The sequence below is a fragment of the Pelodiscus sinensis genome, chromosome 31, assembly GCF_052426305.1.
Source record: "Pelodiscus sinensis isolate ZL-2025 chromosome 31, ASM5242630v1, whole genome shotgun sequence".
Lineage (NCBI taxonomy): Eukaryota > Metazoa > Chordata > Testudines > Trionychidae > Pelodiscus > Pelodiscus sinensis.
In genome coordinates this window covers 16,598,715-16,821,805 of record NC_143082.1, presented here as the reverse complement: position 1 = coordinate 16,821,805, position 223,091 = coordinate 16,598,715, and the positions used below count along the sequence as shown (strand labels likewise).

At 55.0% G+C, this 223,091-nt stretch overlaps 8 protein-coding genes and 1 long non-coding RNA gene across 23 annotated transcripts; 7 read left to right on the top strand and 2 right to left on the bottom strand.

The window, feature by feature from the left end:
- The first annotated feature begins 6,814 nt into the window (after nt 1-6,814).
- Nucleotides 6,815-33,667, top strand: LOC102455296 (nuclear receptor subfamily 1 group D member 1-like). The gene is made up of 8 exons (XM_075915753.2): nt 6,815-7,169; nt 22,113-22,403; nt 23,064-23,152; nt 23,946-24,090; nt 27,538-28,046; nt 29,047-29,232; nt 30,892-31,102; nt 31,687-33,667. The coding sequence occupies exons 1-8, from the start codon at nt 7,154-7,156 to the stop codon at nt 31,881-31,883; spliced, it is 1,644 nt and encodes a 547-aa protein (XP_075771868.2). The 5' UTR covers nt 6,815-7,153; the 3' UTR covers nt 31,884-33,667.
- Nucleotides 33,668-34,426: 759 nt separating this feature from the next.
- SLC61A1 (solute carrier family 61 member 1) lies at nt 34,427-40,536 on the top strand. Its single transcript, XM_075915759.2, has 2 exons — nt 34,427-35,034; nt 38,589-40,536. The coding sequence occupies exon 2, from the start codon at nt 38,637-38,639 to the stop codon at nt 39,993-39,995; it is 1,359 nt and encodes a 452-aa protein (XP_075771874.1). The 5' UTR covers nt 34,427-35,034; nt 38,589-38,636; the 3' UTR covers nt 39,996-40,536.
- Nucleotides 40,537-44,553: 4,017 nt separating this feature from the next.
- On the top strand, nt 44,554-68,588 carry ESPL1 (extra spindle pole bodies like 1, separase). Of its 2 annotated transcripts, none has more exons than XM_075915757.2 (30): nt 44,554-45,796; nt 46,202-47,302; nt 47,984-48,088; nt 48,870-48,990; nt 50,004-50,140; nt 50,483-50,676; nt 51,096-51,338; nt 51,995-52,139; nt 52,708-52,852; nt 53,253-53,392; nt 54,262-54,396; nt 55,007-55,129; nt 55,591-55,762; nt 56,701-56,829; nt 57,400-57,556; nt 58,181-58,290; nt 59,643-60,787; nt 61,747-62,161; nt 62,572-62,799; nt 63,160-63,373; nt 64,464-64,651; nt 65,018-65,145; nt 65,226-65,348; nt 65,535-65,690; nt 65,943-66,113; nt 66,189-66,293; nt 66,663-66,778; nt 66,968-67,051; nt 67,482-67,646; nt 68,010-68,588. In XM_075915757.2, the coding sequence occupies exons 1-30, from the start codon at nt 45,716-45,718 to the stop codon at nt 68,209-68,211; spliced, it is 6,678 nt and encodes a 2,225-aa protein (XP_075771872.2). In that variant the 5' UTR covers nt 44,554-45,715; the 3' UTR covers nt 68,212-68,588. The 2 variants fall into 2 exon arrangements, with proteins under 2 accessions (XP_075771872.2, XP_075771873.2); XM_075915758.2 differs by having other exon boundaries at nt 45,704-45,796; nt 62,626-62,799.
- A 4,480-nt stretch (nt 68,589-73,068) lies between these two features.
- On the top strand, nt 73,069-77,178 carry PFDN5 (prefoldin subunit 5). The gene is made up of 6 exons (XM_075915751.2): nt 73,069-73,226; nt 73,843-73,945; nt 74,618-74,649; nt 75,606-75,680; nt 76,628-76,733; nt 76,840-77,178. Exons 1-6 carry the CDS (start codon nt 73,155-73,157, stop codon nt 76,917-76,919), a joined length of 468 nt encoding a protein of 155 aa, XP_075771866.1. The 5' UTR covers nt 73,069-73,154; the 3' UTR covers nt 76,920-77,178.
- Nucleotides 77,179-79,037: 1,859 nt separating this feature from the next.
- On the bottom strand, nt 79,038-101,741 carry LOC142818230 (uncharacterized). The gene is made up of 5 exons (XM_089774667.1): nt 101,367-101,741; nt 100,429-100,543; nt 98,985-99,658; nt 97,766-97,774; nt 79,038-80,096 (listed from the first exon to the last, which is right to left on the bottom strand). The coding sequence occupies exons 2-5, from the start codon at nt 100,505-100,507 to the stop codon at nt 79,497-79,499; spliced, it is 1,362 nt and encodes a 453-aa protein (XP_089630793.1). The 5' UTR covers nt 100,508-100,543; nt 101,367-101,741; the 3' UTR covers nt 79,038-79,496.
- On the top strand, nt 88,379-112,900 carry ASB8 (ankyrin repeat and SOCS box containing 8). 8 transcript variants are annotated; one of them, XM_089774666.1, is made up of 6 exons: nt 88,379-88,505; nt 89,534-89,695; nt 91,223-91,432; nt 104,400-104,561; nt 109,576-109,680; nt 110,408-112,900. In XM_089774666.1, exons 4-6 carry the CDS (start codon nt 104,445-104,447, stop codon nt 111,038-111,040), a joined length of 855 nt encoding a protein of 284 aa, XP_089630792.1. In that variant the 5' UTR covers nt 88,379-88,505; nt 89,534-89,695; nt 91,223-91,432; nt 104,400-104,444; the 3' UTR covers nt 111,041-112,900. The 8 variants fall into 8 exon arrangements, with proteins under 8 accessions (XP_089630792.1, XP_089630791.1, XP_089630789.1 ...); XM_089774665.1 differs by having other exon boundaries at nt 89,534-89,713; XM_089774663.1 differs by having other exon boundaries at nt 89,534-89,717.
- Nucleotides 112,901-113,336: 436 nt separating this feature from the next.
- On the bottom strand, nt 113,337-149,827 carry PFKM (phosphofructokinase, muscle). 2 transcript variants are annotated; one of them, XM_006139070.5, is made up of 23 exons: nt 149,647-149,827; nt 145,426-145,524; nt 138,222-138,295; nt 136,683-136,760; nt 134,095-134,284; nt 132,505-132,670; nt 131,480-131,524; nt 130,122-130,230; nt 128,677-128,772; nt 128,156-128,248; nt 127,024-127,149; nt 126,358-126,422; nt 125,745-125,808; nt 125,233-125,379; nt 124,757-124,827; nt 123,768-123,855; nt 122,877-123,029; nt 122,131-122,295; nt 120,203-120,264; nt 119,301-119,412; nt 118,144-118,243; nt 115,201-115,306; nt 113,337-113,887 (listed from the first exon to the last, which is right to left on the bottom strand). In XM_006139070.5, exons 1-23 carry the CDS (start codon nt 149,810-149,812, stop codon nt 113,740-113,742), a joined length of 2,523 nt encoding a protein of 840 aa, XP_006139132.4. In that variant the 5' UTR covers nt 149,813-149,827; the 3' UTR covers nt 113,337-113,739. The 2 variants fall into 2 exon arrangements, with proteins under 2 accessions (XP_006139132.4, XP_025035259.1); XM_025179474.3 differs by lacking the exon at nt 149,647-149,827 and adding an exon at nt 147,308-147,441.
- Nucleotides 123,851-130,985, top strand: LOC149520928 (uncharacterized). The gene is made up of 2 exons (XR_016348153.1): nt 123,851-124,747; nt 126,008-130,985. It is a non-coding gene; the product is annotated as an uncharacterized LOC149520928 (long non-coding RNA).
- A 2,261-nt stretch (nt 149,828-152,088) lies between the features above and the next one.
- On the top strand, nt 152,089-185,281 carry SENP1 (SUMO specific peptidase 1). 6 transcript variants are annotated; one of them, XR_016348149.1, is made up of 18 exons: nt 152,089-152,220; nt 153,703-153,753; nt 154,703-154,875; nt 156,207-156,291; nt 156,964-157,126; nt 158,794-158,953; nt 159,992-160,095; nt 160,286-160,536; nt 162,460-162,514; nt 163,992-164,030; nt 164,875-164,959; nt 165,796-165,948; nt 166,639-166,770; nt 167,618-167,821; nt 168,943-169,022; nt 172,061-172,128; nt 175,332-175,416; nt 176,522-176,583. XR_016348149.1 is itself a non-coding variant. In XM_089774598.1 (18 exons), exons 2-18 carry the CDS (start codon nt 153,750-153,752, stop codon nt 180,080-180,082), a joined length of 1,887 nt encoding a protein of 628 aa, XP_089630724.1. In that variant the 5' UTR covers nt 152,089-152,220; nt 153,703-153,749; the 3' UTR covers nt 180,083-185,281. The 6 variants fall into 6 exon arrangements, 5 of the variants coding, with proteins under 5 accessions (XP_089630724.1, XP_089630723.1, XP_089630722.1 ...); XM_089774598.1 differs by lacking the exon at nt 172,061-172,128 and adding an exon at nt 180,065-185,281 and having other exon boundaries at nt 176,522-176,617; XM_089774597.1 differs by lacking the exon at nt 172,061-172,128 and adding an exon at nt 177,294-179,451 and having other exon boundaries at nt 154,745-154,875; nt 176,522-176,617.
- Nucleotides 185,282-223,091: the final 37,810 nt, after the last annotated feature.

Genomic DNA, 223,091 nt, shown 5'->3' with positions numbered 1-223,091 from the left:
GGCCCCTAGGGAGGGTCTGCAGCCGGGGCGGGGGCTGTGCTGTCGTGAAGCTAGACCAGCTTGGGGCTGGGTTTGTGGGTCTGCTCACTGTGCTCCCCTGAGCAGCACACACTGGGGGGAGGCAGGCCCGGAGGACGCTGGGCCGGGCTGCTTGGCTCTCTCATCACGTGCCAACCTGTGCAGCTCAGCCATGGTGGGGCCGGTCGGGCCGGGCCAGGCCTGACCTGGGAGCCTTTGCCTGGGTGCAGCAAGGGGGTGTGATTATATCTGGGGCAGCTCTCTGCTTGCCAGACCTCCAGTGTAGACGTGGCTGGTGGGGTAAAGGCGAGCTCCGGCGGATGTCACGTCTTTCCCTCAGGAATGCATCCGCACTAGGAGGGTGGCTGGGTCAGCTGGGCCGGAGAACCCCTCCTCGCTTGGACTGGGCCTTGCAATGGAGCCGTGGGCTCCTGGCGTCCCCAGCTCCTCCCAGTCCACAAAGCCAGCCTGCTGGGCTAAGGGAGAATCGCCATTGGCTAGTACTGGAGTAGGGGGCCATGACAGGGAAACACAGATCTTATCAAGCCCACCCAATAGGCAGTGGTAATGGCATGTATGGAAGGGGAAACTGAGGCACAGAGTAGGGACCTGACTTGCTCAGGGTCACCCAGCAGGTCTGTCCCAGAACTGTAACAAAGCCCAGAGCCCTCTCGCCTAGTCCCTATACTGTAACCACTACCCCACGCTCCTCCAAAGCTGGCAAGAGCCCTGCTCTAACCACTGGCCCATACTTCCCTTCCAGCACCTGACTTTCCACCATGGCCTTTCACAGTGTCCTGCCCCCCAGAAATCAATGCCCAAGCTCCCAGGGAGCCCGGGGCTGAGGGCGGCGGTTCCCTGGGTGACTGAGGGGGGGCCCAGAGCAGGCTGGTGCGCACAGGCCCCGTGCAGGGCTCAGCCGGCTTTAGGAGCCCAGCGTGCTAGGCCGTCTGGAGCTATAAATACAGCCAAGGCCACGTTGCCGCAGGGCCTGTGACCTGGAACATGGTGCGAGGGGGCAGGGCCCGGAGCCAGCGGCTCTCTTGCCGGGTGCAGCAATCCAGCCACGGAGAGCAGCTGAGCAGCCAGAGAGCCTCTTCTGCAGGCTCTGCTGTCGCCCTCCTGCAATTACCCCGCCCCCGCCCCCATGTGCAGCCCTGCCTGCTGCCTCCCTCTCTGCCCCATGTATTGCCCCACCTGTTACCCCTGCCCCTGCCGCACCTGTTGCCCACCCCCTTGCTGCCCCGCCTGCTGCCACCTCTGCTGCCCCTCTCCCTGCCCCCCCTGTTGCCACGCCCCCTGCTGCATGGGCTGCTGCCGCCCTCCCCACCCACCCTGCTGCCCCCCTCGCCCCACCTGGGGGTGCCTGGGCTGTTGCCCCCCTCCCTGCCGTGGGTGCCACCCCCCTTCCTGCTCCACTTGCCGGAGGCCCGGGACACGGCTCACCACCAAGTGACCCAGCCAGGCCATGCCACGTGGCTCTCTCCAGACGCTGGTGGATCCGCAGGCCTGGGGGGCCCACCCCATCTCTGCTGCCACCGCGGCTCTGCTGCGGTAAGTTACCGGGGCCCCCCTGCCTTACCCACCACGCTCAGGGCCAGGGTACCAGCACCACAGGGACTCACTCCACGGCCTGGGGCAAGGCGTCCCCAGACATCCCCACAGCTCTGCAGCAGGGTTTGTTTGCTGCCTGCGCTGTGAGCTTCCCCTAGCAGTGCCCAGCAATGAGCCGTGGCACTTGCGTGAGGCGCAGCCAGAGGGCTATTTCCACGAGCACCGGGGTATTTGCATGGGAGTTGTGGTAGTTGCCCAGGGACAGGGGCATATTCCTGGCCACAGAGGTGGTTGCACAGAGTGGGGTATTTGCCCACATGGAGGGGTATTTGCTTGGGGGAAGAGGCATATTTTTGAGTACAGGGGTATCGGCACAAGAACACGGGTACTTGCACAAGTGGAGGAGTAGTTGAGTGACCGGGGGGTAGCTGCACAAGGGCTGGTGTATTTGCACAAACAGGAGTATTTGCATGGGGAGCAGAGAGGGGTAATTGCACAAAGACTATGTCAATTGCATGCACACAGGTGGCAGTTCCATGGGGCTGGGGTAGAGGGGCACCTTGCACAGGGGTTTATGTTACCCCGGCCTCTCTTCCCCTCTAGGGGCACCTAGGAGATGGGTGCTACAGCTTTGGCTAAGAGCTGCCTGGCTTCTAGCTCAGGCCCTGAGCTTCGGGGGCTGGTCCCAGCGACTGGCACCTGTCGGCCCGAAGTAGCAATGGCTGAAGTGCTGTAGGGCACCCACCCACCGTCGCTGGCCCGCCCAGGCCATCCCGGCAGGCTCTGCTGGAGTCGGGCTGAGCCATGTGACTCAGGAACGACGGGGGGCTCTCCCTGCACCCCTCTTCTCAGCTGGAGCGGCCAGTCCAGCAGCTCCTCCCCTTATCCCTAGTCACACACCCATGCCCGCCCCCCCTCGCCAGAGCCGGGCTCACATTGCCCAGGCCCATGTGCTACCAGGAAGTCACGCTGCGCCCCTCCCCCTCCGCACATGCCTTAATCTCGTTAATCTTCGCCTCGCAGAACCGTGCCAAGGCCTGGAGGAATTAGCAGGGGCTGGGGTTGTCCCGAGGGGCTGGAACAGCTGGCGCCCGGATCCCGTCGCTGGGCTGGGCGAGCCCATGAGGAGGCCAGGCAGCTGGGGCTCCGGCGTGTTTCACGTGCCACTCACGAGGGCACAAGAGGTCACTTCGGCAGGTGAACAGGGGCCCCCGTGCGATGCTGAGTGCCCAGAGCTCAGGCCTGAGCTGGGGCCTCCATGGGGAGGTGGGAGAAGGGGGGGGCAGGGCCTGACGCTGGTGAGACAGGGCCTGTGGGCCCCAAGGGGAGAGGGCTGGAATGTGGATCCGTGTGGGCCGGGGGGAGCAGCATGTCCAGGCTGATGAGGGCTGGATCTCCTGGGATGGATCGGATCAGCCCTGGCCGGGTGACCCCGCTCCGGGGGGGAGGGGGTGGGGCTGGCGGGAGAGGGATGTCCAGACTGATGAGGGCTGGATCTCCTGGGATGGATCGGATCAGCCCTGGCCAGGTGACCCCGCTCCACGGGGGGGAGGGGGGGGCGGGGCTGGCGGGAGAGGGATGTCCAGGCTGATGAGGGCTGGATCTCCCAGGATGGATCGGATCAGCCCTGGCTGGGTGACCCCGCTCCGGGGGAGGAGGGGCGAGGCTGGCGGGAGAGGGATGTCCAGGCTGATGAGGGCTGGATCTCCCAGGATGGATCGGATCAGCCCTGGCCGGGTGACCCCGCTCCACGGGGGGGGGGAGGGGGTGGGGCTGGCGGGAGAGGCATGTCCAGGCTGATGAGGGCTGGATCTCCCGGGATGGATCGGATCAGCCCTGGCCTGGTGACCCCGCTCCACGGGGGGGGGAGGGGGCGGGGCTGGCGGGAGAGGCATGTCCAGGCTGATGAGGGCTGGATCTCCCGGGATGGATCGGATCAGCCCTGGCCTGGTGACCCCGCTCCACGGGGGGGAGGGGGCGGGGCTGGCGGGAGAGGCATGTCCAGGCTGATGAGGGCTGGATCTCCCGGGATGGATTGGATCAGCCCTGGCCTGGTGACCCCGCTCCGGGGGGGGGAGGGGGTGGGGCTGGCGGGAGAGGCATGTCCAGGCTGATGAGGGCTGGATCTCCCGGGATGGATCGGACCAGCCCTGGCCGGGTGACCCCGCTCCGGGGGGGGGGGGTACCAGGCACGTGTCTGTTGCCCCAGCCATGTATACTTGGTGCTGGTCTGTGACATGGCTCCGTAGATCTGTGTCTCTCAGGCGGCAGCTGGGGGTGAGGGAGCTCTGCTGCGGGGTGCAGGGCTCGTGAGAAGGGGCTTGCGGGCCCTGAGCTCAGGAGGGCCCCACAATGTCTGTAGCTGAGGTGAAATGGGGGGCCTCAGTGAACAAGATGTGCCAGCACCTCCAATATCTCTCAACTGGCTGGGGAGGCTCTGGAGATGGGGAACCCCCCGTTGCCCCCTCCTGTGCTCTGGGCAGGGTTCAGGGGTTCCCCACAGGGGGGGCAGGGATCTGGATTTTGGGGACTTCCTTTGGCCTCACATGCCAAGAAGCACCTTTCAGTGGGGTTCCTGGTGTCCTGGAGCCCAGAGAGCTCCCTTTGCTAGCCGGGGCAGCGGCTGCCCCTTAGCACAAGGGCTGTGGAGCTGCACGGGGGCCTGGTTTTAAGGCAGGAGCCATGTGGGCAGCCGCTCCATGAGGCCTCCTTACAGCCGTGGCATCAGCTCAGGGCAGGGCAGTTCCTGGGGCTTCTTGGCCATGGCTCTGAGCCACCCCCTTATGTCCTCCTGTTGGGGTCCCTACACTCTGCCCCTTATGCCCCAGCTTGGCTCAGGTGTGTATCCCCTCGCTGAGGTCAGGGTGACACCTCCCCACCCCTCCTAGCTGGTGCCCCTTCCTGGTTCCACTTAGCGTGGTCTGTCCATCACCCCCCCGTTCCCCCCACTTTAGAAATGCCCCCGTCCCGCAGCCATTCACCCCGTTCTCTTTCTGCTTGCCCCTCCCCACATTCACTAGCACCCTAATTCCGCCCAGTTCTATCCATCCCCCCTTTGCCACCCCATCCCCCCAGTTCTATCCATCCCCTCTTTGCCCCCCATCCCCCCAGTTCTATCCATCCCCCCTTTGCCTCCCCATCCCCCCAGTTCTATCCATCCCCTCTTTGCCTCCCCATCCCCCCAGTTCTATCCATCCCCCCTTTGCCACCCCATCCCCCCAGTTCTATCCATCCCCCCTTTGCCTCCCCATCCCCCCAGTTCTATCCATCCCCCCTTTGCCTCCCCATCCCCCCAGTTCTATCCATCCCCCCTTTGCCTCCCCATCCCCCCAGTTCTATCCATCCCCTCTTTGCCCCCCATCACCCCAGTTCTATCCATCCCCTCTTTGCCTCCCCATCCCCCCAGTTCTATCCATCCCCTCTTTGCCTCCCCATCCCCCCAGTTCTATCCATCCCCTCTTTGCCCCCCATCACCCCAGTTCTATCCATCCCCTCTTTGCCACCCCATCCCCCCAGTTCTATCCATCCCCCCTTTGCCTCCCCATCCCCCCAGTTCTATCCATCCCCTCTTTGCCTCCCCATCCCCCCAGTTCTATCCATCCCCTCTTTGCCCCCCCATCACCCCAGTTCTATCCATCCCCCCTTTGCCTCCCCATCCCCCCAGTTCTATCCATCCCCCCTTTGCCTCCCCATCCCCCCAGTTCTATCCATCCCCTCTTTGCCCCCCATCACCCCAGTTCTATCCATCCCCTCTTTGCCTCCCCATCCCCCCAGTTCTATCCATCCCCCCTTTGCCACCCCATTCCCCCCAGTTCTATCCATCCCCCCTTTGCCTCCCCATCCCCCCAGTTCTATCCATCCCCTCTTTGCCCCCCATCACCCCAGTTCTATCCATCCCCCCTTTGCCTCCCCATCCCCCCAGTTCTATCCATCCCCTCTTTGCCCCCCATCCCCCCAGTTCTATCCATCCCCTCTTTGCCTCCCCATCCCCCCAGTTCTATCCATCCCCTCTTTGCCCCCCATCACCCCAGTTCTATCCATCCCCCCTTTGCCTCCCCATCCCCCCAGTTCTATCCATCCCCTCTTTGCTCCCCCATCACCCCAGTTCTATCCATCCCCCCTTTGCCTCCCCATCCCCCCAGTTCTATCCATCCCCTCTTTGCCCCCCATCCCCCCAGTTCTATCCATCCCCTCTTTGCCTCCCCATCCCCCCCAGTTCTATCCATTCCCCCTTTGCCACCCCATCCCCCCAGTTCTATCCATCCCCTCTTTGCCCCCCATCACCCCAGTTCTATCCATCCCCCCCTTTGCCTCCCCATCCCCCCAGTTCTATCCATCCCCTCTTTGCCTCCCCATCCCCCCAGTTCTATCCATTCCCCCTTTGCCACCCCATCCCCCCAGTTCTATCCATCCCCTCTTTGCCCCCCATCCCCCCAGTTCTATCCATCCCCTCTTTGCCTCCCCATCCCCCCAGTTCTATCCATTCCCCCTTTGCCACCCCATTCTCCCCAGTTCTATCCCCCCCCTTTGCTGCCATATTCCCCCCCAGTTCTATCCGTCCCCCCAGGGTCCTCCTGTTTCACCCATTCCCTCAGCCCACGTCTCCTTTTCTGCCTCTACTTCTTCCTTCTCTCCAGCCTCTTTCCTCCACTGGCCGGGCCCCCCACCCCCACCCCCCACCCCGGGGCTTGGCTCAGGACACTCCTGCCCATCCGGAAAATCCGGGGAGGGTGTGTATCAGTGGGGGAGGGTGACTATTTCGAGGGACGGGGATCAATCAGGGAGAAGGGGGAATTGGCAGGAGAGCAATCGGGTGGCGGAGGGGTCGATGAGCGGAAGCGAGGGTAAATAGATGGCGGAAGGGGGGACTCACCAGAGGGGGGTAATTTGGCAGAGGGCGGGGTGCGCAGGTGGGGAGGGTGGAATCCCGTTGCGGGCTAGCTGCCGGCTGTGGGGGGACGACACAAGGGGACCTCGCGGAGCCTGGCGGGGGGGCGCTAAGCCCCTCTCCCCCGCCATCGTTGCTTCTGGCCTGGGACTCAGGCGGCTTTTCCCGGCCAGGCTACCGAGCCGACCCAGGCAGCTCCGGGCCGGGCTGAGCCTTGGAGCGCCAGGCAGCGCGGGGACCCGGCCGGCGCTGCGCGCCCCAGCTGGGCCCGTGCCAAGCGGGCCGCGCTGCGGGGAGCGCTCGCTCGGCTCCCTGTTTACTCGCCCCCAGCTCCGCCCCCTGCCCATGTGCTGCGCTGCGCCGCGCTCCAGCCTTTCCCTCCCGAAATGTGTGTCAGTGGAGCACGGCCGGGCTGGGTCACATGCAGCCAACACACGAGCCGCGCGCCCCGCTGCCCCGCTCCGCTGCGCTCCGCTGCGGGCCGGCTAATCCCCCGCGCGCGGCAGCCATCGCCCGCCCGCCCGCCCGCCGCAGCGGCCCCCGCTCCGAGCACGTGCAGCGGCGCCCGGGGGGCTGGCGGCTCGGGAGTGAATCCGCCCGAAGGCGCAGCAGCGGGGAGAGCTGGGGCGCCAGGGCCCCGCGCCTCGGCCCAGGGCCCAGGTGACACCAGGGGCGAGGCAGCCGGAGCGCACCATGGAGAGCAGTGCGGGTAAGAGCGGCTCGCGGCGCGCGAACTCCAGCGTCGAGCTCCGGGGCTGCCGTAGGGAGCTGGGGCTGGGGCGGGCGCGGGGAGGCTGCAGACAAATAGCGACGGGGGGGGTATTTCCGGGGGTCGCTTGCAGCTCCCAGAATGGGCTAGCGGGGGAGGAAGCTGCGTTACCCCGCTGCAGCTGGGGGCGAGGACCAGGAGAGACAAATAGATCAGACCCCCCTTTGCTTTATCCCCCTCTGGCGTGGGGGGTAAGAGGCAGGGGGGACTTGTGGAGGCTGGAATGTGTAAACTGGCGGATCCCCCCGCGGGGGGCACTGCTGAAAATCTCAAAGGGTTAAATGGGGGGTGCAGGTGGCCCCAGGGCGGTGCTGAGCCTAGGCTGTGATGTGACGCTGGTGCATTCTCTGTGATGGTGGAGAGCCTTAATTCCCCCACCCCCAGCGATTTCCCCCACGGCGTGTGACCCCATTTCCCTGCGGACGCAGCCAGTCTCAGTCTTGGCAGGGTGGCAGGGGGCGCTGGCCTAGTGATGGGGACTTTGGGGTCCGTAGAGGTTGGGATTTCACGTGGGGGTTTGAGACGGGGCGGGGGCAGTCGCCGCTCTGATTCCCCCAGTGATGTGGGAGGCGTCACTCCACATTGGCCCTAGCGCTGACTGAGGGCAGACTGTGCCCATGGGACGGGGGATACAGCCGGGCAGCTCTGCCCCCAAGCTGCTGCCTTGTGGCTTGTAAGCAGAGTTCACCAGACTCCCCGCTCTGTGTGCCAGGGCACAGGGACCCCCCTCGGGGGCAGGAAACCCCTCTTCCTCCATAAATTGCTCCTAAGCAGCATGCAGCACTGGTGGGGAGGGGGAGGGGGGCGCTTGAGGTCATTCAGGTGTTCATGGATCCCTCTGAAATAGCAAAGTCTCTCCCAGCCCAGCTGCCATGGCACCAGCCGGGGACATTTCAGGCTCCTGTCTGGGATTGCGACAGTGTTGTGGGTCCTGGCATCACTTTGGTGGGGGGAGCCAGGAGAAAGCATTCGGATACGGTGTCACTGTGGCATCTTGGGAGGGATGCTGCTGTGTCACTGGCTATGTGGTGACATCACCGTGGGTCACATCGGTGCCTTGATGCCATGCACTGGCTTTATGGCGATGTCACTGGGCTGTATGGCGACATTGCATTGGTGCTTTGATGATGTCACTCACTGGCTTCATGGTGATGTCATGCCCAATGTCACAGGGCTGTGGCATGCAGTGACACCACATTGGATTACATTTGCCTCTTGCTGTCACCTGTCAGGACACAGAGCAGCTCCCAAACATGCCCGGTGCTGCTACTCCCCCCTTCCTCAGCAGCCAGGTGCAAGCCTGCTGGCTTCTCCAGGCTGGATTCGCTCCAGCTGCCTGCACTGCACGAGGCTTCCCCTGTAAATTACGCTTAGGGGCAGACTGGCCAGTGACTCAGAGAGCCTCAAGCAGGAGGGCAGGCATTAGGGTGCACAAGCATGTGTGTGCACACACACCCAGCCAGGTCATTGAACCCCGGCGAGCTGGAATGTGAGGGTGGAACTGGCCAGCCCGTCTTAGGCAGATCTCATTTACGAGGTGAAGGGTAAGCCGGCAATCTCTTCCTTCAGGTCACCTGAAGTTCAAGGTGTTAGACACATTCCACTGTAGCTGGTATTCACTGTTGTCTCAGGAGGCCCTGCTTGTCGGGGTGGAGGGGGCAAGAAGTCAGGGCTTTGAAAGTGGCACATGGGAGAACTGGGTGCTATGCCTGGCTGTGCCACCGATTTACTGGGTGACCTTGGCCACATCACTTAATCCATCCGTGCCTTGGTTTCCTCATCTGTAGAATGGGGGTGGCCCTTCTTCATGGCAGGTGCATTAAATCCGCTAAGGACAGTTCAATGGTGGGGTCATACAAATGGGGAGGAGATGCCACTTGCCCACTGGCAGCAGGAGCTCATGGAAGATGGGAGCTGAAATCTCCAGACGTGGCTGTCCATAAGTCTGAAGAAAACAGATCTAAACAGACAAAGAGTGGAAGAGGAAACTGAGGCACGGGGCAAGGTAGTGACTTGTCCAGGGCAGGGCCTGCTCTGTTACAAACTGTTGTCTCGCCCTTCCTGCTAGCAGGGCTTGGTTACTAAGGGAATTGGCTTGTGGCAGATGAAGACCGTGGACTTGTCATGGTACAGATGCAGCTCTACACTGCTAAGTAACATCCCAGGCTGTGCTCGCTGCTGGGGTAATTGCATCCTGCCCCCCTCCAAGTGCCAACCAGGAGCAGACTCTGCCCCTCCCTAGGGGCAGTCCTCGTGATAGCACTGCTCCGTGCACGCTGTGCTCATTGGCCCTCACTGCCCTGTGTTCTGGATGAGTGGGGCATCGAGGTCCTACAGGCCTCTCAGGGAAGCAGCCCTGGGGGATCAGGGCCTCTGACCGTTCAGAGGCCAGTGGACACACCTGGTGCCCAGACGGTGCCTGTCTTCCTGCAGGCCAGAGGTGGCGGGGGTAGGGAAGATGCCCACCCAGCACGTCCTTTGCCCAGAACCTGGATGTGGGACTCTGACAGGCCCAGGTTAATCTCAGGGCCCCTCTGCCTGGGGGAGTCTGCTGCGGCCGCTTGTGCCACATCACGTGGGAGCAGCAGGAGGTGCCTCTCGGTATTTCTTGGGAGCGTCCTATCCCAGGGCAGGCTTCCGGAAGAGACAAAGCAACAGCTTTTGGGTTATGCATCCCATAGGGTCTGCTGGGTGCCTGGGCTGGGATTCATGATAGAGGGGCCTCAGGCACTTACTGCATGGGATCTGAGCACACACAAGGCACATGGTCTGAATAGGGCGGGTTGCAGGATCAGGGCCCTTATTGGTGCTGGATGTATCCCCCAGCGTGAGCCGAAAAGACCCGTTTCTGTTCCCCAGCAGCCTGGCGCTCATGGGCCGGGATACACTCACTGCTCTTCTCTGCCATATTATTGCAGCCGGCTCCCTGGGCTTTGCTCTTTGTCCAGCACCTAGAGAAGGTGGGAGGTGCCCATTCGGCTGCCGGGCGGTGGAAGCTCTCAGAAGAAGGGGTCTGAAATCTATGGCCATACTTGTCCATGCCTGACTCACTCTAAGAAAGACAGAAAGACCCTGCCCCAGAGCTAAACAGACAAAGAGTGGGAGGGGAAACTGAGGCACGGAGCAGAGCAGTGACTTGCCTAGAGCAGTGGCTAGAATCCCGGTCTCCTGAGGCCCTGCCTAGACCCTCTCTCCCTTCAGCGCTGATGAATTGCACACGTTGCAGCCTTCTGCCCAGTCCCTTTGCCTGCTGCATACCAATCGCCCCGACTTGCAGACGCTGCAAGTCGACCCTGGCTTGTGGGGGGGGGGGCGTCCTCTCAGACACCCAGAGTAGGTTGTCAGTTCCTGCTTGAGGCACCCAGAGCCTTCTCCTCCTTCACTAATCAGCTCGTTAATTAGGAGGAAGTGGGGAGGAGAGAGCCAGTGCCTGGGAGGGGGCCCTAACTGAGCGGGGCGGGGGGGGGGATTTCTTCCCTGGGCTGGGGCTGGAGGAAACCAGATGGCTTGATCGTTATCTCGGTGGGGATTTCTGTGCACGCTTTGTTCCAGGGCTCTGTCATTGTGGCTCCGGAGCGTGGGGGGCTTGTGTCCCCTCCTGGAACCAGCTAGTGGGGAAGCAGGGATGTGTATGTGCAAAGAGGGGTAGCTCCAGGCTGCCATCTCCCCCCCCCCCCAATCCCTGACCCAGAGGCTGCGTCACCTCATTCTGTCTCTTCCACCCTCACGGTGACATTGACCTAATTTGCTCTTTGCTGCTTGTCTGCAGATGTCCGCCCAGCACCCAGGTGCCTGGGAGGCTGATGTGGGTTGAAAATGAATTGTGGTGGGCAGGAAAGTTGGCCCTAGAGGAAAATGGGAGGGGGGGCGGCGTTGTGGCTGTCTCGTTTGCGTGGCAACTGGAAATGCCCTCTCGTCGCCAAGGCAAAGGGGAGGGCCTGCCTCCCGCTGGCCAAGACCACACACCTGGTTCTGGCCTGCAGACCACCCCTAAGATAGGGCTGGGTGCAGGGATCTCTGGGGAGGGGCTCTGGCTGAGGCCATGCAGGGATCCCTAGGGCGTGGGGTCTCTGGCCGGAGCCAGGCTGGGGTTGGGGGGGAGAATTTCCAGCCGGAGCCAGGCTGGGTTTCTTAGGAAGGCCAGTCTCTTGCCCAGGCGATGCAGGGTGGCTGGGGGACTGTTTCTGGTTTCGTCTATGCCGGGGATCAGATTAGCTTCTCAAAGTGGTGCCTTCTGGCCTCCAAATCTGCATATCTGAGAAGAGCTTTTGCTGGAGAACACACACCGGAGACTGAGGGAGTCTGGTTATCCCAGGGGAGCCGCCTGGTTCTCCATTGCTCCTTTGCCTTTGCTATGGGCCTAGCAGGCTCAAAACAGCCCCTCCAAACCTCTTGACCTTCTGTTGCTGTGGGTGCCCCATGAAATCTAGGACCCAGCGTGGAAGCAGCAGGGCTTTGCACAGAACACTGTCCTGGAATCTCCTCTTGCCAGCTTTGCTCATGGCTCCATGTGTGCCTCAGTTTCCCTCTCTGGAAGACTTCTGCCCCAGGGGCCTTTGAGGGCCCTGGATCCGGTGATGGTTGCAGGGGGTGGGAGCAGACTCTTTCACTGGGCTGTTCTGATACCTGGAGCCAGGGCCACATTTCACCACCACCTGCACGGCAGGTGGAACCAGAATGCAGGGCTGGGTCCAAAACTGGGAATTCGGATGCCCCCCTTATTGTTACCTCATCCGCTCCTGGGCACGGGGGTCGCTCAGTACAGTGACTCGTCTCCCAGTCCCCTCCTCCACCCCCTCGGAAATCCAACTAAATGAGGCGCCCTGCGGCGTGGGCTCCCCGGATGCGCATAGGAAAGGGCCTTGCCTTTCGTGGCAGAGGCGGCAGGAGGAGGTCAGAGCCAAGGCTGGGCTGTCAGCTCAGCTGCTGGCTTTTCCTGCTTCTCCAGTGGTACGGGCAAAGGTTTCCCACTCGCCCCTTCTGTCCTGAAGGAAAAGTCTCCCTGCCAGCAAGAAAGGGACGGGTTAAAATCCATCTGCAGCTCAGCCAGAGGCACGGCAGGCGGATTTGGGGTTCCCCACAGCTCCCCAGATATATATGTGGGGGGGAGGAGCCACAACTCTAGCTCCCATGGAGGTACTGATGTAAGTGGCTGGATTTTGTGTGTGTTGATGGCTGAGCCCCTGGGAGACTCTGGCCCTGCTTTTGTGCCAATGCTGGGAAAACATTGTTGCGTCCGTGCGGACAGCGCCTATGGGCATCCTGGCTCTGAGCTGCCTTGGGAACTCCAGCCTTAGATGGCTAGAGATTGAGGGGATGTGGCCCTGGAGGTAGCTAGATGAGGGAGGGTGACTCATTGAAACAGTGGGTTCCTGATTATTATTATTATTCGTTATTGGCGTGCAGATGGGCACTCGAGCGGCAGGCATGGGGCAGGACCCTGTCCAGAGAACAAAACGACAGCCTGAAATGCAGCCACCTCTGGGCTGGGGCATGGCAGCCATTTATACAGGGATTTTCTCACTGAGATCTAAGACAGCCCCAGCCCTTGAGAGTTGATCATTGCTGCCTGCCCTTCTCCCCCGACCTCGCCACAGCCACGGACGCTGGAGCTCTGCAGGGCTCACCCGCCCTGCTGACTCTGCTCCCGGACTCACGCCTGTTCGGAAGCTCCTGCCAGCCCGCAGATGCTTAACCTACTTAAGCCAAAAAAAGCGCCAGGCAGTTTCCTCCCCCCGCCCCTCGCTCCACTGGTGAAGGAACGTGCTGGAAGATTAAATCCTGCACGAGTAGCTAGTGTCTCCTGGCAGCGCAGCAGCTAAGTCCTTTCCTAGACGCGTGCTCCCTTTCTGGGTAATCTCATTTATTTACACTGTGCCATATGCAGGGATGCGGCTTCCCGTCTTGTGGGAGTGGGGGCCTGTTTCTCCCGGGGCCCCAGCTTGTCCTCTTTCTGCAGGAGGTTGCTCTAAGTTCTGGTACCTGAGATGGCTGCAAACAGAAACTTGTGCCAGGCAAGACGTGGAGCTGGGTGTTCCGTGCCCCTGCACGTCAGGGGTGTCTGGGCCCCTTGCTCAGTGCTTCTGTCATGTGTGATGAGGCCTGTATTGGCGGAGGCTTCTGGGAACAGTTATGGGGTAAAGCTTAAACACCATCCATGAGGAGTGGCACAAGTCAAAGAAGTTAACACGGCTTCTGCGCCGGCCCTGCAGCCCCCTGTCTGGCAGGGCAGAGGGAAGAATTCACCTGCACCCCAGCCAAGGTTCTCTTTAATTGTTGCCATCCATGTGCAGAATAAATTTTGTCGTGTGCACTGAGGCAGTGAAGGTGAAGATGTGCACCACCAATAAAAACACAGGCTGCTGGTTGTAGGCGGTCTGCTAATCAGCTAGGCGGCATTTGACTCTCTCCTGGGTGGCCACCAAGTGCTCAGCTGACAGGGAGCTCTGACACCAACCCCTTGCAGTATCCCGGTGACATGGAAAGGAGTGTGTGGTGGGGGGGACGGGACAGATTGGACTGAAGAAAATTCAGTCTCAAGACTGTATCTTGACTTCTGCTGGGGCCAGGAAACCTAGATCCAAACTCCTCCCCTCCCATCAAGCTGCAGGGCACTGGAGATACAGTCCCACATTTCCTGGCTTGCTCCGGTGCTCCCTTTAACCAGAGCAGCGTCCCAATCTGGGAACCTGGGATCTGGCCCTCAGCTGCCTCATGTGATAAGTTATTCTACATTGGGTGAAACTGACCCACCTGGCTTCCCTCGCATGGAAAACTCAGCCACAGAATGGAGCGGGGGGGGGGGGGGGGGGGCGTTTGCAACATGGGAGGACCCGGAATCAGCAGAGCTGGAGTCAAAAGGCCCCCTTTGTTTACCCAGGAATCTAAATGAGTCTTTCTGGGGGGAGTATTTGGCTGCAGTTCTGGACAGATTGTGGGGGCGGGATGGGTTTCAGAGACACGTGTGGGCCTGCACGGGCCAGCTTGGCTTCAGCCTCTAAATGACTCCGAAAGCTGAGCCAACAAAATAATTTATTGTATTTGTTGCTTCCCGCGTCTGGCGAGGGGGCGGATAATGGGGTTTAAGCGCTGAGATCAGATGGCGGTGAGCTGGCCTGGCCTGGGAAATGCACACGGACTCCCCCGGCTGCTGGAGGCGCCGCAGAGTGTGACATGCCTTCTAAATATGCCCGAGAGCGCCCTGGGATTTGCCTTTGTCAGGAGAATTCAGGTCACCAGGTACAGGCGGCGGCAGCTGCTTCCAGCGCAGTGCTGAGGAGGTGTCTTTGTGATTGATTCCCCTCCCTTCCCCAGTGCAGGCGAGACACTGCAGCTGCCTTCCCAGCTCCGGCAGCTCTGCTGGAATCTGCACCCGGCGGGGCGGCACTTTTATGCTCTTCCGAAAGCAGCGGGTCCCCGTGTTAGACTGAATTCAGCAAGGCTGGGACGGTGCCACTCGCTGCTCTGGGGTGGCCCGTGCCACAGTGCTGCAGCGGGGGGAGCTCAGAGGGCTGGTGGCCTTTCAGCAGTGTGGTCTAGTGGTTAGCATACCAAACTGGGACTTGGGACAGCTGGGCTCTTCTTCAGCGCTGCCACTGGCCCGTGGGCTGGGGCGTTTCCTCGGCCACCCTCTGGCTGGGCACGTTTGGAGCAGGAAGCAGTGCCTGGCACAACTGGACCCTAACCTGCACTGAGGTCTCTCCCTGCAGTCAGGGCTGGCCTTACCTGGAGGCAAACTGAGGCGGCTGCCTCAGGTGCCAGACTGGGGGGGTGCCACTAGGACCCAGTGTAGAAAATTGTGCCTGCTGCTGGTGCAGTGAGGGGGCATCATTTGAGCTCCCTGCCTCAGGAGCCAACATGTTGTGGGCCGGCCCTGCCTGCAGCGAGCAAGGGCGTGTTCCTGTCACAAGGGGAAAGGGAAGGTGCGTGGCGAGCTGCCCTGGCATTCACGGCCCTGGAAATCGACCCGACCTGTGGGGGGCAGGACGGGGGCAGTGTCTGGCTTGGATCCCGCAGTGTGAGGGGGGCCCTGCTGGGGATGCAGTGTGGCAAGCTGCCATTGGGGATCTCAGAGCTCTCCCTGGCTCTGCCCAGCCTCTTAGAAAATGCCCTGGTAGCACAGGATCCTGCAGAGCCCTTGGGTCCAGCTCTAACCCTAGAGCCCACATCTGGATCCAGGTCAGAATCCAACACCCAGCAGCTGGATCCAGAACCAGACTCAGAACCCAGCAGCAGTACCCAGTGGTTGGGCTTGGGTCCCACCTTCAGCACCAGCTGCCCAATGGGTCATCCTGGCACCTCAGCCTGATGTAAGAACCCCAGGGCCCAGCCTGGTGCAAGGCTGCTGGCCCCAGACACTGCAGGGCCTGAGTCGGAGCGGGGCGACCAGGGGCGTTCAGGCCGGCTGCGGAATGACCTGCAAAGCGACGGGCCAGACAGGAGCCCCCCGTCCTGCCTGCCCCACTGGCCAGGACTGCGAGGCGAAGGGTTAACCTTGGAAAGAGCTGCCCGTCTCCTTCCTGGCTGGGAACGGGGAGGGGAGCGGGCACTAGTGGTTAGCGCGGGGAGGGGGCTGGCAGCCACGTCCCTTCCCCCTCCGGGCGCAATGGGAGTGGGGAGCGAGGGGCGGGTTACAGGTTGGAGACGCAGCCTGTCCGTTCGTCTGCCCTGCCCCCCCCCGCACGCGGCGCTCTGCTACCCCCCCCCCCCGCACGCGGGGCTCTGCTACCTCCCCCCCCCCCGCACGCGGCGCTCTGCTACCCCCCCCCCCGCACGCGGCGCTCTGCTACCTCCCCCCCCCCCCCCGCACGCGGCGCTCTGCTACCTCCCCCCCCGCACGCGGCGCTCTGCTACCCCCCCCCCCCCGCACGGAGGCAGGGCCATGCCCCCTCCCCCAGCGAGCGGGGGCGCCGCAGCCGCGTGAGCAGCCGGTCAGGTGTCCCCGGGGCTGGCGCGGCGCCCTCACGTGCCGGCCTGACCGGGGGCGGGGCCGGGGGCGGCCGTGTCCTCCCCTGCCCCCTTGGCCGGATCGTCTGCCGCTCCCCCCCCCCCTCCCGCCCCCCCTTGTGCCCCCGCCGGCCCGCTCCTGCCCCCTTGTGCCCCCCGCCGACCCCCTTGTGCCCGCTCCTGCCCCGCCAGCCCCCTTGTGCCCCCCGTCGGCCCGCTCCTGCCCCGCCAGCCCCCTTGTGCCCCCGCCGGCCCGGTCCTGCCCCGCCAGCCCCCCGCCGGCCCCCTTGTGCCCGCTCCTGCCCCGCCTGCCCCCTTGTGCCCCCCGCCGACCCCCTTGTGCCCGCTCCTGCCCCGCCAGCCCCCTTGTGCCCCCCGTCGGCCCCCTTGTGCCCCCCGCCGGCCCGCTCCTGCCCCGCCTGCCCCCTTGTGCCCCCCGCCGGCCCGCTCCTGCCCCGCCAGCCCCCTTGTGCCCCCGCCGGCCCGGTCCTGCCCCGCCAGCCCCCCGCCGGCCCCCTTGTGCCCGCTCCTGCCCCGCCTGCCCCCTTGTGCCCCCGCCGGCCCGCTCCTGCCCCGCCTGCCCCCTTGTGCCCCCCGCCGACCCCCTTGTGCCCGCTCCTGCCCCGCCAGCCCCCTTGTGCCCCCCGCCGGCCCGCTCCTGCCCCGCCTGCCCCCTTGTGCCCCCCGCCGGCCCGCTCCTGCCCCGCCTGCCCCCTTGTGCCCCCCGCCGGCCCGCTCCTGCCCCCTTGTGCCCCCCGCCGGCCCGCTCCTGCCCCGCCTGCCCCCTTGTGCCCCCCGCCAGCCCCTTTGTGCCCCCCGCCAGCCCCCTTGTGCCCCCGCCGGCCCGCTCCTGCCCCGCCTGCCCCCTTGTGCCCCCCGCCGGCCCGCTCCTGCCCCGCCTGCCCCCTTGTGCCCCCCGCCCCCGTGGGGTTCCCTCGCCGAGGGCAGGGGCTTGTTTGTAGGCAGGATCTCCCTGCTGTCGGGTCTGGCGAAGATGCTCCGGGTCTGGTACCGGACAGAAGCAATGGCTGCCTGGAGTCCTGCTTTGCGGGGGGGGGGGGCGGGGGGGGGCGGTGCCGCGCGGAGCTGGGGGGGAGAAAGAGGCTGGTGTGGGGCTGTTAAGCGCATATTCCGCAGCCCCCAGGCCAGCGGGCACTGAGCCAGGTGCGGTGGGAGCGTGCCAGGGGCAAATCCCCACCCGGCTCCGCCTAGCGCCTCCCAGCCACACGCGGCTCCGCGCTGGGCGGCTCCGAGTCCGGGCTCCGCTGAAATTCGGGCTGCGGGTTGAAACCCTGGACGGGCCTGTTGAAAATCGCCGGAGCCGGAGGGGCGGGAGGGAACGTCCCGGCTGCGGAGGAACCGGCTCGTGCGTTTGCAGGGCCAAGAACCGGCCAAGATCCGAGTCAGAGAAGGGCAGCGACTTGCCCGATATAGGTCACAAGGAACGTGCGCGCGTGTGCATGTATTGTGTGTGTGTTGTGTATGTGTGTGTACGCGCGTTGTGTATGTGTGCATGTATTGTGTGTTGTGTATGTGCGTGTGTACGCGCGTTGTGTATGTGTGCATGTATTGTGTGTGTGTTGTGTATGTGCGTGTGTACGCGCGTTGTGTGAGTATGTGTGCATGTATTGTGTGTGTGTTGTGTATGTGCGTGTGTACGCGCGTTGTGTGAGTATGTGTGCATGTATTGTGTGTGTGTTGTGTATGTGCGTGTGTGTACGCGCGTTGTGTATGTGTGCATGTATTGTGTGTGTGTTGTGTATGTGCGTGTGTACGCGCGTTGTGTGAGTATGTGTGCATGTATTGTGTGTGTGTTGTGTATGTGCGTGTGTGTACGCGCGTTGTGTATGTGTGCATGTATTGTGTGTGTGTTGTGTATGTGCGTGTGTACGCGCGTTGTGTGAGTATGTGTGCATGTATTGTGTGTGTGTTGTGTATGTGCGTGTGTGTACGCGCGTTGTGTATGTGTGCATGTATTGTGTGTGTGTTGTGTATGTGCGTGTGTACGCGCGTTGTGTGAGTATGTGTGCATGTATTGTGTGTGTGTTGTGTATGTGCGTGTGTACGCGCGTTGTGTGAGTATGTGTGCATGTATTGTGTGTTGTGTATGTGTGTGTACGCGCGTTGTGTGAGTATGTGTGCATGTATTGTGTGTGTGTTGTGTATGTGTGTGTGTACGCGCGTTGTGTGAGTATGTGTGCATGTATTGTGTGTTGTGTATGTGTGTGTACGCGCGTTGTGTGAGTATGTGTGCATGTATTGTGTGTGTGTTGTGTATGTGCGTGTGTGTACGCGCGTTGTGTATGTGTGCATGTATTGTGTGTGTGTTGTGTATGTGCGTGTGTACGCGCGTTGTGAGAGTATGTGTGCATGTATTGTGTGTGTGTTGTGTATGTGCGTGTGTGTACGCGCGTTGTGTATGTGTGCATGTATTGTGTGTGTGTTGTGTATGTGCGTGTGTACGCGCGTTGTGTGAGTATGTGTGCATGTATTGTGTGTGTGTTGTGTATGTGCGTGTGTGTACGCGCGTTGTGTATGTGTGCATGTATTGTGTGTGTGTTGTGTATGTGCGTGTGTACGCGCGTTGTGTGAGTATGTGTGCATGTATTGTGTGTGTGTTGTGTATGTGCGTGTGTGTACGCGCGTTGTGTATGTGTGCATGTATTGTGTGTGTGTTGTGTATGTGCGTGTGTACGCGCGTTGTGTGAGTATGTGTGCATGTATTGTGTGTGTGTTGTGTATGTGCGTGTGTACGCGCGTTGTGTGAGTATGTGTGCATGTATTGTGTGTTGTGTATGTGTGTGTACGCGCGTTGTGTGAGTATGTGTGCATGTATTGTGTGTGTGTTGTGTATGTGTGTGTGTACGCGCGTTGTGTGAGTATGTGTGCATGTATTGTGTGTTGTGTATGTGTGTGTACGCGCGTTGTGTGAGTATGTGTGCATGTATTGTGTGTGTGTTGTGTATGTGCGTGTGTGTACGCGCGTTGTGTATGTGTGCATGTATTGTGTGTGTGTTGTGTATGTGCGTGTGTACGCGCGTTGTGAGAGTATGTGTGCATGTATTGTGTGTGTGTTGTGTATGTGCGTGTGTACGCGCGTTGTGTGAGTATGTGTGCATGTATTGTGTGTTGTGTATGTGTGTGTACGCGCGTTGTGTGAGTATGTGTGCATGTATTGTGTGTGTGTTGTGTATGTGCGTGTGTGTACGCGCGTTGTGTGAGTATGTGTGCATGTATTGTGTGTGTGTTGTGTATGTGTGTGTGTACGCGCGTTGTGTGAGTATGTGTGCATGTATTGTGTGTTGTGTATGTGTGTGTACGCGCGTTGTGTGAGTATGTGTGCATGTATTGTGTGTGTGTTGTGTATGTGTGTGTGTACGCGCGTTGTGTGAGTATGTGTGCGTACGCGCGTTGTGTGAGTATGTGTGCATGTATTGTGTGTGTGTTGTGTATGTGCGTGTGTGTACGCGCGTTGTGTGAGTATGTGTGCATGTATTGTGTGTGTGTTGTGTATGTGCGTGTGTACGCGCGTTGTGTGAGTATGTGTGCATGTATTGTGTGTGTGTTGTGTATGTGCGTGTGTGTACGCGCGTTGTGTATGTGTGCATGTATTGTGTGTGTGTTGTGTATGTGCGTGTGTACGCGCGTTGTGTGAGTATGTGTGCATGTATTGTGTGTGTGTTGTGTATGTGCGTGTACGCGCGTTGTGTGAGTATGTGTGCATGTATTGTGTGTGTGTTGTGTATGTGCGTGTGTGTACGCGCGTTGTGTATGTGTGCATGTATTGTGTGTGTGTTGTGTATGTGCGTGTGTACGCGCGTTGTGAGAGTATGTGTGCATGTATTGTGTGTGTGTTGTGTATGTGCGTGTGTACGCGCGTTGTGTGAGTATGTGTGCATGTATTGTGTGTTGTGTATGTGCGTGTGTGTACGCGCGTTGTGTGAGTATGTGTGCATGTATTGTGTGTGTGTTGTGTATGTGTGTGTGTACGCGCGTTGTGTGAGTATGTGTGCATGTATTGTGTGTTGTGTATGTGTGTGTACGCGCGTTGTGTGTGTATGTGTGCATGTATTGTGTGTGTGTTGTGTATGTGTGTGTGTACGCGCGTTGTGTGAGTATGTGTGCATGTATTGTGTGTTGTGTATGTGTGTACGCGCGTTGTGTGAGTATGTGTGCATGTATTGTGTGTTGTGTATGTGTGCGTACGCGCGTTGTGTGAGTATGTGTGCGTACGCGCGTTGTGTGAGTATGTGTGCATGTATTGTGTGTGTGTTGTGTATGTGCGTGTGTGTACGCGCGTTGTGTGAGTATGTGTGCATGTATTGTGTGTGTGTTGTGTATGTGCGTGTGTGTATGCGCGTTGTGTGAGTATGTGTGCATGTATTGTGTGTTGTGTATGTGTGTGTACGCGCGTTGTGTGAGTATGTGTGCATGTATTGTGTGTGTGTTGTGTATGTGCGTGTGTGTACGCGCGTTGTGTGAGTATGTGTGCATGTATTGTGTGTGTGTTGTGAGTGCACAAGGGCATGGGGTCTCTTTCCTCCTGGGTGCCACCTCCACAAAAGCCCTCACACCCCTTGCTGCAATTGAGGGTGGAGGGTCTTTGCTACTGGTAAATGCAGGAGGGGCTGGTGGGGTGGGTGGGGATTGAGGGGCAGAGCCAGGAATCTTGGCATGGCCCCTGGCCCTGCCCTCGCACCCTGGGCCGGCGCCAGGGGGCGGCTGCATTTTGTCATCTGTTGGTTTGCCCTACTTTCTGCACCACGGTCCGGACACCCCACTTTCCCCGCAGCCCAGCCTCAGGGCGGCCCGGTGGCTGTGTGCACCCTGCTGCCACTTCATCCCCCCACCCTGCTGTGCTCCTCCCCCCTGTTGCACGCCTCCCCGAGCCCCCCCCGCTGCACGCCTCCCCGAGCCCCCCCGCTGCACGCCTCCCCGAGCCCCCCCTCCTGCACACCTTCCCCAGTCCCTCCTGTGCACACCTCCCCCAGCCCCCCCCGCTGCACACCTCCCCCAGTCCCTCCTCTGCACGCCTCCCCCGCCTCCCCCCGCTGCACACCTCCCCCAGTCCCTCCTCTGCACGCCTCCCCGAGCCCCCCCGCTGCACACCTCCCCCAGCCCCCCCCGCTGCACACCTCCCCCAGTCCCTCCTCTGCACGCCTCCCCCAGCCCCCCGCTGCACACCTTCCCCAGTCCCTCCCTCTGCACACCTCCCCCAGTCCCTCCTCTGCACGCCTCCCCGAGCCCCCCCTGCTGCACACCTCCCCCAGTCCCTCCCTCTGCACACCTCCCCTAGCCCCCCTTGCTGTGCTCCTCCCCCCCATGCTGCACTCCTCCTCCAGCATGCTGTGCTCCTCCCCCCCATGCTGCACTCCTCCCCCATGCTGTGCTCCTCCCCCCCATGCTGCACTCCTCCCCCATGCTGTGCTCCTCCCCCCCATGCTGTGCTCCTCCCCCCCATGCTGTGCCCCAGGGGCTCCGCTCTGCGTGGGGGGGGGGGGGGGCTGCAGCTGGTCCTGGCCCCGACAGCTGGCAGGGCCAGGACAAGGGAAGGCCAATGCAGGGGCCAGAGGTTGCATCTGTCCTGTGGCAAGTGATGGCCTTTGCCTGTTGCCCAGATTTCTTCCTGTTCTGTGTCTCTTTCATCCCCCCCTTCCCTTGCCCCCTGTTCTTTTGTTCCCTCTCCCACGATGACCCCAGACACGAGTCTGGCAGGGACACGCCCCCGGCCCCCAACCCCACCCAAAGAGCCAGCTCTTCCCCACTTGGTGCTAAACCTGGGGGATGAAGGCCGCCCCAGATCCCCCCACCAAGCAGCTTCCCTGTGGGGAGTGCAGCCTTGAGCACCCCCTAGTCCAGCTCTTGCTTCCTGCTGTTTTCTGCCGTGGGACTCAAGCCGTGACCCCATCTGACCTCCCCCTCGGCTCTCTCCCACAGGCGGCGTGATCCTCTACGTGGGCTCCACTGCAGGGTCCAGCCCCACCCCGGGCAGCCCACCCAGCGGGTACCTGGTGCCATCCCCACAGCATTCCCTGCCCTCGTCGCTGGAGGAGCTGACACTGACCGAGATCGGGGCCATCAAGCCGCAGGGCCCCAGCTCACCGTCCTCGCCCAAGGTGGCCTTCCAGTTCCCGGAGGGGATCAGGTACCCCGGCCAGGGCCAGTCGCCCCCCACCCAGAGCAGAGTTACCACCGCCAAGCAGAATGGAGTGACCGGCACCTTCACAAGTAAGTGACCAGGGTGCTGACTGTCATCACGCCCCTGCTACTGCTGGCAGTGGCGGCCTGTCAATACAGGCGAACTAGACGGTCGCCGAGGGTGCCAAGATAAATGGCCATTGAGGGCTTTGGAGGCGGGGGCGCCGATCGCCTAGGGCGCCAGTTGCCGGCAGCTCGTCTAGGGCCGCTCCTCACTGCTGGGGAAACTGAGGCACAGAGAGGTGACGGGAAAGCAGCTCAGTTGTAGAGCCCAGGAGTCCTGATGTCCAGGCTTGTTGCTCCAACCATTAGACACCACTTCCCCCACCCCCCAAGCTGGAGACAGAGCCCAGGAGTTCTGACATTCAGCCCCCTCTGCTCTCACCACTAGGCCATCCAAAGCAACAGGAATATCCGGGGTATGGTACTCTCACGAAGCACAAGGAGCCAAACTGATGCACAGTGCAGACCATGCACCCCCACTTTGGGAGGCTGGCAGTCTGGCTGGAAAGGGGGTGTCTCCGAGAGGAAGCAGTGGGGGTTCTTGAGGGAGAGGGTGCCAGGTGGGACCCTGGGGCAGGGCAGCTGGTCGGTGGGAGGCGGTGCAGCGCCCACTCGCAGGCCCTTCCCTCTCTGTTGGGGGGGATGCGGGAGGGGACAGGAGTAGGATGCTAATCCCCCCCCTTGCAGAGACGGGCGGGATGGTGCTGTTGTGCAAGGTGTGCGGAGACATCGCCTCTGGCTTCCACTACGGCGTCCACGCCTGCGAGGGCTGCAAGGTGAGGAGGCGGGGCCAGGGCGGGGCTTGTGGGCGGGGACCCACGTGAGACACCCAGCTTCCTTGGTAGCTAGGGCATCACCATGGCGACCCATCACGACTTAGCTCTGAGGGGAGCCCGCTGCCAGCACCTCCCTGGCTGAGCGAATGGGCTGGGGGCAAGAAGGGGGAGGCGGGGGCAGGGGGAGGCAGGCGGGTGCACAGGCAGGGCAGGTGGGGGCTCCAGTGTGGCAGCTTGGGGGCAGGTAGGAACAGGTGGGGGCGCAGGCAGGGCAGGTGGGGGCACCAGTGTGGCAGCTTGGGGGCAGGTAGGAACAGGTGGGGGCGCAGGCAGGGCAGGTGGGGGCACCAGTGTGGCAGCTTGGGGGCAGGTGGGAACAGGTGGGGGGCGCAGGCAGGGCAGGTGGGGGCACCAGTGTGGCAGCTTGGGGGCAGGTGGGAACAGGTGGGGGGCGCAGGCAGGGCAGGTGGGGGCACCAGTGTGGCAGCTTGGGGGCAGGTGGGAACAGGTGGGGGGCACAGGCAGGGCAGGTGGGGGCACCAGTGTGGCAGCTTGGGGGCAGGTGGGAACAGGTGGGGGCGCAGGCAGGGCAGGGCGGAACAGGTCTGGGGCACAGGTGGGAACAGGTGGGGGGCACAGGCGGGGCAGGGCGGAACAGGTCTGGGGCACAGGTGGGAACAGGTGGGGGGCGCAGGCAGGGCAGGGCGGAACAGGTCTGGGGCACAGGTGGGACAGGTGGAGGGCGGGGTAGGCTTTGCCTGGTGCTGACTCCTTGCCCCTTGGTCCCTTGCAGGGCTTCTTCCGGCGCAGCATCCAGCAGAACATCAGCTACAAGATGTGCGTGAAGAACGAGAACTGCATGATAATGCGCATGAACCGCAACCGCTGCCAGCACTGTCGCTTCAAGAAGTGCCTGGCCGTCGGCATGTCCCGCGACGGTGAGCGCCGGCTCTGGCCGCCCCCTGGCTCTCCTGCCCCCATCCCCCGGCTCTCCTGCCCCCATCCCCCGGCTCTCCTGCCCCCATCCCCTGGCTCTCCTGCCCCCATCCCCCGGCTCTCCTGCCCCCCATCCCCTGGCTCTCCTGCCCCCATCCCCCGGCTCTCCTGCCCCCATCCCCTGGCTCTCCTGCCCCCATCCCCCGGCTCTCCTGCCCCCCATCCCCTGGCTCTCCTGCCCCCATCCCCTGGCTCTCCTGCCCCCATCCCCTGGCTCTCCTGCCCCCATCCCCCTGGCTCTCCTGCCCCCATCCCCTGGCTCTCCTGCCCCCATCCCCTGGCTCTCCTGCCCCCCATCCCCTGGCTCTCCTGCCCCCCCGCCTCTCCTGGCCACCAGCATGTTACGGGACAGCGATCACAGGGCTCTGTCTGCCCCCCACCTCTCCTGATCCACCCCGCCCCACCCCCACCTCTCCTGGTCACCCACCCCTCACTGACTGTCCTGGCCCACCCCATGGCCTGGCCTGCCCTTGGGTATGGCCACTGTCACATCTGCCACTAACATGCTCCTGGCTTACCATTCTGCCCAACCCATGGCTCCACCTGCCAGCCCAGCCCTGGCTCCCCTGAACCCTCTCTGCCAGTACCCCCCAATCCCAGCCTGCAGCCCCTCCTGCCAGTCCAGCCCTGGCTCCCCTGCACCCTCTCTGTCAGTGCCCCCCAACCCCAGCCTGCAGCCCCACCTGCCAGTCCAGCCCTGGTTCCCCTGCACCCTCTCTGCCAGTACCCCCCAATCCCAGCCTGCAGCCCGGCCCTGGCTCCCACGCACCCCCCAGTGCCAGTGCCCCCCAATCCCAGCCTGCAGCCCGGACCTGGCTCCCCTGCACCTCCTCTGCCAGTGCCCCCCAACCCCAGCCTGCAGCCTGGCCCTGGTTCCCCCGCACCCGCCAATGCCAGTGCCCCCCAGTCCCAGCCCGCAGCCCCACCTGCCAGCCCAGCCCTGGCTCTCTCTTGTGCACCGACACCAGATCCCTTTCTCCAGGAGAGCCCCATAGGAACGTAGCTGGAGCTGGGAGAGGCGGCTTGGGGTACAGGCCGGTGCCTTGCCCCTGCAGCAGGACCCCAGTATCCCCAGGTCCCATGCTGCCTCCCTCCTGCTCTGCCAAGGCAGCAGCTGCCCCAGCTGATGGATGGAGCTCTGTGCTGGGGGCTGATTTATGGCTCTGCACGAGGGGCGGGTGTGCAGAGAGGCTGAGGCCAGGGCCAGACTGTGATGAATGGCTCCAGCTTCTCCCATCCACTCATGGTGGATTCGTTAGGCTTTGAAATGGCTCGTCAGCATTAGTGTGCTCCGAATGGCTGGGGCGGAGTGCGGGAGGGATCTGGCACTGGGCCCAGGCCAGAGCCATGGAGGTGGGCCTAGATCAGAACCAGAACCATGGAGCTTGGCCTGCGCCTCCCACCTGAGCCTCTTCTACTGGGACCTTTGGCTCCCCAGGCCTCCCTCCTCGCTGCCTGACAGTTCTGGCTCTGGGCTGCTTTGGGCCAGGAACGTAGAAGAACCAGCCCCCTGGATCTCAGCACCCCGGCCCCCAAACGCCTGGGTCCCATCCCTGCGGGACCAGTGGTGGGGGGCAGGCTCTTGCGTGGGGGAAGCTGGCTCACAGGTCCAGAGCGCAGGGCAAAGTAAATGCTCATGGTGAGGACGGGGATGTTGCCTGCCTTGGGCTGGATCCTGCCCAGCAGGCGGGTTGAGTCAGCGGCCGAACCCCAGGACTGAGCAGCAGCCTCAGGGTGCAGGGGCCGGAGGGCAGGAAAGGTCTACGGGCGCTATCCAGGCTCACAGCTACTGTGCTGGGGGCAGGAGCCTGCAAGGGGAGGGGAGAGGGCGAGGGGTGGGGTAGAGTGGGGGAGGAAAGGGGCAGAGATGGACAGACACAGGGATGGGGGGGATGTTTGGGGTGCTCTCTGCCCCCCGCCCTGCCAGGCTGCCCTAGGCCCATCTGGGCTTTATGAGTGGCAAGGGGATCCTGCCTGTGGAAAAGGAGGGTTGTGGGTCAGGGCGGCCATGTGCTGCCCCCGCTCCAGCTCGTGTTATGGCAGCAGCTCCCACAGCCTCCAGACACGTCCCCCGCCCCCGTCACCAAAGCCCCAGGTGGGCATGAGAACCGGACTCTCCCTGCCCAGCATGGGGCCTCCCACACCCATGAGGTGCCGTATGTGGGCCCGATCCTGCTTCCATTGGTCTGTTTCTGTGCAGGATCAGGCCCCTGCTGTTGGGCCAGGAGGAACTGGGGGAAGCGGGTGCCACGGCAGAGGAAGATACTTGTTGGCCATAGGTCTTCGCGCTTTGCAACGGAGGAGCAGTATCACTCTCTCCGACGTAACAAAGGGGGAAACTGAGGCACAGAGCAGGCACATGTCCTGCATAGCAGATCAGAGTAGATGAAAGCCCAGGAGTCCAAGCTCTTATATCCCCCTTCCCTGGAGCCGGGAGTAGAATTCAGGAGCCCCAGCTGGGCTTTCCCTTGCGCTAGAGCGCTCTTGCCATGGGTGGGAGCCCTATTTCCCTCCTCCCGACCCCCTCCCCTCTGAGAGCTGGAGCTAGAACCCAGGAGTCCTGACTCCCAGCCCCCCCGCTCTCACCACCAGACCCTCCACCCCTCCTCCCCCCAGGATGAGAACCCAGGGCTCTGACACCAGTGCAGCCGCATTCACTGTAATGCCGCTCTCCTGATTGACACCAGCCTTTGTCTGGCCTCAGGTCAGGACTGGCTGCCAGGGGCAGAGGAAGCCACATGGTCTGTTGCTGTCAAGAAGCCGTGATAAAATCTCAGCCTTCCCCCTCCCTCCTGAAGAGGCTCAAGGCGAGGGGTGAACCCCAGGCCTGGGCAGAGGAGGTGCTGGACGGTTCTATAGTAAGAAGGGACCCTGCCCCAGCCTCTCTGCGTCTCCCATGGGCCTGGCCTGGGTTCTGCTCCCGACCCACTGACCTAGTTTTGGAGAGAAAAGTGGAGCAGAGACATGCCAGGCAGGGGGGTGGAGGCAAAGGTTCCCATGGGGCCACTGTGGGGAAAGAGACCTCTGCCTGGCAAGGGAGGGGCGCACGGGGGTTATGTAGGAGGTGTGGGGTGCAAAGGGAGCTGGCAGAGCTGTGCCAGTCCAGACACACAGATTCTCCAGAAGGAAGGGAAACAGCTGCATCGTGGGAAGCAGCTTTGCAATGCAGCCTGCTCTGGAGTGCAGCGTAGCAGCCGCAGTGTAGAACAGGAAATTATTGTTACTCCCTGCTGCGCCAAGCACCGCGTGCACCAGGACAGAAGCCACAGGTGGTGACTAGCCCCTGACGCCACCTCCTCCCACCCAGCCAGGTGCTGCTGACTTGATCCCTCCCCAATGCTGCCTACTTCCAGTAGGGGGCGCTCACACTCTCTCTCCTCCCCACACAGCTGTGCGCTTTGGGCGCATTCCCAAGCGGGAGAAGCAGCGTCTGCTGGATGAGATGCAAAGCTACATGAACAGCCTCGGCGAGGCCCCCATGGAGGTGGGGCTGGGGCCTGAGGGGGAGGCGCCCCCGAGTCCTGATGCCCAGGAGGAGGAGGCCATCGGTGCCATCTCCCGGGCCTACCATGACATCTTCGTCAGCGGGCAGGACCGGCTCGGCAGGCGGGCCGAGCCCTGCTCCTCGCTCAGCTACACTGACCAGCAGCTCAGCAACGGCTATGCCTGCGGGCCGTACGAGTCGGCCGACCTGCGCCTCCCCAGCTACAGCTCCTGCCCCCATGAGGTCCCCGCCTACGTGGACAACGGGCCCCGCCCCTTCGGCAACGACATCTACCAGGCCCAGCAGAGCAGCTACCTGGCCAACGCCAGGCACTACCCCCTCTTCGACTACGGCTACTCCGAGGGCAGCCCCCAGACGGCATGTCCCTGGCGCTCGGCCACCAGCAGAGGCATTGTACGTAGCTAGCAGGGTTGGGGGGGAGGGCAAGCAGGATTGTCTCAGCGGGGTGTCCAGAGGAGAAATTGAAGCGTAGAGATGAGGAATTGCTAGCCCAGTCTCAGCAGACTCAGGATGAAAACCCAGGAGTTTTGGATCCCAGTCGCCTCACCCTGTCCTAACCATTAGACCCACTCTCTTCCCAGAGCTGGGAATAGAACCAAAGACCCCTGACACCCAGCTCCCTCCACTCCCACTCTAACCACTAGACCCCAAAGGGCCAGGAGTAAAACCCGGGAATCCTGACTCCCAAAGCACCCCCTCTTGCTCTAACCACTAGACCCCACTCTCTTCCCAGAGCCAGTAACAGAGAAGCCTCCGCCTCTTCTGGCAGTAAATTCCTCCCCTTTGGGCCCCAGTGGGAATCCAGGGTGCTCTGCACCCCTCTGGATAGGGCCCCAGACCCCCAGATCTGCCGCTGAACTGACCCCAAGAAGAAACTTAAAGGTTGGCTCCCCCTGCTGGACGGCAGTGTCATTGCAGTGCCCTCCTGCACCCCAGGGCTGTGTTCCAGAGCGGGTCCGTCTCTGCAACCCCTCGCGCTCCCAGACAGTCTCTGCATCCCCACGGCTCCCAAACAGCCTCCACAACCCCCCAAGCTCCCCGTCTCCACATCCCCTTGGGCTCCCAGACAATCTCCTTTGGGGAGACTGCCCCCCCCCCAGCCAGTCTGAGATGCCAGATCCTGAAAGTGCCAATCCAGTCTCCGAGTCCCCCCAAAAAACCTGCGTCACATTCCCCCGATCCTCTGAATTTGGGTCTGCTTCTCCTGCCTCCCAAAATTAAGGTGTGAGCCTCCAAATCTGGCTCTGATTCCTCTGGCTGCAAAACTGTCAAGGTGTTCCCATTGTGGGGTCCCATGCCAGGCCCACCTGGCCCGAGTTAGGGGGCTGAGCTGCTTGGCCCGTGCTCCTCGTGTCCTCCCTGCTTTTCTGACCTCGCTCACTCTGCCCACCAGGCCTGCCCGCTGAACGCCAGCCCGTACTACAGCAGCGGCAGGAGCAGCCAGCAGGTGTGGGAGGAGTTCTCCCAGTGCTTCACGCCCGCCGTCAAGGAGGTGGTGGAGTTCGCCAAGAGCATCCCGGGCTTCCAGTCGCTCTGCCAGCAGGACCAGGTCATGCTCCTCAAGGCAGGCACCTTCCAGGTCAGTCAGATCCCTGCTAGCCTGGAGCCGGGCCTCTCCTGCCTGGAGTGCGACCTCTCGTTGGGACTGCACTGAACTGACCCTGCCTAGGGATTTCACAGGCAGCTGGGCTGATCTAAAGCCCCAGTCATCAGGGAGAGAAATGCAGGTCTCAACCCAAGACGGGTGACAACTGGGAGCTGGCAGCCTTGAAGTTGGTGTCCTGGAGGCACCACAGAGGGGGAACACAGGCGCAGTTACCCAGAAACTGCCCTAACCTAGAGACATTCAGACTGGAAATAAAGCAGTTTTTATAGGAGTGTAATTAACCATCAGAACAACTTTTACAGTCAGTAAGGCCCGACATGGGGAGCCAATATTTTGTACTGGGCGCTTTGGTCTAGCAGAGACAGACCTGACACTGGCCAATGGCTGCAAATTGTAGCTAGACAAGTTTAAGCTGGAAATTGTTCACGGTGAGAGTAATTAAGCATGGGAATAATTTACCAAGGGCCGTGGTGAGTTCTCCATCGCTGGCAATTTATAATTAAGACTGGATGCTTTTCTAACAGATCTGCTCCAGGAGTTATTTGGGGGAAGTTCTGTGGCCTGGATTATCTAGGAGGTCACCCTAGATCATGGGTTCCCAAACTGGGGGGCATGCCCCCCTGGGGGAGGGGTGAAGAAATTCCGGGGGGGGGGGCGCAAAATTCCCCCCTATCAAGTTTTGCTGCCCTGCTCTGTGCCTTTTCCCCCCCTCAACAAGTTTTGCTGCTGTTTCTTTTGTGGGGGGGGAAGGGGGCGTGAGGGTTTTTCAAAAATCAAAAGGGGGGCATGATGCCAAAAAGTTTGGGAAGCACTGCCCTAGGTGATCACAACCATCCCTTCTGGCCCTGAAATCTGTGAATCTGTGTGTGTGTGTGTCCCCACTGCCCTCTTCTGGAAGGAGCGAGCCCTGGTTTTCTGTGTGTGCACCCCTTGCGGTATGGAATCAGAACTAGTGTACTGTGTGTCATAGCCTCCATACTGCTAACAGCCATGGGAGATTCCCCTCTAGCTCTGGGCTTTTGCAACAGGAGGATTCAGATGAATTGTGCTCCTGCTGTTTAAGTGGCCATGACATGCCGGGCACAAATTCTGTCACATGTGGGAAACCTGGTAGCCTGACAGCACCTGTAGAGAAGGTTCATCAGACCCGCGCCACTGACTTGAATTACCCTTGTTCTGGGGCTATTTAATTTTCCACCCAGGCCCCTCAACTCCCATAGGAACCCCAAGAGGGAGAAAGTGACTCCAGATCAGGGTCAGGAGGCTGAATGCATCTAAAGATCCAGTGGCTAGAACGTTGAACTGGGGCTTAGGACAAGCTGCTTTTCCCTGCTTGGTGCCTCAGTTTCCCTATCTGTCAGATGGGGATAATGATCCTGACGTGCCCTGAGGTAAGGGCTAGGGAACTCTAGATAAGGGCTAGGTACTTTATGATTGTCATTGCCTGAGCTGAGCGATCCAGTCATAGCAACGGGATGGGAAGAGCTTCCTGGCTTATTGAATCCAGTCCCCAGGCAACCTGGCTTAGAATTATGTAACACAATTGAGGACCCTTGGCACCCCCAGACTCTAAACCCTGTACTCTGCCTGGCCACTAGAGCTGCAGGCTCAGCTCTGATCCTCTTCCTGCAGGTGCTGATGGTGCGGTTCTCCTCCCTCTTCAACCCCAAGGAGAAGGTGGTGACGTTCCTGAGCGGCGAGACCTACTCGCTCTGCAGCCTGCGCACCATGGGCATGGGCTGCCTGCTGGACGCCATGTTCGAGTTCAGCGAGAAGCTCAGCTCCTTGGGGCTGGATGCCCAGGAAATGGCGCTCTTCATGGCCGTCGTCCTGGTCTCAGCAGGTGGGTGCGAGCCCTCGGGCCAGCGGGGGGATCTCTGAGCGGCCAGCCAGGCAGGTGAAGTCAGTGACGATCCCCCTGCAAAGCTCCTCCCTGGTGCCTCAGGCCGTGTGTCCTGTTGTTCACTAGGTTTGGCGCCTGTGGAAAGACAATGACGGACTGGCAGTCCCCAGTGCCCCTCTGGGGTCCCACGCCCCGGTGCATGCAGAAAGCGGATGCACATGGAGCTTACCCTGCCTGGGCCTTCCAGACTCGCCAGGGAACAGGACTGACCGAGCTGTACAGGACAGCGTCCTCCTAGTATTTCAACTGGAGGGTCATTGCCCTTTCCATGTTAGAGGTGGGGAAAGACCTAACTGGGCACCAGCTAAACACTTTGTCCAACCTGGCTTTAAACATCTCATCCCTTCTTTCTGGAGACTGTACCCCAGGCTGAGATCTGGGCATTAGGAAGCATCTCCTTGCTGTTTATGAGCTGCTGTGTGTGTCAGATGCTGTCACAGAGGGAGATTCCCCTGCAGTGGGGACCAGTTGATTTTTTGGGGGAGCAGATTGGATATTAATGTCATGGCTCATCTGGTTCATAGATCGCTCCGGCATCTCAGACGTGGATGCCGTGGAAATCCTTCAGGAGACCCTCATCCGGGCCCTGCGGACTCTGGTGACAAAGAAGCACCCTGATGACTCCACTCTCTTCCCCAAACTCCTCCTGCGCCTTCCTGATTTGCGAACCCTCAACAACCAGCACTCGGAGAAGCTCCTGGCCTTCCGGATTGATCCTTAAACCCACCGGAGATGCCCACCCTCTGAGCCTAGGGGGAAAAGGATCAAGAACAATCGCCAGACCCAGCACCTCGGGCTGTGTTTCTTTTGAAGATGAGGAAGGAGGGCTCTGGTGCTGACGGGCAGCACGTGGCCTGTCGGAGCTGGGCTCTGCCAGCACACCCCCCCAGTCTGGGGTGATTGGGTTCAGGAGGAGAGAGCACACCTCCCACACGGCGCTCTCTGCCGCACAGCCAGGCCCAGAGACCGTAGCAAACATGCATCCGAACTGACCGCACTGACACAGTGTAGTTACGTGTACGTGTAGAGAACGCTCTGTGTCGTTCTGAGGGTCTAGTCTGTATATAAGGAGCCTGGACATGTACATACAGCGCATAGGTAGCTCTCGGGGAACGGCTCACCCCACTTGTGTTTGAGTTGAGGACCTAGTTCCTTCTTAGGGTGCATGCTCATTTATCCCATTCCCCTCTGTTGCCACCCTCCCTCCACACCACTAGCCCTCTCCTATGGAGAAAACATCCCAGGTGGCTTGTGGAGCTTTGCTCTGTGAACAGTATAGGATAGACTGGACCAGGAAATTATCTGCAGAAGCACTTGTCTGGCCCATTTCCACCTGCTGGGGAGGGGCAGGGGCATGTCTCTCCCCACCTCCGCCCTTTGCTGTGTGGTTTGTCTTGTCTGGTGTTTTTATAAAATGTCTCATGTCATCAGGGCTTCCAGGGAGCTTTTGGCAAAGGCTGACTAGTGATGGCTCAGCTAGGGGACAGTCTCTCAGAGGGGAGAGGCTGAAGGAGGCAGATCTCGAGTGCAAGCAGGGGATCTAGACTGTCATAGGAGAAAGGTTTTAATTGCCACCTCCCCCCTCCCCCCCGTTGGGGCCCCAGGGATGTCTCCACCTTGGCTATTTCATAAAGGATTAATTCAGCCCTCAGGAGAGGTTGATGAAACCCGCCTGCTTCTTTTCCCTGCCCACGCACATCCCCCTTGGGCAGCATCGCTTTGTACATTCCTTCCTGCCAAGCCATGTGACCCATGATTTCCCTCCCGGAGCCTGGAATAGAATTCACCATGCATGCGCTAACCACCAGCCAGTTCCATTAAAGAAAGCACTGGCTCCATTTTCCTTTGCTCCCATTCAGCTCTGCCTTGCTCTAACCAATAGACCCTGGCTTCCCTTCCCCACCCATGGCCTAACCACTAGACCCCATTCCCCTCCCAGAACCACATTCTGAATCTCATTGCCCCAGCCATTTAGACTACTCTCCCACTGCCGAAGAGAATGGCTCGAACTGTGCGGGGCAGGTGGCACATTAGACCACTGTAAGGTGAAGACAAATCCAGCAACCGAACATGGGGCCCAAAGCTCCCTAGCTTTGCATTTCAATACATATCAAATCCTAATGGCCCCTGAGGAGGGAGAACTAGCACATCAGAAGGGAGCACTTTGTGGTTTGTGTTTGGGTCTTTGCCAAGCTCAGAACATTTGCAGGGAGAGGGGGAGCCGGGCTGTGCTTCAGCTCCTGGCCGTGTGGCTCTGTTTTTTGTTTGTTTTTTGTTTGTGTTTTTAAAAGAGCAGCAAAACTTTGCACTTTTCTGAAAAATATAAATGTACAGAAAATAAACTACCCCCTATCCCAACTTGGAGCATATCAGCAAAGGGATGCCCTCCAGGGGCATGGCTGCTAAAAGCCCTAGTGCCTAGCAGTGGAAGAAAAGAAACGGTTTATTTTTGGTCTAATATTGAAGTGCAATAATTAAAATAAAGATTTGCTTAACATTGAGTGAAGTGTCCACATGTTGGTATTGTTGCAATTCCAGGGGCACCTTTCACCAAGACCAGCTTCCCCTTGCACTGGGTGCTGTGCAAACCCCACCTCCTGAAGTCATGAGAATCTATGACAATTTTCATTTTTCAAGGAGGATAGGGCTATAATTCAAAATGATCTGCACCAACTGGAGAAATGGTCTGAGATAAATAAGATAAGTTCATTAAGGACAAATGGAAAGTGCTCCACTTAGGGCGCAAACAATCAGTTTCTCCCATACAAAATGTGAAATCATTGTTTAGGAAGCAGTCCTGGCAGAAACAGATCTAGGGGTCATAGTGGAGCACAAATATGAGTCAACAGCATGACACTGTTGCAACAAAAAAAAGCAAACACTTCTGGGAAAGAGAAGTGTTGTGAGCGGGACATGAGAAGTCATTCTTCCGCTCTACTCTGCACTGATTAGGCCTCAGTTGGAGTATTGTGTCCAGTTCTGGGCACCACATTTCAAGAAATCTGTGGAGAAATTGGAGATGATCCAGAGAGGAGCAACAAGAATGATTAAAGGTCTAGAGAACATGACCTGGGGGCAGGGGGGAAGAATTGGGCTTGTGTCGTTTGGAAAGGAGAAGACTGAGAGGGGAGGTGATAGAGGTTTTCAGGTATTTTAAATGGTGTCACAAGGGATCCGGGGAATTGTTCTCCTTGGCCTCTGAGGACAGAACAAGGAGGAAGGGGCTTAAACTGCAGCAAGGGAGGTTGAGGCTGGACATTAGGAGAAAGTCCTGCCTGTCGGGGTTAAACACTGGCCTACGTAGCGGAGGGGGCTGTGGCATCTCGTCGCTGGGGACATTTAAGAGCAGGTTGGATGCACCTGCCAGGGAGGGTCTGGCCCAGGGCTCCGGGCCGCGGTCGGTCTGGGTGCACACGCAGCCCGCGGGCGGGACCCTTGGAGCATGGGCTCCCCGGCGGGCTGAGCGCCGACAGGCCAAGCGCCGGGCTGGCTACAGGCGGGTCCAGGGAGGAGCACTGGGTCAGTGTGTGAGAGAAGGTATTTGCATATATTTGCATATATATTTGCATGCAGATGCAACCACACTTCAGTGGGGGCCCTGGGCACGTGCTGTGTGTGTCACTGTGGGCCTCGCGTCACGTGCCCAACGGCCGGGTGGGAGGGGGCGGAGTCTCAGAGCCGGAGTCCGGCGGACGCAGCAGGCGCGGACCCAAGGCAGTTTCCCCCGTCACGTGACCCCAAAACATGGCGGCGCCCTGGGCTACTTCCAACGGAGGCCGGCGAGGTGTCCCGGAAGCGGATCGCTCGGGCCGGGGCGCGTGTGTGTAACGCGGGCGAGCGACCCCCCTCCCCCCCCCGAGCGAGCGGAGCAGGTGAGGAGCCTTGCGGGGGTTGGGGGCCGTGGGGGGGGGGGGGGGGAGAGAAGCTGGGGGGGAGGGAGAGGAGTTGGGGGTGGGCGGGTTTGGGGACTGGGGGAGGCCGTGGGGGGAGGGGAGGGGGGCCGTGGGGGGGGGGGGACTGGGGGAGGCCGTGGGGGGAGGGGAGCTGGGGGGTGGAGGCCGTGGGGGGGTGTTTGGGGACTGGGGGAGGGGAGCTGGGGGGGTGGAGGCCGTGGGGGGGTGTTTGGGGACTGGGGGAGGCCGTGGGGGGAGGGGAGCTGGGGGGGTGGAGGCCGTGGGGGGGTGTTTGGGGACTGGGGGAGGCCGTGGGGGGGGAGGGGGGCGTGGGGGTGGGGGGGTGTGGGGGGAGGCCGTGGGGGGAGGGGAGCTGGGGGGGGGAGGCCGTGGGGGGGTGTTTGGGGACTGGGGGAGGCCGTGGGGGGAGGGGAGCTGGGGGGGTGGAGGCCGTGGGGGGGTGTTTGGGGACTGGGGGAGGCCGTGGGGGGAGGGGAGCTGGGGGGGTGGAGGCCGTGGGGGGGTGTTTGGGGACTGGGGGAGGCCGTGGGGGGAGGGGGGGGGGGGTGGAGGCCGTGGGGGGGTGTTTGGGGACTGGGGGAGGCCGTGGGGGGAGGGGAGCTGGGGGGGTGGAGGCCGTGGGGGGGTGTTTGGGGACTGGGGGAGGCTGTGCGGGAGGGGTGGGGGCAGGTGCAGACTGGAAGACGGGAGGCTCTTGAATCATTTGGGGGTTCTGGGGAAGGAGAGGCTCTAGGAGGAGTGGGAGGCTGGTGGGTGTGGTGTGGGGCAGGGGAAGCAAGAGGGGGCTTAGGGAGCAGTGAGGGTTGAGGGGGGGGTTCAAGTGGGAGTTTTCAGGGGCGAGGGAGGCTCAGGCTTTGGGGGAGTGGTGTACTTGGAGAGAGCAGAGCTAGGGGGTGCTTCTTGTTAGGATGCAGAATGAATTGGGGAGGGTCTGAGGCAAGCCCTTGTGGGGGGTGGGGGAAGCCTGTGTAGCTGTGAGTGGAGGGTTGGAATGGGAAAGACATGCTATGAGAGGCCTGTGTGTGGTGTGTCTGAGCAAGGTGGAGCTGCCTGCCAGTGGGAGCTGAGCCCATAACTCATCTGGTTCCCCCGCTCAGGTTTGCCTTTTCCCAAGGGGGTCTGGAGAGATGTGGAGGTGATTCATCATCTCCCTTACCAAGCCCAATATGTACAGTGCTCTCTTGTGATGAAATATTTCCTGCCATTAACAGGGCTTCACTTGCCACTTAGACCATGTTTTCAGCAGAATGTGTTTCTATTCTAGTGTGTTTCTCCAGGGGACAGGAATCAACGTGATGATGATTCCACTAGAATCTTATTGGATACACTGGCCCCCTAGCAATCTCAGGCTCTTTCACATTTGGTCTGTCCTCTATTTTATCTTTGAGCTCCAGTGGGAGAGTGCTGGTCAGAGGAAAGCTTGGATCTCCTGCATGAGTTTGCAAGAGGTTCTCTCAGTAGAGCCCTGTGCAGATACACACTTTGTATTCACATCTGTATCTGCAAAAACGAGCCGCAGATATCCACAAATTTGCCAGGCTCCAGTTCTCGGACCAGAACACAGACGTCCTCATCACAGGTTGCCATTCTCAGCCCATAGGCTGAACAGAGAATGGAGTATGCAGGCTAACCTGCTCTGTCACTCTGATCAGAAGAATCTCTTCAGGGTAGGTTGGAGGCATGTGGGCAGGGCAACACAGGTGATGCTGGTGGGTGTGGTGCTGCTCTTCCTCTGACTAAACTGAATGTTTACCTCAGTTTTCAGTCTAGTATTTTTCACCATTGCTTTACAAACAACAAGATCTCTGCCTTTTAAAGAGCTACAAAGAAACCCAGTAAGAGCTTTTGAAGCATGATTTAGAATGAGGTGAAGGAAGACACAGGTGTGAGGGGTGGCATTATCAATGCTATACCCAGATTAATGGAAGAGAGCACTCCAGGCACTTTCTGGCAATCTTGTCACTTCTAAGAGACCTAAAGGAAGCCACTCCATGGTAATCTGGGTGTGAGGGTTGGCTTTAAAACTGGTAGTGCCTTTTTGTAGTTTTTCCTGTTAAAACATGCCAAGTGGGAAGTTAAAAATCTCCAATTCAAGTGCCCCTACTGCATGGGTTCCCAAACTGGGGTGTGTGCCCCCTGGGGGGACTTGAGGAAATTCCGGTGTGTGGGGGGGTGCGAGGTGACCGCCTGCACTCCCCCCCCCCCCCCACCGGTGAATCTTCCCCCTAAGTTTTGCTGCTATTTTTGTTTTTTGGCCCCGGTCAGTTCGTGGGGTTTTTTTTCCCCCTCAACAAGTTGTGCTGCTATTTGGGGTGGGGGGTGAGGGTTTCTCAAATCAAAAAGGGGCGTGATGCCAAAAAGTTTGGGAACCACTGACCTACTGGATCATTCTTTCAGGAACCCAACCACAGAGCTACAAATATCACAGAGCAGATCACATGATTTTTTTTTCTTTTCACTGAGGCTATTATCTTCCCATATGACCTGAGGCTAGGAAAACAGGATATGATTTTTTTCCTGGCATTGGTTCCATGCATTAGCTACTCTGGCCAACAGTCTGTGGGTACCCAAAACTTTGCATCCATTCACAGTGAAGAAGTATCAAAGATCATGAAACTAACTGTACCATCTGTGGCTTTGTCTTCACTTCCACATGTCCTTGTGTTGCTACCTAATTGTGCAGAGTCCAGTTAGCTGAACTCTTATGTCCCGTGACTTCATAGTCAGTGTAGATAAAGACAAGTTGGAGTCAGTGTTGTTGCTAGTTGTGGTTAAACCCTGGTGAAACAAGATGGGAAGGGGCATAGGTCTGGTATAGTGAGGCTATTGGATTGGGATTCAGGAAACCCAGCTTCAGTTTCAGCTCAGACACAGACTTCCTGTGTGACTCTTGGGCAAGTCACTTAACTTAGCTCAGAGAGATCTGGCCTGCTGTTGGGATTTGAGGTCCTTTACTGAGAGAAGGAGGGCTGTCTGCAGTGTATTCATCACACTTTATCCTGTCCAGTTCTAAACACCCTAAGCATTGGTGCTTCCAGTATTTCCTTGGGGAGACTCTTCCACAGTCTGATAGATCTGACCCAAAAGTTTCCCTAATTCTTAGCCCAAGTGTCCCTTTGTTTAATTTCATCCCGACTCCCAGTTTCATACCTGTTCCCCTCCGCTTGGGCCACCTTGCATGAACATTCCCTGGCTGCACTGCTGATCGTCTGTCTCATCTGCCCTTGACCCTCAAGGGCAAAGTGGGCTTATGATGCTGACGTTTCAGAGGCTAGGAGCTGAAGGGCCATAGGGCTTGAAGAGGAAGAGAACATCCCACAGGGCAGGCTCGTTCCCCCACCACCCATGTGCAGGGGATCCTGAGGTTAAGTCTCCAAGCAAAGCCTGGGTGGCCGCAGTGCCATACATCACACACGGTTCTGCTCTTGGGGCTGCTGCCTCTCCTGACTCCTAAATCTGGTAAGGGTGGCTCTCCCGCCCATGTCTCACCGCATGCTCTGCTCTTCTTTCAGGTGCTTTGGAGTAGAGCCCAGTGGATGCACATGATGTTTTGAGGCACCATGTTAGTCACTGCATATGTGGCCTTTGCTGTCCTGCTGGCAGTCTGCATCGGTTTGGAGTTCTCCGCCTGCCGTGCCAAGCTCACTGGCAGTGCCTGTACCAACCCTGCCTTCCTGCGGTTCCAACTGGACTACTACCAAGTGTATTTCCTGGCTCTGGCTGCTGACTGGCTACAGGGCCCCTACCTCTATAAACTCTACCAACATTATCACTTCCTGGAGGGTCAGATTGCCATAATTTATGTCTGCGGCTTTGCCTCCAGTGTGCTCTTCGGACTGGTCTCCACCTCTTTGGTCGACTGGCTGGGCCGCAAGAAATCCTGCATCCTCTTCTCCTTGACCTACTCAGTCTGCTGTCTCACCAAGCTCTCTTGGGATTACTTTGTGCTGGTAGTGGGGAGGATATTAGGGGGGTTGTCCACAGCCCTGTTGTTCTCCGCCTTTGAGGCGTGGTACGTGCACGAGCACGTGGAACGGCATGACTTCCCAGCAGAGTGGATCCCGGCCACTTTCTCGAGGGCTGCCTTCTGGAACAATGTCATCGCGATTGGAGCAGGGGTGACAGCCAACTTCTTTGCTGAGTGGCTGGGCTTGGGCCCCGTGGCCCCATTCATGGTCTCAATCCCCTTCCTTATGCTGACCGGCATCTTTGCCATGAAGAACTGGGATGAGAACCATGGCAAGAAGCGGGCGCTGTCCAAGACTTGCGTTGATGGTTTGAAGTGTCTCCTGTCTGACCGGCGTGTCCTGCTCTTGGGCACTATCCAGGCCTTGTTTGAAAGTGTCATCTACATCTTCATCTTCCTCTGGACGCCCGTCCTCGATCCCCACAACCCACCTCTGGGCATTGTCTTCTCCAGCTTCATGGCTGCCAGCATGATGGGGTCGTCACTGTACCGTATTGCCACCTCCAAGAGGTACCACCTCCAGCCCATGCACATCCTTTCTCTCTCCGTCTTGATGGTATTCTTTTCCCTCTTCATGCTCACTTTCTCCACCAACCCTGGCCAGGAGAACCCTTCTGAGTCCTTCTTGGCCTTCTTGCTCATAGAACTCTCCTGTGGGTTGTATTTCCCTGCCATGGGCTTCCTCAGGCAGAAAGTGATCCCGGAGAAGGACCAGGTAGGTGTGATGAACTGGTTCCGCATCCCCCTGAACCTACTGGCTTGCCTGGGTATGCTTATTCTTCATGACAGTGACTACAAGACGGGCACCAGGAACATGTTTACCATATGCTCTGTGATGATGGTGATGGCATTGCTGGCCGTTGTTAGCCTCTTCACTGTGGTCCGGAACAATGCAGAACTCAAGATGCCTAGCCTGCAGGGGCAGAATGAGCTGTCTTCCCCAGAGCTGTGATCATATGCCCAGCAAGGCTAACTCCCCTTGGTACAGTCTCCCAACAGCTTAACACTTAAGAGCACCATGACTCTGGGCTTGAGGGGAGGACTCGAAGGGAGAGAGACTCTGGAAAAGAAAGATGCACTGAGGACTCTCCTCTCCGTAGTGGGGCTGGGCCGGTACATTCTGGCCTTTACTTGGAAAAACTTTTTCAGACAAAACTTGTACAAATCACAAGCAGCCTGGTGAGACCCCTATCAAGCATCGTTTGTTCCATGCCTGCTTCCCTAAACTTCCTAACCCGGTCCTTCAAATATTGGGAACTCCCCTCTTCGTGTCTCTTTATCCTCTGTTCTGTAGCTACCAAGTTTGGAGGCTGCGGGAAGATCCCAGGTGGTAGGAGCACAGGTCATGGCTCTATGGCTCCTAACTTTAGTTGTGGGGAGTAAAGAGACTTTCTTTACACATTGGAGGTACTGACCCCAGTTACTGCATGAGCCAAACCCCACACCCTCTACTCTATTATTTTTAATAAAAGAGGAACAAAACTTTCCTTGGAGGAAGAAAATCTCCGCTGGATTTATTTGTGTCCTGAAGTCTTTCTCACCACACACAGAAATTTAATTATTCTTAAGGTTGTTGGTGCAGGGGCTGCAGAGCCACCTTTGCTTCAGTTGGATTTGTGGCCAATAGATGACTCTGGGGAGGATTTTAATTTGGGCAGATCTTTACCCCCTTTCCCAACACCCTGTTAGACAGAAATTGAGTTTGCTACGGTCTGTGTGCAGCTGACTGTTATGGAGCACCTGACAGGAAGCAGCTGGCTTTCTGCCACTGCATGAATATTTAATAGAGAATTCCTTCCAGCAACTGCACCCTCCAGCCCAATCCGGAGTCCTGAGCCATGGGTTCCCTACAGCTTAGAGCAGCGTTTAGGGCTAGTGGCTCAGGTGTCTCTACACATGGCTGTGCTGCCACGGAATGTGGCTAATGCTTAGGAACTATGGCAGCTGACAATGAGTTGTCTGTACCAGTCATGCAGGCACAGGCTTGTCCTCCTATATCCAGATCAGCAGTTTCAGGTCAAACTAGTTTGACCAGTCCTCTTTCAGCCAAGTGCATTGCCCCTGCTCTTTGCCCTCCTGTGGGCACTGGGTTAGTTTGGGATAGCTGCCCAGCTATTCCTAGAATGCACTTTGCAAATAGCCTGCTGCAGAGTGCTAGGTGTGGCCATCTGTGCTGGAGACACTGGGGGAAGAAAGCTGCCAGGTCCCCAATTAAAGCCTGTTTGGAAGTGGGCTGGGGTAGTGTCAAGAACTGATTACAGAAACATGCCTTCAGGGCATAACATACTGGTAGGGAAACTTGGAGTCAGAGCGCTGTCAGCTTGGGTCGCCGTAGTGTAAAACCAGAAGCTTTGCTCCAGCAGCTTGCATTCTTCTAGAAAGGAGGTGCTCCCAAGCCAGAGTAAGGAATGCAGCCAATGGTGCACTTTCTCCTCGTTCCCTGAGGAGTGGGAACCGCAAGTAATGTCCCCACATGAATGGGGATGGAGCTTCTGCCCAGCTGTGCTGCAGCAGCCCCCACCCCGGGATCACAGATAACTGGCTGAACATTTCATTTAACAGGTTAAATCACAATTAAACAGTTGACATCCCTAACTTGAATCTCTCCTTGGTGGCTGCCCAGGTTCACATCTTACAGGGAACACTGGGCCAGATACTCAGCCATTATGCATCAACATAGCTTCATTGTCAATGGAACTCTGCTGGTTTGCATCTCCTGATGAGTCAGTGGTGGGGACCCCAGGCATTCAAAAATCAAGAGCTGGATCCCCAAAAGCATGATTGGCTTACAACCCTTGAGATTTAAAAGACACACTTTTTCTTTTCATTGGCTTTCTGAGCTCTTCCATTACACGGGGGCCACTCAGGCTTTTCACTGCCAGAAACTTACTTTGAATTGGGAGTGTGCAACATGGGATTTGACAGGGTTGTAAACCAGCGACTGTACTTTATCCTGTCAGCTCTGTGATACTCATCCTTTCCTATTTCAGTAGTAGCGGTGTACCCAGGACTTCTGATAATCAGGGCACCTCATTTTATTCCTATTGTACACTTCAATGTAGTACATACCTATGCTGAATATTGTGAGACTCATGATAAAACAACCATGAGAACTGGGTCAGACTATAGGTGCATCCAGCCCAGTATCCTGTCTTCTGACAGTGGCCAATGCCAGGTGACCCAGAGGGAATGAACAGAACAGGGTGATGCATCCCGTCACCCATTCCTAGCTTCTGGCAAAGATGGTGACACAATGGATTTCACATCAGTCCTTACATCTTTGTGGTAATTGTTGTGGTTTTGCACTCTTTTACTCTTTCTTTGAAAATGTTTTCTCTCTGCTGTTACCCACACACCTTGTGCATGTGGTTCACTCCCATCTAGTGGCACCAAGATCAGTTAGAGAGAAAACTGAGTGCTTTGCAGCTTTAACTGAGAGCCAGCTGGCTGTGAACTCATGGGTGTCAAGCTCCAGGGCTATGTCTACACTCACGGCTTCTTGCACCAGAAATATGCAAATGAGGCTAAGTGTGGAATATTGCTGAGCCTCATTTGCATACCTAAGGAGCTACCATTTTTGCACAAGAAGGGGCAGTGCAGACATTTCCTTCTGGTGCAAGAGCCTCTTCTGCAAAAAATGGCAGCTCCTTAGGTATGCAAATGAGGCTTGGTGATATTCCACACTTTGCACCAGAAATGTGCAAATGAGGCTATTTTCTAGGTTCAATGACGTGTGGGGGTTACAGCTGCTTTGCTGTAGGAAAGATCGATCCTCACCAGCAACATGGAAAAGAGTGGTCAAATGCACACCACCACTTAAACAAGGTATCTTCTTCAGTCGATATTGTTACAAGTTGGACTTCCCTGGGTCTGGCACTCTTGGGACCTGACTTGTTCCAGACAAGGGATTTTGCAGGAGCATAGGAGGGATGGGAGTAGGGGGGTGCCAGCCTACCCGCTGGACTCCTCTCCCCAGCCACCTGGCACCACTGCCCCAGACCCTGTAAGCTCTGCTGAAGTGGGTCTGGCCCACAAAAGCTCATCATCTAATAAACCATCTTGTTAGTCTTTAAAGTGCTACATTGACCTGCATTTTGTTTCAGCTACACCAGACTAACAGGGCTGCATCTCTATCACTATTCTGACCCCCACCTGCCCTTCAAGTACTGGCAGCCCTGCTGGCGGTAAGCTGTGTGGTTCCCCCCCACCTGTAGGCTCGGGCAGATCCCCTGCCCTGCGGGGTTCTAGTCCAGCAGCAGCCGAGGTCTGGCTGTGCCCCGCCCACAGAGGTTCAGCCTGGTGCTCCGGGCCTGCAGCAGGCACTAGCCAGGCACATGGCTCACGCCGCACGGCCGCCGCAGCGCAGGGAGGGGGCTAGCGCACGGGCCGAGGGCCAGGCTGGCTCCGAGCGCCGGGCCAGCGCACACTCAGGCGTGCACAGCAGCGCGCTCGGGCCGGCGGGGCACACGAGTGTGCGCGCTCGGGCGGGGGCGTGGCCGCTTTGCACGGGCGCACGCTCGAGGCTGCAGACAAAACGCCCCGCCCCCGCCTCGGCAGAGCGACCCTGGACTGCAATCCCCAGCATGCAGCGCGGCCGGAAGGGGCGGGGCCGGGCTCCCGCGGGCTGCTGATTGGCTGGGGCGGAGATTTGAACCGGCGGAGGCGCGGGGGAAGGACTAGTGCGTTCGGCGGCAGTTACCCCCCCCCCCCCCCCCGGGTGAGTGGCTGGGGGAACGGACTAAGGGTGGGGGAGGGGTGTGGGGAACGGGGTGGGGCGGGGGAGGAGTGTGGGGGCTAACATGTGGGAGCTGGCGAAGGAACTAAGGGTGGGGGCTGGGGGAGGGACTGAGGAAGGGGACTAAGGGTGGGGCTGGGGGAGGGGCTGAGGAAGGGGACTTGGGGTGGGGGCTGGGGGAGGGGCTGAGGAAGAGGACTTGGGGTGGGGGCTGGGGGAGGGGCTGAGGAAGAGGACTAGGGGTGGGGGCTGGGGGAGGGGCTGAGGAAGGGGACTAGGGGTGGGGGCTGGGGGAGGGGGGGCTGGGAGGGTGGGGCTGGGGGAGGGGCTGAGGAAGGGGACTAAGGGGTGGGGGCTGGGGAAGGGGCTGAGGAAGGGGACTAAGGGTGGGGCTGGGGGAGGGGCTGAGGAAGGGGACTAAGGGTGGGGCTGGGGGAGGGGCTGAGGCGTGGGGCATAGAGAAGGAGATGTGGGGGCTGGGGAGCAGGGTGGGTGGGGGAGCGGAAGGGGGCAAAGAGGTTCGGCGGGCGGGTAGGTGAGGCGCGGAAAGGGGCCAGGCAGCTGGTGGGTGACTGGGGAAGGGGTGGTGGAGGGGCCTTAGGGGCTGGGGAAAAGAATTGGGGGCTGGAGAAAGGGCTGCTGGGAGCAGCTTTGGGAGAGTGAATGGGGTGCACAGATTGGCGGTGTCAGGGAGAGGTGAGGGGGCGGAGTATGGGAGCTAGGGGGAGGGGTGGGGGCCTTTGGGAGGGAGCAATGTGGGAGGGGATCTCGGGTGGGGGAGCGGCTCTGAGCATATGGGGGTCTTGGGAGAAGGTGTGGGCTGAGGTAGATCCCGCTGAGAGCAGCGAGCGTAGGGCAGACCCTCCTTCGGGGGGATGGCATGTCTGCTGCTGCCAGGGGAGGCTCCCTGCTAAGGATGTTAAATTGCTAATCGTATAGTCGATACAGATTACAGATTAGTCGACTGTGACTGTGCTTTAAATGTAGTAAGAGCCTCCGGGCTCTTAGTACATTTAATATGCAGAGGTGCAGTGTCCTGGACCATGCCTGCTTGAGTCCCCGCTCACCCCATGCTCCCTGTGGCGCTTCTGCTTTTGAAATATAGCAAGAGCCCCGTGGAGCTCTTGGGACATTTCAAAGGCTGAAGTGCCGCAGTGGGAATCAGCATGAGTGGGGACTGCTTCCGTCCCTGCTCATGCCCTTTCCCTGCTGTGCCTCTGCCGCCCCACAGAGATGGTGCTGGGGAGAACCTCATTTTAAGCCGGCCCCTCTTTTCCCTCCCCACCCTCGCACCGGCTCCTGCCTCTCCCCCCGCCCCCAGCATTGGCTCGTGCTCCTCCCCCCTTGCTGCCTCTCTTTGATAGAGGCTTCAAGTGTGGAGGGAAGCAACTAGTCCTGTCACTACTGCTTATCAGATAGCTGACTAGTCCCTTAAATCCCTACTCGCTGCCAGCAGTGATTTTTGTGGGAGCACGTGGAAAGCCAGGCTGCTGGCAGGCTAACAAGGGTCAGTCACAAGGGATGGCCCAGGGCTCATTTGTAAGTGGGTCCCAAGGGAGCGAGGGTGATGAGTGGTGGGAACAGGATGGTACTTGGCAGAGTTAACAAACCGAACCGCCTGTGAGGTGAGCGTTCTCTCTGGTCTGGCTTGCTGTTACTGTGACGAGAGGACGGACGTGGGGGCGGTGGTGGATGAGAGCCTTTCAGTACGGAGACCTGGTTGGATGTGGTGTTTTGACCCACCTCATGCCAGCATAGGAGACCTGCAGGGGCTCTGTGTGATGGGCCTTTACACAGACTTGCATTGTCAGCATTAAGTATCTCCGAGTGCAAGGCCAGGAGACTCTCTAGTGAGTCCATCCTCCAGAATAACACAGGCCCAGGAATGCCATCCCGTTACTCCTGCTGCTTCCCCCTTGCTACAGGCCAGAAGCAGGATGAAGCGCCTAAAAGGAACTGACTTCATGGCCCGAACCAGCAGCTGGGAGGAGGTGGCCATGCTGCGCTCGGAGCTGGAGGTGAGAATTCAGGAGATCTCTGAAATCTGTTTGTGGGCAATGGGGCTGTCCAGCTGTTTTCTGGCTCCAACCCTGCTTAGTGGGAAGTGGCTTGGGTAGGGAAAAAATTTGGCATCAACCCCCAGAAAAGGGGGAGGCTTTGGCCGTGGATGAAGAACAGCGTGTGTTCCATACTCCCAAAGTGTTATAAGGTTGCAGCAGGTCACTGGGAGTGGGACTGTGGGTGCCAACCACAGCTCTAGCGCTGACTCAGGAAGCAGCTTTCCTTCTGTGCCCGTCATTCCATCAGGAGAGTAGGCCCAGCACTGTGCTGGGAGGGGGTTGTGAGGCCAGATAGGAAAATGCAGCTGCTGTTGGAGGCACTTGGAGCATTTCAGTAGCACTAAACTTCTTGTTTCCGTTCAGAAATGCCTTGACTGTGCCCCAGTGAGCACAAGCAACCTCTCCTGGCAGAGCACGGCATGTGATAAAATCCTCCGGGCTTGCATCCACTGGCTGGGACTAGGCAGGAGCTGTCCAGCACACTTTCAGAGCCTCTTGGACCTGGCTGAGCTGGCATGCAAGGGTTATATAGAAGCCGGGCCCCAGCGTGTTCCCCTTTACCTGGAGAAAATCCTCTATCACCTGCTGAAGAACATTGCTACCCAGGGAACCTATGAGTCCTGCTTGAAGTTTGCTGATTTGCTCTATGCCAACCTGGCAAGGTGCCAGCCCCCAGAGGTGCCTGCAGAAGACTTTGAGGCCATTGCCAAGAGCAGCTTTAGCCTGCTGTGGAAAGGTGCAGATGCCCTTGCTAAACTGGCACCAGGGAAAAGCAGGGAGGTGCTTTCAGGCCGGCTGCAGGCCGTGCGCTTTCTGGTCTTTCTGGAAGAAGACTGCTCTGCCCAGTTGCCCTTGGAGCCGCCATTTTTTACTTCCCAAGCCGCTCGTCAAGCTGCAGCGGCTGCTGTGATGTTTGAGGCCCAAAGGAGCCCCGTGAGCAAGGAAGATGCCTGCTTCTTCAGCGAGCAGCTTCGATGCCACCTGATCCTGGCCCTACTGAGTGGGAGGAGTACGGCAGAGCCTTTGCCCCTACAGCGGTCCCTGTGCCTCTTCGAGCTCACCTTGGAGCAGTGCCGGCGTCTCTGCAAGAGCAGCTGTTTTAGGGCAGGCAGAGAAGTGCTAGACCAAGCCCAGGGCCACCTAGCAGGAGCTGATGATGTCAGGAAGGGCTTTGGTGCTGCTCTGGGTCTCCTGCGTGCTGGAGTCGAGCTGAGCCAGGTGGTAGCGCTGGGTGAGGGGCAGGCAGGGCTGCACCTCTCCCAAGCGGCTGCAGCTCTGAGCCGTGCGACTGGAGCCCCTGAGCCCCTGCCCAGGGTGCTGAGTGAGAGCTGTCAGTTCATTGTCTCCTCCCTAAATGGGTACGTGAAGAAAAGCGATCGGACGCTCTTCAGCCTGGAGGACGCTCTTGGCCTATCTGCCTTTATGGAAGGTTATTCCCAGCTTCTCCGTAGGCTGCTGGATAGCGTGAGTAAAGCTTGTGACTTAGGCACGCCCCTAGCGGGGTGGGGGCTGAGGCACAACGGTTGTGCCAGGCTTTCATCTGTGCTTTGTACACCCCCTCAGAGGGCAGTGAAGGGCCAGACCCATTGGTAGCTGGGCATTCGGCTGAGGGTGGCCTATGGCGGAGGCGTCCCTTTTGTGGTATACCAGCTTCCCATGAGCACTCGTGCTCTGCAGCCAGAGGGTTAACTTGGCGTTCAGGTGCACGGATCCGCACTAGCATCCATCCAGCTAGTGCTCCAGAAGGGCAGCGGAGCTGCTGCCCCGCACAGCCCCGTCTGAGGTCCTAAGTACGTATGCGAGCCACCCATATCTACTGCTGCCCATGCTGCCGCAGAGCGGGTAGCTTTAGTGCACTGGCTTCATCCAAGCTGGCAGGTGTCCATCTCCCCAAGCGGGAAACTAATCCCCTCCAGTTGCAGTGGAGGTGTAGCCTCTGGGAACCACGTGACCCTCCAAAATCTAACCTGCCAAGCTGAACAAGGGCCTCTCCATGTGTTAAAGGGGTTCTGCTGACACATGTGAGCTTCCCTTCTCCCCTAGCCAGCCGAGGGTTAATAAGGAGGCGTCACAGGTTCATGGGGTGGGCTTGTATCTGATTCTCCATGCTGATCTGGCTGTTGCGTTTTTGCTTTCCCTCTTCAGATTCCTCCTGACAACATGAAGCCACAGCAAGCCGTGAACCAGCTGCACTATCACAGCCTGCAGCTCTGCACCACAGTGGCCTATGATGCCTTCCTGGGTTCCCAGGTACTGGCAGCCCAGGGACTAGCATACGCCCCTAGGGACTGGGAGTTGGCGAGGGAGATCTCCAAGAAGCGTGGGTGCACAAACCCATTAAACTTCTCACTGCTGGGCTAGGCCCTGTTGGAGGACACGGGACTCCCATGTGGGGCTGGTTTGCGGAGGTCTGGGCTCAGCAGGCGTCTGAGTGCTGGAATAACACTCCCACGTCTGAGATTGCTCAGTCCCCTCTGGGCTAGGATGGATGCCGGATGCAGCCTTCCTTGGTTGGAAGGTCCCTGATTAGACGGGGCTGAATGTGCCCCGGAGTGTCACTGACTAGTCAGCTGGAGATGGCCTCTAGAGGCCATGGTACTTGCAGGTTGCTGTTAGCATCAACTGCACTAATTACGCCAGGGTTCCCTCCTGCCAGTTGTGTTCTGCTCCCACCCAAATGAAGGGAGTGTGGCCAAGTGGTTAGTGTTGGGAAATCTGGTTTCAGTCTCTGTTCTCTCTAACCTTCTCCATCCATGTGCAGAATACACTTTTCCATGTGCACCAATGTATGTGCAAATGTGCACTTGCCTGTGAACAGTGTGCCAAGCAGCTGGGTGGCAGCTGAATCAAGCACATTGATTACAGGGAACACTGCCTGTAAGCCTAAGCCATTGTCTTGGGGCTGTACCTTTCCTGTGGCCTAGTGGCTTCGTGCTCTTAATCCTGATTATTTCTTTCCCATGCAACTACTCAAACGTTCCACTGCTCCTAGTGCATCTCCTTTGCTCCCCAAACCTCTGACCTTCCACAGGTGGCAGGATCGGCTGGACTGGAGCAGCTGGTGAGCTCTTGTCGAAGTATCATTACCTGGATGCTTGATGCACTCGAAGGGCTCTCTGAACAAGACCAGGTGGAGTACCTCGAAGTCACAGGTCAGTCTCTGAGCCTCCGAGCAGGGCCATGCTCCATCATGGGTTGCCAGGCTTGCTGACGGTCAGGGATTGGACTCCCCAATGTCTAGCTGCTCTGTGCTGCTTCGCAAGAAGATCTGGTCCTCTACTCGAAATGCAGAACAAATCTGAGCATAAAAATATTGCAACGTTTACTAACGCACCACAAATATCCCACGCTCTACTGGGCTACCAGGGAGGGAGACTGACCTCTTCCTCTATGAAAGCATCCAGCCCTACCTTAACTCAGCTCCTGGGGCCTGATCCTGTCACTTGTGCAAATCTCCAGCAACTGAGTTGAAGTCAGTGAAGTGGTGCTGTTAGTGAGGCGATCTGGAGGCTCTGTGTTCTCATCCAGTGGTACGAGTACCCTTAGGGGTACACTAAGTCGGGGGGTACGCTACGTCAACACAACTGAAACTTGGAGAAAATGGAATTTTTGTTAAGTTTTATAGCACTTTATTATTTTTGTACTTTTTACACCCATTTCATTGCCCGCCCAGCTACGATTAAGTTGTTTAAACAAATGTGTTGCAATGGTAGAAGAAAATTGTCTGAAAACTGTAGGTACTGGGGGTACTTAACTTTTTTATGAAGGACCCCTTTAAAAGAAGTCTACCCTTCTTCTGTAGACTGATGCTTTCTCCTCGTGGGGCTGGTTGTGGGGAGTCTGTCAGAAGTGCCAGGGCAAACCCTTCATTTTGAGACCGAATATGGTGCCTGCATGATATGTTGTCCTTGCTGGAGTATCACAGTGGTTGGCACTAGGCCAGTGAGCTCCTTGATGCTCCACCAGAAAATCCAGCTCTCTCCATACAAGCTCTTTGCCATTTCTCCCACAGCTCATGGAGGCTGAGCAGGTAGATTCTCTCGCAAGGGATTGGTAACAAGGCTTGTGGAATGAGGGCGGTGGGCCCCACTGCGCAGTGGGGAGAGAGGAGTGTAATCTCCTAGTGAGGTAGCCTTTAGTAATCCTGCTTCTCTTTGCCGTCCAGCCTCATGTACATTCAAACTGGCCTATGGCTTCTACAGCCAACAGCTGTATGTGGAGGCCAGCTCGCTGACTGAGCTGTTCTGCAACTGGCTGAGGAAGGCAGGGTCCTGTAAATATCCAGAGCTGCCCACAGAAAGGGTGAGTACCTGACAAGGATTCTGGGTCGCTCTTTGGGGCTTCCAGATCTAGAGTAAGGAAGCCATGACCTTGAATGCCTGGATTATAGTGACCAGACTTCCATGAAGGCAGCATGCTTAGGCATGAGTGTCATTAGATGTAAGGTGCTTTCTCTCCATCCTCTAGCTGACGTGGAGTCCTGACTGCCTCTCTGCCCTCTGGCCCTTAACATAGGGCTTCGTCCTAGGGGCCAGGAAACAGGGAAGCTTTTTCCAGTGGCATCCCCTTGCAGGGATTGGGTGGAAGTCAGTCTCGCCCATCCTGTGGCAGGCTGCTGCCAAGCCCTGCTCTCTCTCTCCACAGGTGCACAAGTGCTTTAAGCTGCAGGTGGAAAGCTACAGGAAGCTGGGCTGGTTTGAGAAGAGCCTTGACTGTGTGGCACTCTGGCTGGCGGTGCTGCGGAGCAAGATCCGGGAGCATATGGCAGAGCCAGTCTTGCTCTGGGTCAGAGTCAAAATGGATGCAACAAAAAATGGGGATGAAGACCTGAAATTAAAGTAAGGAGGGGGCTGAAATCTGGGTGGGAGTATTTCTTCTGGCCTGTCACTTCATGGAGCGAGGGACTGGAACCAAGTTTCCTGGAGTTGGTCACTCACCTTGTGGCCGTTCTACTCTCTGCCTCCATTTCCCCATCTGTAAAATGGAGGGATACTTGTCCCAATACCCCAAGACAGATCTGCTGTTGCATACACAGCCTGATCCCTATGGCAGCATAGACACAGTTGTGTGACAGTGATCAAAACTCCTGAAACACCTAAAGGATAACCTGCTGCTTCCCAAAACCCACTAGCTTGGTTAGAAAGCTGGCCCTGTGCCATAGCCCCACCCATAGTGCTGCACCATCAGGAGCCTTGCAGCCATCTTGCGTGGCCCACGTTGGAGCACTGCTCCGGTCCAACCCGCCTGTTTCCTGCAGGACTCTCAAGGATGCCTTAGAGGGGTATGGCCTAGACATAGGCACCCTGGTGTCTGTGCTCTCGGAAGAACTGAAGGTCTACAAGGCTACACGGGCCAGCACGGGGCGGGAGCGCTTCAATGTGATCTGTGACCTTCTGGAGTGCTGCTCGGCGGAGGGCGGCTGGGAGCACAAGCGGGCGGTGAACCTGGTGGAACTGGCCCAGGTGCTGTGTTATCATGACTACTCGGAGCAGACAGCCTGGTGAGTGGCTGCTGGGAGCGTGGGGTGGGCCTCCTTGCCCTCGCATCTCCCTGTCCCTCTGCTACCTGCTTCCTCCTGTTCTGACTAGCTGCCCTTCCCCAGGAGGCAGGCACGTAGGGAAAGCAGCCAGGTGTGTATTGAAAACCTGGTGTCTTACAAATGTGCTTCCCAGGTCTTCAGCCCCTTGCCAACTGGCACCCTGGGGTTTGCTCCAGGCATGTGCAGGGCAGAAGTCTCCATTATGTAAATGAGAGCTCGTGAATAACAGCGGTTCTGGCTTTTCTGTTGTGCCTCCCATCTGGGAGTTTCCTGTTCCACCTGCCCTGCAGGACGTTCCATGGAGTTCCTAGAAGACTGTAGGTGCTACGGTTCCAGCACGGTCAGACTGTCCCTGCTGTGAACTATTTGGCCTCCCATAACTCCTCTTTCCTGGTCTGAATCTCAGGGTGCCAGGCAGTCCTGGGGATTGAAGGTCTCTGTACAGTACATGCCTTTTGGTGAAGAAGGGACTGGAATATGGGAGACCTGGGTTCTGTACCCAGCTCTGTCACTTCACTGCTGACCTGGTCCATTTCCCTGCTGTAAACTGGGGACGATGTTTTCCCACCTTAGACTGAGCATCTCACCCCATCTTCTAACCGTCTCCTCTCCTGTAGTTCCTCCCTGGACTCCGTACGGGAGGCCCTGCAGCTGTTGGACTCTGTACCTGTGAGTGCCAGGAACCGGGAGCAGCTCCTGGACGACAAAGCGCAGGCCCTGCTCTGGCTCTACATTTGCACCCTAGAATCCAAAATGCAGGAGGTGGGTGGCGGTGGCAGCCGCGGGAGGTGGGTGGCGGTGGCAGCCGCGGGAGGTGGGTGGCGGTGGCAGCCGCGGACGCTGCGGGAGGTAGCGATTCTGATCCAACGTCCCCGCCACACAGGCGGTCTAGGCTCAGGAGCCACCTTGGCATTGTGTTGTGCGTGGCAAGGGCAGGGGAGAGGCTGTGGCACTCAGTCATGCTGCTGTCTCTGGAGAGCTGTGTCAGGGCAGCCCTGGTATCAGTTGGGCCCATGCAGAGCTCTACTGCCTGATGCCCATCCCCACGTGTTCCAGCTACGCCTGGCTCTACCAGGTGTCTTTCTAGTAGAATGTCAATACTGCAAAGCCCCAGCACCTGAAGCGGGGAAATGGCTGAGCAGGCAGAACAGGGAAGTGCCCATGCTGCTCTCATGCAGCTGGCTGGGAGGTTGTTCTTGGGAGCCATCCCTGTGCCTGGCCCATCAGATTGGCTTTTCACCCTTTGGGGGAAGGCAGCCAAAGACAAACCCCTCTCATCAGACATCCCATCCCCACTGCAGTAACTGCCTTGGCATCTCTACTTGTGCAGAGCATTGAGAGAGACCAGAGAGCCAGGGACCAGGAGCAAAAGAACCTGGAGAACTTTGAACCTAATGACCTCAACTATGAAGAGCAGCTCCAAGATGACAAGTTCCTGTACAGCGGCATCTCCTTCAACCTGCTGGCAGATTCTGGTGAGGCCCTTTCGGGGTGGAGATTGGACAATTAAATGCAGCAGCATCTTGGAGCGATGCCAAAGTCTTCTGGCCTGGGTTAAAGGCACATGGGTTCCAGGGTCCGAGGGATGCTCCCATGGGAGCCTGGGGAATGTGTCCCACTGAGCTCCACTGCTGGGGTGGGACTGGTGGTCGCTCCCTGTTTGTTTTTTGCTCCAGGGAGCAGGTTTGGCCTGTCTGGACACTGTCACCTGCAAACGCACAGCACCCCTTGCTGGGTGTGCGGGGTGTTGGACTCATTCCCTTTGCCACCACTGCTATAGAGGTGGGTTTTAGCCAGTGCTGGGTGTTCTGGCCCTGGAGGAGAGGATCGCACACACCTGGTGCCTGCGTGACCACTGCATGCCTTGGTGTTTAGCACAGTCCAAGTGCCTGGATGAGGCCCTGGCCTTGTGGAAGACGCTCCTGGCCAAGACGGGAGTCCCAGCTGTGCGCAGTGCTGAGCAGACCGTGGCCTCCCTGCACATCATGGCAGCGCTGTACAGAATGATGGCAAAGGTACTGGGAGATTGGGCCCTGGCCAGCTAGGGGAGGTGGCTGCCTTGTGGCATTAAGATGTTCATGCTGAACAGCCTCTACGTGCATGAGGGCTTGAGTAGGACCAGCCTAGGTCATTTCTGCACTAGCTGTGCCAAAGTTACTGGATCTGTCTCACTGGCCTGTGGTCTTGGGTGACCCTTCATGTTTTCATCAAACACCTGTGCTGCCCTAGTCAAGGGCTAGCTTGTGGGCTCTGCACTTGGTGCCCCCGACATGCTCAGCGATTGGTTTCTGTTGATCTTTCCTCCTCCCTAGAGTAGGACCATCGCCTGGCACCCACAGGAAGTGCTGCTGTGGATCTGGTCTCATCTACCTGCAGCATGTATTTGCGAAAAGTGTCCCCCCGTTATAGACATCTCTTCGGTTCTTGGCCATGGGGGTTTCATTCCTGACCCTCTTCCTTCAGTGGCTGGCTCATGCCCTGGAGCGTGAGGATTTTACCCTTTCATGTCCCCCTGCTGTAACTGAGGGGGTAGGGGTGTTTGAATGTTGGTCACGTTTTCTAAAGCCTTTGTGACGCTCAATGGGAGCCTGCTGGCTGACCCCCTCTAGCAATCACTGTTTGTATCTAGCTCTCAGGCGCCTCTTTAAACAGTCCTTGTCACTTCTGCTGTGACACCCTGTGACCCTCTGTCCGGGTACTTAGACGCTGCTATAGCAGTGAGGGCTGTCTCCCGTTCCCCCCATCACCACCCCCTCCCATTTCTGCCCTGGAAGGTCGTGTAACTATTACATGGCTGCCGGAGGTGGGTGAAGTGGCTTTAAAGTGTGCGGGGCTTGTCTAGGGTGAGCTCCTGTAGAGAGAGGGTGTGTTTCCCTGTCCACAGCCCCTGCAGTCCATGGAAAGCTATCTCCTGATCAGAACACTCTGCAGTGGCCTCGGTGACTGGCTTGGGACCGGCAGCGCCTTGTGTCAAGTGACTAAACTATTGTTCCAGTTGGAGTGTCCCAGCGAGGCGAAGGCAAGTGTCCGCACTAGGGCAGTGCTGTAAGGTGACTTGTAGCCGGGGCTATCAAGGCGGAGTCCACCAGGGCTTACGTGGGGGTCAGTCCTTGAGCTCGGGCTGGGCCAGAAGAGCATCCTAGCACTCTTGCATTTTGTTTTAGTGGCACCCTTTATGCAGCAGCAGCTTTCACGCCCCATGCGCGAGGTCACACTGGCAGGGTTTGTTCCACTGCTACTGGAAACAAAAGGGGTCCAGGCCAATTAAGCAGGTCCCAGAAGGGTCCTTGGCAGAAAAGTTTGGGAACAGCTGACACGCAGGATGATGGTGCCATTCTCTAGCAGGGTGGGGACACTGACGCAGCTGCTGTGCTCTGAGCTGAGGCGCCTAGAGGGCCGTACAACTGGTAGGCCAGACTCTTTTCAGCTTTCCTGTGCAGTGCTGCTGTCCAGGGCTGTGAAGGAAAGCTGAGGGCATGGAGTCCAGTGGAGGAGCCAGTTTCTAATACGATCCTAATCTTCCAGTTTTAGGGGCTTTGTGCCTCTTAAGATTGTGACTGTAACTGAGCGGAATTCAGCTATTCCCATTAGCCCGGCCTGCCCGTGCCTCATTTGGCTTCTCCTTTCAGAGCTTTCTGGAAGAAGCAGAGTCCTGCCTGCTGCGAAATGCTGATTGCAGCAGTGACTCCTACGTGCTGCTGAAGCAAACCTGCCTTGTGCTCCGCAGCCAGCTGTGCTGTGTAAACCACGAGGTAACCAGCCCTGCAACTTTCCAGTCCCTTTTTATCAAGACTGAGCTGTCCAGAAATATTAATGTGACCATAAAACGTGGGTCTTCTGGAGCTAGTTGGAAAACAGGCCGCCTCCCACCCACAGAAAAAACTGTATTTTTAGCTGTAATAGTTGGATTTTGAAATGTACATCATGGGTGTTGTAGTCTGGGTACATTAAGCTCCCGTTGTCCCATAGGTAGAGCCCTGTGACTCCACAGGTATCCGAGGTTCAGATACAGACGTAGTAGTGGAAGACATGGCTGTTTGAATGAGCCCGTTCTTGAACTGTCCCCTCACACTTCTGTTTCTCCTCTCCAGTCTGTTCCATAGATTACACCTACTTGAATCAAACTGTAAGGCTGGACAGATCAGTCTCGTCTCCATAGGAACTCTGGCCTCCAGATCACTGTACCCTCAGTCGTCCTCCTTCTCTCCTACAGGTTGAAGAAGGCCTTGTCCTGTTGCTAGAGGTCCTCCAACACCCAGCGCTGCAGAAGACAGCCAAGGTTTGGTACCTGCTCCGAGCCCATGTCCTCCAGCTGACGGCCATGTATCTCAGCCTACCTCCAACCAGCCTTTCGGCTGAACTCAGGCAACAGCTCTGGGCTCAGGGTGAGTACGGGGACCTGGGAAAACCCCTTAGCAGTGTGGGAGGTGTACTGATGGCCGTGGGGCTTTGGGTATATACTGGGTGGCATATGCCACCCCAGTGTCTGCCATGGTAGCATAGGAATCTGGAGATCTGGCTTTCACCTGCCTGCCGGTGATGACACACCCTCTCCTCCCCCCCGGTCCACAGCATTAGTGACCTGCTAAACTTGGGCACTTTTCTTACCACAAATGTGGCAAATGTCTCTTCTCCCCCCTTACTGTGTGGGTGGCCGCAATCTACCGATTGCTCCCATGAGGAGTAAGGGAAGCTGATGGGAGCGTATCCCCTATCGACCTCCCACTGTGGAGACTGCACCAAGCTCGGTCTAAGGTACGTCGACTTACTATGTTTTTGCAAGGCTGGAGTTGCTTACCTTAAGCCGACCTTACCCCTGCAGCCATAGCCTCTCACGTACCAACGGTGGATCGAGTCCTATGGCCATCTGCAGTGGTGACCAGCGCCAAGTCAGCGCTCCCATGGCATGCTTTGCCGACTTATGGTAGGGGGGATTGCTTCTGGACCCACGCTATGACTTCTATGAGCATCTCTGCAGATGCTGCTGCTCAAAATGTCCCTCATTCAAAAGATCATTGCCTGCTTGCGTCTGTCTTGTCACACCGTCCTTCCAGACGAGATGGCGGGAGAGCAATACTGGAATTGGCATGCTTTGCTGGGGTTTCTCCAGATATCTGGTGTCGTGCCAAGCACGAGGGATGTGAATGGTTAAGTGGTCAGTCTCACTGTTAACCTTTCATCAGTTGACTTTGTTAACCAATTCAAAGGGATTTTACATCTCTACTGAGCACTCCACTGAATGGTGCAGAGGGAGTGGTTGGCGTCCTGCAAGGATAGCAGGTCATGCTAATGGTCGTGTGCGCACGTGCTTTCCCATGTGCAGGATGGAAAACCCCTGAGACTGCTTTGGCTGATGCCCACAAACTCTTCCGCAGCATCCTCCTCCTCCTGATGGGTGGTGACTTGCTGTCCTCACCCAAAGCTGCTCCAGAGACTCAGTTTGTGGATCATGGTAAGCTGTGTATATGCACAGACAGTCTAACAGCCCTGGCGAAGAGAAGGCTCCCTGTCCTCATCAGCTCTTACTTCTGCGTGTGGGGGGAAATCAAGGAGGCTGGTTTTTAAAATTGTGCTCTTTGGCATCTGCGCGGGGAAAAGTCCGCTTGATCTGTTTTAATCTAACTCTTCACCCTTAGTGGCAGCAGGCCTTGTGTCTCCTCCTAGGAGGAGGCAAGTCTTTAAGCATCTTCTTACAACAGTCTGCTGTCCAGGGACAAGTGCCCAGAGGGCACGGAAGTGACTGACCGAAGGGGCAGGGGGTGAAATACCCATGAACACTGAGTTGGGGGAATCCTAGCTGTTGTGCCAGAGACATGGAACCTGCCACCATGGCATCTAGCTGGCAGCTGATGCCACAAATCCTTCAGTATCAATGGAAGTGACTCTACACTGGAGTGTCAACCTCTGTGTGACCCACCCTCTCCAGCAGAGCTGTGGTGCAGAACGTCTTGTGGTTTGCCCTTAGTTTTGTAGGCACAGTGAAGAGAGAGGCTCCCTGTTCACTTGTCCCCTTCTCGTGCAGGGGAAAATCTCCTGCAGAAATGGCAGGTGCTGGCTGACATGCTGGTCTGCTCGGAGAAGCTCGTTGCCCTCTTCAGCCAAGTGGAGACGGTGTGCGAAGCCAAAGCTTTCTGCCTGGAAGCCCTCAAACTCACCATGAAGCTGCAGGCCATTCGATGGTAAGGGGCTTACTAGGAAAGGCTCCTTCACCGGGCACAACACGCTCATTTCAATGGGGAGGGACTGCGTGCCTGGAGAGAGGGCCATGCCGGTCAGATCACAACCCCCCCCCCCCCCCCATTCTCAGTGCATCTTCCCCTCCCCCCAACATCTGACTCGCACAAGGACTTGTGCACATCAAGGCTGGGATTCTTCTCTCTGCTATTCCTTTGGGGCACTGTCCTGGCTAATAAATGCTGATCCTGCCTGTGCAGCTGCCAGAACCAGGCTTTCAGGCTAGCTGGAGAAGGCCACTTCCTTCTCAGAGACCGGGAGGCCAGGTGGCGGGTTTAAGCAAGCTGCTCTCCATGCAGGCAGCAACCTGGTGTGGGGGGTTGCTGGGCTCATCCCGAACAAGCAGCCATGCACAGGAACTCAAGGGCACGTTGCTCAAGTTTTAATCTTGTAACTGAGCTCACCTCTGGGGAAGTTGGGCTCTGGAGCTCAGCCAAATGAGCGTCCTCGTCGCCTGGTGTCTCTATCCTGCGTTAATGGAGGTGGGGCACATTGGCCTCCATGGACTACTAGTCACACTGTGGCTTTACCCAGTGGGAGCCAGGCCATTGATGGGTTTCTCTTCTCAGGTGTGCTCGGTTTCTGGTCTTGAAGGCCCAGCTGGAGCTGCAGCGAAGCGAGCTGGAGCTGTCTCACTCAGACCTCCAGCAAGCCCTGTTCCTGCTAGAGTCTGGCACTGGTGAGGCGCTCTCCCTTCTGGCTCAGGGAAGAAACGGGGCCTGTGAACCCAGGGCCGGGCTGGAGCAGCCTGTGGCAACGCACCATGGGTGCTCTAGCTGGGCCAGGCCTGTCGCGCTGTCTCATGACTCATTTAACCGGTTAACCATGGTCACAGGATTTTACATCCTTAATGTGACTTCTGTGGCCCCTGAGCAGGGAATGTGACCAGCCCTCCACGTGGCATTGTCCATTGGCGGCAACAGCCATACAGCTTCAGTCAGGGCTGGGCAAAATACAGCTCCCGGGCTGGATCCAGCCCATGGACACAGCAGGGAACCTCAGACAGGCTCCCTCACCTGCCCACCACTCAGAAAAGCAGCTGAAGGGCCGTTTGTCTTTGAAGAGTTGGGGGGGGGGCTTCATGTACAGCCCCTGCTGCAGCACGATCCCACTGGCTGGCTTGCAGCCAATGAGCTGCCTGTTTGAAGAACAGGCAGCACACAAAGCACCCCTCCCCTCTGGCTCTCAGCTGGTAAGATGCACATGGTCCCTACTGTTGGTGCAGGGGTGTGGCGGGCAGGGAGCCTGCCTGAGAAACCTTCTGGGCTGCTGGCCTAGAGTCGCATTGGGAAGTCTCCCGGCCACAGCCTGCCTCGGACACCCCAGCACCCCCTTCCCCTGGCACCTATACCTTCTCCCAGACTCTGCCTCCCAATCCCCTGCTCCAGGTCACAGCTGCCTCCTTCTCCCACACTCCCTTCTGCACCCAACCTCCATCCCAGACCCCCACATCCCCTCCATTAATATCATGGAAGAGTGCAGCCCTTTACCACTTTCCAAATTCTTGAAGTTGCCCCCCACCCTCAAATTACTGCCCACCCCTGGGTTAGGTGGACAGCGAGGGGTGGAGAAGGTTCTACGGACAACAGGGCCCTAGCTGTCCGGCTGTGCAGCATGTCTCGTACAACAGTGCTAATGCCACAACAGAGGACACCCAGAGATCCATGAACCAGAGGGGTTGGAGCGGGGGGAGGTCGAGACTTGGCGCACAAACCAGACCAGGTGGCGCTTGCTGAGAGCTGCCCCTGCGGGCGGGTCAGTAAAGGAGTGGCGAGTAGCTGCTTCCTGGAAAGAGTAAGGAAACGTTAATACTAGATGCTGGGGTCCCACAGCTATAAGTCTGGCTCGACAGGCCAAGATCACGTCCTGTCTTGAGGCTGCATAACACGCTACTGCCTAGGGTGGCAAGCCTGGGGGGAGGGCAGGGCAGTAATGGCTTGGCTTGTCTTGTCTCCTGCATGTTAAGCAGACCACAGCACAGGCTGATTGCAAGTGGTGGCGCTCCAGTAACTCACCCCTCTCCCTCTCCAGACTTTGCTTCTGTTGAGTGTCAGAAGAGCGAGGTGAAGATCGATCCAAAGAAGGTCAGATCCAAGGGCAGCAAGCACCAAGGCCCCAGTGCCGAGCCTGCGGGCGAGGACGACAGCTTCCTCAAGGGCCGGGTGCTAGAGTTTGTGGACACTGTGAGCATGCAGGAGAGGGGCCTGACAACCTCCCCAGTGCTAAAACCCAAGGAGAAGAGATGTTTGAATTTCCTGAAGCACTCTGCTCAGTGCCCCTGCTCCCTCTGCTCTGACGTGACCCTCTCGACCATCTGCCTCCACTGGACGGTCTCTTTTGCCCAGGGGGAGCTGGCATCAGGGAACGCAGCTGAGGGGTTAGGTCTCCTCCGGGCGAGTCTAGAGCGCTGTACTGGCGTGACCTCGCGCTTCTCCACCATGGTGTGGGAGGCATCCGGGGGCGATAGCAAGAAGGCGGCTGTTCGGGACCAGTCCATGCTTGGGCTGCTGGACGATCTGGTCGCCAGCATCTATGCCAGTCTGGCTGCTCAAAGCATGAGTGGCCACCGGCCAGAGAAGAGCCTGTGGGAGCTCCTGGAGGCTGGCCTGACGTTCCTGTCTTCCAGAGTGCCCCACCTGCCGGGTCTGGAGTACCACAAAGCAAGTCTGCTGCTCACCAAAGCCACAGCTACCATCTACAGCCTGGCTTCCAAGCACCACAGCTGCATGGCTCACATCTTCTCCAGCGTCTGGGCCTGGAAACCCCCAACTCCCTCCTCTGAGACCAAAGGATCAGCCACGAGCAAGACCATCAAGAGAGAGGAAAGCCTGCCCCTGAAGAGTAGAAGCAAGAAGACTCCAGTGGCAGCTTCTGGCCGAAAACCCAAAGCCAGGAGAGGTCAGGGAGTCCAGCCGTTGCCTTGGATAGACTCCAACGATGTCTTTGCCCTGGGAGACTCGGATGGAGAGGTGCCCCCTGTCGTTATTAGACCCATGATGGACCCCTGTACCCCCGTGCAGAAACCCTTCCCTCCCACCAAGAGTCACTCGCACACTAAGCCGACCGCTGGCCCCAAGGCTCCATTCATGGTGTTCAATGAGGCCTCCCCTTTGGGGGCGAAGTCTCAGCTGCTGAAGGCTCCCAAAGCTTCCAGGAGAGTCCGATCTCGCCTGAAGGTAAGGGAGTGGGCCCAGCACTTGTGGATGGACAGTGTGTTTGGGGCCGATGGTACATGGGGGTGGGGGGGGTCTGTGTGTGCCACTTCCAGAGCCCCACTGCCTAGTCAGACTGAACAGCTCACCCAGGGAGATGACCACTGGGTGGTGTCCAGTCCTGTCCCCTCTCCCACCCCTCCAGTCAGCACAGATGCGCTCTCTCGGGCCCTGTCCTAGCTAGCTCTCCCTTCCCTGGGGAGGGCCAGGCTGCAGCCTCACTCAGCATCCATCCTAACATGTCCCTTTGCTCTCCCTCTCCTGCTGCTAGCTGCATGAGCTCTTCTGCTCCAGGAACCTGATCCTTTCCTGAGGACTTGGCTCTTACCACCGCTGTGCATGGACTGGCAGGGTTAATAGAACCCTGAAGCTGAAACTGTCCTTAGGCTAGGGGGCGCTTATCCAGATTTGCAGGCTGTTAACCCCTTCCAAGGCTCATTCTCCCCTGAGCCTGGCCTCTCCCCTGGAAATCCTGGTGGCTCAAGCTACATGGAGCCTGTCACCTTCAGGTCTGTTGGCCCCGTTCCATGAGTACTGGAAACCACTAGCCTCTCCGCACCCAGCTTGTGAGCAGCGTTGGGCAGCGGAGGCCAGTTCTGACAGGGATTTCTGTCCTTGGACCTCAGCAGAGACTGCCCTCAGTAGGGTACGGGACCTGGCCTCCTGCTCCTGCTCCCGGTGGGCCAGGGGCTTGGGAGAGGGGAGGAGAAACTGCAGTTGGTCCTGCTGGGGTTGGAGATTCCAGGGCTCCTGATTCTGTGCTTAAAGGCTGTTCCCTCCAGCCTCCTCCTGGTGCCAGAAGGGCTGGATAAATCTCACTCTGGGTGTTCAGAGCACTGGCCAGAGGGGCCCACCAGGCTGGACTGGAGAGCTGGGGGCCAGGAGCTACCCTGGAGAAGCTGATTGCACCCTCCTGTTCCCAGGTGGCCTTCAGTGATGACAGCGATGTGGAGGATGCCAGTGCGGCAGCCCCACGGCCAGAAGACAAGAGGCTGGCTGCCCGCAAGGAGCGAGGGCCCGCCAAGGCCAGGCAGGCATTAGCCTGTGGCAAGAAGGTTTCAAGGCCAAAGGACTTGGCTGCTGACACAGGGGGGGCCCGAGCCAGCTCTTTGGACAGCTGCTCCCAGAGCAGCAACGCCAAGCCCCGGAGGACACGCGCAGGCAACAGGAAAGTGTCTGAGCAAGAAGCAATGGCGGCAGCAGCCCGGAGAGGCCCCTGTGGGGAGCAGGAGGAAGGGGAGCTCCTGAGAGCCATCCAGGAAGAGGAGGGGCTGGAAGAGGGATTGGAGATCAGCTTTGAGGTCTTGCGAGGATCTGATGAGGAAGAGCCAGCCCCAGGTAGGCCTGACTTCTGGCCTATCCAGAAACGGGCAGGGAGGGCTTGACCGCGTCTGCCCTGGGAAATGTCTTGGGCAAGCTGGGGCGCGTTGGCTCAAGGGGCCCGGACACCGAGTGGGGTTTCTCTGAGAACAGAGGCAAAGGAAAAGGCTTTTGCTAGAAGAGCCCTGATTTGGGGGCACCCAAGGTTGAGCAAGTCCCTTCGCTGCTCGGTCGGTGACATCGGGTGAGTCTGTGCTTGCTGCCAAGGGGGAGAGTGCAGGCAAGAGAGCCCCATGGAGAGGGAAGCCTCAGGGTTAGCCCCCGGAGGACGGTGGGAGGCCTGACCGGAGGATGTGCGGCGGCTGCTCTTGCCCAGTGCGGAGTGAGGGAGAACAGAACCCTGCCCACTCTGGCTCCACCTCCCACAGAAGCCCGTCCGCCAGCCCTGGCGAGGCCTCAGACGTGCTCGCTCTTGCCCACAGGGAGGCAGAGGAGGACCGCAGCCCCTGGGCTCAGTGGGGCCGACGGGGAGCATGAGGTTCTGCGGCGAGATGCCAGTGCTGATCTGGAGGAGAACTTCCTGGTGGCAGAGAGGAAAGGGAGCCATGACCCCTTCAGCCTGCAGGCGCTCTCCTCCTCCCTGGCTGCTGCTGTCAGTAAGTGCCCTGGGAACACACTGCACCTGGCTCTCCACACTCCACTGTGTCAGCAGGGGCCTGGCCTGCAGGCCGAGAGGGGAGTCCTGGGGGAAGCCAGGACCGCGTAGCTGCCCTCTGCCTTGTCTTGCCTTCACCCTGCTGCAGGAGCAGCATGGGGCTTGGGTCAGGCGCTGGCCATGCTCCTCTCGGCTATAGCACGTCAGCATCTCCTGTTGGCAGCTTGCCTGGGTCAGCTGAGACTCCTCTGAACATGCTGCCACTGTAGCCCCCTTCCCACCCCCGCCCAACTCCCCATGGCAGCGCCCTGGCTCTTCTCACACCCGGTCTGACCCAGCGTTCTTTGCTCTGACTGTTCAGGTGCATCCTCTCTGGACTCTGTAGCCAACATCCTGAGAGCTGCCTTCCAGGCCATCAGCCACTGCCCTCCGAGTGCCCTCTACTGCCAGCTCTGCCGGCTCCTGGCACTCTGCATCGGCAGTCGGGACCCCGTCGCCACTGCTTACCTGGTCTCAGAGTCTGTCTCGATCACTGCCCGCCATCAGCTGATGAGCAGCATTCACAGGAGACTCTAGTAAGAGCTGCTCCCCTGTTCCTCCCCCTCAGCTGGCAGCTTCTAGATCCCCTCTGCAAAGGCTGCCTTGAAACCCTCCAGTCACATGGGGCACACCTAGCCTGTGCAACCCACGGCCACAAGGAGACAGCACTAACCCTGCATTGGCTGCACAAAGCCTCCTGAAGCGAGAACAGGCAAAGTACCTTGGTAATACTGAAAGGAAGGTGGGCTGGTGGATGGCTGACCGGGCTGGAAGCCGGCGATGCCCCACCTCTCCTCGTGCTGCCGCCAGATCAGTGTGGCGGGTTGGGTCACAGAGATCCCCTTGAGATGGTCACTCAGCGTGCTGGTCCTACCACTGAGCCCCCCTACCCCCCCCCCCCCGCTCCTCCACCTTGTCCTGCTGGCTCAAAAGCGCCTTCTGCAGAGGCCCAGAGTTGGGGTAACAGCGACCCAGTAGAGTAACTCAACACAGAGAACAGCTCCGCTCTGGAAGGCTCAGCTACAGGGACTTGACAGCACTAAAGGGGCTTAAACCCCAAAGAGATCCTCTGAGAAGGAGCATGAGTTGGCTCTCCTTATCGGGGGGGGGGCGGGGGGTGTATGAGAGGGAGAGAAGCAAGGTGGGTGCTTCCCCACCACCAGGAACAATTCTTTACACTGGCTTTGATTAACAAATGTAAGTGACTGCAGGTGACCAGACAAGTTACTAGCCTAAAATAGACCCCAGTTAGCCGGGTACACCCGGAGATTGTTACAGATCCTGTTTCTCACCCTCATTCTGATTTCAGTAATGCTCTTCCGGTCAGAGCTGATGGTTTTGCTGGCCTGGGTCTCACGTGGGGAGACAGTTTCCAAAAGCCAGCTGAAGACTATCCGCTTTCATCCCTCCGTAGGATTTCCCCAGGGTGCGACTTCTGTTTCATCCTCCTCCCAATGGAAAAATACCAATGTCAAGGGATTCCAGCCCCAGGTGTAGGCACATCCCTTCTTGCCTGTTCCATCAGCCTGGGCTCAGAGCAGCCTTTCGGCCCCCCGCCTCTGCCCCTCCTGTTTTCTGGGTCCCGCGGGGCTCTGCTGCACTGACCCGCCCTGCTTTCCTCTCCAGCAAAATGAAGAAAAAGTCAGTGGCCGGGGTTGCTGCTCAGCTGCAGGAGCTCACCCTGCAGGGAGGGGGTGCCGGTTCGCAGCTCCAGCACCTGGAGCAGCTCCAGAGCTTGTTTGAATTCAGTGCGGCAGGGCTGGGCCCAGGAGAGACCGAGAGCTTCAGGGAGCAGCTGCAGCAAATCCCTGGCGGTACGTGCTGGGCGGGAGGCTGCCCTTCAGACCGGGTAGGGGTGGCTTTTGGCTTTTCCAGCAGCGAGGTGCCCGTCTGGCCCTGGCTGAATGGGCAGCGCCGTTGCTAAGCGAGTCTGGGCTCCGGTGTCCCTGGAGCAAACAGCCGTCCCCGCTGGGGACCTTGTTTGCACCCTCAGACCCCAAGCGAGGAGTGAATGGGCCTGGGGAACCAAATCCTCCTGCTACAGGGCAGGCTGTTGGCATGTGGGCAGCTTGCCCTGTCCCCGTGTCCATGCCACTGCACTGGGAGGGCCTGGGAACGCGCCAAACGGCTCGTAGCTGGGCGTGGCCCGTTGGGTGACCTCCCCTAATTGCTCCTGGCAGGTGTAGCCGTGTGCCTGCTGACCCTGGGGAGCCTGCAGCCTGGCACTGCTGGGGACACCTTGCTGCTAACCCGCCTGGAGAAGGACAGCCCTCCAGTCACCATCCACATCCCAACAGCTCACAGCAAGGTGAGGGTCAGGGTCCATGGCACAGCAGGCTGGCAGCAGTGGGGGCTCAGGACGGGGGTCACAGTGCTGTGTGTCTGCAGGCGCCCCTGAGCACCGTGCTTGGCGAGTTTGATGCCATCCAGAGGGAGCAGAAGGAATTCAGCAGCTGCACGGACAAGAGGGACTGGTGGATGGGCCGGACGGAGCTGGACAGAAGGATGAAGGTGGGTGGGGATGCAGGAACTCGGCGGAGCAGGAGCCTTGGGCTTTCTGGCTACCTCTGCCCCACCTTGCTCTGCCAATGTGCTTCCCATGGCCCTATGGGGGAGCTCCCTCCTCACAGGCCCTTCCACTGAGGGGACTGGGGGGGCTTTGCTGTCAGTGCTCCAGACTCCTGTTCCCTCCTGCAGGTCCTGACGGAGACTCTGGAGAAGGAGGTGCTGGGCTGCTGGAAGGGGGCCTTGCTGCCGGCCAGCCCAGACCCCGCTGTGGGCGAGGAGGCCTCCAGCCTGCAGGAACGTCTCCGGGAGTGTGGCTGGGACGGCTCTGATCTGGCCCTGCTGAAGGTGAAGGAGAGTCCTGGGAGGGCCAGCCGAGGAGCTCCGAGCACGACCCGGCTCTTGGCTTTGGCCGGGCAGGGAGATGTGGCTGGTCTAGCGTTAGCCTGCTGAGTTGAGCCTGTGACTGGTGGGAAGGGAGCCAGGTCTCCACTAATGGGACCTGACCTCAGGAGAGCACGTGGGTCCCATGGGGGGGTTTGAGGTGTTGGTCCCACTTCTGGCCCAGTCGCTCACGCCTCAGTCTCTCTCTCCCCTCAGCTCGTGTTGACCAGCGCTCACCTCCTCACCCCCCAAGACGTGCAGTGCCTTGCGTCGGGGCTGTGCCCAGCACAGCCGCATGCCGCGCAGGCCCTGCTGCAGGAGGCGCTGGACAGGGGGAGATCCCGCAGCGGGCAGGCGAGTGGTCACCTGGTTCTTGTGCTGGACAAGGTTAGTGGTGGCCTCCCCAAAGCATGTCCCTGCCAGCCCAGCCCCTGGCTCATCGGGTGTCTCTCTCCTCTCCAGCACCTGCAGAAGCTGCCCTGGGAGAACATGCCCTGCTTGAGAGCCCTGCCAGTGACCCGGCTACCCTCCTTGCGCTTCCTGCTCAGCTACACCCTTGCCCAAAGAGTAAGTGGGGGGTGAGGCGGGCCAGGCTGGGACAGTGGGTAGCCCCTTTGGGCCCTTCCTCGGGATGGGGAAATCCCCTTCCCCCGTCCGACCTGCTCGACTTACTGAGCTTGAGAGATCCAGGCAAGAGGAGCAGTGGCCCCCTCCCTGCTCGCTGGAGGGGCTCTGAGGTGCCCTGGGGCAAGTTCCATGTGCTGTGAGCCAGGACTAAGTTCACATGGCTGGACGGGGCACTGCCCAGTGCCCTGGGTCCTGGGGTGCTGTGGCTGCCCACACGGATCCCCTCCAAGATCTCAGCCTGTGCCTGGGGCTCTGTAGGATGCTGCACCTAAGGGGGGAAGTAACACGTCTCGGGGGGCCTCATTTCAGCATCAGCCAGGGTCTGTCCTCACCCGCGGGGTGAACCCCAGCAATGCCTTCTACGTCCTCAACCCTCACGACAACCTGCCTGGGACAGAGGAGCGCTTCCGAGCCTGGTTTGAGAGGTGGGTGCGTCCCTGCCTGTGTGCCCAGTGGGGAAGAGTTAATCTGCCCACCTCAGACGGAGACGTGTGTCCCCTGAGGCCTCAGCAGGTGCCCGTAAGGGGCATTGCTAAGCCAGGCCATGGGAGTTTGCCTGTCACTGGCAGGGCGGCGGGCGCCCTGCTCTGTTCTCACTCGGTGTCGTCTCACAGCAAACCCGGCTGGAGCGGGGCGACAGGAGCAGTCCCAAGCCAGGAGCAGATGCAGTCGGCTCTCACGGAGCACGATCTCTACATGTAAGTGTTGCTGGCGGGTTGGGGGCCACCTACAAGCCAGCGGGACGTGGGTCTCCAACGGTGGGTGGAGTCAGCAAGCAGGGCGAGTCCCTCTCTCACAGATGTGCACCTCAGACTTCTGGGTACCATTGCCAGCTCCCCTGCTCCCCACTCTGAGGTCCAAGGAGACCCCTCTGCAGGATGCTGCTGCCGATGGGTTTCTGTAGTGGCAAGTGGCGCACTCCTGTGTAAAGGACAAAGCGTAATGATCCTGAGGGATGGGGTGCGCCCAGGGGAACAGTAGCAAGGCACCCCATCGGGCCATGGCTGCAGAGCATTTGTCCTGCGAGTCAGCCTCACTGGAGGCCAGGGAGCTGCGTGGGAGAGCAGTGACCCCAGCTGTCACCAGATCCCCTGCGGTGCTGGGCACTAACCACAAACTCTGCCTTAGCTACGCCGGGCATGGAGCAGGGGCTCGATTCCTGGATGGCCATGCGGTCCTCAAGCTGGACTGCCGTGCTGTGGCCCTGCTCTTCGGCTGCAGCAGTGCTGCCCTGGCCCTCCGTGGCAACCTGGAGGGAACCGGTATCATCCTCAAGTACATCATGGCGGGATGGTGAGTCTCCCCCTGGCCCACGTGGCTTTAGAGCTGTGTGTAAACCAGGGAGGTGCGAGGGTTGGAGGGCTCCTTCCTGACCCCTGTAGAGGCTCAGTTTGGACCCTGAAACATGAGGTCTGGTCACCCTGGCTGAGCTCGTAGAACTCCATCTGCTAATGGCCATAAATCAACATCCCTAATCCCATCACAGCCTCCCACTCTGCTGCCTGAGGCCAGTGCAAGCTTCCCTCACTCACTCACCACACACATCTAATAGCAGGGAGAGGGTTAGGAACTGAACTACCCTCTTTGTACTTAGGCCAGACATGGCTATGCTGGGTGAGGGTACCGGCTCCAGCCCTGTGTCTGTTCCCTTTACAGCCCCTTGGTGCTGGGAAACCTCTGGGATGTGACTGACCGAGACATCGACCGCTATATGGAGGCACTTCTCCAGAGCTGGCTGAAGTCGGGACCAGGTGCTCCTCTCCTCCAGCATGTTGCCCAGTCCCGCCAGGCCCCCAGACTCAAATACCTGATTGGTGCAGCCCCCATAGCCTATGGCTTGCCTGTGATTCTGCAGTGAGACCCCTGTCCAAGGCGTCATGGGACTTGGATCATAAAGGAGATCCAGCACCTGACCTCTGCCTCCTCTGGACCAAAGCTCCTCTGAAAGTGCCTTTTGTTCAGATGCTGATTTTCAGCCTTGTCTGTCTGATCTCGGCAGACAGCCCCTGGTTGGCTTCTCATAAGGACTTGTGGATGGATGATCTCTTAAGGTTCACTGTGGCACATTTAAACAGCTGCAGTGTCTTGGAGTGGCTGGTCTGGGAGAAGAATCGTATGCATGTAAATTGTCAAATCTGTATGAATAAGTTATTTTAATAAAAGTACCTGAGTTTTTATATTGTAAACTGCCTTACAACTGTTATGGTCAACTGAAATAAAGCTGGTGGAGCCATAGCCTTGAATCATGTGGCTTTCCTGGGCCCCAGGGCAGGCAGACAATTCACTCCTCCACTTCTAACCTAAATCGAAATGGAACCAGATTGCTAGTACTTAACATTAAAAAGGTCGTAGAGCAGTTTTTAAACTAAGGACTGGGGGAAAGCCAATATGATTCTAGGTTGTATCAACAGGTGTGTTGTAAGCAAAACTCGTGAAGTCATTCTGCCGCTCTACTCTGCACTAGTTAGGCCTCAGCTGGAGTACTGTGTCCAGTTCTGGGCGCCACATTTCAAGAAAGATGTGGAGAAATTGGAAAGGGTACAGAGAAGAGCGACAAGAATGATTAAAGGTTTAGAGAACATGACCTATGAAGCCAGGCTTCATGAACTGGGCTTGTTTAGTTTGGAAAAAAGAAGATTAAGGGGGGACATGATAGCGGTTTTCAAATATCTAAAAGGGTGTCACAAGGAGGAAGGAGAAAATTTGTTCCTCTTGGTTTCTGAGGACAGGACAAGGAGTAATGGGCTTAAAGTGCAGCAGGGGAGGTTTAGATTGGACATTAGGAAAAAATTCCTAACTGTCAGGGTGGTCAAATATTGGAATAAATTGCCAAGGGAGGTGGTGGAATCTCCCTCTCTGGAGATATTTAAGAACAGATTAGATAGTCATCTGTCAGGGATGGTGTAGACGGAGCTTGGTCCTGCCTTGAGGGCGGGGGGCTGGACTCGATGACCTCTTGAGGTCCCTTCCAGTCCTATTATTCTATGATTCTAGGTGTGGAGAAGCACATGGATTGGACAGAGATCTATTGGGGAGGCTATATTAATAGAGATGTTCTAGTCAGGAGGAGATGATGGAAGTATGGGTCAGGTCAAATGAGACAATCAAATGAAAGAGTCTAACATCAGGAAATGGCAGACATAAATAGTGACAAATTATTAAAGTGCTTATATGTAAATGCTAAAAGTCTAAAGAGTAAAATGGGTGAACTGGAGTACCTAGTTTTTAAAGGAGGATATTGATATAATAGTCATCATGGAAATTTTGGTGGAATGAGGACAATCAATGGGACACAATCATACGAGGGTACAAAATATATTGGAAGGACAGAGCAGGTCATACTGGTGTGGGAGTGGCACTATATGTGAAAGAAAATGTAGAATCAAATGAAGCAAAAAATCTTAAATGAACCAAAATGTTCCATAGAATCTTTATGGACAGTAATTCCACGCTCCAATAATAAGAATATAGCTGTAGGGATATATTATCAGGACCGTGATAGTGACTGAGAAATTCTGAGAGAGACTAGAGACGCTATCAAATTAAACTCAATGGGTGTGTCTAGACCGGCAAGTTTTTCTGCAAAAGCAGCTGCTTTTGCGGGAAAAACTTGCCAGCTGTCTACACTGGTCGTTTGAATTTCCATAAGAACACTGACTTCCTACTGTTGGAAATACTATGCTGCTCCCGTTTGGGCAAAAGTCCCTTTTGTGTAAAGCTTTTGTGCAAAAGGGCCAGTGTAGACAGCTCAGATTTGTTTTGCACAAATGGCAATCGGGGCTTTTTTGCGGAAAAGCGCATCTAGATTGGCACGGACGCTTTTCTGCAAAAAGTGCTTTTGCGGAAAAGCGTCCGTGCCAATCTAGATGTTTTTTTCTGCAAATGCTTTTAATGGAAAACTTTTCCATTAAAAGCATTTGCGGAAAATCATGCCAGTCTAGACATAGCCAATAATAGCTGGGGTCTTCAACTATCCCTGTATTGACTGGGTATACATGACCTCAGGATGGGATGCAGAGATAAAATTTCTTGATCCATTAAATAACTGCTTCTTGGAGCAGCTGGTTGAGGAACCCACAAGGGGAGAGGCTATTCTTGATTTAGTCTTAAGTGGAGTTCAGGATCTGGTTCAAGAGGTAAATATAACTGGACCACCTGGAAATAGTGACCATACTATAATAAAATTTAACATCCCTGCAGTGGGAAAAACACCTCAGCAGGCCAACACTGGCATTTAATTTCAGAAAGGGGAACTACACAAAAATGAGGAAGTTAAACAGAAATTAAAAGGTACAGTGACAAAAGTAAAATCTGTGCAAGATGCATGGAAACTTTTCAAAGACACCATAATAGAGGCCCAACTTAAATATATACCCCAAATTAAAAAACAATAAGAGAACCAAAAAAGTGCCACTGTGGCTTACCAACCAGGTAAAAGAAGCAGACACAGATGAAAAAGATATCTTTTAAAAAATGGAAGTCAAATCCTAGTGAGGAAAAATAGAAAGGACCATAAACTGTCAAATTAAATGTAAAAATATAAGAAAAGCCCCCAAAGAGTTTGAAGAACGGCTAGCCAAAAACTCAGAGTAATAGTAAAATGTTTAAGTACATCAGAAGCAGGAAGCCGGCTAAACAACCGGTGGGGCATTTGGATGATCGAGATGTTAAAGGAGCCCTCAAAGATGATAGTTGTAGCAGGGAAGCTGAATAAATTCTTTGCTTCAGTCTTCGTGGCTGAGGCTATTGGGGAGATTCCCAAACCTGAGCCATTCTTTTTAGGTGAGGAAATCTGAGGAATTGTCCCAGATTGAGATGTCATTAGAGGAGGTTTTGGAACAAATTGATAAACTTAATACTAACAAGTCACCAGGACCCGGATGGCATCACCCAAGAGTTCTGAAAGCACTCAAATGAGAAATTGCAGAACTAGTAACTGTGGTTTGTAACCTATCCTTTAAATCAGCTTCCGTACCTAATGATTGGAAGAGCTAAGGTGACACCAATTTTTAAAAAGGGCTCTAGAGGTGATCCTGGCAATTTCAGGCCAGTAAGTCTAACGTCAGTACCAGGGAAATTAGTTGAAACTATAGTAAAGAATAAAATTGTCAGACGTGAATGAATATAATTTGTTGGGGGAAAGTCCATGTGGTTTCTGTAAAGGGAAATCATGCCTTACTAATCTGCTAGAGTTCTTTGAGAGGGGTCAACAAACATGTGGACAAGGGTGATCCAGTGGATGTTGTATACTTAAGATTTCCAGAAAGCCTTTGACAAATTCCCTCTCCAAAGGCTCTTAAGTAAGTTGTCAAGGGATAAAAGGGAAGGTCCTTTTGTGGACTGATAACTGGTTAAAAGACAGAAAGCAAAGGGTAGGAATAAATGGTAAGTTTTCTGAGTAGACAGATGTAACTAGTGGGGTCCCCCAAGGGTCTGTCCTGGGCCCCATCCTATTCAACTTATAAATTATCTAGAGAAAGGGGTAAATAGTGAGGTGGCAAAACTTGCAGATGATCCCAAACTGCTCAAGATAGCTAAGAGTGTGAAGAGCTTCAAAAAGATCTCACCAAACTAGGGGATTGGGAAACAAAATGGCAAATTAAATTTCATGTTGATAAATGTAAAGTAATGCACATCGGAAAACATAATCCCAACTATCTATACCATATGCTGGGGACTAATTTGGCTATAACTACTCGAGAGAGATCTTGGAGTCATTGTGGCTAGTTCTCTGAAAACATCCACTCAGTGTACAGCGGCAGTGAAAAAAGCAAATAGAATGTTAGGAGTCATTAAAAAAGGGATAGAGAATAAGACAGAAAATATCCTATTGACTCTACATAAAACCATGGGACGCCCACATCTTGAATACTGTGGCCAGATGTGGTCGCCTCATCTCGAAAAAGATACATTGGCATTGGAAAAAGTTCAGAAAAGGGCAACAAAAACGATCAGGGGTTTGGATCCCATATGAAGAGAGATTAAAAAGACCTGGACTTTTCAGCTTAGAAAAGAGGAGGCTAAGGGGGGGGGGGGATATAACAGAGGTCTATAAAATCACAACTAGTGTGGAAAAAGTGAATAAGGAAAAGTTATGTACTTATTCCCACAATAAAAACTGGGAGGGGGTGTCCTAATGAAATTAATAGGCAGCAGGTTTAAAACAAACAAAAGGAAGTTTTTCTTTACTCTGTGCACAGTCAACCTGTGGAACTCCTTGCTAGAGGATTTGGAGAAGGGGGAGAGAGGCTTTAGGCCACTCTCAGGGCAGCAGAGAGCCCCAGCATGAAGCCCCCATGGCTGCCTCTCTGCAAAGCTCCTTGCTGAGCTCCTGTAAGCAGCCTGGATGTTAAGTGACAGGTGGTGGAGCTGTGCAGACCCCAAGAGCAGAGGCTGCCCCTTCTGGGGGGTTATCCAGCCTGGACAGGCTAAGGCCTGTGCAAACCAGACTGACTCCACTGGCACCAGCAGGCGCTGCTGTTCTGACATAGCCCTGGGGCCGCCTTGCTGGGCCAAGCAACTCCCCTGCAGACCTGCTGCCCACGGGGAGCCTGGCCCCGCCCCGCCACGGCAGCCGGAAGTAGGCGGAGACTAGCTCCCCGCAATGGCAGCCGGAAGTAGGCGGAGCCTAGCCCCGCCCGGAGCAATGGCAGCCGGAAGTAGGCGGAGACTACCCCCCGACAATGGCAGCCGGAAGTAGGCGGAGCCCCACAGTGCATGGGCGGGCCGAAGGAACCATAGAGTCCGGCTCGCGCAGGCGGCTTCCGGCCCAGAGCGTCTCCCCGGCCCGCGCTCCCCAAGATGGCGCAGCAGGTGAACATCACGGAGCTGGCGCTGCCGCAGCTCGAGCTGCTGAAGAACCAGCTGGACCAGGTCAGGCCCCGCCCCCCCGCGAGACCCCCCCCCGGCCCCGCCTCCCCCGGGGACTCCGGGAGCGCCCCTCCCCCCCGCGAGACCCCCGGCCCCGCCTCCCCCGGGGACTCCGGGAGCCGCCCCTCCCCCCCGCGAGACCCCCGGCCCCGCCCCCCGGGGACTCCGGGAGCGTCCCCCCCTCCCCCCCGCGAGACCCCCGGCCCCGCCCCCCGGGGACTCCGGGAGCGTCTCTCCCCCCCCCCCCCGCCCCCCCCCGGGAGACCCCCGGCCCCGCCCCCCGGGGACTCCGGGAGCGTCCCCCCCCCCGCGAGACCCCCCGGCCCCGCCCCCCGGGGACTCCAGGAACCGCCCCCGCGAGGCGCCCCCCTCCCGCGAGACCCCCCGGCCCCGCCCCCCAGGGGCCTCCGGGAACCGCCCCCCGCGAGGCGCCCCCCTCCCGCGAGACCCCCCCGGCCCCGCCCCCCCAGGGGCCTCCGGGAACCGCCCCCCCGCGAGGCGCCCCCCTCCCGCGAGACCCCCCCCCCCCGGCCCCACCCCCAGGGGCCTTCGGGAGGCCCCCCCGCGAGACCCCTCGGGAGCCGCCCCAGGAGCCCCCCTGAGCCGCGTGTCCCCCCAGGAAGTGGAGTTTCTCTCCTCCTCCCTCGCCCAGCTCAAGCTGGTGCAGACCAAGTATGTGGAGGCCAAGGACTGTCTGAGCGTGCTCCGCCGCAGCAACGAAGGTGGGTGCCGGCCGCCCCCTTCCCCAGGGGAGCCCCCTTGGCCCTAGGCTTCCCCCCCCCCCCCCGCTGCCCTAGGGTCCGTCTGTCCCATGCCCCAGGGGAGCCCCCTTGGCCCTAGGCTTCCCCCCCCCCGCTGCCCTAGGGTCCGTCTGTCCCATGCCCCAGGGGAGCCCCCTTGGCCCTAGGCTTCCCCCCCCCCGCTGCCCTAGGGTCCGTCTGTCCCATGCCCCAGGGGAGCCCCCTTGGCCCTAGGCTTCCCCCCCCCCCCCCCCCCCCTGCCCCAGGGTCCGTCTGTCCCATGCCCCAGGGGAGCCCCCTTGGCCCTAGACTCCCCCCCCCCCCCGCTGCCCCAGGGTCCGTCTGTCCCATTCCCCAGGGGAGCCCCCCTTGGCCCTAGGCTTCCCCCCCCCCCCCCCCCCCTGCCCCAGGGTCCCCTCTGCCGACAGTAGCCAGCACCAGGTGTCCCAGAGGGGTGGACCGAAGACAATGATCAAGCGATTTGTCTCCTGCCATCCCTCTCCAACCTCCGACACACAGAGGCCAGGGACACCATTTTATCCCCTGGCTAATAGCCTTTTATGGACCTCACCTCCATGCTGCTGTTGGGAGGGGCCCCGTGCTGTGGGGCAAGGGAGGGTTTGGGTAATAACAGGCATTTCTTTGTCTCTCCAGGCAAAGAGCTGCTAGTTCCACTCACCAGCTCTGTATCCTTTCCTCACCATTGTGCTCCTGCTCCTGACTCTCCAGTGTGATTCTCTCCCCAATGGGACACTGAACCCTTGTGCCCCAGGACGCAGCCTGCTCTGCCTTGGGTGCAGCCAGCAGCTTAGGGTTGAACGTTTCCAGTCAGTGGGCAGGAGGCTGGGAACAGTCACTGGGACCCTTTTCCTTTGTCACTCATCTAAGCCCTGCTGGACTGAAGCTGCTCCTGTGAAACTGGTCTGTGCTGTTCCATATGGCCGGCCGGCCACCCACGTCCCAGCTGGCTCGTTGCCAGAGGGGAGTAGGCCAGTAGAGGGGAGCTCACCTCTAACTCTGCGGGGGGGCTGCACTGGGGCACTTGTCCAGCTGCTGGTCTTGTGCCTGCTCTAGGAGTGGACGGAGCTGCTAGTGCCCCACTCAGTCCTTGCTGGGCCAGTGGGTTTTCCAGTGCTCTTGGCGTTTCCTGCTGGCCCTGGGTTGGGCTTCTCCTTGGGCCAAGCAGCACCGAAGGGTCTGGGGACTGATCGGATCTTTGGATGCCTATTGAAATTGGTTCCCCTCATCCCCAGGCGGCCTGCCCAGTTCATACTAGCAACGTGGTCCAGTGGGTAGGGCACAGGCCTGTGACTGTCTAGTCCCCGCTGTGTGAGCTCGGGTGAGTCACTTCCCATCCCCCCTTCTCTGCCTCCTTTGGTTAGACTGAGCGCTCTCCAGGACAGAGACTCTCTCTGCATGTTGGTACAACGGAGTCCTGCCGCTGCAGAAGCCTCGTGTAACGGTGCTTTACGCGGAAGCCCTGGACGAACTGTCCTCTGCGCTGAAGGAGCTCGGTTGATTTCTACCCGTTCCGGATCTGGCCCTCTTGCGGGTAGTGTGAGGCTAAGCTGCTATCCCCATAACCTTCTTGCTCTTACGGTTCCCCTGCTGGTCCTGTCTTTTCCTTTGACCTCCCTGGCAGATGTACGTCCCCGGGAAGCTCTCTGATGTTGGCCATGTGCTGGTGGACGTGGGGACGGGCTACTATGTAGAAAAGGTAGGAGGCGCTCTCATAGTGGGTTGACCCATGAGCAGCATTAGACAGGGAGTGGCAGAAAGCGCTTTACCTACTTATAAAGTGGTTGGACTCTTCCCCACTCCAGCCTCTTTGCATAAATCATGCTCACAGCTGGAGTGCAATTCTGCCCTGGGACAGAGAGGAGTGACTGCTAGCAGGTGAGGTTAGTGCGCTGCAGTTCCCTGCTCGGGGCTTGGGTTCATTCCCTTAGCACTTTCCCCTTTGAGACAGTGCCATCAATTTCTATCTTGTGGGGTGCTGAGGGGCTGTTGAACAGCTCTTATGTTACACCCCAGAGGTGGCTGCATTTCAGAAACAGGTGATACCTGGATGCACTGACAGCTGTGATGCTTCATTAGTTAGTGCAGGGGTGGGGGACCTGTGGGCCTGGCTTACCTTGATCCGGCCAGTGGCGAGGCATGGGGCCTTCCCCTGCAGCGGGGCAAGCCAGTGCTCACGCTCCAGCCTTGTGGCAAGTCTCCAAGCCTCGGCGCCCCTCTGCGGGGCTGGCACATGAGTCACCCAGTAGCAGGGCAACCTAAGTCCCGAGCCTCAGCATCCCTCATGGGGCTGGAGCGCAAGGGGAGCTCCAGTGCCCCAAATTGTGTGAGGTTTTTGCTTCATGTGGGGTATTTTGGGGTTTTTTTGCTTCTCTTGTGGGTGGTTCCGGATTTTTCTGTGGGTCGGTGGCCCCCAACTAAAAGATGGTTCCCCACCCCCAGTATAGAGCTCTGAGTTCTCTGATGGAAGGTGCTGCCGAAAGGCCAAACACGCTATTGCCTGAGCAGCCCAGTCTTGGAGCAGTTTGCTTACTCTGTCCTGTGCGTCACTTCCTTGTCCCTGCACTTCAGGCAGGGGGTAAAGCCCCTCCCACGGTGCCTGCCTGTCCTGAGGGTGGGCATGTCATGCTCCCATCCCTCTTGCAGACTGCAGACAATGCCCGCGATTTCTTCAAGAGGAAGATTGATTTTCTGACCAAACAGATGGAGAAGATTCAGCCGGCGCTGCAGGAAAAACACACCATGAAGCAAGGTAGGGACCTTTCTCTGGGGCGGTGCCCACCACTGGCACCACCTGTCCTTAGCTGCGAGAGGCCCTCAGCCATGTGCTGTCACTGGCTGTGTTCTTTCCCTTGCAGCTGTGATGGAAATGATGAGCCAGAAGATCCAGCAGCTAACAGCCACGGGGGCGTCACAGGCTGTGGCAACAAGGGCATAGCCTGTGGCATCCGTCCCCAGCCCCATGGGCCCCACACGCCGCGGTGCTGCACTTGGACTGAGGCATTTTGTTCTGTTACAAGCAGAGTCTTAAAATCACCGAGGAAGCAGCTGGAGCTGAAACTGCCTGGCCCCAGCCGCCAGGAGGCATCTGCTCTCTGTGCTGGTGGCTGTTACACATGCGCAGCCTGGGGGGCTTTCCCCTTGTGTATGCGGCAGGTGATCTCCCTGGGAGAGAAATTAAACAGTTGCTGACTGGGCTTGGCCACCTCTGGTGAGAAATACGCAGGGTCTGGGCAAAGGAGCTGTCCAGCATGGGGTGCAGCCCCTTCCAATCCAGGGGAGGCTCTTGATGGGGGTGGGGGGCTCTGGGCTGCTGTCTCTACCCTGGCTTCTGTGCCCCTTTCGCAGCACAACTTGGGCCCTGGCAGGACAGGGAGGCAGCAGGCGGGTGGTAAATTCGGGCTGCACCCTTCTTGCATGGGGATCCCCCAAGGCAGTGGGTGAGGCAAAGCTCTGCTACCTACCTGTGTCCCACCTCGTGTGCAGGCCTTGGGCTGAGGGTGGCCAGCCAGGTTCAAGCCCTACTGGAAGCAGGCAGCCCTGGCCAGCTGCTCAGTGCTGGTTCTCACCCCACACCCAGCTGTTCTGAGGAGGGGGAGTCTGTCCTGCATTGCCACCCATGCTGAGGATGGGTTCAGCGCTAGGGCCCCTGCATGCAGCTCATACAGCTAGGATGGGCAGAGTGGCCTGGCACCTGGCTTCCCCCAGGAGGTGCAATTGTCTCCCTTGGTGCACTGCTGTAATTTGGGCACCACTCTTCCTTGCTGCGTTCGCACCTCGGGTAATGCCCCTTCCCAGAGCGCTGGTCAGCCCTCAGCTGGGGTGCTGTGTCTGTTTCAGGAAAGATGGAGCAATTGGAGAAGGGCTGGAGCACGAGCTAGCAGGGAAGACGGAAAGAATTGGGCTGGTTTAGTTTGGAAAGGAGAAGACAGAGGGGCCACGACAGCGGTTTTCAGGGATCTAAAAGGGTGGATCAAGGAGAAGGGGGAGAGTCGTTCTTGGGCTCTGAGGCCAGGACAAGAGCAATGGGCTTTAGCTACAGCAAGGGAGGTGGTGGGATCTCCATCACTGGGGCTATTTAAGAGCAGCTTGGATGGACCTGCCAGGGATGGTCTCTGGTGCTTGGTCCAGCCGTGGGGGCAGGGACTGGACTCAGTGGCTGCTCAAGGTCCCTTCCAGTTCTGGGATTCTATGCTGCTCTAGCTTAAAGCCACCTGCTGCTGGGGGCAGGGCAACTGAAGGGCTGGCCCCTGAAAGTCCAGCTGGACTACAGCAGAGACGCACCAGCAGCGGCTTCTTGCCGAGTTTCCTTCCCAGGCAACCAGGCTGAGCTGCAGCATTTACGTTCTGGCAGCTGCACCTGGGTTCTAGTCCCCTCGGCCCCCACAGCTCAAATGCCCGGGGCTGCTGGCCTCCGGGAAGCCAAGCCCTGGGTTTGAGTAAGATGTTGCTCCTGCCACGGCGCAGGCGGGGAGAGCCACTTGCCCCCTCTGCCCATCATGCCCTGGGACTTCCTGAGCGGCCAGAGGCAATTTGCAGTGTAGGGCCTGAGTTTTACCAGGTGCAGAGCGCCAGGGCTTGTGTTGGGCATTAGCCACTTGTGAAACCTCAGGCCCCTCGCAGGGGGCAGCCCCCAGCCCTGCCTCCCCTGGGAAATGGAGACCGGTCCGATCACATGTATGTACTGGGGCAGCCCCTGCAAGGGGCTAAGCCACTCGGCATGGTGGACCTGCCCTGGAGCAGGCCCAGGTGGCTCCCTTAGCAAACACGACCTTCCTCCTCCCCAGCCAGGTGCCTTGCACTGGGTCACCAAGTGGCTTTCCCCTGCGGGAGGGAACACAGCACAGTCTGTCTGTCTGTCACCACCCCCGGAGCACAAGTCCTTTCCCCTGCCAGCACCCCCAAGCAGAAAGCTGGCGGGTGGGGGGAACAAGCAGCTCCAAGGCTCTTTAAGGGGACCAACACCCCTTGAGCGCTTTTAGGCCAGGACACCCCAAACAGACGCATGGCGCCTTTTCCTGCCCACCAAGCCCCAGCCACACAGGAGCCACACCCCTAACAGCAGAACTTTATTCTATGCAGGAGGCACCTCCTCAGCCACAACAGACAGCCCCTGGCCTCGCCTCGGATGGGTGGTGCCTTGTGGAGTATTATGGCTTCTACTGTAAACATCTCCCCCCACCCCGTCCCTCCCCTCCGTATGTACAGCTACACACGCCGACCCCCGGGAGTTTTCTGAGGTCTGCGCTCCAAGACTTTGACCACAACGGTGATACCAGGGATGGCCCTGTGCCGTGCGCCACGAGACAGCCACGTGACCTGCATGGTACGCTGGGTGCTTGTCAAGAATGTGGAAGGTCACATGACCGTGGGTGGCCATGTTCAGTGATGCTGCAGATGGTCCCATGATGGGCATGGAGCGGGCGCTGCAGCCAGCCACATGCCAACCCCCGTTAAGTGCTTCTTGATCACCGTGCTCAACCCCACCCCCGCTGGCCCGGCTCAGTGCCTGCGCTCAGCGCACGAAGAGGGGCTTGTGGACCCTCTTGTGCCGGTTGAGCGTGGCACTCCTGGCGAAGCTTTCCCCGCACTCCACGCAGATGTAGGGCTCGTGCCCGTGGGCATCAGCCCGGTGCCGCTCCAGCTCCGTGCTCTCGCGGAAGGCCTGGCCGCACTCGGGGCAGGCCTGGCTCTGGCGGGCGGCGTGCAGCCGCTGGTGCTTGAGGAGGTTAGTGCTCTGGGTGAAGCCACGGCCGCAGTCGGGGCAGCGGTGGGGCCGGGCACCTGAGTGGGTGCGCTGGTGCTTGATGAGGTTCTTGCTCTGGGTGAAGCTCTTGCCGCACTCCCCGCACTGGTAGGGCTTCTCGCCTGTGTGGATGCGCTGGTGCTGGATGAGGTTGGAGCTCCAGCTGAAGCTCTTGCCGCAGTCGCTGCAGCGGTAGGGCTTCTCGCCGGTGTGGGTGCGCCGGTGCTGCACCAGGTGCGAGTTCTGGCTGAAGCTTTTGCCGCACTCGCTGCAGGTGCTGGGCCGCTCGCCGGTGTGAGTCCGCTGGTGCCGCAGCAGCTTGGACCAGTGGCTGAAGCTCTTGCCGCACTCGTTGCAGATGAAGGGCCGCTGCCGGCCGGCAGCACCACGGTGCCGCACCACCATCCCCCCCTCTTCCTCCTGCCCATCAGCCAGCTCCACCAGCTCCCCGCCATAGCCAGGGGGCGGCCCGGCCGGGCTCTCCGGCCCCCGGCCTCTGGGGCTGCTCCCATCCGCTCTCTGGGGAGCCTTCTTCTTGGGCTTCTTGGCCAGCGGACTGTGGGGGACCACGGTCTGGATGATCTGGTGCTGCAGCTCCCCCTCGCTGTCGCTCACAATGCCGTCGTCGGCTGGAAGGCAAAGGAGAGCCAGGCACAGCTCGGAGTGGCACAGACACAGCCTAGGGCTGAGCACTGCAGAGCACCCCGTGGGATCCGGGGTCCTGTTGTCATTAAAACTCCAGCAACTGGGTACTTGGACTCCCCAGCAACGTCTCCTCTCCCCCCCCCGTCCTCAGGGCGCTCCAGGCAGATGCCCCAAGCTTCCCCTCAGCCCCACCCCAGCAGGCGCTAAGCTGGGGAGACAGCAGGGACCCACGGACGCACGAGAACCGGATACGAAGGTGTATTTACAGCCCAGAGCCTCCCCGTGTGTGTGTGTGTGTGTGTCTCTCTCACACACACACACACCCCTCAGGGAGCACAGACCTCTAGGGGTCACCCAAGCTCTCCCTGGCCACCCGCCAGTACCAGGTGCTGCCCCTTGAGCCAGGCTAAGGAGCAGCAGAACTGAGCCCCCCAACACTAGGAGGCTGGAGAGACTGCCCAGCAGCAGGAGAGTAGAAGTCCTGCTGCCTGCAAACAACCCCCCGGCAAACCCAGACCAGCTGGAGAAGACATCCCCCACAGCAGGACCCTCACCCCTTAGCAGGTGGCACAGGGCATGTGGCAGAGGGGGGTTGGCACAAAGCAGAGCCAGGCTTTGCCACTTGCCACCCAGGACGGCGTTTGGGGTAGAACAGAGGGATTAGAGCCACTCGCTGCATGGAGGGACCCGGCCCAGAGCTCCCTCTGCCCACACTTCACTGATCGGCGGCTCCAGGGCTGGCCTCGTGTCCGGCCTCACCTATGTAGACTCGTCTAACGATATCGGGGTCATCAGAGTCATGGAGCTCCACCACACACGGCTCGTCTTGCTCCATCGGAGGGGGAGCGGCGAGGAGTCAGGAATCCTGCTGGCGGGAGAGGGAAGAGAACGTGGCCCAGTAACTCTCCGCCCCGCGCAGCATCACGCGGCTCACAGGCCCCGTTCCCCAGGCGGGCGGCCACCAAAGCAGGAATCTGACAGATGGAGCTCGGCGATAAAGCCAGGAGGGGTCCTGCATAGCACAAGCCAAAGAAACTAGCAAATCCCGCCCCCAGCCCAATGGCCTGCGGGGGCGTTCCTGGGCTTCCGGCCTCAGACATGCTACAGTCGCTCCTCCGGACGAGTCTAGCTCTTCCCGGAGCCTGTCCCGAGATCTCAGGAGCCTGCAGCGCAGAGGCAGAGTGGCGGGGTGTGGCTGGGTCCCAGTGCTGCACCAGCCCTGTTCTAAGCACCGGGCATTGCTGGCCACAGCATAGAGCAATCATGCCAAGGCCACGCGCACTCGCCCAGTCCCATTGGGCCTGGCCAGGCAGGCACGTGCAGTACAGGGCACTTGGGGACATCTCTGCATCCTCACCTCCACTCTGAGATGCGCGGGTCGGGGTTTCCAGAGGCTGCTTTCCCAGCTTGCTCCTGCAGCCCCTTCTCTCTCTTGCTGTGGCTGGACACACCTGAAGGCCTGATGGAGAAAGCAAAGCAGACAAGCACTCCATTACCTGGTCATTAGCAACCCAGCCCCTCATCTCCTCATCACACTCCTCTGGGAGTGGGAAGCTTTTGTCTTCTTGCAACTGGGGCCAGCGATACACAACACTGAGGCTGTGCCTACATCGGCATGCACTTGCGCAACCGCTTTTGCGCAAAAACTTGCTGCCTGTCTACACTGGCCACGAGGTCTTGCACAAGTAAACTGACATTCTAATGTATGAAATCAGGGCTTCTTGTGCAAGAACTATGAAGCTCCCACTCACGAAGAAGCACTTTTGCGCAACTGTTCTTGCGCAAGAGGCCAGTGTAGACAGGCAACATGTATTTCTTGTGCGAGAAAGCCCGGTGCTTAAAATGGCCATCGGAGCTTTCTTGCGCAAGAGAGCATCTACACTGGCAAGGAAGCTCTTGTGCAAAAGCACATGCCAGTGTAGATGCTCTCTTCTGGAAGAGTTTTTGCACAAGAACTCTTCCACAAAACAGTTCTTGCACAAGATCATGCCAATGTAGATGTAGCCTTAGGCTGTGCAAGAACTGTTTTGCGCAGGAGTTCTTGCACAAAAGTTCTTGTGCAAGAGTGTGTCCTCACTGCCATGTGCTTTTGAGCAAAAGAGGCCATGGCAGTGTGGACACTCTTTTGTGCAAGAAAGCTCTGATGGCCATTTTAGCCATAGGGGTTTCTTGCACTAAAAAACCCTGTTGCCCGTCCACACTGCCTTCTTGCACGAGAGCTCTTGTGCAAGAGGGCTTATTCCTTGTGGGGAGAGGAATAACTCTTGCACAAGAAGTCCTCTGTTGTGATGCTTTACTATAAATTAACTTGCACAAGAATGCGTGTGCAATGTAGACGCTCCGTAAGTTTTTGCGCAAGAACGGCTGTTTTTGCGCAAAAAGCTTGCAGTGTAGACACAGCCTTAGCTCTTATAGACCTTAATGAGCACAGTCCTTAGCCCCATTTTGCAGATGGAAAACTGAGGCACAGTGGCGGAGTAACTGGCCCACGGTCAGACAGGAAGCCTGTGGCAGAGCAAGGAACAGAACCCAGGTTCTGGAGACCCAGGCCGGTTTACTGGCCCCGCTCACCCACCCGTCGATCGCGAGGCGTTCGCCCCCCCGGGCCCCCCCCCGCCAATGCCGGCAGCGGCGCCACTTCCCAGCGCCCCCCGCGACCCCCCCGTCCCGCCGCACTCGGGGGGGGGCACCGAGCGAGCCCCTCGGGCCGGGCCAGCCGCGGGGGGAGGAGCCCGGAGCCCCCGCCCCGCCGACAGGAGCCTCGGGCCCCCCCGCGGCCCCCCCTGCCCAGCCCCCCCGCTCACCGCGCGGCCCGGGGTCTCCAGCGCACCAGGCGCGGGGGCTGCTGGGAACAGGAAGGTCCCCGCGGCCACCCCAGCCCCCCCCTTCCTGGGCAGCGCTAGCGACGGGCGGGGCCAAGCTCTATGGTCGGGGGCGGGGCCCCGCGGGGGGGGGGGGGGGGCCCGCGGCCCGGCTCTGTAGCGGGGCTTTGTCCGAGGCACCAAGGCGGATTAAGGGGCCGCGATCCCCCCGATCCCCCCCCAGCGACCCCCCCCGATCCCCCCCAGCCCCCGCCCCCCCCCAGCGACCCCCCCGCCCCCCCCGCCCCCAGCGATCCCCCCCCCCCGATCCCCCCCACCCCCCCGCCCCCGCCCCCCCCCGCCCCCAGCCCCAGACCCCCCCGCTCCCCCCCAGCCCCCCCCCCCGATCCCCCCCAGCCCCCGCCCCCAGCGACCCCCCCCCCCCAGCCCCCCCCCCGACCCCCCCCAGCCCCCGCGCCCCACCCCCCCGATCCCCCCCAGCCCCCGCCCCAGACCCCCCCGACCCCCCGCCCCGCCCCCCGCCCCCAGCGAGCCCCCGCCCCCCCCCCCGCCCCAACCCCCCCGATCCCCCGCCCCCCGCCCCCACCCCCCCGCGACCCCCGCCGCCCCAGCCCCCCCCCCCCGATCCCCAGCCCCCCCCCCCCGATCCCCCCCCCCCGCCCCCGCCCCAGCCCCCGCCCCAGCCCCCCCCCCCCACCCCCCTCCCCTGCCCCCCAGCCCCCGCCCCAGCTTCTGCCCCCAGCCACCGCCGCCACATAGAATCATAGGACTGGAAGGGACCTCGAGAGGTCATCGAGTCCAGCCCCCCGCCCTCAAGGCAGGACCAAGCTCCGTCTACACCATCCCTGACAGATGTCTGTCTAACCTGTTCTTAAATATCTCCAGAGAGGGAGATTCCACCACCTCCCTTGGCAATTTATTCCAATATTTTACCACCCTGACAGTTAGGAATTTTTTCCTAATGTCCAATCTAAACCTCCCCTGCTGCACTTTAAGCCCATTACTCCTTGTCCTGTCCTCAGAAACCAAGAGGAACAAATTTTCTCCTTCCTCCTTGTGACACCCTTTTAGATATTTGAAAACCGCTATCATGTCCCCCCTTAATCTTCTTTTTTCCAAACTAAACAAGCCCAGTTCATGAAGCCTGGCTTCATAGGTCATGTTCTCTAAACCTTTAATCATTCTTGTCGCTCTTCTCTGTACCTTTTCCAATTTCTCCACATCTTTCTTGAAATGCCACATCCCCAGCGACCCCTCCGCCCCCAGCCACCCCCCCGATCCCCAGCCCTGCCAGCCCCCCGCCCCCAGCCACCCCCCATTCCTTCCTTCCTTGCCCCAGCCACCCCCAGCTTCCCCCGCCCCCAGCCACCCACCGGCTCCCAGCATCCCCCAGCAACCACTCCCCCCCCCCCCCGCCCCAACCAGCACCACATCTCACTGGTTCCATCTCCCATCCCCAAACTCCCACTGACTTCTCCCTGCCCCACCCCACTTCCTCCAGCCCCCACCCACTGGCCCCAAACTCCCTGACTGCCCCCTCCCATCACCCCCCTGCTGACTTCCCTCCCCACAACTTCAGCTCCCTCCACAGCCTCAACTCCCTGCTCCTCATAGTCCGACCCCTGAAATCCCACTGACTTCTCACCCCCCACCCCCCACAACTTCTTTCAGCTCCCCTCATGGCCCCCAATTCCCCCTGAGCTCCCCCCATTAACCTCCTGCTGACTCCCCCCAGCTCCTCGGCTCCCACCAAGCTCTTCCCCAGCGCCTCTTGGTACCTTTGAAAATCTCTATCCTTAAGGGCCTGGACGTAGTATAGGCACCTTCCTCTCAACCCCGCAGAGGAATCAGGCCATTGAGCGCAGTGTCCTACCTCTGACGGGCTAGTGTCAGATGTCACAGAGGACGATGTCTGAAGGATGATCTGCCCCCCACTTTGGGTCTCTTCCTGGAGCTCTGGATTGAACATCCTTGCCACAAATTTCTAATAGTCAACTCTTATTCACACAACTGCTCCAGCACTTTTGGCATCTTGCTAATTTCCTGTGGCAAGAAGTTCTGCAGGGTAACAACGCGGCATGTGGAGAAAGTGTTTCCTTTGCTCAGTTCTGAATTCATCCAGCTTTTATTTCATTCAACGTGTTCTCCTGGGCTCAGGACACAGTTCTGGATCTGCCTCCCAGTGACACCCATGAGATGTTTGCACCAGGGCTGTGATATGGCCCAACTGCTGTCACATTCAGGAATCTCTCTGCTGCTCTTCCTCACTTTGCTTCTCTCCCCCCCCCCCACTCCACTTCTTAATCCTCTTTTTTCCTTTCTCTCTTTTCCCTGGCTCAATCCTCCTTTCTTCCCTCTGGATCTTCCTCTCTGCAAAAAAAATATCAATCCTCCCATTGGCTTTAGCCCCACGCCCCTCTAACTCTGTCTGCTCTAGGACTCAGCAATGAAGTGCTAACGTTGACCATTTAAATGGGGCATCATTAGACACCCGTGTTAACATCACATGGTTATGAATGGAGGACTCACACTCCTCAGAGCCAGTGTTCCAGTTTACTGCACATTCCAGCAGACACTGATGCACTAAGTTACACTTTGTGCAAGATCAGACGTGGGTCTTCACACTCACAAAAGCTAGAAGCTTAATGTGTGTAGTTAACATAAAAGCTGAATCGGAACGTCTCTCATGTACATAAGTACACCCAGCTGTCCTGGCCTGGGGGTCAAACGCCCAACACCCGTGCCTTAAAGCACTACAGAGAAACACTTTCTCGTGTAAGTAATTGGGATGTGGGACTTTTTCAGGAGGGGGCGCTGCTCAGCCTCCTCCCAACTTAAGACAAGGCTGTACAGAAGCTGCATTAAGCTCTGGCTACACCTACACTATGGAGCCTACACAGAGGTTGCAACTCTGTGCTACAAGCACTACACTACACAAACAGCAGCAATGCTGCTGTAGCATGGGTGCTTGCTACAGCCGTGCAAGGGTTTCCCCATCCCATCCCTGTAGCTAACCACCCCTTCGAGAGGCAGTAGCTCCAAATGCCACCCAGCTGATTAGCAGAGCACCCACAGCTAGGTTTGTGTTTCTACTGGTGGTGCACGTTCGCACATACCTCAGTGCAAATAAATAAATGTGCACATAGATGGAAAAAGTGAGGGGGAACACCATCATAGAACATGGAAGGGACCTCAAGAAGTCTTCAAGTCCAGTCCCCTACCCTCACTGTAGGGCCAACCACCATCCAGATCATCCCTGACAGGTGTCTGTCTAACCTGCTCTTAAATATTTCCAGTGATGGAGATTCCACAACCTCCCTAGACAATTTATTGCAGGGTTTAACCACCCTGACAGGCAGTTTTTCCTCATGTCCAACCTAAACCTCCCTTCCTGCAGTTTAAGACCATTGCTTTTTGGCCTATCATCAGAGATGAAGGAGAACAATTTTTCTCCATCCTCCTTGTGACACCCTTTTAGATACTAGAAAACTGCTCTCATGTCCCCCCTCAGTCTCCTCTTTTCCAAACTAAACAAACCCAATTCTTTCAGCCTTCCCTCGTAGCTCATGTTTTCTGGACTTTTAAATATTTTTGTTGCTCTTCTCTGGACCCTCTCCAATTTCTCCACATCCTCCCTGAAAAATGGTGCCCAAAACTGGACACAATACTCCAACTGGGCGCAGAGCAGAGCGGAAGAATGACTTCTCATGTCTTGCTCCCAACATGCCTGTTAATGCAGCCCAGAATGGAGTTTGCTTTTTTGCATTGCTCTTATGTTACCTATTTCTGGAGGCACCGGTAGCTGGAGCAGAAAGTGCCACTTTGACAATGACTGCAGTTGTTGCGTGTCTCCGAAAACAGAACATTCAGGATTTGTGCACTTGATATGGAAATGAGCAGGAAGGTTACAGCATTGCCAGGGTGTTACCTGCAGCTCTTGCTGTCTCAGGCTGGAAGTAAACACTGACCACCAGAGACCCGCAACCTGACCCAAGCCCAGTGGCATAAGTGTCCGGTTCAGGAGAGCTCTAAGAACAACCCAGCTCAGATGGTCTTGGATCATCTCTGCTGGTGGGGTTGACACAGCAGTGACTGTATGTCTTGTTCCCAGTGGCCTCTGCCACCGCGCAGAGCTCTGTGGGCACCGCATGGCATGCCCCCCAGGCTGGCTGCAGCCACAGACAGATGGTGGGGTTGTGGGCACTGGCCTGGCCCTAGAGAGAGCTGGCTGCAGTGTAAATAGGTGCTTGGGGAAGGTGGCGAGTTTGGGTCAGTTCTGTTCTAAACAAGACTTCGGGTTCTCGGTTTGGGTCAGGCTTTAAAATCAGGCCCAAGCAGGTTCAGAGCTAGAGGTGATTGGAAAAAGTTTTGGCAGCCAATTCTGAATGCTTTTGGTGGATTTGATTTTCCCAGAGTTTAATTTTTTTGTTTTGTTTTGTTTTGTTCAAAACACTGTTGTTAGGGGGGTTTTGAGATGGGTGGGGGTGGATCCAATTTTTAAAATCCAAATATTTTGACTAAAAATTGGTCCATTTCTGAGGGGATATTAATGTTCACGCTGTCTCCCTCTCACAAGGAACAGCCTGAAGTGTCTGATCCAAATTCACACTTTCAGTCATAAAAGGTTTTTAGTTTTGATGGCCAAAAAGAAAAAAAATAATATTCAGCCAGGCCAACACCACACCTGCAAAATTCAAACTCACTTTCAAGACAAATCCACGCCAATGCTCAGCCGGCTGCCATGTACCCTGCCATAAGACCTCAGCAGGGTTCATAGGTAGGTTTCCAAGCACGCTACAAAACCATTCTCCCATTGACAGTGTGGGGAAACTGAGGCAGCATAGTGAGCTGCCCAAGGTCAGGCAGCCTTGCACAGAGCTGAGAATGCCACCCTGATGTCTGTGCAGACATCACACCCCTCCCGCCACCTTTACACAGCCCTAGAGACTTCAAACTCCCTGCCACTGGCCTCCTGCGTGACCTTGGGCAAGTTTCCCCACCCTCGTGCCTCGATTTCCCCTTCCCCTGCTTAACCTGGGAGCTCTTGGGGGGGGGGGGGGCGCTCCCTGCGTGTCCCCGCCCCGCCCCGCTCTTCGCTGGGCCCGCTAGGCGCTACCCCGAATTTTACAAGGGCCCAGGACAGTTTCTTCCGCCCGCAGGAACCGATCGCAACGTTGTAGCCAGGCGCCGCGGAGAACAAAGCTGCGGTGACTCACCCCGGGAGGGCGCGGCTAGGCTGCGGGGGGGAAGGGCCCCAGGTGACTTCAGCCCCCACGGATCTCAAAGCCAGCGGGTCCCGATTCCCAGGCAGGTGGGGAGCAGGGCCCCCCCCGACCACAGACCCCCCCGCCGCCTGGCTCGCCCCCCCCAGCCACGTTCCTCTTTCCCGCCCCCCCCAGCCCCGCCTGCGCCTCCCAACTCACCGGGCTGCCGGTGCCAGGGCCCGAGAACCCCGCCAGGCCCGGGCAGCAGGATCAGCGGGGGCCGGGAGCAGGAAGGTCCCGCCTTTCTCCGCGCCCCGCTGCTCTACGGCTGGCGCCCGAGGCCGCGGGGAGGGGCGGGTTTCGTGGGGTGCATCCGTGGGGCCCCCGGGGCGCTGCGCGAAATCTCAGCGCGGCTGCGGGGCTGCTCGCATCCCAGCCGGCCCGTGACGCAAGCCCCGCGTTAGCGCTCCGGACCCGCCCCGCTCGGTGCCTCCAAACCTGCCCAGGCCCTGGGCGGGCGCGTCTGGGCCCGAGGGGGGCAGGAAAGGCGGGTTCGGGGGTAAACGGCCTCCCCGATTCCTTGTGCAAAGACGAGCAGGCGTGAAAGCCGCGGCCCCGCCGGCCCGGGGGGTCAATGGGCGGAGAGCGGCTTGTACGGAGTGTTTTGTAGCATTGGTATTGCCAGGGCCACCGAGCCGGGGGGGGGGGGCGGCTGCCTCCAGGACCTGGCGATTCGAAACGGCCCAGGGCAGCCGGAGCTCCTGGCCCTTTAAATCTCCCCCCAGGCCCCACTGGCCATGCACCGGGCAGCAGTGAGGGCTGTGTGGAGTCTAGCCCCAGCCCTGCCCCACGCCCGTGGGCCAGGCCGGTTTGTCGCCCGCTGTGTGTTAGCGCAGTGCGGGGGAGTCACAGGCCAGGACCCGGCTGCCATGGGCCCGTACCAGACTGTACGTCTGGGCCAGCATAGGGCCTGGGAGCCCTGGGCAGGGATCAGGCCCACATCCATGTTTAGTAGGTGTGTTACCGTGAGGGCCCGAGAGCCCTGCCCCTCATTTGTTAGGGGGCACTAGGAGATTACCCCGTGCCGCTCCGGTGCTTCATTCCAATCGTGTTTGTTTTCCTTCATTGAAATCAGTGCGCTGGGGAGGAGCGGCTCAGCACGCCTGCTGCCCCGGGAAGAGAGGACAACCCAGCGCTCTCACCGCAGCAGCTGGGGCCAAGTGAGAAGGCCTCTCCATGGCCCCTGCAGCTCCAGCGGGCACATCCCAAAGCAATGGCTGAAACAAAGCTCGTTTGAGTTAAGGACTTGAGCAAGGCCGGTAAATCTTCTCTTCTAAGAGACGCCAGAGAGGGGGACACAAGGAGGCAGCTGCGTCAGTCTGGCAGGCCAGCCAGCAGCATAGCTGTGGCCAGGTTTAATTCAGCATCTCCTTGCACAATGTTAAGCGCACACAAGCGTGCTTGTGAGATCAGTTACTAGCTCAGCTATTGGCATGACCCACATCAGCCTATTATCTGGCTACTGCACAATCTGCATTGATTTTCTCAAGCCCTGCGGAAGGCAGATGGGGGAAGGGCAGCAAGGAGAGGCTAAGGGACTTGGTCAAGGTCACACAAGAGATCACAGATCCAGCCAATTTTGTTATAACCAATCAGGTCACCGAAGGGCACACTTTAGGCACTCTCTGGGCAATGGCAGGTTCTGTCCTTTTCTCAGACCAGTAAACACGGGACAGACCCTTTGCTTTGGGAAATCATTCCTGCCAGCTCCCTATGCTCAGAACGACTGGCTCAGCCCTGAAAACAACGAGATTTTTAAAATGGTCGGTTTCTTTTGCAGGCTCTTTTATTTGCCTCCTGCATTCAGAGCCTTTGGACATCACGTTTTCAAGCTTTTCTGTGCCAACCTCTGGGCTGCAGCAAAACCCCCAAACCAGAGAGTTTCCCATAATAACAGGACTCCAGGCACTGGGTTTAAAGCGCACTAAATATCATCATCCCTGCCACAAAATTGCAGGACCTGAAAATGCCCTAAAAATGCCAATAAAGGAAAGATTATGGGTCAAAATGTAACAAGAGCTGAGTGTTTCTCTACAGGGATTCATAACAATAGTATAAACTTAAAAAACAGCAAATGGTCGGGTAGCACTTTATAGACTAACAAAACATGTATCATGAATCGTGGGTGCAGCTTGCTTCTTCAGCTGACCAGTGTGACCAGTGATGGCAATAGTGTTACTAGGGAAATCAACATGGGGAAAGTGTGGGAGTTCCAAAGTCGCTGCTTGCACTCGGGGAGCTTTTCCTAATATTGACCCGAGACTCTGCCTTGCTGCTCATGAAAGACTTTCCCTTCAGATCCCTGGGTCCCTGCTCTGGCTGGTGAGTCTTGCCCACATGCTCAGGGTTTAGCTGATCGCCATATTTGAGGTTGGGAAGGAATTTTCCTCCAGGGTAGATTGGCAGAGGCCCTGGAGGTTTTTCACCTTCCTCTGTAGTATGGGGCACAGATCACAGCTGGAGGACTCTCTGCATGTTGGGTCCTTCAAAGTATTTGAAGGCTTCAATATCTTTGATCTAGGTGAGAGGATTATTCTAGGAGGGGTGGGCGAGATTCTGTGGCCTGCACTGTGCAGGGGGTCAGACTAGATGATCATAATGGTCCCTTCTGACCTTAAAGTCTATGAGTCTATGACGGGTGACTGGGTTGGGGGGCACAAGCCCTGATCTCCTCCCCAGGGGTCCAGCTTTCCTAGCCTAAGGCCCCTGGCTAGGACCATTCCATCCCCCAGTCTGACCTTTGCATCCCCCATGTCCCCCCCAGATGCAGACAGGTGCCCCGGACCATGGAGCGTCTCCAGTGTTAAACCCAAAGAGGTCTCGGCTCCTCCTGCTCTGCGTGGGGCAGAGAAAGGAGCATGTGGGGGGACTGAGTGCTGCAAGGACCTTCCTGTTGCTTGAATCTGAGCCCGCCGCCTGGACCCCCCCCGCTGCCCGGAGAGCCGAGAAGCTCCAGCATCACTCAGATGGTGTGGTGAGTGGCCCCGATCCAGGGAGAGGCAGCCCGAAGGGAGACCTGCCTGGAGAGAGACACAGGATCAGGCCTGGCTGGGAGCTGGGGAAGGAGACAGGAGGGGATGGAAAGGGGGGTTGGGCTCAAGCAGTCAGCCCTGTCTGTTCCTTCAGCCAGCTTAGGCTTTCTGTGCCTCAGTTTCCCCCATCAGCCCTCACATCACGTTAGGGGAGCAGGGCGATGCTGGCAAATGCTTCTTTGAGGGGCTTGGGTGGAAGGCGCTGGTCAGTATCTGGTGAAAAGGGAGGTGCACGGAAAGGACTATGTATTAGAATAGCACCCTGAGGGCAGGATCCTGTCACGCCAGGTGCTGCCCAGGAGACATCCCAAAGAGACGAGACGGGCACAGAAGGGGAAACTGAGGCACCTGCAAGGAAGTGACTTGCTCGAGGCCACACAGCAGTTCGATTGCAGGGTTGGGAGCAGAACTTCTGGGATCCAGCCACTAGCCCATGCTGCTTCCCAGAAAAACAGCCGTGACAAATGTGGTGGTCTAGACACTTCTCTCCTCGCTCCTTAGCAGGATCTGAACATGTGAGCTGGGGCATCACAGGACTGAACTGTAGGCAAAATGGGCAATCCAGAGGCAGAGGGGCGAGCGATGGTACAGCAGGGGTTCAGCCTCCACCCAGGGTAAAATGTGTGGCCAGCACCGGGTGGAGGTGGGGGGACAGAAGCGTAAGCATGGGGGGAGGGTTAATGGGGGTGCCCAGAGATCCTGGCCTGGTGGGGGGGAATGGGGCGCACAGAACTGCTGGCGTGGGACAGTCGGAATCATTGGTGCAGCTTGCCAGCCTGGGGATTTTCAGCTCACAGGGCATCAGTCTTACCCTGGGAAGCGTCAGGCAGCCTTCACTCGAGCGGGCGCTACCGACACACCTTGTAGCCAAGTGGTAAAATCCCGCCGCGCACCCGGGACAAGGACGCAGTTGCCATTACTGCTCCTTGTACCTGCCAGGCAGAATGTGAGGAAGCGTTACTGTCCATCGTCGGGATCTCGGCAGGGCTGCTCCGGCCTGGGACAGTTGTTGAGTCCACGTGCTGGGCCGAAGCGCCAGGGAACGTACCTCCAGCTGGCTGGTGGTGTTATCTGCAGCCCAGCAGGCTCCAGAACACACTGGGGGTTGTACAGATTTGTCCCCCTTCTCCTCATTTCTTACTGCCTGTCCTCAGGGATTATTTTCTGCTTTGGGGGAGAGCGGTGGATGGCAGGGGAGCTGAACCTGCAATCTCTGGCTCTGGAAGCATGGACTTGTACTGCCAGAACTAAGAGACCATCTGCACTTAGCCAAGACTGTTAGGTGCTCATGTCATCTCTGCTTGTGGCCCGGCACACAGCTCTGCGTGTGGTTAGACTAGCTTCTCTTTGACCAGCTGACTTAAAGCAGCCGGACACATGGACGGAACAGAAGGACTAAGAATATTCCTGGGACTTTGCCATTTAAGACCAGCTGCCAGGTTGCACCAGCTAGTACAGGCTGAACCCTACTCCAGCTCTGATGCTATATGGGCCACTGTCTGCATGAAGCTGGCTACGCCCAGCAGGGTGGTGCGTGTGGCTCTGCCGCAGCTGCTCTGTCTGCCAGGGGAGCACAAACATCACTTCATTTACTGACTCTAGGAGCTGGGGTTTTGGCCTCGAGACCAGCTGTGCCCAGGAGAGCCACTGGCCGACCCCCATGGAAGTGAAAACACGTCCGGTTATCATCAGCCAGAGCCAGGTTCTTGCATTGCTCCTCCCAGTCTCTGCTTTTCCGTTGCTCCCCCCTCGCCTCCCCATGAGCAGTAGCAGCGGGTGCCTGCCGGGCCCGGGGTGCATTAAATCGGTTAGTGGCCCCGGGCTGACCAGCCGGGCAGCGAGTGCAGGCCCCTTGGCTCCTGCACCGTGGGGTGAGTCAACCCCTGGTTTAAAAGTCTCGGGGCCAAGGTTTGAAATTCTTTGGCACCACTGGGCGGCTGCCACCCTGGGAACCCAATGGTTTGAGCCAGGCGCGCTGGCCTAGAAGAGCGCCTGGGTTTTGTGGCCCATCACTCTGGCAGATTACAATAGGCTTGGAGCTTCCTGCCCATCCTGACACCGCAGGCTGCGCTGGGCCCCAGAAGCAGCCCTGGCTCCTAAGTAGGGGGGCGAGGGGTGTCACAGGGCTCCGTGCACTGCCCCAAGCGCTACCTCTGCCCTCCCATTGGCTGGGCCCCTGCTGCTGGCTGCTTCCTAAGTCCCTGCCTGCCAGGGGGGTGAAACTGGAATAAATCGCCTGGGGGTTGTGGAATCTCCACCCCTGGAGAGATTGAAGAGCAGGTTGGACAGACCCTGCCAGGGCTGGTCTAGATGGTGCTTGGTCCTGCCGTGAGGGCAGGGGACTGGACTCGACCTCTTGAGGTTCCTCCCAGTTCTAGGATTCTGTGAACTTGGCCACTGAGACGTATGAATTTTTCATCGTGCCAACCTGTTAGCCTAGGCCAGGCCTGAGAGTTCAGTCTTACGAACAGCTCTGGAGCCCTCCCGCCTCTGGGAGCGAAGGGGAATTTGGCCTCCAATCCTCGCAGCCTGTGTGTCATCCCAAGAAGAGCATCGGTGTTGCCTAGGAGACAAATGTTACTGCTTTCCTTAAGCCCCACCTCCAGGAGGCCTGGGAATCGGTTTGCCTGAAAAAGGACGATTCTAGCTGGAGAAGAGCTGGAAAGCAGGACCCCCAACGCCCCCAGATGGCAGATTAAAAACACCCGACAATTTACTAGTCGTCTTTTGCATCTCGTGATTTTGAAAGCCTAACTGATGCTTGTTGAGGTGGCTCGTGAGTTCCGAGCATGCGGGGTTGGCAATACTAGAACTGAGGGCAAAGAAGAAATGAAACCAGACTCCACACAATAGTTTTTTAAAATTAAAATCCCACTAGTTTATTCAACTGAAATCCTACACGTTATTCATCACCTACCATCCGCCATTTGTCTGCACTTTTACCCCGTCTAGGGCAAGACGCGGGCACCAGCTGGTGCCATGGATGTCGTGATCGGCACGTCCGCTGCTCTGCTCACAAGCAGCATGCTCTCCCGGAGCGAGTTTCAAACTGGGCCCAGCTGGTGGCTGGGAGCAACGGCTGCTCCTTTCTCTCCAGCCGTAGCTAGACGATCACTCTTGAAGACACTGCGAGTAACCTACCGCTCATTAAAAAAAAAAAGATACCGAGACGCTGCAGAGAAGTGACTAGCACAGAAAGGCGACTACGCTTGTCTAGTTTGTTCTAACGGAGGAACAGGCTGGTTTCTGCCTCTCTACCCCCTGCCTAAGAGACCCGGACTCGACACGTCAACCCCTGGAAATTGGAGGGATGTGGCCTGGGTGGGCTGCCTCCGCAGACTAATGGTACAAGTCCAGGGAGACACTCAAGTCAGTTTTGCCTGGAGCATGGTTAGTGGGAACCAGATGAATTATGGGCCCCAGGAGGGAGGGACATGACCCCACATCCCACAAATGCACTGGCCACAGGGAGGTCTCCTGCCATCCACTGCCGGGCGCAGCGCATGTCTACAAGGCCCAATCAGCTTCAGCCAAATCCGAACCAGCCTGGCTTAAAACCAAAAGAGCATCCATGGCACGGTCCCGCCGTTAATTAGCCCAGCGCATGTCTCTGTGTGCGGACGTGCTCTCGCCAGGGGATGGGCGTACTCCTGCCTGGCGGAGCCTGCGGGGGCCCTGCCCCGGCCCCTCCTCGCTGAAGTGCAGTGGGAGGAGGGACACCCGCTCTCCATCAGCTGACAAGAACCTGCCTTATTCTAGCCTCTGCTGCAGTCACTCAAGTGCTGGGATTGGCAGGAGATGCTGCAGGGCATGAGGTGCCTGATCCTCCCTGGAATCTGTGGAATTGGGCACCTCAGGCAGAGTCCCAGCCGCCACCCAGGCGGCGTTCGGATAGTTCAGATCAGGAATTGGACGTCCAGAATTCAGTGTTTCCACTGAAGAACTTCTCATCACCATGTTACCTTGTGTCTATCTATGACCCTACCCTACCCTAGCTATATGGTTAACCATGCTACTCTACTGAACCCTACGTACACTGACACCGCAGCTTAGAGTTCTCTACACTGAGTTTGCCTCGGACACTAAAACAAGCTTCCCTCTTATAGCGTCTGTGCATGTGGGAATGCCCCTACTGAAGGTACCGATCTCGGCCTTTCACCGAACAGGTACCAATCTGGTACAGCGTCCGTATTGCTTTCAATCCGAATTCAAGTCCATCCTCCAGAGTCCCAGCTAGATCCTTGGGCCCAGAACTTTGGTTCAGCAGGACACTGATGTTTTGTTGTTGTTTTTTAATGTTATAGGCTTGGATTCTGGACGTTATTTTCATGAGCAAATTCAAGTTTCCTTCAGAGTGTGAGGCCATGAGAGAAATCGTGAAAAGCTGGTATTTAAGGACTGCACCTTCCTCTACTTATGGTACTTGAATTCTTGTTTTAGAGGTTTTCTAGAGTTGGGTTTTCCCCCACCTCCCGCCTTCTTCTAAATCTCCAACAAACTCCTTTAACTTAAACCCTCGAGATCTTCTCAGCTTGCCTGTCAGTGTGTGCTTGGATCCTGTGGATTTCTTCTTGCTTTGATAGGTGCCACGGGGTCTGGATCTGCACCAGTTCCGACTGAGTATAGAATCATAGAACCACAGAGCTGGAAGAGACGTCGGAGGCTGTCCAGTCCAGCCCCTGCCCTAGGCAGGACCAATCCCAACTAAATCAACCCGGCCAGGGCTTTGTCAAGCCGAGACTTCCAAATCTCTAGGGATGGAGACTCCACTACTTCCCTAGGGAACCCATTCCAGTGCTTCACCACTTTCCAGTGAAATAGTTTTTCCTACAATCCAACCTGGACCTCTCCCACCGCAACTAGAGACTATTGCTCCTTGTTCTGCCATCTGTCACTACTGAGACCAGCCCCTCTCCATCCTCTTTGGAACCTCCCTTCAGGAAGTTGAAGGCTGCTATCAAATCCCCCCTCACTTTGAGCAACTCAGTGAGATCCAGGAACTTTTGAAAGTTCCTCCACTCCCTTGGATGGTCTCCAGATTTCCCAGCGAGACCATCTTCCGAACACTCATCTCAGGAAAAGGGTCTTTCCTTATCTGAGAGAACGAGGGGACGCAACTGTTACTTTTTCGTTCATTCCAGCCCTTTTTCAAAGGAGTTGTCCCTGTTTCAACCTTTACAGCAGCTCTCTCGGCATTGCCGGGGATCTTTCTTGACTCGTCCCATCGTGGTGGCAGGAATCACTTTGACTTTGCTGCAGCCATTTCTGTGTTCCAGCACCCAGATCCTCATTGGGCTGGAAATTCTGGGGCCTGCGTGGTGCAAGTCTGACGGGAGGTTCGGGATGGTCCGCACGTGTGAATTCCCCCGCATTCTGCTCTGCAAAGTCCTTTGCTGCTGCCCTTCCTTTGCCCATCTTCCTTCTCGGTTTCCTAATGGCTCCCTTGCCTCTTGCAACGTTTCAGCTGGTGGATTGAGATGATGTTCAAGAACCTTCATTCCAGGCCTCAGCTCCTGCTCTCTCCCCTTGCAACCACTCTCCGTGTCATCTCCTTAGCCTGGGCTCAGGAAGGGCTGGACCCACTCTGCTCTAGTGATGGCAGGTCGCTAATGAGCTGAAGGTCATCAAAAGTGACATGAGCAGAGGTGTGGCAGAGCCAGTGCCACCAGGGCGTCTGCTTCCGTCTTGGGTCAGCGCATTTCCACCTCATTCACACGTCCGTCCACGCGCCTGCCTCTCCAGCCTGGGCTCTGCCTCCCTAGAGAGTCCAGCCTGTCCGTGTTTCCCCAGGAGCTGTATGTCCCACCTGTGGTGGGTGGAGGATCGGCTGCAGGGAAGGGGACCAGACCTTGTAGCCCATCTTCAGATTTGCCACTTTCCCCTGGTCTCCAGCTGTTCTAGTTGTGAAGGAAACCTCGGAAGCGTATGTAGCAGCAACGCCTGAGTTTGCAGAGAGCCTGACGCAACGGCTCCAAGGGGCAAACAGCCAGTTCCTGTCAACGGGATGAGAGGCCAATGGTGGTACTTTAAATGGCAGGGCTGGGAACAAGGCAGGGTCAGAACCCCCCGCTCTGTATCTTGGGTGAGGCTTTTAACCATGTGAAGGGGGGGGAGCACAGCAGGTTTCACTTTGCTCGTGTGGGGGCTCAGCTTTCAAGTGCTTTGGAAACACGGCGCTTTACAAGGGGGATTGCTCTTAGCTCGTCCCGTCCACTTCTCGTTCTCCCTCAATTTCCCCTCGACGTTCACGTGGACCTTCCACCACCCGCAAGAACCTGTCCCTTCTCCAAACCACACTCCCACGTCTCCTGCTCTTTGCAGGCCACAGATACGCTGCCCGTTCTTTGGAACGGCTCCAGAAGAGGCGGGAACCTTTGAAGGTTTCTCTTCCCTAGAGGGTCTTGAGAACGTCTTTGGACGCCAGATCAAGAGCGTTTGTCTCCTGCAAAGATGTCTTCCCTAAAGAAAACTAAACCCCCTTTCTGCAGATCATGTTTAAAAAGGCAAAATACGTTCTTCTCAATTGCCAGCTCTGTCCTGCTGACCCTCCGTGGCCCTGCTCCTCAGCCTCCTGCTGTGCTGGGAGGCTTTGGGACCATCTGAGCAGGCTGGCATGGGACTGGAGTGTGGCATGTTCCTCCAGAGAGGAGATGTGACAACAGGGCTTCCAAACTCAACTGGGCTGCTGCTTCCCTGTCACTTCAGCAGGACTTAGAACACAGCCAGGTACGTGGGCGACATGGTGCTAACGCTACAGCGCATCTAAACAAACACTATGCACAAATGACCCGGGTCACGCCCATGTGCTCCTGCTACAGGCCAGGTTCTGACTCTGGCCTGGTGGTTGAGTCTCTCATCTTGCGTTGGAAGCTAAGCACCCTCCCCCCGTCAGTCTAGTTGCTAGGACTCGCCATCCCTGTATCCAGGCGTGCTTTGGCACCTTCTGGGGCTGGCCGTTCGGCGCAGCCTCTTCTTGTGGCTTTGTCGGCGCAGTTTGCGCTGCCTCGCTGCGTTAATTCTCGGGGTGGCCTGGCATTGTCCAGTTTCACCAATAAGGCAGTGGCAGCTCTGGCGTGGGGGGTCTCTGAGGAAACTGAGGCGTAGAGTTTTCAAAGGCGCCAAAGGGAGTTAAGCACCCTCCTCCTCCCCAGTGTGTGGTTTTCAAAGTCACCTGAGGGATTTAGGAGCAAAGTCGATGGGGCTTAAAGAGACACAAGTCACACTGTGGTTAACCCAGGCATATGCTCCTAAATCCCTTTGGCACTTTCAAAATTCTGACAGTCCAACAGGACTCCCTTAGGCCCCCAGCCTTGGTTAAAAGAGCCCAACTAAACAGGAAGCGCCTCCCATCTAATCCCACCGCCAGCTACCCCCACAAGTCAACACTCCACACCTGCACGGAATCCACTCCCTCCCCTGCCTCGTAAGCCCCTCGTCCCACCCAGCTCCTGCTCAGGATCCGCTCTAGCTCCCCTCCCCCGGCTCCTACGCCACGTGCAGCTTCTGGTGCCGCCTCAGCTGCGACTTGTGGCGGAAGCTCTCGCCGCACTCGATGCAGATGTAGGGCTTCTCGTCCGTGTGGGTCCGGCGGTGGCGGATGAGGTTGGAGCTGACGCTGAAGCGCTTCCCGCACTCCATGCACTGGTAGGGCTTCTCGCCGGTGTGGGTGCGCTGGTGCTGGATGAGGGCGGAGCTCTCGCTAAAGCGCTTCTCGCAGTCCCGGCACTGGTAGGGCTTCTCGCCGGTGTGGATGCGCTGGTGGGTCACCAGGTTGGAGTTCTGGCTGAAACCCTTGCCGCAGTCAGCGCAGGTGTAGGGCTTCTCGCCCGTGTGGGTGATCTGGTGCCGGATGAGGTCGGAGCTCCGGCTGAACCCTTTGCCACACTCGCTGCAGATGGTGGGTCTCAGCCGGGAGTGGGATCTTCGCAGCACCAGAATGTCCTTGAGTTTCCGGAAGCCTTTCTCGCACTGGGTGCTGGATTTCACCAGCCTCTTGCCCGGGGTCTTTCGCCGCTGCCTCTCCGGCCGGCCCGGACTCTCGCAAGTTTTCTCCGTGTCGGGACTCTGCGAGACAGCCGCCCTGAGGCTGCCAGAGACGGGCCCCGGCGGCTCGGTGCCTCCCTCCTGCGGCGTCTCCTCCTCGTTCTCACTTACACTTCCATCGGCGCCTGCAATGCAGAGAGAGAACCTGGTCCTGAGCTAAACACAGAGAACTCATGGGCCGTGCTGGGCTGGCCCTCGGAGGCAAGGCTGTGTCCGGCTCTGCCGCCACCTCGGGCAGGTCACACCCCCTCTCTGTGTTTCTGTTTCCCCTCCCACCTTTGTCTAGGTAGGCCCAGCTCCTCAAATCTATTTAGGTGCCTAACTCCCATTGGGTACCATTTAACTGCCACTGGGAGTTAGGTATCTGCATAGCCCTGAGGATCTGGGCATGGTTTATAAACTTGCCAGAGAAGGAGGATGGCCCAATGGTTAGTGCATTTGACTAGCACCCTGAAAACCTCAGTACAATTGCCTGCTCCGCTACCCATGTGACTATGGGAAAGCTGACAGGCTCCCTGTTCAGATGTGTTCCTTCAAAGTGCTTTACAAACTAGGCCTGTACTATTATCCCCATTTTACAGCTGGAGAAACTGAGACTCAGTAAATAACCCTGAGTCACCAGCAGATCAGTAGCAGAGCCAGGAACAGAAGCCAGGTCTTCTCAATCCCAGACCATGGCTCTATCCACTAGGCCACACGAGATCTTAAAACATAAGCCCCTGGAGTCTGTTCTCCAGAATCAGGCCCATTAGCTCAGAGACAGCAATATACATTGGGGCCTGAAGGGGGGGGGGCGGACGGGGACAAAGCCACCCTCGTATTATGCTTGCAACTGCAGTGTTGGGATTTCAGCTCTTTCCCTTGCTCCTCCAAGCCGCTTCAGCGTCTCTCTCACCTGCACAGGCACCTCCTGGGAACTCGGCTTCCCTCATGTCCTGGGAATCCCGGACGCATGGCTCTTCCTCCTGTTCCATCCAGGATATGGCGTGAGGCTCAGGAACCGCAAAATCCTGAGCCAAAAGATAAAACATGAGGCAAATATGCTGGTGACATCGGGGTTTGATTGCTAGTCGCCCTCCCCCCCACCCCCCGGACGGGGAACCCAGCAGATGGGACAGGGTACAGGGAACTTCTCCGGGATCCTAGGGTATTTGAAGGACAGAGGGTGGAGTGCTCAGGGGAAGGTCCTCCATGAACAAGGGGCCTTGGCTAGCTCGAAACCAGCCCTGAATTAAGCCTCTTGCACTGATAAATTGAAAGATCTATTCTAGAAAACCAGCCAAATCCATTCATCGTGGTCTCGGGCTACAGAATCGCACTGGGACTTGCTGGGTGACTTTGGGCCAGCAACTGCTGGGCCCCGTTTCTCAGTTTCCCTTTCCAACATTGTCCTTAGCATGTGAGCACTGCAGGGGAGGGACTCTCTCTTGCTCTGTGCCTGCATCTGGCATCCTGGAGCCCCGAGGTGACAGTGTCATAAAATAATCAGAATATGATGGCCATGAGCTAAGCATCACCAGCGAAAATCCTGAGCTCCCCTCTAGCACCCCCAGATCTGTCCCTCTGCTTCCCTACAGCACACCCCCTCCCGACCCAGGATCCCCACCCCCAGGTGCAGCCCCCAAAATCACCGATCCCATATCCAGGGATCCCTCCCTCTGCTCCCCTGCAGCCCACCCCCCATGATTCAGAGATCCCTGCTCCTACCCCCCACAATCCACGGCTGCTCTCCAGCTCATCTTCCCAATCGTGAAAAAGGGGCGCCCGGGGAGCTCCCCCGGCACCGGGCGCTGGCGGGTCCCCGCCGGCTCGGGCTGGGGGAAGGCTCGTTACCTGCTGGCCCGTAGGCCCCGCGGCAAGCGGCTGGGGAGGGGGCGCAGCCGCCGTGGCCCGTTCTCCGCCCTCCGGGCGCCCAGTCCCTGGCTGCTCCCCGGGCAGCGCCTCCTTGCCACGCCCGCGGGCGCCGCCCTGGCCCGGGGCCTCTCGCGGTTCGGGAGCGGCGCGGGCCGCGTCGGGGCTGCCCGGGGGCTGCGGCTGCAGCGCGCCGGAGGAGGCTGGGCGCAGGAAGGTCCCTTGCTCTATTCGCTCCGCCGAAGCGGGCGGGCGGCCCGTGGCTGCCGCTCCATGGTGGGAAGCCGCGCAGCCGGAGAGCCGCGCCCGCCAGCCCCCTGCGCACGGCGCTGCACCCCGGGGCGCCGCCGGACTCCATGGCGGGGTAAAGCAGCCGCACACCCCTCGCTTGAGCGGGACCGCAGAGCCCCTGGCCTGCTGGAAATGCCCCATCTCCCCGCTGAGCCCGTCCCGGGGACCACCCAAGAGCTCAGCTCCCTGCCTGCACGGATGCCCCCAGAAGCTTTCCCGAGCCGGGCAGCGGAGTCAGGTGGAGCAGCAGAGGCGAAGCCAGGGCCCGCTCCTGGCCCCTCGCTAGCTGGCATGTCTCCCAGAGCGGGGGCTCGGAGCTATCTCAGCGGCATGAGCATCCAGCCTGGTCCAGCCTTTGCCGCTCCTCAGGGGCTACAATGGCCCGGGATTGGTGAACCCGCCCCGGCCTGTTCGCGGCTGCACGTTCCCAAGGTGCTACCAGTGACGGACTGGCTGGGCTCCCCTCCGAGGCTGTTTGTTCAGGTTCGCCCTCCCCTAGCCAATATCCACACGGAGGGTCCTAATTCGGAGCTGGGGAGTCCCCGGGCGAGGCCCCTGCCCAGCCTGCTCATGGTCTGATCGATGACAGGACTCGCGGGGCGCCTGGAGGGATGGAAGGTCAGGGGCAGTGTGTCCTAGTGGGTAGTGTAGGAGTCGAGAGTGGCCTTCAGCCCTGGCTCTGCCACTGCCCTACACGACCTTGGCCACGTCCCTTTGCCCCCATTGTCCGGGTGGGAGCGGGCTTGGCAGGGCCAGGCTGCCTGGGGCGCAAATCCCGCCGCGAGGTTCGTGCCTTAAAGCGCCAGTGTGGACGGGCCCCGCCCCACCGACAGGGGGCACCAGCCCCGCGGCTCGGCTGCCCCGCCCAGGCGGGTTCGGCAGCGCTGGGACCACTGGGGCGGGGCCGGCAGGGGGCGGGAGCAGGGGATTGGAGCGGGGCAGAGTGGGGCGGGGCCGGCAGGGGGCGGGAGCAGGGGATTGGAGCGGGGCAGAGTGGGGGCGGGGCCGGCAGGGGGCGGGAGGAGGGGATTGGAGCGGGGCAGAGTGGGGGCGGGGCCGGCAAGGCGGGAGCAGGGGATTGGAGCGGGGCAGAGTGGGGGCGGGGCTGGCAAGGCGGGAGCAGGGGATTGGAGCGGGGCAGAGTGGGGGCGGGGCCGGCAAGGCGGGAGCAGGGGATTGGAGCGGGGCAGGGTGGGGGCGGGGCCGGAAGGACCGGGGCGGGCGGCGTCCCTCAATGCGCACGCGCATTCTTTCGTCATTGCTCCGTAACAGTTTTCACTTCCGTTCGATGCGTTTCCGTTTCCGTTTGGCGACAACGGGTTTTCCCTGCTGCTCGGGGCGGCTCGGCTGTTGCTGTCGGGCTGGTGAGTGCGGCCCCCCCCAGGGCCCCCCCGCCAGCTCCCCGACCCCCAGCCCCTCCCCCACCGCCCCCCGTCACTCCCTTCATCTGTTTTCACATCCCCCCCTTTCCTTTGCCTCAGCTGCCCCCTCCTCGCCCCGCCCCCCCTCTGCCCCCCCCCCCTCGCCCCCCCCGCCCCCCCCCCCTCTGCCCCCTCCTCGCCCCGCCCCCCTCTGCCCCCTCCTCGCCCCGCCCCCTCCTCTGCCCCCTCCTCGCCCCGCCCCTCTCTGCCCCCTCCTCGCCCCGCCCCCCTCTCTGCCCCCCTCCTCGCCCCCCCCCCTGCCCTCCCGGCCCCGCCCCCCCCCGCCCCCCTCTCTCGCCCTGCCCCCCCCCCCCGCCCCCGGCCCCGCCCCCCCCTCTCTCTCCCGCCCCGCCCCCCCCCGCCCCCTCCTCCCCCCGCCCCCCCCCCCTCCTCCTGCCCCCCCTCTCTCCCCCCCCTGCCCCGCCCCCCTCTCTGCCCCCCCCGGCCCCGCCCTTCTCTGCCCCCTCCCCCCCCGCCCCCCCTCCCCCCCCGCTCCCCCCCCAGGCGTTCTAGGATAACGCGCCTGCGAAGTCCACCGTGACTGGATTAGCCGTGGGCGCACTAGCCCTCCCGTCCTTGTACCTAGGCATAAATCCCTGCCCTAAAATGCTTCATGCATCGGATAGTGTGGACTGCCGCCCATGACAGCTGATGCCCGGATACATTTGTTAGTCTTTAAGGTGCCACAGGACTCTGGGTTTGTTTAAATGAAAAGCGTCTGTGGCTTTAAAAAGCAGCCGCTTTTGCGGAAAAACTTGCCAGCTGTCTACACTGGCCGCTTGAATTTCCACAAGAACACTGACGATCTCATGTAAGAAATCAGTGCTTCTTGTGGAAATACTATGCTGCTCCCATTCGGGCAAAAGTCCTTTTGTCCAAAAGCTTTTGTGCAAAAGGGCCAGTGTACACAGCTCAATTTGTTTTGCGCAAAAAAGCGTCCGTGCCAATCTAGACGCTCTTTTCTGCAAATGCTTTTAATGGAAAACTTTTCCGTTAAAAGCATTTGCGGAAAATCATGCCAGTCTAGACGTAGCCTGCAAGCAGAGGAAGAGTATGGACATTCTGTTACAGTTCAGAGATTAAAATGTATTTGTCTGAAGGGGAAACGTCCATTAGTTTTGAAGCTTTTAAAAAAAGACGCGAAAAAAGAGCAACTGTTGATATATACTGCTAGGAAACAGAATGCTGTTTGGCGAATCCCATGGGCAAACTGAGTCTTCTTACTGTGATGAATCATGCTTGGTGTCTGGCTTGCTGGGGAGTGGGGAAATAATTTTTTAAACAACTTTTTTTTCCTTTCCAGGCAGTTTAGAGCATGAGAATTAACTGAAGGAGCTTGAGTTCCAGTATGTGGTACATTATGCAGAGCATTCAGAGTAAATACTCTTTGTCAGAGCGATTGATCCGAACTATAACAGCCATAAGATCTTTCCCGCATGACAATGTTGAAGATCTTATAAGCAGGGTATGTAAATGCTGTGTTGCTTTAGTATTGTTTTGAAAGCTTCTGTTTCTGTATCTGTGTACATATGAGATGTGCCAGTGGTTTTTGGATCTCACTGCTGTGTGACCTAGGGCAAGTCACTTTCCCTCTCTGTGCTGCTTTCTCTTCTCATTCTTTGTTTTGTGTATCTAGATTCAAGGCGGAGATTGTTCCACTGTCTCTTTGTGTCCAGTTCAACAGAGCTCTCATTTTGGTTGTGGCCTGCCAGTGTTGCTATAATACACGTAATGTGCAGCTTGATCAGTTGGCTAGGTAGTTACCAAGTCATCCCACTCTGTGGAAATGCTGAAGCTAAGAACTTAACTCTATTATTTCCCTGAATTTTGCGTTTAAGTCTCATAGGACACGTTTAACTCTGCTGCATTGTGTCTAGTACTCAGGACTAGGGATGTGAACGGGTAACCCGTTACCTGGGATTGCTCCAATACCACAGGGCTGCTGGCTCCCACAGGCTGGGAGTTGGTGGCCTCATGTGGGACCGTAAGCGGCAGCGGGTGGTGGTGGTGGGCTGCCGGCTCACAGCCTGCGTGGGATCAGAAGCAGCCAAGCAGGAGCAGTTCTCCTCCCCACCTGTCCATTTAATCAGTTAATCAGTTAAATTTAATGTTTAACCAGTTCACTTATTAAATGGGATTTTACATCCCTATTCAGGGCCCCATAATTCTGTAGCAGAGTTTATCCAGATCTTCCACCCTAGAAATCTTCTGTTTTTCTCCTCTCTGAGTACAGCTGCTTCCCCTGGGGCACAGGTACTATGGAGATAGATGCTATAGAAAGATCTGCTTGCAGGAGAATTTGTAAACAAAGGGTTCAGCCAGCCTTTTACAAGTCTTACTTGGTGTGCTAGACAAGGGATTGCAGCAGGGAATTTGCAGCCATGCCATGTTGATAAGAACCCTGGAGTATGCCCTAACCTGTCAGAGAATGCAGCCTTTGGCAGGAGAGAGAAAATGCTTTGTCTTCTGAGCTAGGAGCTACTCTTGCTGCATTTGGTTTCTTTATTGCATGTATCACTGTGCCAGCAGTTAGTTACTGGACACATTCTGTTCTAACTTCTGGTTTCATGCCCCAGGTTGTGCCAGTATAAAGTGTTCTAAAGTTATGATTCAGGCTTCCAAAAATGGAGATTTTTTTTCTAATTAGATTTGTCTTGCCTTGTATTTCTTGAGCCTGAAGGGGTAAGTGTTTTTTTTTTTTTCTAAGGTTTTACTCCACAATAGTGCAGACTAGCAAATAATTACAGGACTCCAGGAGGTGGGGCTTTAAGAAAAACAACAGCTAATTTGAGAACTTGTGATTTAAAAATGAGAGGTGCCAGTGTTGATACTGACATTAAGGGCTGAACATTTTCATGCAGGGTCTCTTCCTTCCAGTGGTGGAAGAAGGAGCAAAAGAAAGTTTGAACATAATCTCTTCATCTACTGGAACTGTCAACAAAGAATAACCTTGAGCATCTATTGCTTCATGGGAGGGACTCTCCGAACAGCAGAGCTACAAAGCTTTAGACTAGATTCAAGCTTTTATTTGATAGACTGGTTTAAAATACAGGACATCGGGCTTGCCATGGAATCTCCTGCTTGGTGTAGGAGTTGCACAGATCTGTCTTTCTCTAACAATCCCTTACCATCTTCATCCCAGTTGCCATAAAATGCTGAGCTTGTCCCACAAGAGTTTGAGCCAACTCTTCAGCCTTTTCTCCTACCCACTAGTATTGCTGGGTTAAATACCAGCATTCTGAAGTTTCTGCCCTCTTGTAAGATAAGCGGGGAAGCGTTCCAGAACCAGTGCGATTGTCGGCTCAATGTGCAAATAACCAATGCAGTATGGTAGGGAGTGCAATTCACTCTGTTGAAAGCAGTAAAAACCTGTGGCTCTTATCCTGTCATTTTGAGGTGCTGAAGAAGTTGGTGTGTGTTGTGGGAGGGAATATAAAGGGCTCTTGGAAAGAAATCAGGAAATGAAGGGGAGAGGAAGGAATATGAGTCAACACTATAATCCATGAGACAGAAGACTTTAGAGGGGGAGCCAAGTTAGTCTGTACCTGGAAAAACTTAAAAAAACAATGCATAGTCTTGCACCTTAGGAACCAACACAACTCTGATCCCAGCTGCGTGGTTTGTTAGTCTCTAAGGTGCTGCGAGACTATTTGTTGTTGTTTAAGTTTTTACAGAAGACTTTGTCAGGCAGCCTCCTGCACACCATTAACAGTAACTTCTCTCCAGCATTGACCCATGGGAACGTTGCCGTTTCTGGCTGCTTGGGACAAGGGGAGAGGAGAAGGAGGCTTTTATCCAGCGCAAGGTGCTTTGAACTGAGAACCTGCATGTTGTTCAAATGCTTCAGTGTCAAACTGATTCTGAAACTTAAATGTAAAATAGGCTCAGCCCTCTACAAAGGGGCAGACTGCGCGTTGGTTCAGATTACTCACACTCTTGTAAATGGCAGAGGGTCCAGATCGGCCTTGACTGATTCCAGCAGCTGCTGAGCTATTTTAACCCGCAGGCACTTTGAGGTTAAGGGAGCCCAGCAAAAGTGCCACAAATCAGCTTGGTGATTAAGGAGGCCCTTTGAAGTGGGCAGACTCTTTGGCTTCATGCAGTGCATTCTCTAGTGGAATAGTCCTTCAACTTCAGCCCCTTAACCTGAGGTTAGCAGGGAGGCATCGGCATTATATGCACCACTTTGCCAGTCCCAACGTGTGTCAGATGCCCGGATGCTGCTGGGGATTCAGGTGCAGTACTGAAAAGTAGGAGCAGGCCCCGCCCTTCCTTTTTCCAGAGCCCCTTTTAAATGAGCAGAAGGGCCAGACTTTGTATATGGAAGTAGAGCCCCCCCCATGCAGAAGAGGGATCCAATAATAGAATTTGAGGCGGCAGCTGAACTTGTGATGGGTTAACTAACTTGCTGCCGGTTTTCTCAGCCCCCAGTAAAACGGGCACCAGTGATCCTTGAGTCTGAAGGAAACGTCAGTATGTGTGTATGTTGGGAAGGTGGCTCATATGCCAATTATGACTGAGATGGTGCAGATATGTGATGTTGTGAATGCTGCACATGACTGGTCAGAGGGGAAATGATAGCAGAGTTCAGCATTAGAACTTCCTGGGGGACTGTATTGGGTGCATAACCGTCCTCAGAGAGTAGTTATTAACGGCTCATGGTCATGCTGGAAGGACATGACAAATGGGGTTCTGCAGGGGTCTGTTTGGGACTGGTTCTGTTCAATATCTTCATCAGTGATTTAGATATTGGCATAGGGAGTATGATTATTAAGTTTGCAGATGATACCACGCTGGAAGGGGTTGCAAGTGCTTTGGCGGCTGGGTCATAATTCAAAATGATCTGGAGAAATGGTCTGAGGTAAACAGGATGAAGTTTAATAAGGATAAATGCAAAGTGCTTCACTTATGAAGAAGAATCCATTTCACACATACAGAATGGGAAGCGACTGTCTAGGAAGGAGCACTGCAGAAAGGGATCTGGGGTTATAGTAAACCACAAGATAAATGAGTCAACAGTGTGATGCTGTTGTAAAAAAAGCAAACATGATTCTGGGCTGTATGATCAGGAGTATTGAGTAAAACACGAGAAGTGATTCTTCCACTCTGCTCTGCACTGATCAGGCCTCATTTGGAGTATTATGTCCAGTTCTGGGCCCCACATTTCAAGAAAGATGTGGAGAAATTGGAGAGGGTCCAGAGAAGAGCAACAAGAATGATGAAAGTTCTGGAGACCTGAGCTGTGAGGGAAGGCTGAAAGAATTGGGCTGGTTTAGTTTAGAAAAGGGAGGACAGAGGGGACAGGGTTGCAATTTTCAAGTTTCTAAAAGGGTGTTACAAGAAGGGAGACAAATTGTTCTCATGGCCTCTGAGGATAGAACAAGAAGCAATGGGCTTAAACTGCAGCAAGGGAGGTTTAGGTTGGACATTAGGAAAATCTTCCTAACTGTCAGGGTGGTTCAACACTGGAATAAATTGTCTAGGGAGGTTGTGGAATCTCCATCGCTGGAGATATTTAAGAGCAGGTTGGACAGACACCAGTCAGGGATGGTCTTGACGGTGCTTGGTCCTGCCATGAGGGCAGGGGACTGGACTTGATGACCTCTCGAGGTCCCTTCCCGTTCTAGTGTTCTATAATTCGGGGTAGTGGGATGTGCATTATGTGCCAGCAGTGCTCAGATTGTGGTGTCGGGGCATGAGCACAACACCGATGGCTTCCCAGAAAAGAACTCTCAAGTGCACACTGGGTGTTGAAATGTGTGGATTTATGGAAATGTGAAACTGGTTAAAATCTCAGCGCTTGCACATTTATACGTGGGGGGAGGTGGTTCCACAGGAGCGCCCTCCCACCCCCAGTTCCCTCCTCCCCGTTTCTCCCTCTGCACTGTTGCCTCTATCAGAGACAGCAGCAGGTGGGGCGAGGCAGCTCTGCGGGACTGAAGAGGGGCATGGGGGCACGTGTGTATTCAGCACTGGGGAGGGGTCAGGTGCAGTGCATTTGGTAATTGTGATACCAGTGCCTAGCGACCAAGGTTTATTAGGGCCATATATTGCTATAATGTGTTGATCTGAATTTTGTCTTGGTCGTAGTGAGTTCAGGGCAGCTCTTAAGGGGGCCAAGAGAACTCCTCTCCAAAGCTACATGTAGCAACAAAGGTAGTGAATTACAAAGACACTGATAGAAGGAACAAGATTTAGATATGGCCTGGTTGTGTGGATCTAGAGAGTGGTCCGAGTTGCAGATGACACCCAGGTTCTGATACCAAAAAAAAGAAAAGCTGATATTACAAACGAGTGTCACAGGGTTAGAACACCTATTTAGAAACACCTTATAAGGATCTGTTGATATTGCAAACATCAGTACGTAGCATGCAGTTTGGGAGTCTTTTACAGTGAGTGAGTGAGTGAGAAAATGAGAATAAAAATGGGCTGATCTAGAGGCATTCACTCATCCTGTTGCTTTCCCCTGTGTTTCTCAGGGAGCTGATGTTAACTGTATGCACGGCATTTTGAAGCCATTACATTGTGCTTGTATGGTTGCTGATGCGGACTGCGTTGAACTACTGCTGCAAAAAGGAGCGGAGGTAAAAGGGTTTTAAAAAATGTTCCTTTAAATTGGATACAAGAGAACCATTCAGCTGGGAGCTGATGCAGGCACAGTAAAGACCTTTTCTAGTTTGAAAGAAAATTAGCTTGCAACCTACCTATTAAATACCTAAAAACACCTTCAAACCTTTGGTCTTGGCATGCATCTGGTTCTCAGTGACTCATAGTTACTTGAAAGGACGTATGTTAGCTGTGAAGGGTTAAAGTTGTGTATATATACAGCATGTGGCTGTATCTCAGTGACTTGCTTACTGGCTTCTGCCTTCAGTCAGTCTGGCAGATAAGCACGTACGGAGCTACACAGCGGATGTTAGGCAATTTGGGATGTCTTTCCTTACCTTTTTGGGAGTGTGTGTATACAGTGGTGCTCCTCACACATACTTCCGTTTGGAGAGGAAAGGTGGCATATGCCCAGGATTGGGTGTGTGAGGACCTACGTTACGTTACTGACTTTAGCACAAGCTTTCTTCATGATCTTGGGCAAGTCGCACGCACGTACGTGCCCCCAGGGCTTGTTTTCTTTTCTGTAATATGTTAAGAGTGTTGCAGTGCAGAGCAAATGCTGCTAACACTGATAAAACTCCCATCCCTGGGAGCAGGGTAGATTCTGCAAATTCCACCAGAGATTTTTCTCTTGTTAATCTTTCTGAGATCTGTGAATGCATAATGCCCATCTCCTGCGAATCCATCCCTTTCTCTCTGCAGGTCAATGCCCTGGATGGGTACAACCGAACTGCCCTTCATTATGCTGCAGAAAAAGATGAGACCTGTGTTGAGATCCTGTTAGAATACGGCGCAAACCCCAGTGCACTGGATGGGAACAAGGACACGCCCCTCCACTGGGCTGCCTTTAAAAACAACGCGGAGTGTGTCCGAACGCTTTTGGAGAATGGCGCCTGGGTTAATGCTCGGGATTATAACGACGACACCCCCCTGAGCTGGGCCGCCATGAAGGGAAACCTGGAGAGTGTGAGCATACTCCTGGATTTCGGCGCGGAGGTCCGAGTGGTTAATTTGAAAGGCCAGACGCCGATATCGAGGCTGGTTGCGTTGCTGGTCAGAGGACTTGGTACTGAGCGAGAAGATTCTTGCTTTGATCTTCTTCACAGAGCAATTGGACACTTTGATTTAAGAAAAAATGGCGATATGCCGCGAGAGGTAATGAGAGATCAGCAGCTGTGCGAGAAACTTACCCTGCTCTGCTCTGCCCCGGGCACCTTGAAGACGCTGTCTCGCTACGCCCTGCGGCGTAGCCTGGGGGTCCGGTTCCTGCCAGCTGCAGTGAAGGAGCTGCCGTTGCCTGAGTCCCTGAAAGACTATCTCTTACTCCTTAGATAAGCGAGAGGTCACTTCTAGGGAACTCTGCGCTTGGGTCACTGCCCCGTTGCTTGTGCTTTATGGGGATGCCAGTAACATAGCTAGTATTGTGGCTTGACCCGGGACATCACAGACACGGGTCCCCTCCTCCTCACGCTGATGACAAGTTGCAACCCAGGATTACTCCAGGCTCTGGGGCTCCCTCTCCTGCCACACTCAGAGCACCCTGCAGTATGGTGACAGCCATGGTGACTCAAAAGATGGGAGGAAAACACTTGTGCTGTTTCTTCCTGCACAGGCCTCTCCTCCTCCACCCTGAGGAGTTCAGCACCAAGCCTGCAGCTGTCTCCCAAGACATAGCTGAACAGAATCCATCACCTGCCCTGCCACTGGGAGACGCATCATCTTCCTGCCTTCCGGAGACGAGGTGGGCTGTAGCAAGAGGGACACGCTGGGATTAGGTGTGGAGATCAGGAAAGGGGGGAGGGGTCTGCTGCTGTTGGAAGGAATTACGCTGTGGAGGATCCCGGATGGTTGCCCTCGCCTGTTGGAGTGAGTGAGCTGGTACCAGTTGGCTTCTGTGCTGTCTGGAGTGTGTCTCCCGGGTGGCAACCAGGACTCCTGCTTGCAGAATTGTTCGTGTTAGCGAGCGCTCCTGCCCCCAGCGCACACAGACCTTGGAAGCAGAGCTGCTTCCCCCAGGGTGTCTGCTGCTCATTCGTGCTCTCCACTCTGCACCTCCTGTGGCAAAGCTGTGCCACGCTAGCATAGGGCCCAGCTGTGGAAAGACGGATCGGAGCAGAGATGGGTAACTGTAGGGAAGGGCAGCCCTTACGCTGTGTGGCAAGACACAGGGTTTTCCTTTACCGCACACTAGGGCGTTTCCCCTACCCTCGATCCTAAGATGCATCAGCTCTTAGCGGTGGGGGAAGATGTTTTCAGTGTGTTCCTAACAACACAACTAGCATGAGAGCCGGCTGGTGGGGGCTGGGGGAAGCCATTGGTGCCCCGTAGTAACAGCATGAGGGACCTCCTGGCTCGCCGCTGCTGCACAGTCATCAAGCAGGGGGTAGAGCGCCATGCAGCTGCTGGGATCTGCCAGCGCTTTCCAGAGTCACTGAACCACATTGGCTCTGGCTGACTCCAGTGGAGATGGCACTTGCCCAGGGCTGTAGTAATGGTGGCTATTAAGCAGAGCTGTGGGGGTAATAAAGTAATGGGAGTCTTAACAATGGGGTGCCCCCCCTCCAAAATTCAATCAGTGACCACCCCTTGTGTAATGAACAGCCCCTCTCAAAATCCTGCGCTTCGAATGGTTCGCATCCTCTGCTGAAAGAACTAGATGCCAAAGTGCAGTGCCAGCCCGGAGAGCTCGCTCTGCCGCGAACAGGCGTTTTGCATCTCCTGAGCATTGATGGTTCCCTGCGCTACTGCCCTTCAGCCCTGCCTGGGGTGACGGACTCTGGAGGGATTCACAGCTTGGAGCCCTAGGCCGCGGGGTTCTGTGACAGTCGCTCACATGTTTGAGTGTTGGTTGAAGTCTGACACCTGGTTTTGCATTATTCCACATGCCATGTCTCTGAATCTTTCGAAGGCAGCACGTAGCACTTCTGCTGGGGAGAACTGATCAGCAATTACAGTCTTATTAAAAATAGGATCAGGGAATGCCCCCCTGGAACCAGTGTGACACCATCCAGCTAGGGAGGATGTTCCAAAACAGGAAACCAAGCTGCTGAAAAGATTTTCTCTCTCTCTCTCAAACTCTGCCCGGGATAGGGGAACCCTCCCCCACGGCTGGTTTCTCTAGTGCCACGGCGCGGTGCTGTCTGTATTTTATATTTACCAAAAATAAACCACTCCAGACCAGCTGTAAGCACTGCACCGAATAGTCCTGAGAGCTTTTCACTGTTGCTTTCTGGGATTCTTTCCCTATTCAATGTCCTTCATTACTCATGGGCTGGAGTACCCATAGGCCAAACAGTGTCTCAGTGGGGCATACTTAGAACCCCAATGGGCTGCAGGCGAACCATTGGCCACAAGGTGCCCACCACTGTTACAAGCTCATTGGGGATGGGTCTGTCTTCATGCTGCATGTTTGCACGGCCCGTAACACAGTGAGGCTTGATCCACGCTGAGGGTTCCTCGGTGCTACCATAATACAAATCTCTAACGGGATTCAGAAAGGCGGATGCAGACAACTCCCTGGTCAAGCGATTTCTGGTCTTTCAAGTGTCTGGAGCAGTGAAGAGGTGTTCTAGTAACCGTACCCATAGCATTTATTCTCATTTTGCTAACACTTCCTGCCACAACATGAGCCAGTTCAGAAACGAGGGTTTCTTTTAATACTGTGACGTAAATTACAATCTCAAGTTTTAAAGCGATGAACTTGGATATAAAAGAAGCCTGACCAACACATCCATTTAATCTACCCCAGGGAAGCTAAATCAGCCCCAGAAAATGCATTTCAAAGCAGTTTAAACCATAAATTAGGTAGCTCTATACACCAGGGTACTGCATTGCCATCCTGTGAGTCGTATGTTTAATTTCGTGCACATGGCACTGACTGCAGCCCCACTACTGTATAAATGATAGATTCCTGCATGCCGAGCTGGGGTCATGAGCTAAAACAATGAGAACTTTATTTCAGAGGTCCCTGATGCCAAAACCTATTTTTAGAGGGAGATCTGCTCATGTGCCAGCCGTGTTGCTTCTCCAGCTTTTCAGATGTTGGCTTCAACCGGCAGCCCCTTGCGTGCAACGTGTTCCAAGTGGGCTTTCTCTGAGGTATCCAAGTCGATCTTGTATTTGGCCAGGATCTTTAAGATTGGACGAAGTTTTAGCCACCATTGTTGTTTGGGGATGCGGTGCCTGTTGGGGAACAAGGACCAGGTAGTGTAAAACCACTCACAAAGCGGGGACGTGAGACATTGACGAATGCATCACGGGAAGGACCTTGGATACTATGATGAGGAGCACAGGAGGGGAACTAACAGAAAAGAAAAGAACTGTGATTGGTAGCGAATTCTTATTTCACGCCCCTGTATCACTCGGGCATGTGTGTGTGTGTGTGTGTGTGTGTGTGTGTGTGTCCGTGTGATGCTGCTTGTTAATCTTACCATATAGTTTAGAAATGTGCACCTGTCTGTCCATCCGTTCCAGAACTACTCAAATGGTAAGCGCTAGAACCACCAAATGCAACTTCCTCTTATAATTTAAAGCAAGGTCAGGGTTTGGTTGTACCAGGGCAATGGGATGTCTGGAATTTGATTGTTCCTCATTAAATGGAAAGGGGAGGGAGTCTGGTAGGAGGGACAGTTATACTGCAGAATGACCACAGAGGGCAGTAATGGGTCAGAGATGGGGTACAAGAAAGCTATAACCCCACTGGGCCAGCAGAGGGCAGGGGTGGAGAAAGGGACAGCTATCCACTAGATATTTCAGAGAGTTTCTGTGTCTGTCCATCCCTCCCTCAGCTGTGCCCACTGCAGCAGCCATGGATAGGCACATCGCCCCTGGCCCCAGGCTGCTGTGGGGTGAGTGGGTTGGGGTAGTTCTCTCTCTCTGGGGCAGCCTGCTCTGTGAACCCCTCCTCTCCAGCCCCACCCCAGAGCTGAGTCAGGTAAATCTTCCAGGCGCAGAACCTCACCCAGCAATTCCTGGAGCCAACCTGTGGCTTTGGGTAGAGCTAGAGCGTAACTTGTAGGGTGAGGATCCGCTGCGTCCCTTGGGAAGCTGCTCCCATTGTTTGTTACTCTGGTTTGAGGCACATGGTTCATTTCCAACCATGTGATTTTTATCTAGCTTCAACTTTCAGCTCTTGGGTCTCTTTACTCCTTTGCCTCTGAATTCAAAAGCCCTTTTTCATGCTGTTTCTGGTCTTTATGGCACGACTGCTCTGACCCTTCGCAGTGTTCTCCTGTCAGCTTCTTAAATGAATTGAACAGGGAGACCTCCCCTGCTTCTCTTGGGGCGTCTTCTCTGTGTTAAGCGAGCTCCCCAGTAGGGAGATTTACCTGATGTCCAGGCTCTGATATTCCTGTGCCTTGGAGACCAACCCTCTACAGCCTCCCTCCTTGCTGCCTAGCCCTTTGAAACGTTGTTTATGTATCCGCCCCCCCCCCCTTACTTGTTGGCTCATCCCCACTGTGGCAGAGGCATAGGAAAGGGGGAGAAACACCTACTCAAAATCTGTCTGGTTTTCGAGTTCGGCAAGCGGCTGGAAGACGAGGCTCCGTCTGCGCATGCCCAGGAGACAGGCTGAATCCAAGGTGTTGGCAAAGATTCGCCCTGCAAGGATTTGGAGGGAAAGCGCGTTAGTACTTCCAGCACTCAGCCCTCGCTCATCTGCTGCAGTTGGCTGGCGGCGTACCCCAGCGCATGGACAGGGAAAACAAAGCAAGGCTGCCTGCGGCCAGGCTCAGATGTGACAGCAAGGCCTCCTGCTGAACGCTAAGGCCTGCGGGCCTCTCATTCTGCTGGGAAACCAGTTCCACCTGCCCACAAACTGCACGGGGCAAGAATCCCTGAGACCTGGGGATTGCCGCAAGGTGAATGCAGCAGAAGTGAAAAGTGCATCTGAATGCAAGGAGCCTTCCTCAAAGACGTCTGGTGAACTTAGGTGACCCCACGTCTCCGGAGTCCACCCAGTGCTCTGGCCTCCAGGCCACCCTGGTTTTGGCATCCTAAGCCCCATCCCAGCCTCTGCTTGGCTGTTTTTGAATGGCCAAATTCTCTTCCAAACATATCAGGTGTCTGTTACTCAGGCTTCTGTTGTGGTTCCTAGGGCTAGCACTGGCCCTTGTACCCCCATCTGTGGTTCTCTTCCCCCCCCAAGCAGAAAAGAGGGGCTGCCTCCCCACCTGATGCTTTCAGAGGAATGTAGACTGGACATACCCTAAGTCACCAGAGGGATGTAGATTAGACATACCGACATTGCAAATGAAGTGGGGATTAAATCTCCCACACTTCATTTGATTAAAAATGGTCACCATGTTTTGCCGGGTCAGCAGTTTGTCAGCAAAAAGTGGCTGTCAAGACGGGGATCGGGCGCCAAAGAAAGCCTTTGTTGGCTGATCCCCTACGCCTCGTAATAGGAGGTTTATAGGATCGACCGACAAAGGCTTTCTTTGGCGCCCGATCCTCGTCTTGACAGCCACTTTTTGCCGACAAACTGCTGACCCAGCAAAACATTTTTATTCAAATGAAGCACGGGAGATTTAATCCCCGCTTCATTTGCAATGTCGGTACGTCTAATTTACATCCCTCTGGTGCCAGGTCTAGACATACCCATAGTCTCAAACATCCTTCTTGCCTCTGAAATTCCCTAAATGCGCTGGAGCTTTAGGGGAATCATAGAATCATAGAATAATAGGACTGGAAGGGACCTCGAGAGGTCATCAAGTCCAGCCCCCCGCCCTCAAGGCAGGATCAAGCTCCGTCTACACCATCCCTGACAGATGTCTATCTAACCTGTTCTTAAATATCTCCAGAGAGGGAGATTCCACCACCTCCCTTGGCAATTTATTCCAATATTTGACCACCCTGACAGTTAGGAATTTTTTCCTAATGTCCAATCTAAACCTCCCCTGCTGCACTTTAAGCCCATTACTCCTTGTCCTGTCCTCAGAAACCAAGAGGAACAAATTTTCGCCTTCCTCCTTGTGACACCCTTTTAGATATTTGAAAACCGCTATCATGTCCCCCCTTAATCTTCTTTTTTCCAAACTAAACAAGCCCAGTTCATGAAGCCTGGCTTCATAGGTCATGTTCTCTAGACCTTTAATCATTCTTGTCGCTCTTCTCTGTACCCTTTCCAATTTCTCCTAAGTCGGGAAGCCGACTTAGTCTGTCACAGAAAAAAACAACAAATGGTCTGGGAGCACTTTGTAGATTAACAAAACATGTCGATGGAATCATGAGCTTTCGAGGGCACAGCCCACTTCTCCAGCTGACCGGAGTGATGAGTTTGGGATGTGAAAACTCAAAATGAATGAATAGGGGAAGGGGAGAGGAGGGGTGGGAGACAGAGCATCATTAAGTATCTGGAGAATGGGTACTTAAACCTAAGCAGATAAAAATCAAAGTCAATAGCTAGATTGCTAAAACAGGAAGGGTACCCCTCAGAGCTGTTAGCACCTTTAGCAGTTATTATGGGCTGGCTAGGACACTACCTACTTATCACAATTGAGTCCATTAGCACGTGAATTGAATTTGTGGATGAACTGGGATTCTAGTCCTTCCCTGTGAATCTGGCTTGTGGAGCTAGCCTGTGACAAGACAGCCACCTGCAGGTCTGTCAGACTGTGGTTAGACAAGCAGAAATGTTCCCCAACAGGCTTGTGTGTGTTCCCTGTACGTCTATCCGATGTGTGTCCATTGACTCTTTCCCACAGAGACCAGCCAGTTTGTCCAATATATAGAGCAGTGGGGCACTGCTGGCATTTGATGGCATAGATCAAATTACTGCTTCCAGCTTCCATTAATGATGCTCTGTCTCGCACCCACCTTCCTTTTTTCTCCTTCTCCCCCCTCCCCTTCCCCTCTCCTATTTATTTCGAGAGTTCGCATCCCAAACTCTCACTCCGGTCATCTGGAGAAGTGGGCTGTGCCCACGAAAGCTCACGATCCCATCGACATGTTTTGTTAGTCTATAAAGTGCTACCTAAACGTGCTGCGTTTCGGTGAGCACCTCCGTGAAAATGCACTGCTGGGGGCGTGCAGTTCTCAACCGCCACCACTAGGGGGCAGCAGCGCCTTTGCCCCCATGCTGTAAATGCAACACTTCCGCCCCCCACCTTGTCACTGCAGGCGTCCCCCTCCCTGAGGGGTTGCGGGGGAGGCAGCAGCTAGATTGGTTTTACCCATTTAAATCTACAGCAATCCCGTACGGCTTGAACCGAAGCGATTATTAAAGACTCTAACACACCTTCCTATTCAATTGGAAATGAATGTGAAAGAAAACTGGATTTAATGTCAATACATTCCATTTAGATTCATATTTGACTTTAAAATCAATCTTATCTGTGTAGCCACGAAAGCCTGTGCCGTGTGCCCCCAAACTACTGCACAGAAGGGTAGGCGGATAGCTCTGCTTGGGCCTCTTCCTACCGAAACGCATGACCTACCATGCCTGGAGCATTCCTTGATCTTTCCGGTGAGCCATACCACAGATTTCGCACCCATCTTGGTTCCAAAGTTCCTGTCGAAAGGAGTCGGCGTCCCACCCTGCCATGCAGAACAAGAGAGGCTGTCTGGGTTTGGGCAAGGTGAGTTGTGACAACAGGGAGCACTTGCTGCATCACCAGCCCAGAAGGCAGGATTAATCCTACAGGGGCTATTGTATTTGGATGCTGCATCAACCCCAAATTCCAGCACCTGTGATCAACACCAAGACCCCTGGCACTGGGCCCAGCAAGGTGCTCGCCAGCTAGCGCTCTCTGTAAGCTGGGCACTTGGGTGGCCACCCAGGAAAGATTCAAATGCCACCCATGATTAGCAGCCTGTGTTTCTACTGGTGGTGCACATCCTAACATGCCTCAGTGCACAGAACAACATTTATTCTGCACATGGATGGAAAAAAATTAGAGGGAACATTGGTCCCAGGAGGGGATTTTGGAGCCCAACAGAGCAGGTGGAGTTCCTGGAAGCCAAAGCAGCTGCTGCTTTGCAGAGACCCGGCTCGCTTGGCTGAAGCCATGGATAAAGATAGTACTGAGGTGGGAGAGGGACGCAGGCTTTGCTGTCTGGAGGAGCGGATCCTCTGTTAATCAGCATGTTACAATGGCATGGAATGAGTTCAGGGCTCCATTGTGCTGAGCAGCACAGGCACAAGCCCTGCTACGAAGAGCTCAGGCCGGGCCTACACTAGGGAGCAATGTCGAACTAAAGGTACGTGACTCCAGCATAGTTGGAGTTGATGTCCCTTAGCTCGAATTACCACGGCGTCCGCATTCGGCGAGTTGACGGGAGAAACCCCGGCTGACTCCCCTGATTCTTCTCAACCTGATGTCGACAAGAGCGGGGTCAGCGGTCGATTTAGCGGGTCTTTACTAGCCCTGCTAAATCAAGCTCTGGGAGATTGATCCTCATGGTGCCAATCTCCGAGTAAGAGAAGGCCTCAGTCTCAGCAGCCAAAGGGCAGGAGAGGAAACAAGCAGCAAGTGGAGGGACTTGCACAAAGTCACTCACCAGCTGAGAGGCAAAGCTGGGACCAGAACTCACTTCTCCTGAGTCCCTTCGTGTCCCATCCGCTAGACTGTGCTACCTCCCCAGCCTCGTGTACCTGCTGCATGTGTCCCAGCACGTTCTTCCTGCTCTCAAAGATGCCTTTCCCCTCCTCGGAATACAGGTTGAAGATGAAGTCGGTGGTGTAGTTTTCGTTGCACTTCTCGTTCCTGGGACGTGCAAACAAGAAAGCCCAAGTAAATGACCCCACAGCCAGGCACGAGCTGACTGAATAAGTGGCGTGAATGTTTGGGTGAATCGGAAAAAACTGGGGCGAGAAGGAGATTTGCTAACAGAGATACAGACGGGTTAGGCAGAGCTGACGGGCAACGGCTGCTCACGGTTACCCCTTTGGGAGTAGGGTGGCCCTGTAGCGCCCACGGCTCTCATTTGTGAGTGCAGCCGTATGGCTTCGTTACTGTTCTGCCAGGCTGTCGTGCAGGGCCATGAGCAGGACTTTTCCATAGGCCGAGATCTGGAGCTCGTTTCCCCAGGGGCCAAAATGACTCAGGTTCTTAAATCCCATTGAAAGTCAGTGGGACTTCGTTTCTAAGGCCCAGATCCTCCAGGGGATTTAGGTGCCTGATTCCTATTGAAATTAATGGACACAAATACCTTTTGAGAAGCTGGGCCTAACTAAGTGACTTAGGGGCTTTTGAAAATGGCACCTGCATAGCTATTTTATTCATCCCAAATGGATTCTGATTAATACAGGTTATGGAATATCCATCCCACGTAAGAGGTGTTCAGCATAATAGTGACCATCTAATGCTGTTCGCAGAAAAGTGCTTTACGAGCAGGAAACTGCTAGACAGAGAAGGCAAGTGCCTTGCCCAAAGCCAGCCAGCAGGGCTGGGACAAAGCCAGGAACAGATCCTAAATCTAAGTCCTGGCCCAGTGCGTCAGCTGCTGCTGCAGCCGGTGACTGTCCCCAGACTGCCTTGTTCTGATGCTGGTTACCTCAGCACCAGGCCTCTCTTCACTGTCGTCTTCATTTTCTCAGTCAGATGCTCGACGTTAACCTGTTAACGCAGAAAAGAGCCAAGAGCCTTCTGAGATTCCTGGCGCTGTTTTTAGTTTACAAGCAGTTTTTACAAGGACCAACGCAAGTCCTGGAGAGCATGAACACGTCTCCGGGCAGCAGGCCAGGGAGGAGCCCAGCTAAAGGTAACGGCTGCCAGCGGAGCGCTGCAGCAAAGCGGACGGGGCTGCCGAATGTTCCCATGATGGATCCCTAGAATGCCGTAACAGGCTGAATGGGACGCGACAGCCACCAGCAAAACGGGGACGTGTGGTTGGACCCTTTGCAGGGAGTCCCCCGAACTCCATTCCTGATTTGAGTTTAGTTACTAGGCTCCATGCAGGAGCCTGCGGCCTGTGTGATGCAGGAAGTCAGAGCAGATGATCAGAAGGCCCCCTTAGGCCTGAAAGCTGGCAGGACAGGCTCCTGTGCGCGGTTCTTGTTACTGATGCCCAGGGCTCGACAGTCTTAGTAATCTACTCGCCCGTGGCAAATGGATTACAACCCGGAAGAGCCGGGTTCCGGCGATCTGCGCATGTGCAGAACGATATGCGCAGAACGCTGGACAGCGCGGCTGGCGAGCCCTGCTGATGCCTATTACAGCATAAACCGGGATCCTGCTGTGCTGGGCGCACCACACCCAGCCCGAGTCCCTGAGTGCTCCTGTGCTAAGCTCCCTTTGCAACGCCAGAGCAGCGTAAAGGGCTGTGGCGTGAATAAGAACCAGGCCCTACGGAAGCTGGAATAACTCCCCCTGCAGCCAAGGGCCTTGCTCTGGATTCAGGCCAGCGTCACCAAGAGCAGCATTTGTTCCCTGGCCAGACGTGAGCCTTTCCAGCAGTAAGTGGGACAAGTCCGTCCACACCAGTCTCCAGGAACTCCCCTGGGACCCTGTTACCCCGAGCCCCCTGGTGAGTTCACGTCTCTGCTCTCCAGCACTCAGGCCAATGGCCGAAGGAAGCTGGCAGCACCCCCCTGACTTTGGTAGACTCGCGTTTGTTTCGGCTAGTGCAAAGTTGGCCTTGAAGTCTGTGGAAGGCCAAACCCTGGTGCCTCCTTGGCCGTGGGGAACAAACCTGGCGTCTCTGGATCCTGAACCTCTCCGGGCTGAGCTAAAGAACCCATGGCTATCAACCAAGTGTGTAGTAGGCTCCCCAGCCATCGCGAGGAGACCTGCCCACTCGGTTCCCACTACCATACCCACTGTGCTTTCGAGATCAGTGCTCTTCAAACGTTTTCCTCATGACCTAGTTGAAGAAAATTGTTGATGCCTGCGACCCAACACAGTTAGATCTGACTAGTGTGTGGGCTCGGGGGTGGGGCCAGGAATGAGGGGTTGGCATGCAGGAGGTAGCTCAGGCAGGGGATTTGGGAGCCGGGCTGGGCATGGGCTGGCCTCCAGCAGCTCAGTAAACAGCAGTGGGGATTCTAAGGCTGCTTCCTGCCTGTCCTGGCACCGCCGGAAGCAGCCAGTCGTAGCTGTGAGTCCTCGGCAGAGGTGCACAAGCGACTCCGTGCGCTGTTCTCACATGCAAGTACCATCCTCCCAGCTCCCACGGGCTGGGAACATGAGCACAGGGAGCCCCATGGCCCCTCGCTGAGGAGCTGGACCTGCTGCTGGTCACTTCTGGGGTGCAGTGCGATCCGTGGTGCCAGGACAGGCAGGAAGCAACCCTCGCCGGTCACCTGGTCAGCCTGCAGCAAAGCGACCCAGTGCCTGGCATTCCAGGAGCAGTACTTGGAAAAGCACGTGCCCCTGTGCCGCTGCAGGTCCAGGCCTGTCCTGCGGAGGGTGCTGGGACGCCGGGGAAGCAGCCTATGCACAGTGGAACAGAGGCCTTGTCTTTAACAGAAGCAAGACTCTCACCTGTAAGTCACGGATGGTGAAGGGATCTTCATAAATATATGCGGCGTCCGCTCCTGAAGCCAAGCCGGCCATGGTGGCCAGGTAGCCGCAGAACCCGCCCATGGTCTCGATGATGAACACCCGTCTCTTGGTGCCGGCTGCAGACTGTTTGATACGGTCACAGGTCTGGGGAAGGAACAAGAGCAAGATTTTTTTTTTTTTTAAATGAATGGAGATTGCCTATCTCCTAGAACTGGGAGGGACCTTGAAAGGTCATTGAGTCCAGGCCCCTGCCTTCACAGCAGGACCAAGTACCATCCCTGACAAATATTTGCCCCAAATGGCCTCCACAAGGATTGAACTCACAACCCTGGGTTTAGCAGGCCAATGCTCAAACCACTGAGCTACCCCTCCCCCCAGGAGACCATGGCTGGGGCGACGTGCACAAGGGTCAGATGACGATTCGGGGTTGTCTGTGAAACACCCAGTGAAATCCTGCAGGGGGAGCGAGGTAACGAGACGTTCCTGCTCCCAAAGGGGGAAGGACTCAGCAGGACTGACGTCTGGTTCTCCCCTTGCTCCAGAATGCCACGGTGCCCCAGATTCACTGGGATCTTGTTCTGCCGTGGCCACCTTGAGAAGCTGGCCAAGCAGGCAGTGGCTGCCCTCCCCAAAGGGGACTCTAGAAACGGCAGCCCGGGTCCCCCCAGAGGAGAAGCTGGGGCTGGTGTTTTCCTTAGCGCAGAAGAGAGAGTTGCAGCCTTTACCATGGTGATGGTGTTGAGGGCGGTGTCCGCCCCAATGCTGAAGTCAGAGCCGGGGACGTTGTTCGACACAGTGGCTGGAATAACGCACAGCGGGATACAGAGCTCTTCGTACTTGCTACGACCTTCTACGAGCTCCAAGCTCCCGGTGAAAGCCTACGGGAGGCCAGGAAGAAGGAAGCATTGAAAAGACCTGGGTTTGTGTCTGTCTGGGGACGCGCTCCCCTCTAGGTGCAGGGAGGATCGGCCGAGTTGGAAGCTTTTCCTGACATGGAGCAGTTTGTAACGTGGGGTTCAGGCTGTCGGGGGATTAGGATGGAGTCTGCTCAAGGAGATGCAGCGTGGGGTGAAATCCTGGCCCCACCGAAGATGGATGTTTTGCTGAGGACTCCAGTGGAGCCAGGATTTCCCTCCGGCCTTGCCTGGAGAGCTGGCAGCGGGAAGGTAGGAAACAGGTAGGTATTTATTATTTGTATTCTCCCAGTAGAGCCAGGGAACAGGCAGCGTATCCTGCTGGGTCGAAGGCCTGTTGGGGTGGGACCATGATTGTTACATTAGATTCAGGATAGGGCAGCAGTGCCCTGGGGGATGTCTCCCCCCCACCCCTCCAGAAAAGCCTGAAGCTGGATAATGGATCCAGCAGCTGAGCCCTTTTCCGGAGGAGGCTAGGCAGCCAGGCTGCATAGGGCTGATCTGTCCCTGAGTCACCGTGGGAGATTTCAAGGCATTGACAGGCCTGGGACACTCGAGTTCCTCCAGTAACGCCCCTCTGTTCTCGTGAGATCTTTGCAACTGGCCTCGTCTCCCCCCGGATTCACATCTCCTCTGGGGCGGTCCCTGGCTGGAGAAAGGTGGCTGGGCCCGGAGAGACCCACCACAGCCTGCCCGGCTCACCTCAAAGCCCCCGATGACGATCAGCCCGTGAATGTTGAAGGTGCTGATGGTGGCACTGATTTCCTCGAAGTATTTCTTGGGCAGGGTCCTGTCAGAGGCAGAAACACCAGAGAAAGCATCAGTGCCCCTGGGGAGCCTGTCTAGTCCTTGGCAGTGGGCAGCACTGGGGCGGGGACAAGGAAGAGGCTGGCGAAGGCCCAGACTAGTTAAGGGCCATGGATCTGACCACCACAGGTCGCGTCAGTCTTCTCTGTCGAACACATGCAGGTGACCACATCCCTATCCCTGTGCTGGAGAGCAGGGAGGGCCTCCGCCCAGGCTCAGGACCCCCCCCCAAACTGCTCTCACTGAGACCATGCTGCACCGGGTGACTCAGAACGGCAGGGCCATCACGGCTCCCGCTTGCTGCAGCGTCGCTATGGTGACGTAGGGACCATGATTCTTCAGAGACAGCCGGCGGCAGCTCCCCGATCTCCGGTCCCCTGAGCCTGGCAGCAGGCAGAGCCGCTCGAGAAGCTAATTTAATTTCCACCGCTGGCGTAAGCAGTGTGGGGCAGACGATTCCGCCAGTAGAGCTCAGCTCCCTTGGGCCCCCACCTCCCCTTCCCTCGGGCATAGATGCAGCCGGGTGAGTCCTCTGCTCAGGGTCTGTGGCTGGTTTAGGCCTGCGCTGGACATGCTATTGATTTGTTACGGGAGCACCTCGCAGCCCCATCATAGTCCAGGCCCCCATTCTGCTAGGGCTGCACAGACACAGAGCAAAGACAGTTCTGCCCCAGAGAGCTAACAGTCTGTGTGATTTCTGTGCACTCGCCGACCCAGAGAAAGGGGCCCCTAAGACCTAATTTCCAGAGGAGCTGATTTCTCCCGGAGCTGCAGGAGGTGCTGCCTGTCTGAAAATCAAGCCGTCGATGAAACTGACCAAAGCATCTCTGAAGGCCGCAGGGGCGCACGGAGTGAGCTGGAGGAAGAAGGCTTTAGTGAGTTACCTTTTTGTTCCAAGTTTCGATCCACCGAGCCCAGTCCAGCCACCTACACCTCCCCAGACAATCTCTTCCACCTGGGGAGAAGGGCAGAGAGGAAGGGTGTTAGGAAGATCTGGGCTATCTGATTTGCCTGTAATTTGACAGTAACAATATCTGGAGAATCTCGAGAGAGGGGAAATTATCCTTGTGTTTTAGGACTGATTAAGGATCTCAAATGGTTAACTCATTACAAAGGCAATTTCCCCTCTCTGGCTATTCACATCTCCAGACCAAATGCTGTGAATGATCCACTTCCACACTGCCTTGATTAGCTTCATTCACACAAACAATTTCTCCCTTATGTATACCTCGGCTCCTGGAACTTCCACTCCCACTCAGCTGAGGAAGTGGGCTTAGCGCACGCAAGCCGATGCCCTAACTTGTTAGCCTCTAAGGTACCACAGGACTCCTCGTGGTTTCTGCCTTGTCCCAGCTGGTACCTGTCCATGGGCGAGCCCTTCAAATCCATCGTGCACAGCCAGCATCTTGTGCCCATGGATCAGCCCAATCCGGACGGCCGCCCTCACGGCTGCGTTCATCCCAGCGGCGGGTGCACCCACGTTCATCACGGCCAGGTTATACCCGCTCTGGGGTGGGGAGAAAGAAAGAGAGAACATGGGAATGTGTCCTAGGCCTGCTGAGATCATGGGGCACGGCCCCGTGGTTTGGGCACAGACAGCTGTGGGCTGGCCCATAGTACTGACCCCAGCCCTACAGCCTTGGGACACCCGCGGTATCACCCCAGGACCCAGCACTAGCATAGCCCTGGGACAGTCCCGTGGCCCCACAGCACCCTGAGGGTCTGAACTGAGCACTGGGCGACCAGCTCCCCCTGGAAACAACGGGGCAGGCGCGGAGGCCCAGCTCCCTTGCCTGCTTTGCAACGCCAGCCACCCAGCTGCCCCGCACCTAAAGGAAACCGGGGAGGCGCCACCTGCCCTTTGTGCCGTACCTTTGTGGAGGGCGGGCGCACGTGAGCCAGCAGCTTGTAAACGTTCCAGTTATTCTGGAAGCTCCTGCAAGAAAGAAGCATTGAAGGAGGAATCAGCTCTCGAGGCCAGAAGGGGCCGTCGGAGCCTCTCCCAGTGAGTCCTGCACCAGCCCAGGCCTGGGGGTCGAGCTAGAGTGGTCTTAGAAAGGGGTGAATCCAGCATGTTCCTGGGGAAAGTCGCTAGTTCCCCTCCTTGTAAAAGCCTGCTCCTTTCTTTTCTGCAGCAGATAAGCATCTTCACGTTGTGGAGGCCGTGAGCTTGGCCATTGGAGGAACGCTGATTTCTTTTCAGTGCAGTGTGGCCTAGAAGACAGAGCGCTGGACTGGAACTCAGGAGATGCAGGTGCTGCCCCTGGCCTGCTGCGTGACCTTGGGCAAATCACCCCTCTGTGCCTCAGTTTCCCCAACTGTGAAATGGGGATCATGATATTGACTCCCTTTGTCTAGTTCTGTATGTTCTGCATATGAGAAGAGCTAGCTAAGAGCTGGGGATTATCTATTATTATATAATTTTAGAGCTGGACTATCTCCCTGGTTCTTTAAAGATCTCGTTTTAAACAACACATCCTCTTACCGTCCCCTCAGTTTAACAGCATCTTCAAATCGTCCCTCGTTCATTGCTGTTGTGACGTCTTTGGTCTGCGAGGAGGCAGCCACCGGAAAAGGAAAAGATTTAAAGATCTGTCTCTCATTTTCACTCGACTGCGATCCCCAGTGGAAAACAATGTGGCAAAGCAGGAGTCTGGAGCAAGCCGCTACGGGCCTGGGCCATACGTTGAGATCAGAATCGGTTTGTATTTAAAAACAGCATTCCTGGCGCTTGCAGGGGCCTAGAAAAGCTTGGAAATGTGACCTAAGAGACTGCAAGAACCATGAACTGCCTCATTCCTCTCAAGTTTGAACCTTGATACCTCCCGGAGCAGGCTGGGAGCCAGCCCTAGGAGTGGGGACACAGGACACGTCCCTCAGACGTTGGATTGCCTTCATTCGTACCCCGGCTCCAGCAGGAATGCTGGCTAGTGAACACTGCTCCTGGTGACGTCTCGGTGGCTGGCACACTGCAATCCCTGCTTCTGATTGGCTAAGAACTGCCCATGTGTATTGTCACTGCCAACTTGCTTGTCAGTCTCATCCACCAGTCTTAACCTGCAAGCTCTTTGGGGCGGGGGCTGTTTACCATGGGTTTGTACAGCGCCTAGCGCACCCGAGGTAGCTGGCGTGGAGGCAGGGAAATTCTCACCACTTGGACACACTCCATGAGAGGCAGGCGGACAGCTTGGTTGCCGGAGAGGCTGACGACACACGCTGGGGTATCTGGAGTCCCTTCCAACAAAGCCATGACTGCCTCCACTCCCATTCTGCTTCCCTGCCACACACAAAGGGGTGTTAATCCTCACTGGCTCTCCAGCTCTCTGCACAGCCACATCCCATGATCCCGTTTCCACTCAGCACAAAGTCCCCTGAATCGGTCCTTAAACAACCCAGAGGGTAACGCCATTGATAAGTAGAGCTCCTACCCCCACCCCACCTCTAGAGGCTGGTCTCTACACAGAATAAGTGCCTACTGCTGCTGTCAGATAAGGGGGCTACTCCTTTTGCTTTTTCCTTTAGAGCTGGAGGTCACAGGTTTGATCCCTGTGGCAGTCATTTCCGGGGTGGTCAAACATAACTTACATAACCCCCTCCCCCCCCCGCGTCAATGGCAATCAGGTTCTCAGGTACGCGTCTGCTTTCTAAGAACACGCGGATTGAAAACGGAAATATTTCCCTTCTGGAATGCAACCCTGCTGCCTCCTGGGAGCAGAGCCTCATTCTGCCATTCCCACGGCTGGCCTGTACTTCCCATGATGCACCACAGCCACGCGGCCGCCAGGGTCAGCAACGGTAGAAAAGCTGCCCACTGCGGAAAGGCTGAACCATGGGGCCACGTCTGCCCTGCAGCAGAGCAGGCTGAAGGGGGACGCGACAGCAGCATTAGAACAGAACGTCAGCGCGGCCAGACGGGTCAGACCCACGGCCCATCCAGCCCAGAGGGAGTGGACAGAGCAGGGCATTGGAGAGTGAGCTCGGTCATCGGCCCGTCCCAGCTCCTGGCAGGCAGAGGGTTAGGGACAGCCAGGGCACGGGGCAGGAGGAACCAGCTTAGTCTGCAACCGGGGAGATGGTTGTAGGCTGGGTATTACGACAAGCTCTCCAATGGTAAGGACAGAAAAGCACTGGAAGCTCGGGAGGCTGGAAGACAAACCCCAGTCAGGGATGATTGAGGGCGGCGGATGGGCTGCGAGACCTCCCTGTGTCACTGCAGTCTGAGCGAAGCCCCCATGGGGCTGTAAAAGGGTCTCATGCGGAGACAAGACAGCAGATGTTCCTACCAGGATGCGGTCAAAGGCGGAGGGAGTCCCGCCGCGTTGCACGTGCCCGAGGATGGTGACTCTTGTGTCATAGCCGAGGCGTTTAACCACCAGCTAAAGGGGAGTGAAAAACGGCAGAAGAGTTTCGTCTTTCGCCCTCTTGGTGTCGAGTCCACACTGACACGAGCGACACGCTGCAGCAGAGACCGCTGGACACCGCGATCCCGGTGCTGGATCAGCGCAGCCCCCGCATTCGCATGGCGCCGGCTGCGGCTCTGCAGTTCACGGGGGTTTTAAAGCTGGCTGCTCGCACAGCCCTGTCTGCCCCTGCCACTGCATCTGGTTCGCACAGCAGCAAGGGCCAGCCCATTGTTACGGCCGCTGGCTGCTCACTTTGGGCAGCAGCCCGTGGGGATGCGCCCTGGGGTCGGATCCGGGGGGCGGTGTAGTGCTGCGGGAGCTGAGGAGCAGAGCCCTCGCGTGCGCTGGGAGGCGGGGGGAGGAGGCGCGCAAAGCAGGGCCATGTTTCCAGCTCCACTCACGTTCTTGATGTCCTCCGAGGTGATGGGCTTGCCCTGCTTGTTGATGGCTCCTTCGGCCACAATGATGATGTTTAGTCTCGATCCCCGGCCTCTCGTCTGGGGGGAGGGGAGGAGAAAGCCGCCCGTGAAATGCCGCCTGCGGGCTGGGTTCGGCCCGGGCGGGGGCGGAACGGGCCAGCGAGCGGCTCCGTCCCCGCGGGCTGGGTTCGGCCCGGGCGGGGGCGGAACGGGCCAGCGAGCGGCTCTGTCCCCGTAGGAGGGTGCACAGAAAGGAGGGCCTGGCCTGCCAGGGCAAAGAAGCCTCTGGGCCCAGCCAGCCCTGCCCCACTTTGCCTGCAGCCAAGGTCAGGCCTGGATGGAGGGGAAAAGGGAGGAGCCTGGTTCAGCAGTCTAAGGACGCGAACCAGAGCCTGTCCACCCAGCAGCCATGGGGACAAGTGAGCCCCCACCCCTCTGGGGAAGGTGGGGAACCTACTGAGAACCCCCAACAAAGGGGAATCCAGACTCTTGGGGCCATGCCCCCAACTTAAGGACTTGAGCTGGGAGTGGTTTGGAGTTCCTGGGTGAGGCTAGCGCCCCCTTTTCTTCCTGCTTACTCAGTGACTAGCCACTAGGCTGCACAGCTGCCAGGGAGCCGGCCACACCCTCCTACAGCCGTGGGCTGAAGAAGGACCCAAGCGGGGCACTGGGCGTGCACGAGGACTGGCTGGGACACCAGCTGTCCATTTTGTGCTGTCCCTTTAGTGAACGATTGTGAGCGGTTGGCACTTGCTCCCGCCAGAAGGATGCCAAGGCTGGGCCGTCCAATCCTGCGTTCAGCACATGAGTGCTCGCTCGCCCCTGTGGTCCCCCCCTTTTGGACTCTGCTCTGGCAGATGAGATCAGTGGATTTCTGGGGTGTCTCTCTCCAGAAAGCCCCTCTTGGACCCAGGAAATGTTTGGTCACAGAATTCCTGACCAGCGCTGATGCCGGCCTTCCGGCCCCCAGGAATCCCTTTCAACAGAAGAACAAACCAAATGTAGAAAGCTCAAGAATCTAGCTTCCGATCACATATGCCCCCCCACATCATGGTGCCTGACTGCTTTAAAGTCTTTAAGTGTATTTATGCTCACAACTCCCATTTGCGAGGTGGCGCCGTGCTGTTATTCATGTGGTGAATTTCAAGCACAGAGAGACAAAAGCCCAGAGGTGTTTCGGTATCTAATTCCCAGTGATGCCAGTGGGAGTTAGGCGCCTAAATAACTCTGCAGAGCTGGGCCTAAGTGACTTGCCAAAGGACAAACAAGAAGCAGTGTCAGAGCAGACATTTGAACCCAGGGATCTGACCAGCACCCTAACCACTAGGCCGCTGTCCTCAAAGCTGGACTCTTGAGCATCCTCGTTTGAAGGTCTCGCAATCCGAGATCAAGCAGGAGTCACCTGCAGTAAGTTTGGCAAGGGTTACCTCAGTTAGCCTCCTGCACAAGTGCTCCTCCCAGTCATCCTCGGGCGGCGATTCGGGAATGAAAACCCAGTCGGCACCACAAGCCAGAGCCGTAATGAGAGCGAGGTAGCTAAGGCAGAGAAGAGGAGGAAGGTTATTGAGCCAGGGCCATGCTGTGAATTTTGAAGTTCCCCCTTTATGCTTAGCAAGTGGAGAAGCTGCCATTGGTGGCCCAGGCCAGCGAAGATATCTCTGGAAATGCTGCTTGGCGGTTTCAAATGGGCTCCATGCAGTTCTGTTCAATGTCATGGGGCGCAGGGGAGCCAACAGTATGGCCGGGTCCCTGGGCAATGTGGGGTAGGAGGCAGCGCCACGGTTCAGAAGCGGTGAGCTCTCGGGGAAAGAACAGGGCTGGGGCAGTCCCATCTGGACATTGCGTTCCCCGCACCCCCTCGCTGGCCCTCAGAACCGGCTGGAGGGTGTGGCCCCCAGGGGCTCCCCATCGCTGTTTCTCTTCCAAATTAAGTTTCATTGATCAGATTTCAAACCTCCAAGTTTTGGGAAGCATTCGGGTGGGGGGGGGATGACGCTGCAAACTGAGCTCAGCTTCTCCTGGGGAACATCCACCCTGGTGCAGAATCAGTGGAGGTGCGCCATTCCACACCGACTGAGAACTGGCCAGGGCTTTCAAAGGGGGCAGGATCAAGTCTGATCCTCACGAGGGAGGGACTCGCTCTGCCCCCTCCCCCGAGTGAGCCTTTCTTCTCTCCAGACCGGAGGAGCTCACCCACTGTTACGTTTATAGAACAGTGAGCTGCTCACAACGAACGTTCCCTCTTAACTGTTTCCATCCATGTGCAGAATAAATTCTGTTCTGTGCAGAGACACATGCTGCCGGCTGTGCCTGCTCTGTTAAGCAGCGGGGCAGCCACCAAGTGCTCAGCTTGCAGGGGACACTGGTCACAGCCTTGTCCACAGCCCCAAGTCTACAGCTGAGGCAGCTTTGTGGTAGAGTCACAGAGAAGGGCAAGAAGTGCCCCTGCGGCCGCGGTCAGAGAATCCCACCTGATGCCTGGCGGAAAGTGGCAGAGGTGCTATAGTGGGTGAGTGAGCCCTACTGCAGAGGCCTGCTAGGCCTAGACACCGCTACCTGCCATTAAAGCCCTAGAGATGCACTGGCTCCCCTCTGCACCAGCTCACCCGGCTCCAGAACAGTTACGGGCTGGGGGAGTTCACTGGCTGGAGGCAGGCAGGACTGCTTCCCTCCGGCCCTTCCTTTCCTGTGATGCAAGGACCCTGCCTCCCGTCCCTGGGCCAAAGGCTCCGGGGGAGCAGAGATGCAGAACTGTTACAGGCACGGCAGCGACTGATTTACTCACCCACAGTGACGGCCCATCACCTCCAGCACAAACGTCCTCTGGTGACTGCAAGAGAGGGGAGAGAGCGCACCCGGAGTTACAGCCGCGCAGCCCTGCCACAGAGCTAGTCCCTGCACAGAGACCGCGCCCACATGTCGCGGAGACGCAGCAGCTCAGAGCGGCCGACTGGCATTCACAGTTATCAGTGTCAATAACGAGAAGATGGAGCCGGCTTTGCTCGGGTCCTTGCCTCACTTCATTTGTCTTTTTCGTCATTGAAATCATTGCTCTGGGGCAGGCTGGGGAGGAGGGGTTCAGTGTGCCGGCTGCCCCAGGGAGAGCGGACAGCCCCAGGCCTCTCAGTGCACCAGCTTGCGGCCAGGTAAGAAGCGCCTCTCCATGGCAACTGCAGCTCCAGCGGGCACAGATGAGGGAGGGGTCCGTGTCCCCCAGCAGGGGCAGGTCCAGGTTCATCCCTCCCCTCCCCTCCAGCCAGCATGAGGAATGCAGAAAACTGGGCACTTTCCCCTCGCTCCCTGATGAAGGGGAACAGCCAGCAACGTTCCTGCACAAACCACGGTAGGGGAAGCTTCAGTCCCCTCGCCCTCCCAAAGGGTGCCGGGGGGGACACTCCAGCCAGCCCCCTTCACCTGCCTGGTGAATCTGTCTCTTGTGCTTTATGGTTTTATGAGAAGCAAACCCATTCCAGGCACCTCCCGTTTTCCTGGCACAAGCAAACTCTGAGCTTGCTTTAAGTTCTAGGAGAAAGCTGCCCACCAAACGTGGTGGTCCTGGCTCTTACAGACGGATGGACAGCCAGACGCACAGCCTGACAAACTCTCTCAAACTTACTGTAGGTCATCTGGATGCGTCTGGGCCCAGGGTCCTTCACACTAAGTGCTGCACGCACTCACAGAACACAAAGCCACGTCCCTAGAGTTACCCAGGGCACCGGACAGGCTGGGTGCAGGGGACATGCCCTTCAGCCCAGGCAGCCCGCGGCTGAGGCTGAAATGGAAGGGGGGAGGCGCTGGCCCCAGCCTCACCTCTGGGCCGTCGTGGTTATAGCATCGACTATCTCCATGATCCTGTGAAGGGCGGAGTCGGTGCCTATTGTCATGTCCGTGCCGCAGAAGTCGTTGTCGATGGAGCCGACCATGCCCACGATGTTCAGGTGACTCGAGTTCTTGGTTTCCTCTGCCGTGATGCCACCTGCGGAGAGATTCCCCGGGCCCCTTGGAACGCTGGCGGGGAGGTCGCGACCCGAGAGCGCAGCAACGGGCCATGCTCACCGAGGAGCCAGCCAAGGCCCAGTGAACTCAAGGATCTTCGGGTGCAGCCCAAGTCACGGCGTGCTAGGCCCGAAGGGACACCTGCCCACCTGGTCTACTTCCTGCACATCAGAGGCCGCTCAGTGCCACCCGCAGGAGACTACACTGGTGGGCCAGAGCAGAGGACGGCAGGGCCCCTCCTGAACGGCTGCCTCTGCGCTGGCACGGAGGTGATTCAACGTGGTGCACACAGGCCCTCCAGGGAAGTGACTCCCTCAGGTCCCTGCCAGTCTGACGGGCAGAAAATTCCTTCCTGACCCTGCCAATGGCTCCTTTCGAATCTGAGCACGTGAGCCAAGCCCCAGAGAAAGAGACTTCTCAGTCCCAGCTCCGCGACGCGTCGGACCCCTCGCTTCCTGCGTGCTGAACGAGGAGCAACCGCTGGGACGCCGGGGAGGGGAAATTCTCTTCGTGAAATTTGTTTCCACTTCCCAGCAAGCTCTGCGGGCGCGCCTGTCCCCACTGCACCATCCTATCACCATGGCGCTCTGCGAGGGGTGTGCCTGGGTGGGGTGTGCCATGGCGCTCTGCGCGGGGTGTGCCTGGGTGGGGTGTGCCATGGCGCTCTGCGAGGGGTGTGCCTGGGTGGCGTGTGCCATGGCGCTCTGCGAGGGGTGTGCCTGGGTGGCGTGTGCCATGGCGCTCTGCGAGGGGTGTGCCTGGGTGGCGTGTGCCATGGCGCTCTGCGAGGGGTGTGCCTGGGTGGCGTGTGCCATGGCGCTCTGCGAGGGGTGTGCCTGGGTGGGGTGTGCCATGGCGCTCTGCGAGGGGTGTGCCTGGGTGGGGTGTGCCATGGCGCTCTGCGAGGGGTGTGCCTAGGTGGGGCTCACGCACGCGAGCAGTAGTGACACCCGGGGGCAGACAAGCAACCTGGGACAAGAGGCCCATATTACGCGGTGTCTCGGGAATGGCGTGCGCTGGGTGAGTGGGTGTCGGGGGGCGACAGCGCAGATGGGCCGTTGTCCCCTGGGGAGTACACAGGGCTGACACCGCAGAGGGAGCAGGGCCCTGATCCTCAAAGGTATAGAGGTGCCTGTCTCTCCCAACGCTAGACAGATTTGTCTTAGTCTCCAAGGGTTCCAGGACTACCTCTCTTTTTAATGCTACAGACTAACACGGCTCCCCCTCCGAGTTTCATTGAAGTCAGTGGAGGTTAGGCCCCTACGTTGAGGATCGGGGCCCAGGTGACGGGGGTGGCCAGTTATTTTGTAGCTAAGGTGGGGGGAAGGAGGCGGCTGTGGAGCAGAATTTCTGGGGCACTGCGGTGGGCTGGGCAGCTTCATCCCCCTCACTCCACAGCAGTACCTGTTTTAACCAGCTCCATTAGCAAATTACTCCACTCGGCCCGGAAGGTGTCAGCTCCGGTCAGGCTGCCGTCCCCCCCGATGACGCACAGGTTGGTGATGCCTCTCTTCACCAGATTGCGGGCAGCTTTCAAACGGCCCTCGCGTGTGCGGAAGTCCTGGCACCTGGCGCTTCCAATAACAGTGCCGCCCTGGGAAGGAGGCAGGAGGTGGGTGAGCAGGAAACCCCCTGCGGCTCCCTTAAAATGCCTGGAGCTTGCACTGATCTTTCTGCAGTGGGGTCAGTTTTGCCCTGAGATTCAGGCCTGAGAGTGAGACTCTGGGTTGGAACAACCAAACGTGCACGTTGGAAGTTGGGGCGTCAGAGAGGGAGGCCGGACTGAGTTCATCTGGGGGTGGCACCCTGGCTCGAGACGGGCACAGCCCTGTTCCCTCCAAGCCCTCGGGAGTCCTTGTTTGTGCAACCCGACCCGAGGGCTGGCTGCCTTCATCTCTGATTTCACGTTATTTTCGGTCTTAGACATTCGTTGTGACCCCAGCCTTGGGGCTATCATTACACGCAAGTTCCCGGGCCCTGGCTTGTGACCCTGCTGAAGAAAAGGGCAAGATGCAATCATTTTCCTCCTGACAGGAATGCCCTCCATGAAACTGCAATGACCTTTAAAGTCATCCTCTCCCAACACCGCGGGTCCGAGGACAGCAACGACCTGGGCTCAGGGGGACTGCAGTGACTGTGAGTTAACAGCACCTTTCCCTGTCCCTGCTGCTACCCTGCTGTTCCCGGGGATGGAGACAATGGACTTTTCGGGGATTCAGGGCCTGCCTCCTGTTCCCCCACAGTGCATGCCTCCAGTCGCTGATGTAAGACTAGGTGGGGGCGGGCCTTGCTGTGTGCCTCCAGAAGCTCCCTTTGGCTGGGTCTGCCCTGGGAAGGGTTGGATCGACGTGCAAAAGGGAAAACCGGTCAAACTGTTTTTTCTGCCTCCCACGGTCGACATTTCATGGCCACATGGCTAACATCCTGTCGACAGATAGAGCAAAGCATTGTGGGTGAGCATCCCACAGGGCATTGTGGTGGGAAGGCAGAGCTGATCTTTGTGCATCTTTGGGATTCCCTCCAAGTTCTCCCACAGCGCCCTCAGCTGCTAGGAGCAGCATCACGAGGAGCTCTGGGAGCGCTCCGGGCTGAGGAATGTCCAAGCAGCACGGCCGTCTCTCCAGCCCTCCCCCTGCAGCAGGTTCCTAGCAGGGCAGAGCAGGAGCAGTCCTATGATTTGCTCTTTGTTCCCCAAACAGAGTAGCTCCCTCAGCTGTCAGACACTCCCATAAGCTTAGAAAGGGGAGGGGTGCAGGCCTGCAGGGCAGTAGAGATCACAAAACACTGAGTGCAGCCATCAGGGCAGGCATGGTGAGACACTGGTAGAAGCCAGTTCTCTTAACAACACAAATAGCAGTGTCCCATTGACTTTCTGTCAACAATAAAGGGAGGAGAAAAAACAAAAGTCTCTTGCAGGGATGAAAGTTTTTTGTCCCCTGAAATGGGTGTTTTTCCTGACAAAAGTCACATTGCAGTGTAAACACTCACTGTTTGGTTGCCAATAGGCTGGTTTTGGTGACAAAAGGTACCAGTGTAGCGAATGCCTAAGGCTCTTGTGCCGCTGTTTGCGCAGCAGGCAGCAGTGGGAGGGGAGACATAGCCGGAAGAGTTTCTACTCCTCATTCCCATGCATGTGCAGATTCTGCCCTGCGCCGTCCCTCCAACTCAGCTGAATTGGTGTGGAAGGAGAAGCATTCCGAGCTTCCAGGTATCCCAGGCTAATCCCAGGGCAGTCCAGCAGCACACGGCCCCCTTTGCTCAGGGCGTGTCAGACACTCTAGATTCGGGTGTAATGTGTCTTGGGGTACATCTACATTGCACACCTATTTCAAAATAAGCTATTCTGGAGGAAATACTCCGGAATAGCACATCTACACTACAGGGAAGCCTCATTATCAGTCCGAGGCAGGCTTCCCTAATGTGGACATGCTACCGCGATTTAGAGCCGCAGTAGGCGCTGGGGAGTAATTACTCTGGATGGCCCCGGGGAGGAGCTATTTCGAAATGGCAGCAGTGGAGTGTCCACACTGCCGCTATTTCGGAAGAGGTGTTGTTCCTCGTGGGATGAGGTTCACAGAAGTCGGAATAAGCCATCTGTTATTTCAAACGTGTATAGAAATAACGGAACTGCTGTGTAGATGGGCCCTTGCTATTTCGGAATAGCTGTGCGGTGGAGACGCACCCTTACTTGCTGGTTCCACCCACGTACCACAAGGCAGGAGGAAAAGCGCGTTTCCGTTCCCGCCTGCTCGAGGCCCTGCCTGCGCCCTGCCCCGGGGGAGCCTTCGCTGCAGCGTTAGTGCCTGCACTCTGCATGCTGTGCAAGTGGCCATGAGCACGAGTCCCACGGTCCTTTGGCGTCCAAATCCCACTGAACCCAGTGAGAGGGAGGTGCCCAGCTCCTACAGGCCCCTTTGGAAAGCCCAGCCTGAAGACTGGCCCAGGGCGCCTGCTCTCTCACCCACAGGAAGGGGATTCATGCCAGGGCTTACCAGCTGCAGCATCATGGAAACGCTTTCCCAGGTGGCCTCCTTAATATTGTCGCCGCCGTCCACCAGGCCTTGGTAGCCCTAGAAGGGAAGGCAGGGGAAGGGGCGTGGGTGCTTCCCTGTGCCACCCACTGCTGCGCACTCAGCCCTAGGCACTTCCTGCTAGGACAGAGACAGTAAGGGATGGGCACAGGCTGCCCACTGGGCCTGCGGAGGAATGTTAAGCAGAGGGAGCCTCTGGCTGAAGGAAACCATTACCACTGAGACAAGCACTCCCTTCCCCTGCCCATAGGCCCTACCAAATTCCTGGGCCAATTCCCTCAGTTTCCCAGTCACAGCATTTTAAGGGTTGTGACTGCCATGCTTTCAGCTGTTTCCGTCGGGCATGTCGCAGGTGTAACTGGAGGGTCCTGACCCATAAAGGAGTCGGGGGAGGTCGCAAAGTTATTGTATGGGGGTTGCGGCATTGCCACCCTTCCTTCTGGGCTGCTGCTGGCGGCGGCGCTGATTCCATTGCTGGGCAGCTGAAGACTGCCAGGCAGTGCCAGCAGCAGCAGCAGCGCAGAAGGGCGGTATGATAGGGTATTGCCACCCTTCCTTCTGCTGGCTTGGCGCTGGCTTCAGAGTGGGGGGCCCGGCCTACAGCCACCACTCCCCGGACATCCAGCTCTGAAGGCAGCACAGGAATACGGGGGCTAATATGCATGTGACCCCCCTGCAATCCCTTTAGGGTCAGGACCCCTGCTTGGGACACGCTGGGCTCCCTTGGGAAGCCTGAACGGTAGAGGGTAAAAGCACACCAAAGACCAGATTTCATGGTCTGTGATGCATTGTTCATGGCTGTGAATTTGGCAAGGCCCCTCTCATATCCCACCCAATCCACTGCAGGATTTCAACCATCCAGCAGCTACTGATCTTGGAGCCTGACTCCCCCTGGCTTGCTGTAGACTCTGAGGATTGCATGGAACATTTGGGGCAGATCCGGGAGGAGGGGGTTGGGAACTGAAGATCACAGCAGATTTGAGTTTGGTTCTGAACAAAGTGCTCTCGGTGGAAAACTCGTCCTGGCAGTCTAGGCACAATACAGGATGGCAAGCAAACAACAGACAGGCAATACCATGAGACACGAGGCGGGCGAGGTGATATCTTAAGAACAAAAGGATAAAAGAGTAAAGCGAATCCAGAAGCATTAGGAGCAGTATGTCCTGGGGAAACATCACAAAACACGTTTCACAACAGCTCCTCTGGCCCTGCGGCTAAGCCAGGCGAATTTTGGTCTCAGGAGAGGTCCTGTCTCTCAGTAGCTCTGTCTAGATGCAGACAGGATGCTGAGGTTACTCTGGGGGTATAGTTCATGGAACTGGGGAGAGATATTTATTTCCCTTCTTCTCACCCTTTGCAGTGGGGATTTTTCTAGAGCTACATTAATTGAGATTTAAGTGCTGTTCAGACATTACGCTATTGCAGTCCCTGCGAAAGCAAAGAGATGCAGTTCAGAGCAGAGGCAGGGAAGCCCTTAGAGAAGGAAACAGTCGTACCAACCTCATGAACAAAGTACACCTTGGCGCCTGTGAAGATGCCCACTCGCACCACGGCCCGGACAGCTGCATTCATGCCTGTGCAGAGCGGGAGAGAGAAATCACTCTTGTAGGCAACCCACCTGCCTCTCATCCCCCCGTCTCTGTGGGACTTGGCTTCTCATTCAGTAGCCACTGCAATTCAATCCCAAACCGCTGTGCACAACAGAAAAATGGTCAGGTGACATTCTCGGTCCTCACCATAGAGGAGACCAGACACGGGGAAGGAACTTCAAGAGCATCTGAGGCCAGGTCTACACATACCGGGAGAGCGATGCTCCGGAGGTCAGTCTTCTGGGGTTCGATTTAGCGGGTCTAGGAAGGACCCACTAAATTGACCGCTGATGCTGCCCCTGTCGACCCTGGAACTCCACGGGGTTGCAAGAAGTAGGGGAGTGGACAAGAGAGTTTCTGCCATCGACCCCCCCGCTGTGGGGACACTGCAGAAGTTCAGCCTAAGATTCGTCAACTCCCTACGTTGTTCTCTTAGGTCAACTTTCTCCAGTAGTGTAGGCCTGGCCTGAGTGAATTAGGAGCACAGACGCCATAGAAAGCCAAGTCTGAGTACTTCTAACTCACTCAGACGCGTTTGGCCTCTGCAAGTCCACGCGGTTCCCTCTGCTCCCACGTCACGTGTGGGCAACGGGCAGTGGGTCCACACAGCAGCTGATGTCCTAGCCTCCGCCCTGAGCCCATCTTGTTCAAACATGCCGGGAGCTGGCTGTGTATCATGTGAGGGGCTCAAGGCCAGGGCCATCCTTACCCATACACAGCTGAATGTGGGGCACCGCTGGGTCTTACTGTCCACCGCCCGCCTCTTCCTGCCCCTGTGCTGTGGCTCTGTCTCCTCGGGAGAGGATCTAGGGGAGTGACAAAGCCTGGCAGAGCGATTAGCAGACACTGAGCCTGGGAAAGAGCCAGTCCAGGGGGAATGAAGCCATTCCACGGGCATTTGCCAACCCAGGTAGATACTGTCCGGGTCTGAATTTACCATGTTTAGTCGACAGGACCTTAGTTTAAAACTATTTCATGCGGGTGCTGCTGCCGATCGTACAATCACATCCCTAAAAAATCCTCCTCCCTCCATCGGGCACAAGGCACCAGTTTGACAGTGGAGCGCAGGGCCCCCAAGGACGGCCCCACTCAAGGCTACTACACTGTGTCCCATCCCCTCGCCTGCAGGCGCTGCCGGCACAAAGCCCTCCCCAGCCTTCCTGTGTGTCTGCAGGCTCTGGCCCATGCACCTGATCCCTCAGATGATTTTCACATTTTATTTTTGGTCTGCTGACATTTAACAATAAGTGCCTGCAGCTCTCCCTGGCACCCGGCGCGCCTGTGTGGCTGGAAATACCCCAGTGGGAAAGGGGTTGTAATCCAATCCCAAAATCCTCCTCCGCCCCAAGGAGAGACCTCGACCACAGCCACCCTCCTTGTGTGGACAGTGGCTTTGTCTGAAGGCAGAAGGAGAGTCTATGGGTCCCAAGTCAATCCTGGATGAGATCCTACTGACAAACTATAATAGCAAGGGGGGGGAAGGAGGGGAGATTAAGAACTATGTCACAGGAAAAAAGATACTTGTGCTCAGCAAATTCAAACCCGAAATTACAACACAATTCAGAGGGGAGGAGTCACCACTGGAGCCAGGGACGTGGTGGATTTGAATCAAGAACGAATCCCTTTCTGAAAGCTCTGCTCCAGCTTGCAGGGGCCCAGAGCGAAAGGTAATCTTTACCTTTCCACACATCCCAGGTGGTTTCTCCCCGGGGGCATCGGCAGCTTTGGCGGCTGTCTCTGAGCCCAAAGGGCTTGCAAAGCATCAGCCTGAATTCAGGTGTGAGACTGTTTGACCCTGGCATTGTGGGATCTCCATACAGTCACCCAGCTAACGGCACCACTAGCCATGGCTGCTGCATTGCTAAGCGTCACTGCTCCTGGAGCATCAGGCTGTTCACCTCCAGCCCTGCAGCCCCCACCTCACCCACACATCCCAGATCAAAGCCACCAGGTCTACCCTGCCCCTTTCTTCTCCCAGAGGGGCTCTTGGTCCACTGCCCTCAGCAAAGGGTTCAGGGAGACCCCTGTTCTACCCTCCTCACTCTGAGGATGGGCATGTCACTGTCCTGCCCCATGCTGCAAGCTGCTGCATCTCCCACGTGGGAGGGGAGTTCTGGAGAGTTGCTAGATCAGTGGAGGCAGAGCGAATGGCTAGGAAATGCCAAATCACTGCTAGCCCGGATCCTCTCCCTATGACCTTCCTGCACAATTTATAAGCCTGAGGGAGTCTCCAAAGTTTCTGAGCTATGCAGATCCTCTGTGGGATGCACAGCACGAGAGCACTTCCCAGAGCGAGAGACAAACAGAACCCAGCCAAGAATCTGCAAAAGTAACTAAGGATTTGGGGTGCCTTAAAGAGGCCTCACTTTCAAAGGGTGGAGACTCAGCACCTTCTGAGAATCTGGACCCTAAGCAAGCCTTAAATATCGGGCTCCTCAAATCTCTAGTCACTTTTCAAGTACTCAGCTGACACCCACAACATCCGCATTGTGAAACAACTTCCCTTAAAACGAGCAACTTAGGAAATTCCCAGCCCTAAAAAAGCCGGAGTTAGGTTTGTTAAGCTGGAGTGAGGTTGCAAATACGGATCAATAACTTAAGGGAATCAAACTTTATAAGAGTGTTGTGATTTGGAATGAAATCAAACCTGGGAGGGGTTGCAAGTGGCTTTGAAGGATAGGGTCAAAATTCAAAATGATCTGGACAAACTAGAGAAATGGTCTGAGGTAACTGGGATGATGTTTAATAAAGACAAATACAAAGTACTCCACTGAGGAAGGAGCAATCCATTTCACACATACGGAACGGGCTGCTACTGTCTAGGAAGGAGTACTGCAGAAAGGGCTCTAAGGGGTCATAGTGGACCACAAGCTAAATATGAGTCAACAGTGGGACACTGTTGCAAAAAAGGCAAACATGATTCTGGGAGGCATTAACAGGAGTGTTGTGAGCAAGACACGAGAAGTCATTCTTCCTCTCTACTCTGTGCTGATTAGGCCTCAGTTGTGTCCAGTTCTGGTTGTCACATTTCAAGAAAGATGGGGAGAAACTGGAGACAGTCCGAAGAAGAGCAATAAGAATGATTAAAGGCCTAGAAAACATGAGCTATGAGGGAAGACTGAAATAATTGGGCTAGTTTAGTTTAGAAAAGAGAAGACTGAGAGAGGACATGATAGTGGTTTTCTAGTATCTAAACGAGGCTTAACAAGGAGATCTTGCATGATTTCAAAATAAAAAAGGAGTCCTATAAAAAATGGAAACTAGGACAAATAAAGGATGAATATAGGCAAGCAACACGGGAATGCAGGGGCAAGATTAGAAAGGCAAAGGCACAAAATGAGATTAAACTAGCTACAGGCATAAAGGGAAACAAGAAGACCTTTTATAAATACATTAGAAGCAAGAGGAAGACCAAGGACAGGGTAGGCCCACTGCTCAGTGAGGAGGGAGAAGCAGTAACAGGAAACTTGGAAATGGCAGAGATGCTCAATGACTTCTTTGTTTCGGTCTTCACCGAGAAGTCTGGAGGTGTGCCTAACGTAGTGAATACAAGCAGAGAGAGGGTAAGTTTAGAAGATAGGATACACAAAGAACAAGTTAAAAATCACTTAGGAAAGTTAGATGTCAGCAAGTCACCAGGTCCTGATGAAATGCATCCCAGGATACTCAAGGAGCTGATAGAGGAGGTATCTGAGCCTTTAGCTATGATCTTTGAAAAATCATGGCAGACAGGGGAAATTCCAGAAGACTGGAAAAGGGCAAATATTGTGCCCATCTATAAAAAGGGGAATAAGAACAATCCAGGAAACTACAGACCGGTCAGTTTAACGTCTGTCCCAGGGAAGATAATGGAGCAGGTAATTAAGGAAATCGTATGCAAACACTTGGAAAGTAATAAAGTGATAGGGAATAGCCAGCATGGGTTTGTGAAGAACAAGTCATGCCAAACTAATCTGATAGCTTTCTTTGATAGGATAACGAGCCTTGTGGATAAGGGAGAAGCGGTGGATGTCATATACCTAGACTTTAGTAAGGCATTTGATACGGTCTCGCATGATATTCTTATTGATAAACTAGGCAAATATAACTTAGATAGGGCCACGATAAGGTGGGTGCATAATTAGCTGGATAACCGTAGTCAGAGAGTTGTTGTTAACGGTGCTAAATCCTGCTGGAAAGGGATAACAAGTGGAGTTCCGCAAGGGTCTGTTTTGGGACCCGTACTCTTCAATATCTTCATCAATGATGTAGATATTGGGATAGAGAGTACGCTTATTAAGTTTGCAGATGATACCAAACTGGGTGGGGTTGCAACTTCTTTGGAGGATAGGGACATAATTCAAAATGACCTTAGCAAGTTAGAGAAATGGTCAGAGGTAAACAGGATGAGGTTTAATAAAGAGAAATGCAAAGTGCTCCACTTAGGAAGGAACAATCAGTTCCATACATACAAGATGGGAAGCGACTGTCTAGGAAGGAGCATGGCGGAAAGGAATCTAGGGGTCATAGTGGACCACAAGTTGAATATGAATCAACAGTGTGATGCTGTTGCAAAAAAAGCAAATATGATTCTAGGTTGTATCAACAGGTGTGTTGTAAGCAAAACTCGTGAAGTCATTCTGCCGCTCTATTCTGCACTAGTTAGGCCTCAGCTGGAGTACTGTGTCCAGTTCTGGGCGCCACATTTCAAGAAAGATGTGGAGAAATTGGAAAGGGTACAGAGAAGAGCGACAAGAATGATTAAAGGTTTAGAGAACATGACCTATGAAGCCAGGCTTCATGAACTGGGCTTGTTTAGTTTGGAAAAAAGAAGATTAAGGGGGGACATGATAGCGGTTTTCAAATATCTAAAAGGGTGTCACAAGGAGGAAGGAGAAAATTTGTTCCTCTTGGTTTCTGAGGATAGGACAAGGAGTAATGGGCTTAAAGTGCAGCAGGGGAGGTTTAGGTTGGACAGTAGGAAAATCTTCCCAACTGTGAGGTTGGTTAAACACTGGAATAAATTGCCCAGGGAGGTTGTGGAATCTAAGAGCAGGTTAGACAGATATCTGTCGGGGATGATCTAGATGGTGCTTGGTCCTGCCATGAGGGCAAAGCACTGGACTCGATGACCTCTCAAGGTCCCTTCCAGTTCTAGTATTCTATGAAAAGCCAGAATATTCTCAGGGTAAACCTTGAAATGCAAAGTATATTCCCCTTAACTCTTCCCCCATTGTTCCTCCTACCTATTCCTGTGATCATGAGCTAAGCGCCTGGCTGCCCACTAGCCTCCTTCAGGCTTGATAGCACACATAACGAGGTACTGAGCAGGGGGGCTGGTCCACACATTGGCAGAGCACTGGTGGGTAGCTGCTATTTCCACAGCCCCTGACTCTCCTCCACTTTACCCTCCAGGCTCCTGCCTTAAACGTGCCAGAAGGCCATCCAAGGAATGGCACTGCCATTTCTACCCTTTACTCTCTGGACGTATCCCATAGCTCCTGGAGTCTAGTAGCTTCTTCTGTGGCATCTGGTGCCGATCACCACCAGAGACAGGACACGGGGCTAGCTGGACCTCGGGTCTGAGCCATTCCAGCTTCCTTTAACATGCTTGTGCTTTGCCTTGTCGTAAATCGTGGTGGATGTGCTCAATGGTATCTTCACTCCAAGAGCTTATTATACAGTTATGTGGAAGGAAGAATGACCCAGTAGACAGAGCACTTGCTTAGGTCCTGTGAGACTGGAGATTCTTAAGCAAATCCAATTCTCTGTGCTTCAGTGCCCCTATCTGTAGAACGGGGTGCATAGACTCAGACCCATCTCCCATAGCTGTCTGGGTTCCCTGGGCTTAGGCGGAGTAGAATCCGAGTAACAGAAATGTATTTTACTCAGCCCAGTCAGTAGGCAGAACTGCCCGCTTGATGCTCCCAAATTTAAAATAAATACAGTATCTACCCCCCCAACTCCATAATCAATGACCTTGGAATGGGGCACCTTTCACACATCAGACTGTATCTGTTATCTGATGGCTTCTGAATGCAATGGTGTGCCATGCCAGATCTCTGCACTGCTTCCAAGCAGATGTTCAAGTCACAAGGCCTCGTGGCCACCTGAGCCGGGTTGGTATCTGATCCAAGATCACATGGTATGATTTTATTGCGAGTCTCTTGAGAGTTAATGTTCTCCAATCCCTAGCTTCTGGAGACACATGATGCATCTCTCAGGTCTCGATTAAAAAAAGAAGTATGTTTGTAGTCTTGTGGTCATGGAAGAAAGCTTGAAAACAAGACTCCAAACAGCAAAGAAAGAGAGACAGAATGTACTGTTTCCGTCACATCTCCCCCTCCAAAAAAAAAAATCCCCTCCTGATTTCTATGCCTGTCTCAGGATTTTAGGAGGTGTAACTCATGATTTTGGATGCTCCGGGAATACTGCATTTAAGCACCAAAATAAGGATTGGCCTTCCCAAAAGGGTCTTGTCAATGTATCTATGCTGCACACATTGGTCACCATTTAAAAAAACGACTGGTTTTTTTAAAGTTCCCAACTAAGCGGGGAAAGCTTAAACCAGCAGCTCTCAACCAGGGGTACGTGTACCCCAGGGAGTGTTAGAGGTATTCCTGGGGGCACATCAACTCATCCCAACATTTGCCTAGTTTTACAACAGGGTACATAAAAAGCACTAGTGAAACCAGTACAACCTACAATTTCTTCAGACAATGACTTCTTTACACTGCTCTGTAAACTATACACTGAAATGCAGGTGCAATACTTGTAGTCCAACTGATTCATTTTATAGTTAGGGCTGGCTGAGAAAGGGAGCAATTTTGCAATAACAGTGTGGCTGCAACACTTCTGAATTTTTATGTCTGATTTTATAAGCAAGTTTTTTTTCTAGTGAGGTGAAACTTTGGGGATACACAAGACAAATCAGACTCCTCAGAGAGCACAGTAGTCTGGAAAGGCTGAGAGCCACTGCCTTAGAGGAACCGAATTCCTCCGCATTTCCTGAAAATTTCCAGCCACTCGGTTTGGCTCTCCCCAAACTGAAGTCCCCAGATCCTAGTCTCTTTTGAAAATCATTTGCACTGATTCAAACAGACTCCAAACACACTCGGTGCTGCTCATCTCCTTACCCTGGGCGTCTCCTCCCGAGGTCAACACAGCGATGGCTTTCCCGATCCCCAGGTTGTGAGTATGCTCATGTTTTTCTTTTGGCTGCAACATTTTCTTGGCTGGAATATAAAAATAATATATAGATTGATGAAGGAGAGTCCCTTCCCGGGTGCCTCTTGCCTGCCCGAATCCCACACAGCCTCTGGGAGCAGGACAGTTGCTTGCAGTCTCCTTTCAAAACACCACCACTCAGTAAACGACCAGCCAAAATGTCATACCGTAAATTATACTCTGTGCAGCGTCAGCCACACCTAAATCTGGATGCACATGATAAGCTGTGAGTGTGGGACCAACAGATACAGACTTTGGCAGAGCAGCTGGGAACGGCTGCTTTGGGCCCTTTGAAACAGGCTGTTTAAAGCGGTTTGTTAGTTGCACTGATTGTACGCACCACTGACCTACAGACACTGCCCTGCAAAGTAACAAAGCCATGTGGTGTGAGCTGAGATTTAGGTTTGCAACATCCCAGCACATCTAATACTGTGCATACCTCTGAGGGGTTTTTCTCAGATGTCCCTAATCACTGCAGGGCAGCATACAGCAGCTGGCCAGCTAGGAGAAGTATCAAAGTATCAAATATGCTACTGAGTCCAAGGTCTGAAAGTCCCACACAGCTTTTGCCAACACAAACACCATGTGCCTGCTCCTCAGTTAAGGTAAGGCCATTTTAGACTGCATTGGCCTTACACTCTGCCACTGACATGCTGAGTGGACTTGGACATGTCACCTCACTGCCCAGTGCCTCAGCTTTTCCATCTGCAAAACAAGAAGAATTATAGGGATCCCTCTTATAAAGCGCCAGCCTCTAGGGATGAAAAGCCACCCCAAGAGTTAGATTTTATTAATAATCAAGTGTGAGTGTAAATTACATTTATGTTCGTTTTAAGGCCCCTTTACATCACCAGCGGGGTATAACGTGACCACAGTATAATTAAGAGGCAGGTTCAAAGGCACATCACATTCTCAGGTGGTGTAAGTCCCAAACTGACATTCCAAAAGACCCGCTAGATGGCAGCCATGCATACCTTCCAACAAAACAAGTAAGAGTGGAGACTGGAGAAATCACCAGTGAGAAAACAGGATGCAGTACCTGAGTGTTTTGGGGCGGGGTTCTCTAATGTTAGCACAAAGGTGATTGGAACCTTTGTTGTTTCCTGGACACTTTGCATGAATGTGCAACTTGGTCCAGGATTGGAGGGGTGGGGGCGGGGCTTGCATTTGATACACTGCACCCTTAGCGATAAAGCTACAAAAGCAATGATATTATTGCAGTAGTTAGTGGGGAGGAGACATGAAAGCAAATTAGTGGCAAATGCGGAGCCACCCAATCAACCTAACCTGAATATCTTAGGGCTGGCAATAGCTCACTGAGAATCACAGAAACCACATGCACCTACTGGGGAGACAACCCCAACCCAGGTCCCATTGTGGGGTGCATCTCACCAGTTGTTCCAACAAGGGGTGAAATGTACCCCCTATCAGAATGGGCTGTCCCTCAAAATCCACTGGGCTCTGCATGAGCCACAGAAGACCAGGGCTATGGACACAGAAGACTCATGTCTCTTGGTTCCGGATGCCTCCCATCCCCTTCCCTAGCTCCCCTGACCTCCTCTAGCAGTAACTCCCCTGGGCACCTCTGTCTGACGGGGGAGTTCCTCGCTATGGAAACAGGGGTGGGGTATCCCCCTTTCCTTGGGACTCTCCAGAGGGGCCAGCGTGCTGGTGCCAAATGACAGCTCTCAGTGTCAGCTCGGGGCTTCCCTCCCCCTCTGCAGACCCCACCCCATGGAGGGCTCTTCGTGGAGAGAGTATGTCCCACCGCAGAGATGGTTTAGGGCTTACCCGATTCTCTCTCATGCCAGATCTCCATAGTCAGAGGGCATTTGGGCCAGTCGCCAAGGAGAGTCAGCAAGTCAAGCCCCCGAACCAGCATGGGGCTAGAGTCCCTCAGGAAGCCAATGGGGAGTGCCAAACACCCTTCAGTTCAGTCCCTGCTCTCAGGGCCTGCTCTCTTCCACGACAGCACGGATTGTGATGTCACTGGAAAGTCTAGGCAACGGTTCCTTTGTTCACTGGGTAGCTCGTCTCCTGGGCCCACATCTCCAAGCCAGGGCTGAGGGGACCATCTCTCTGCTGCCTCAGAAGGCAGCTAACCAGGAAGACTTTTTTTTAAGCTGCCTCTCAGCTCTGTCCCACAGTCCCCTTCACAGACAGCGCTATTTGGCTGCCAGCTCCCCCAGAGCCGTCTGCTCCAGCACACTTGGCTGGCCCCGGACTCCTGATCCCCAACCCAGCAGGGCAAGGAGTTCAGATGGAATCCAGGTCTGCCTGTCCCACGCTACGTGAAGTGATTAGTGGCTCTAAAGAACAGGCTTTGAGGGCCAAGAACCTGATCAATGTTTCGGCTCCGTAGGCCCATTGATTTCAATGTCTCCGATTTACTAAGTGATTTAGAAATACATGTTGCGTCCTTCCCACATTCTCTGCTGCTATTATTTGAGGTATATCTGAGGCTCCTCATGAACGCGGAGTCCAGCTGCACTAGGTGCTGGACAACCACTTTGTCAGAGATGGTCTCTGCCCCAAAGAGCTTGCTGTTTCCCTCCTTTGCAGATTGGGAGAGGGCAAGAACATGATTCGGGAAGGTAGTAAGCACGTGCATCACTTCAGCACCTGGCTTCAGAGAGACGACTCACATGGGGCTGACCCAAAGTCTGTGAGACTTACCTGAGATCAGATGGGGGGCAGCGTGCGGCAGTCAGGTCTCCTGAGTCAATTCATAGAGTTTAAAGCCAAAAGGGACCACTGCAATCAGCTAGTCTGACCTCCTGCACATCACAGGCCACACGACTCCCCCGGATTAGTTGCTGTTTGAACTAGTGCATGTTTTAAAAAAATAAATCCAGTCTTGGTTTACAAATCGCCAGTTGAGGAGGATCCAGTGCAGCCCAGAGTAAGCTGTTTCAGTGATTAACGGTCTTTGGTAACGGCCTGAGCCTTATTTCCAGTCTGAATTCACCCAGTGCTTTAACCACAAGACTCCTCTCTCACACCCAGCTTGGCCAATGAATGGGCAGGAATGCAGCAATGACACAATGAAAGTCTGTGCTGTGTTGCGGATAGGATTTGCCTGAACCAGCTAGTAGAACAATTCTGAACAACAGCCACCCTTGTTAACAAACCCACCACAATAATAATCAGTGCACTACCAGTTCACGAACAGAGGAAAGTTGCACTAATTGGCAAACACATTCCTGAGCTGCAGATTGACAGCTTAGTTTTAATCACTGCACACATTCCCCTTGTCAACGGTCTCGGTTGTGTCCCCAGGAAGAGAGGTGCAGGGAGCTCTGTAGCTTGTCAAGCCTCTCTGTTAGCATTTAAAACCCTTCTTTATTAAGTCAATGCCATGAGCCAGATTTGCACTGCACTTCCCTAGGGCTCTGAGGTGAAGCACTGGGGCCAGTTGACAGTTTTCCATTTAAACTGGACAGCTTTCATTCCTGGGGAGCAGTGCACCTCCTGTCCCTGGGTCAGCTGTAAAACCCAGCCTTGTACTCAGCCTGCCACGGCTGAGCTCATTCTCCCCGACTGGGTACTCAGTGCAGTGAGTGCTAACTCAACCCCAGCTGAGCCATCCATCCAGATTTCCAGGGATGTAAAAGACCAGATCCAGCTTTGTTATCACTACGATGGCCCATGTTTGTAAAGCACCTGCCACCCTGGGACGGTGGCATGGTGGGTCCTGGTATCTGGGAAGGGAAAAGCAATGACACTGGCTTCCTTATCTCTAGGAGCAGCACACTGCGTTTGCACCCATGCAAAGAGCCCACTTACTGGTTATTGGTTTGGCAGGCACCAAGAACAGTGCCAGCAAACAATAGGTCTGTGCCTACACATCCGCTGAAATCCCCACACCCTCCTCCTGACATTCCTACTCCAGCATCTCTCCCTGCTCAGCCACTAATGCACCACCATCTCCTGCCCTCTGCGGTACTTCCCTCTTCTCCAAGCAGCTTCAGCTGTTTCAATGAAAACCTTTTGGTGACCCACTGTAATCAACCAGACAATTACTTGAGGAATAAAGCACTCCCGGGTGCAAGCAAAGACAGTTACAAATCTCATCCCAGGCCTTCAGCCACAGATGACTCATCCGCCTGCAAATATCAAACTCCACTGACCTGGTGGCTCCTTTTTGTTTTGGGAGAACGGGAAGAAGCTGAAGAAAAAGAAAACAGCAAAAGCAAGAGACACAGAAATGAAAAGCTTGGACCCAATGACAGAGAGGTCCAATGAAGTCCACATAACCGGAAAGTGCCAGCCTTCCTCCCTTGTATTTATAGACATTATATCAGCCTGCTGGAGCAGCTGCCTCTCCCATGCCTGCCTCTTACTGGCTGATGTAAAGGGCACGGCCTTACATTGAAAGGGTTTGAATCGCATGGCCCTGAAAACTAATTTTAAAGAACAAGGCCTGATTCCCACTTGAAGCAGCCTTAGTGTACGTCACTGGCAGCATAAAAGTGCCTTGAAGTGAGTGTGTCTCCCCACACACAGAGGGCCACTGTGGCTGATTTGAAACTGCAGCTCTGCCATTAGCCCACAGCATAGGAAGTGGATGAGGGCTGTAGCTGCAGTGTACCACACTAGCCCATAGGAAGCAGACAGGTCAGGGCATCTTCACATTGCTCCAACTTACACCAGGAGTCTGGCAAGGCACAGCCACAGAATACAGGAGATGCCAAAGTGGCTTCAATCTGCCTTCAATCCCTCCACCCGAGTGCAGAAAAATAAATGTCATCGCTCTGATGTGCCATTATTTTATTTCTTTTGTAAATGGTTAATTTCAACTGCTCAGCAAATTCAAGTTACAAACAGAACGGCCTCTTGGATTCTCACGGCAGAAAGCACCCTCGCGATTTGAACAAACAGCAGGACCGTATAGAATTCTGCTGGAACTTGCACACAGGCTCCTCCCCGGGGAGTTGGGGCTCGCCATTCATCACATGAAAAGAAGCCCCCAGTTAATGGCACTCCCAGTTCAGCTAAGGATTTCTGATCACCTGGAGGCAAATAATTAACCAGACTGATTCATGGGCATGACTGAGCAGCCAGAAATCATAAGGACAGTGGTTATCATTTCACTGAAGTGCTTTGTAATGAAGGGCAGTGCCCTAGGGTCTGGTACCACCCCACATAAGGAAAGAAGGGGTCAGGAACATACCAAGTTTTCCTCATTTTCATGACTCCTCCAGCTGAAATGTATCTTAAGGAAGTTTCAGCAGAAGTGTGTTACTGAAAAGCATCTGGGCTGGCCTATTCCCAACTGGAGAGCGCAGGATAATGTATTGGGGTTGAAAAAAATTTTCAATCAAAAATGTAATTTTTCAGCCAAATAAAATTAATTTTTGAGGATCAAGTGTTAAAATTGAACTGTTTTCACAATACATTTTGATTTTGAAGAAAGCTGAAAACTCTTAACCAGCTGTGAGATTTGTAGAGCACCCAAATGATAGGGCCTTTGAAGACAAACACGAAGACAAAAAATACACAGCAGGCTAAAGGCTTGTTTCCTCTCGTGTTGCAGTGGCATTAGGTGTAGTTTGTATCAGTGTCACTTTTGAGAGTAGACAAGCAGACCACACAGTTATTGCTGTCCGGCCTCCGGTGTGGACACACTCACTCTGCTAGGAATGCCTTCTTCTGGTTTAAACAAAAGACAGGACAATGTAGCACTTTAAAGACTAACAAGATGGTTTATTAGATGATGAGCTTTTGTGGGCCAGACCCACTTCCTCAGATCAAATAGTGGAAGTTTAGTTTGTGTCACTGGGGAACAGGCTTAAGATAAAAGAACATTTTAAAAAAGCCTCACTCAGGCCAAACTAAAAGTAAACCAGCAGAGTCCCCAGGTGCACGAGGCAAATCGTGCCTGTGCTAGTTCCTAGAGAGCACCCAGAGCGCAGCGGGTAGGTGCTTAGGGTCTCCATGGCTCTGAGCGCGCGAGGGGCTGGGCCCCAGTTCCCTTGGGGGTTTGTTCTTTAATTTCACTCTTCGTGGGCAGCGAGTTTTGAGGCGACCCTGGAGGCTCCGTCCCGCCGAACCTCCTAACCCAGCTGCACCCCGGGGGGCGCGGGGCAAGTGCCACCAGCAGGCAGCGTCACCCCCGGGGCCCCCAGCTCCCCAGGCCCCGCCCCCCCGGGGCCTCCAGCTCCCCGGGCCCCGCCCCCCAGCTCCCCAGGCCCCGCCCCCCAGGGCCCCCAGCTCCCCGGGCCCCGCCCCCCCGGGGCCTTCAGCTCCCCGGGCCCCGCCCCCCCCGGGGCCTCCCCCCGGGCCCCGCCCCCCCGCGGCCCCCAGCTCCCCGGGCCCCGCCCCACCCCCCAGGGACCCAAGCTCCCCGCCTCCCAGGGCCCCCAGCTCCCCGGGCCCCGCCCCCCCGCAACCCCCAGCCTCCAGGCCCCCCCCCCAGCTCTCCAGGCCCCGCCCACCAGGGCCCCCAGCTCCCCAGGCCCCGCCCCCCAGGGCTCCCAGCTCCCTGAGCCCCGCCCCCATAGACCAGGCTTCCTCCCCAGGCCCCGCCCCCGCCCTGGACGAGCCTGCCGCCGGCACCGCCCCTTTCCCGACCTGCCCCGCGCCGCGGCGCTCTCCGGAGAATCACTTCCGGTCCCGCCGCCGGGCTTCCCGCCGCTTCCGGCCGCCGCGTTGCCGGGGTCTGGGCGTGAGGGGCCCGCGCGCTCCGGCCTGTTCCGCTTCCGGTAAGAGACCCCGGTGCCCCCCCCCCCCGGGGGCTTTCTGAGCCCGGCCCCAGAGCCCCGCCCCCCTCCCCCCGCGAGACACGGACCCGCGCGGGCCCCCCCCCGCCCCCGGCTGTGTCCGCCGAATGGCTCCCAGCCCCCCCCCGAGAGCTCCCCGGCCCCCCCCCCCCCCCCCCCCCCCCCCCGAGAGCTCCCCGGCCCGTGGTGCCCCCCGGCCCCCCCCCCCCCCCCCTCAGTCCCCCCCCCGAGAGCTCCCCGGCCCGTGGTGCCCCCCGGCCCCCCCCAGTCAGTCCCCCCCCCCCCCCAAGAGCTCCCCGGCCCGTGGTGCCCCCCGGCCCCCCCCCCCCCCTCAGTCCCCCCCCCCGAGAGCTCCCCGGCCCGTGGTGCCCCCTGGCCCCCCCCCTCAGCCCCCCCACTCCACCGGGCTCACATCTTCCTGGCAGAGTCTCGGACCTTCTCCTTCAGCCCCGGCCGCGGTGCCCGCGTGCTCCCTCCTCCCTGCCCAGGGCCTGTGTCTACAAGCCTGAAACTCTGGACAGGTTCTGCAGCAGCCGCCTGGCTGCGGGTACAAACCTGTGCGCAGGTTTTGACGTTAAGGGCTTGGCAGACAGCTGTGAAGAGCGCAAACCCCTCCGCAGCACCCGGACCCTCCTCAGGTCACCTTTCCTTCCCCCCAGCCAGGCTAGCATGGAGCCCACCGGGGAGCAGGGGCCGTTTTCCCTCTGCCTGCTCAGTGGTGGGGGGCCAAAAGCAGCCTCTGGCTGTGTCTTCTCCCCTCCAGGCTTCCTGCCTGCTGTATGACCATGGTGATATGAGTGCACCGTGTTGCATTTCAGAAGCATTTTAGAGAAGTGTATATAGTGGTGGGTAACTCACCACTCAGCCAGGTGTCCAGTAGACCAGATGAGAAATAGGAGTGCCCCAGGAATGAGCATGTAGGAAAGATGACAGCTGTCAATGTTCGGTGCAGAAAAATGAGTTCACAGCGTAACAAACGGAAGCTCTTAAACCTTTGCATAGCAAGTTCCAGCTCTCCTGCTTGTCCCTGCGTTCTTTTTCATTCAGGGAAAGCTAGTGTTGGCCTGGACATGGCGTTCAGCATTTGTACTAGGGATGTGAACATGTAAATGTGTACACAGTTATACACAGCTTCCCCGTACCACTGTGCTGCTGCTTCTGCCTTTTACAAGATGTAGAGGTGGGGGGGGGGGAGGTGGGACACTGTTCCTGGGAAATCGCCTGCCCCCACGCTGCTGCTCGGATACAGAGGTAGCAGCGGAGGAGTGGGGCAGGTGGCCCTGGCATGTAAACATGTAACCCTCCCCCTGCATGTAAATGTATAACGGCTGACATTTTCAGTGGTTACATGTTTACCTACATAATGCATTTTCACATCCCTAGTTCATACTTCATTTGACTCTTTGAGGCCCCATGTGTTGTGTGAGCTGTGTCTGTAAATGTATTTTTTCTGTTCCTTTTCAGTCCTATTGAGTTTTATCTTCTGTATCAGTGATGTGAGCAGTCTGGAAATGGGTAAGTGTGCTTGCATTTCTGTTTAACCATGTTAGAGAGTGTGTGTTTAGTGTATGTGCAGGACCAAACTCGGGGAATCTAAGTGCTGCCTTGACACACCCAGACTCTAGAATGGGCCTTTTCTCTGCGTAATATCACATAAAAGAAACTTGCAGCTAAAATGTTCTTGTGTTTTTACTGAAGAAGCAAAAAGTGCAGTAAGTGTATTAGGAGCCAGGTGGGCAGGCCGCCCGGCTCAGTTTCAGCTCGCGCCAGGTCCAGGAGCTCAGACACCCCCCCCCCCCCCCCACCGCTCCTTTAGACAGGGGCTGCCTTCACCCCACTCTGCTGCCTCTTTATCAGAGGCAGCAGCCCTGGGCAACAGGCAGCCGGTCCAGGGGAGCTGTTTTTTAAACCAGTTCCTCTCGTGGACCAGTGCCTGCTTGGCACCCCACACTGCTGCTGCTGATACACTGGCTGCCAGCCCCATCCCTCGGGACTATAGAATAGTCGACTAACTGATAAAAATTCATGAGGTTTCTCGACTATTAAATTAACTGATATTTAACATCCCTACGCACTAGGTCAGATTGCTTCTCATATTCTGGCATGTAAATGGTTCTTGCCTATCTAACAACTTTATCATTTACCAGTGAAAATTGCATAAGAGCTGGGTGGGTGGTATTATTGTATTATCATGATAAAACTTTTATTGGCTTCCTTAGTGTCATTTATATGAGAGGGTTGAATGATTTCTGAGGATTAGAAGCAAAATGGGACACAAAACATTCAGGTATTTCCATGAGATGTGGGAATGTTTTCCAACTATAGGCAAAAGGACTGTGCCTTTGTTTTGGGGTTACTGTTTCTCCTTGCTCTTTGCAATATGCTCAGCTGCTTTTACTACGGGCATTAGCTGGAGGGAAGCTCTTGTAAAGTGAGATTGCATGGACAATGCCTCCTTCATTAGCAGCCCCTTGTGAGAACTGGATTCAGAGCTGTGTTTCCTCAGATGAGAGTGCTGATTCTATGAGGATGGAGGCTGGTGATGCAACATTGGCTAATCACAACTCCATATTCAAGGCCTTTTCTCTACAACAGACAACTACTCCAAGGGATCCGCTTTCACTGTCTGATGACAAGGTTTGGGATCATTCTTTACTCATGTTCAATTTCACATTTGCCAATTCGAGTTGTTTAAATGCATCATTTTGATTTAACGTTTCTATTGGTCAAACTTCTTTTTAATCTGCTCAAGAGCCAGTTTCAGAACAAATTCCCTCTTTAAAACTCTTTCTGCTGTGATACCATTTGACAGTAGTTAGGCAACTGGTGTGCTGAGCCTGTGACAGCTGCTGTTCATGTTGACTGGTTTTGTCTCCTTATGTTCGTGTGCTCTCCCTGCCTACAGATGTATCCACTTGTGGTCTCTTGTTTTACACTCAGATTGTAAGCTATTTTTGTTGTGTTTGTACAACACTGAGCACAGTGGACCTGGTTTGTGACGGGGTCCTGAGATGCTATTACAATATAAACGAATAGAGGATTTACCCAGGATTGCCTCCGATCCCCGGCACCCCTCTCCCATTTAGCATTGTGGCCCTACGGCCAAGGGGTTTAGGGCGGGGGCACTTACCCAGTCCAATGGACAGCAAGATGGTGAGCCCCAGACCCAGATGGCCACTGTCTTACTGGTGAGGCTGTCCCCACTGGTCACTGCAGTATAGCTCTCCCTCCAGTCAGCCCTCTCTCTTTCCATGTTATGGAAAAACAATTGAATTACAGGCACATCCTGTTTTCTTGGCACAACCAAACCCCAACCTTGCTTTAAGTTAGGATAAGAGGAAGCTGTATACTGAATTTGGTGGTTCTAGCTCTTACCATGTAGGAGGAGTTCTTGAACAAAAGGACTCGTAGATGGACAGACAGACACATGTTTCTAAAATAGAAAAAAATCTTTGGTACCGAAAAGTGTACAGCCTGTGTTTACCAATCAATGTAGAAAGCTTCACTTCATATAGACACACAAACACACTTAACATTCATACATCCTGTAAAAGGTACGTGCACAATCTGTAGAAGCTACGCATGTGTTCGGATACACACAAATATGTGTTTTGTGGAAGCTACACCCTACGCACACATCATATGTAAGCTATGCACAATTGCATACACTTATTTTTGAGTCAACCAGGCTTTTGCAGAATAATGAGACTTACCAGTGTAGGTCTGAAATCAGGTTGTCTTCCCCATATTGTGGTGGTGAAAAACTTAATATTTTACTGCCATCTCAAAAAAAAATCACTGCAGAATTTTGTAAACTTCCTGGTGCTGATAGTATCATCTTAAACACTTGCCATGTTGCCAGACAAGTGTTGACAGTAGAGACATTAGGGCTTTATTGGTCATGCTCTGTCATTTTTCTTTGAGTAAGAAGCTTAACAGTTAATAATTTTGATTCTCTTTTTGTGTAGTTTTTACCAAACAAGTTTGGCAGTTTGGAGAAATCTTTTACATGCTCAACAGGAAATGCATCATGCAGTCCAAGTTACTACTCAGGTAAAACATGAGTCAGTTCAGTTACACAACCGGTTTTCCTTCCATGCTCACAAATTACAACATTGCATTAAAACACACTAGCTCAAGCTGCTCTCTTGCTCTGCCAGTCACTATTTCAGATATCATCTTAGGGCTTGTCTACACTACCTGCCAGATTGACGGGCAGGGATTGACATTTTACATCTAGTATAGATGTGATAAATCAGCTGCCGAGTGCTTCTGTCCACTCCGGTACTTCACCAGAATGCGAAGCATAGGTGGAGTCAACAGGAGAGTGTCTCGCATCAATAAGTAGATCTAAGTATGTTGACTTGAGCTACCTTATTCATGTAGCTGAAGTTGCGTAACTTAGATCAATGGCTCACAGCAGTGTAGACCAGGCCTTAGGCTGGGAATTGCAAAGGGAATTAGGGCCAGATTCCTCTGAATATCTCATTTTCTTACTTCTGGGCTGAGTTGTGGTTTTGGAAAGTGACTTGGGAGGTGGTGGGCATGAGGAGTGTGGATATTTCTAAAGGCATCACTAAGGCCCTGATCCTGCAAGCTGTTCCATTTGGTTAGAGTCTTACACATGCAAACAGTCGCACTGAAGTCAAGTGATGCCTGCAGGCCTTTAATTCTGTATTGCTGGAGTTCAGCATACAGGCTTTTCATTTACTGTTTCTCTTCCAGCAGAAGTTCCATCCTCTGAGAGTTACCGGGTGTCAGGAGAATTGAGAACATTTGGACAAAGTGCCAATGGACAGTGGAGGGGCTTGATACCCACGCTGGGTTCTATGTCACAGAAACCTAGAATGAATCGAAGCTTGTATCTCGACACTCGCAAAACCCCAAGGTGTGTACAGTGTTGCTCCATGTTTAACACTCTTTCACAGGGTCCTCATTAGAAACATTCCTCTAAATCCTGTGGTGTGGAGTATTTACTGCCCCTTCCCCACCCAAGCGGCATGTCTTTAAAAGCCTTTGATAAACAATTCCAAATTTGTTCATATACTAACAACATTTAATGCAGCATTGAATGAGTAATAATTTCATGTCCTCATAGAATCATAGAACTGGAAGAGACCTCAGAAGGTCATCAAGTCCAGCCCCCTGCTCTAGGCAGGACCAATTCCAACTAAATCAACCCAGCCAGGGCTTTGTCAAGCCGAGACTTAAACACCTCTAGGGATGGAGACTCCACTACTTCCCTAGGGAACCCATTCCAGTGCTTCACCACCCTCCTAGGGAAATAGTTTTTCCTAATATCCAACCTGGGCCTCTCCCACCACAACTTGAGACCATTGCTCCTTGTTCTGCCATCTGTCACTACTGAGAACAGCCTCTCTCCATCCTCTTTGGAACCTCCCTTCAGGAAGTTGAAGGCTGCTATCAAATCCCCCCTCACTCTTCGCTTCTGCAGACTAAACAGACCCAAGTCCCTCAGCCTCTCCTCATAAGTCATATGCTTCAGCCCCCTAATCATTTTGGTTGCCCTCCGCTGGACCCTCTCCAATGTGTCCACGTCCTCCTGGAAGCCAAGGTTCTCCTGGGCCCCCCAACTGCTATCTTGCATGCATGGTAGATGTGTCTGAAAATCTTATCAGTGTTCTAATTTGTCCTCTTCAGAAAGTTTGCATAGAATATAGCCCTGTGGGTGGGTGGGTGGGGGGGGGGGGGCGGGCCCTTCACCAAGATTCTTAAGCTCCCAATCAAACAATAGAATATAGCCCTTTGGGAGCTTAAGGATCTCTGTGAAGGGCCCCTCCCCCATCCAATCAAACAATAGCTGGAGAAACAGTCTCCATGACCCTATAGTCATTTTTTGCCATTCCGTAATCACTTGGCAGCCAAGGGAGGGGGGGAGAAGGGAGCAGTAAGACTCAGGAGGGAATGGGGCTGAAGCCAACTTTGTTTCTAAAAGGGGATTTTTAAACCTTATGTGAACACACAAGTTGTGGCACTTTCCTGTACCAATTCAATTAAAGCAGTACAACCCCCCTTTTGCATGGAGGTAGTTATGCCAACTATAAAGCTGCCTTATGCCCGTGTTTCTTCTTTCCGTATAAGGCTGCTTTTTACTGGCATAATTAAGGTTTACAAATCACATCTCTAACAAAGCTACATCAGTGCAGAAACTTTGTGTAAATCAGGCTTCAGTGACTTCTGTGGAGAAGCTCTTGGAACTGTATCTTCATTGCAAAGTGAGTTCATGAATTATTCCCTGGAGCCTGAGATGAGAGAAATGGAACAAAAATATGACCAGGTGAGAACAGGACCAGTGAAGTGGCTGTTAGTTCTGCTTCGCTGACCAGGAGCAATGGGGACACCCCTCGATGGAAGTTTTCATTGACTTCTCAGTGAAAAGTTAAGTTTCAGTCTTAGGGACGCTGTGGGGTGGCCTTCAGCCTTACATTGGTCTCCTTTTTCTCCCTGGTACTTTGAGGGGGTTTCTGGGAAAATTCATACGTATCAGTGATTTAATGCTTATTTTGTAGCTAACATTCTGTCTTCTTTCCCCAGTGGAATGTCAAATAGTTTTGTAGGGAAGTCAAACCATCATTGCCCCATATCTGCATATGAAAAAACATTTCCAATCAAGCCGGTTACAAGTCCCTCGTGCCGTCGCAGCCTGCTGAGTCCCAAGAAAACCCAGAGGAGATTCGTCAGCACTGCAGAAGAGGTAAGGACAAGCAGGGCAGACTTACATTTGAATACAGGGTCTTCTTTTGGATAAGACTGTATGCTGCTGTTTGGGATATTAAAGTACTGCTTCCTTCCTGAACCCCAACCCATACCCCTTCCAAAATCCCACTGCAGTGGGAGTGGGTAGGGTGGGGACAACTTCCCCATGAGCTCTCAGGAGCGGGGAAATGATAGGAGACCCTCATGGGACCTGCTGTAGCTCCTGCCAGCCTTGTGAAGTGTGAAGAGGTTGAGCAAGGGTTCTTATGGAATTTGAAGATTAGCATCAACATTCCCTCAATAGATGGAGTGGTCTCTGCTCCTGTTGTACTTTGTTTCTGTCAGACAGGAGTTCAGATGGCAGTCGTCTTCCTGTGGAGTAGGCAAGCTCAGCAAACAGTCTAGCCCTGGTAGCTCTCTGATCCTGTGGGGCTAATGTTCTATAAGTTCCTGAGACCCCTTGTGCAGGTGTGTCTGCTCCAGCAGCGCGTCTATAACCCAGTGTGTCTCTGTTCCTGCTCACTTCCTATTATTGGTAGGCTGTGTCTACATTGGCAAGATTTTGTGCAAAAGCACTTGCTTTTGCGCAAAATCTTGCCACCTGTCTACACTGGCTGCGAGTACTTGTGCAAGAACACTGACGTTCTAATGTAGGAAATCAGTGCTTCTTGCGCAAATACTTTGACGCACCCGCTCAAGGATAAGCCCTTTTGCGCAACTGTTCTTGCACAAGAGGCCAGTGTAGACAGGCAACGTTAATTTCTTGCACAAGAAAGCCCGATGGCTAAAATGGCCATTGGAGCTTTCTTGTGCAAGAGAGTGTCTACACTGGCACAGATGCTTTTGCACAAAGCACATCTCTTGCACAAAGGCACATGCCAGTGTAGACGCTCTCTTGCTCAAATACTTTAACGCAAAAACTCTTGCGTTAAAAGTATTTGTGCAAAATCATGTCAGGGTAGCTGTAGTGTTTGTATTTGTTAAGCCCGACTTGAGTCTTATGGCAGTGCTGGGGTGTCTGGTTATTTCTCTGCAGACAGTTCGAGAGGAGGAGCGAGAGATCTATAGGCAGCTGCTTCAGATGGTCACAGGAAAACAGTTTTCAACATCCAAGCCAGCCACGCTTTTCTCCCTCCACCCGTGAGTACATGAAATACCCTCCCCACTTGAGAGTCAGTCTTTTTCGGCCTTGCCAGAGTTCATGTTCTCTTCTGCTTTTCTCACGAGGCTTTAACTTCCACTCTTTAAAGGATGTATTTCTGTCTCTCGTTGCTTCTTTCACTTAGTTTAGCACAGTGGCACTTTTTTAGTTTCTTCCATTTGTGTGTAGGTCCAGATGTTTGACTTCCAGTAAAAACGTAGTGACAGAAACGCCGTGCAAGAATGCAAAACCATTCGAAACGTACAGCCTCAGTTCAGGAAGCCAGACAGCCAGTGTTCTGGGAACTCAGGAGCAGCCGTCACACAGGCCACCTCCTTCCCCTGTATCCAGTTATCCTGCAGATGTTACCTTCCAGTCCAATAATACCAGCATTTGGCATCAGCAAGATAATCTGCCAGCCTCCAACGCACAGCCTGAAGGTAAAAATACATTGAGATCAATTAAATGTATGTCAGAAATTCTTTTTATTCCGTGTTTTTTCCCCTAGCAACAAGCACAGTGGGGCTCAGGACCATGGCTGGGGTGCCTAGGTGCCAATACAAGTAACAAATACTGGTTTGAATAACCTTTTAAACGGGTGCTCATTGGTCCCAAGCTTTGCTTGTGGTTTACGGACAGACTTGGATCTCATTTGTTCTTATAGTGGGAGAGGAGGGCTAGGTGCTGATTTCTGTCCTTATAGTTGCTTTGCTTAATTGTAGGAGCAGCAAGAGTCTGAAGATAGGGTTCATAGCTTTCTTGTCCAAAATGTGGTAGATGTGTAATGTAAGCACATCTTTGTGGTTATTGGCAGCGATTGCTATAGTGAAGGTTACAAATGATTTCTGTTGTAATTCCCCTTCTGGAAAGGTTTGCCATTTGCATTGATACTTCCAGGCTTGAATAAAATTTCCAAATCTGACTTGGGAGCATAAGTCTCATTGAAAGTCAAGTACTTTAAAAGTGTATCCTTGGCTTTAGCCTGGAGGAGATTATAAGAATGGCCACAGTGGGTCAGACCAAATGTACATGTAGGCCAGTATCTTGTCTTCTGACAATGGCCAATGCCAGGTGCCCCAGAGGGAATGAACAGAAGAGGGAATCATGAAGTAATACATCCCCAGTTGCCCGTTCCCAGCTTCCCACAAGCAGGCAGGGACAGCATCCTTGCCCATCCTGGTGAGTAGCCGTAAAAGAACCTAGCCTCCATGAGTGTATCTAGGTTTTTTTTTTTTTAAATCTATCATAGCATTGACCTTCAACATCCTCTGGCAAAGAGTTTCATAGGTTGACTGAACGTTGTGTGAAGAAATGCTGCCTTTTCATTTGATTTGATAACACCTATTTCTTGTGTTATGGGAAGGGATAAACAGCACTTTCTTAGTTACTTTCTTTCTGCCGGTTATGATTTTATAGACCGGTCTCCTTGTCGTTGTCACTTTTCTGAGCTGAAAAGTTGCCGTCTTGTTTCTCTCTCTGATGCAATGAATTGGAGCAAATCCCTAGGCATTACCAGCTTAGAAATAGCTACAAGCAGTTTGCTTATTGCTCACCTTCCCACATCACCTGGGAGCATAGACGAAGCATGGAAGATGCCTACCCAAATACAGTTGCAGCTATTAAAAAAGAAGTATATAATGGAAAGTGTTTGGCAGCCAGTTTTATGTGACAGTGCCTAAACACCTAATCATATGTTTGCCCTTCTGTGGCACCCTTAATCCATGGGACTTGAGACATGTTTGCGAACAATAGTGCATGTTGCATCTCTCGTGAGAGATGGAGTTTGTGTGTCTGTCTGAGTCCATTTGTTCAAGAATTTCTCCTAATCGGTAAGAGCTAGGACCACCAAATTTGGTATGCAGCTTCTTCTTATCCTAACTGAAAGCAAGGTCAGGGTTTGGTGGCTATGCCTTTCTTTCCCTTCCCTCTGCTCATCTTATTGCCATAGTCTTGTCTGTTCTATTCTCTTCTCTCTTTCAAGCCATTCATACTTCCTCTGCCTGTTACAGCTTTATGTATTTCAGATTATTTTATGCTTCAGGACCCTGTTAGTTTTCAATATTAATGTCTTCTAGGATAACTTGAATGATTTTGTAATCTTTTATTTCTGTAATCTAAATTCTAATGTGCCTTTAAAACCGAGCTTTCAAATGAACCCAAGGGAATTAGGCACCCAAATCAGGCATCTGCTTGCTTTAGATTCCTTTTAATAGCTCAGTTTGAAGTTTAACATGAAGATCAGGGTTTTGAGTCCAGACTGAAAACCTGCCTGTGAGAATGTGGCATCAGGTAAAGAAACTTGCTTAGGGAGCATAGTGAAAACTAGCAAGATTTTGATGAACTTTTCTTCCCCCTCTGGTTAGGATCAGACTCGGTCATTGTGCTCAAGGTGAAAGATTCCAGAACTTCAACTCCAAGGTAAGTTTGGATGCACTGATCCTTGTATCATCTTTGCACTTGTCACTTGTTTTAATTTTCCCTAGTCTCTCCCTTCATTTCTTAAATTGATACATATGGGACTGGAAAAACTGTTGCAGGTAGCACAATTCTAGTGATGAACATAAGAACGGCCAGACTGAGTCAGACCTATGGTCCATCCAGCCCGGTGCCCTGTCAGCCAACAGTGGCCAATGCCAGGTGCCCCAGAGGGAGGGAACACAACAGGTAATCATCACGTGATCTTCCCCTGTCACCCACTTCCAGACAAACATTCCTACCCAGCCTGGTGAATAGCTATCGATGGACCTAGCTTCTGTGAATCTATCTAGCTCTTTTTTTGAATCCCCTTAAAGTCCTGGCCTTCACCACATCCTCTGGCAAGGAGTTCCAGAGCTATGCTGCTATATGCCTTGTTTTACAAGCAATTTCCCTACATGTACATCTGCGGGTCTATCTTCATAATGGCGTCACACACTGACTTTTTTATTTTGCGCTCTCTCTGCCTCCTCCCCTGCCCCCGACGTCTTCCATGTAACTGACTTCCCCCCTATTTCCTACAACTTGTTTTGTAGCTGATCTGTAATCAGAAAGTTAAATGTAAAAATGTTTTTTCTGCAGTGTATAAAATCTTAAGCGCAGACTCTTAAATGCCAGATCTTGCAACATGCTTGGCCATCCCCATTGGAAAGCCATTGTCATGCAGCAAAACTTTTCAGTGTAGCCCTAACTCTACTGGCAAAGCACTCCGAGTGTAGAGACAGCTGTCCTGGCGTAGGAGTGCTTTTGCTTAGATAGTTCATGCGAGTTTCCTGAACTGGCAAAGGCAGTCTGAGGCTGGTATAGGGTTATCTACACTAGGGCTTACGCTGGCGTAGCTGTGTTGGCAGAAATTCACATCTCTAACTCACAGACCAGCATAACCAGTGCTTTTTTTGTGACGGTACTGCCCAGTACACAGTACCAGCACCTCCAGTCAGAGCTCAACAACTTTTCCCCGGAGTACCAGCACTTTTTTTAACAACAAAAGCACTGAGCCTAACTATGAGGTGCAAGCATCTGTCTGTCTAATCTATTATACGTAGCAACTACAAGGTGCACTAACCCTTCAGCTAATGTGATATTAAACTTGCACCTGAGGGTAAAGAGCTGAAGTTACTTTTTAAATAAACTAGGAGAAAAGGTATTTGTCCACCGGGAAAGAATTCAGGTTGTGTAGGAACTTGTGCATTCCTGTTGTTACTGATACCTCTGTGGTGCAGTGCTCATGTTATATTCTCATGACTTGGTTGATAGGCTTGTAATTGACTTGAACCTTAATGTTAAAGATTATCTTACATTTTTCACTTTTCATTCAAGGGTCAGGATTTTCAGACTGCAGTTGTTTGTGAGCAATTAAATCCTCTACTGTCCTTGTAGAGGAAATATTCACATTTTGTCTTGTTTTTTCTGTTTTTAGCCTTCCCTTCTTCCAGGCAGAATTGTGGATCAAAGAATTGTAAGTCCCTCATATTCTCAGCATTTGATTCTTTTTGTTTGCTTTGGTGTGTTTTTCTTCAAAAGGTTAACAAATGGTCTTACCTCTCTTAACATCTCGATCAGGTATACAAGGTAGGCAGGCAGCTAAAGGTGCAGACAGATTCCTGGTGCAATTTGCAAAATTACCTGCCTGCATCTTGAGGTACCTAAATAACTTTGTATATCTGGCTCTTCTCTGTTCAGACTGCTACATTCTCAGCCAGGGCAGTATCTGCCTTGTGCATTCACTGCCTTTCCAGCCATGACTGTTACAACCTTGCCTCCCCTCCAGTCCATTCAGAATCTTGCTCCGTTCCTATCTTCAGGCATAAAAACGGCCATATTGGGTCAGACCAAAAAGCATAAAACAGCTTTATACGGCAGAACCAGCAGTGAAGCAACCCTGGGAGCGGCTCCTGGGGAGGTGGCTTTGCTGCTGCAGCAAAGCCGCCTCCTTGGGAGCGGAGCAGGCAGTTCTTGCCCACTGGGGTCCAGGGAGGAGGCTTTGCTGCCCTGTCGGAGCAAATTCACCTCCCCGCTGAGTGTAACCGATACCAGTGATCGCTAACATCCCTACTGGTTATTTAGATCCCCCTTGCTGTTGCCAGAATAGGAACTGTCCGTGCCACCCAAGCAAAGGTGAATGGGAGATGATACAAGGTGTATTCCGTAGTGCCAGAGCTGTGCGGTGGATTCGTTAATATAGACAAGAAGCTAATCTGGCTTTTTGTAGATCCCATAATATGAGCTGTTTTCCTTTCTGGGTCCTTGCTAACACCTGAAACACTTAACATACTGTTTGCACCAATGTCTTTGTTTTCCAGAACTAGCGTCTATGATTCACGAGCTCGGGAGAGATGGCGCCGAATAGAAAAGCAGAAAGCTTTGGCATTGCAGCTGCAGAGCCAGGTAAAACATTTGGGCATGCAGAGCCCTGAGCATTAGGGTTTAAAGCTGCCTTCCACTTTCTCCTGATAGTAGCTTAAAAGACATACAACTGGAAATAGCATGATGTAGTGGATAGGCTGCTGGGCTGGGAATGGCAGTCAAACTGCTAAATTAAGGGGATTGCAATTAAAATGTAAATCAGAAGCAATTATTAGGAAACAAACAAAAAAATCCTTTGACCTCCGTAAAGTTTAACCTCATGTTTTCCCTCTTGTAAGGCCATTGCTCTCTCTAATACCATGGATAGGGCATAAATGCTTTTATCTGGCCAGCTGGCATTATAGGACCTATGTTGCTGGCAGGGATGTGAACAGGTAACCGGTTACCTGGTAAGCATCACTCTTACTGGGTACTGGTTAACCGGTGCCTGGGAGCAGCCCACTGCCTGCTGCAGGCAGAGGGCTGCCCCAGTGGGGCCAGGAGTTGGTGGCAACTCCAGGCCTGGAGCTTGTTACTGGCAGCAGACCTGGGGCTGGAGCCAGGAGTCCGCTTAATCGGTTAAACTTTAGGTTGACGGCATGATCGTGATTTTAGATCTCTAGTTGCTGTCTCACTAGTTCAGGCATAGGTGCATATCCAGGGTTATTTCATCCTAGGTCTCCACCGTACTCCTCCCATTGGTAATGGTTTGGGGATTAGGCACTTCCATGCATGGACTCACCCACTGCTTTGCTGCTTTTGACTTTTTACCAGAAGCTGTAGCTCTAAAATGAGAACCTCTGTCCATGTTTCTGGCTGGGAGTTGGGCACCACAAAAAACCTCCGTTATCATTCTAACCTAAAGATCCCTCTGTCAGAGATTGCAGGAGCAGGAACACTCGATACAGGATCCCGTGGATTTGAATCTTCGAGTGCCTCTTGAGAAAGAGATCCCTGTCACAGTCCTCCCCGAAGAGAGAGAGAGTGCTAAATCAGTTGATAACGAAGAGGAATTCCCCGAAATCACAGAGGTAGAAATGCACAGATTAGTAACCCCGGAGACAGTTAGCAGGTCTTGGAGAAACGCTCTGTGGTAGATGTTAATCTTGAAATTGATACAAAATACCATGGGGAGGAAGGGAAAATTGTACTGTGAAGGCTGTTCATTAAATAAGCCACGACTTTCAAAAAGAGATGCTGTAGCTCACGCAGGAGTTACAGACTTGATGTACCTCTTGCTGGGTGAGGTTTTTTGGCCTGTGTGATGCAGGAAGTCCAGACTCCTTTTTGGCCCTAAAATCCCTGAATCCCAACTAAACCAAAGTCAGAGAGGCTTCATCATGGACAGTCTCTGCCCACTGTTGTTCTCCCTGCCATTGCTTCAAGCCAGTTTCGTATTGTTCCAGTGGGATAACTAACCAGAAGCCCCAATCCTCATTCTGCTTCTGCAGTGTCACTGTTGCGTTGTTCCAAGATTTCCAGTGGCCTGCTCTTAACTTGGGCCTTGGCTCCACGTGGCTTTTGAGCTGGGCTGTGCCAGGTTCCTGTGCTCAGCATTCTGGATCTTTTTGCTTGTTGGAGCGTTTGTAGTACCAAACCTTTCCCCCGGGAAAGGGAAAACTCTTTGCTAATTTTAGGTAGCTAGAAGGCTTGAGTTTAGCCTATGGGCCTAGAATATCTGAAGCATCTTTTTGTTTCCGTCACATTGGTGTTCTCTGTAGGAAATGGAGAGGGAAATCAAGAGTGTTTTTCGCAGTGGAAACCAGGATGAGATCTTGAGCGAAGCTTTTCGGTTAACGATAACCCGGAAAGACATTCAGACCCTGAACAACCTGAACTGGCTTAACGACGAGGTAAGTCCTTAGCCAATGCATCTGGAGATTCCTTGCGTCTAAAAGTGGAAAGGTTCCAGGGGGAACAATAGTGCACAGTAGCTACTCCGTGCTAATTCTCCATGGGCATGTACTTACCACACGCTGAATGCCCTTAGCTAACCTGTCTGAGGCCACTTGTAGCACACACGAAATACATCTCCACTATACACATGGAGAGTTAGTGCAGAGTAGCTGGTATACTTTTAATGCATATCCTGTAGCTTGCTGAATACAAAGGGCCAAAAAAAAAAAGGTCCCACAAAACTTTGAATGTCAGTTCCAGTCAAAATTTCTGATTCCCCCCCCCCTTCACTTTTGTCTGAAAAAAATCCACCAACTTTGACCTGAATATGCAACTAGCATCTATGCTCCATTTTTTAAAGGTGATTTACTATTCAAAATGGTTTTTACCTGGCTCTAGTTCTAAGTTAAAGTGAACAGACTTGTCCCCTTTCTCCCCACGCTTCTCTCAGGCTACTGAGGAAGGAGTGGGCTGATGTAGATAATCTGAATGGGTAGTGTTTGGCTTTTTAGCTACATTTAGGTTAAGGAATAGTTGTTCCTAGTGCAGAATGGGTACCTAGAGCTACACTGTAGGTGCTCTAAAGAAATAACTACCATTTAGTAGTGCTTAGGGCCAGCCTTTCCAAATCCAAGTCATTAAAATGAAGTTCTGAAATCCATTTTTAGAAGATATTCAGGTATAAAGCACTTTGAAAGAAACCCTTTTGCTTGGAGAACTCCCTTTTTCACGTACCTGCACAATAATCATTGCAAAGTTATTAGCAATATAACATTGACACACATGGATGCTTTTCCCTCCTAGATAATTAATTTCTACATGAATTTGCTGATGGAGCGAAGCAAAGAAAAGGGGTTGCCAACAGTTCATGCGTTTAATACCTTCTTTTTTACCAAGTTAAAAACTGCTGGGTACCAAGCAGTGAAACGGTGGACAAAAAAAGTTGATGTTTTCTCTGTGGACATTCTCTTGGTGCCTATTCATCTTGGAGTCCATTGGTGCCTAGCCGTGAGTATTAATTTGTTTTTAATGTTGCATTAAAAAGAATGAAATGCTGGAACAGATGCAGCATGAGTTCATTTATGTTCAAACCGAAAACCTCCCATCTCTTTTGTGGTTCATGCACCAGGGAGAGGCACACTGAGAAATTCTGATTTGTGACTAAATATCAGGAATTCTAGGGTGAGCCACAGAATATGTGAAACTTTTTTTTAAAGCATGCTTCTAATCTAAAAAGTGGCTCTGTAAAAATGAGAGGACATCGTTTTTGTCTTGCTGGGATTCATGTCAGGTTTACTCACTCTTTGGATAAACAGATTCCATCTCGTTGCTCCCACAAACTCATCTGATGCCCCCATAGCCAGTCTGGGGGTTTTTCATTCTGGTTCATGATTGCTAGCAATGAAAGGTTATAGGGGCCAACGTAAGCCTTTACTATACCCCACAACTCTGACCCCTTCGAGATGCCTGTCTAGACCTAGTTGAGGAACATGGAAAATCAGCAATGGTGGTAATGGGCAGCAAAACTAGGTGTCCTCTCTCTCCTGCCTTGGATATACTGCATGCAATTCTTGGCGCTCCAGCCCCAGAAAGATGGAGCCAAATTGCAGAATGTGCAGAATCAAGCAATTTCCTTACTTTACAATAGCCATTTGAAATGTAAGAGCAGGAATAAGAACAATCATAACTGAGGAAAAAGGTGGTGCAGTAGGTAGAATGCTAGCCTGGAACTCAAGAGACCTTGGTTCAATTTTCTACTCCACTACAGAGTTCCTGTGTGACCTTGGCCAAGTCACTTGGTCTCTCTGTGTCTCGTTTTCCCAACTGTAAAAATAGGGATAATTTCCCTTCCTTTCCCTACAGGAGTGTGTTGTGAAGATAAATGTGTTAAAGATTGCGAGGGGGCACAGATACTGTGGGAATGGGAGCCATAAAAGAACCATTGATAGAAAAATCCACAGAGAAATCCTTCAGATTTCAAGGGAAATCCCAGTGGATTGTCTAAATTCCTGTCAATTTTTTTCTTATCCCTGCTATTTAGTGAATAGATTTGCAGAACATATGTCCTAGGAAAGAGGAAGCCACTTTGTTAATAATAATGCAGTAAACAAGCCTTTCGATTTCTGTAGGTTATAGACTTCAGAAAGAAAACCATCACCTATTACGATTCCATGGGTGGAATAAACAACGAAGCCTGCAGGATACTGTTGTGAGTAGCAGATCTATGCTTGAGTGTCACTGGTTTGTTTGTGTTCCACGTATTCCTATTGCTTGTGACATGGTGAAGTAAGAGGCTGCCTCTGGTCCGGAGGAAGAAGACACACAGCTGTGACATCTGTGTACTGACCACATTACTGCCCATGCTGCCTTGTGACCGTCTCAGAACCACCTGGGTTGAATAGCGAGGTGACAAAGTAGAAGTCGAGAGGCCCGTCAGGGCATGCCCGCTATTGCACAGTGCTATTCAGTATGTCCAGGGAGCTGAACCACTGGAGCACTTGGGTCCTTCCTACTCAAGATTGCTAGACGTGTCGCTGACCATCTCAGCGTGGACACTTGATCTTCATCCATTGCCCAAGATCATCAGCCGGTGACATCACAGCAGGTTCCATAAAATGCTCCCTCTTAAAACCCCCAGTTGGCCCATAAATTATAGACATTTGCATGCTTCATCTATTTCCAGTTTCCCAGGCCACCACCCCCTCACTGCTCTTTGTCAGAGCGCAGGGCAGCTACACCTGGACACCCCCTCAGTGGTGCAACCCGCTCTCTGCTTTCCGCTCCCTAGCCATGGCCTTTTTAGGGTGGAATCGTGCTTCTCCCTCCCTTATGACCAGGGTAATCCTAGGCTGCACAGCTCCCTTGCATTTACTTTGTAAGTCCCATCAGAGACAGGCTGTCCGGAGACACCTGCTTGCTTTCTCTCTGCAGACAGATAACTTGTATCTGTAGCTCTTATCAGCTGGCTTTCTAGGCAAGCCTGCTGCAGACTGAAGGCCAGAGCATTACAGAGAAAATCCATTAAAAAACAATGGAAGAATCTACATGCATGCTAGTGGGTTCACTGAACTCTCACATAGGCCCTGTCAGGTGCAATCTTTTAATCCCCTTCCTTAGGGGCTTCCTTGTGGTTACAACTTCATCAGGCAGAGTTCCAAACAATCACGCTCATTCCGTGGTCAGGCGCTTTTTGTACGTTTCAGCGGTGTTTGAACTGGAGCTGGTGTCACACGATGGGTCTGTCTTCCCCAGGGCATCTCTTCAAAAGGTTTGACTTTGGGGGTCGCATTTGCATTCTCCTCATTGCAAAGTATTCCCTGCAGAAGTCCGTTTCTCGTATCGTGTTCTAAAAAGAGTTTGACTTCCTCATACTTTCCAGAGATTAACGCACTCTTTTCTTGCTGCTACAGAAAGTCTGTAAGATCTCACAATAGCACATCAGCATTGGCCTTGCAATACAATGACCACCACAAACACCAATTCAGGAAGGCTAAATTTAATTCAATAAACTTAATCTTAGTGTCATTAAGGATATTGCCAGTCCATCACAATCTTCTATAAATGAGAAAGGACAGATAGCTCAGGGAGATGGAGTCAGGTGAAGAATCCAGAATCGGCCTCTTTAGGATGTGGCTCCCTTCGACATCTCCTCCAGAAATGAACCTGGCGTTGGCCGCCTTGGATTTTGCAGGTGCCCATGTCCTTCCCTGGGCCTGTCCATGGCAAATAGTTTGGTGACCTAGCTCCTGCACTGCAGACTGACCTGTTCCTCCCACTTTCCCTCCACTCCCCAAAACCCACAACACCTCTTGCTCTCCCAAGAGAATTGTTAAGAACTACGGTGGCCTGGGTGGGTGCTTTGTCTCATGCTCAGCTGCTATTACCAACCTGGGTCAGGGCTCAGACATTTTTTTTCCCGACTCATCTGAAAGTCAGGTCCTGCCTTCTTTCCCCTGAGCACGACTTTGGGATATTTGTGGAGCTTTCTGTGTGAACATGTTTGCCTAAAGGAGTTATTTGAAGTATTGCAAAATCAAGAAAAGAAACGAGAGGCTGTTTTGTTAGAGGGCTACAAATGCAGTAGCATACAAAAGGAGTAAAACTTTCAAAGGTGCCCAAGCCCTATTTTCAGACGTTGTTGAGGCAGAGAACCCCAAGTCTCGTTGAAAATCAATGGGGTTTATTTTCAAGTCACTTGAGAGTCTAGGACTCAAGTTCCCACGTCACTTAAAATATGTAGACTAAATTATCTAGTAGCTGAAGCTCTCCTAAGAGTCACAGCACACTCAAGTGATATGCTCTGGTATTGCAGGGCATGAGTTTGGACTTTATAGAAGTCCTTCCTGGTTTTACTTTTGCACTAAGTCCTATTTGGAATTGGAATAGTCTGCAATAATATTACATTGATGTAAATGAAATATGGGCACAAAGAAGACGAATTCAGTGTAAATTCCTGGGTAGGAATCACTTTCAATTTAATACTGTTAGCACCTTCCGTTGATTAAGATCTCCAAATGCTTTCTGAACTCCATCTACCAGAATCACTTCACTCACCACAAGAATAGCTCTGTGGCTCCTGATACGTTTCTAAGTAGCTGGGCTTAGACAATCATAGATTCCAAGGCCAGAAGAGACCAGTGTGATCATCTGGTCTGACTTCCTGGATAGCACAGGCCACAAAACTTCCCCAGACTATTTCCCAGAGCAGATCCTGTAGAATAACATTCCATACTGATTTACATCTTCCCCTGACCCTGGTGAATTGCTGCAATGGTTGATGATTCTCACTGTTAAAAACGTACCCCTTCTCTCCAGTCTGATGAGACAAACCCGTAAGAAAGGAGAAATTCAGAGAAAAACATAAAACCTCTGAAAATGCGCTTAGAAGACAATGGTCTCAGGCTTAACTGCTGTTGCAGTAGAAACAAGCCACCAATATCTGGCAAAGAACGGCACAACTGAGACAGAATCCAGGAACCCAGGAAGCTCTGCCTGTTAGCTAGAGCTGCCCTTAGGGTTTGGGCTGGGGGAGACCCCAGCTCTTTAGATTGCCACGAACATCACAGTTCAGATGCAGCATAGAGGCTCTGGCTTTTGGTCTGTTGACCGATGGGGTAGGTGGGATTTGAGAGAGGCCTCCCGGATTTCAGCCTATTGGCTAACAGCCCAATTGGAATTGACAGAAGTAACCTGCAGTGACAGCTCCTTGCCCGCGCCATAATTGCTTTTCCCTTTGTTTCCTTTCAGGAGGCTTTTATTGGTTGAATGCACTGGGAGGATCACACCGGGAAGAGGGGACGGAGGTCCTATTCATGGTTAGTGACCCTTTCATGCTTTCAATCTATAGAGCTTCCTGAAGGTGGTGAGTGTTAAAAGGATTTTAGCTCCATTTTACTGAAGGGGATGGTTTTCAGGTAGAGAGCGATTCTGGGGTTGGCTGAAGGTCACAAAGCCAGGAATGAACCCTGATTCCCCTACTTTCTGTGGCTGGATGAAGGTTGTGGCAAAGCGCTCTGAGGTGCGATACTAGGAGGTTCCATGTTTTGACTCGGAGCTTGTACTTGCTCCCACTCACATCAGCGTAACTCTGTAACACTCAGGGGTGTGAATAAGCCATGCCCCAAGAGGGTTGTGAATCTAGTCGCGCGGTGGCCCACATTTCTGAGTACCACTGAGAGCAGGCCAGGTGCGAGTGTGGTGCCAGTGAAATAAACAGAAAATCTGTTACCCAGTTATTTCCTTTCTGGAAGTGACCTCAGCTCCATCAGACATTCGGGGTGTCCCCCTCCTCCAGTGTACCACAGTGGCAACCCAGACTTCTCCTTGGCAGTCCCAGCTCAAAACAATCCATCTCCAGCGACTGCTGCTGAACTGCAACCCTAACTGTCTTATTTGTAGATTCATTATAAGCCCATGATCCCTTCTGCTAGTGGTGGGTGACCTGTGGCCAACAGGGTTTCCAGCTCTGGCCCTCGGATCTCCTGGCTGCCCCTCTTCCCCACGCGCCTCTCGTGCACTGAGGCATCAGAGGCCTGCACTTCCTACTCCTCCTTTCCAGCACTTCTGAAAGCCACGAATTGCCTGGTTCATATTCTGTCCCCCGCCTCGCCCTCCCTCCCAGAGCTCTGGAACACCATGAGTCAGCTGTTTGTGGCATCGAGGCTCTGGGAGTGGGGGAGGAGTGAGGCTGGAGCGTGAATCAGGTGATCTGCATGCTCCGGAAGTGCTGGGAGGGAGAGGGAGCAAGGTAGGTGCAGGGGTCCTGTGCCCCAGTGCGCGAGAGGCCCATAGGGGAGGGGAACAGATGGGAGGTCGCAGGCTGCTGCAGCCCGCTGAGGTGGAGGGCCACTCCTGCAGCCCCCCCACCATTGCTGGTTGTCCATCCCTGCCTTATGTGGGCTATAGGGAGGGACTCCAAAGGGCCATCACAGAAGTTACCTGAAGAGCTAATTTTGGTGGGATGGACTGGGAATGAGGTCTCTCCTAGAAAGGAAAATCAAATTTCCAGTTCTGGACCTTGACCTTGTCCCTAGCCCCAAGCAGCTGGAGCCAGCCAGCCTTATGGAAGCTCTGGCAGGCAGGGAGAGAGAAGAAAGTTCCAAGAATGCCTTTGGATCTGCTCCTCGGAGCATCGGTCTGCTGAAGGCTGGAGGAGCAGGTGACAGCTGGTTTCCTCTGAAAGTAGCTGAGGCACTTTCCTGGGGCCTGCTGCCGGGGCTCCGCTCCATTCCGGAATGGATTATCTGAAGCTGTGTTGGGAGGTCCCAAAGCTCCGCCCAAGCCCAGGCCTAAGGCTGAACAGTGATGAACAAGGATATTTTCCCATCAACTGTGTGGGTCTCCTAAGGGACGTTGTCACCGCTGTTCTGCCATCCTCCCTTCCGCTGTCCTGGACAGGCCAGCCAGGTCCTGCAAGGCGGGGAATGCAGACTTGAACCTCTGTTACAGAGGCTCTGACCTCTTCAGAACACCGTCTCTTTGGAAGGCACCGTAGGGTTTGCATCTTTTCAAAGCAGAAATCAGAGATGCTTCTTGCTGTGGCAGGTCTGATCAGAAAGCACAGGAAGGAAATGGAGATTAAATACCATCGGTTTGAATGGATGGGACTTGAAAGCCAGCAGAACAGGGAGAAGAAGATCCCAGCTACGGACAGCGGGCCTGGGTGTCCGTTTGGACAGACGTGGTGGCCTACGGAAACGTGATCTACGGCAGGCTTAGCTGAGCCAGAGTTTGATGACACATAACAAGAGACGAGGCTGCACGTTGTCTGGGCTTGCTGCCTTGAATGGATTGTTTTCCTATTTCCCCTTGCATTTGATATCTTCCAGATAGAAGTCGTCAGGGAATTTCCCTGCAGTCAGTTTGCCCAGGGCAATTACTACTTGTTCTCTTGATGGCTTTTGTGCTCTTATGCACCTTAACTTAGGTGTTTTCAGATTTCCCTTTTCCCCACTGTTCGACTCAGTGGGATTTTGTCACTAGATTTAATTCCCAAAAGATGCTTCCTGGAAATCTAATATCCGAGAGTCATTTCATTACACACGTTCTCCCATCCCACCCTCCCCCGTCATCACTACATTGCATTCAAATAACTCATGGCTACTAATTCTAAGCTTTCCTATGACAACCCGCCCACCCCCACTCACACACTCTTAGTCAGTCTCTGCATATTGGTAAGGTAAAGATCAATGGTAGACTGGAGCCCAGGGTGAAGAAGTCTGGAATAAAGATTGTGGAGCATTAGAGCTATGTTGGCAAGTTACATAGTGTCCAGGCTGCTGTTTAACGTCTACATACCTTCTGTTGACGCTCCAACAAATTGCAGTTGTCCACACTGCTAAGGATAACAAATGAAAGTGGAAGAAGATGAGCACAGCAAAATGTGAGAGGCAACAAACTACAGGAAGCTCTAGATCAGGGTGGCAAATACCAGCCTGCAGGCCAGAACCGGTTGGCCTCTGTTGGGCCACCGCCATTATATTTCCTGCACCTCTCCCAGTCCATGCTGCTTCCTGCAGCGTCCATTGGCTGGGAGCAGCGATCCGCAGCCAACAGGAGCAGCAATCACCTGTACCCACAGAGGTGCAGGTAAATACAGCAGCTTCAGCCTGCCAGTCCAGGTGAGCCACCGTTTTATTGTCCACCTCTGCTCTAGATAAATCAGGGAACCAAATTCAGTCTCCAGCCCTGAAGCTCAGTTTGCAGGAGCCTTTCTAGCCAAGACAGGTGTCTCCTCTGTGTTACTCAGGAGGGTTCTGTTGACATTTTTGTGGCTTTGACACTGAGTAGTTTTGAGATGAGCTATGCTCAATACTCATTTGGATTTCAGGGAACTTGAAAATTCTGTGTTAAGAAGGCAAGAACAGCCACAGGTGAGAGGTAATTATAATGTTTCCTGAGCTCAGTTCTCAGAACAAACTGGAGGTGGAAGTTTTAGATAACCTGTGCATTAGAAGTTAGGGATTTTTGTTTTGTTTTTCCTCTCTCAGCCACATTCTCTGCCCCTTGTTCCCGGCAGGCAGTACTTAAAACAGGAGAGCCTTGACAAAAAACGGAAAGAATTTGACACGAACGGCTGGTTGTTACTCAGCAAGAAGAGTCAGGTATGTTGTTCTCCTGCAAGTAGAGCCCATAGAAAGGGACAGAGAGAGCTGCACAAATTCCCTTGTGGCCTAGTTGTTCCCCATTAATCTCTTGCTGCCGGGCATGCGTGGGAAAGCAGCTTTTCTCCAATAGGTGTGCACATCAGTCACAAGGGAATTGGCTCTCACCTCTTGTATGTGGCCTGTGCCATACTGAGGCAGTGGAATGGGATTTGGGTTGAGCTGGGTTCAATTCCTGGCTCTGCTGCCGCCTTTTTATGTCTCTAAACAAAGTCACCTCTCTCTGCCTCCATTCTCTATCTGTAAAATGGGGTTCATTCCTCTCCAGAGGCGCTGTAAATGCAAGCTCACGAGTGACTGAGGTGCTCAGACCCTTGGGTGCCTAGATAGGGTGATGACCTGGAGTCCAGGACTCAACCCTGGTTCAGGGCTGGGTAAGCACCAAGTCAGAGGGCTCGGCCTGCCTGCAGGCAGAGCCAGAACGAGTTCAGCTCTCGCTAGGTGCAGGGGAAGGTTGCAGAGGCATCACAGGCCTACCCACTTCACTGCACCCCCGCCCAGGCCCCAATGGGAGCAGCCTGAGTCAGTGGGGAAGCCACACTGCAACCCGCTGACTGACTTCAGCTATCCCTGGGCCACACTGCACTCCCCCTCCAGGCACCCCTGGAGTCTCAGGGATTGGTCGGCACCAGCAGCAGCTTCTCGGGGTCCATGTCTGTCGGGTCCAGGTAACGCGGGCCAGTCGCTGGCTTCCCCGGATCAGTATTGGATGGGAGTCCAGGCCACTCGTCCTCTGCCTCTGAGCTCGCCTGAGGAACCAGGAGGAACCTCCATCTCCAGTGGCTAGGTCCCAGCCTTTATACTTCCAGCCCCGCCGTCTGCTTCCAGGGGTGGGGTGAGGCTGATCTGGCTCTGCCCACAGGGGTACATTGAAGGGGCCTTCCCCTTCTGGGTCAGAGGGTGCCAACCTTCCTCGCTACATGCCTCAACTCCCTGAGTCCCAGGGAGACCCTCGGGCTTCTCACCCCCCTTGTGGCTCTGGGTGTTTGCTAAAGTTAATGCCAGGTTATATAGAGAGGCTCAGGGCTCCCTGTTGTTGTTAAAGGAAATCCCTCAACAGATGAATGGCAGCGACTGCGGGATGTTTGCCTGTAAATACGCCGACTACATTACCAAAGACAGACCGATCAATTTCTCTCAGGTAAGCCCGGCGCTGACATTTCGGCGGAGCTGTGGGGCTAACACAGGGTTCTCCTGCCGTGGGTTGGCTCACGTGGGAAGACAGTAGGAAGCTCAGCAAGGATGTGGCACATACACAAGGAATGTCTTTGTTTTCCGCCTCTTCTGCTCCATTCTCAGTTGCCCATGCCCTTGAATCATTTTCCACATGTAGCGTGATCCCTCGGTGCCCTAGGAGCCAGAGGACTAGACGACACGTTCGTATGTCATCAGATTTTGTGCGCCCCTTTGTCAGTGAATGTCTTGGAGTCTCCCCTTGCTCCTTGTTGGTTGCTAGCTGAGCTGTTCTCTGTGCTTGGAGGTAAATTCACTCTTGTGCAAAGGGCAGGGTCTGTGCATCAGTGAAGCCTGGCCGGGACGCCAATGCTACAGAGGGTTTATATTGGCCGTAGAAACATATGACACCGCCAGAACAGAACAGTTAGGATTCAATTTCCTCTCACGTGCAGTGAAAAACGTTGTTGAGATTTTCACAGTTGCCTAACAGAGCGAGGTGCTCGAATCCCACTGAATTTCAGTTCAGGCACTTTGCTGCGTTTCTCCGGGAACAGGCACTCGGTGGCGAGGAGGTGTAGAAACAATCTGTTAGGAAAAGGGCCATTCATGTGCGTGTCTTTCTCTCTCCCCCTTCCCCAAAGCAACACATGCCCTACTTCCGCAAGCGGATGGCCTGGGAGATCCTCCATCGCAGGCTTTTATGATGACCCTGTGCCAAAAGCAGGATCCTGAAGAGATTCTGCCAAAAGCGTCCAGACTCATCCTGCTCAGCAATCTCCACTCTAGCAGATCTGGGACTTGCATGGGTTTCCAGGCAAAGAATCTTCAGTGGCTCAGTAGGAGGTTCTATGAACGCCACTCATGGACCAGTGCATGCTGGAAGCCGTCGGAAGCACACTCGCCTTTTTTCTTGGTTTGTTTGGGGGTTTTAAATTTGAAACCTATTTTTATCAATCCGTGGGCAGCTTTGGACATTCAAGAGACTTATTTTCTGCTTCTAGAATCTCTTGCTATCAGTTTCACAGGCTGATAGCTCTACACTTACAGGTGTCTCTATTTCAGGGAGGGGGAAAGCAAATGTGGGTCTCAGCATTCCCACTGTGAGCAGAAGAACTTTGCTCTCGAGCCTCGTGGTGGGTGGGTGGAACGGGGGTACTTGGAGATGGATGCTTTGTTAGGACTGCCCTATAGGAAGACCTGTCAGATGCCAGCACACAGGAAGCAGCTACTCCCTGGATTGCCAGCACATGGTTATACTAGGGGTTGATTGAAACTGAACAGAAGAAAGAAAGCCCTTTGTGCTGATGGTCAGAAACAGTGATTCTAACTAGGATTCATTGATTTGTTGTGTCTGTCCCACTAGCGACTCCCATATGAACTCTGCTCTCTCTCAAAGCCAGCATTTTCTTTTCCTAGTGACAAGCTCAGCCTATTGTCCCCTGACAGCAGTGCACCTAAAATCAAAACCTGCCTACTGTACCCATGGTGCCTGGGACAGAACAGGATGTGGCTCTTGCTTCTTGAAGAGCTGACAGGAGAAAAGCAACACGCGATAGTTTCTTTTGAGAGCAAATTTGTAAGCTGCCATGAATCAGAAGATCCAGAGGGATGGGTTTGTTTGGATCTGCAGCAGCATTTTTCTGACCAAGGAAAATAAGAAATCTCCTAATTTTTAGCATAAACTATGGAATTCAGGTACAAATGCAACTTGTAGATTAGTATAACTGTACTAAGGATGGTGAATTGTTTCTTGCATTTGTCTCTTACAAGTGTTTCCCAGCGCAACAAAGAACACACAAATATGTATCTTGTTCTGCAGCTGTTCTCTTGCTTCCTCGATTTTTAAAGTCCTACCAAGAGACAATGGTTTTGATTCTCACCAGTCACCTTCATTCGTGGGCACACATTTACAACTGAGCGGCATGGGTGAGAAACACCCTGTATCTGAATTCTCCCCTCATTGCTCGGTAACGTTTTGCCCAGGTATAAATGATGACACAAGGTATCAGGCCGCAGATCAAGGTTAAAACGTGCTTCCAGAGGCATCATTTTTAGGTACTTTCAGGCTGAGATTTTCAAAGGTCCCTAAGGGAATTGGGTACCAAAATCCCATTGTTGTTCAGTGGGGAATTTTTAGACACGTTTAAGCCTATTGAGAGTCAATGGGATTTAGGCATTTAAGTCATGTAGATGTTTCTGAAAACTTTTCCTTGTGTCAGACTCCTTTAGCGTCATTTGAAAATCCCAGCCCTTGTTTTTACTGATGCTTTCAGCTATCTAATTTATTTTGAAGCTTGGGGGTTTGTTTTTTGAGGTCAAAGGGATGTTTGACTACAATTTCCCAAACCGCCAAGCCTAGCTTCTCTCTCCAATGTACGTACCTTTTTGATTATCAAGTAAAGAATTCAATAACGTGCTTTTGTATTTTTTTTGTCTCTGAATAGGGGTATTTTATACATTTTTTTTCTGTACCTGTATAAGCAGTAGTTTTGTACAAAATTTCCCCCAACTAGATTGTGTTCTTAATAGACTGGTTTGTAACTTTCTTTGTGTGTGTTTTTATACCAAGCTCATTTAGTACCTTTTCTATCTTTTACTGCAAGTAAGAGCTGAAAACTGAAACTGTATTTTTTGTAATGTTTCTTGTTTAAAACAGTGAATAAATAAAACAGGCTATAAAACTGTCTATTCTAATAACCAATGGACGCCGACATTTTTCTCTAACAAATTGTTCATATGTATGGATGGTAAATTTACTTAATACATTTTTTTATTTGAAATAAATACCACTTTCAATAAGCTGAGTCTCTCGACTGACTGGTTTGTTTTCCTCCTAGCCCTTTCTTTACATGGGTCCTAAGAGAAAAGACTTAATTTCAGAGGAAGGAGTCAACCACCAAAAAGCCAGCCAAACCTACCTCTTCTCCCCTCCCGATGCACTGAGATAGGGAATGGGAAATCTCTTTGTGACCCCTGCAGGCAGACAGCTGAAACTGAGGCATGAGCAAACAAACATGGTCTCACCCAGCTTATACTTGTGATTATCTGCACAACACATCACTTGGGCTTAAATTGCAGCAAGGGAGGTTGAGGTTGGGCATTAGGAAACACTTCCTGCCTGTCAGGGTGGTTAAACACTGGAATAAATTGCCTGGGGAGTTGTGGAATCTCCATCATTGGAGATATTTAAGAGCAGGTTGGACAGACACCTGTCAGGGATGATCTAGACAGTGGTTGGCCCTGCCGTGAGATCAGGGGACTGGACTGGATCACTCTCGAGATCCCTTCCAGATCTAGTGTTCTGTGATTCTATTTGCAAAATCCCCGCAGTAGCGCGTCCTGCTGGTGCACGGGCTTCTGACTTGTGTAGGAGATGTGTGTCTGACATTTATGTTGCTCCTCTTTTAAACAGACACGCGAGGAGCGGTGATCAATTCGGCTTTGTGGTGCCTTCTGCCTCCTTGTGAGTTTTTGAGCTGGAGTCTTTAAAAAGGTAAGCGCTTTGCTAACTCCCTACACCACACAAGCACAGCGATTGTGTGTGTTGAGGGCCAACACGTTCCCCGACAAGAGACACGGTAAGATGCAGCTGAGAGCACAGACTGGTAATTTATGGTCAAATATATTATAGGGCGGTTGCAACTCTCACATCAAAGACAATGTGGTTTAAGGTTGGGCCCAATGGAAATCCAGGTGTGGAAATGCGTGGTCGGAGCAGTCAGCCAGCTTTAACTCAGGCCCATAATAACCCCTGCCCTCGTCGCACGCGTCACGTGCTGTTCTGGTTGTGGCCTCTACTAGAGGGCACTTGATATTTTAAAATGCTAATTGGTTCCGCTCTTGCCCCTTCGTGCCACGGGGGCAGAGTTAAGGTCACGTGGGTGGGCTCCATGTGCCTCTTCAGGCAGCCTTGTTCAATGGCTGTGGCTCCAGAGAGGGGTTTGGTGGCTTCAGATCCTGCCTCTGCTACGTGAGCTCGGGTGAGTCCCGTCAGCCCAGATCCACAAGGGCACCGAGCAGCCAAATTTCCATGGACTTCAGTGGGAACGAAACACTTAAATACCCCTGAGGAGTGGGGCCCCTCCCATGAGTCTCCGCCCATGCTTTTTCTGGCTGCAAAGCCGGGGTGTCTCACTCAGCCTGGGGCCATCTGCGGCTTGAGCAGCCCCACAATCCGGCCCACGATCCCTGCGGCCCAGGAGTGTCCGCACCCTCCCCCAAGTCCCGCCCCTTGCTCCGCTCTCCTCCCCCATTGCCCCTCCCCTGGCTTTGGGCATTACTGCGGGGCCTGGCTGGGGCCCTCTGCACTTACTGCAGCAGTGGGAGCTGCAGGGAAACGCAGCCACCTCCGCTCCGCTCCGCTCCACCGCCATGTCCTAGGCCGGCCTGGGCTCAGCAGCGGGAAGCTCGGAAGATGGCGATGGAGCGGAGCAGGCTGCTGCGGCTCCAGGGACCTGTTACTGGCTCTAGCCTGTCCAGGGCCCCGGGATAACCTGAGTATGGGGGGGGCATCTCATCCAGGACAGTTGGGGCGGCCGCTGTGGGGAACTGTCCTATGGATGGGATGGCTCTGCACACCCCTCCCCCAGGCCACGGGTGGGACGGCTGTGGCACGGAGCTACCAGCTGGAAGCCACACTAGCCCCACCGCACTGCCGGTGGTAGTGGCAGGGCCCCTGCAGGGGGAATAAATCACTTGGGGGCAGGGGACGCATGGGGGGAGCATGCGGAGACCCCCCACCCCTCCAAGATCTGCCAGAGGGGGGGCCCTGCTGGCCCACAGGAAGGAGCTGAGGACTGGCCCTGGCTCTAAGGTAAATTGCGTTTGAGAGCCCTGCTGTAAACATTTTGGAGCAGGACGACCCCCACGAGGGTAGATTTGGCCTGCAGCCTCTTCCAGTGTGCGGCTGACAATGCAAGTAAGAGTCTGTTGTTTTCCTTGGCTCACTGGCTCCTAGCGGCCAATAGCAAATCGACATGTCAAAGGCTGCTTGTGTCTGTTGGACTCCCGCAAAGATTCGCTTGGAACCTACAGAAGCAACGTCCAGATACCAGCGCCGGCTCCCGGCTCCGCACGGCCCGGAAATCTGCCTTCAGATTTTCTTCCTGCCCTCCCGCCGTCTGAACAGAATCAGTCCTGTCCCCCTGCCCGTCCATCGCGGGCTGGGCCGTTTCAGGTCATGTTGACTTTCGCTCCTTCCTGCCACCTTAGCTCTAGACATGAGTGAGATTTAGCCAATGTTTCCAGCAGACCAGGGATTTGCATCTTTTCAGCTCTGTGCAAACAGGCACTCGCAAGCGCCATCTGTCAATACCTGCTTCGCTGCCTCCCAGCTGGAGCACAATGTTCCATTCACCTCTGGCTGCTGTGGCTCGAAATATCTTGGTCACAGAAGCGGGAGATTGTATCTTCCATGGCTCATGTATTTGAAACGAATGTAGGCACCTCCACGGGCATTAATAAGGTGATTTATACTAGGGATGTTAATGGGTAACAGGTTAAACGGTTACCTGGTAAGCATCACTAGTTAACCTGTACCTAGCTAGCCAGCCAGCTAGGTATAAGCTCACCCAGCACGAAGTCCCTGAGCATAACCATCCCCACAGCAATAGTGCAGGGGCAGCTGGAGACCACCAATGAAAAGCCAAGGGTTCGCTCTTTGTGCTGTAGATGCACACAAAGAAATCGGCCCTGAGAGCTTGCAACCAAAGTCACATGGCTGTTCTGAAGAGGAGCAGGGTCAGAGGGCTTAGTGCCATGGAACGAGTTTTTTCCAGTCTGCAGGACTAAAGCCTGGTCGAGGAGAACTGTGGAACTCACTGCTGCAGGAATCACCATTACACAAGCATGATGCGCCCTGTGAGAGTAAAAGCCACTCTGGAAATGCAGCCTTCTGGGTCCGACAGGGAATTGAAAGGAATGCGAGGTGTGATGCCCTTGCTAGGCCCACCTACCATGCCGCCTCTCGAAAAGCAGATCCTGGCCAAAGAGAACAGGAATCCAGCACCACCACCCCCGCCTCCCTTGCACAAGGCCCATAAACCACAATGCCGAATGTGCGTGAACAGTAGAGTCTGAGCTGACAACTAGAGAAAATGGAAGGAGCCTGGCACCTGCGTGCAAGTCTCTGGGCTGCCACAGATTCCCTGTGTGACCCCGAGTAAGTTACTTAGCTGTGGCGTGCCTCAGTTTCCCAGCTGTTCAATGGAGTGACAGCCCGCCTCCCAGCAGGCTCTGAGACTGGGAGAGGCTCGGCTGCTAGGGTAGTAGGGGTCAGACAAGCGCCTTAGCAAGAGCTTCTTAGAGATCTCTGTTAGGTACCCAGGGCTGGCTTCTCACAAACACCGGTGCCAGTCAGGCATTGGCTCTCAGAGGCAACAGGGTAAGAGAAAGACGAATAAGGGCCCTGCACAGCTGTTCGCTGGTCTGTTCAGAGGCAGGAAGGCGCTGAGCTGTGCCTTGCAGAGAAGGTCATACCAAGAAGGCTTTGTCTACACTCGGTCAATTGCCTTTGCCATGTGAAGCAAACATATTCCATCTCCCCAATAAAAATGGCCTTTTCCTCTCAAAACAAAAGACTCTTCCTGGGACAATTTTCATGCAGCTGGGACTTTTTTTGCAGGTTGCCAATGACAACCCAGCACTTTTTCAGGTGGGGCGCTTCGAGAAAATGTTTTTTTCATTCCTCCTCCCCCAAAACGCACATATGCCACGAATATGCCACACCCATCCCACTCCTAATTCTGACTCCTTTGCAAATTTTTCACAGACCCGTCTTCCCATTTTCTGGCCTGCTTTTCAAAGGGTGGGGTTTTTGGGGGAAGTGGGGGAGGTGAGTTGAATGGATGTGTTTTTGGAAAAGTCCCTTCCCCTGATGGATTCTATAGGGCCCGGAGGGTCTTGTTGCGCCTGTGGTGAGCATTTTTGTCGAAATAACGTCTCCTTAGAGTGATGCCCTTCAAGCTGGCACCTCTGGTTTCCAGAGCAGGTTCCAGCTTTGCAACCTGCCTCCTAGACAAGTCAGAAAGAGCCAATATTTACCTTGACCAGGTATAGTCAAATACAGGGGCTGCTGGTTGCCAAACCTAAACTCAGGTCTCCTTCCCAGCAAGCCCATGAACACGGCACCTTTATAATGTGCTTCAGAGCCTCTGCCCAGTGGCGGATACTGGCTTGGAGGAGAGCAGCCAACCTTTTGGCTTCCTTCTCAGTTCACTGAGTAAATACCGCACCTCCAGCACTGTGTGGAGAATTAGCACAGAAACAAACCTTTATTCTCCTCCCCAGGGGTCCCCTTCTGGTCCCCTGGTCCTCTTCTCCATCCCTATTCCCAGGTTCCTGCTCCCCTTCCCCATATTTCCGCATCCTGGGCCCCCCGCTATCCAGCCCGGGCCTGGTTTAAGTGCTGGGAGGTCCAGCCTGTGGTTAGTCACACACTGAGGCCGGAAAGGCCGGATTGAACAACAGGCCTGCTGACAAGGAAGGGGGCGGGGGCAACTGCCCCAGGGCTCAGAGATTCACAAGGGCCCGGGGCTCCAGGCAGCTGTCACCTCTACTGCAGCAGCAGGGGCAGCCGGAGCGCTGGGCCGTTTCAGTATCCGCTGGGGCCCCAGGCAGTACTAAGGGCTGGCTGGAGGTGCGGGCTCCTGGCACAGTCTGGGTGGAGCTTAGGGCTGGCTGCTCCTGGCCTTACCCCTTCTGCCTGAGGCCCCCACCCCTTCTGGGAGCATGGAGCCGGCCCCTCCACCTTGCCCAGGGCCCGGCAAGTGTCAGACCCTCTGCTGAACAGCTGTCATACTGCTCCCCGTATCTCCTGGAGGGGGAAGGGGTGTAGAAGCGCAGGCCTGTCGGGCCACGCAAGGCAGGGCTGTGCAATAACTAGGCCACCCCCGCCAATGGTTGTCTGATTTGGGCCTAACAAATCTTCCGTGATGGAGATCCCACAACCTTCCTAGCAATTTGTTCCAGTCTTAGCCACCCCGACAGGACGTTTGATGCAGCCGGCGCTAGGGATAAGGAGGTGTTGGTGCCATTACACAAGGCATTGGTGAGACCCCATTTGGAATACTGTGGGCAGTTCTGGTCTCCCATGTTTAAGAAGGAGGAATTCAAACTGGAACAGGTACAAAGAAGGGCCACTAGGATGATCCGAGGAATGGAAAACCTGTCTTATGAAAGGAGACTCCGGGAGCTTGGCCTGTTTACTTTAACCAAACGAAGGCTGAGGGGGGACATGATTGCTCTCTTTAAATATATTAGAGGGATAAATACCAGGGAGGGAGAGGAATTATTTAAGCTTAATCCCAATGTGGACACAAGAACAAATGGATATAAGCTGGCTAGTAGGAAGTTTAGACTTGAGATTAGACGAAGGTTTCTAACCATTAGAGGAGTGAGGTTCTGGAACGGCCTTCCAAGGGAAGTAGTGGGGGCAAAAGATCTATCTGGTTTCAAGATTAAACTAGATGGGTTTATGAAGGGGATGGTTTGATGAGATAACAGGATCTTGGTAACTAATTGACCATTATCAGTGGGAAATAGGTCAGTGGAGGGATGATAGGAGTTACTATAGAGAACTTTCTGGGGCTACGTCTAGACTGGCCCCTTCTTCGGAAGAGCCATGCTAATTTCTAACTTTGGAATAGGGAAATCCGCAGGGGATTTAAATATCCCCTGCGGGATTTAAATAAACATGGCCGCCGCTTTTTTTCTGGCTTGGGGAAAAGCCGGAAAAGAGCATCCAGACTGGTGCGATCCTCCGGAATAAAGCCCTTTTCCGGAGGTTCTCTTATTCCTACTTGCAAGGATATTCCTACCCCCGCGGATTTCCCTATTCCAAAGTTAGAAATTAGCATGCCTCTTCCGAAGAAGGGGCCAGTCTAGACGTAGCCTGGGTGTCTGGCTGGTGAGTCTTGCCCACATGCTCAGGGTTTAGCTGATCACCATATTTGGGGTCGGGAAGGAATTTTCCTCCAGGGTAGATTGGCAGAGGCCCTGGAGGTTTTTCGCCTTCCTCTGTAGCATGGGGTACAGATCACAGCTGGAGGACTCTCTTCATCTTGGGGTCTTCAAAGTATTTGAAGGCTTCAATATCTGAGATCTAGGTGAGAGGATTATTCTAGGAGGGGTGGGTGAGATTCTGTGGCCTGCACTGTGCAGGGGGTCAGACGATGTCATAATGGTCCCTTCTGACCTTAAGGTCTATGAGCGCTGCTTGTCCTAGCCTCACCCTCCTCATTTCAGCTGTTTTGTCCCCTCTCGGCCATCTCTTCCCCATTCTGTCTTGTCCCACAGCTCATGTTCTCTAGACCTTTCATTATTTTGGTTACTCTTCTCCGCACCTTCCCCAATTCTCCACGTTTCCGGAAATGTGGCCCCCAGAACTGGACACAATACTCCCTGATCTTTTCAGCTCCCAGCGTGCTGCACAAGCAGGGCCGTCCTTATCCGTGTGCAGAATGCACACCTGGGCAGGGCACAGCTGGGTCTTAATGTTCACCCACCCGCCTCTTCCTGTCCCTGTGCTGAGGCTCGCCTTCCTCCGGGGCGTTAAGGTGAAAGCGAAAAGCCTGCCGGAGCAATGAGCAGCGCACTGGCCCTGTGAAAGAGCCGCTCACGGGGTAACGGAGTCAGTTAACAGGCACCCGCCAACCCAGGTAGGAACGGTCCGTGTCTGGCTTTACCGTGTTCATCAACAGGACCTTCGTGTACATTTTGCTTTCAAACGATTTCATTAGTGCATTGCTGAGGGTTATAAACTCACAGCTACCAAATCGTTGTCCCCCCGACTGCCATCGGGGACAGGGACACCAGTTTCATGATACGGTGCAGGGCCCCGTAAGCCTGAGGACGGCCCTGTGCACACACCCTTCCGCTCGGAACCAGGCCTGGGCACTGGGGGAGCCGGAACGGGGCAGAGCGTGGTGCAAGGAGCCTGCCCGTCTGAGCAGGTGGCAGTGAAGGTGGACGTCTGTCTGTCAGTCTCTCTCTCTCTCTATGGCTTTGTCTGCACTGTGTGTTTTTTGTGGAAGAGGAAATGCAAATGAAGTGCTCATTTGCATATCTCCCACTCTCATTTGCATATCTTCCGATCCTTTTTGCGGAAGAGGTTTTTGCGATAAAAAGTCCTGTGTAGACAGGGCCATTTGTTGGAAAAAAGCCCTTTTGTGCAAGAGCCCGTAAACTTCATTTTTTGAGGAATAAGGGCTCTTGCACAAAAGGTGTTTTTTTCCGACAAATGGCTCCGTTTACACAGGGCTTTTTAGTGGCAAAACCTCTTCCGCAAAATGGATCGGCAGAAGATATGCAAATGAGAGCATGATTTGCATATCTTCTGCAACAAAAACACGGCAGTGTAGACGTAGCCTCAGGCATAGGCGGCAAGTTATATGGGCTTGTAGTGCCCATGCTCCAGGACTATTCAGAGCTGGGGGCCCTACTCCACCAATATTTGGAGCTGGGTCTCTGCCCTGGCCCTGCCTGGAGCAGGACCCGGCCCCACCTGCCAGGGGGGACGAGTCCCATTCTGGGCACCACCAAAAATTATACAAACTTGCCGCCCCTGGCCTAAGGGTCCTTCTGCTGCTACAGATGCTGTGGCCAGGAGGCCTGGAGAGAAGGCAACTCACCGTTGGCACCTGTTGGTGAAGAGGGAGACGAGCAACCCAGAGGGATAAGGGCACCGTAGGGGAGGGTGCTCCCTGCTGCCATCTGTTGGTGAGCAAGGGGAAATGACTGAAGCGGCTCGGTGTCATTTGCATTTCATTTACATGGCGGTTTGGGGGACAGTTTGGTTAAAATACAGTAAAGTTTTGTGTGTGGGGGGGACAATAAAGTGTCGTTGCCCATGTTGGGGAATCAGGAAACAAAGATCTAGACTAAATGGGATTGGGATGAGGGGTCACCCTGACTGGCAGTGTTGTCAAAGTTAATTGTTCAGGGGAGTCTGGAAGAAGGTAGAGACGTTAATGTCATTTGAAAAGGTTTCTTGGGAAGCAAGTCCCTTTGTTACAGGCTGTGTGTGTAACGTTCTCTCTAATCTTTTCTATCCATGTGTAGAATAAATTGTATGTGCACTGAAGCATGTTCAAATGTGCACCACCCATTGAAACAAAAAACCTAGCTAGGTGATGCTTAAATCTCCACTGAGGGGCTGTGCAAGTGCACTGCTTGGGTACGGTGACGCAGCCTGGTAGTAGCAGCGTTAAGGCAGCTCTGAAGTGGCTGTTTGCTGGGGTGGGGGCTCTGGTATGAGCATCACTGTCCAGCACTCAGTGCTGAAGTCCCTTTAGCCGGGTTGGGAGGTAGACCCCCTCGGGCAGCCCTTTGTGTAGGGGGCTGTAGACTGACTCGCCTTTCCTAATCTGGACAATATACTATGTGGGGGCCTGGGGACGAGGAAAGTGGCCAGAAAGCATCAGCTACTCGCAGCTGCAAGAGGAGGACTGAGGGGGGCGTGGAGGGGGTGTCTATCCCTTGGATTCATAAAGTGCCATTGTACCAAATGGATTGCAAAGTTTGCTGGAGAACCCTCCTCTCATGCTGCTTGCTATCAACAGTGCTGAGGTCTCGTCTCACTTATCTTGATGGGACAAGGAAGAATGGGCTCTCCAAGAAGATGGCACAATCCAAGTTGTGTCTGTGCCAGTGCAGCTGGGATCCACTGTCCCTGCTGAGAAGGCTGCAGAAGATACAGCAGCAGCACAGAAAAGGAGCCAGATAAAAACAGGAAGCAACACCTACCAAACATACCATTAGTCGTCCTGACTTCAGCTTATCAACCAGCTTCCAAAAGTGACTCGTCTTCCCATGTGCCAGGGTTTGTCCCTGATGAAACAAACACTGCCTCTGCCCAAGGACACACAACGTTAACCAAGGTCTGCTTGGAAAAAAAAAAAGTGCCCTCAGACAAAAATTACCTTTATGCAGAGCAGGGAGCGGCTGTATGTTACGATTGGCATTCATATTGTTGAGTAAACTTTCAGAAAGACATAACCCTTTCCATATTTTCCAATGGCTAACTAATTGGTTGAGTTCCTATAAACTACATTTCTAGATTTATTGAGTCGGGAGACACACAGATGCTCTGTGTCTGGAAAGATGGCTCGGAAAACGGAGCAGGAGAAAGAGAAGCTCCATTTGTATCACTTGCTACAGGGATTCTGCTCTTGGGGCTTCCCATGTTGCCATAGAAGCAGTGGGGGGAAGATCCAGCACGGAAAAGGGGGATCTTAATGCGGTCAAGACTGAGCAGAGTGGCCATTAGAGTCATAGATTCCGAGGCCAGATGCTAACCCTGACCCCTGACCCCTGACCCTTCCCTTGACCTCCTGCGGCCTCTTGATAATTGCTAGAGTCCATCTCAGAAAATCATCCTCTTGATTTCAAATGGCCAGAGATGGAGACTCCACCAGGCCCCTCTGTGAGTTGTTGGGATTGGGACAGTTCTGAGACTCCAGCACTAGCCAAGCCCTCGAGAGCCAGGAGTCGATGCCCTGACCTGCCACAGACGTCCATTTCGGAAGCTGGAACAAAACGTGTTCAGCCACTTTGGATCGAGTGGGGGGAGCGGCCTTTTCTAAGTCAACCTCGAGATGCTCTGGGGGGTTTCGTGCTCTCAAGGCTGGACTGTGCCGGGTGCTCGTCTTGTTTTAACCCAGGACTCGCTGCGTCAGTCTTTGTTCCAACGGTTAATTTCCAGTCTGAGTTGATCTGGCTCCGACTTCCAGTCGTCGGATCCTTATTTTACAGTTCGCCCAGGGTCAGCATGGAGTCTCCATCGCGGACACGTTTTACATCAAGATGAACTGTTGTTCTAGAAGATCTGCTTTAGGAATTAGTCCAGGACCCTTCTCTGGCGGTGTGAGGCAGGCGGTCCGATTTGGCCCCTGCCTCTGTCAACTAACCTGTCAAGAACTAGGGGCCTGATTTAAATCCCATAGGGGTCAATGGGAGGGTTTGGCGCAGGCTGTGGGAAGCACAGTAGCTCTGCTGAGATTGGGACGCTGCGAGATTTGGCCCTGTGGGGGTGGGTTTTAAACAGAGCCCGGGATTGCCCGCTCAGACTCCCAGCGCCTAGAGCTGAGGCCGGCTCTTTGGAAGGGCTCAGGTCCCGTTAGGAGAAAGTGTCGTTAGAACCGTCCCAAACCTGGTCGAGCCTGAGCGACTTAGGGGAGGGGTTTAGGCTTCCATCTGTTCAGACTCCCCCCTCACAGGCCCCTCCCTTTCCAAATATTTTATGGCCCCTCCAAGTCTCATGCCATCCCAGCTCTGAGAACTGAGCCAACTTCCTGCCCAGATTGTGGAGCAGAGGAATGGGGGGGCGGGGAGAAGGGGACCAGAAAGCATTGCTTCTTTCCATTCAGAGTCAGCCGTTGGCATGGGCCCGAGGTTCCCATGGTGCCTAGGCGGGGAGGGGAGTGAACCCCGAGGAGTCGCTACTGCCAAGGCCAACTGAACTCTTCCTTCCTCACGCCCTGCTGTGTAAGAACCCGTCCAGTCTGTCTTCATTACCGTCACGCGGCCCAGATCTGAAGGCTCTTAGGGGCCTGACGAGGTCTGGGATAGAAATTGGCCTTTGATTATAAAAAGAAAACCCCCCAACCCCCACCCCCATACGGTAACTTCCACCCCCGGCCCTGGATGTGAGCCAAGGTCTGGGAGGAATGTGAAATGCAGATGGCACGCTTCCCATTCCTTCTGCATTACAGAGCCTCTCGGGGGCCGTAACTCGCTGTGTCTTGATTTCCAGGGACTCCCGGACAGTAGCCCCTCTGTCTAGGGGCCCATGTCTCGGCATGTCACACCACAGTGCCTCTTTGAGTGATGATGAGCAAACTGCAGAAGCAGGGCCGTTTCCAGCCCCCTGCCCCCCATCTGGAATGCCAGGAATGCAGGATCACCTGAAAGAGCCATCCCCCCCCCTCCCCCCCGGGATCAAGAGGTCATTCCGTGTTTTTGGACAGAACTTGATTTTTTGCAGAAGTATTTCTGCTCGGCCATTCAGCTCTGTATGAATTCAGCTCAAGTCATTTGCTCGCCGATGCTCGTTCACTGCAGGCTACTAGGCAAAGCGGTCCCGTAGGAAAGGCACAAACATAGGAGACCTGGGTTCTCTTCCTGGATCTGCTGGGTGACTGCAGGCAAGTTGCTTCGCCTCACTGTGCCTCAGTTTCCCTGCCTCTCCTTTGTGTACGGAAGTCTTTGGGGGCAGGGAATGTCTGTGCAGAGATCCACCTTACTAGATTTCTGCATGCCCCATAATGCTAATGATGCAGTACTGTACTGTACAGACTAGGCGTTTAGAAACCACGAGGTTTGCATTTTTCAATACGGTCTAATGATGACTCTGGAGCGTGCCTATTTTGTTGAGCGTTTAGGAGTTGCATTTCCAAGCTTTCGCCGGCGACCATAGGGGCTAAACACGAGTTTGAAATGAAATCTGGGGGTCTTGCGTAATCTCTGGAGCCCCCTCCACAGCGCAGGAGAATCGCGAATGGTGGGAGCACTGATGATGGGGAAGGGGGAGTTTCTTTAAAATGTTTCATCGATGTGTTGCTGAGGTTTATAAAGCCGCCTCTCGACACAACCGCTGTTCCCGCCAGCTGCCATCGGGCACAGGGGCACCCCTAGTGCTGCGTAGGGCCTCTGAACCCTCAGGCCAGTCCTTTCCCGCAAGCTGCCCTGCGCAAGTGCCCGGGGGAGGTCAGAACTCGGGGGCTGGAGAGCCCTGCGGGGCAGTTCCCTACAGTGGGGTGTTTGCTAGTGATGGGGCCTGTGGCTTCGGGCGGTGCTGCTCGGGGTGCTCGGTCTCCTTTCCTTGTGCAAAGCTGAGCCGGCCCATCGGAGCAGGGTGGGTCCAAAGGAACCTGCCGAACTGCCGGTGCTTGAAAGCCTCGAGGGCTCTGCCGTCCTGACCACTAGCCTAGCAGCCGGCTTGCCCCCCGCTCGCCGGCGGCTCAGCACAGTCACCAAGAGAAGGAAAGAACCGGCTGGTAAAACAGCCTTCCGCGGCACAGCGCAGGGCTCAGAGGTGTGTTCCCACCGCCCGGGCCAGGCCGCTCCGCAGAGGCTCTGGACTGTCACCGCCAGGGTGCCCGGCTGGCAGAGCAGGGTCAGGTGGGCCAGTGCCTGCGCCCGTCCCAGACGCACAGCTCGCGTGGGCTCCCGGTGGCGTGGCGGTGCCGTGAGGAGTGGCCCAGGCCTGATCTGTGCCACGGCCATCGCCGGCTGCGCTCGCTCGCGGCGTGGTGCAAGGGAAGCGGTTCCGTGGCTCCGCACCAGGGCGTCCATGGAGCTCCGTGAGGTGGCTTCTCCAAAGGGAGGCAGTGGGGCCCACTGGAGAGGCGGGAGCGTGGGCCTGTTGCTTCCCCTCTGTGGCCATGTCTAGCTGGAGCACAAGCTTTTCGGGGCAGGGCAGCCCCTGGCACAGCAGAGCCCTGATCTCGGTGCCCCTTGGTGCCCCCATAATCATAGATCGTTTGACCCTGGGAAATTCTCCTCATGTCACCTCCATTGTGTTACCGAGCCAGCGTTGTGCCTGGGGCTAACGTGATCCTGTTTGTTTTCCGGGGGGACTGGACACGCTCCGGGGAGCTTTTGATTGTAATTATTCCTAATTATTTCCCCCTTGGCTTCGTCATGGCTTGCGCAACCTTCTAATCTCCGCAGACGCCGGGGGAGAGGGTCCCAGCCCCCTGCAATCCGCAGGCCTGCTCTAGGGTCTGATTTAGAAAATGCCCAAACCGCAAGGCCAGGCAATTTGCTCCTAATTGTTCAGGCTGTAGCAGCGGGGGTTCGTTAGCACTCAGCCCTGCTGGCTTACTGGATCCCATCCCAAACGGCTGGTCTAGGGCGCAGAGCTGGGGGAGGGCCTGCACTTGGGAGGGAGGAGCCAGGCTGGGAAGTCCAACCAGTGCCAGGGAGCAAAGCAAGTGGACGGGGCTGGGGGAGCCAGTTGGAAAACAAGAGTTTCCGTCTTGTGAAAAAATGTTAGATGGTCTAAAATGATGGGAGGGGGGGAGTCTAGGGCCAACTATTTCCCTAGGAGGGTGGGGAAGCCCTGGGAGGGGTTCCCTAGGGAGGAGGCGGAGTCTCCACACCTGGGCTGTGTCTACACTGGCGGCTTCTTGCACAAGTATGGCCGTTCTTGTGCAAGAATCCACAGAGCAGCCACGCGCCCGCCCGCTCTTGCGCAAGGAAATGGACAGTCCGGCGTGGTCAGAGAGGGATTCTTGCGCAAGAGCTACGCTCCTTTTCAACAGGTGTAAGCCCTCTTCCGCAGGAGGGCGGTGTGGACGCTCGGCAGGGATTTCTTGCACAAGAAAGCCCTTTGGCTAAAATGGCCACCAGAGCTTTCTTGCACAAGAGAGTCCACACTGCCATGGGCGCTCTTGTGCAAAAGCACAGCTCGCACATGGCAGTGTGGACGTTTTCTTGCACAAGAAGCCGCGAGTGTAGACATCGCCCCAGAGGTGTTTAAGTCCTGGCTTGACACAGCCCTGGTGCGGATGACGTGGTTGGAGCTGGCCCTGCTTTGGGCCGGGGGTTGGACTCGACGCCTCCTGAGGGCTCTGCCCGCCGCAGTCGTCTCTGGACGTAGGAGTTTCCAGAGCGCACATTTTTCATGAAAAGGAACTAAAAAGGAATCACTTTGTGTCACCTGCACCTTTTCTTCTGACCCACTCAAATGTTTACTTTGACGGAGACCTTTCTGTATTCATTTTTAAATAGGAAATGCAGAACGTTTGGCAAGAAATAATTTAGTGCCTGGGATGTTCAAGAGGCTTCTTTAAAATGAAATGTGATGGAAATGGAAGAGATGTGGAGAAAAAACGCCAGTTTAGTTTAAAAGGCATTTTCCAACTAAAACAGTTGTTTTAACAAAAATGTCCCAGCGCGCGCTCCTCATGTTTCCTACACGTGAGAAACCGGGGATTGTCACCCATCCCCCCACCCGATTGCAGGTACCTATACGGGGCCAGGCAAGACACTGCCTTGGCGCAGTAGCCAGTAATGGGAAAGCAGCGAGTGCAGAGCAATTGCTCTTGCCAGCAGCACCTAGGCCAGTGGAGGGGTGATTTTTCTAGCAGCTTCCTTTGCTCTCCAGGGCGGTGGGGAGGAGCTAACTCGTACTCGCAGGAGGGGAGCGTGGAGCGTCTCGGGAAGGGAGAGGAGGCTTTTCTAGTATCTGAACACCAAACCCTCCCGCCGCCATCTTTAAAAATGCTGCTTTAGGCTTAAAAAACGTCAAAAACCAAAACCTGATTGTTTTAAAGCAAAAGCCTCTACATTTATCCCGACAAACGTCCAGCTTCTCGACAATGTTCATTTTGACGGGAAAACTCTAAAACGTTTTATCCAAAAAAAGTACGTGAAGATTCTCCACTGCCTCTGGGTGTGACACTGTATTTTTCAGAGGCAGATACAACCCATCGACGAGGCTCTAAGCACTGGCACCCTGGAAAGCAAGAATCCCTCTTGTCCGTCAGGCCAGGCCTCCACCACGTGGGCTGGCCATGCCAGAGTCACCCGACGGCAGCTGGATCCTACACCCTTTGCTGTAGGACCCCTCGCTGAGTTTGGGAGCCAGGGCAAGGGAAGCTTCTGCCATCTACCCCGTTGCCTCGCAGGGATGTTCACACCCTGAGCGTCGACCTAAGTCTGAAGTGTAGAGCGGACCAGTCGGCTTTAGAAGGCGGAGATTGGGTAGCATCCCTTTAAATCATTGGGGAGCCCTGGAGTGGCACTCAAGGCGATGAGCTAGCCAGGCTGGTGAGTGGGCTGCATAAGCGGCCTCTTCCATCTCCGTGGGCTGCAAGATTGTCCTAACCAAGAGGGTCTCCCGGGCGAGGGCCGTGCTGCTCACGGCGCTGGCGCACCCAGAACGTGCAGGGGCGCCAATGGAGCCCTAGAAGTGCGGGGATTGGCTGCAGGGACATTTTGTGCAATCCACACGCACTGCACGTCGGGTCCCTGGCTTTACATGTCACTTTAGCAGGAAAAAACCTAGGTGGAAACCAGCGAATCTGGCAACCCTGCGCATGGACAGCTGGAAACAAAATGTCTTGCTGGCCACGTGCAGCCATCAGTGTCCTAGACAATCCTAAAAACCGCCAGTGAGGGGAATCCCACAGGCTCCCTGGAATTAGGACTTGTTTTCCTCAGATCTCACCTAAATCTCCTGGCTGCAGGAGCCAGCCAAGCAGTAGCAGGCACACAGAGCTGGTCCTTGCCTGCTGTGGACGGTTGGTAGACCTCGAGCTCTGGGCTCCCTTGGGCTTGTGTGGTCCTTGTCTAAAGGGCAGAAGAGACAGCGATGGGAATTTCAGGCTTCCGGCTTCAAGGTGGAGGTCTAGTTTAAGGAGTGGCCAAGATTTTGCAAAGCGGGCAAGTCGTTGGGGGCCCGGAGTTCTGGACAGCTGATTTCAGATGCCTCAAAGGGACCTCATTTTTGGACCGTGCGGTGCACCTGCTTTCTGGTCCACAGGGGTGCTGTGACGGAGAAGGGAGCAGTACAGTGCCCAGGGATAAGCATCGTATCTGTACTGAGCCCAACTCTGCAAGGAGCCAAGCGGGGTGTGTCCATCGTGCTCGTAGCTGTGGAGGATTTGGGCTGTGCCAGAGCCCAGTGGCAGCCTATATCTGCTCTGATTTACACGAGGGCTTCCCCAGCCCCAGCCGAGCCCGGCTCCAGGTTGTACAAAAGGGGCTTGGCATCTTCGTTGCTGCGCCCTGCCCCACTGGTCCCGGCGAGCGCGGTGCAGCTCAGCACACGGCCACACACCGGGGCAAACGGGCTCTTGGTGGCTCAGCAGGAAGCGGGGGGCTTTCTGCTCTGCTCCTTGCCGGGTGACACGTTCCTCCTGCTTTGCGACCTGCCAGGGTCTCCTGTGCAAGCAGGAGCTGATTCGCTGTGGTGCAAGCTCCTTCCCTGCCTCATGCAGCAGGCGCGTTCCCGTAGGCCAGGAACTCTAGCCGGCGCTCCTCACCTCTACCCTGTCCGCCCTCTCCCCTCCAGAATCCGGCTGCGTCATGCACAGGGTTTGCTGCGAATTAGCCCAGTCACCGTTAAAGCCGCGGGACCCTCCGCGAGCTGGCTCGCTCGCAGTTCGCTGCATTCTTTAGCCTGGGATGGAGCGACACAGAAGGCCTCTTTGTGTGAATTCACAGGGGGAGCGGCGCTTGCTCAGGACACCGCAGGCTGGGCCTTGGGAGCGTTCCAGCAGCCAGCTACCTGGCCCTTTTCCACCACAAATAGGTGGCCTTTGGAAATGGCATTTCAAAGGGACTGGAAGTGGAGCTCAGAGAAGGGACTGAATAGCTCAGTATCTCAAGCATCCAGCCATCGGTGGGGGCTCCTTTTTTTAGCTCCTTGGCTCCCTGAAGAGCATTATTCTCTGTGCTGCAGACAGCCGGCCTGCCACAGCGAGGGCCGGCGTCCCACCGCTAGGCGGAGCCGGAGGCAGCAGGGAGCTGGTCTGCCCGTGGACCCGAGAGCCCCAAACCTGCGGCGTGAGCCACTAGGCCCACCAGGGAGTCAGTTGACTGGCTGGGCTCGTCGACAGGGGGGCGCTGGGGGCAATCGATCTGAATTCAAGGTGGGATCGTTCAGTCGCGTTAAACGCCGGGGAGGGGCCCGCCTTGCGCTGTGGTTGGCGGCCGTGAGGCAGCGCTCATTCGCTTCGGAAGTGATCTGCGATCAGCGGCGCGAAGGGCCTGTCTGCACAGCGCTGCGGCGTGGGCTACGGGGGGGAGTCGGTGTCTGCAAACACAGCGAGGAGGGGCCCTGCCGCACCGTGGAAACTCCCTGATTCATCCGACGTGGGTCAAACCCATTTGCCACCCCCTGCCTCTGATGCCCAAGGGGAGCCGCGAGCCTCGAAGGTGCCACAGGCCTCCTCGTTGTGTTGACCCAGGCCCTGAGGTTCTCTGGTCCTTTCCCGCCGCCCAGCAAGCCAATGTTCCTTGCCTCTCTGGCGAGGGGCACAGGGCCGTGTCAGGCTGATCCACGGCCCCGTTTAGCAGGATCACAGGTGGCTCCGATCTCCCGGCCCCCTTGTTCTCCAGTAACAACGTGGCCTCTTCCAGTGTTATTCCAGCAAGCGGCAAGCAGACGTGTGGGACCCTCGCCCATCCCTGGCTTTTCTTGCAATCAGCAGGGCTTGTGGTAGCCCGGTTCCCTCACCCAGAGGATGCCCCAGGGCCGGGCAGGCCCAGTAACACACTCCTGCAGCCAGCAGCTGAGATTTTCAGTGGTGCCGAAGGGGCTTGCGCTCTTACCGCCATGCAAATCTGGCCTGATTCCAGTAGGTGCCGAGGGCCTTCTCCTCCCATCAGCGTTGGAGGGAACTGAAGGTGTCCGTGGTCTCTGGCGATCCAGCTGGCTATCCTCTCACTGACCAGCATCTTCCCCGAGCCAGGCCCCTCTTCCCACTCACAGGAGGGCAGCTCGGTCACTTCCCCCGCAGGAAGGGCACTTGGGTGCCTTCACTGGTTCTTTTCTGCAGCCTTTGCTGCCTCAGTAGCTTTGCATGGTTCCCTCCCTGTTCCCTGGGCCTAGTTCACCAGGGTGTCCCTCCAGCTGTGTGCTGGCTACAGAGTTAGCAAGCAGGTGACAGTAGCATGCCTAGGAAGGACGGCCTAGTGGGTAGCGCACTGGGGCTCCAGGGAGCTGGGTTTAGTTTCAGTGTATCGATATTTTCTGACAGAATGACTTTTTGTCAGTAGATTCCCAATCAACTGTACTCATCTATTCTGTGTCTAAAACCATTCCCTTGTTCACAGGGGTCTGATGCGTTTGAGCCATTATTAACTGTGAGGTGGTCAGGCCCTACCGGGAGGTGGGCCATAGAGGGAGACGGAATGAAAGCTAACACAGTGATGAATCAGGTCCTCTATTTCTAGCACAGCAGTTTATTTAACCTCCAGTGGGTTGCTTCAGCCCAGTTTGCAGTCTGCATATTTATAATTCCCTTCAAACACAAACTTCCTTGTCCCCTATTTTTGCCTTCACCACTAAACGCATACGGCTGCCTCCTGCTTTCTCTGAGACCGGCGTAAAGCAGGGTTAGCGCTGCTGAACTCAGTGAAGTGAGGCTGGAGTAAAAGCAGCACCAGGCAGACCAGAATCAGGGCTGCGATTCTAAATAAAGTCAGAGGCAGGAATGCAGGAGACCACACATATGTAGCCAGAAGCCCCCTTTAGCTCTGCTTCGACTTTTCATTAGATTTGTAAATTTCAAGACCAGAAGGGATTGTTCTTGTCTGACCTTCTGGATAAAACTCACCACAGATTTTCAACCAGTTTCTCCTGTTCTGAGCCCACTGACTCGTCTCACTTAGCGGCTCTTCCAGCAAAGGCACGCTGAAGACTTCAAGGCATGGAGACCCCACCACTTCCCTTACTGCATGGTTCTAACGGGTAATCGTCCTCATTTCTAGTTGGATTGTGTCTGGCTTTAACATCCAGCCATTGGATTCTTCTTCTGCCTAATTCTCTGCTAGATGAAAGAGCCTTTTAGTACCTGCGGTTTTCTCCCTGACAAGGTGTTTATACACTGTAGTCATCACCTCTTGGTCTTTCTTCTAAGCTTCTGTCCCATTCAGCTCCAGCCCGAGGGCAGTTGCTACACCCTTTCCCTCCCCCTCACCTCCGCACGTTCAGGAGGGGTTGGATGTAGAACACAAGCGCAATAGTGTAGGAAGTTTCTCTCCCATCATAGTTTCAGTGAATTCCATTGGAGGAACTACTGTGGTCACAAGAAGATGCTTTGTGGTTGTTCACCAGTGTGCTGATTTGCCACTGATACCTGTTCTCTGCAGCTCCCCACCATCCTGTCCTGCTGGGCCAGATTCTCTGGTCTCCTCCAGACGAGGCATGGAGTTGGGATTACTGCCCCACCCCCAAAGGGCAATTGCAGACACTGAACCACACTTCAGGTCCATGAGGATGCAGTCTTAGGACACAGCACCCAGGAAACCAACCCCCAAAAGGGATCAAAACCCCTGAATAAATCCATCTTTATGAAAGTTTGACACAAAGAAAGCTCATGAGGATGTTTGCTCTCTTTGTCAATGAAAGAGAGATATGCGCATTGGTTGTTCTCCCCAGGTCACAATTATTTACACAAGTATAAACAGTAGGATTTAAGTGGCTACACATGAAAACAGTCAGATCAAAGTAAGTTACTAAGTTAAAATGAAAAGAAAACTCATAGCTAGTTCTAATTCACCAAAAACATATTGCAAGCAGATTCTTACCCTAAAGAGCTGTTCTTGTTCTGGCATAATCTTCAGGTCAAAGATGATCTTTTAATCTGACCTGGGTCACTAGTCCTCTTCTGGAATATGTCACGCCTGCTAAAGACAAAGGGCTGATAACTTCTTGCTTAAATAGTCTTTTCCACAGGGTGGGAATCTTTAGTTCTACATTCCCCCTTCCATGGAAAACTACCTGGATAAAAAAATGGAGTCCCAGTACCAGGTGGTACGGTCACGTATCTTTCAAGCCATGCATGAATCACCACTATGCAAAGACAAGCCATGTATGAACCATGCTGAGCAAAGACATGCCATGTATGAACCGTCGCTGTGCAAACATAGGCCGTGTATGAACCACTGCTGTGCAAAGACAAGCCATGCATGAACCGTCACTGTGCAAAGACAAGCCATGTATGCTCCTGGACCACATCATCAAATGTCAGATGAAATAGCAGAAACAGTGACATTTACCATTTAAAAAATCCTGTAACTGTGAAATTGACCAAAATGGACTGAGACTTTGGTGGGGCCCTACTCCTGAGGTCTGGGGAGTCTCAGAGCACACAAGGAACACCAGCATTCACGAGCTATCACTCTTCCCGATATTGAAGACCTTACTGCACAGATAAGTACTGCCATCCTTATAGATACCTCAGTGAAGATGGAGGAGCACCAGACAATGCCCAGCATCAGTGTTTTCATACCCATCGCCCAGGGCACCACAGAGACAGGCAGAGATGGCCATCTGTGGAGGGTCCCCTGGAGGATTCCTCATCCTTATTCGTATGTCCTTTTATCTTACCTTACCTTCGCGCCTTTACTTTCCTTTATCAGGACAGCCACGCCCCAATCTCTTTTCAGAGCCTATTCTCTTAGGGTATGTCTACACTACCCCACTAGTTCGAACTAGGAGGGTAATGTAGGCATACCGCACTTGCAAATGAAGCCCGGGATTTGAATTTCCCGGGCTTCATTTGCATAAGCCGGGCTGGTTCGAACCCCGTGCCGCGCGGCTACACGCGGCACGAACTAGGTAGTTCAAGCTAGGCTTCCTAGTCCGAACTACCGTTACTCCTCATTCCACGAGGCTCCCAGTGTAGACATACCCCCTCTTCCCAGGAGTCGTGGTATGTGCTCTTAATTCTCTCTCTTCACCCTCTGACCCTTCCTATTCCCACATGTTTACCTACAATTTAAATCTGCTCCGCGCACACTGATTGCATACGAATTAACCACCACACCAGATACCGCACGTAAATGATTCTATAAGGCGTGTAGCTACAGGGAGGAGGTGGCAGGTCGGACAGTTTATCCGGGATTTTGGCTCTCTGAAGATTCCAAGGGAAGATTTTTCACACTTTCTCGTATTTGCAGACAAAATAATCCAGGCGTTTGAAAGAATTTATTTAGGATTGAAATCAAGCAAACAAACAAACAAAAAAAACCCAATTGATCTTTTAGCCATGGCCTTTCTGAGCCATCCGGGGAGGAAAGAAATATTTTTGGCTGGTCTGTATGTAGCTGAGTTCCAAATCCAATAGATAGCAGGATCTTCGCCACGGAGCACCAATCAATCAGCCAGTGTTACTGCATGAAGATACTTCCTTGTTCCTATGTTCAGAATTTGCTTGCAATAAGTCTCCCATCCCATCCATAGCCTCCCAGTCCTCCACCTAGGCATCCTCTGAGTTATTGGACATCCCAGGCCAGCTCGCCAAGTGCTCAGCCCCCACAACAATGGCTGGAGTTTCCAATGTCCCATTTAGACCCCTAAGTAATGGCCAGATTTTCAAGCACCCAGCAGTGCCCACCGAGACCCCCAGGGCAGGCAGTTTTAAGAGCTCTGCACCCAGCGTGTCGAGTCCTGCTGAAAATGCTGACCAGCGTTTCCAAATCCTGTCAATAACCAGGGTAAAATGTTCAAAGGTGTCTAAGTCACCTAGGAGCCTATGTCCTGTTTTGTGACCAGGCACTTAGGAGCTTGAGGCTCATTCAAACTCAATGGGACAGGCTGAGAGAGTTTTGAAAATTATTAGTGATTTTCAGTTGGGCTGGCTGAAAAAATACAATTTCTGGTTTGTGAAAGATGTCGACCCAGGTTTCCATTCTCAAACGGCCTGCAGCCCAGCCCTGCCACCCGCTCAGCGTTAGAACAGTCGCGAAGACGGCCCAAGCTCAAGTCCTGGGCCTCGCCATAGCAGGGTAGAGATTTGAGCTCCGACCTGTGGGTTTTCTAGATACCAGATGCATGCTCTAGCCACTCAGAGTTTGACTGCAGCTTCCACCCGGCCCTGAGAAATCTTCCCTGGAGACGTTTTCTCAAAACTGACGCGTCTGGGAGAAGTTTTGCTTTAGACATTTTGGAGTTTTCCTGGGGAAAAACCAACCCACACTTAAGTGCAACAACAGAGCATCTGGGCCACTACAGACAAGCCCTACGGGTGAGTTCTCACACGTGCCTTAGTGACTTGGGAGCACAAGGAGCCCTTTGTTTCTGAATCACTTGGGTGCTCTAGGGCTCGCTCGCCCTCCAGGCATTGTTTCCTCTTGGCGTGAATGGGTTGGGGAAAGCGGGCGCGCAGCCTGACAAGGCTGCCGGGGAACAAAGGGCTCAGTGTGCATCCCCCGCTGCCCAGGGCTCGCCGCGGGTGCCTGGTGCACTTGAAGAAGCAGGCCTGGCCGAGCTGGAATAGAAGTGGCAGAATGTCGATCTGACACAGTGGGGGGGGGGGGGGGATTCGTCCCTTCATCCATGTCGGGACTTGTGACTCTGATACTTGGGATCTTCTAAGGGTGGGGAGAGTGGAGAGCTGGAGTCAAATTCCCCCAACAGCGTCTCTCCCCAGCTCCCCACCGATACTGCCCCTCTCTTCCTCACACCCCCATAACCTTCCAGGGTCAGGACAGCACCAGCTCCCTGGTTAGAGTCTAGGGTTGCCAGATGGTTTCAACAAAAATACTGGACACACTTGACATGGCGTCACAATCGACATTCCGTCTGATTTCGAAAATACCCCTCCCCGTGCATGGCAGCGGGAAAGGGCCAGCAGGCATGCAGGGGGAGGCGAGAGGTAGATATGCTGGAGGGCAGAGATTGGGTCCAGAGCGACTTAGACAAATTGGAGGATTGGGCCACAAGAAATCTGATGAGGTTCAACAAGGACAAGTGCAGAGTCCGGCCCTTGGGACGGAAGAATCCCAAGAATTGTTACAGGCTGGGGACCAACCAGTTAAGAAGCAGTTCTGCAGAAAAGGACCTGGGGGTTACAGTGGATGAGAAGCTGGATATGAGTCAACAGGGGGCCCTTGTAGCCAAGAGGGCTAATGGCATATTAGGTTGCATTAAGAGGAGCATTGCCAGCAGATCCAGAGATGTCATTATTCCCCTTTATTCGGCTTTGGTGAGGCCGCATCTGGAGTATTGTGTTCAGTTCTGGGCCCCCCACTACAAAAAGGATGTGGATGCATTGGAAACGGTCCAGCGGAGGGCAACCAAAATGATTAGGGGGCTGGAGCACATGACTTATGAGGAGAGGCTGAGGGATTTGGGTCTGTTCAGTCTGCAGAAGAGAAGAGTGAGGGGGGATTTGAGAGCAGCCTTCAACTTCCTGAAGGGAGGGTCCAAAGAGGCTGGAGAGAGGCTGTTCTCAGTGGTGACAGATGGCAGAACAAGGAGCAATGGGCTCAAGTTGTGGTGGGAGAGGTCCAGGTTGGATCTTAGGAAAAACTATTTCACTGGAAAGTGGTGAAGCACTGGAATGGGTTCCCTAGGGAAGTAGTGGAGTCTCCATCCCTAGAGGTGTTTGTCTCGGCTTGACAAAGCCCTGGCTGGGGTGATTTAGTTGGGATTGGTCCTGCCTAGAGCAGGGGGCTGGACTTGATGACTCCTGAGGTCTCTTCCAGCTCTATGGTTCTATGAAAGGCCCAGCAGCAGCCCCGTCCCCGTGCATGCCAGGCCATGCTGGGCGGGGAGTGAGAACTGCCCCGCAGGGCTGCCGAGGGAGGGGCCGCAGTTGTTTCTTATCCCCGTTGTGCCAGGGGGGTCTGGTGCATTGCACAGCTGAGGTTTAATGCTCACCACCTGGTCCCTTGACCTCCGCAGCCCAGGGGACTGGCAGGGGCCTGGTGCTGGCAGCAGGGGGTGGCCCCCTCCCCACCGGCGGCAGCAGGGGAAGCGGATTGACGCGGCTCCAGCTCACTCTACTGCCCCGGCTCCCAGCTGCATCTTTCTGCTTTCACCGCTGGTGAGTGCGCGGGGGTCCCGCCCCTTCCCCGAGAGACCGGTGCTGCGTTGTTCCGCTTCTCCCCATCGCTGCCACTGTGTGCCGCGTGGCCGACTCCCCCGCTAGCCCCTGGGCCTGGGCCCCTGACCCCCCTGCCCACAGGCTTTGAGGGGTCATGTGTCCCCTCGCTCCACCCCGCGCCTCGTCCCTGACTGTAGAGGGTCCTTTCCTGGGGTCTGGCTGCCAGGTCTGGCCCACATGGTCAGGGTCCCAAGGACTCCCTGTTTGGGGCAGGAAAGGAATTGTCCCCTGATCAGGCAGGCAGAGACCCAGCCGGGGGGGTCGCCTTCTGCAGCCTGGGCCACGGATCACTTGCAGTGTAAGCCCAGGTGTAACTTGAGCCCTTCCCAGCAGGATTCGGGCTGCTAGTGACCCAGCCAGGGGTCGGTCTGCACAGGAGTAGAGGAGCCCACGGGCAGAAGGGCAGATGGTTCCTTGTGGCCTCAAGTCCACCCGGAAGATCCAGCCTGGGGGGGCCAGACAAAGACGTTGATTGTTTTCTATAGGAGGTTGTCGCTTAGCGGGCCCAAGCAAGGCAGGGATCCCAGTGTGTCGGGTGCTGCGCAGGCACAGAGACGCTCCCTGCCCCACGGAGCTTGCAGACGTCCCAGGCCTCCCTTTCGCAGGCTGACACAGGGAGATGAAGGTCACACACGACAAGACTGGGAATCTCGGGCAGATCCGGAGTCCCAGACCAGCCCCCATCCTGGGGCTGCTCCAGCTGTCTCACCGTAGCGGCCCACGTCTGGGGGCTTTGCCGTCTCCGTCTTCCTCGCTCGCCGAGAAGGGAGACCTGGCCTCTGCCTCTGGTCTTCTACTGCCGTTGGCATTTGATGAGAAACTAGCCATGAAAAAACTGCCTGTGCCGGTGTTTATGTTGGTGGATCAGCCGCAGGGGCCTGATCCTGCCCTCCTGACTCAGACAAAACTCCCTTTGGCTGCCGCGGGGCTGGCGCACAGGAGGGGCCAAGGAACGGCGGGAGTGCTAATGCACCTGTTTTCTCTTTCCCGAGGTCTGTGCAAAGCGACGGGCTTGCGGCAGCGTTGCGGTGACACCCACCCCTGTGCAGACAGCCCACGCGTGGCCTGCGCACTGCTCACTGCTTCCGTTAGCCCTGTGCCCGGGGGTCGAGTGTGTTTATTTACGGTAGGGCCTACACGTCCCAGCTGAGATCCAGGCCGATGGGGTTCGACACTGTCCGTGCCCGGGGGGTTATGTCTGTACTGCAGCCGGAGGCATGGTGGCAGCGTGTGGACACAGGCCTGCGTTAGCACGGATCGTGCCTGATTAACGACAGCAGCAAAGCTCGGCTGTGCAGGGGCGGGCCGGGAGCCGCGAGATCTTTCAGTTGCTGCTATTTAAGGCCGGGAGCCTGAGCCTGGCTCCTGCAGAGGCAGCGCGCGCCGGGATAAATGCTGCCCCTCGGACTGGTCCATTTAAAATGGGGCTGGGTGGGGGCCTGGCCTGTCTCATCAGGATGTGGAATTGTCCACTGACCACGCTCAGACTGCTGTGTGCGCCAACCACTGCCGGCTGCAGAGGGGTCTCTCCTGCCCCTGTGCCAAAGGGCCTAAGGCAGGAAGGGTGGGGGGAGGGAGAGCCGCCGGGCGCTGGCGGGAGCGGAGGACCCGCCGGCTTTGCACATTGTTTATTCTTTCCGTCCCGGTGGAGTGTTCGGGTTATTTTCAGTCTGACTCCTCGGGCCGCGGCTGGGGGGAGGCAGGTTACCGCCTGGGCTTCGCAGGCTCCGGCAGACTCCAGCCCACGGCTCAATGGGCCTCTTTGTTCAGCGCTACCTTTTCCAAAGGCGCCTTTTCATACCCCACCTCCCGGAGGGGCCGGGGAGTTGGGAGCCTTGCTGACCACAGACGGAATGCAAACAATATCCCGTTTTTCCTGCGCAGCACCGCACGGAGCCCGGGCTGTCGCATGAGCCGGGCAGGCTCAGCCGATCTTATTTCATTCCATCGGCCGCAGGCGTATCATCAGCAAAAGAGCAAAAGTGAAAACCGGCAGCGTCCCCCGTTGCGGAAAGCCAGCGCCAGCGTCGGCAGGACACAGGAGGGGAGCGGTGCTTGCAAACGCAGGCAGCAAAAAGCCCAAAGCCCCTCCCGGCCCACGAGCCATTTGCAGACGGAGGGTCGGGAATCTCAGGCCAGGCCCCGAGTGGCTGTGGAGGGATCTGTCTCCACTGGAGCCAAGGGGCCACGTCCCCCGCAGTGCAAACCAGCACTGTGCCATTCACGCCACGGCCTTCAGTGGAGCGAGGCTCATTTCCACAGCTAGGGATCTGGCCCCATGCTTCCAGTGGACTTGTGTAAATGCCCAGCATGCAGCTCCCACCCCAGTAGTGCTCCGGCTCGGGCTGCCGCTGATTCCCTGCACCAGTCCCTTGCCAAATGGTACCCTCTGCTGCTGTGCAGAGCCGGGACATGTCAGTCGAGCACGAAAGCCCCAACCCAAGGCCGCTTTGCAAACAGACGTGCGCGCTGGGAAGGGAGCGGCTCCGTCGGCTCCATGGCAGCGTCTCTCTGCATGCGGCAGGCACGGCGAATAACGGGCGAATTCAGCAGGAACAGCCCCCCAAACGGCGCAGCAAAGCCATCTCCAGTCCCATGCATGGGGCCAGAAAGAGCTCCGCAGTCAGGGGCTACGCCTGTCGGACTGGGTCCCGCTTTCTCCAGGAGGCACCTCCCGGCCTTGGACACATCCGGGGTCACTGTGCTACGCTGAGCAATGCCAGTGCCTTCCCCGACCGGGCTGCTGGCGCATCTACCCCGGGGGGAGGGAGGAAACAGAGCGACGGAGACAGGCGGGGACCCAAAAGTCACCTACTTCGGGACAGGTGCAACGAGGAAAGAACAACGCCCCCGGCCATCACCTGCAGCCCCCAGCGCGTCACTCACGCTCCAGGCGACCCTGGAAAACGAGCCCTCGCTCTCACGGGCCTGGGGAGACAGGCTGCTCCTTACAGACCCCTCTGCCCACGTGAAGCAAAGACTAGTCAGCAGCCACACAGCACGCATCCTGGAGCCCACCCCTGCAACACACCCCGGTGCCAACTCTGTGCACGCTGCTAGCCCCGCAACGACAGCAACGGGGGCTCGTCCACCTGCGCCTCCAGCGTGTGATCTCGGCCAGCAAGCGCCTGCATTGCCCCTGCGCCCTGGAGACTGGCTCCGTGCCAAAGGGTAAATGGACACACACCAGCATGGTCACATCTGCCCAAACATCTGTTCATCGCTAAGGTGCCATGGACTCCGTGTTCTTTTTGTAGAGTCAGACTAACAGGGCAACCCCTCGAAGGGTCTGTCTACACTACAGAGTTAGTTCGAACTAACTTTCCTAGGCGCTACACTAGCGCTCCGCTAGTTTGAATTTAAATCGAACTAGCGGAGCGCTTAGTTCGAACTAGGAAACCCTCATTCTACGAGGACTAAGCCTAGTTCGAACTAGCTAGTTCGAATTAAGGGGTGTGTAGCCCCTTAATTCGAACTAGTGGGAGGCTAGCCCTCCCCAGCTTTCCCTGGTGGCCACTCTGGCCAACACCAGGGAAACTCTACTGTCCCCCTCCCGGCCCCAGACCCCTTAAAGGGGCATGGGCTGGCTACGGTGCCCGTGCCAGGTGCAAGCCTGCTAGCACCCAGCCAGAAGACCCTGCACCTGGCACGGCTCGAGCCAGCCACCCGATGCCCCCCAGCCCTCCCCCTCTTCCCGGGACCAGGCTGGCAGCTCCCAGGAGCTTGCCCGGGACCACAAGAGGCGGGCACCCGCCTGGGCTAGTGCAGACATCGTGGACCTCGTCCATGATCTCCGCACTAGGCACAGGAAAGTGGCCGGCTAGGGCATGAGAGCTGCCAGCCTGGCCACCCAGGAGCAGGTGTGCATGAAAATCAAGGTGGTCCACTGAGACCCCCAACCCTGAGCCCTGAGCTTAGAATGGCCGTACTGGGTCAGACCAAAGGTCCATCTAGCCCAGTAGCCTGTCTGCCGACAGCGGCCAACCCTAGGGACCCTGGAGGGGATGGACCGAAGACAGTGACCAAGCCATTTGTCTCGTGCCATCCCTCTCCAGCCTTCCACAAACCTTGGCCAGGGACACCACTCCTACCCCCTGGCTAATAGCACTCCATGGACCCAACCTCCATCATTTTATCTCACTTCCCTTTAAACTCTGTTCTAGTTCTAGCCTTCACAGCCTCCTGCAGCAAGGAGTTCCACAGGTTGACTCTTTGCTTTTTGAAGAACAACTTTCTGTTACCTGCTACCCATTCCTTTCCTTTGGTGTCCTCTAGTCCTTCTTTATGGGAACTAATGAAGAACTTTTCTGTATGCACCCTCTCCACCCAACTCCTGCTTTTAGAGACCTCTATCCTGTCCCCCCTCCGTCTCCTCTTTTCTAAGCTGAAAAATCCCAGTCTCTTTAGCCTCTCTTCATATGGGACCTGTTCCCAACCCCTGATCATTTTAGTTGCCCTCCCCTCTCCCAGCCTCTCTCTTCCCCTCTCCCACCTCCTTTTCCCAGTCTCCCCCAGTTTTGTTCAATAAAGACAGATTCCATTTTGGAAGACACGTTATCTTTATTTTGTACATCAGGAAGGGGGGCTAGGGAAGGGTAAGTGGAAGGAGGTGAGGGAGGAATGGGGTACGAGCCCCCGATGGGGAGGACTGGGCTGGCTCTGCGGGCTTCTGGGGGTGGAAGCTCTCCTGCAGCCCCCCAATTGCCCCCTCTCCCCAGATGGCAGCCTGCGGCAAGTGCAGCCGGGCTGATGGCCGAGTGGTGTGATGTGCCCAGTGTGGGCACTCCGGGCACTCCAAGCCAGGACTGCTTTGCAAGCGGGGCACCCCTGAGAACTGTCTGTCCAGGGTGGGGGTCGGGACCCTTTAAGCACAGCCCTCGGCTAGCCTGAGACAGCATCTCCACGCTCTAAGTCCTCCTCTGATGCCCTGCCGGCACTGCTTCTGGCCATCCTTAAGCCCGGTTCAGGGTCCACTTAATGTGGACATGCTAATTTGAATTAGCAAAACGCTAATTCAAACTAGTTTTTTAGTCTGGATCCGTTAGTTCGAATTAGCTTAGTTAGTTCGAATTAACGTTGTAGTGTAGACATACCCTCAGATATTTCATATTGGTTTTGATCGACTTTTTAAAAAATCGTTTGACTTTTTTAGGTATAAATTTCTAAATGAAAAGCAATTTTGAATCAAAAACCAGAAAACTCTTTGTCTGAAAAATGTCACTTTTTGGAAGTGTTTCTGAGTTGGGAAACTTCAGGGGAACCGATCCTTTCCTTTCCTGCAAATGACGTTGACTTGGATCCATTGGCATGTTTCGGCAAAAGAGTTTTGTCAGAAACATCTCACCCAGCTGCCCCGTCTGCGCGCCTAGTCCCTCACGCCTGGCGGACTCAAGGGAAGAGCGCAACGCTGAGTCATTCGAGCAAATTCTGGAGGATGGACGCTGCAGAGTGGCCCAATGAGCTCAGTCTGCGCTTGTTGGCAAGCACGGTCTGCTAGAGCGCGAGGCAGTCACGTGCGTGTGGGCCCTGCTCCGGCACAGTGACAGTCACCGTGCAGTTTGCCTGGCTCCACCGGGAACTGCAGCGCGCCACGTTGCACTCGGATTCGCACGCTGGCGCGCCGCCCAGCAGTTTGCCCTGACAGTTTGTCTACATGGCCTTGCAGCTGGAAGCAGGGCTCACCAGTGTCCTGCGTTCTCGCTCGCCCATGTGAACCGTGCGGCCCCCAATTCGTTCTCATTAACGTCGCCCCCGTCTAAACATTAATGCGAACAAAGGGCTTTTTAGTTCCTGCCAGCAGCGGCCAATGGGGCAGTGAGAGAACAGGATGCGGTTTGCCCTCCTGTCATCCGCACTGCAGGGCCATGCCGATGTGGCCTGAGACAATTCCCAGAATAAGCCACAAGTCAGTGGCTGGCATTTTCAGAGGAGCAGAACAACTCTGATGCCCAGTTGCCACAGGAGTTCAATAGATTTGGGTGCCCCACTCCCAGTACCCCAATCGGTCCCACAGACGTGAATTTGTCTGTCACAAGAGTTGTCGTGTCTCACTGTACGAGCGAGCTGATCGCACGAGAACCTCTTCTCTCTCTCTCTCTCTCTTTTTTTCTCAAAGAAAATTTCTAGACCTCAAAGTTGCAGAGAAAAGCTTGAAAATTGGATCCCTTCAGGCTTATGAGCCAGCTGGCCAATAAAAAGACCCAAAGCTTAACATGTTTAAAAATCTCGCCGTATTTAAGCCCATCCCATGACTTTGGGGCCTTTGTTGTTTGAACCTTTGAGGGTGGCAGTAACATGCAGTCAGCGATTGTATGTAGCTCCGACTGCCACTGCTGTCTCCTCATGTCTGCTCAGTCCGGAGCTAGCATCACCACTTAGCAATGTTTCAAGGCAAGTGACCAAGACTGTGTTAAATTAAGTCCTGCCTGATTCCTGGCTAAGAGGGTCCCGGCGTGGGGAGGAGAGGGGAGAAGAGCCACATCCAGTGCCACCTTTCCAGAGTCTCTTGCAAGCCGAGCCATAGTGTAAAGCCATTGGATTGAGAGCAGAGAAGTCCACGGATAGTCTGATCCCTTGACTGCAAGGCGCTGGGTTACAAAAACAAATGAGGGAGCCAATGAAATTACCCTCTGGTGACCACATGACCCCCCCTTGTTTGAATATTCCCCGACCCCCTTCCAGGGAAACTGACAAAACAACATCGCCTGCGTGAAATATTCAGGAAGCTTATGAAAGGTCGGAAAGCCACCAGGGGAGCAAGCATCTGGTGGCAGCTTGTTCAGGGAGCCCTGAGGAGCAGCTGAACATCTGTATGCACCCGAGAGAGGCCAGAGCGAGCCTGGGAGGGAAACGATGCCGCTGCCTCGAGAGGGGCCGTCTCTGGGTCTGGATCTCAGCTTGCCCGAGTCCAAGCAAGCGTGGGCCTGTTTGCGCTGGCAGGTTCCAATGTGCTCCCTGGCGGGTCTAGGCCCACAAGCAGACAGCCCTCCGGCGGCGTCTTTCCTCCGCTTAGCAACAGCTCTGCAGTCCTGGCTTGCAGGGGACGTCCGCCGCACGGCAGAGACATAAACCAGCCCAACCTTGGCCCCTGCGCTCAGTCTCGGGCAGGTCCCTAGCTAGCACAAAGGGGCTAGGGCCATTGAAGTCAGCGGGTGCCAATGGGAGAGGCTCCATGGAAGTCAGGGATGGGTGGATGGGGCCAGCGGGTGTGAGTCAGTCTCACTCCACTGCAGCCAGCGGCGCAGGGCTGATGGGTGTCTCTCTCGGGGTGCGGCAGGGCGGGGGTGACAGTGGGTGGCAAGGCTTTCTCTTGGCCCGTTCGCCAGCACAACACCTCCCACCGCCTGGGCTGCGCTTCTTGGCAGGAGAGTGGCGCCGACAGGATGGCCAGGCCCCCTGGGCATTGTGGGGGGCGGGGGTCTGGCTCCATACACCTGGAAGGGGCAGGGCTGGAACAGCCAGCCCCCAGCACTGCCCGGACAGCGCCCACCCCAGCCAGAGTGTGCGGCACAGGGCCCTGCCGTGTGCTGCTCCCTCAGCGATTCTAAAGGGCCCACGGCCTCCGCTGCCGGGCATGTAACAGCAGTGGCCTGGGCCCTTTAGAATCGCAAGGGCCCCCCCCCGCTTTCCCCCACCCCATCGGCGGACCTGGCTCCTGCCGACAAAGCAGCATTCGCATGTGCGATTGCCACTGCAAAACCTTGTTGTTCGGGGGGGGGGGGGGGGGGAGACGTTGCAACTGCGAACAACCAAAGTTTTGTCAAGGAAGGGCCTCAGTTTCCAGGGAGTTACCCCAGTGTAAGCGGGAGCAGGTGGGGCTGTGCCAGAGCCCTGCGTGCAAGGGAAAGCCAGTGGTGAGCTCTGCCCAAATAGCTTAGAGCTGTGGCAGGCGACCCGTCGGGGCTCGCCAGAGAGTTCATTGTCACCCATGCGCAGCTGGGTCCCGTCTGCGCCGGCTTTTTCCTACTGCTGATTGCACAGAGCATGACAGCCGGGCGCTGCCTCTGCAGCCAATCCCAGCGCTGCTACAGCGGCGGCACTGCACCTTCTAGGTGCGCCAGCCTGTTCCGGGAGACCGTCTTGGTTACCACAGTCTTGCAGCCCACTCATGAACCTGGGTTGCCCTCGCTGGCTCAGGTAACGGGTGTGCCTGGGGCAGCTGTCTGGCCAGGTGGGTATGCATTCGGTGTACGCATAGCCAGGAGGAGAGAAGGAAAGCGTTTTGCTCAGGTAGCAGCCCTGGGATTTGAACCTACGTCTCCCCCTGCCCAAGAGACCGCACGGCTGCAGAACAGAATGTTGAAATGTAAATCCCAGCAGCTTAGTTTCCCCGCCTGTGGCCCTGCAGCTGGTTGCATTGCTGGGCAGCCAACCGGGCTACGTCTTGCTCCACTTCCTCGGTGAGTCCTGCTTGCCCGGAAGCCGGCTCCGCTGGTGCAGGGGCACATTCCATTCTGCTGCTGGAGAAATGTTGGAACAGGATTTCTTGGAGAGCCGAGTTTTTCCAAGCGCCTGTATTTACGGAGCCAGGCCAGTCCCTCCAGGGCTGGGGCTGCAAGACACTTTCCATTAGCAGCTGGATTTTTTTTTAACAAGGCTCCTTTCTGCCTGTCACTTCTCAGGCCGGCCCTTAGGCCAGAGGAAATATTGTTGGGGGAAGTCTGAGATGAACTGAACATGCCATGTTGGGCTGACTGCTCTGGGGAGGAACACTGCTGGATTTTCACTGGTCCAAAAGCTTCACACACACCCAGAACCCAAACGCTTCTGGGGCTCATGAGCGATCATTTGTGCAGCTCCTCACTCTTCCGGGAGACGTGCAGCTGTTTGTATTAAGGTTCTATAGAAAGCAATGGGATTTGGGGGGGATTTTGGCACTCTGGGTTCTATGGGAGGGTCATTACAGAGAAGCATCCAGAGACATACTATGGAAATGAGAACACAGAGAACATACACGTAAGAGCGGCCAGACTGGGTCAGACCAAAGGTCCATCCAGCCCAGTGTCCTGTCTGCCCGCAGTGGCCAGCGCCAGGTGCCCCAGAGGGAGAGAACACAACAGGTATCCTCATGTGATCCCTCCCCTGTCACCCACCTCCAGACACACAGAGTCCAGGGACACCATTCCGACCCACCCTGGCTAATAGCCATTGATGGACCGAACCTCCATTAAGCTATCTAGCTCTTTTCTGAACTCTGTTAAAGTTCTAGCCTTCACCACGTCCTCTGGCGAGGAGTTCCACGGGTTGACTGTGCGCTGAGTGAAGAAAAACTTCCTTGTGTTTGTTTAAACCTGCTATCTATTCATTTCATTTGGTGACCCCTAGTTCTTATATTGTGGGAATATGTAAATAACGTTTCCTTATTCACTTTTTCCACACCAGTCATGATTTCATAGGCCTCTATCATATCCCCCCTTAGCCTCCTCTTTTCTAAGCTGAAAAGTCCCAGTCTTTTTAATCTCTCTTCATACGGGACCCGTTCCAAACCCCTAATAATTTGTGTTGCCCTTTTCTGAACCTTTTCCAAGGCCAATCGATCTTTTTTGAGATGAGGCGACCACATCTGTCCGCAGTATTCCAGATGTGGGCGTGCCCTGGTTTTATAGAGCGGCAACAGGATATTTTCTGTTTTATTCTCTATCCCTTTTTTTAATGACTCCTAACATTCCATTTGCTTTTTTCACTGCCGCTGCGCGCTGTGTGGATGTGTTCAGAGAACTCCCCACAGTGACTCCAAGAACCAGAAAGATGCTCCGAGGGAGTATTACCTTGGGAAGGACTCACTGATAAGACAAGCAGTGTTAGGGCCAGAAGGGTCGTTAGATCACGTGGTCTGACCAGTTGCATCATGCGGGGCTTGTTCATCTCACCCAGTTACTCCCAGTCCACTAGCCTGTGTTGCACTAAATTGCCACCGGCAGCCAGCCAGTGTCCTTGATTCCCCGTGTACGAGAGCCCAGGAGGACTAACGGGTGGGAAATCTTTCCAGCACCACACCTGACAGACGGCCTCCGACCGCGATCAAGCTGGTTCCCCTGGTGTGGAACCAGCCACGGCAGGATTAGAGGGCATTAACGAACAGGGTCGACGGAACACGAACGGGTCTTTCGACAAGAGCTGCTGACACGGCACGGAGTGGCCGCCCAGCAGAGCGAGAGACTCGTGAAACGCTGCCGCTGCTGGCAGCTCGTTTCCAGCTCCCCCTCGGTGGGGCCTTCCTGTGGGCTTTGCGGGCCCTTGGCAGGGGCCTGTTTACACCTTACGGAAGTTGTCAGAACCCACCAAACCATCGCTGTGCACGGGAGCCTCCAACCCCTGCCGGCTTTCCCGCTGGAGCTCCCCGAACGGAGCTGCCCCGAGAAAAGCTCCTTGGCCAGGCCCGGCCTTGGCTCTGAGGGGGACGCTGGAGGACGCTGTTGATGCCAATAGGCCTGATCCGCAGCTGGCGTAAATCGCTGGGGCTGCGTCGGCGACACGTTGCTGCTTTGCACCCAGCTGGGAGTCTGGCCCGCTGAACGCAGTGGCGCTATGGACAAGCCACACCAGTGGGGGATCTGGCATACTGCAGCTGCGCTGGGGCAAAACCGGTGTCAGAGAAGAACCAGGCCCATTGTTTGCCCTCCACACTGGTGTAAACCAGGAGTCACTCTAGCAAGCAAACAGTCACTTGGTGTATCTTGGCCACAGCTCTCTGGAAGTGAATGGGCCAGACACGCCGATGGAGTAAATCACCACCCCTGAAATCGAGAAGGCAGGGACCTGGCTGGTGGAAACCAGCACAGCGGTCAGAGGGGTCAGGGGCCCTGGGGGTGTGAATCCCCCAAGTGTCCTTGGCATCCCCACGCTCACCCTGGCTCCTCTGGAGTGAACGAGGCCAGATCTTCAGCGGGTGTAAATTAGGGAGCCCCTCCCCGCTGGCCTGCTGTGGTCCGTTGACTTGGCCAGCCTGTGCTGATTTACATCCGCTGGGAAGCAGCACGTCCGTGCCTTTGCCTGTCACCCCACGGGGCTGGCGACCTGGCCAGATCTTCGCCTGCCACCCAGGGGGAGGGGGACGGTGGCTTGGTTGGATACAAAAAGCTGCTTCTCTGCCCCTGCGGCGTGGTGGGTTTTTTCAGCAGGTTATTTTTGCAGCAGCCCAGGGCGCGCGCCCCACTTAAAACATAAATAAATCAACACAACGGCCTTTTAAAACCACCCTCCCCGCCCTTCGCTTCCCAGAAGAGGGAGCACCAAGGTTTGAGCCAGCCAGGACCGGGCCATTAGAAAACCCTGAAATAAGCCGATTGTTTGGCCGTACAAAGCCTGGCACTGAAATCGGGCTGGCGAGGAGCCAGCAACACTGACCAATGCCCTCAGGGAGGCTGGGGAACTTGGGTCTGAAGGCAACATCACCCGTCCTCCTGCCTGCCCTGCCCCGGGGTCTCCCAGACCATGTTGCTGGGCAGATTTAAGGTTGCCATGGGTGATGTGCAACATTTCCTCTAATTTTTTTCATGCACGTGCAGAATAAATTTTGTTACATGAACCAACACGAGTGCAGGTGTGCACCACCAGTGGAAACATGAGCTGCTGGCCATGGGCGCTCTGCTACTTTGAATCTCTGCTGGGTGGCCGCCCAAGCGCTCGGCTTACAGGGAAGACTGGTGTGGTGGAACCAGAATCAGATGGTTTTGGCTCAATAAGCAAAAGCACATCAGTGTGGACTGCAAGGGTTGGGAGATGCCCGGCCACGTGCTGGGATCTGAGGCTGGATGTTGCAGGGAGGCTGGGTCAGCCCTGGTGATAGGCAGCAACATGCCCAGGGAGCGTCTGTACGTCCATCCCCTCTGTTCTCTTTTCAGAGCCCCCTGGACGTGGCTGCGGGAGGGGCAGGCGCTGGCTGACGAAAGGCAGCCTGTGTGTTATGGGAAAGGGAGCCGGTCCTAGTAATCCGGCCACCTAAGGGCCGAGTGGCGACTGCGTTTCGGAATGGAGGAGATTGCATTTCTGGGGGAGGGGAGTGCACGGAGTGGGATGTGGGAGAGGCTGTTTCGGTACAGGAGAAAATGGGATTTTCTTGTCAATGGAAAAAAGTGGGGTTTGGACTTTTTGTTCATTCTGTCCACACATCCCTTCAAACTGGCTAACCTCATTCGCCTCAAACTCTCCCCCTCCCAAATGTCACCTGTGAACTTGGATCAAGCACCTCAGTTCTCAGCCCCGGAGGAAATCTTTTGGCAAGCCACAAAAAACAGAGGCAGCAGCAGCCTCTTTGCAGCGCTAACGAGCAAGGGGGTCGTTTTGTTTGTGGCAGAACACCAGTCACAGCACTGCTGAGCTGACCCTGCCTTTGGGGCATCATGACCCAGGAGACCTTTGGAGAGTTTCAGACGTCCAGGCGAGCCCGATTTCATGCGATGGGCTCACATTAAGAAGGATTGAATCGCTGGTTACATGCTTTTGGACAAAAGAAATGGCATTTCAGCCAAAATATAATGGTTGAAATGTTAAAACCGGAAACGGGAAAAGCAAACGGATTTTCTTTCTCATCAAAAAACTGGAATAAAATAGTTTTGAAAGAAACAAACAAGCTGGATCTTAGGTTGCCTTTCTCGTGGCGGCAGGGACCTGGCAACCCCCGTCATTTAGGTGTTCTTCAGCTTGTCGTTTTTCAGCAAGCTCTACAACTATTAATAACACCCAGCTGTTCTATAGGTAGAGTTTCATCTTGGATCTCAAAGCATTTTACACAGAATGGTGGTATCATTAGTCCCATTTTACAGATGAGGAAAACTAAGCACACAGGTGCCCAGGGTTACCTGGCAGGCCAATGCAGAGTCATCAAAAGAGTTTTCCATCAGAAAAAGCCATTTTAATTAATATTACTATTGCTGCAAAATCATACCAATTGTGATGGCATGTTGCGTTGAAGGGGGAAAAGCTTTAAAAATAACGAATAGTCTTGCAGCACCTTAGAGACGAACAAAACATGGAGATGGCATCATGAGCTTTCGAGGGCACAATCTGAAGAAGTGGGTTGTGCCCACGAAAGCTCATGATACCGTCCACATATTTTGTTAGTCTCTAAGGTGCTGCAAGGCTGTTTGCTATTTTTAAAGTTTTTTCAGTTTCAGACTAACACTGGTGCCCCCTGAGACTTCTGAAAGGAGCAAAAAAAAGCAGAAAACCCTATTTTGGAAATGTCAAGGTGTCCCAATTTGAGGTTTTTGGAACAAAGTGCTCCTATTTTATTGCTTCAGAATTACTTTCTATTTTGAAATTGGCGTTATATTTAAAAGAAAAGAAGCCAGGGTTGAAGTCAGAATGGAAGGTCCATTCAACATTTTTTTATTTGACCCCAAATGAATGAGTGGTCGGGAATCTCGGTATGTGGACAAAATTCAAGAATTAGGGTTTCCTGCTCAATGCTGGGTGAATTCTGCTTGAAATGCTGTCATGGTCAGTGGGGCAGAAAATCCATTTTTGGACCGAATATAGAGCCCACGTCCCCTCCGGGGGCGACGAGGCCTCTGGAGGCAGCAGTCACAGCAGGAATCGAGTCTGCGTCGCCAAAGCCTGAGCTACAACATCTCGTTCGATTTACTCAGCCACTGTCACTAGCTTTGCCGATTGTTACAGGTGATTTCTGCTGGCCACCCAAAGGCTTTTTCTTCATGGCTGGGATCTACCCAGCGTGGCCAGTGATGAGGTGGCAGGTCTTAGAGTGAGGGGCAAAAGTCTCCTGAATGAGCTGGTCAGAAAACACTTCCTGTGGAAAATTTAAACTTTAAAAAAATAATCATAAAAAAGCAACATTTTTGGCCCAAGACGTTCGATGGGGGCCGGGGCCTTTCCAGAAACCTGACTGGCGGCGAGGCTCTGGAGCTTTCTGTGAAATGCTCATTTGTTCAAGCCCCTCCGTTTCCCATTGAAAAACGGTTTGGAGGGGAAACGGTTGACCAGTCTCCTGCTGAGGCTGCGGAATGGCCGCTGCTATCAGGGCCCTTTCCACTCCCTGCAGGTTCCCAGCGGGAGTCGGTGCTGGGAAAAGCCTGCGTAATCTCGGCTCTCCGGGTGACACGTTCCAGCCGCGCTGAGCCCCTGGTGCAGATCAGCTTCGTCCCAGCGGCGGAGGGGCGCTCGCTGACTTGAGCGTCGCTGCTGGAGCCTTTTCTCTAACGAGCGATAAGAGCAAGAGATTGTGAGGAGGGGGCAGAGTCTGTGTGGGGCCCCCGAGCAGCCCACCGGAGCTCAGCAGTGACTGGATTCTGGGCTGCTTTGAGTTAGCATCCCCCGGGCCCTTCTGTGGTGCTGGCAGTACAGCCTGACGGGTGTTAGAGGACCTGGGCTCCCAGCTCAGCCTGTGACCTTGAGTGTGTCGTGTCCCTGCTTGGTGCCTCAGTTTCCCACATCGTAAAGGGGCAGGACGATGACACTGACCCCCTTGGTAAAGCCCCGCTGGTGACGGGTTAAAACCAGCCTGGAGCAACAAAGAAAAACGGCTCCGGCTCCCCGTACTCCTGCTCCTCTGACGGCCGGTGGCAAACGTGGATTTAGCGTCAGCGCCGCAGGACTGCTCCCTCCCAAAGCCCAGAGCTGCTGAGGCCAAGCTCTGAATTCACCACGGCAAGGCCCACGGCCCCAAACGGCTGTGCACCTGGGACCTTTGCCCTTCCTCAGGACATGAAAGGAGGCTGGATGGAATGCAGTCACCCCGCCTGCTCCCTGCGGGTCTCCTCTCCTCGCAGCTGCCCTCTCAGACGCAGGCAGGGGATTCATCGGCCTCGAGCGGTACCGCCAAGCGGCCTAGCAAGCGCAGGCCCCAGGCTGCTCAGGAACCCAACCTCTTGGGGTCGGTCCGCGCTGCACTGAAACACCAGGGCTGGCCTGGTGCGCTGGGCTGTGGTTTGGCAGCGCAGCCGTCAGCCCAAGTGTGGGACCCTCCCACGCTCCCGGAACACGGCAATGAAACAGCCTCAAGGACACCCCAGGCTTTCAGCTAAGGTTTGTGGCACCCCAGGCTAGTAACCATAGGAGCACCCGTGTGACCACCAAGCCGCCCTTCGTGTGTGCTGGCCTGGAGCCTCCCCGCTGCACTGTGTGATAAAGACCAACCCGCCTGGTCCCACAGACGCTCTCTTCTCGCCCCCTGGAAACGAAAGCAGCAGGTCCTTCCTGCAGCCTGCCATGCCAGGCTAGCTCGGCCCCCGGGGGCGAGAGATGGGGGCTGCAAATCCATTAAGAAGCCAGCCTGTCCCAGCCTCCTTCTGCTGCAAGTCCCTGTCCCAGAAGACCCACGAGGCTCTGGGAACATCCTAATGACAGGCTGGAGGGGGCTAAAAATAGCAACCAAAACCACCCAGCCTGGTGCACCATCAAAGGCGGCTGCGCTGTGCTGAGCACCACGGCTATTCTCAGCGTGGGTGGACCTGGGAGCACTGTGGGCTGGAGCACACGTGGCCCTGTGACAGCTGATCTGCAGCTTCGCCGGTGTATGGACAGTGCCGTTTTAGCAACACTGGGCAAACATGGGCAGTGCGCACCAGTATTAATGACAGATCCTCCCAGGTTATTTTTGGCGGAAGATCCGGGCAGCAACAACGTAGATTTTGTTTTTCTCCCGGGCTTTTAGGGGTGCAGTATCCTGCCTGGGAGGCTCCCGGCATAGCTGGAATGCTCTGGGCAAAGTCACAAACTTCTGCAAGGCCGAGAAGCGATCGGAATGAAATACGTCATTTTCATTCGGATCATCAGAATAGCCAGTCTGTATCAGAACCATGGTCTGTGGAGCCCAATGTGCTGCCTCCAGTTGGGCTTTGGGGGAAAGAGCAAGATACCTCTTGGAAAGCGGATAAGGGGTTCACTGCTGCCACGTGATTCTGATCAGGAAGGCAGTGTGGCCGGCTAGCTAGAGTGGGAATCAGACCTGTGTTCTATTCCTTGTGCATGTCAGTTTGCTCAGTTTTCCCATCTGCAACATAGGGATAAGAGTATTGCCCTCCTTTGTGCTTTGAGATCTACTGATGGAGAGAACTAGGCACCATTATTTCTTTCACGGAAGTGCCTCTTCATGGCCATTGTGTTGGGCCTTATTCAAACAGATCAGAAAGACCTGCCCCAAAGAACTTACATCGAGGTCTTGTCCCAACCTGGCTGAGTCTGCTTGTGTGCTATGCCAGGCCTCTCCTGTACTGGCAGTAGCACCCAACTTCGTGTCATCTGCAAATGTGCCAAGTCAGTAATGCAAATGTTAAGGAAGATGGGTCCCACGACCGATCCCTGAGGAACTCTAGTAGTAATCACCCTCTTCTCAGACAGTTCACCGTTCAGTGTGACCTCTTGTGCTGTCCCCTTGACCGGTTCCTTATTTGGGATCCTGGGGGGCAGATGTAAAGCCCCAGTCACTGGAGGCCTGGGACTGGGTGGGGCTCTCGGGTTTCATTTTTTAACCATGAGTATGTTTCTATCCCTCGTGGATGCCCAGAATGGTGCAAATGTGAAGCAAGAGCCTCCTACAGGTTGAGAAACCAACAGATGAATTAAAATCTTATTAATATTTCTGAAAGTTTGTTTGTTTGTCCCAAAAGATCTCCACAATGGTAAGAGCTAGAAACACCAAATTTGGCACGGATACTACTGGTTTCCTAACTTAAATAACTGGATTGGTTATATCTCAAAATCAGTCCCCCCGGTTTCCCTAGAGCCCCAATTGGGCCCACTGATAATTAGCTTTTAGTAGCGCCTGATCATAGGCATTTGCTGGACTCTTCTGTTAGCGCGTCACATAAACTGCAACTTCGAGATCCTAGAGGGTAAAGCATGTGGGCACCTGCAGCACCATCCAGGGAAAGCCCATGGGGGAGAGGCTGCAGTGGGGCTGAGAATCAGCAACCTCCCCTATTAGTATAGGGCACCAGCAGGTCTCCAGGACAGACCCAAATGTGGCTGATGCTGGCTGGGGTTGGGAGAAGCCTCCAGCTCTCACAGCCTCTCAACATCTTCACGCAGCCGGGCTCCGACTGAACCCCTTCTGGAAATGAAAGTTGCTTCCCTCCCCCCACACCCAAACGAGCCATCCCACCACTCGCCCTCCTGTGGGTTGCGTGTGTTCTCCCGGCAGGGCTGTGTGCATTAGCAGCAAGGGCCACGGGCATTATGCACTTTGCAGGATTCAGCTCAGAGTACGAAGAGGAGGTGGGTAGGAGGACAAGGTTTTGAGCCTGAGGAGGACACGGTACTCTCAGAACAGCCTATTCTCATTAGAACAGGTACGTGCAGGTGCTGCATGTTCTCATCCTCTAGGTATCACTCATTGCACCTGGTCTGAGGGTGTTTCACTTTGTCTGATCAATGCAGCCGGTCCAGCTGCCACTAGGAAGTCCATTCAGGTTGCCCCATGGAGCGTGCACTGAAGGCACTTGGGGGACATCCCCTCCATTTCTCAGGGCTTCTGGCAAGGAGGCTGCAGGCATCGGTTTGCACAGTCTTTAAGGGAAGATGGGCCTTCCTGATTCGTGGGGATTGAGAAAAGATAGCTTGTGGATTTGTCATTTTGTAAGCACATCACTAGCTGTGTTAATGTCTTAAAGCAATATAGAAGAGAAAAGTATTTCCAATACAATATGCTGAGTTAACGTAATTGACGTAGTTCATTCATCACACCTTTTACTATATTTTCCCTGGGCGACGCCGGGTATTTCTGCTAGTAATGTAATAAAGAGAAATCTCATGACGTACAAGCTAACCTCATGATTTTGGAGGGTCCAACCATGACATTTTAATATTTTGGTTTGGCAAACTCTGCCAATAGATGGCATCTTAAGCCCTGAAGCATTTCACTAGCATGAACTATTCAATTGCTGGATTTTCTTGTTAGCGCTGTAAGTGTTCAGTCCTGCTGGGAACCCTGCCAGAGTGATAGCTTGTGATCCATTGTGTCCACACGCAGTTCACAGGAGGATGGAACAGGAAGGGATGCCGAGTACAGAGAACTCCGTCATGTTCTCATTCAGAAACTTCTCTAGCTTGCCTTTGATCAGTGTTAATTGCCACTTGCCATGTCATTGAATGCTACCTGGGCCTTTTCATAGCCTGGGCACTGGCCAGTCATTGGTCATGGAAGGTGAGTCACGCGCTACGGAAGCAGAAGAGACATGGGAGCAAAGGCAAGTCTCTTAGCTGAGTCTGAAAAGCTCAACTCCTGGATAGTGGGTGAGTTTGGCTTTTTCTTTTCCTTTACAGTACAGTCATTTCATGTCTTGATCTCCACTCCTTTAAAGTAAAGACCAGCCCTGCAGTGTGCAAGAGTGGGCACTTGGCTGGGAGCCAGGAGATATGCACTTTGTTCCTGGCTCTGCCACTGACCAGCTGTGTCACCTTGGGCAAGTCCCTTCTCTGTCATCAGTTTAGATGATAAGCTCTTCAGGACAGGGACTCTCTTACTGTGTCCAGCATGAGGGGGCCCTGCTCTCCTCTGGGACCTTTCGATAACACTGTGCTAGAAACACATCAGTGTAGCGAGATGGCTCATGCAAGGAGACTTTGGAAGGGAATTGATCAGTAGGGTAGCTTGGACATTCAGAGCTATGTCAAGGGAACTTGACAGAGCAAACTCTATTCTGTGGCCGTTGACCTTAGAAACCCCCCTTGTCCCCATGCCTGTTTGTGAGGCTGCTCTCCCCATTCAGGGCCGGTGCGGCTGCCGTCCAATGCGGCTTGGCTGAGGGCGAGGAAGCCGAGACATTTGTAAACAGCTTCGTGGGCTTTGACACGATGCTCGCGACAGTGCAGTGTTTTCATCTGGCCAGTATTGCTTTGGCAAGGCCCCATTCTCGCAGAATCCACAGCTGAACGTTCCCCTGGTCTAATTCCTGAAATCTCCCCATTCTTGCTGGTGTTGGAAATGCTCAGTGTATTCAAATAAAGGGCTTGGGTAAGAACAACTGTAGACAAGCCTCCCGTTATTCCTGTGGATTCTGGAGCTACTGTAAATGTCATGCTAACAATCCACAGGCTCTGTGTTGGAAGCCAACGACATGCATACCGTATGCGATTGCTCTTTTCAGTTACTGGATTTTGGGGAGGGCATTGGGGTCAGGCACCAGATGAGATCAGAGAAAATGCAGCAACCTCCATTGTGTAGTTGCGCCTCCAATCCTTTCCCTCACTCCGTGCAAAAAAATATGGTTATTTTTGAAGGGTTAGTATCTTGGGAGGCCCCGGGTCACATGACTTAATCTGCCCCCTCCTCCAAACTCTGCTTCAGACCCTCAAAGAGCACAGCGATTTTCAAGTCCCTCTGAGGATGCATGTGGATTTGAGCTCTTTGGACGTTCAGATTCCTGGATAAACGGTTTTAACCTGAGCTGCCCATCAGAGGCGTCCCAGTAATAAAGTGGTGTCTGGACCTTTCGCTTTTGCGCTTTCCCTGGAAACCGCCAACTGGCTTCGGAGATGAGTCTTGGTGATGTATGCACTGGGCGGGGTGTGTGTGTGTCTGAGTGTGGCTTGCCTAGTCTTGGTGATGTATGCACTGTGTGGGGTTCCCACGTGTGTGAGTGTCTCTGAGTGTGGCTTGCCTAGTCTTGGTGATGTATGCACTGTGTGGGGTTCCCACGTGTGTGTGTGTGTGTGTGTGTCTGAGTGTGGCTTGCCTAGTCTTGGTGATGTATGCACTGTGTGGGGTTCCCACGTGTGTGTGTGTGTGTGTGTGTGTCTGAGTGTGGCTTGCCTAGTCTTGGTGATGTATGCACTGTGTGGGGTTCCCACGTGTGTGTGTGTGTCTGAGTGTGGCTTGCCTAGTCTTGGTGATGTATGCACTGGGCAGGGTTCCACGTGTGTGTGCGTGTCTGAGTGTGGCTTGCCTAGTCTTGGTGATGTATGCGCTGTGTGGGG

Bases quoted from the DNA above. Each gene is read 5' to 3' on its own strand.
- SENP1 (XM_089774595.1), top strand. The intron at 154,876-156,206 runs GTTTGGGATCAT...CTTTTTGTGTAG, and splicing joins TTTCACTGTCTGATGACAAG to TTTTTACCAAACAAGTTTGG. The intron at 164,031-164,874 runs GTAAGTCCCTCA...TTTGTTTTCCAG, and splicing joins GAATTGTGGATCAAAGAATT to AACTAGCGTCTATGATTCAC.
- ESPL1 (XM_075915757.2), top strand. From the start codon at position 45,716: ATGAAGCGCCTAAAAGGAACTGACTTCATGGCCCGAACCAGCAGCTGG. The intron at 48,991-50,003 runs GTCAGTCTCTGA...TTTGCCGTCCAG, and splicing joins GGAGTACCTCGAAGTCACAG to CCTCATGTACATTCAAACTG. The intron at 64,652-65,017 runs GTACGTGCTGGG...TGCTCCTGGCAG, and splicing joins GCTGCAGCAAATCCCTGGCG to GTGTAGCCGTGTGCCTGCTG.
- LOC142818230 (XM_089774667.1), bottom strand. From the start codon at position 100,507: ATGGAACAGGAGGAAGAGCCATGCGTCCGGGATTCCCAGGACATGAGG. The intron at 99,659-100,428 runs GTGAGAGAGACG...TCTGCATTGCAG, and splicing joins CCCAGGAGGTGCCTGTGCAG to GCGCCGATGGAAGTGTAAGT.
- LOC102455296 (XM_075915753.2), top strand. The intron at 28,047-29,046 runs GTACGTAGCTAG...TCTGCCCACCAG, and splicing joins CGGCCACCAGCAGAGGCATT to GCCTGCCCGCTGAACGCCAG. The intron at 31,103-31,686 runs GTGGGTGCGAGC...TCTGGTTCATAG, and splicing joins CGTCGTCCTGGTCTCAGCAG to ATCGCTCCGGCATCTCAGAC.
- SLC61A1 (XM_075915759.2), top strand. From the start codon at position 38,637: ATGTTAGTCACTGCATATGTGGCCTTTGCTGTCCTGCTGGCAGTCTGC.
- ASB8 (XM_089774666.1), top strand. From the start codon at position 104,445: ATGTGGTACATTATGCAGAGCATTCAGAGTAAATACTCTTTGTCAGAG. The intron at 104,562-109,575 runs GTATGTAAATGC...TGTGTTTCTCAG, and splicing joins TTGAAGATCTTATAAGCAGG to GGAGCTGATGTTAACTGTAT. The intron at 109,681-110,407 runs GTAAAAGGGTTT...TTCTCTCTGCAG, and splicing joins TGCTGCAAAAAGGAGCGGAG to GTCAATGCCCTGGATGGGTA.
- PFKM (XM_006139070.5), bottom strand. From the start codon at position 149,812: ATGTCTATAAATACAAGGGAGGAAGGCTGGCACTTTCCGGTTATGTGG. The intron at 145,525-149,646 runs GTCAGTGGAGTT...TTTATATTCCAG, and splicing joins AAACAAAAAGGAGCCACCAG to CCAAGAAAATGTTGCAGCCA. The intron at 138,296-145,425 runs GTAAGGAGATGA...CGCTCTGCACAG, and splicing joins CTCGGGAGGAGACGCCCAGG to GCATGAATGCAGCTGTCCGG.
- PFDN5 (XM_075915751.2), top strand. From the start codon at position 73,155: ATGGCGCAGCAGGTGAACATCACGGAGCTGGCGCTGCCGCAGCTCGAG. The intron at 74,650-75,605 runs GTATCCTTTCCT...CCTCCCTGGCAG, and splicing joins TAGTTCCACTCACCAGCTCT to ATGTACGTCCCCGGGAAGCT. The intron at 76,734-76,839 runs GTAGGGACCTTT...TTTCCCTTGCAG, and splicing joins AAAACACACCATGAAGCAAG to CTGTGATGGAAATGATGAGC.